Source organism: Cetorhinus maximus, chromosome 7 (assembly GCF_964194155.1).
Source record: "Cetorhinus maximus chromosome 7, sCetMax3.hap1.1, whole genome shotgun sequence".
NCBI lineage: Eukaryota > Metazoa > Chordata > Chondrichthyes > Lamniformes > Cetorhinidae > Cetorhinus > Cetorhinus maximus.
Window position 1 is genome coordinate 45331115 of NC_135885.1, and position 269443 is coordinate 45600557.

Here is a 269443-nt window from a genome sequence, read left to right on the forward strand (position 1 = left end):
TGGTTATTGGCACATTGCTGTTTGTGGGAGCTTGCTGTGCTCAAATTGGCTGCCTGGGAGCTTGCTATGCACAAATTGGCTGCTGTGTTTCCAACATTACAATATCTACACTTCAAAAGTATTTCATTGGCTGCAGAAAGCTTTGAAACATCCAGTGTTCGTGAAAAGCACCATGTACAAACGTAAATCTTCCTTTTATCACATTCAAATCAGTGACACTGCGATCCATTCCCAATATCCTCCCCCGAAGCTCGTCACAAAATTAATTCAATCAATTCCTCAATCTGATGCTTCCACGTTAGGTTGCGGGATCAAGATTCCCCACTGAAAAGTTGGGCTGTATAAGTGTTGAAAGGCTGGTAGACAATAAAACTAACTGTTTCAGTCTTAGCAGAACACGTTGGAAACATTCGGGTCAGGCAGAATTTCTGGAGATAGAAAGAGTTAATGTTTGAGATTGATAATTTATCAGTTCTGGTAAAAGGTCATCAACCTGAAACATTAACTTTGTTTCCCTCTCCACAGATACTGCCTCATCTGCTGAATATTTCCAGCATTTTCGGGTTAATTTCAGATTTCTCGAATCCAATGGTATATTGCTTCTAAACTTTCGATTTTCCTTGCAATATAATCTGTCACTCTAATTTAATCTCTGACCATCTCCCGTAATCGTTTCTCGCCCACTTTAAACAAGGTGTGAAATGCAGAATACGATCAAAATATGAATATTTGCAGTAAACCAAAAACTTTGCAATACAGTTTAGAAACAAGCCAGCCTCAAATTTTGCATATTGCTTAACAAGAGCACGTTTCTTCCAACAGGAGAACACATTTCTAACAAGTGATAATTAATTAACTATAAGCAGGGTTCTAGTTACTAAAACAAAAGTTAAATCGAGGGATAGGGTTATCGGAAGCAAATCTTTCAATCACTAAAGGTCAGTGTAACCTTACCTCTGCCAAAGGCATCTTTAATCTCATCCTCTCAGCTGTTCGGCTTAACAGCTCAAAGGGAGCATAGATTTTTATAATTCGATACTTATCTCCAGCTACTTTCTGCTCAGTCTCCGCTTCTTTATCCCACTCTTCCCTGGTTATATTGAATTCTAAATGGAGCCCGGTGTCCTGTACCGCTTTAAGAAACTCCATCCTCTGTTTGGCATAAGGGTCATAGTTTCCAGCCTCACGCTCAAAGATCAATACATAGTCGATAATTGGGATGTTTTCCGTCATTTTCATATACGTTGGTGGTGCCCCGATGCACACAGCGCACAGTAAACTCCTGAGCGAAGTGTCAGCTCCCCCTGGACTGCTCTGTATTTGTACCACAGCGGCTCCCCAGTGAATTCCGCGGTAATGCGCTGTGTGGGTTTATCTCCAAACTTCCCAGTTCGCTCTCAAATGCATACGTCCAAAATGAAATTTCGACCGTTTCCCCCTTTTAAATTGGAGGCAGGTTGGAAGCTCTTTTCGGGACATCGAAAATTATGTTTTTGACTTGGTTGTTTTTTTTTTCTTTTCCCTCCACTTCGCACTCGGTTCAACCTCAGCCTTTTGTTGGCGAGGGTGGAGAGAAAAACAGTTCTGCTCAGGTGTACTTGCAACCTGGTAAAACTCCTATGTGAAACACCTGGGAATGGATAAACTAGCTGAATGAACAGAAGCAACATTTAATTGAAAAATGGGGTTAGAGCGGGTTGAGTTTGGGGGACATAGGGCTGGAGGACAGTAGTGGGGAGGGGGAGAGGAGGAGAGGGGGAGAGGAGGGGAGAGGGGGAGGGGAGGGGAGGGGGAGCTTAGATTTGGGACCACTATTGTTTCTCATTGTTACATAAATGATAGATTCAAATACCAAGTGGTCAAGTTTGCTAATTATGCCAAGCAGGGAAGGACACAGCTCAAAAATTGTAGTGATTTAGACCAGGTATGAGGGTAGATAAAAAGCAGGTTAGATTAAGTGCAGACATAGGATAGAAAAATAAGCATAACATGTTCTCCATGAATTATGTTGAAATAGCTATTGTTGAAGTGGAAAAGGCCTAGCAGCCTTGGCAGACTCTATTGCTAAATATGTCCAACCAGTGCAAAGTAGGAATCAACAAAACCAACAGGATGTTTAACTGTAGAACCAAGCAGTAAAATGTAGGTCATCATCAGATTGTCAGAATACACCTCAAATATTTGCATCCAGTTTGGCTTGCTGAGGAACAATTCAAACACTGGACACAAACTAGATCTTCGAGGACTGGAGGAAATGCAGACAAAAGCTAAAAGTTTGATCCTTGGTGTCAGAGCCAGAGGCCTATGACATGGTCTTTTCACCATGAAGAGGAGGCACATTATGGGTGATTTTATAGAGGTATATAAGATAGGCCTCCTGGGCAGCCATGCCCCTGCTACAAGGGGACCTGCAAGCAAGATATGAAGATGACAGATATTGGCACAGACATTTGGGACACAGTCGCTGAGGGCCGTAACCTCTGTAGGCTGACTGTTTGGAAGGGCATTGGAAAAGGTGAGCGGAAACAAAATGCTTAGCTGGCCGAGAAGAGGGGCCAGTGAAATCAGAGACCAGCGAATCGTGCATCTTCTCAGCCCACGGTCTTCCTCTGCAGCAAATGCAGTAGAAACTGCCATGCCAGAGTGGGGCTCCTGAGTCACACTAGGTCATGCTTAACGCAGAATTGACCACCATGGCGCAAAACATTGTTTTATAGGATGGAAGGCAGCCAAAGGAGAAAAACATAGTAAATGATATGGATATAGTAAACTTAGAATAAATGTAGACGTAGAATAAGAAAATATTGGTTCAAACTGGTAAAAAAAAATGTTAGGAGGGAGCTCTTCATGCAGATAGTGATCAACACTCGGTATGGACTTCTGGGCGAAATAGTGAAAGCAAACCGCTGGATACATTTACTAGACTGACACTTAAGTGCACTTTCAAGGGGGTGCTGCATTGTTGAAGGTTCCGACCTACAGATGAGACATTCATATCTAGGCTCTGTTTACTGTCTCAGGTAGATGTATATGATCCCATGGCACTATTCGACAATGAGGCTAGATGTTTCCCTGGTGTCCTGGCCAGTATATACCTTTTGACCTGAGATCATGAAAGGTGCTATTTAAATAAAATCCCTTTCTGTCTTTAGGGGTCGCAATTGTGGTGCTTGGTGATTTTTCTAGATGGAAGTATTAAAATGAGAAGAATGGCCTACTGCCATTAAAGATTAGTTAGCCAGGGAGAGAAGCTCTGTGAGTGTTTCCAAGTGTGTACGTGCAGAGTTACTTTGATACAAAATCAGTGCCAAGCCCAATTAATAGGTAACTCAATACTGCCACTTTACATTGAATTATACTAGAGTAAGCAGGAGGACAAAGCAAGAATATTGGAAACAAGCCAAGCAAGGGCAGAAGAAAATTGCATCATGGATTGGGGTCCTCAATTTCAATTGTATGGAAGTTTTCTGAAGATGAATCACAGTTCCATGCCTGTAATGGTACAAAATTACATATACATATATCCCCCATTTCCTATATTAAAATAAATCGTTTATCAGAAGGTAAATATTTGGATACTTTTGCAGAAAAGAGCCAAATTTTCATAAACCTGAACTGAAGGGGCAGGGAGGGAGGGAGCAGGGTTTAAACAATACATTTGGCTTGAAGTGAGAACTTTTAAGACTGCTCCTAACAAGCTGGTTTATTTCTTTATTGCTAATTATTTGGAATGCTGAGTACCACTTGTGTAGGCCACCAGTATAAGTTGTAGATCCTTTGTGATTTTGACTTTTTTGTTGCAGTTTCCCTTTAAGGGGCTGGCCCTTTAATTTGTTAATTTGATCTTTTCTTAATTTGTCTCCTTTATTTGTTAATTTGATACTCAAAAGAGTAAAAGTTGTAGAATAAATACATATTCAATGCTGCCTCACTAATAGTATTTATTGTGGAAATTTAGCCTGCACTTTTAATTAACCAATAACGAGATACAGAGTTGCTCCAATGTCATCAATCCAATTAAAAAATAATCCAATAAAAGTGCTCTCTTTTAAAAGGCACAATCAGTGGAAAACTAAGCTTTAAAAAACAAAGGAAAATTATCAAATTAAATAAGCTAATATGTCAACAACATAATCCAGTCCCTTCAGTGCCCACTGGCTATGGAAGGCCTCAAGCATGCTGACAGACACTGCATGCTTCTTCTCCAGGGCCACCATAGTGCGGATGTAACCACAGATAAGAGGAAGAAAGCCAAATTAACCACTCCTCCCATCGGCTGCGTCTAACTTGGATCTGTGGATAAAAACCTTGGCCAGGCCCGGAACGGACTTATAAGGAGGTTCTCCAACTTGCATGTGCCCCTAACCCCCATAACAGGTGGTGAAAGATCAGGAGCGTGGGACGGAAGTGCAGTCAGAAATTGAGGGACTGCAATCTCACACTCCGGCTGGGATTTCCTGTGGGAAATGAACGGATGTTTTACTGGGTTGCCAAATTTTCTATCCCGCCTGCAATGGGTTCCACTGCGGGCAGGACAGGAAAATCTCGGCCTCTGTGCATACATGGAACATGGATTTATCCAGGCCATTAATGTTAAAAACACCCTGGGAGTCTGTGAAATGTCTTAATATATGAGTTATTAGCACTGTGCCTTGCAACACTGTTCAGCACAGATTACCAGTAATGCAGGGAGGGGTTCCCACACAGAGAACCCTCCATTGAAGATGCATGTATCTGGATGGAAAACAAGTGCCAGGAAGTGAAGATTGTGCAGGAGTAGCACTTAAAGGAAACCCCTGTACACTGAGTGGAATGGGGCGGAGGGAATTTTTAAGAGATGGCTCAACTTGTGTAGCGCAGGCCTCAGATTAAGGTTCAGGACCTTGAGCCAATGAAGAAATTCCATCTGAGTTGACCCCTGTTCAGACAGGCAAACCTCATGTGTTTGAGACTCCTCAACACACCTAGTGGACTCAGGGCTAAGAGCGACTTTTAACACCTGGATAGTTTTAGTCCTGGGCCAGCTGAAGCACCAGGACATTTTCTGCCAATCCAGGCCATCCAGTTTGCACCTTTGCCATCCAGTATATCTGTAATTCCGGCTCCCTGGTCCCCCTCTCCACCAAATATGTATTGCCTATCCAAAGTTGACCAGACAGAAGTGTAGATTTCTAAACAACAGTTCCCGTAGGATAGCCACCAGCCCCAACAAGGGAGAGCGCCAACTGGAGGTGAACATTTTCCAGACCCTAATCAGACCCCAGTAAAAGACAGATCGATCTTTCAAGGATACATGGGTGCTGAGCAACTTAATGAACAATAACGTCATGTCATAATTTAACCATGCAGCTAGTGGAAGAAATAGGACACCAGTGCACCACCTAGGACAGCTTTCAATGTATAGGTATCCCTGCAGGGTCTGAAAGTGAAAAGTTGTAACCTGTGTGCGAACATCCTCCAATGATTGACTGCTGTCCCTAAGTGGGAGACTCAGAACTGCACCAAGTGAAACAATGCTTGGAAATTTGGTCTAACCTTCTTATTGGCCAATCATAATAAGCCATGGAAGGCCTAAAGTGTACTGGCAGACATCATGTACCCGCTCCCTGAGGCAACCCAGGTGCAGACATAGCCATGGAGGAGAGGCCGGCACCCAAAGGGACCAATCCTATGGGCCATGCCTAACCTGGACTTGTTGATGGCTGTCTTGGCAAGGCTCAAGAACAGATTCGCAAGGGGTTACTCTTGCAGGAATGTGGGACTGATGAGAAACCAAAAATTTAGGAACAGCTCCTTGAAATAATGGAACAGGAGCTGCAGCTTCTCACACTCTGTGTGAATGTGGAACACAGAATCTTCCAAGCTTCAAAAATTACCACTGTCCGAGGGGGTCCATGAATCAACTTAAAAATCTATCGGACAGCACCCCTCTATGCAACAGATCCACACAGATCCACAATGGAACAGGGAAAGACTTCCACAAAGACAGTCTTCCACTGGGGACAACCGCCTGCTCTAAATGACAAAATATCTGTAAGCAGACAGATGATAAGGGTGGGGAAGTAGAGAGTGTACAGGAATACCCCATACAGGAAACACCTCCATGTAACACCAATAACTTGCATTTATATGGGCTTTTAACTCAGTAAAACATCTCAAGGAGCCTCACAGGAACAGGGTTGTAGGGCTAGAGGAAGTTACCAAGAGGCCATGGAGGGTTTTGAAAACACGGATGAGAGTTTTAAAATTGAAACATTGCCAAACTGGGAGTCAATGTAGGTTACTAAGCACAGGGCTGATGGGCGAATGGGAATTGGTGCGAGTTAGGATACAGACAACAGAGGTTTATATGAGCTCAAGTCCATGAAGGGTGGAAAATGAGAGGCTAGCAGGAGAGTTTTGGAATAGTTAAGTTTAGAGGTAATAAAGACATGGCTGAGGGTTTCAGCAGTAGATGAGCTGAGGTGGAGCAGATTCAGATGATGTTACAATGGTAGGAGTAAGATGCCTTGGTAATGGCATAGATATGTGGTTGGAAACTCATCTCAGAGTCAAATAGGACACCAAGATTGCAAACAGTCTGGTTCAGTCTCTCTCAGTTGCCAGGGAGAGCGATGGAATCAGTGACTAGGGAAGAGTTTGTCTTCAACCTTCATAACTTTTAGTTGGAGGAAATTTTTGCTAATCCGGAACAGAATATTGGACAAGCAGTGCGACAAATTTGACTCACTGGAGAGAGGTTGAGAGAAAGGGTGGTGAGATAAAGCTGGGTGTCGTCAGTATATATGTGGAACCTAATGTATTTTTAGATTTGGTAAAGGCCATTTTAGTTTTGGGCTGAGGTGGAAACCTGATTGGAGTTCTGGGAAAGATGGGCATGGATTTGGGAGATGAGTGCACATCCAAGGACCTTGAAGGGGAAAAAGAGATTAGGGATTGGACAGTAGTTTGCAAGGGCAGAAGGTTCAAGGATGAAAGGGCATCAAGAAAATTTCAGAGAGACGGCTCAAATTGTGAGGCATAGGCTCCGGAGAGAATTTTCAGCGCCTCATGCCAATGATGAATTCTGTCTGAGTGGGGGTCAGATCAGATGGGATCACTCCATAGGCTAGATTCTTCTCTATCACAGAATCACAGAATTTTAACAGCACAGAAGGAGGCCATTCGGCCCATTGTATCTGTACTGGCTCTCCAAATGAGAATTATGACCTAGTGCCATTGCCCTGCCTTTTTCCTGTACCCCTGCACATTGTTTATATTCAAATAATCATCTATTGCCCTCTTGAATGCCTCAATTGAACCTGCCTCCACCACACTTCAGGCAGTGTATTCTAGACCTGAACCAGTCATTGTGTGAAAAAGTTTTTTCTCATGTCACATTTGCTTCTTTTGCAAATCACTTTAAATCTGTGCCCTCTCATTCTTGATCCTTTTATGAGCAGGAACAGCTTCTCCCTATCTACTCTGTCCAGCTCCCTCATGATTTTGAACATCTCTATTAAATCTCCTCTTAGCCTTCTTCTCTCCAAGGAAAACAGTCCCAACCTCTCCAATCTATCCTCATAGCTGAAGTTTCTCATCCCTGGAACAATTCTTGTAAATGTCTTCTGCAGTCTCTCTAATGTGTTCACATCCTTCCTATAGTGTGGCGCCCAGAACTGTACACAATATTCCAGCTGAGGTCTAATGAGTGCCTTATATAAATTCAGCATAACCTCCCTGCTCTTGTACCCTATGCCCCTATTGATAAAGCCCAGGATACTATCTGCTTTATTAACTGCTCTCTCCACCTGTCCTGCCACCTCCAATGATCTATGCACATGTACACCCAAGTCTTTCTGCTCCTGCACTCCCTTCAAAATTTCACCCCTTATTTTATGCTGTCTCTCCATGTTTTTCCTACCAAAATGAATCACCTCATTGAACTTCAGCTGTCAGCTATCTGCCCACTCCACCAACTTGCCTATATCCTCTTGAAATTCCATACCGTCTTCCTCACAGTTCACAACATTCCCAAGCTTCGTAACATCCGCAAACTTTGAAATTGTCCCCTGTGGACCAAGATCTAGATTATTAATATTTATCAGGAAAAGTAAGGGTCCCAAAACTGACCCCTGGTGAACTCCACTACAAACCTTCCTCCAGCCTGAAAAATATCCATTGACCATTACTCTCTGCTTCCTATTTTTCAGCCAATTTTGTATCCACATTGCTACTGTCCCTTTTATTCCATGAGCATTAACTTTTCTCATAAGTCTGTCGTATGGTACTGTGTCAAATGCCTTTTGAAAGTCCGTCAACAGCATTACCCTCAACCTTTTTTTGTTACCTCTTCAAAAAACTCCAGCAAGTTAGTTAAACATGATTTCCCCTTTAGAAACCCATGCTGGCTCTTCCTTATCAACCCATATTGTTCCTTGTGACTATTAATTCTATCCCAATTAATTGTTTCTAGAATTTTGCCCACCATTGAAGTTAAACTGACTGGTCTGTAATTGGTGGGCTTATCCTTGCAACCCTTTTTGAACAAAGCATAAAGTTTGCAATTATCCAGTCCTCTGGCACCACCCCTGAGTCTAGGGAAGACTGAAAGATTATGGCCAGTGCCCCTGCAATTTCTGCTCTCACTTCCTTCAAAATCCTTGGATGCATGTCACCCAGTCTCAGTGCCTTGTCAACTTTAAGTACCAACAGACTATTCAACACTTCCTTCTTATCAATTTTGAACCCTTCTAGTGACAAAGTTTCCTCCTCTGTCACCATGGCCTGGGTAGCATCTGCCTCCTTGATAAAGATGGATGTAACGTATTCATTTAATACCTTAGCCATGGCCCCTTCATCCATGTGTAAATTCCCTTTTAGGTCCCTAATTGGCTCTACCCATTCTTTTACCACCCTTTAACTATTTATATGCCTAAAGAAGATTTTGGGGTTTCCCTTTATGTTGGCTGCCAGTCTCTTCTCATAATCCCTCTTCGCTTCTCTAATATGCTTTTTCACTTCCACTCTGAACCTTCTGTATTCCTCTTGGTTTTCAATTGTATTTTCTACCTGACACCTGCCATAAGTGCACTTTTTCTTCTTTATCTTAATTTCTATCTCCTTTTTCATCCAGGGAGCTCTGGATTTATTTGCCCTAACTTTCCCTTTTGATGGAATATACCTTGACTGTGCCTGAACCAAATCTTTTTTAAAGGTAGCCCATTGCTCAGCCACAGTTTTTCCTGCCAATCTTTTGTTCTAATCTATATGACCCAGCTCTGTTCTTGCCCCATTGAAGTAGGCTCTTGTCCAGTTAATTATTCTTACTCTGGATTGCCTGTTGTCCTTTTCTATCATCATCCTAAAACATACAATACAATGATCACTGCCTCCTAAATGTTTCCCCACTGACACTTGATCTACTTGGCCCACCTCATTTCCAAGAACCAGGTCCAACCAGGTCTTTTCTTGTTGGATTGGACGCATACTGCTGTAGAAAATTCTCTTGAACACAGTTTAGGAACTATTGTCCCTCTCCACCCTTTACGCTACCACTGATCCAGTCTACATTCAGGTAATTAGTCACTCATTATAACTACTCTATAACGCTTGCATCTCTCTGTAATTTCCGTGCAGATTTGTTTTGCTACACACTTCTCGCTGTTTGGTGGTCTATAGATTACACTGAGCAATGTAATTGTGCCTTTTTTGTCCCTTAGCTCTAGCCAAATTGATTCTGTCCTTGAACCTTCTGGGACCTCTTTCTCCAGCATTGCAATGCTCTCCTTAACCAACACTGCCACCCCTCCTCCTTTCCTTCCTTTCCTATCTTTTCTGAACACCTTGTACCCAGGAATATTTAACACCCAGTTCTACCCTTCCTTGAGCCAGGTCTCTGTTATCACCACAACATCATATGTCCACATGACAATCTGTACCTGTAACTCCCCAACCTTATTCACCATACTCCGTGTATTCACATACATGCATAGTAACCCTGATTTAGATTTTGTTACTTTCTCCCTTACCCCAACTTTACCTATTAACTTACTATTCTCTATACTAGTGCCAGCTGTCCCTCCCAGTATTTTGTGCACCCTGGTATTCCTCCCTAATATTTTCTCTTGGTTCCCACACCCCTGCCGAGTTAGTTTAAAGCCCTCCCAACAGCACTTGCAAAAAGCCCCACAAGGAAATCAGTCCCAGCTCTGTTCAGGTGCAACCCGTCCAGCTTCTCCAGCTGCCATCTCCCACAGAGCCAGACCCAGTATCCCAGGAATCTAAAGCCCTCCCTCCTGCACCATCTTTCCAGCCACACATTCATCTGCCTTATCCTCCTATTTCTGTACTCACTGGCACGTGGCACTGGGAGTAATCTGGAGATTACTCATTTGAGGTCCTGCTTTCTAATTTTCTACCTAGCTCCCTAAATTCTGAATGCAGGACCACATCCCCCTTCCTACCTAAGCCATTGGTACCAATGTGGACCATAACTTCTGGCTGATCACCCTCCCCGAGAAGAATGTCCTGCAGCCGCTCTGTGACATCCTTGACCCTAGCACCAGAGAGGCAACGTATCATCCTGGAGTCACGTCTACGACCACAGAAAGGCATGTCTGTTCCCCTAACCAATGAATCCCCTATCACTATAGTTCTTCCTTTCTTCTTCCTCCCCCCCTGTTCAGCCGGGCCTCTCATGATGCTACAAACTTGGCTCTGACTGCACTCTCTGAGGAACCAGCGCCCTCACCAGCTTCCAAAATGGAAAACCGATTTGTGAGCAGGACCCCAGGGGACTCCTGCACTACCTGCCTCCTTCTCTTGGACTGCATGATGGTCACCCCTTCTCTGTCTGTCTCCAGGCCCTTAAGCTGTGGTACGACTACCTCTCTGAATGTGCTATCCACGTTGCTCTCAGCTACATGGATGCACCACAATGACTCTAGCTGCTGCTCGAGCTCTGAAACCCAGAGTTCAAGTTTCTGCAGCTGGCAGCACTTCCTGCACATGTAGTCATCTAGGACACTGGTAGCATCCATGCCTTCTCACAATTTATAGGACACACATGCCACTCGACTGAGCTGCCCTGCCATGTCTTAGCTCTACTTCCTTTATGTTAACTTTATTCTACTTTGGATTATTTATATTACTTTATTATATTGGCCCCAAATTTCCCTTATACCTGGCGCTTCTCAGTTAAATTCAAGTATAGCAACTTGTTTAAAAATATTACACTTCAATCAACAGACTCCAACTGAAGCACTCAATTGCAGCCCAAAACAGCACTCCAGTGAGGTCAGGGCTGAGCGTGTCTTTCAGTGCCTTGTTGGCATTGTTGGCAACTAGATGTACAATAGGGCACCTGTTCTGCAATGCCTCTGAAGCCATCTAGCTAGGTCCTCTATCTTTCAGTATTTCCCTGACTCTGGTTACCTTGGCAGCCAGGACCATCCTCTCCACCAGGCACATGCTGCTGAAGTCAACCACATGGAAGTGCAGATTCCTAAGCAGAGGCTTCCATAGGATGGCTGCTGCCCAAAGACAGGCAAATCCTGCAGGGATGCACAGACACGCAACGCATTAATGAACAGGAGCTGTGTGTCATAATTGAGGCCATGCAGCTGATGGTTGAAGTACATCACCAGCCCACACCATCTAGGATGATCCTTGACATTGGGTATCGTTGCAAGCCTGAAGATGGAATTTTGCAACCTGATTGCCAACGCACACCTGTGCCTGACCACCCTCCCTAAATGAGAGACTCAGAACAACTTACAATATTAATCCAAAGCTTGTAAATTTGATTTAATTCCTTCAGTTTCCCCAACACAATGCTCATACTGTTGTGATACCCATGGGAGAACGGTAAATCAAAATAACCAAATTTACTGAATGACCGACAGGTGAAGAAATTACCGACAAGATTTCACTTTTTCTAGCTTTTACTGTAACATGAATGAGAACCAACGTAAATTAACAGGCAAATGATACTTCAAATAAAAAGGTAAATTTCACTTTAAATTGTTCACATAACAAAGATATGTCTTGCACAACTACAAGGACATACATCATTCCCTGCAGACATGTGGCATCACATGCAGTTCCAAAGTTTTCCCACTTGGCCTCTGGTACCTGGGATCCTTCACTTTCCCATTCAATTGAACCAGCCCTTGAGTTACCTTCATTGGCAGTCGTATTCCATTCAAAGTGCCCAGAGAAAGTTGTCACCCAAACAGCACATTCCTGCGGAACCTCCTTAGCCAAGTCCATGACAGTTTTGAGGCGCAGATTCCCCAGAGGGTCCTTTATCTTACTCCTTTCAAAAGCATTGTTAAACGCTCTTGTTGGCTCTGGCAAAACTGAAGCATTGCTATAGGATCTGCTCAAACCCTGTCTTCAGCTTTCTGTCCTTTTTAACTCTATTACACACACAGCTCCTTGCACGTAGATCTCCTTTGTGCCTGCAGCTGTCCTTTGTGTCTGCCAGCCATATGTCTTCTTACCTTAACTTCCTTCCTGTTGGCATTGCTTCAAGATCAAGGGTTGCCAGGTCACATGGACCAGTATTTCTTATTAGCCGAGAAAGGTACAATTGATCCCTTTACAATTGAAGCAAACCCTTAAACATCCTTTTCAAACATTCTTAAAAACAATTACAGATTACACAGATATCTTAAAGAAATTACAAATTTTCCTTACTGCACTGTTTCTGGGTCAAAGGTCATCACACGTACTCCAAAAATGACATTTTAATAGATTCAGTGTGACACTGAACATAGAAATTTCCTTCATTGGTGAGAAATGGAGTATTGGGGAATAATTACTTTTTAAAAATGTTGATTAACTCTGAACATTACCAATTTGTAGCCCTCATTTCAACTTACATTTAGCAAATAAAATATGAAACAAATGCTGAAATGTGGAGTGCGACATTGCAACTGATGGTTGTTGGCCATATTACATTTAAGAATGTATTTTTATTAAATTACACTGTTAATATGGATCTAGAGTTGGAAATGTTAACTAGATAAGCTCCTAATGAACCATGTGCACATCTAATCTGGGATTAGGAAATATAGACCCTAAACATCCAGTTCAGTCCTTGATCTGTGCAGTTATGTCAGGATAGTAATGGGCACCATAAATAGCCTCAGCATCGTTACAGGCAGTAAATGAGTAAAGGTTTCTGCTCTCGATTGCTGGTCTAGTGTCTTCTGCTGGAAAATAAGTATATAGATGACACTTGAGGACAATTTCTGAATTGGTGTGACGAATTTTGCGATTGAATAGCTTGGTTGGTTGACATGTGCACTGCTGCCAGCACCGGTGAAATTATATCCTCATTTAATTCACAGTTTTCATGGAAGGCAGGGAAAACCTGGGAACAAAAATGGAAAAGCAAAATATTGTGGATGCTGGAAATCCAAAATAAATCTGAAATGCTCAACAGATATGGCAGCATCTGTGGAGAAACAGAGTTAACGTTTCAGGTCTGTGACCTTACATCAGACCTAATGAGCATTTATACAGCATTTTCTATTTTTATTTCAGATTTCCACCATCCACAGTATTTTGACTTTGCAATAGTGTTTAATTCACTGCCACTCCTCTTCCTGAAATTGAAGAAGTTCTGCTCTTCTCTTGAATGGGATTTCCATTTGCCTCTTCTGACTTGTACACCTTCATTGCTTTCTATTTCCCTTCTCCTGTTTGATCTTATATCTACGAAAACTTGCTTTCACAGCCATGTCAGTTTTCTTAGCAACTGTTTCTGTCTCCAACTGATTGTGTGTGGATTCTAACTGAAATATCACTCCTTGTGATTCAGATCAAATTACAAATATTTCCTGGACAGTTATCACCCCTCAAACCACTGTTGTTGCCACATCCTGAGAGCCACTCTCAATGCCATGTACTGGCACATCGACCTCTCTCTTCAGCAGCACTGACTTACTCTATCTCAAAGCTGTCCTGGTCCACAGTTTCATTTCATCTTTTGTCTTATCTGACACTAATAAAACTCTTTTTTTTCTTCCTTTCAGGTGTCAAGAATTGCAAGTTTAACATCGCTTAAATATCAATACTCCACCAGATCCTCTGCCTCTTCACGTCCCTGATTCCATCCTTTCTTCCAATCTCACCCGATGTCATATGTTCATGATACCCTCTGACCTTAACCTCTCTGACCCTGAATGAGCAAAGGCCTCAGCTTTATCCCCTTACACCCCATTCAGAATAAAAATGTAAACCATAAATCATTAAAACATAGGACAAGATTATGCCACTCTGATTGAACAAAATGCTGTTATGCCCTAATATATGGTGTTAATACTATTCAAAGGTGTGCAGCTGGACTAATGAATTAGAATCCTCCAAAGATAATTACATAATACCATAATGGGATAGATTTTTGATCTTTCAGGGAACCAAGGAATATGGGGAGCAGGTAGAAAAATGAAGTTGAGGCAGAAGATTGCCACGATTGTATTAATGGTGGAGCAGATTTGAGGAGCCATATTGTTCACTCCTGCTCCTATTCCTTATGTCCTTACGTTCTTAAAATTAATAGGGAAATAGGCCCACCCAATGCTTAACAAGTTTAACTAATAATTAGCTGAGCCTAACAGATGAGGAAGGTTGCACATTTGACATTTGGGGGTCAATTTTCATCTAGATCTGTTTTCAGTCCGAGACTTGGCACTGCACAACTGAACCAAGAGGCCCGTGGATCAATTCTTGCCAATGTTATATCTCATCAACGTATATGAAGTGCGCTGCTGGTGCCATTCACACATATGCAGCCAGTTTGCTCAATGGGAAAGATCAATTTCAGTCTTTGTGCCTCACCAGCAACAACCAGCACTCTGATAAGCCCTAGTTGAGGCATGTGCGATGGAGGGAGGGCTGATTGTGATGACTGTGGAGGCAGGGAGCGCACTGCTCACAGGAAAGTTTTATAAAAATCTTACCTTTTGTTGCCAGTTACAGGGCCACTGAGGAATTCGGAGCAGGGCAGGCCCAAGACCTTGTTTGCTCATTCTAAACTATTTTAGTAATGGTCCTTCAACAGAGGTTCAAGAAGTCTAGCGCATGTTTTACATGCCACCTGGGATGCCTAAAGAATGGGCCTGATTAGTTTAGCAGTTGGCCTACAGATAAATTGGTATATGTTGTGTCCAATTTAAACCCAAATAAAGGGTGAGTTTCTCTGAGGGCCAAGTTGATTAACTCATTTGCCCCAGGCCATGAGGGGGGTCAAAGGATGTGATATCTATGTTATGCACATGATTGCAAGATTGCATTACTCCAGAGCACTATCTCTATCAAGCACTGTCAAGCTGCTGTGGAAGCAAAGTCTACTCTGACAAAATGGTACAAGGAGTGTGTTGGGGGGCCCTGGGCAAAAGTCTTCAAATTTATACTGAAGCCTTGCATTCAAGACAGTAGACATGGTAGATGACATCTGTGCTTTGAGGTGCACGTTTGCTATCATTTTGCTATCTGATCTAATAACAAGAAAGTTGATTTAGAATTCCAAATCTTGATCTTCTGGCTAAAGTATTTTGTGTGAAACTTGATCATTTGTTAGACAGAAACTATACAGATACTTGTAAAATTTCCCACATTTGCATCATAATATAGTCACCAGAAATAGACACTAAGTACAGTTGAAGGATTTTCATACAGAAGAACACTTTTACAGAATCAATCTGCTCTACTCTCATGTGTCTGCAAAAGCAACATTCCTAAAGGCCTGAGGTAAACATTCTCATGTAGGGAAACATCCAGAACATTTCAACATTTCATGTTGCAGTTTGGGTTAGCCGATTTCTCTTTCTCAAACCTTTCCAAAACTGTTTGATGCCTCCAATAATCTGAGAACTGCCTGTGAAGTGCCTAGATACACAAAATAGCCTTCTTAAAAACAACTCCAATTCTTGACTTTATGGGAGAAGTTCTGAACTCAATGTTACCAAAGCTAAAAGTGCATCTGACTATGACTGGTTTCTATATAGAGGGCAGTCTTAAAAATTAACTTACAAGATGTCAATTAAGAAGTAAATAGTTTTAAGCCAGATAGATAGTTCAGATTTTTTAAAAATTCATTCATAGGACATGGGCGTCACTGGCTAGGCCAGCATTTATTGTCCATCCTTAATTGCCTTTGAGAAGATGGTGGTGGTGAGCCACCTCCTTGAACCACTGCAGTCCCTGTGGTGTAGGTACACCTACAGTGCTGTTAGGGAGGAAATTCTAGGGTTTTGACCCAGTAACAGTAAAGGGACGGCGATATATTTCCAAGTCAGGATGGTGAGTGGCTTGGAGGGGAGCTTCCAGGTAGTGATGTTCTCATGTGTCTGCTGCCCTTCATTTTATCTGTTGAGGACATCTATTCAGTATTATCGGATGCAATGACCACATTGAACTGGTGAAATATAAATAGTAAAATAACAATATAGACAACATTTCTGGGAAGTAAGAGTCACAAGCTACATTAATTCTTTATTTTTGGTTTACATAAATGACTACATTGTTAGATAGACCAGAATAAGAGTTGCTCTACTTTGAGTGTCAATTTTATTTGCACAACAAAGTCAACACAACTGCAATGACAAGTTATCATTCATTCATTATCCATATGTAGTTGGCATCAAAATTGACCAAAGATGACAAAATCTTTTTATCTCCATACAATCGAATGAAATGTGAGCTTCTTATGGATGATCACATGTATCATATGTGGATGTTGTAATAGGGTAGGATTAACTAGTTGTAAAACAAAAGAGCAGAGAACAAAGTTTCTAGAAGGCAAGGTTCATCAGTCGTAGGAGAAAGTTGTCTCTGGCGATAATGATGTGATGTGAAGAAATGGCAAAAGTAGGATACATCACCCAATTTGCAAACTTCTACACAGCTTCCCTGGTGGTCTGCTGGCGAGGATAGAGTGCTCTCACAGCCACAGCCTGGGTTTGTTTACAGAAGTTTTTTTTGCTCTTGTACGAATTGTTATAATTAACACAAATTACTTACTGATTGTCACATGGTAGCACAGAACTTGATATTGCTAAAAAGAGAACCATGCTGCTAAAGCTTTTTGTCTTGCACTCATCAGAGCAAATGCAAGAATGCCAAATTTCAAACAACAACAATTCATACTACAGGAGAAAAGGATGTTGATTGGTTGACTAGTCAACTCTGATTGGATGAGGCATTGTCAAGGAGAAAGCAATGGGAAGCTATAGGCTCCCCAAGCTCCCAGGTAATTCAAAAAAGATGTAAGGCTTGAACATATTCCTTTTGTTTGCAGAGAACGAGTCCCTGTGTATGAATGTTTGTCGCTTCTAGCAAGCGTAAATTAGCTATGTTCTGAGCTCAACTGATTATCTTAAATTGGCTGTTAGTGTAGGTATTAGCACACTCAGGATTGTTCAGCAAGTGCTGCCCAATCATGGAATCACATTGAATAGTAGACATTTTGTTTTGGGTTTTGCAAGTGTGGGCTGGTTGAGCACAGTCTGTGCCCTTCCTTTAACGAACAACTGAAAGAACGTGCTGTTTGACTTACTGATTATGATCATCACATGACAGAATTTCACATTCAGTTTGAGGGTGAGAAACACAGGTGTAAGGCAAGTGCCTTAAGCTTAAATAAAGGCAATTACAAGGGTATGAAGACAGCTTTGGCTAAAGCGGACTGGGAAAATAGGTTAAAAAAAATAGGAGGGTAGAGAATCAGTAGCAAACATTTGAGGAAATATTTCATAACTTTCAACAAAGATATATTCCATTAAAAAAGACTCTCTGAGAGGAATACACTATTCGTGGCCAACTAAGGAAGTTAAGGATGGTATCAACTGGAAAGAAAACAGGTACAATACTGCAAAGATTAGTGGTAGGCTAGAAGGTTGAACTAATTTTAGAAATCAGCAAAGAATGACTCAAAAAACTGAGAGAGGAATTAGAGTATGAGAGAAAGCCAGCTGGAAATATGAAAAAAAAACAGAGAGTATAAGTTTTTCCAAGTACATAAAAAGGAAAAGAGTAGCTAAAGAATTGTCCTTTAGAGGGTAAGATGGGGAATTAATAATCGGAAACAAGGAAATGGCAGATGGGTTGAACAGATATTTTGTATCAGTCTTCACTGCAAGAAAGATAAAAAAAATCCCAAGAATAGTTGAATATCAAAAGGGAAAAGGGAAGGAAGAACTTAAAACAATCATGATCACTAGGGAAAAGGTACTGGGAAAACTATTGGGAGTAAAGACTGACAAGTCCCCTGAACCTGATGGCCTGCATCCTAAGGTCTTAAAGGAAGTGGCTGTAGAAATAGTGGCCGCACTGGTTGTAATTTTCCAAAATTCCCTGGATTCTGGAAAGGTCCCAGCGGAGTGGAATATTACAAATGTAACACCTCTATTCAAGAAAGGAGGGAGACAGAAAGCAGGAAACTAACCTCTGTCCTAAGGAAAATGCTTGCATCCATTATTAAGGAGGTAACAGCAGAACATTTTGAAAATCATAATAAGATCAGGCAGAGTCAGCATGGTTTTGTGAAAGGGAAATTGTGTTTGACTAATTTATCAGAGTTCTTTGAGGAAGTAATGAGCAGAGTGGGTAATGGGCAACCAGTAGATGTGGTGTATTTGGATTTCCAAAAATCGTTTGATAAGGAGTCACAAATAAGGTTTCTGCAGATGATAAGAGCTCAGGGTGTGGAGAGGGTAACATATTCGCATGGATAGAGGATTGGTTAGCTAACAGGAAGCAGAGAGTGGGGATAAATGGGTCGTTTCCATGTTGGCAAACTGGTTTGGTTTTGGTCTCCTTTCTCCTAGGAGGGAAATAATTGTGTTGGTATCTAGTGGTGTGCCACAGGGATCAGTGCTGGGGCCTCAACTATTTACAATCTATATTAATGACTTGAACGAAGGGACCCAGTGTACGATGGCTAAGTTTGCTAAAGACAAAAATATAGTAGCAAAGCAAGTTGTGAAGAGGACACAAAAAGTCTGCGAAGGGATATAGATGGATTAAATGAATGGGCAAAAGTTTGACAGATCGAGTATAATGTGAGAAAATGTGAGCTTGTCCACTTTGGCAGGAAAAATAGAAAAGCAGAATATTATTTAAATGGAGTGAGACTGCAGGAATTTTTGGTTCAGAGGGATTTGGGTGTCCTGGTATATGAATGGTAAAAAGCTAGAATGCAGGTACCGCAAGTGATTTGGAAGACAAGTGGAATGTTGGCCTTTATCGCAAGGAGAATGGAGTATTAAAGCAGGGAAGTGTTGCCACAGCTGTACAGAGCCTTATTGAGACTGCATGTGGAGTACTGTGTATGGTTTTGGTCTCCTTTCTCCTAGGAGGGAAATAATTGAATTGGAAGCAGTTCGGAGAAGGTTCACTTGGCTGATTCCTGTGATGAGGGGTTTTTCTTCTGAGAAAAGGCTGAGGAGGTTAGGCCTATACTCATTGGAGTTAAGAAGAATGAGAGGTGATTTTTATTGAAACATATAAGATTCTGAGGAGAGTTGACAGGCTGCAGGCTGGGAGGATGTTTCCCCTTCTGGCGGAGTCTAGGACTAAGGCGTCTCCCGTTAAAGGCAGAGATTAGGAGGATTTCTCTCAGTGAGTTGTTAGACTTTGGAATTCTTTTCCCCAGAGAGCAGTGGAGGCTGCATGGGTCATTGAATGCATTCAAAGCTGAGCCAGACAGATTTTTGAACGACTAAGGAGCCAAGGGTTGTGAGCAGCAGGCAGAGAAGTAGAGTTAAGGTGACAATCAGGTCAGCCATGATCTTTTTGAATGGTGATGCAGGCTCGAGAGGCTGAATGGCTTTCTCCTGCTCCTATTTCTTATGGTTTGTTGGTCTATAAAAATAAAACTTAATTATTTCCATAGCATGAGAGCTGCTTTATTTGAGCTCATTTTAGTACAAAGTATATAAATGGAATGTATCAATTCAATAGTAAGATTTTACTACTTCATTGAAAATATATGAAGATGGTACCAATATTGGTGAAATTTAGAAAAAAATCATAGTTTACACAAATGAATAGCTATTCAGATTGCATCAAATATTTATGATTTATTATGTGGTGTGTATATGTAATTAAATTAATCACAAATAAATTAAATGGTAAGACATGTTCACTGTAAAATATGTAGATGAACTTTCAAATTATGTGAAAACAAAGGAAAAAGAAAGAAAGGTTTGTATTTATACAGCATCTTCCATGACCACTCAGCATTCCAAAATGTTTTACAGCCAGCAAAGTACCTTTTGAAGTGTAGTCACTGTGGTAATGTGAGGAACGCAGCAGCCAATTTGCATATAGAAAAGGCCCATAAACAATAATGTGGTAATGACCAGATAATTTGTTTTTGTGATGTTTATTGAGGGATAAATATTGGCCAAAACAATGGGAATAACTCTCTGGCACTTCAAAATAGTGCCATGGGATCTTTCACGTCCACATAAAAGGGCAGATGTGACCTTGGTTAAAGTCTCATCTGAAAGACAGCGCCTTTAATAAGGCAGCACTGCCTCAGTACTGCACTGGAGTATTTGCCTTGGTGTCAGCTGTGGCTCAGTTCATAGCACCCTCGCCTTTGAATCAGAGGGTTGTGGGTTCATGTCCCACTCCCGGAAACCAAGAACTGTGATTGTACTCGAAAAAAAAGAGTTGCAATCTGTGACTGTTGATAACTCAAAAGAGAGTATTTGCCTTGATTGCTTTATGCTTTATGGAGGTGTCAGCTGTGGCTCAGTTCATAGCACCTTCGCCTTTGAATCAGAGGGTTGTGGGTTCATGTCCCACTCCCGGAAACCAAGAACTGTGATTGTACTCGAAAAGAGTTGCAATCTGTGACTGTTGGTAACTCGAACGAGTTTCCTACAGGTAGGAAGTAGACGATAGAGATTTAAAAAATTTGCCTTGATTGCTTTATGCTCAAGTCCAGGGGTGGGCCTTGAACCCACAACCTTGTTACTTAGAAGCAAGAGTGCTACCAATCTAGCCACAGCTGATACAAGATTAGAAAAATAGACAAGTGCTTCACTTCTATGACATAAGAGTTATGCACAGTATAACAAATGATGCACAAATTCAATGGTTAGAATATGATTAGTTTAGCTCAGGCATCTACACCTAATTTTTACATTGGAAAGGCCATTGATCACTTCTACGAGAGAATGCAACTAGTAAAATTTGTGCAAACTAATAGAAATGTAATTCTACATACAAGTCAAGGTACCTAACTGCCTATTCTGGCTAGAAAGAAGGGTGCCTGGGCTTGGGGTGGGGTTGCCCAGTCCTCCTGCCACAGCCAGGTCTCCATCATTTTTCAATCCTGCTGGTCTCCCATTGGAATTTTGGTGAGAGACCAGGGGAACCTGTGAAGAATTTTGAGGCTGAGTTCTTTTGAAGTGGTGTTAATTCTAACAAGGTCAACCATCTAATGGGAACGCTAACTAATATTGTTACAACTAAAGTTATGCGCTGTAACTGAAGGAATACATTCATGCTAAACTCAACTAAAATAGTTGCTAATATGAATTAATAAAAATTCAGAATTTGTGATTCAGTATTCACATTGCAATTAAATAATTCAATAGCATTAAGAGGTAATTTTGGGCTTTGCTTGAAACATCATCACTAATTATGTTTGCCCTAAATTTTAGATGGGTTGCACTTATAAATGTGGAAATTGCATCTCTTTAGAGTACATTCCGTTTGAAAACTACAGTATAGGCACATATTCAAGAATTCATCCATATGCAGCTGTTACAAACTTTATTTGCTTTTTGTTTTTCAAAGTCTCTGCCATTTCTCGTGACTGTTGTGACATCGTGGTGAAGGCTGTTTGTGAGACTCCATCGCAAATTCACTTAGGAGAAAAGCAAACACAAAAACAAAACAAAAAAACCTGCTGCAGCAAATTCCCTGTAGTTCTTTGTGTCACAAACAGATCAGTCTCAGAGGATTAGGCCTATTGAAAGGCTACACCAATGTCTAGAAATGATTATGTTCTGGGATGGTGGAAAGGCATTCCGTGATTGCAGATGTGGTTTTGCTGAAAAATACATTAAGTAGGAGATTTAGAACAGAGGGCCAGAGAAAATTCTTCACACTAATTACGACGAGTGTTGGTACTTAAAGCAGAAACTATGTCAACATTCAAGATTCGAGTGGGTAGGTGGAAAAAGGAAAAAAGGTTGAAGGGATGTGGCAAAATGGAATTAGAATTATTTGCTCACATAGAGTGTAAAGGATGACAGGGACTGGTTGCGTGAATGGCCTGTTACTATATTGTAATACTATTTCTATGTTTTTCATCCATTGACCTTCTATGCAGCAGATATTTTCTTCAGAAAATTCTGGTAAGCTACTATATTGAATATTGCTTTTGGTAAGAATATACTATTCTAAGTTAAAATTTAAAATTACTAAGTTCTCCACCCTTCTTAGCAGAATGACAATGTCTGAAAATTATGGTAAACTATGGAAAACATTGGAATTGTTCATTGTGCATCTTACTGTGTGGGAATTTAGGCTCAATAGTGCCCTTTTATTGGCACCACGAGTACCCTTAGAGCTTCAAAAAGGCATGTCTGCACACTATGAGGTGAATCATGCCAAGTGTCATATTGGTAATGGCATTAGCACATACACAGTGAACATCTGCCAGAAGTAAATAGAGCAAGCAGATCATGACAATCAGTGTGCAGTGCTGATTTGGTGCCAGCAGTTCCATTTTGGAGCTCAATGCTCCAGCTAATGTCCTTTGTTGACCTCGCACAGCTAAATGCATGTTCAACAGCAGGAAGGACCCACTGCCCACACCAGTTCCCCTCCAAATCCCTGCCTCCACCAGCTCTACTTAAATGGATCATCAACTGCTTACAAGCTAGTTACTACTATTCTGGAAGTGTTTTGTGTTTTCTATAGTTGCTTAAAGTTGCAAAGTCTATAGGGAGTGGTGTGGCAGGTGCTGAAGAACTTTTTGCTGACTTCAAGGCTTTTGCACAAAGAGGTTGCTCCCTGACATGGGTGCACTAGCAGGCATTCTCTTTGGAATACAACAGGACTTGGAGACTGAATGGGGGCCAGGGAGAGCAGGATAAGCTGCTAGAAGAGAGAGAAGGTGGAAGGGGAGAAGGGGTCTCAGCAGAAGGCCAAGGTGTAAGGGAGCAATTCTCCTACCTGAACCTCAGCAAGGAACAATGCAAGACATCTGCACTTCAATATAGAAATCCTCATTGAAGGCTGCCACCTGCTGGACCCATTACTACAACTTCAGAGCACAGCAAGGACCACATTGCCAGTGGCTGTGAAGGTGGCTATGGCCATGAGCTTTTATGTGTCTGATTTCTTCCAGGCTGGAACTGGAGACATGATCCTGCCAGAGAGAAGCAGATGGAGCAAGCATGCTAGGATTGCAGGCTTTCACATGGTGCCTGCACACATACTACATGCATATCGATTTGTTGGTGCGGCATGTCAACTCCACCCCTTATCAGAACTGTAAGGGATTTCAGTTCCTCACTGTCCAGCAGCAAATCAGGCAGATCAATGCTTGGTATCCTGGCAGCAGATGCAATTTCTTCATTTTGCATCAGTCTACTATGCGATCTGCATTTGAGCCACAATGGCAAACCAAAGGGTGCCTATTTGGCAACAATGGCTTACGCTGACGATGGCTATGGCAAACACATTCTCGAGCGCACCCAAAAATTTTGGTCTCCAAATCTGTGTCTCCAAGATCAAGGTTTTGTTTGTCAGCAGCAGGCAAAGGCTATAAAGCACCAGACATAACCATTGATGGCACCAGTCTCAAGGTTGCAGAAAAATTCTCACACCTCTCTCACACCTTCTCTAGGAATGCCACTATTGACGAAGATATCCATGTAGTCACCCAGAAACCAAGTTCGCTTATGGCCAATTCCATGCTTATGTCTGGAAACATAGAAGCAGCATAACATTAAGCTGAAGACTAAAATCAGCTCCAACAGGCCATTGTCCTAAGCACCTGTGCATGGCGCTGAATCTTGAGTTTGCTAGAGGCACCACATCAAAGCCCTGGAATGCTTCCACCAAATACAATCGAGGTCCACCTTGAGAATTCGATGGAAGGACAAAATTACAAACAACGAGGTCCTCCATTGTGCTGGGGTCAACAGCATGGAGATCACTCTCCAGAAAATTCAACTTAGAAGGATAGGCCATGTCTCCTGCATGGATGACTATAGGATTCCCAAGCAGATCTTCTATGGGTAATTATCTCAGGGCAAAGAACATCAAGGTGGTCAGTGCAAATTATATAAGGACACCCTAAAAAAAGAATCTTGCAAACTTCTACACAATATATCACCTCTCTTGGGAAAACACTGCAGCCAACCAGTCCATGTGGGAGCAAGCAATGAAATTTGGTTCATTATGTTTGAGGACCATCTACCCCAAACTTGCAACATCTGACATGCCCAGAGGAAGGCCAAAAGTGACACTGCTGCAAAAGTTCCTCCAAGCACCAACAATGACAATATGAATTGCCATTTCGCTGGATGTCCATGCCAATCCCACATTGGACTCTCAGTCATGAGAGGACCCACAGAAGATGATGACATCATTTACAACTGGATGTATTAAAACAATGAGAAGTCTACCATGACACTGAAGTTATGGCTGATGACTCCGGTCTGCAACTCCCGCACATGTGTAAAGCATACATACAATAAATTGCGGAAGTGAAGGCCACCGGCATACTGAAACAATATGTCTGATGCCTGGAGGAGCCCGACAGTAATCGGCAGAGGAGGTTTCAAGATTTGGGTGTTCAGCTGCATGCTGCACAACCTCATCATCCTGATGGGACTGCCCTTGCCACCAGCTATATGGCCAGCGGCTGAGAAGCAAAAAATGAGGAGGAAGAGGAAGGGAGGTGGCAACCAAGACAACCCCTTTCTGGCTGGGCTGTCCATGATTAATTCATCTGAGTACAATTTCAGTAACCAAAATCACGATTCCCCATTCACCAAAGCCTGACACCTCCCTTCCCTCTGTCAATGACCATTACAGCATTTGCTTGGTAATAGATACCAGCTGATGTTAACACTGGACAACTCAGATCCCAGACTGAAACCTGACTTGATAGATCCTAACTTTTTTATATACCGTGGAGGAAAGTTCCTGGGCTTTCACAGAAAGTCACAGGAGTCTGCTGATGAAGTTTTAACACAAAGAATAAAATATTTATTAAACAAGAGAAGTGAACGATGTTACACCAGGCAAAAAGGTTGGAAAGATCTCAATACAAACACGAGAAAATGATTCAAACTCACGCTATTTTTTCTATCCTAATTATAAGTTTATAGACACATACAAATTCAGAAAGATATAACAATTTACCATTTCTATTGTATGTGTTAATCTTCAGGGTCAGTATGTGGTACATGTGAACCAACTGGCGAACTGTGGTCAGACACATCACGCTCCAAAGTAAATGACAGATGTGACCAAAGCAGATTGTACAGATTTCTCAACAACTCACCCAGATACTTGTCACACAGTGAGCCAACCGATCTCACTAAAACTTTGTCTTTCTCGCAAGGGTTTCCAATCTCCACATTTGAAGATCTTGCCTTGGAATTCTCTCCAAAAGTTGCTTCCACTCCAACAACTTCTACAAAGATCCACCTCCAGAGTTTCACTCTTGTCTTCTGAGATTCATTTCCTCAGGATCTCCGCTTACACTCAAGTTTCATCATCCGAGCACACTTTCAGATCTTCGGCCGTACCAAGCAGAACACTACTGCTCCAAAGGGATGACTTTGCTCTTACGGCCTGCAGCACAGGGTCACCAAACTTTGCCTGCCCCCTCAGATCTTCTCAGCTTCTCTCAAGCTGACTTTGCTTCATCTCTCTCTCTTTAATTTGGAGCTTATTTCTCTGCTCCTTTCTCTCAACCTAACTTAACAGGATCTGTTTCTGATCTATGTCCTTGTCCCTTACCTGGGACTCTCTTCTGCGATCTGTTTCTCATTCCTGTCTTTGTCCTTGCCTGGGACCTTCTGCTGGGACCTCCCTCTGCCCTCCTCCCTGGGACACCTTCAGCACAATGGCACTCTGATTCAGGTTGCCTGACCTGCTACTTCGCGCTGTTTGACTTCCTCTCTTCTGTGCAGACGTGCAGGGCCGGTTCTTGGCCTGAAGGACGGAAAAAACACTAATTGTGCATCTGCAGCCATTTCCCAGCTGGCGCATGCACAGAAGGCCCAAGGCCAGCTGGGAAGGGGAGTTTCCGACCTCTGAGGTAAGAATTTGCGTTTCTTAACATTGGCCACAATACAAAAATAAAAGCCACCACAAAATAAGAATTCTAAACCAAATTTATAAATGAAATCATTCCACATTGGAGGGGGCGGTGGTGTATTGGTAATGTCACCAGACTAGTAATCCAGAGGCCCAGGCTAATGCTCTGGGGATATGGCTTTGGATCCCACACAACAGCTGGTGGATTTAAATTCAGTTAATAAACCTGGAATTAAAAAGCTAGTCTCCGTAATAGTGACCATTGAAACCATTGTCGATTGTTGTAAAAGCCCATCTGGTTCACTTATGTCCTTTAGGGATGGAAATTTGCCATCATTACGTGGTCTGGCCTATATGTGACTTCAGACCCACAGCGCTGTAGTTGACTCTTAATTGCCCTCTGATATGGCCTAGCAAGCTACTCAGTTGCATCAAATTTCTATGACGTGTACAAAAAGGAATGAAACCATACGGATCACCCAGGATCGACCTAGGCACGGGAAATGACAATGGAAAACTCAGCCCTGTCGACCCTTAAAAGTCCTCCTTACTTACATCTGGGGGTTTGTCCCAAAATTGGGAGAGCTGTCCCACAGACTAGTCAAGCAACAGACTGACATTGTCACACTCACGGAATCATGCCGTACAATGTCCCAGACACCTCCATCCCTGGGTATGTCCTGTCCCACAAACAGGGCAGACCCACCAGAGCGATGGTGCAGTGGTATACAGTTAGGAGGAGTTGCCCAGGGAGTCCTAAACATTGACTCTGGACCCCATGAAGTCTCATGACATCAGATCAAACATGGGCAAGGAAACCTCCTGCTAATTATCACCCACGCACCACACCACCCCGCCCCCCCACACCCTAGCTGATGAATCAGTGCTCCTCCATGTTGAACACCACTTTGAGGAAGCACTGAGGTGGCAAAGGCACAGGATGTACTCTGGATGGGAGACTTCAATGTACATCACCAAGAGTGGCTCGGTAGTACCACTTCTGACCAAGCTGCTGAGACCTAAAGGACATAGCTGCTAGACTGGGTCTGCGGCAGGTGGTGAGGGAACCAACAACAGGGCAAGACCTACTTGACCTCGTCCTCATCAATCTACCTGTTGCAGTGCATCTGTCCAAGACAGCATTGGTAGGAGTGACCACAGCACAGTCCTTATGGAGTCGAAGTCCCGCCTTCACACTGAGGATACCCTCCATCGTGTTGTGTGGCTCTACCACCTTGCTAAATGGGATGGATTTCGAACAAATCTAGCAACTCAAAACTGGGCATCCACAAGGCACTGTGGGCCATCAGCAGCAGCAGAATTGTATACAACCACAATCTGTAACCTCATGGCCCGGTATATCCCCCATTCTACCATTACCATCAAGCCGGGCGATCAACCCTGGTTCAATGAAGCGCGCAGGAGGGCATGCTAAGAGCAAAAAAATGAGGTGTCAACCTGGTGAAGCAATAACACAGGACTACTTGCGTGCCAGAGAAAGCAGCATGCGACAGACAGAGCTAAACAATCCCACAACCAACAAATCAGATCTAAGCTCTGCAGTTTTGCCACATCCAGTCATGAAAGGTGGTGGACAATTAAACAACTCACTGGAGGAGGAGGCTCCACAAATATCCCCATCTTCAATCATGGGGAAGCCTAGCACATCAGTGCAAAAAACAAGGCTGAAGCATTTGCAACAATCTTCACCCATAAGTGCCGAGAGGATGATCCATCTCGGCCTCCTCCCGAGGTCCCCAGCATCACAGATACCAGTCTTCAGCCGATTCAATTCACTCCACGTGATATCAAGAAACAGCTAAAGACACTGGGCACTACAAAGGCTATGGGTCTTTACAACATTCCAGCAATAGTGCTGAAGACTTGTGCTCTGGAACTAGCTGCACCCCCAGCCCAGCTGTTCCAGTTTGGCTACAACACTGACATCTACCCAGCAATGTGGAAAATTGTCCAGGTGTGTCCTGTACACAAAAAGCAAGGACAAATCCAACCTGGTCAATTACCGCCCTATCAGTATACTCTTGATCATCAGCAAAATGATGAAAGGAGTCACTTTCAGTGCTATCAAGCGGCACTTACTCAGCAATAACCTGCTTGCAGACACCCAGTTTGTGCTCCGCCAGGGTCATTCAGCTCCTGACATCATTACAGCCTTGGTTTAAACATGGGCAAAACAGCTGAACTCAAGGGGTGAGGTGAGAGTGACTGCCTTTGATATCAAGGTAGCATTTGATTAAATGTGGTATGGATGTGGGGAGGCAGGGAAAGAGGCACCCCCTTTTCACTGTCCAGCAGCTCACAGGATTAAACCTGTGGGCGCAGGCCTCTCCTGCTGCCTATTAAATCATAGCAGTGGCAGGATGAGGCCTTTAATTGCCCACTTTATTTGCTGGACTTTAATTGCCCACTCCCTTATTCAAAAAGGGAGGGAGACAGAAATCAGTAAACTACAGGCCAATTAGCTTAACATCTGTCATAGGGAAAATGTCAGAAGCTATTATTAAAGATGTTATAGCAGGGCACTTGGAAAATTTCAGGGTAATCAGGTAGAGTCAACATGGCTTTGTGAAGGGGACATCATGTCCAACCAATTTATTAGGATTCTTTGAAGAAGTAACATATGTGTGGTGTTATGACCAGGATGGGAGGAGTGTGAGTATCATCTAGCCCCATTACTCTGCAGGCCTTAGCATTAATTTAAAAGTTTAATTTTCTCACTAAAATGACCAGCTGTTTACCTTCACTGCTGGTACCCAGAATAAGAGACTTTAACCAGGCTTCTTTCAATGAACTCAGAACTATTGTTTATTATAAAACAAAACTTTTCTTTTAACAAGTTGCAAGAATTGGTTAACACACAGTTGTGGTCTGGAAGTATAACTATATATCTCTGCTTAAAAAACTCACCCAGCACGCACATACACAAACAAACAAAAGGCAACAGATAGAGTCTCTCTCTGCAGAGATGGGCTTTAGAGAATAGGTATTATGAGATACAGGATTAAGTTTGCAGGGTCTTGATGCTGTCGATCTGGAGTTCCCTCAACTGAAGCAGGTCACGGCGGATGTCTGGAAGTTCTCCCCAACAGAACTTCGGCGTGGAGAAGAATGTACACGGCTGGATCAATTCTTCCTGTCTCAGTTTTGCAGGTCCAAAAATGCAGACACTGTACACTCAGATGAGGATTATCTGGCAACAGGTTGATAAGCGCACACAGTTTCAAGTAAGGCAGAGAGAGAGAGAGAGAGAGAGAGAGTCAGCTGGGGTAGCCTTCCTTTCTCAGCTTATTTCCCAACAAGACTGTGTAGAAATCTACAGGTTCAAAATTTAAAGTTTACCTCTGCCATGTGATTTCCAGTGAAAAACTCCAGCCTTTGTCTTCAGTTCCCACCCGCCCCTATTAATTAAGGTGGTTGCAATTCAAAACAAACCCAGCTCTTCCTCAAGTAGTATGCAGGTTAGGTGGTTTCTTAGAAGAGGCCTGCTTGTTGACAGTTCCAAGGTGAACGTATGACCCTTTTAAAAAAAAAACCTCCACGTCAGCATCCAATTTTTCCATATAATGCCATATCCTTCCATATTTAAAATAAAAATTCAGTCTTGAAAGATATGATTCTAACAGGAGAACTGGTGGATGTACTGTACTTAGATTTCCAGAAAGCATTTGATAAGGTGCCACATCAAAGGTTATTGCGAAAAAATAAAAGCTCATGGTGTAGGGGGTAACATATTGGCATGGATTGAAGATTGGCTAGCTAACACGAAACAGAGGGTAGGCATAAATGGGTCATTTTCTGGTTGGCAAGATGTAACGAGTGGTATGCCACAGGGATCAGTGCTGGGGCCTCAACTTTTTACAGTTTATATAAATTACTTGGACGAAGGGACCGGAGGTATGGTTGCTAAATTTGCTGATGGCACAAAGATAGGTAGGATTGTAAGATGTGAGGTGGATACAAGGAGGCTACAAAAGATATGGATAGGTTAAGTAAGTGGGTAAAGACCCAGCAAATGGAGTATAATGTGGGAAAGTGTGAAATTGTCCATTTTGGCAGGAGAAATAAAAAAGAAGCATATTGTCTAAATGGTGAGAGATTGCAGAGCTCTGAGAAGCAGAGGGATCTAGGTGTCCTAGTGCATGAATCGCAAAAAGCTAGGATGCAGGTGCAGCAAGTAATTAGGAAAACTGGCAGAATGTTATCGTTTATTGCAAGGGGAATTGAATACAAAAGTAGGGAGGTTATGCTTCGGTTCTACAGAGCATTGGTGAGAACACATCTGGAGTACTGCGCATACAGTATTGGTCTTCTTATTTAAAGAAGGATGTAAATGCATTGGAAGCAGTTCAGTGAAGGTTTTCTAAACTAATACCTGGGCTGGGTGGGCTGTCTTATGAGGACAGGCTAAGCTTGTATCCGCTAGAGTTTAGAAGAGTAGGAGGCAACTTATTGAAACATATAAAGTCCTGAGGATTCTTGACAGGGTCAGTGGAGAGAATGTTTCCTCTTGTGGGAGAATATAGTACTAGGGGCTAGTGTTTAAAAATAAGGGTCGCCCACTTAGGATAGAAATTAGGAAAAAAATTTTCTCTGAGGGTTGAGAGTCTTTGGAACCCTTTTCCTCAAAAAACGGTGGAAGCAGAATCTTTGAATATTTTTAAGGCCGAGGTAGATTGATTCTTGATAAGCAAAGGGGGTCAAAGGTTATTGGGGTAGGCAGGAATGTGGAGTTGATATTACAATCAGAGCATCTATGATCTTATTGAATGGTGGAGCAGGCTTGAAGGTTGGAGTCATATCTAGCACAAAGGAGGATGGATATGGTTGTTGGAGGTTAATCATCTCGGTCCCAAGACATCGCTGCAGCAGTTCCTCAGAGTAGTGCCCTACGCCCAACTATCTTCAGTTGTTTCATCAATTATCTTTCCTTCACTATAAGGTCAGAACTGGAGATGTTCACTTATGATTTCACAATGTTCAGCACCATTCATGACTGTTCAGATACAGAAGCAGTCCATGCCCATATGCAGCAAGACCTGGACAACATTCAGGCTTGGGCTGATAAGTGGCAAGTAACATTTGTGCCACACAAGTGCCAGGCAATGACCATCTCCCCTTGATATTCAATAGCATTACCCAGAGGCTAGTAGGGGCCTGGACTTGGCTGCCTGAAAGGGTAGTCAAGGCAGAAACCCTCAACTCATTTAAAAGATGTCTGGATATGCACCTCAAGTCTCAGAGCCTGCTGGGCTACAGATCAAATGCTGGAAAGTGGGATTAGGCTGGGTGGCTCATTTTTCGGCTCACGCAGACACGATAAGGCAGGTGGCCTCTTTCTGTGCTATAAACTTTCTATGATTCTATTACCATTACTGAATCCCTCATTATCAACATCCCGGGGTTACCATCAGCCAGGACCAGCTATATAAACACTGTGGCTACAAGAGCAGGTCAGAGGCTGGGAATTCAGCAAAGAGTAACTTACCTCCTGACTCCCCAAAGCCTGTCCAGCATCTTTAAGGCACATGTCAGGGTTATGATGGAATACTCTCCACTTGTCTGGATGGGTGCAGCTCCAGCAACACTCAAGAAGTTTGACAGAGTGGAGGTGGTGGTGGTACGGTGGTATTGTCAGTGGACTAGTATTCCAGAGACCCAGGGTAATGCTCTGGCAGACCCAGGTTCAAATCCCACCATGGCAGATGGTCTGATGATGACCACAAAACCATTGCCGATTGCTGTAAAAACCCATCAGGTTCACTAATGTCCTTTAGAGAAGGAAATCCTTACTTGGTTGGGTGTACATGTGACTCCAGCCCCAAGTCTTGATGCATATGGACATGGACTGCTTCTGTATCTGAATAGTCACAAATGGTGCTGAACATTGTGAAATCATAAGTGAACAACTCCAGTTCTGACCTTATGGTGGAGGAAAGATCATTGATGAAGCAGCTGAATATGGTTAGGCATAGGGCACACCCTGAGGAACTGCTGCAGCGATGTGGTTGACTCTTAGATGCCCTCTGAACAAGGACAGTTCAGGATGAGCAATAAATGCTGGCCAAGCCAGTGATACCCACATCACATCCCATGAATGAATAAAATACCATCTATGACAAAGCAGCCCAATTTATTGCTACCCCATCCACCACCTCCAACATCCACTCCTTCCTTTCATCATTGATGCACAGTGGCAACAGTGTGTACCATCTACAAGATGCAACTCAGCAAGGCTCCTTTTACAGCACCTGCGAAACCCAAGACTTCTACCACCTATACGGAAAAGCAGATGTGTGGGAACACCACCACCTGCAAGTTCCCTTCCAAGCCAGACACCATCCTGACTAGGAACTACATTGCTGTTCCTTCACTGTCTTTGGGTAAAAACCCTGAAACTCCCTCCCTAACAGAACTGTGAATGTACCTACACCATATGGACTGCAGCAGTTCAAGATGGCAGCTCACTACGACCTTTTCAAGGGCAATTTGGAATGGGCAATAAAAATGCTGGTCTAGCTAGTGATGCCCACATCCCGTGAAAGAACAAAAAAATTATCTGTGCATTCTCATAGTGTCTGTCTTCTGTGTGCTTTTGCCTGTCCTCATGCTCAAGTCCTGGAGTTGGATTTGAACCCACAACCTTCTAACTTAGAATTGAGAGTGTTATCAACAGTCATGGCTGACACACAGGAAATGCAGGCTATGCTGGAAAGGATAGGCTACAAGATCTGACCAAGCTCTGTTACAAGCTGGTGCTGGAGTCCACCATACTCCATGACAGTGATCACAGGCTTTCTGGCAGGCTTCCAACGCACCAAGGGTTTTATTATACGTACCCAATAGTATTCTTTTGTAGGCATACCCACCAAAATGCTCATCAGAGTCCTCTGCAGCAGAACTAGTGTGTGATCTTGCCTTCCAGTGATAAGGCCTCTGCGATGTCCTGCTCCCTGCCCTGGCTGCCTACTAATGCAGTGTCTTATCACATAAACTACCCTCTAAGATATGTGCAGTGTTAATATCTGAGCCGGTGGCTGCAAGTGTGAAATCAAGTGACGGTGCTGTGTCTTCATTTATAATAATATTTGTTTTAGGTTTTTAGTGAATTTTGTCTTTTTTTAAAGTCAGTTTGAAGTTGACAATGGATAAGCATATGTTGTTTCCTTTGTTCTTTTGGAACATTGTCAAAGGAAGTAGTGAAAAATGAATGTTAGGGAGTTGGAGAATTAGGAGTATTAGGGAAGAGGACCATTGGGTGCAGGAATGGTAGGAGAGGAACTTCCTGAGGTTTTGGAGTACTTGAGTGGAAATGTAAAAGGCAGGATAAGGAGTGTAGGTGAAAGAGAGATCTTAGTGTGTGGATGAGCTGGGATGGTGGTGAGAAGCCTGGTTGAACGTAGGAGCAATTGTTGAGGATCATGGTGGTGGGAACAGTGGGAATAGGGTATCATAGGCAAAAGCTTTATAGTCACATTTGTGACCATGGCCATGCAATTGCTTACTATGCTTCTGCAATCATGGTAAAAGTGGAAGTGTGGCTTGAAGAGTTTCAAGTGGTTCCCTGATTATGGTCAGGAAGGCATTAAAGGGGATCTAGCTGTAGGTGGTGATCATGTCTATTTGGGGTAGAAGCAATTAAAAGTGGGAGGAATAAGGCAGTAGCAAGGGGATACAAATTTTGTTCAAGGCAACCAGGTTTTGTGGAGATAATAAGTAGAGGGAAAAAAAATGGTCACAGGATGGAGTGGTGAGGCAGAAAGCATAGCAACTTTAGGGGGATAAAAGTGAGAGGAAGGAGAAAAATAAATTGTAGGCTGTAAGCATAAAACACAAAGGGGAAGAAATTCATTTGTGAACTGGCACTGTGTAGACTTTAATTCACGGGAACAGGCAGCAACCCTGTAAGACCCACTTGTTGTCCTTCAATGATATCAATGAAGAAAGCTGTGCGGGACACACAGATAGCGGGCTGCAGCATGACCACCAGGAATCGATGCAAGTCTAGCGGTGCTATGTGAATGATTTTCTCATTCTGTGAGTTACAGATTTCCATTACGCTGTGAGAAAAAGTGTTCTTGATTTCACCCCCTTGTTCAGGATTCCCCCACAAGAGGAATTTGTTTCTTAGTATCCAAACTACCAAATTCTTTCATCATTACAAGCATCTCAGTTAGGTCACCTATAAACTATTTAAATGCAAGTGAACCCCAGCAAATGTTTTGCAACCTGTCTTCATATTTTAATAAGACTGGTATCATTCTGATGAAGCTGTACTGGCGCTCTCTCCTGTAACCCAATTTTTTCACCCAGAGGGTGGTGGGGTTCTGGAACTCCCTTCCTCCATATTCTTCTGGGAATCATTAGTCTCTGTCCGTATTTACTACCAAGTTTACTTCACCTCTTCTTTACTGGCTGCTCCTCTGTCAGTTCTACTCTCACTAACCACGTTGTTGCTGCTCTCGACTCTACAGAAAATAAATTCCCAGGTCGAGCCTAAACCCTTGCTCAAGCCCAGCCTCTCCGAACATTACCTCCATCAACTGTCCCCGAGGCTTCTCCTCTTCCCTGATCCCCAAACCCTGGTCTCTCTCGCAAGTCCTAATTGCCCCTCTCTTCCCCTGAAATCCTCTCGAGTTCACCGTTTTGTAGTCTCACTCTCTCCCTAATCCCAGGCATGCATTCTCCAGTCCCACATGTCTGTCCTTGGCCTGGTGCATTGTTCCAGTGAAGCTCAACGCAAACTGGAGGAACAGCACCTCATCTTCCAACTAGGCACTTTACAGCCTTCCGGACTGAATATTGAGTTCAACAATTTTAGATCATGAACTCTCTCCTCCATCCCCACCCCCCGTTCCGATCCCCCCTTTTCTTTCCAATAATTTATATAGATTTTTCTTTTCCCACCTACTTCCATTATTTTTAAATGTATTTCCATCCATTGCTTTATCTCTACTTTTTAGCCTATTTCGACTCCTTCACCCCACCCCACCCCTACTAGGGCTATCTGTACCTTGCTCGTCCTGCTTTCTACCCTCAATTAGCACATTCCTTAGATAATATCACCACCTTCAACACCTCTTTGTCCTTTTGTCTATGACATCTTTTGGTTATCTCCACCTATCACTGGCCCTCTATCCAGCTCTACCCTCCCTTTCCTTAAACCAGCTTATATTTCACCTCTTTTCTATTTTTACTTAATTCTGTTGAAGAGTCATTCGGACTCGAAACGTTAACTGTGTTCCCCTCCGCAGATGCTGCCAGACCTGCTGAGTTTTTCCAGGTATTTTTATTTTGGACTTCCAGCATCTGCAGTTTTTTGCTTTTATCCATTCTCCAGTCCCTCACTTCCCCATACACGATTCATTCTCCCTCATTTCAAACACCTCATCTTCCCTAAATCCCAATTCCCCCTTCACTCTTTTGCACAGCTGTTACAAATATATCAATGGTCCCACGCCCACTCAGCCACGTGACCCGCTGAAGTGTCAATGCTAAGGCCCCGCCTCCTCCGTTGCTAGGTTACCGGTCAGGCGTTCGATTACGCGCATGCCCCGTTTCAGAAAGCGCCAGGAGCGAAAAACTCCAACTCCCATAATGCTGTCCAACGGCACGCAGGCGCAGTAGTTTCCAATGGCGGAAGTCGCTAATGTGCAGGTTACGTGGTGAGTGCCGGTGTGCGAGCTCCAGGACATGTTGAACAGACGGATACTGATGCTCTTTAAATGTATTCGAGGCCGTCGCTTAAAAACGTACAGGAATGTCTCCACTTCGTGGTCTCCGGTCGGAGCGGCCTTCAATGCCAGACCGAGGAGGAAGGCGGATTTATTTGGGAAGAACGTGGTGAGTTCTTTTGGTGAAATGGGCACGAGGCTGGTGCCAGTTAAACTGTTCACGTTCAGGCTGGCCGGTTCAGCAGCTATGTTCTACACAGCAAGATCCCAGAGGTGAACGATTTCCTGGTGATTCTGTTTGAGACGCTATGTCGGGCAGGTTACCACCTAATAGTACCATTGATCTCCTGAACCATTAGAATATCAACCTTGCTTTAACTTCGTCAGCCCAGGGAATGTCCTCAGCATTTCAGAAAAATGTAACCCTCCAGCCTTTTGACTCAAAAGCAAGTCTGTTATTAATTGATCTAGTCGCACATGCTCCAGGAAGAGGCATTTTTATTGGTTGTTGCTACCTCATTGTATGAGCCTATAGCATTCAGTTTAAGTTTGTGGTCTGAAGTTAGCAGGGCAAGAAACGTCTTTGTACAATGAGCCTAGTTTGCAAACTGTAGTTATTTTAAAATTAAATTATTTTCATAAACACATTTCAAAATTGCTGAATTATGTTTAACACAGTAAAAGAGATGGCCATGTTCGTTTACATACAATTGTGATTGACATTTCAGTACAGTACTGAGGAATGCTGCATTGTTGGAATCCTAGAATCACAATAGGACACCACTTGGCCTGTCACCTATGTGCTGGCTCTCTGCAAGAGCAACTCGGCTAGTCCCATACCCCCCTGCCATTTCCCTGCAAATCTTTTCCATTCAGATAATCCAATACCCTTTTCAAAGCTACGATTGACTCTGACTTCACCACATTCTCAGGCAATACATTCCTGATCCTTATCATTCACTGCATTTGAAGTAAGTTTTCCTCTTGTCGCTCTTTCCTCCATTGCCGTTCCCTTTAAACCAATGTCTTCCAGTTCTCGATAGCTTCTCCAATGGGAACAGTTTCTCCCTATCCTGTCTAGATCCATCATGATTTTAAGCACCTATCAAGTTCCCTCTCAACCTCTTGAGGAGAATAATCCCAGCTTTTCAAATTTTGAAATTCTACTCTCTATTCAAAGATCCAAGATATAGCAAAAAAAAAGCTGTGGTCCTAGCACAGTTGGAAAATAGTCATTTACACTATTTGCTGTTTTCTGTTTTCAAGGTGACTTTTTATCCAACTGGACACACCCTCCGATTCCATTAGCCTCAGTTTTGTTATTCAGCTTATTGTATGGTTCTTTGTTGAATGCTTTCCAAAAATCCTTATAGACAACATCCACTGCATTCCGTTTATCAACTTTCTCTGTTACTTCATTAAAAAATTCAATTAGATTGGTCAAGCATGATCTGTCTTTGACAAATCTGTGCTGGATCTTCTTAATTAATTCAAACCTTTCTAAGTGCCTGTTGATTCCCTCCCCCCCCCTCCCATTATTACTTCTAAAACCTTACTCCCTATCGATGTTAAACTAACCAGACTGTCCTTGCATCCTTTCATGGAAAGAGTGTCACATTTGCTACTCTCCAATCCCCAAATACCTCCCCTTTATCTAGGGAGGCTTGGAAGATTATGACAAGCCCTTCCGCTATCTCCATCCCCACTTCTTTCAGCAACCTGGAATGCAAGCCATCCGGACCAGGTGACTTATCTACCCTAAGTAGAGCCAGCCTTTCCAGCACCATCTCCCTCTGAATTTTCACTCTATCCATTGCTTCATCCTGGATCATATTGTGTCCAAATTGGCTGTTTACCTATTTAAATTACTCCACTTACTTCATTGTTTATGAAGTACTTTTGATACTTTTCTGAATGATGTGATCAGGTGCTCTATATATTCATTTTTTTTATAACTGTAAACGTTCATGGTTGGACCACCTGAATGTTAGTTTTTCCAACTTTGTCTTTAACATCATACAATGAAGGTTTAGTCCAAATGTTTTGTAGTCTGTCTGCGTTAATCCTTCAATTTCCCAGTTAAGTTTCAATCTGTGCTGGGCTAAATTTTATGTCCCAGTGTAGACTACTTCTTTCGATGAACAAGTATTGTAACTCTGAGTTCTATGATGTGTTGAGAAATGTTAATTTTTCACAGAGGTGTCAACCATGGTTCAGTTGGTAGCACTCTCACCTCTGAGTTAGAAGGTTCTGGGTTCTAATCTCGTTCCAGAGACTTGAGCACAAAAATCTAGGCTGTCAGAGGTGCTGTTAAACAGAGGGCCAATTTTCCTGCTCAGGTGGATGTAAAAGATCCTATTGCTCTATTTTGAAGAGGAGCAGGGGAGTTGCACTGTCTCCTGCCAACGCCATATGGCCGTGCAAGATGGCCACTGATACCCGTCTGCGCAGAAATCGAATTATATGCACACATTAGTTTAACCAGCACACCAACTCATTTTGCTTTCTAACTCGGTTATTGCAATATGTTCTTAGTTTGTGAATACCATGGGTCCCATACATCACTTAATTGGCAGGTTGCTTAGAATTTTGAGCTCAAACATTTTATTGACACTTGGAGAAAGTGTTACAGTATTTTACGAGGAGTGATGGAAAATCCAGAATTTCGACTCACTTTCAATGATTTCTGTCGCTCCTCAATTTATAAGCACTGTGAACATATGTCACTAAATATTCAATGATCTGAAAAATTCAGTCAAGACAGGAAAGAAAACTGTTGCAATGTTGTACTGAACTCATTAATTCTAGTAGTTTAGCAAAGGGGCAGAATCCTGCCTGAAAACATCTGCATAGTCATGTTCTCAAATCTCTTCAGTTTAAGAAGGATCAATGAACTAATGACGTTGCAGAACGAAATATGGTTTTGCAAAGTACTGGCAGCCACTTTATTTTGATGTATGGTATGTAGTTCTTGAAGTAAATAAGCTGGGTTTGTGTTGCACATTATCCCCTATAAAGATGGCGGCTGTGCATACACCCTGCTGCTCATTGCCCCAATAAAGATGGCGACTGCGTATGCTCGGCATTGGCAACAGCCGTGGAGTTAATCTGGTGTCCTGGTCAATCTTTATCCTTCAATCAACATTACAGAAACAGACTGTTTGGTCGTTAACACAATGTTGTTTGTGTGAACTTGCTGTGTCCAAATTGCTGCATTTCTATACTACAACAATGGCTACACTTCAAAAATACTTTATTTGTTGTAAAGTCCTTTGTGCTATCCTGTGATCATGAGAAACATTATATAAATGCATGCTATGAACTGAAGTTTCCTATTTTTTTAAGGGCCTTTTTGGTGTACATGAGCTGAGTTCCCCAGTAGGATTTCAGGTGGCTCAAGAAAATGCATTAAAAGAAACTGAACAGTTAGTGGAGCAAGCCTGTAGAACACCACCTGGTCCTCAGGTTGTTCAGATCTTTGACAGACTTTCGGACTGTCTTTGTCGAGTTGCTGATTTGGTAAGTAGAGAACTTTTTATTACTCATATAACTTCCAACTTTGGCAGCCAATAATTTTATAGTTAAATTAGTTTTGCCTTACTTTTGATCAAAAATGTGCTTGACATTGCAATTAAAGTGAAAATTCGTTTGCAGGAGGAAAGCTCCTGTAATAGTAAACTTGGCATTCAAGAAGAGCCACTTTTAGTTTATCAAATTGATTGTTCTGAAACGTGGAAGTATTAACAATTAAGCTAGTAAAACTGAAGGAGACGTTAAAGTTGACTATGCACTTAGGCTGCTTTGTGAAGTTGTATTTTCTCCTGTAAAGCCATTTTGTTTCTTAATTGAAAAACTGACCATATTACAACATTATTACGACTACATTATGATTACACCTTAAAAATGGCTGTAAAGTGCTTTGAGGCATCCTGAGGTTGTAAAAGGCACTATATAGAAGCAAGTTTTTTTTTGTGTAGTCAATTCAGTTGAATATAGAATGTCAGTCTAATTCCTGACTGCACTCTACAGTTGCCTTATGGATATCTATGCAGTATTTTGGAAGTTTGCTGATGTCGGTTAGCGATTTTTAATGAAAGTGGTTGTCAACAGTGCTATTAAGTGGATCTAAATCACTACTAACCTGCTCATCAGTGCTCAGTTTGGCTTCTGCTAAGGCCGCTTGGCTCCACTTACAGCCTTGATCCAAATATGGACACAACCCGAATCCGGAGGCGAGGTGAGAGTGACTGCCCTTGACATTAAGGCAGCATTTGACTAGGTATGGCATCAAGGAGTCCTGGTAAAGTCAGTGGGAATCAGGAGAAAAACTCTCCACTGGTTGGCTTCATACCTAGCACAAAGGAAGATAGCAGTAGTTGTTGGAGGTCAATCATCTTGGCCCCAGGGCATTGCTGCAAGGGTTCCTCAGGGCAGTGTCCTTGGCCCAACCATCTTTAACTGCTTCCTCATGACCATCATAAGGTCAGAAGTGGAGATGTTTGCTGATGATTGCACACTGTTAAGTTCCATTTACAAAGTGAAGCAGTCTATATCTGCATACAGCAAGACTTTGATAACATTCAGACTTGGACTGATAAGTGGCAAGTAGCATTTGCACCATATAAGCATCAGGCAATTACTGAGAGAATGTAACCGCCTCTGCATAACATTCAGTGGCATTACGATTGTGGAATTCCCCCACGATCGGTTCTCTTCCTTTTTACCATACCAATTTGAGTCTGTAGCTACACAATATGTATGTTAGTAAATTATTTGAAACATGTATGAAAATACATCTTGCACCCTTGTTGTACCACATTACACAGGATGCTGTCTTGGATAGACAACTATGAATAAAGCTCCTTAGACAGCACCTTCCAAACCTACGACCGCTACCATCTAAAAGGGCAAGGGCAGCAGATACATGGGAACACCACCACCTGAAAGTTCCCCTCCAAGCCACTCACCATCCTGACTTAGAAATATATTGCCGTTCCTTCACTCGCTGGGTCAATATCCTGGAACTCCCTCCCTAACAACACTGTGGGTGTACATGGACTGCACCACATGGACTGCAGTGGTTCAAGAAGGCAGCTCACCACCATCTTCTCAAGGATAATTAGGGATGGGCAGTAAATGCTGGCCTAGCCAGCGACACCTACATCCCATGAATTAATAAAAAAAAATTCACAAATTGATGTATGCCACCACCACTAGCTCTACAGAGTACTGTTTTAAAGCGTTTTTTTTTATCAGTGACCACATACTGGCCATTACCTGCTGTTTGGAATAATGTGTTGCATTTAGTCTTGAACTGTTTGGAATAGCGACCTTGCCAGGAATTGGGGCAAAGAATCTTGTACTTCCCTTTAAGTGTCTGAGTAAAGTTTATTTAACCTTCATTAAGTTTTACTATTTAGACATGCTTAATGTTTTTTATATTTTGCATTGATTTTATTGCTGGGTTAAAACTTTTGGTGTATTACTTTTTGGATCCTCTGTTTTCCTTTTTTTTCAGCATGTGACTTCCCAAGTAAAATCAACTTTATGACCTGAATTTGATTTCATGGGAAGTATGTACCTGAACAGGGCTGATGATACATTGTTGGGTTTTGTGGCATGTTATTTTAGGAAATGACACTCTCTTGCTATGCCCTGTATACAATATGCTTTCTGTGGCTGTCCGTGCACAGGCAGTTTGTTGGGATAATGGTATTTATTAATATCTTTCTTTCTGCAGAAGTCTGTATGTATGAGAAATTTAAATTTGCAAGTTGATTGGAACTTCAAAATGATGAGCCTGATATCTTTTTAACATTGGGTTATGAAATTACTGATTGCATATTTCTAGAGAAATAAGTAATTCCAACTAATGGAAAAGTAACATGATTTTGTCACTCATTACTGTACTTTTCATACTAGGCAGATTTTGTTAAGGTCGCACACCCAGACCCTTCATTCCGAGAAGCTGCGGAGATCACCTGTATGACCATTGGCACAGCGGTGGAAAAGTATGTTTTCAGAATTGACAGTGCAAGAACTATTTGTGCAAATTAAATGCTATTTCTGTGTAATTGCAGAAAATCAAAAGATAAACAAAGCCATTACTCCACACCTGAAAGCAGCAGCTAAAGCTGGCCTACACTTGAGGTGTGGTTTTGTATCTAATGTTGGCCCTTCAGTCAAGTAGCTGTTCTTATGAACAAAGGATGTTGGATTTTTCAATAATATGGGGCATTCTAAATGAATGCAACTTTGTCCTTGTTGTCTGAATATGCATTTCCAGCAGTGGTCAGTGGAACCTTTTGAGCTGTGACTCAGTCCCACACGTTGATTTGACCTGTGCTATGGGGAAAAACTCAATTAATTTTTGAATGTTTACTCTAGACCAGAGGTTCATAATTTTTCTTTTGTTGAGTTTTGGGGATTCATGTCCTATTTAGGCCCTAACCACACCTTCCCCACATCCACCCCTTCCTCACATCCCCCCCTCAAACTTATTCTAAGATCCGTGGCCTCCAAGACAATGTGAGGCAATAGGTCCCCGATCCCAGTGGCTTCAAACATCAGGACAAATTGAAAAGTTTGGAATATTTATCTACTTTCAATGACACAGGGATTGGATGCCTTACCTAGCCAACAGCTTAAATGTTCTCTACTTTCAAGTGGAAATCAGGTACCACATTAATGGATGTAAACTCACAAAACCAGAGGAAAGGCATTGTGAGGAGATTTTAGTGGAGTTTTAGCTTGTGAGAAGCAACTCAATTGGTCTAATACCCACTGTAGAAATTGGCAGAAATTCAAACATCCATAAATACATTAATATCATTGCTGTTTAGGGGATCTTTCCATGTGCAATTTAACTACCACATTCTTCTACAAAGTAAGTGACAACATTTCAAAAGCAGTTCATTTGGCTGTGAAATCTTTTGGGATATCTGAAGAGCATAAATAGCACTACATAAATGCAAAGTGCTTCTTTCTGTTCCAACTACCTAAAGTATAGGCACTAATGAAGGAGGTGTAAAGCAAAAGCCCCCAAACTGGGGGATTAGCGAGGTTATTGGGGCTGGAGAGTGTGTGAGGTGAAAGTGCTGGTAAAACGCAAAATCTACTGATGCTGCTGCACATATCTTCCACTGGCTTCATGAGGGTGCATCTGGCTCTTGATCTTGGCCAGTCTGTCCTCATTCTCCAGCCATCCCTCCCTCCCCAACCCGGATAACCTTGCCATGCCCCAATTTGGACACCTTTGTTTTAGACCTCGTTCGCTAATGTCTCACAGTTCTAGCGCTTGCATTTATGTGTTGCATTTCATATTCTCTTTTGATTATTTAAACACGGTGATCAATGTAGTAAAGAGAGCAACTTGACAGCAAATGATTATCACTGCCTAGAAACATCTTATGTATTATGTTGCCCAATTCAGTTCAGCTCAATGAAAGCTCTAGTCAAAAATATCAAGCCCATCCCCAGGGTTTGGGAAAGGCTGAGGCTTACAAATGTTAAAAGCTTCAATTAATTTGTTAAAGGCATCTGAGACAGTCCAAATTTAATCATGGTATTGTGGAATTTTTCTTATGTGCTTATTTTGGACATTAGATATGGTGCGAATAATACAAGTGGAAAAAATCTGGTAACAAAATGGCTATATTGTATAACCATGTGATGAAGCACTTTCCTAATCAAGTGGCAGTTATTGTGTGTCACAGACTGCATCAGGAAATTGACATCAGTGATATTGAAATACCTATCATATTATCACCTACAAGAATAACGAGTACTGCAGCTTCTTGTGAGTTCAAGCAAATGCGTGCCTTACATACTAAATTTATTTGTAATAGGCAATCTAAAACAGGCTATTTGAATCCTATTCTTTCCCACTGATATTCTCAATGTTTGAATGTCTCCATTATTTATTGTGTTTGCAACTGAAGCTGTTTTAAAATGCACACAAAATATTGGTGCAGTATATATTTATTTAAATTTTGGGCATAAGACATATACTCTGACTGGGGCAGATTCTACTGTATCAACCCTGTTTAGCTGGGCAATTTGACTGTTACATTTTGTCGGTGCTCAGTGTCATCTTTGCCTTATTTTTAAACCTTGACAGACCCATACTCTTCAATTTTTCCATGTAATGGTGCCAGCGGTGTATATTTTTGGTTTACAGAAACTCATTCTTCTTTGTACCATTTTGCAGTATATTTTGAGGGGTTATTTGTTAAATCTTAATTCTGACACTGCTGTTAGGGGAAATATACATTGATAAGCAAATTGGGATTCACCACTCCTCTGGCTGGAAAACATGGAGGCCAATATGCAAAGGAAACAATTTTTTTTCTGGAGAACAGTGCTTGGAGACTTCTGAGCAGCAGCAGTTTGCGTTCAAACCAACTGAAGAGTTCATGTTCTTGGAGCAACTGAAGTAGTGGGTCTGTTACTTGATGAGAGAAGTGCTGACCCACTAGTGCGAATATCAAATTTTAGTTGGAGGTTCTCCCAGATGCTAACAATGGCAGTAATCAGTCTTGTGGAGTACCATGTTTGAGTCTGCCACCAAAAGTGTCTGTGCGCACCGCTGTGGAATCTTCATAGAGAACATAAGGACTGATCCTCCAGGAGCAGCAACAACTAATCAAGCAGCGATTGAAGTAATGGTGTCTGATGGAAGTCTGCATCAACAATACATTCATTTCACACAGCATACAGATCTGAAATATAGCCAGTCACTGCTCACTGAAGCAATAGACTCTGTTCAAAGATGGCCCATTGGGTGGCACTAATATCGAATACATTTTGCATTTTTTCTGCCTTTTTTGTAACATTCACAGTGAGTTATGTTTATCCTTTTTAGGTTGAACACTAATATTGAACTTTGTAATAGTTTGAAAAACTTATTGAATGATAAAGAAGCCATGGATTCCCTGGATCCAGATACAAGGTATTTTTATATTCTGTTCCCCAATTCCCTTTCACCCAAAATCTGAGAAAATCTCAAATTTTATGCCTAAAAATAAAATACAGGGCTGAAATTCAAAGTGTACTGAAAGGTCTATGTTATGGAAACACTACAGCTTGACTGTAAACAGTCCGTGGACACATCTGGGTTATCTCAATAGATACTCCTCCGTTCAAAGTCACTGGACACCCCTCAAAGTGAACCTTACCTCCCTTTGATTTGGGGTATACCTTTTTCTGCCTAATATCTAGGTAACTATTAGAATAACCCAGCAATTATAACAGTACATTGGCTACTGGAATATGTCATATGTGTCTCCCTTTGAATATGACAAACTTTTAACCAATAAGTGGTCTTATTTACATGTGATTGAATAATGAACAAAACGCTGTTTAAATATTGAGATTTTTATTTCCCTACCTTCCTTGGTGCATCAAACAACAATGGCAACTTTCTTTCTCTAAACTTGGACTTTTAAACAAAAGGTCACCTGTCAACTCTAGCTAGCGGGTGATGGACTAATTACAATGAACTTTAGAGACTTGGCCTTAACAGCTGATGACTAATATTGAAACAATCTGTAAATGACTTGGTTACTTCAGTAAGCTCGCAATCACCATTGATACTGGTGGAGTGAAGGTACTAGAATTTAGTTTGAGTATTTCAATGAGCATAATGACAGAGTGACTGAAGTCCTGGGAGATTTTAGTATGGCGGAAGTATTAGCAGAAGCCACTTATGCCACAGATTGGCATTACAATAGTGCCAGTTTTCAGGAAAATGTGGACTAATCTTTCTGTCTACTAAGCTGTCAGTCAGAGAGCTTGGGAAATGAAGGATTCTGCCCTTCTCTTGGAAGCCTCAAACAGCTGTCTTTCGCCACCTCAGATTGTGGTGTACCATCTTAACTCTGACCGGTGTATTCGTTAACATATCACAGAGCATCTGTAACAGCTACTTGTGTGCAGGTAATATCTTTAACTAAAATTGAAGTGTTAAATTTTATCTAATTGGGAAATAATGCCATAATATTTCACTTTTTAAAAATTGCCACTTTAACCTTGATGAAGCTCAATTATATTTGATTTTTCAAATTACAGGAGAGTCGCAGAACTGTTTATGTTTGACTTTGAGATCAGCGGAATTCATCTGAATGAGGAAAAGGTACTTTAATAAATAAGATTATATGAATGAGGAAGGTAGAGAACTTACTCATAGGGCACCTTTCGCAAACTCAGTTTGTCTGAAAGCCCTGTGCAGTTGGTTAAGTACTTTTTGAAGTGAAACCCTGTTATAATGTAGGGAAATGTCTCATCCAATTTAGGGACACCAATGTCCCACAAGTAGCAATTAGATAATGACCAGGTAATCTGTTTCTTTTGTGAAGTTGGTTGAGGGTCTGGACACCGGGAGAACGACTCTGTCATGTGTCATGGAATGTTTTACTTCCTGAACTTTTTGTTCTGGAAGTGCACAGCAAATGTTTTGCAGTACTAGAGCTTGGAAGCGAGTTTAACAAGGGCATGAAACATGATAATTACTTCCAGAATTCTGTGAAAATAATACTTAAAAGTAATAGGGATTATGAATTTCTCTAGATTACTATTCCAAGTTTCTGCAGGAGAATATATTAAACAGTAATTTTGGAGAATTATCTTGGATTAGTACAGCACAGAAGGAGGCCTTTCAGCCCATTGAGTCTGCTCTAGCTCTTTCTGAGAGCAAACAGTTAATCCCATTCCCTGGCTCTTTCCCCATAACCCTACAATGTTATTCCCCCTTCAAATCTTTATCTAATTTCCTTTTGAAAGCTACTGTTGAATCTGTCTCACTACACCATCAGGCAGTGCACTCCAAATCCTAGCCACTCGTTATGTAAACAAGTTTCTCCTCATGCTATCTCTGGTTCATTTTTTAATCACCTTAAATATGTGCTCTTGGGTTATCACTCCTTCAGCCATTGGAAATAGCTTATCTTTATTTACTTTTTATATAAGCTCTTCATGATTTTAAACACTTCTATCAAATCTCCTCTTAACCTTCTTTGCTTTAAGGAGAATAACACCAACTACAAAAATCTGTCCATAAAACTAATCCCTCATCCCTGGAACCATGCTAGTCAACCTCTCCTGCATCCTCTCCAAAGCCTTTATGCCCTCCTTAAAGTGTGATGTCCAAATTGGACACAGGACTACATTTAGGGGCAAACACAAAAGTGTTTTATGTAGGTTTTGCATAACTTCCTGGCTTTTGTATGTCTCTATTCATAAAACCTAGCACCCCCCCATGTTCTTTATTACATGCTTGGTCAACCCAGCCTGCTACTTTAAAAAACTTTGTGCAGAAACACTCACAGGTGTCTCTGTTCTTGTATCCCTTTAAAATTGTACCATTTAACTTGCATTTTGTTATAAAATAAGGAGAGACAATACATCATCTCATACTTTTCTACATTGAATTTCATCTGCATGTGCCTGCCCATTCCACCAGGCTATTTATGTTATTTTGAAGTCTATTGCTATCTTCCTCATTGTTTGCTATACTTGCAAGTCCTGTGTCATCTGTTAGATTCAAAATTGTGCCATGGACCTCTAAGTTCAAATCACTAATGTATATCAAAATTGGACCTTGGGGAATGCAATTGTACACCTCCCTCCAGTCTTAAAAAACAGCCTTTCACCACAACTTTCTATTCTTTATCTCTTAGCCAATTTTGCATCCATGTTGCTTCTGTGTCATATATCTCACGGGTTTCACTTTTTCCAACAAACTTATCTACTCTTAAACTATTTTTGAATGTCCATGTATGCATTGTCAACTGCGCTGCCCTTTCCTACCCTCTTATCAAAAATACTTTTTATTCATTGATGAAATGTATGTGTCGCTGACATGGCCAACATTGACACGGCCAACATTTATTGCCTATCTCTAATTGCCCTTGAGAAGATGCTGACTTCTTGAACTGCTGTAGTCCGTGTGAAGGTATTCCTCCTCAATTTGCTGAGGTTAGCTCTTCTCTAGTTAAGTATTTTTATTCTAGATTGCTCCTTTGTTCTTCTCCATTATTAATTTAAACCTTATGATACTCTGATCACTGTTCCTGAGAAGCTCCTTCACTACAACATTTCTCCACTTAATACATTTCGTTCCCCAGGACTAGATCCAACAATGCTTCCTTCCTTTGGCGGGAAACATGCTGATAAGTAAATATTATATTTTTTGCTTAATTCCTTTACCTATTTCAACCTGATTTTATATCTGTGTATGTTATATATATGGCATATTGTTAATTTCAAACAAGCCACTGTAGTTACTGTTATAATGTAAGATGCACTGCAGCTAATTTGCACAGAACAAGATCCCAGAAATGTCAATAAGATAAATAACCAGATGATCTGTCTTAGCCGTATTATTTAGGGGTCACTGTTGGGGAGTACATCTGGAGAATGCCACTGGTCGTTTTCAAATAGTGCCATGAGATTTTTACATCCACCTGAGAGGGCAAATGGGGCCTCATATTCATGTCTCATTTAAAAAAAAAAGTGCTAGTAATTCAGAAATACACTGAAGTGCAAGCCTTGATTATACACTCTTTTCCTTTGAGTGGAATTTGAGCCAATGACTTCTGTCATGGAGGCAGGAGTGCTACCTCTGAGCCAAGGCTGACACCGTGTTCTGCATGGGCAAAAAGCAGCTGCCGTTCTATGCCTGTGATGTCCCGAAAAAGCACTGAGATGAATGATCTGTTTTTTGGTAGAATTGGGTGTGGAGAAATATTGGCTAAGACACCAGGAGAATTTCCTGTACAGTAGTGTCAGCCTAAATCTGAGCTCAAGTCGTGATGTAGTATTCAAATCCACAACATTTTGGCCCAAAGGCTACCAACTGAGCCAAGCAACCTCAGGAGAGAGGCAGTACAATAAAGTGATTTTACAAGGGAGATCAACAGAACAGTGGCATAATAGCTGAAAGATTGACTTTCTTGAATTAAGTTATAAGAGTGGAGGTGCATACCAGGACATATGATAGAAGATTCCTTATCAAAAGGGGCCAGACCTCTCTGGAGCTGCATGAGAATTGCTTTGTGACTTTGTGTGGGAGAGAACTTGGGCCACAGTTTTATAAATCATCAGAAATTAATGCAAATCGGGTGGGAACATTTGAGTAGAGACCATGAGGCAACCTGCTGCAAAGTACTTTCCAGTGTTGCCATGAAACTAGTCACTTGGCGATCAATGAGTCTCCCTTTTCCTTTTCTGTGCAAAAATACCTGGCTGACTTGTATCTCCCCTGAATAACATAGTTGATATAGAAGATGAGAGGGCTGATCTGTATTCAGAAAGTGTGTTGCGTATACAGCCTATAAGTTCCTATTCATTAATTTTGGTAAGTGGCATATCATGGATTATTTATGTGATTTCCTGCAATTTGCACCTGTGAAATCAATTGAAATAGCCAAATTATGGCTTAAAGTTACACTGTTCTGTCCCTCCCCACGATATTTGCTTCCTACTCCTCTCACACATATCTATGAATATGTTGTGTCTTTTGTCTTTATAGCGTAAAAGGGTGGTAAACCTTAACGTTCAGATGCTGGACTTGAACAATAGTTTTCTACTGGGCACTCACCTCCCAAACAAGATTGACCGAAGTGCTATCCCAGAACACATTCGTCACTACTTCTCAATGCAAAAGAATCATGTTCATGTTAATGGCCTTCATGCAGATTCACCCGATGACTTGGTAAGTTTGATCTTTTGGACAATGTTTAGAGCGATTACTTCCTTTCTGTGTGTGTATGCACTTTATAGATCATCTGCTTCATATATTTAATACATAGATCTAATCATTCATTGTGATGCAATTGCAAAAGACTTGCAGTACCCAAAAGATGTTCTAGTTAAGGTTAATTTTGCATTTATAGTAGAAGATGTTTAAATGATTTGCATATGAAAATGTTGTTAGGACTGCAGGGTAAGCAGTATGCTTGATGGACTACTGGATTCTAGTTCTTGCTAACCGATGTTCCATGGTATAAATGTATCTGTCTCCTTTGCTAGGACAAAATGGTACAAATTTGACTTTTGTTAAAACAAGACTGGTCATGCACTTGTTAATGTTGGAAGAGCTCTGAGGGAATGACAGGACATCAGGGAGAGAATTCCACCAGAGCCAGAGAGTTGTGATGCCCACCTGCTGCTCAGGAAGAGGGAATGGTGCTGCAATTGGGAATTGAAACTGAGCAGCAGGAAGTTAGAGACAACAGGCTGGGAGAGGGAGTAACAGTGTTAGACAAAGAGGTGACTGGAACCCATGGAGCCAGGTGCACAAAGAGAGGCAGCAACATAATTAATCAGTTGTATAATTGGTTTTGGATCTGGCTCGTTTTCTTTTCACTTCAGAATTACAATTGATTCCAACCATATAAAATATAGCATGAATTACAATTTGTGATGGGCAGCATTTGGTTTAAAAGGTGCAACTACCACCATACACTACTTTTTAGCCATGGCATGACAGCAGACATCACAGCAGTGTAGACCCTTGTGTAGATATAGTGTGTCCAACCATTTCAACGTTACCCCATTGTTTTTTGTATTTTGTACCATTAGTGATAATTTTGAATCTTTGTTTAGCTTCAAAATATATGACTCCACTCATTGCTTGGAGGCATGAGATCCCAGGCTGAAGTGTGTATTTCTATAGCAACCTAAGCTCAGTGTCATATCAGAGATTGGGGAACCAACCTAGTGAGCCTTCAGTGTACCACCTCTCCAGTGCCACTATATCCTTTCTTAAATATGGAGACCAAAACTGCACACAGCACACCAGGTCTCACCAAATCCCTGCTCAATGTAATGTGACTTCCTTAATCTTGTTCTCCAATCCCCTTTGCCCCTTGCAGTAAAGGTCAAGATACCATTTGCCTTACTAATTGCTTGCCGTGCCTGTACTGTATGGGTCCTTGTATGGGTCCACTCAAATCTCTCTGAACATCAACATCTCGAAGCTTCATGCTGTTAAAAAAATATTCTTTTCTGTTCTTGCTGCCAGTGAATACCTCGCGCTTCCTGACGGTATACTCTGCCACCTTGTTGCCCATTCGCTAAATCTGTCTCTATGGGAATAATTTTCCCGTGTGTAAGTGGGGGCGGGGCCCACTTGCCGACACGTAAAATAACGCGCGGTGATGTTGGGCGGGCGTCCCGATGTCATCGTGCGTCATTTAGATTGTCAGTTTGGTGGGGGCGCAGTCGCGTCAGCTGCACGCTCGCCGAACTGTCAAAGTCCTATTATAGCCCTTAAGAAAGTAATTAAAGCTGTTAATGCTGCCCGTCCAACCTTAAGGTTGGCGGGCAGGTGAAGAGCCCAGGTGGCCTTCGCATTTTTCATGAAACCTCATCCACGGGCGGGATGAGATTTCATGAAGTGTTTTACAATGCAATAACAGTTTATACTTTTATTCTTTGACATGTCCCAGCTCATGTGATAGTGTCACATGAGGGGACATGTTTTAAAAGTGTTACAAACCTTCATTTAAAACTTTAGCACTGAAACCAATCTCCCTGAGGCACCTCCGTGCCTCGGGGAGATCTCTGCGCTCTTTTGCGCACATGCACTAAAGAGCGCAGAGAACCTCTCAGGGAACCCTCCCCCGCCCGCACAGGGAACGCTCAGCGCTTCTGGGTGTGTGTCACGCTGGGCGGGCCTTAATTGGCCCACCCACATAAAATGGTGGCATGCACCTGATCAGGAGTGCTCACGCCTGCTCGCCCCCGCACAACCCACCCCCCCCTTGCAGGCGGGTGGAAAATTCTCCCCTATCTCTTTGCAGCCTCTTTTTGTTCTTCTAGTAGCTTACATTTTCACATAGCTTTGTATCATAAGCAAACTTGGTTACATTACTCTTGGTGTGTTCGTTTTAATATAGTTTGGAATTATCTGAAGCCTCAGCACTGACCCATGTGGCATTCTACTAGTTTTAGTCTGTCAGTTTGAAAATGTCCACTTATCCTTGCTCTCTGCTTCCTATCTGTTGATAAATTCTCCATTCATGTTAATATGACCTTTGCCCCCAACTCCATGAGCTCTGACTTAAATATTTATGAGTGAGGGGAATCAAGAAAGTTCACAGTTCCACTGAAATTTTATAAATTGCTTTGCAGAGCCACCCAGTGATCAGAGCCTGTATATGCAAGTTACTCAACATTTCTTTATAAATTGAGACATTATATAAAGTTTACAGCACAAAAGCAGGCCATTCACGCCAGTTGGTCTGTGCTGCCATTTATTCTCCACCCAGGCCTCTTCCAATCCCTCCTTTATCTAAGTATATCAGTGTAACCTTTTATTCCTTTCTCCCTAATTGGCCCTTAAATGTATCTATGCTATTTGCCTGGTGTGGGAGAGAGTTTGATATTTTTATCACTCTTTGGGTATAAACTTTTTCTGGAATTTCCTATTGGTTTTACTGGTGACTATCTTATAGTAAGGCCCCCTGGCTTTGGTCTCCCCCACAAGTGGAAACATCATCTTATCTACCTTATCAACCCCTTTCAATTTCATTAAGCCTTTCGTATCTCTAGTCATTGCCTGTGAGGGGTCAACCTTTCTCCATAATTTTTTTTCAGGTGCTTTGTAACCGTCTAATTTTCTTTGGAGTTTTTATGTAAATTTGATTAAATCGAAGTTGCACTTCTCCCTTCTGGTCTTGGAAGTTGTTCTGTGTCACTAGAATAATTTCAAATTGCTGTATGCTAATTTGAAGCAATAAAGAAGCAATAAACTGGGGGTAAAAAAGGTGAAGAAACTGACAAAAGTTGCTGTTGGTTAAAATTATACTGCATGACTGTGCTTCTTAAATTTCGGCTGGAAGTTGCATACTCTGTGAGCACCTTTGCGATCCTGAAGCTGAGAGGATATTTTCCCTGGCTAAAGAGTGTAGAACTATGGGATCATAGTTTCTAGGGGTCAGCCATTTAGGAGTCAGGATGAAGAGAAATTTCTGCATTTCAAGCTTTATGAATCTTTGGAACTCTCTACCCCTGACAGCTGTAGGTGCTTAGTCAGTGGGTATATTTTATAATCACATCTCCATGTGAGACACCACACAACTTTGAATAAAATTGTAAATCCTATTCGAGTACCATCTACAGAGATCATGACCAAAAGCATATAAATGCAACCAGTATGCATGGATACATTTAAAGTAGAAAATTCCATAGGTAGACGTTGAGCCGGAACTTTTAAAATGGAAGCGGTAACGGATGTACCAATTTTAATACATTGATTGTTTTGATAAAAGTATAAAATTTCAGTTGGTGCATGTACGGAAATGCACCACTGTACCAATGATAATCCTGGCTGAACAAACGTATAACGGTTTACAGGAGTCAACAAAATTGGATGTTTTGATTAGCATAGAGCTTTATAGCACAAAAAGTGGCAATTTAGCCTAACGTATCTGTGCTGGACAGATCTTGTTAGATCTGTTGCCTTACTCTCTCCTGCATCTTTCTTTGCTTCAATATTGTTTGAATCATATCTGTTTAAACTGGATTTTTAAAAATTTTCAAAAATATGGAAAGACATTGCTGTATTTGGAGGCTGCCAGAGAGTTCTTTTTGAAAAGGGTCATAAGTTCACCTTGGAACTGTCAACAAGCAGGCCTCATCTAAGCAATCACCTGAGCCATATTGTATTTGAGAAGGCGTTGTTTGTTTTGAACTGCAAAGCACTTTAATTAATGAAAAGCTAGAAGACAAAAAGTGAATCACATGGCAAAGAAAAAACCTAAAGTTTGAGCCTGTGGTTTTGTTTTCAGTCTTGTTGGGGAAAGGCTGAGAACAGAAGTCTACCCTGATTAGCTCTCCCTCTCTGCTTTGTGGAATCATGTCTGGTTCTTGACCTAAAGCCAGGTAATCTTCATCTGAGTGTAGTTTGCCTGCATAATTTTGGACTTGTTAGCTGAGACAGGAAGAATTGGTCCAGCTATACCCCTCCACGCTGAAGCATCGTTGGTGAACTTCTCAACATCCACTGGGCCTGGCGGCCTGTTTTCAGCCGAGGGGACTTCAGACTGAGTTTGTAATTCATGGAGGTTCAATGCTAACTATAGATCAGATCATCCAATATTCTATACAAAAGTCACCTGATTGTCTTTTTGCATTCCCTTCGTGCCAATCTTCTATGTGCCTTTGCCTGAATTAGTGCTCCTTTGCAGTGCTATATCACTGACGGCAGCATGGCAGGAGAAGGCTGCTGATTTTCAGTTGGGAGACTGCAGGATGACCTCTAGATGGTCTGGCTCCAGGAGACCTAGATTTGTCCTGCACCACTTGGCATAGGTGGCAGTAATCTAGGCAGGCTAGCTGATAGGCAGCAGCAAGTTTACTGGTGGAATGACGGTGGTGGGAAGATGAACTCCGTCATCCTGAGAGAGGATAGAAGGTTAGTTCTCCGATGAGCCACTGCCACTCCCCTTTGTTTGCATATCCAGCAGCCCTTTTTTTTGTACACTGCCCAATCAAAGTTCTCATCCGAACTCTCTGCAGCAGAGCTTGTGAGCGACCTTGCTGTTCAGCGAGCTGGCACCTGCGCTACCCTTTCCCTTGTCCTGGCTGCTAGCCATGCGTGCCATCTCAACATGTGAAGATCCCAGCTCAAAGCTACCTTCTAAAGTACACACAGTACCAGGATCTCAGCTGGTGGCTGCAAGTATCAAAATGAGTGACTTTTTTTTATCATCAGTCTCTTCTCCCTTGTCCACTTTTTGCTTCTCCATGGTCAGATTATAATTCTTCGGTATCTGAAAGGAGGAAGGTATAGTTAAGTTGTAGTGAGGACGAGGTTGGGCGAGAGTGGGGGTAATGGGTTAGGGGGTGTTGTTGAGGGAAGTAAGAGGTGCATGTTCAGACCAATTTCAGGTTGTAAAGAAAGAGACTGATGGGGGAAGTGGATTTTTTTTTATTTGTTCACGGGATGTGGGCATCGCTAGCCTGCATTTATTACTCAACCCTAATCGCCCTTGTTCAGAGGGCATTTAAGAGTCAGCCACATTGTTGTGGGTCTGGAGACCAGGTAAGGACAGTAGATTTCCTGCCATGTGAGATGGCAGATTAAGTATGAGCTTAAAAAAAACAAATTGCTGGAAATACTCAGGTCTGGCAGCGTCGGGACAAAAATACTTTTTCCACCCCCATTCCCCTTTCGTAAATAAACTGGTTCATGTCAGGATGCTGATAGCCTCCTAGCATCATATATTTGTAAGCAATCTTAAAAAGTGACACTTGGCTGACTATGTGACATAGAGAGCATTAGACTTGCACATATGCAGGAGTTACTGATATCTTTATTTCCCTTAATGGAACTAAGGTAAGCTGTACTACTGTGCTGCCATCTAGACTGAGATCCGCTAACAGCATTGACCTTCTTGTCTGTAAAATTTAGTCCTTTGGTGCTTTTTTTCACTAGGTCATTGGGGGAGGGAGAAAATAAACATGTACTTGGCAGTATCTGTGTATTGCAACAAGTTCTTTTTGTTGATCTTGGTGAATCACTTTTTTTCCCCCAAATGTCTAAAATGTTCCTATATATGCCCTCTAGGTGCGCGAAGCTGCCTACAAGATCTTCCTGTACCCCAACCCTGAAATGCTACTCTGTTTGGACCAGCTATTGGCTTGTAGGAACCAATTGGCACACTTAGTTGGTTATGAGAGCTTTGCACACAGAGCATTAAAGGGCACAATGGCTAAGGACCCAGGTAAAGCACACCATGGTTGTGGTGTTTTTATTTATAATATCAATGCTGCTTATTAGCTGGGATTTTATTCTTCTTTCAGAAACCGTGATGTATTTCCTCACAAAATTGTCGGATAAGTTATCTAAAAGGTAGGTTTGTTGGCCCCTTTGTTACTATGGTCTCTAGGTTTTATCTCTGTCTTTATTAGTACTTTGTCTTTAAGAATTGTATAACTGCACATGTTTAAGTTTGTCCTTCACACTTTCTCAAAACCAAAAATCTTGCAGCTGATTTGCTGATGTGCAAGTTTATAAAGTGTAAATTTCTTAGGAGAAAGTGAACTTGTAGGGAAATAACATGTCTGCAGACTAAAATACATTTATTTACAGAGTGCGTTGTACGTAAAGCTGCATATACTCTGTGTACAGTGCTTAGATAGACTTCATTCCAAAGAGTTAAAATACCCTTCTTAGAACCTAATTCCTTCCACAGTTTGTGTTTTTTTTTTGCATTCAGGTAGTTAGACTTATTTGTACATTTTAAACCTTTTGTTAATTCCTGTATCTTTACCTGACTGAGTTTTAGCAATATAACTAACTCTCTTTGCTTGTTACCTTAAGAAACCTGACTGGCTTATTTCTTGCACATATTAAATTGGCAATATCACCACCTTTTTAAATTCAAGCTCCATTATAACCAACACTTCTAGGTGACTTCATCTAAAAGCAAGTAAGGTTCCACATTGCCATTAATGATATCCAGCTCTTAATCACCAACATCTCAATTGATTCCTCTGCTGCCTCATTGATTTGTTTCACTGATCTGTCAAGCTGCTTTTCTGATGTCCAGTATTGGCTGAGAAGAAATTTCCTCCAATTAAATATTAGACAGGCCAAAACAATTGTTTTCAATTCTTCCTCTTCCTAGCCATGCACTCTAACGTTCTCTCTGGCCATTTTCTGACACTGAGCCAGATTGTTTACAACCTTGTCATCCTATTTGACTCTGACCTGAGCTTCTGACCCTATATTCTCTCGATCTCCAAGACTCCATACTTCCATCTCTGTAACTTTTCCTGTCTCTGCCTCTTGCTTCAGTTCACCTTCTGCTGAACCCCTCATTTATGCCTTTGCTACTTCCAGACTCAATTATTGCAATGCTCTGCTGGCTGCCCTCCAAACTCTGTAGACTTGAATTATCCAAAACTCTTCTGAGTATATCCTAACGCACACCAAGTTCCAGCCACTCATCATCCTTGTGCTCGTTAGCCTAATCTGATAACACCTTGATTTTAAAATTCTTATTGTTTTTCAAATCCCTTAATGATCTCTTCCCTCCCTATCTCTGTAACCTCTTCCAGCTCTATAACCCTGTGAAGTGGGAAAGATTTAAAGAAGCAATTCAAAATGTTCAACAAAAATATATCCTATTGAGAAACAATTTATCAAGAAATATCCATCCGTGGCTTACTACGGAGGTTAAGTATAATATTAGATTAAGAGTCTTATAATGTTGACATGGATAGTAGCAAGTCTGAGGATTGGGACTGTTTCAGGAGCCAGCAAAGGAACACCAAAAAGTTGATAAATAGGGGGGAAAAGTAGAATGAGAGTGAACTAGCCAGTAATGTGAAAACAGATCATAACTTTTACGAATACATAAAAAGGATGAGAGTAGCTAACATAAATGTTGGTCCCTTTGAGGCAGAGACAGGAGAAATTATCATGAGGATTGAGGAAATGGCAAAGACATTGAAGAAATATTTTGTATAATAAGGATGAGGAAATTAAGGTAATTAATATCAGCAGGGGGAAAGTACTGGAGACACTTAAGGGACTAAAATCCTCAGGTCCTGGTGGCATACACCCTTAGCTTCCTAAAGAAATAGCTGCAGAGATAGTGGATGCACTGGTTATAATTTTTCAAAATTCCCTAGATTCTAGAATGGTCCCAGCGGATTGGAAGATAGTAAATGTAACACTGCTAGTCACAGGAGGAAAAGGGAAAGCTACAGGCCACTTAGTTTGACGTCTTTTGTTGCATAAAGAATGGAACCTATTATTGAGAGCACCTTAACAATGCACATAGAAAATCATAGTATGATCAACCAAAGTCAACATGGTTTTATGAAAGGGGAATCATATTCAATTTATTAGAGTTCTTTGAGGAGGTAACTAGTAGGGTAGATGAAGGGGAACTTGTAGATGAATATGCTTGAATTTCCAGAAGGCATTTGATAAAGTGCCATACAAAGGATTAATATACAAGACGGGCGTGTTTGGCAGCATGAGTGGACAATATGGTGAGAAGGCGTAAACCAATTTTTGGCAGTCGTGAAACCAGTTTGTGATCATCCACTCTGCCCTTCAGTGGCGGGTCATGTTTCCTGCTGTCCAACGTCGAGAAATTAATTTTAATGCAGTTGCTGCATCTCATTATGCCTGCATGCTGGAATCATCCCCCCACTGCAAATTTACTTCCCATGTCGGCATGACTTTGGACCAATGTGATTTATGAGTGCCTTTAAAAGGCGTGCACCTCACGAGCTGAACTTCAAGGGGAACTTGGAGGTGAACGCACACAGCCATGCGCAGCGCTCGCGAGGATCACCCATGGGATATCAAGGAAGAGGTGCTGTCCATTCGTGGGGGTGGTGGGGGGCACAGATAAGTCACTTTTTCCCATCTGGCTTTCAGTGCTGTGCCTGGGCAAGGGTTCCAGTGCAGGTGGCAGGGAACAAGGCAGCACAGACTGATGGAAGTACACGAGCACATGCCGGGGGAGGGTGAGGGAAGCAGCCACATACTTGGTGAAGCTTGTCAAAAGTGAGCATTCTTCCACAGCTGAGACCATTCAGCAGCAGCTCCATTGAAATTCTTACAGTCGGGCCTCTGAAGCATTTCTGTCCACTCCACTCAAGCAGCGCAAAAACATAAATTTGCCACCAAATGCCCTGGAAATTTTCAGCCCTTGGGTGCAGGCTGCAAATTAAATGCGTTTTAGGGGGCTGCAGAACAATTGGACGACTGGGCAAGTTGTAGAATCCCCTTCAAAAGGTGGCCGTGGAGCAGTCAGTGGCGGAGGCACTTACAGCCCCTTGCCATGTCTTTATTCAAGTTGGATCAGTATCCCTCATGGTTCAAGCTAATAGTGCATTCTTGTAGTGGGAGTTAGGAGAATGCCTGAGCTGCTCTCTCCCCCCCTGCGCGCGCGCTCTCCTCCCACCTTGCGCTCCTCCCCCTCGCGCTGCTCCCCCCTCCCCCCCGCGCTCTACATAAGTGCCAATCGTTATGCTGGCATTGATTTTTATGTTTCTTGTTGTTTCACGTCTGTATATATATATATATTTTACAGAACTGAAAAAGATTTTTGTATGATGCAAGAAATGAAGAAAAAACTAAATCCAAAAAATTGTGTAAGTATTTTTCTCATTATCCAAATCAGTTTATTTGCACTATGGTCTTCCTTGTTTATTCTTTTGATTGGGAAAAAAAACATTGGCATAATATGCCCGTGGAAGGTTCTGTAACCCCAAGATGCTGTTGGAGCATTTTTTTTACCAGGAGCTACGCGGCCTAGAAACTGCTGGATAATTGAGGTGCTTGAAGACACTCAACTGTAATTTTTAGGCCAGGATTTTCCCCTCAGTGATTTGGGGGTGGGGCCCGCTCGCCAAGGGGAAAATGACACGGGACGATATTGGGAGGAACCCCCGACGTCATCCCAGTCCCTTTAAATATTCACGAAGGCGGGTGGACAGCGAAATCAGCTGTCTTCCCGCCGACCTGTCAATGGCGCTTCCTGTCGGGAAGACTACTGTTCGGGCCTTAATTGGCCCGCCTGCCACCGAGCCAGTGGTGCCCGCCCGCCCATTGAGGTAAGAATTCTGCCCTTAGTGTTATCTCACCAGATTCCCACAGCTCAGATTGTTTGTTTATTTTGAGAGGCCATTCCTGACCTGGAAATATTATTTCATGCTAACATATCTCCTGTGATGTTGCTCAAGGTGAGCTGGATGATTCACTGTTACACAACTTTCTGTTCTGTGAAATCTAAATGAATAGCTTTCATTATTCTATAGATGTTTGTACATTACCTTTTGTATTTAGTTTTTCATCCCATCCCAACTTTAAAGCTGAAAATAGATTAAATGTTGTTCTAGTGAGTGGCTTGGAGGGGAACTTGCAGGTGGTGGTGTTCCCATATATCTGCTGCCCTTGTCCTTCTAGATGGTAGTGGTCGTCTGTTTGGAAGTTGCTGTGTAAGGAGGTTTGGCGAGTTCCTGCAGTGCATCTTGTAGATGATACACACTGCTGTCACTGTGTACCAGTGGTGGAGGTAGTGAATGTGTGGATGGGGTGCCAATCAAGCGGGCTGTTTTGTCCTGGATGGTGTCAAGTTTCTCGAGTATTGTTGGAGCTGCACTCATCCAGGCAAGTGGGGAGTATTCCATCGCACTCCTGACTTGTGCCTTGTAGATGGTGGACAGACTTTGGGGAGTTAGGAGGTGAGTTATTTGTCACAGGATTCCTGGCCTCTGACCTGTTATTGCAGCTACAGTATTTATATGGCTAGTCCAGTCCAGTTTCTGATCAATGGAAACCACCCAGGATGTTTTTGGTGCGGAATTCAGCAATGGTAATGTCATTGAACATCAAGGGGCGATGGTTAGATTCTCTCTTGTTGGAGATGGTCATTGCCTGGCACTTATGTGGCCGAATGTTACTTGCCACTTGTCAGCCCCAGCCTGGATATCGTCCAGGCCTTGTTGCATTTGGACATGGACTGCTTCAGTATCTGAGGAGTTGCGAATGGTGCAATCATCAGCCAACATTCCCAATTCTGATCTTATGATGGAAGGAAGATCATTGATGAAGATGGTTGGGCCTAGGACACTACCCTGAGGAACTCCTGCAGTGTTGTCCTGGAACTGAGATGATTGACCTCCAACAACCACAACCATCTTCCTTTGTGCTAGCTATCACTCAAGCCAGCGGAGAGTTTTCCCCCTGATTCCCATTGACTTCAGTTGTTCTAGGGCTCCTTGATGCCACACTCTGTAAAATGCTGTCTTGATGTCAAGTGTAGTCACTCTCATCTCACCTCTCGTGTTCAGCTCTTTTGTTCATGTTTGAACCAAGGCTGTAATGAGGTCAGGAGCTTAGTGGCTCTGGCGGAATCAAATTGAGCGCCAGGGAGCAGGTTATTGTTAAGCAAGTGCAATTTGATAGCACTGTTGATGACCCCTTCCATTACTTTACTGATAATTGAGAGTAGACTGATGGGGCAGCAATTGGCTGGCATGGATTTGTCCTGCTTTTTGTGTACAGGATATACCTGGGCAATTTCCCACATTGCCAGGTAGATGCCAGTGTTCTGGAAAAGCTTGGCTAGAGGTGCGGTAAGTTCTGGAGCACAAGTCTTCAGTACTATTGCTGGAATATTATCAGGGCCCATAGCCTTTGCAGTATCCAGTGCCTTCAGCTGTTTCTTAATATTACGTGGAGTGAATTGAATTGGCTGAGGACTGGCATCTGTGATGCTGGGGACCCGCGGAGGAGGCTGAGATGGATCATCCACTCTGCACTTCTGGCTGAAGATTGTTGCCTTATCTTTTGCACTGATGTGCTGGGCTTCCCCCATCATTGAGGATGGGGATATTTGTGGAGCCTCCTCCTCCGGTGAATTGTTTAATTGTCCACCATCATTCACGACTGGATGTGGCAGGACTGCAGAGCTTAGTTGTGGTTGCAGAATCACTTAGCTCAGTCTGTCGCTTTGCTGTTTATGTTGTTTGGCACGCAAGTAGTCCTGTGTAGCTTCATTTTTGACACCTCATTTTTAGGTATGCCTGGTGCTGCTCCTGGCATGCTTTCCTGTACTCTTCATTGATTTAGATTCCTGAGGCAATGAGATTGCTTCTGAAGGAGGTGGGACCTGTACAAACCAAACAGCTTGTACTTTAACAGGTCCGGGACAAATACCCTTTGCAGTTTTGCTAGTATTGTTGAGAAGGGTCTAAATTAACTTGGCATGGGGATGGGACCCTAGAGTGTTTTTGAAGAGAGAGAAGCTGGAAATGAAGGCAGAGAATTTGTATGTGTTTGGAAGGGAGAGGAAACAAAAGCTAGAAAGTAGACGGCAAGGATGTTTGGCAGTGCTAAATGGTGTATACTTCAATTCAAGAAGTGTTGGAAATAAAGCAGATGACCTAAGAGCACTGATTGACAAGTGGGAGTATGACATTATAGCTATTACTGAGACATGGCTCAAAGGAGAGCAGGGGGAGCAGCTTAACATGGCTAGCTACAGGCTTTTCAGATGAAATAGGGAATGAAAAAGTCATTATTGATTGAAGTAACAATTACAACTGTCAGGAGGGATGATATGGCAGAAGGATTATTAAATGAGGCCACATGGGTTGAACTGAAAAACAAAAAAGGAGCAATCATTACTGGGAGTGTACTATTGACCCCCAGACAGTGGGGATGAGAAGAACGCATATGCAGGCTAATCTCTGAGAAGTGCAAAAGCAATAGAGCATTAATAATAGTGGGTGATATCAGCTAGCATGGAATTAGTGTGAAAGGCATAAATGCAGCAGAATTCCTAAAATGCATTCAAGAGAACCTTTTTAGACAGTATGAAGCAAACCCAATAGAGGTTGTTCTGAACATAGCTTTAGTGAATGAAGCTGAGCAGGTGGAAGGGATATCAGTTGGGTGCACTTTGCTCTTGCTCATTCTGTGTTGCATGTATGCCATCTGTTATTTTGGGTCAGACTTCTGCATAAGCATCAAGGATATGTGTTGGAAGCATGTAAAAGGCTTGCTATAATCAAATAAGGTCCTCCTTGTTGTAAAACTCTGTGTTAAGCAAAGCTGCCCCAATGCTTGACACACCACATGATAAATTTGATAATGTGTGGTGCCAACAGACAGCAGTTATTTAAAGGATTCATCTTCAATGTAAGTTAGTCGCTGATTTTGTTATTTAAGTTCTGGAAGGTTTTTTTAAGCCTTCTTTCAGCTTTCTACAACTAAATTCTAAGTTCTGACAGCAATCTTTTACTGGTGCTGAACTGCTTTTGACTACCATCAGTTTTATTGTAATCGTGGGTGATCTGGTAGCACTGCCTTTGGGGTGGAGGAGAAAAGGGAGTCGTGAAGAGAACATAAGAGGTTAGGAGAAGTGGGAAGGAGAGGGCATCCACATCCTGTCTTCCAGCTTGGTTCACTGAGCCGCATTGTGTAAACTGTCCTTCCTAAAATTTTGTAAAATTGCTACATTGGATCTCTGTCAATCCACAGTTTCAATTCTAAATCAACCAAAACTTGCATTTTACCTCAAAAGGATCTAGTGTCAGAAGTCATTTTAAGGAACAAAGGATGGAATTTTTAAAAAGTTCAGAGCAAAAGCCTTTAATGGATGCTATATCACCCACTTCCTGAGTTTTGCAAATTTCCCTTTGCACCAGAAAGTTAGCACCTGTCTAATATTACATCCTACAACCTTGACTGGGGTAAGTGAAATTTCAGAAAAAATGTTGTCAACATTTTCGTGAGTCCTTAGAACAACTCTGTTGAATATGACAACTAATATGATGAATCTGCCACCAAACAGTGAACCTCACACAAGTGTTTAAGAAAGCGAGACTAAATGTGCAACTTGGGGTTAGATTATATTACCTCCAAGGTACATATGTTTGTAACTCAGTTTATTGACCATTAAAGTTATTGCATCTTGATGGATAATGTGCGTGTTCCTACCCTGAAGCCTCCTGTCGTGCATCTAGTCTCTTACGGGTTTTTATCATAATTGTAGATTCCATGTTTTGTGTGTATTGGAAAATCACCAAATATATAATGGCGAAATACCAAGGACTACTTCAGATTATTGTTTAGTGCGTATTGAATCAAGTGAGTTTCAAACTATGTAGCGATCTACAAATGAAGTTGAATATAGAATCCTAGAAAGCTGAAAAAAGAAATCCAATATATTCAAAATTGAGCAGTAACCTATAAACAGGACTAGAAGCTGTTTCACTCACAAGTATGACTACTCAAGTAAATCAATAGGATCTGTAAATAGCCAAATTTTTAGGACCAACAAAGACGGGAACATTGGTCGCATGGCTGAGGCTTGTGCTTGGAATCATTTGTAGGTCAAAATAAGAGCGGAATTTAAGTCAAATCAAAACTACTACATTAAATGCCAAATACCTGTCAGTGTTGAGCTTGCCATTTCAAAGGTTACTGTTCCTCTAGATTGTGAATAATGTCCACTCATATGCATAGCTCATGGATGATTAGGGCAAAAACAGTAACATTTATAAGCATTCAGATGAAAGAACTCCCTGAAATGTTAACTTTATTTCTCTCTCCAGCTGCCTGAGCTACTTAGTACTTGTAGCATTTATTGTTTTTATTTCAGATTTCTAGCATCCACAGTATTTTACTTTTGCAACTTTTGTTATGGTGTGTTATCTGCCTTATCTATTGCTATTGATATGACTGAACTATCTTAACCTGTTATGCTTTTATTATTCATGTAAGCTGCATTTACAGATATGAAGATTCACTTTCAGTAGAGTGATGTCTGTCAAGCGAAGCCACCCTTTGTTAAACGATTACTTTCCTTTCTTTAAATGTCCTTGACAAACCCTTGGCAGATAAAGCACTTTCTGAAACTCTAAGCAAGAAAACAAAAGATATAGCTGGTATACAGTTGGTGCTGTTAAACCGTTTACAGGATGGACAGAATTTTAAAGCCTGTTTTGGGCATCCATCAAACTTCCTTTTGGTTTCTACCAAAATAAGATGTTGCAAAGAAAAATTAATGCCTAACTTAGTTGTTTCGCCTGACAGAGATAACTTTGTTGCATTTTCCATATTAACAGCTTCAAATCTATTCTTCTGCAATTAGCTTGTGACATGCACAGTTTTGTTTTGCTCGGGATCTACAGTAAAGCATTACTGCTGATAATGGGTTTTTAAAAAAAGTAGGTGGAGGTTTCCAGGCTGAGGCTTTTAAACATCATGGAAACAAGGGAATACTAGACTGGAAAAAAAACGAAACTCATAAAGGACAAAGTTCAGTGATTCTAGTGAATGAGGTGGAAAGCTTGATATTTGGGGAGAGAAATAATTAAGAAAGAATGAACACTTTTGGTCTTGTTTTACTGTGATAAAGCATTTGTCAAATGTGTTGTCACACATTTTTATCTTGAATTAGTGGTATGCAATAATACACATAGTACATCATAGCAATTTTTAATGACAACTTTTTAACATTGCAGGAGTTGATGCCTTGGGATCACCCTTATTATAGTGGTATCCTCCGTGCAGAGAGGTAAGATATGCTATTGCATCACCTTTTTTTATTGAGAGATATAATTCCTATGAGTTTCATTGCTACTTTCATTTAATTATTTTGAGTTTAGGATCGACAATGTGCTGAATTAGAAAGACATTTTAAAGCCTGGCATGATCCTAGTGTTATGACCCGATTCTCAATTAGAAAACATTTATTTATTCAGTACTTGTAGGTTCAGCCATGCCTGTGGAGATTAATACAGGTTGTTTGGGAGCAATAGAAATGGCTGCAATTGTTGGGAATCTACAGGGAAAATTGAGAAAATTCTAGGCAGCTGTGGAATACACTCCTTTTGTGGCTTTTGGTTGTCTATCCCTTTCATTGAAATTTTAAATAGAAGTGTGCTTTTAAGCTGAATCTCATGCTGCCAATCCTCAAAGTATGCATCTTGGACAACCAGAAGTATCTGAAGGTCAAATGAACTGGATTTTTTTTTAAGTCTAGTAGGCCTGATGATTTACTTTTAATGATATTTTCCCAAATGCCACTGAGTTTCCACTGACAGCACAGTTATTTGCAGTGATGTCATGGAGCAAATTTTAACTGCTAGCGGGCTTCAGGTAGGAAACCATGCTGGAGATTTACATTCCCAGGTTAGCTGATCTTTGCAGAATGGTGGGTTGGCACAAAGTAACTTCCATTTAAGAAGATAAAATTCACACAACGTAGAATAGTACAATGCAGAAGGAGGCCATTGATTCTGAGCCAGCTCCATTAGAAACCAATCCAGTTAATCCTGCTCCAAGTACTTTTCCCACATGCCTTTTTACTTCTTCTCGTATTTACCTTTTTTTGAAAGCTTCTATTGAATCTGTGTCCACCTGTCAGACAACATATTGCAATTCTTAACTACTTATTGCATAAAACAGTTTTACCTCCTGTTGCCTCTAATTTCTTGCCAATCACCCTTAAATTTGTGCCCTCTGGTTACTGACCCTGCCATCATTGGAAACAGCTTTGCTTTATTAACCTTTTTCATGATTTTAAACACCTCTGTCAAATCTCCTCTTGGCTTTCTTTGCTCTAAGGAGAATAACTCCAGCTTCCTCTCTCTCTCTGCATGCAACTGTAAACCCTTGTCCATGGAACCATTCTAGTTAATCACTTTCTGTACACTCTTCACATCCTTCCTAAAGTATGGTGCCCAGAATTGGACACAATTCTCTAGCTGGAGCTGAACTAATCTGTTATATAGGTTCAGCATAACTTTCCGACTTTTGTACTCTGCCTCTGTTTATAAAGCCCAGGATCCCATAAGAGGATAATGGGGCTCATTAACTGCTTTATTAATCTGTCCTGCCAATTGCAGAGATTTGTGCACAAATACCCTGGGTGTCTATTTTGCAGCCTTTTAAAATATGTGCCATTTAGCTTATATTGTATTTCCTCATTCTTCCCAAAATTTATCACCCAACATTTTTCTGTATTGACTTTCATTTGTTTTTTATCTGCCCATTACACCAACCTTCTACGCCCTCTTTAAGTCTATCACTATCTTCCTTGCTGTTACCTACCAAGTTTAGTGTCAACTGCAAATTTGAAATTGTGTCCTGTGCCCCAAGTCCAAATCATTTAATGTATATCAAAAACAAGTGGTCCTAGCACTGAACCCTGGGAACCACCACTATATGCTCATTTCAGCCTGTAAAATAACCATTCATTGCAACTGTCTCTTAGCTAATTTTGTACCAATGTTGCTTCTGTACCTTTTATCCCATGGGCTTTAATTTTGGTAATGGGCCTTTTATGTGGTACTTTATAACACTTTCTGAAAGCACATATACACAAAACCAACTGCACTGCCCTCTTCTGCTCTTTCTGTTATGTCATCAAAAGTCAAATTAATCAAATATGATTATGGTGGCTATCCATGATTAGTCCATATTTGTTTCGCAAGTTTCCTCACAAATTATTGTTCTTTCCCACCACTGATGTTAAAGACTGGCCTGTAATTGCTTGGTTTATCATTTTCCCCTTTCTTGAGCAAGGGTGTAATGTTTGGAATCCTTTATTCCCCTGGCTTCACCACTATCTAAGGGGGTTTGGGAAGGTTGTGGCTAGCACCTCTGCCGTTTGTACCCCAATTCCCTCAGCAGGCTAATTGCATTCCATTCAGGTCAGGTGACTTATCCACTTTAATTACCGATAGTCTTTCTAGTACCTCTTTATTTTTCTCATCCCGTGCAAATTGGAGCAGGAGTAGGATATAAGGCCCCTCGAGACTGGGCTCATCCATTGTATAAGATTATGGCATAAGTTGGTCCTCAATTCCATTTTCCCAATGATCCCCATATTTCTTGATTCCTGTATCTATTGCAAATATCTATTTACCTCAATCTTGAGTACACTCTGACTGAGCATCCACAGCCCTCTGGGGAAGGGAATTCCAAAGGTTCACAACCCTCTCAGTGAAGAAGTTGCTTCTCATTTCATTCTTAAATGATCGAGCACCTATCCTGAGACTATGCCCCCTAGTTATAGACACTCTAGCTAGGAGGACAACCTCTTGGCATCCATCCTGGTCAAATGCCCCCCAGACTCAATGAGATTACTTCTCAGTTTTCTAAACTCCAGAGTATAGGCACACAATTTGTGTAATCTGAGAACTTCCTAGTTTGCAGTAGTTTTTTCAATGTACCCTTCCTTGATAAACATCATGCAAAGTACTCATATAGTACCTCACCCAGACTTCTGCCTGAATTAATAGATCTCCATTTTGGTTCCTAATTGGCCCCACTGCTTCTCTAACAACTCCTTTTTTATTCTTAACATTCTTGTCGAAGACATATGGAACTCTTTTATGGTAGCTGCCAATTTATTCTTGTACTAACTCTTTGCCCAGTTATTTTCTTTTTCATTTCTCTATGCACTTTATTTTCAGCCTGATTCTGTCTGTATTATCAAACTGACATCCATCATATGCCCTTTATTAGTTTGGATCCCTGGTCATGAACACTTAAGCTACAAGTATGCGCATGTGAACATTGGATGAGGAAAAGCTTGGCTACAGAACAAAAATAGTAAAAGAATTATTTTTAAATATTGCGCTCTTAAGGCAAAATATATTCACACTTGTTAACAATACTGAGATGGAAGGTATCCTTGTGTTAGGAAATAGAGATAGTTTAAGTAAGTTATAGTGGTATTTATGGCTGTTAGGAATGAGTTTTAACTTTAAAGTTTAAGTTTGATTTGTATTCCTGTATCTGGTGTTAAGAAAGGTCAAATGGAGTTTTAGTTTCACTTTAAAAGGGTGCTTGCATTTCTAGTAAGGTTTTTTTTGGACTGTTGCAGCTAAGTTAAATAAATAAAGGTAGAAGAATTGAACTGTTGCCTAGCAACAGCTGGCCAGAGAAGCAGGTTCTTCACCCCCCACCCCCTGCCCCCACACACACGTGAGGAGAAGCAGCAGTTTTGATTTGGAGCTGTGGAGTTCAGTTGGTTTTTTAGTTGCTGCCAGGAGAGACTGGAGCAAAGGGGACAGATAGCCAGTCCCAAGCTAAGGAAAACCCCAAAGATCCAGGGCAGTGGAAGAGGGGAAAGTCCAAAGAAAACCTTCTAGTCAAAGGAAGGACAGGAACCTGGAAAAGGTCCATTTTTAAGTGAAGTTAAGAGTGAAGGGCAAGGGAAAGGCCAAGCTTTAGATTTAAAGAGACAAAAGTTGCAGAAAGTAGATTTAAAACGAGAACATTTTGTAAGAGGCAAGAAAGTCCAAAGAGATGGCTGAAGGTCTGTAACTCTTTGCTATGGGCATGTAAAACAGTGTTGTATTGTTGACGGCTGAGTTGGCGAGAGTGATTGTGTGGAAGACAGTTTGAATGGATGTGGTGACCCAGGGAAGAGGAATATTGGAAGGAGAGTTCGAAACCCTGAAGGTGAACCCTTGCAGAAGGCATCTAAGAGAAAGCATTGGTTTGGGAGAAGATTTCAAAGCGAGTGCTTGAAGAGTGGAGATTGAGAACCCTTGTGTGAAAGACAGAGTTCAGTGAGACTGGTTGGCTCAAGGTGTGACAAGGGTGGGGGGGAGATGAGGAGAGATCCATAGCATCTGGTTGAGGTGACATCTGTCGCTTGGTTTCAGAGTGCGGTGTGTCTGACCACAGGTTGCTATAGGTTTAATGGACTGTGTACTTACTGTGAACATCAACATGTAAGATAGAAGCAAAAAACTGCAGAAGCTGGAAATCCGAAACAAAAATACCTGGAAAAACTCAGCAGGTCTGACAGCATATGTGGAGAGGAATACAGTTAATGTTTTGAGTCCGTATGACTTTTCACCAGAACTAAGGAAAAATAGAAAAGATGTGAAATATAAGCTGGTTTAAGAGGGGGGGCGGGGGGGGGGGTGGGGGAACAGGTAGAGCTGGATGGAGGGCCAGTGATAGATGGAGATTGCCAAAAGATGTCATGGATAAAAGGACAAAGAAGTGTTGACGGTGGTGATATTAGCTAAGAAATGTGCTAATGGTGACATTAAGGGTAGAAAGCAGGACGAGCAAGGGACAGATAGCCCTAGTGGGGGTGAGGTGGGGGGAAGGGATCGAAATAGGCTAAAAGGTAGAGATAAAACAATAGATGGAAATACATTTGAAAATAATGGAAATAGGTGGGAAAAGAAAAATATATATAAATTATTGGAAAAAAGGGGGATCGGAAAGAGTGTGGGGATGGAGGAGAGAGTTCATGATCTAAAGTTGTTGAACTCAATATTCAGTCCGGAAGGCTGTAAAGTGCCGAGTCGGAAGATGAGGTGCTGTTCCTCCAGTTTGCATTGAGCTTCACTGGAACATTGCAGCAAGCCAAGGATGGACATGTGGGCATGAGAGCAGGGTAGTGTGTTGAAATGGCAAGCGACAGGGAGATCTGGGTCATGCTTGCGGACAGATCGAAGGTGTTCCGCAAAGTGGTCACCCAGTCTGCGTTTGGTCTCTCCAATGTAGAGGAAACCGCATTGGGAGCAGTGAATGCAGTAGACTAAATTGAGGGAAGTGCAAGTGAAATGCTGCTTCACTTGAAAGGAGTGTTTGGACCCTTGGACGGTGAGGAGGGGGGAAGTAAAGGGGCAGGTGTTGCACTTTCTGCGGTTGTATGGGAAGGTGCCGTGGGAGGGGGCTGAGGTGTAGGGGGTGATGGAGGAGTGGACCAGGGTGTCCCGGAGGGAACGATCCCTGCGGAATGCCGCCATGTAAGATAGCTTTTGTAACTTGTGTTATCCTTGCTAATCTGTATATATCTGTAAAGATATAGTTGTGGGTGAAAGAGTATTGTAATATAGTTCATCTTGTTGAATAAATGTATTTTTTTGTTAAAAGTTCATCAGCTGACTTCAGTGACTTTGTTCAGTAGCCAATCTCCACACATCTAAACAAACAAATAAAAGTTAGGATCGGTCAAGCTGGATTATACTCTCGGGTCAGGCTTGCCCAGCAGTAACCTCAGCTGGGGATTGTAACACCAACTTTAGGTTAAATGCCATATATACTCATGTAAAAGTAGAGTAGAGTTTTTTTTAGACCAAATATTTAGGCAAACAGTAGGGGTTTACTTATGCGAGATCAACTATTCCTGAAGTATATACATTAGTGGGAATATAAATTACAATGAGCTGTAAGTGTACATACACCAAAAAACCACAAAGGGGCAGTGTATACTGCAACCAAGTTCATAAATGTGAAAAAGAAAAAACACTTAAATGAAGAGACACAAAGTCTTCATTTGTTTTCCATGCAAATATTCCCCCGGTTTGAGTTACCATTAAATTTGCATTATTAAAGTTTTTTTTCTGGATAGATATTGTGATATAAATTTGCAAATCTGTCTATTGGCCAAAAAAACTGAAGAATTCTATTCAATATAATTTGCAGAACTTTACTACCACTATTTGTTTAGATTTTTAAAAAGTATTTTCCATTCTTGATTTAGGAATATCACAATATGAAGAAATGTATTTTTATACTAAGATTTTTTTTACCCCTTGTCAGCATTTAAGACCTTTCTCAAGTGAACTCTTGAGCCCCTGGTGTGAGGGTAAGGGATATGCAAATATTTTGGGAAAGGGAAGAAGAATTGCTAGAAGCTGAGATTCATTCTGGAAGCAATTAAATTGAGTTCCCACAAATAGATTTTTAGCAATTAGGAGACAAATTTAAAAACCTGGTATGCTGGGATTACTTCTGGGATAGGGCCTCGCCTGAATAATACTGGGACTATTGTCCTCACTGGGAGAGTAAGTACTGTATGAAGTGATTTATACTAACGTGACACTACAGCACAGAAGGTGACCATTCGGTCCATGAAGTCTATGCCAGTTCTATGTAGAGTAATCTAGTCAGTTCCATTCACCTGCTCTAACCCTGTAGTCTGACAAATTTATTTGCCTCAAGTGCTTATCCAATTACTTTGAAATCAATGATCATCTCCACTTCCACCACCCTTGTAGGTAGCGAGTTCCAGGTCTTTGCCTGTTGCTGTGTTTTTTTAAAAAAAAAAGTTCTTCCTCTTATTCTAACGTATCTCTTGCCCAAAAACTTAAAAACCTGTCTACCTCAGTCTTTGTCCCATCAGCTAATGGGAATAGTTTTTCTTTGTCTACCTTATCTAAACCTGTAATAATCTTGTACACTGCTATCAAATCTCCCCTCAACTTCCTTTGCTCCCAGGAGAACAATCATAGTTTCTCCAAACTAACCTTGTAGCTAAATGCTAAATCCCTCAACCCTGGAACCATGTTGGTAAATTGTCACACCTTCTTAATGACCTTCACATCCTTCCTAAAGTGTGCTGATCAGAACTAGATGTGATTCTCTAGTTGTGGCCTAACCAAAGCAATACGAAGGTTCAGCATCACCTCTATTTATGAAGCCCAAGATCCCATATGCTTTGCTAACTACTCTGTCAATATGTCCTGCTACCTTCAAGGATCCATGCACATGCAACCTCAGGTCCCTCTGTCCCTGTAAAACTGTGCCATTAAGTATATATTGCCTCTCCCTCTCCCTTCTATCAAAATGCATCAGTTCACACTTCTCTATGAAATTCCCATCTGTCACTCTGCCCATTTTGCTAGCCTATGTATGTTCTGTTGCAATTGATAGGTATCACCCTCACTGTTTGTCACAGTCCTGAGTTTGGTATCATTGACAAATTTTGATATTTTACTCTCTATTCCAATATCCAGCTCATTTATATATCAAACTAAGCAATGGTCCTAGCACTGATCCTTGGCAGAACATAACTGTCTATCATCCTCCAGTCTGAAAAACAGCCATTTACCACAACTCACTGTTAAGCCAATTTTTATCCAAGCTAACACTGACCCTCCTATTCCATGAGCCTCAATTTTTATTAACCAGATTTTGTGTGCTAGTTTCTTTAAAATCCATGTAGATCGTATCGCTGCATTCCCTTCTTCAACCATCTTTGTTACTTCATAAAAAAATTCAATTAGATTTGTCGTACACAATCTGCCTTTTACAAATCAGTTCTTGAATTAACTCAAACCTCTCTAATTCTGTTATTTTTCCCGTAGTTATTATTTCTAAAACCTTATCTCTCCCCCCCACCCCCACTCACAGATATTAAGGTGACTGACCTGTAGTCATTCGGAATGTCCTTATACCTTTTCTTGAACAAATGTTACGTTTGCCACTTTCCAATCCTCTGCAATCTCTCCCGTATGTCAGGAGGATTGGAAGATTAAGGCAAGCCCTCCTGCTATCACCACCTCCACTTCTCTTAGCAATCTGGGATGCAAGCAATCGGGACCAGGTGACTCAACCACCCCAAGCATAGCCAGCCTCTCCAGTACATCTTGCCCATCAATTTTCACCCCATCCATTACCAATACCATCTCTGCTTCTATCTCCTTTCTCATCCTGGCTTTGTTTCCCCTGCCTTTCCCTCTTATTGGAATGTATGTATGTACCTGAAACATCTCTTCTTTCAAAATCGCCCATTGTTCCATTACAGTTTTTCTTGTCAAACTTTGATTATTTTTTACCCTGGCTAGACCATCTCTCAAGTGATTGAAGTTAGTCCTCTTGCAACTTAGATGTCTTACTTGAGATTGGCCCTTGCTCTTCTCGTTACTAATCTAAACCTTATGATACAATGACTGTTCTTACCCAAATGTTCTCCACAGACACTTCATATACTTTGCCCACTTGATTCTCCAGCACCAGGTCCAGCAATGCTTCATTCCTAATTGGACCGAGAACAAATTGGTCAAGGAAGTTCTCCTGAACACATTTCAGAAATTCTTCTCCCTCCTTTCCCTTTACTCTAACATAATTTACCCAAATATCAATTGGGACAGTCTCCCAATATCACCTCTCTATAGTTCTTGCTCATTTCTGATTTCCCTACAGATCTTTTCTCTCTCTCACTCTCTCTCTCGTGCTATTTGAAAGCCTATGGAATACACCTCCTAACATGATCATACCTTTAAGAACATAACATAAGAAATAGGAGTAGGTTATTTGGCCCCTGAAGCCTGCTTTTCCAGACAGCAAGATCATGGCTGATCTAATATGGCCTTAACTTTACCTTCCTGTCTGTTCCCCCATAATCCATGACTTCCATGTCATTCAAAAATCTGTCTAACTCTGATCCAGCCTCCACTGCTCACTGGGGGAGAGAATTCTAAAGACTAGCTACCCTCTGAGAAGAAATTCTTCCTCATCTCTGTCTTAAATGAGAGACCTTTTATTTTCAAATTGTGCCCCATAGATCTAGATTCCTTCATGAAGGGAAACACCCTCTTAGCATCTACCCTGTCAAGCCCCCTCAGAATCTTATGTTTCAATAGGATCACCTCTCATTCTTTAATCTCCAGTGGATACAGGCCCATACTGTCGACCTTTCCTCATAACTCAGCCCCTTCATCCTAGGAATTAGCCTGGTGAATCTACTCTGCACTGAATCCTTGAGTAAGGTGACCAAAACTGCACACAGTGTGTTAGGTGTGGTGTTGCTAATGCCCATTACAGTTGTAGCAAGAACTCCCTACTTTTGTACCCCATCCCATTTGCAATAAAGGCTAGCATTCCGTTTGCCGCCTTAAATTCTTGCTGACAGCATGCTGACTTTTTGTGATTCATGTACAAGGGCACCCAGGTTCCTCTGTATTGCAACATTCTGCGGTTTCTCTCCATTTGAATAAAACTTTGCTTTTCTATTATTCCTGCCAGAATGGCAACCTCACATTTTCCTATACTACACTTCATCTGCCAAATTTTTGCCCATTCGCTTAGTCTATCTATGTCACTTGCCAATTCTTTGTATCCTTTTCGCAACTTGCTTTCCTACCTATCTTTGTATAATTGGCAAGTTTGACTACGGTCGGTCCCTTCATCCAAGTCATTAATATAGATTATAAATAGTTGAAGCCCCAGCACTGACCCCTGCGGCACTCCACTAGTTACAGTTTGCCAACCTGAAAATGACCCATTTACCCTTACTCTGTTTCCTGTTAGTTAACCAAACCCCTCTCCGTGCGAATATATCACCCTTAACACCATATGCTATTATCTTGTGCAGTAACCTTTTATATGGCACCTTTTGTCAAATTTTGTTAAGTTTGTCAAACACTATTTCCCTTTCACGAAAGCATGTTGTCTCTGCCTGATTTATTATGATTTTCAAAATGTCCTTCTGTTATCTCTTTCATAATGGATTCTTAACAATTTCCTGATGACCGATGTTAGGCTAACTGACCTGCAGTTTCCTGCTTTCTGTCTTCTTCCTTTGCAGAATTTAGGAAATTTTGGAAAATTTAACCAATGCATCCACTATCTCTGCAGCCACTTCTTTTAAGATCCTAGGATGCAGACCATCAGTTTTTCCCAACTCTAGCCAAATGAATTTGTCCTTGCCCCCTCAAGGACATTCTTTCTTTCCAACGCCACAATTTCTTCCCTAATCAGTACTGCCTCCCAAATTACCTTTTTTTTCCTTCCTTATCTTTTCTGAACTCTTTGTGTTTGTGGATATATTAAGCACCCAGTCCTCACCATTTTTAAGCCACATTTTTGTTAATACCACTAGATGGCTTTTTGCCCTTGTAGCTCTTAAGCAGCATGAGGCATGGTGCAGGAGGGAGGGTTTCAGATTCCCGGGGAATTGGGACCTGTTCCTCTTAAAGGAAAGCAAAAAGGACAGATATAGTAGGAAAGATAAGGGAAAAGTTTTAAAGAAAGATCAGAAGATGATGAAAAAGAGTAAGATTGCCAAAGTTACTGGATCAAAATACTGAAACATCTTTCCTAACAGCACTGTGGATATACCTGCATCAAATGGACTGCAATGGTTCAAGCAGGTGGCTTCTCGAGGGCAATTGTCCACATCCCATAAAGAATAAATAAAAAAAAGAGGGGCAGGTTTGAGTTACATAGACATAGGTGCACAAAGCATTGTAAATAACTTTGAACATCTTTCACTTTTATATTTTAAACTGAATCTAAGTTAGCTGCAAATGAAGTAATGTATTTAATGAGCCAAAGAATATCAGTGTTGTAGAAACAAGACTAATCAGCAATCTCAGCAAAACAGCTAGCTGTTGATCTTGTTAGCTAATGATCTGGAGCAGAAAGCATGGCAGGATTTTTACATCTTTGTCTAGCATGTTGTCCCTAATTATAGTGTCCATACTGCATAAGCGCTCATCGTTCAGAACAAACCAGATATCAAACTCCAGGTTCTTCCACGTTATATACATTGAGCGGTTCATTTACCCATTATATAATTGATGAAAGCTATAGATATTTTTTTGTATCTTCATGTACTTGCGATATCTTAAATTTAATGTAAATGCAAAATGTACATAACTGGGCCAAAGCTGCAGATAGGATAAGAAGGAAATGTATTATGGTTGCACTTGTAAAGCATGTCACTCATAAGTGGTAAAAGGTGTTTTGGTGGCATGAGAAAAGCAGAAGCCAGATGGAGGAATTCAAACAGAGTGCTCCTTGAAAGATTGGTACTGAGCTGAGAAATGACTCATTCAAGAACTTGGGAAAGAAAAGAAAGTTGATTATTGGGTGATTTTTTGGAGAGAGAGGATTTTTTTAGGAAAAGGGTAATGGCTGTCATTTTGAAGGAAAGAGAGCTGGTGCCTGAGAAAAGAGAACTTTTGACAATTAATATGGGAAAGAGGAGTTGAATGTGGACATTCATGGAAAAGAAGATGTAACTTCTGGAAAAGATAAGCTTGGAGATTGCTGAGGGAGGTGGGTAGCAGGGTTCCTGGGCTAAAGTGAATGGGAGCATGGATGATTGGGGACAGGAGGAAAGGAAGGAAGCAGTGGAGTTAGCTACACACTAGATTGTGATCTTGGAAATGAAGGAATTGGTAAGCTATCCTGTTTGGTGTGCAAGGTAAGGATGGAGAAGATGGGGCAGTGCAGTTTAAGGATGCCATTAGGAATGGAAATAAGGGGCCTGGGGTGGTCCTTGCGCTCCAAAGTGATCCTGAAGCAATAGGTGTTTTGGCTGAGAAGTTTAAATATGTACTAGTAGAAATTGAGTCAGAAATCTCTTTGAAATGCACAGTTTTTATGTTGTACTGACAATCGTGCATTTCTTTTATTGTTCATTTCTTCCTGTTCCATTTTCTTTTATCTGTAAATAAATCTTGAACCATAATTTTTCCAGTATAAGTTGGGCTTTCATTGTGATATTTTCCAATCATCCAAGATGACAAGAGAACAAGGTGGCATACTATGCATCCACTCTAATTAGGGTTATTTGTTAGACATGCATGTATTATTTCAGATACAACAGGGAAAAAGCTACATGTTTAGTTTGTATCAGACCTGGCTTACTTATTGAAGCCATCGCCCACCTCCTTTTATAGAAGTAAAGGATTTTGGGCGAGGCAGGGATTGAGAAGTGCTTAACAAAAACAGAATTACCTGGAAAAACTCAGCAGGTCTGGCAGCATCGGCGGAGAAGAAAAGAGTTGACGTTTCGAGTCCTTATGACCCTGGTTTAAGGGTTGGGCGGGGAGGGAGTGGGGTGGGGGAGGGGGGGTGTGGTTGTAGGGACAAGCAAGCAGTGATAGGAGCAGATAATCAAAAGATGTCACAGATAAAGGAACAAAGAGGTGTTGAAGGTAGTGATATTATCTAAGAGAATGTGCTAATTAAGAATGGATGGCAGGACACTCAAGGTACAGCTCTAGTGGGAGTGGGGTGGAAAGACTGACAGGGCATTACAGGTATAGATTTAAAAATAATGGAAATATGTGGGAAAAGAAAAATCTATATAAATTATTGGAAAAAACAAAAGGGAGGGGGAAGAAACGGAAAGGGGGTGGGGATGGAGGAGGGAGTTTAAGATCTAAAGTTGTTGAATTCAATATTCAGTCCGGAAGGCCTTAAAGTGCCTAGTCGGAAGATGAGGTGCTGTTCCTCCAGTTTGCGTTGGGCTTCACTGGAACAATGCAGCAAGCCAAGGACAGACATGTGGGCAAGAGAGCAGGGTGGAGTGTTAAAATGGCAAGCGACAGGGAGGTTTGAGTCTTTCTTGTGGACAGACCGCAGGTGTTCTGCAAAGCGGTCGCCCAGTTTACGTTTGGTCTCTCCAATGTAGAGGAGACCGCATTGGAAGCAACGAATGCAGTAGACTAAGTTAGGGGAAATGCAAGTGAAATGCTGCTTCACTTGAAAGGAGTGTTTGGGCCTTTGGACGGTGAGGAGAGAGGAAGTGAAGGGGCAGGTGTTGCATCTTCTGCGTGGGCATGGGGAGGTGCCATAGGTGGGGGTTGAGGAGTAGGGGGTGATGGAGGAGTGGACCAGGGTGTCCCGGAGGGAACGATCCCTACGGAATGCCGCCAGGGGGAGTGAAGGGAAGATGTGTTTGGTGGTGGCATCATGCTGGAGTTGGCGGAAATGGCGGAGGATGATCCTTTGAATGCGGAGGCCGGTGGGGTGATAAGTGAGGACAAGGGGGACCCTATCATGTTTCTGTGAGGGAGGAGAAGGCGTGAGGGCGGATGCGCGGGAGATGGGCCGGACAGGTTGAGGGCCCTGTCAACAACCGTGGGTGGAAAACCTCGGTTAAGGAAGATGGAGGACATGTCAGAGGAACTGTTTTTGAAGGTAGCATCATCAGAACAGATGCGACGGAGGCGAAGGAACTGAGAGAATGGGATGGAGTCCTTACAGGAAGCGGGGTGTGAGGAGCTGTGGTCGAGGTAGCTGTGGGAGTCGGTAGGCTTGTAATGGATATTGGTGGACAGTCTATACCAGAAATTGAGACAGAGAGGTCAAGGAAGGGAAGGGAAGTGTCAGAGATGGACCATGTGAAAATGATGGAGGGGTGGAGATTGGAAGCAAAATTTTTCCAGGTCCCGACAAGAGCATGAAGCAGCACCGGAGTAATCATCGATGTACTGGAGAAAGAGTTGTGGGAGGGGGCTGGAGTAGGACTGGAACAAGGAATGTTCCACATACCCCATAAAGAGACAGGCATAGCTGGGGCCCATGCGGGTACCCATAGCCACACCTTTTATTTGGAGGAAGTGAGAGGAGTTAAAGGAGAAATTGTTCAGTGTGAGAACAAGTTCAGCCAGATGGAGGGGAGTAGTGGTGGATGGGGATTGTTCGGGCCTCTGTTCAAGGAAGAAGCTAAGGGCCCTCAGACCATTCCGGTGGGGGATGGAGGTGTAGAGGGATTGGACATCCATGGTGAAGAGGAAGCGGTTGGGGCCAGGGAACTGGAAATTGTTGATGTGACTTAAGGTGTCAGAGGAATCACGGATGTAGGTGGGAAGGTACTGGACAAGGGGAGAGAGAAGGGAGTCAAGATAACGAGAAATGAGTTCCGTGGGGCAGGGACAGGCTTACACGATCGGTCTGCCGGGACAGTTCTGTTTGTGGATTTTGGGTAGAAGGTAGAAGCGGGCTGTCCGAGGTTGGGCGACTATCAGGTTGGAAGCTGTGGGAGGAAGATCTCCAGAGGAGATGAGGTCAGTGACAGTCCTGGAAACAATGGCTTGATGTTCAGTGGTGGGGTCATGGTCCAGGGAGAGGTAGGAGGAAGTGCCTGCGAGTTGACGCTCAGCCTCCGCGAGGTTGAGGTCAGTGTGCCAGACAACAACAGCACAACTTCTCTCCCCCTACCTTAAACCAGCTTATATTTCACCTCTCTCCTATTTTTACTTAGTTCTGTTGAAGTGTCATGAGGACTCAAAACGTCAACTCTTTTCTTCTCCGCCGATGCTGCCAGACCTGCTGAGTTTTTCCAGGTAATTCTGTTTTTGTTTTGGATTTCCAGCATCCACAGTAGTTTTTTGTTTTTATTATTGAGAGGTGCTTGGTTAGTTGTTGCATTTCACCCAGCAGATATTAAACACTGCATCTAAGATTTCCCAGTTATAAAGAGGTTAGATATTAAAGCTAGTGAATGAGGTGTGGCTCAAGCTTATTCGCCTTTGCCCTAGATGGTGTTGAGCAACTAATGTTGTTGGAGTTGCAATCCTCCAGGCAAATGAAGAATATTCCATCACACTCCTGACGTGTGTCTGATAGATGCTTTAGAGGCTTTGGGAAGTCAGTAGGTAATCCATTTGCCACCAAATACCAATTAAAAAATTGCCTCAGCGTCTGTTTGGTGGGTACATTCAGGCTTCTCGTCATTGGTACCTCCAGCATATGGAGAGGGATTCGCCAATCATGATGCCGTTAAATGTCAAGGAGTCTGGGGAGAGGGGGAAGGGAATGAGTTCGGATTGGGGGGGGTGCGGGGTTGGGGGAAGGAGTCAAGGGTGGGGTGGAGGTGTGGGTGGCAGTGGTGGAGGAGGAAGGGAAGGAGCGAACCGAGGGTGGGCATGGTAGGAGGGAATGGTAAAAATGATAGGGGGCAGAATGAGGTGTGAGGGTGAGATGGTATAGGTAGAAGGGACGGTGAGGGTGGTTGGTGGGGACCCGGAGGCAGACACGGACCCTGGGGGTGGGAAGGAGGTGGTCGGGGAGGTTAATACGGATGGGGGTGGGATTTTCGGGAAGGTAAGGAATGTGCACATTCACCTGGACATCTCCGAAAGGGGTTGTGGCTGGTAGGTGACGGTGGGGAGGTGGAAGGTGATGCCAAGGGGTCGACAGTGATGGGGGGAAAGGAAATGGGTGACTGGGTGAGGGGAAAGGATGGGAGCACTCAAGAAAAACTGTACCACTACCATGCTTGTTAAAACAAAAGTGACATGAGGCTCGTGGTGGATGAGAACAGGTGCTGTACGAGAGTGTGATCAGTGGGTGGGTGGAGATGCAGGTCAGCTCAGATGGACAACTGAAAGTGAACCCCCAGCAGGCAGCATTGAATATGTTCAGGACATTGTGATGAGTGTGATGGGGGAAGGATCCAAGTGCGTGGGAGAGTGCTTGCACAAGGCTCCAAAAGGCTCTGCCACACACAACTACTCCCTCCAGAATCATTGAACTAGCTGAACTGCTAGTGGGGTGGAGGCAGATGTAGGGGGTTGACTTGCAAAGCCTGTAAATGAAGCTGAAACACACCGCTACGCACTATTCAGTGAAAGTGAATATATTTTCAGATTGTAAAGTGACAAAATGTGTTCACCCATGCAGCCAGCTGTGATTAGAATTTTTTAACTTTTCTACGCCTTAGGCTTATAGGTGCTGCCCTGACATCTGCAGCACGAGTGGAGACAGCCTGTGCAATGGTTGTCCCTGTTGCCTCTGATGACTTCGACATGGGTCCTCTGGAGATCTGAGGCCTTGGGGGCCCTGGCTTGCTTTGGCTGTCCTCCTGAGGGCCATCTGCTCCCTTTGTGGTGACAGAGGATGAGATTGGGGGGCTCAAAGGCAAAGGGGACTTGGAGGGAGTGGACAGCCTCAGATTCCAGAGTGGATGACCCAGGGGTGTCCAGCAGCTGCTCCTCCTCCCTTCGGATGACCAAGGGCCCTGGCCTGACTCCTTGAGGGGAAGGAGCACCTGGAGGGATGTTGAGGTGCCTCGTTTCCCTCTTGCATTGCCACTGCAGGAACTCGTCCATGGTTACTGTGATGGAGTGTAGGTCTGCGCGCACCTGAGTTCTGCTGGACCAGGAGCTCCATGGTGTCTATCCTTCCCATGGAGACCTCCATACATGCAAATGTGGGCACCACTTCATCAGAGAGGAGGCGGACACACTCCTCCGATTCACGTGTCACTCTGAGGTCTTCTAACAGCTTTGCGTGATGTTCCCCTGCCTTCTGCTGCCTCTCCACAATGAGTTGGAAGACCGAATCCAGAGGCTCGTCATCTGATTTAGATATCACAGATACCTCTTCCCCAGCAGTCCTCCGAGTGCTGGGAAGCTTGTCCATGCAGTGACTACCAGATTGTGAACCCAAGCCTGGTCTAGATCTAGGTCCCACTGAGGTGTGTCTCTGCACTGGTGGAGGGTGTAGGTAAGTGCTGTGACCAGTTTCCCAGGCTGCTTATTTCCAGCTCTTCAATGGAGGAGGAGTCCACTTGGCTGGAGATGAGGACCTGGATGGAGCTGAGGGACTGGTTGGCTGAGGGACTGGTTGGCTGTGGCAGAGCTCCCTGTGAACCAAAGTAGAGAGAATTAGTGCATGGCAGCAGAGTCAAAAGCAGGAGAGAGAGCACTCACATTTGCATTGAGAGGGATGATGTACAGTATCCTCATGGGAATGTTCACCGACGACCTCACCGTTGCTGCAGCTGCGGTGTACATCCTCACCAGTCAGTGCGATGGCATGCTCCTCTGAGTGAGGGATCTAATATGGGCCACTCCACCCCCAGTCTGGGACCTCTCCCTGCTGCTCCCGTATGAAAACAGATGGAGAGAATGTGAGCAGGACACATGGCACTGCATAGAATGTTTGTGTGGTGAGCGGAGCCATGGACGTGTTGAGGACGTGAGCTTGAGAGGGTATGAACCTGATAGAGATGAGGGTGTGTGAGAGAGTTAGTGGTGTTGTCCCTTGAGGTGTGAGATCCCTGTGGATGTGTGACGGGCTTGAGTGAGAGTTGAGAGTGATGAGAGCGACTTGCCCTGGTGGAACGGATGAGACCATTCATCTTCTTGTGACGCTGGGTGGCTGTCCTCTTTTGCAGGGCAATGGTGCTGACTGCTTCTGTCACCGCCTCCCAGGCTGGATTGGTGACCTTGCTTGCTGGTCTTTGTCCAGAGTGGGGTTCGAGGACATCATGGCAGGCCTCCATGGTATCTAAAAGGCACATGAGGGACGCATCATCAAACGGGGGTGCGGGGCTGCCGTCTTCTTGCCTTTCAGGCCATGTCTTCTTTGCAGCTACCCTGGGCTGGAAGCACTGAGGTGTGCGCGCGGCTGCACTTTAAATATGGCGCCTGGGGAAGCGGTGAGGTGATGGCATGGCCCGCCAGCCATTGACTGCATGATTAGTGAGGCGGAATTGGGAGGATACGATGTGAAAAACTTTCTTTTTCCTGCCTGTTACTGCACTTAGTGCAAATCTGGGACGATTCCGCACATAGCCTGTGGGCCATTCCTCCAACTTTAACACCAGTTTTATATATTACTGAGGAGGGTTTTGCAGGGTTGATTGGGCTGGGTGTTTTATTTTTGTGTGATCTGATTCAATGGCTAGGTCCGCAGTGTTGTTATGGAACCAGGAGAAGCACATTGAGGGAAATTTCAAAAATGCAAACCTGATCGTTACCCTCCAACGGTCCCTTTTAAGAACCATTCGTTGCCGTTGTAGACCAAGAACAATGAAGGAGAGATTGCACAGCACGTGCTCTTCTCCAATTTTTGATAAATTTGGCATTGAGGTCCTGAAACAGAAGTTGCCTCCCCACAGTTAGTGTATTCAAAGGGCCTAATTCCTGCATTAAGTTGATGCCTTGGGCATTTGGCTGTCAATTTGATAGTACATTTCTGACGGGGTATTGGAAGATAGTGCCTGAAAATTGGTCCCCAGACTGCTATTTTTTTGCCCATAAATTGGGTGCAATAGAGACCAGTTTCTCCTTCGTAATCTTATCTGTAGTATGTAGAGCGTTTAACACCATTAAATTTACTTGTCCTCGTGTGCAGACTTGTTTTAAGCGTATTTATGTGCTACGTATTTTGTGATGGTTTCAAACCCTCGAGGGACAATGTAGTCATCTGTTATTCAGAGAATGGAGAGACAAATGATAAAGATCGAGCTCATTCATCACTTCACAAATTTAAATTGGCTTCTAAATGTTTTGAAATATTTAACATTAAAGAAATTATAGATTGAAGATCAAATCAAATTGTTTTTAAATTATCACTTCATCTTGTTAATGTTGAAGCAGTTAGTTGTTTTATTAAAACATGTTTTAAATACTATTCTGAAATTTCATAGTTTACTAAGAAAAGAGATTATGTATAATTTCGTAATGTTTAGTTTAAAAAGTGGAGTAAAATGCATACTGTATTATCAACTGAATTGACCATCTTAAAGTCATTTGAAAGGCCGCAGTTTTTGTGATTAAACAATTCTCTAGTTAAAATTATATGAAAACTGCAATTTTCCAAAGAAAAAATAATTTGCTACCTTAAAATAAACTTCTCCACCTTATGAAAAGGAGATTCTGTTTAGTACTTAGCTTATGTAAACATAGCTGTCAACATTGGACAAATTGTGGGTGTGGATTGTATACCTGACACATTGACACACAGCAAAAATTTAAACCTGATTAAAAGTAGGCAGTTCTGAAAGTGACATGAACATAGCCATCTGATTTCTTATCCATTTTGTTATCTTTTTGCTGAAAGAAGAGACATGCTGTAGAAGCTTTTCATCTTGCATTCATCAGGACAGGTATGAGAATACCAAATTTCAAAGGGAACAACAATTTATACCGCAATTTAAAAAAGTGCAGATTGGTTAGCAAGTGGACTCTGGTTGAGGCACTATCACTCATTTGTGCAAAGATTTGACCAACAGGTGAAACTAGCCATTTCACACTGTTACTATGCAGTAACAACACAAGTAGTATTCTCCACTAACAGGATGCTGCTGTCAAGGCAAAAGGCGTTCTGCCTACCACACAAATGAGTAATGTGATATATAAATTTGTGCTGGTGTGATGTTGGTATGTCGACTATACATCCCAAAGTCTGGTGAATCATATCAAACAACATGTCCCTTTGACTGTTCGCAACAGGCAGAGTACTGACTACTCAATCAGCTGTGCTTGCAAAACTCAGAAAATAATGTCCAACATTAGATGTGATTTTGTGATTGACCAACACTTACTGAATAATCCTGAGTGTGCTCAGAATTACACTAACAACTAATTTAAGATTATCAGTTCAGCTTGCAATATGGCTCACTTACACTTGCTAGAAGCTACATATATTCATACACAGAACCCTGTCCTCTGTAAGATTATGTCCAGCCATTGTGCCTTTTTCAAATAAACAATAGCTTGGGGGATAACTGTTCCCTGGTGCATTCTCCATGGCAGTACCTCAACAAATCAGAGTCCACTTATCAACCAATCAGCGCCCTTTTCTCATGCAATTTAATTGTTGTTCCCTTTGAAACATGATGTTCTTGCATCTGTCCTGATGAATGCAAGACAAAAAGCTTTAACAGTGTGTGTCTCTTTTTTCAGCAACATTCAAGTTCTGCACTACCAGGCAACTATTTATCTTTCATTTTTTTTGTAATCTTGCAAAATTTTGCCTTTTTTTTGGTAATCCTTCACTTTCTTTTCAAAGCTACCCTGATGTGGCAGTTGTAAAGAGAATAAGAGATTGCTTTGGTGCTGGCCACCCAGCATTAAGAGCATTAGTGAAAGCTGTACAATTTGGCTTTCTGGTTTAATACAAGATTTTTATTATGCCTGTGGTGCCCAAACCTTCCAACTGTTTCTTTGCTTTCTTTACTTTCTTTATATCCCAGCAAATGCAGAGAGATGCTGGGCATGACTGTCACTATGCAAAGTGTTGGTAGGCCCACCTGCTAGAGGCCATTTCCATTTCAATAAATATACAGTCTGCGGTTTTAGAATTGGGGAAATATCATGTGGCAAGAACTAATCCAAGCCTAAAACTGAAAGTTTAAAAGAAACTTGGTTTGTTACCAATTTATTGGAACATAAAATAAAATACTTACTAATTCTCATTAACTCGTGTCAATAAAATGTAAGAGATGAATGTGTTTTCAAGAATATGCCGAAAAGACATCATGGAATAATAGAATGATATGGTACAGAAGGAGACTATTTGACCCATCATGCCTGTGCCGATTCTTTGAAGGAGCCATTCACTTAGTCCCACTCCCTTGCCCTTTCCTCATAGCACTGAATTTTTCCACTCCCAAATGTTTACCTAATTCCCTTTTAGAAAGCTATTGTTGACTCTGATTCCACCACCCTTTTAGTGCATTCCAGATCAACATAATTCACTGTGTAAAAAAAACTTTCCCCATGTCATTGCTGGTTCTTTTGCTGATTATTGTAAATCTGTGTCCTCTGGTTACTGGCCCTTCTGCCACTGCAAACAGTTCCTCCTTATTTACTATAGAAAAACCCCTCATGATTTTGAACATCTACATCAAATCCTTCCTCAACCTTCTCTGCGCTGAGACCAGTTTCTCTTGTCTCTCCATGTACCTGATGCCCCTCATTCTGCCACCATTCGAGTAAATCCCCTTTGCACCCTCTCTAAGGTATTGACATCTTTCCTAAAGTATAGCGTTCTGAATTAGACACAACACCCAGCCGAAGCCTAATCAGTGTTTTATAAAAGTTTAGAATAACCTCCTTCCTTTTGTACTCTACACATATTTTTGTAAAGCCAAGGATCCCATATGCCTTTTTAACAGCCTCCTTAACTGTATTATGTCTTATGTTTGTGAAGTTATTCAAGCATGGATAAAATGTAGAACAGTACTCCTTTCCCCAGGAGATATATAATGGAAAAATCTGAGCTGGTCTAGATTTTGTTTTAGAATACTTGAAAAAACCAAGGCTGTTTCTGTTAGAACTGCAGGGTGACTTGAAAGAGGTGTTTCCAATTATGAAAGGATGGGACAAGGACCATTTCAAGAGGTTAAGAGTCTAAAACAATGGAGCATAGACATGAGATTAAGTGTAAGAGATTCAGAACTGAGAGCAAAAGTTTTTTTAAACACAGCACGGTTGTGAGGCTGTTAAATACACTACTAGGGTTAACAATTGAAGCAGACTATGGGAGGAATTTTAACCCCCCAAACAGGCGGGTTTAGTTTAGGTGGAATATTAAATACCTGAATCCCAACCTTAAGCTGCCTACTTTCAGTTTTAAGAGATGGGATAAGGGGTGAGTGGGCTGGCCCCACCTGTTCTCTTTCCCCGATCAAGTTAATATCCATCCCTATGTCAGCGTTTAAGAAACAATTAGATAGGTTAAAGGAAAATCGACAAAGGAATGTATAGGCAAGAGGGGTCACGTGGGTCTAAGGCTACTGCTTGTGGGTAATGAACACCAAAGCAAATTGGTTTGATTGAATGGAATGTTTTCTTGTAATTTCTATATAATTATTCCATGTCAATTCTACTTAATTTAACTGCTACAAAACTAACATTAGAGCTGGGATTATCTTCAGATTCCATTGAGACTCTTTAAGCACAGTCCAAATTCTTGGTTTTGGTCTACTTTCAAGCAAGCAATCTAATCCTAGGGACAGGAAATATAAATCATTGCTTAACCCAAAAAAACTTGTTTACCCTCAACATGTAGTTACTTCGATCTTACAATTCTGTTCTCAATGTGCAGAGCTCGAGACAAAGGTTTGAATTTCAAGTTGGTAAATGACAAAGGTGAATTATGAGAGGTTTCCCGGTAGTATCCCAGTGACACACATCTCTTGAGGTTTTAGCATATTTTCTTTCACGTTTCCATGCAACTATTGAAGTACTACCTTCTCTGTTAGCTAACAAGTAAAATGGGGATGCAGATTTCTTTTTTGACAGCAGATGCCAGTTGAAAAGAATAGGCTTTCTGATAGAAGATCAAGAGGTGCAGATGTCAGAGTTGTCCTGAATGGTATTTATTCCATGAGCAACAGATAACTGAAGATTGCACACTTTGCTGAGTTTTTAAAAAGACACTTCCTTTTGTTTGGCTACAGTTTTTAAAGTGTTGGCGCTCACACGACAACATCGGTGTCAGCATCTTAGGAGGTCTTTAAGCAGAATTGAGAAAATATACCAATTTTCACATTTAAGTTATTTTTAATATATTTGATCAAATGTATGTGTTCACTTTACCAGTCTCTCAGTTGGCAGCAGGATTTGTCTTCGAATAGAGACTGTCTCCATCCAACATCTGGCTGCCGTAGCTCATTGCACAGATCTGCTGTGTGCCTGAGATGTCATTGATTCATAGGAAAGCCTGATCTCAAAAATGTTTTCCTCTGCCCTCTACTCCATGGCAACATGAAACATGTTAACCTTGCATCCAGGTAGAAATGCTGATTAGCTATCCTTGATCCCCAACTCCCTTTTATCTTAGAAGTAAATGGACTGTTTTCTAACACATCTGTTTACAACCCAATACCAACAACAACACCTTTCTGGGACATTGGGAAACTGAGTCTACTTATTGCAAACCCAGAGCCTACTGCCATTGTCTCCAAGTGTAAATACCTTGCACCTTCCTCTCAGTGAAACATTCTAAAACCTTCCTTTGATCTCTAACAATCAAACCACCAAGGCTTACTGGCAAGCATCTCCTGCCAACGCAAGAGGGCTGCCGATGCGCAGAAAACCAACCCAGGTCCGTGCATGTACAGAAAACCAATTACGCTGCGCCTGAATGAAAACTTTTTTTGCTGTGTGTAATTCATCATTAAAATTTTGAGAGAGAAACAGGATCAGGATTTGTCTTATCCTCTGGATACTGAACTTAGTATGCCCTTAATTGAAAATGCAAAACGCCTGAAGAGAAATTTAGGATCTGAGGGTTAGGATACGATATTCGAATGTGAGAACCACCTGAGTGCTCTTTAATATGTTTTCTGCAGAGATCGGCTAGACATAAGTCATTTAAAACTAAATCGAAAATATCAAGCTGCCTTAATTCAGGTGTCGCAGGGATGTGGCAGATATGATTAGTCAAATTATCTTCTAAACAAGCTTTGCCAACACATTTCTACGAAAAAGCATTTTGTAGCTACGTTTACTGTTCACTGTGACATTGCAATGACATCATGAAGTAAAACAATACAACTGCGCATGCACCACGTTGGCAGCAAATGCAGCCGGCTTACTATCAGACAGACTGCAGAACAGGTCACCTGAACCTGCCTTCGTTTATCCTAAGTTAAAGCTATAGCCCCATTGTTTAAAAATGGATCAAAGAAAATGCCAAACAATTATAGGCCAGTTAGTCTTACATCGGCGGTGAGCAAATTAGTAGAATCAATCCTGAGAGATAGGATTAACTGTCATATGGAAAGGCATGGACTAGTCAGGGATGGTCAGCATGGATTTGTTAAAGGAAGGTCTTGCCTCACAAATTTGATTGAATTCTTTGAGGAAGTGACAGAAGGGTTGATGAAGGTAGTGCAGTGGATGTTGTGTACATGGATTTTAGCAAGGCATTTGACAAGGTCCCACATGGCAGATTGGTCAGGAAAGTAAAAGCCCATGGGATTCAGGGTAATGTGGCAAACTGGATAAAAGGTTGGCTTTGTAACAGGAAACAAAGGGTAATGGTTGATGGATGCCCTTGCGAATGGAAAGTTGTCTCAAGTGGTGTTCCACAGGGCTCGGTGTTGGGACCCTTGCTGTTTGTGTTATATATTAACGATTTGGACATGAACGTGGGAGGCACAATTGGGAAATTTGCAGATGACACGAAGATTGGCCGAGTAGTGGATAGTGTAGAGGATAGCCATAATCTCCAAAACGATATAGATGGGTTGGTGGAGTGGGCGGTAAAATGGCAGATGGATTTTAACATAGAGAAGTGTGAGGTCATACATTTAGGGAGGTCAAACAGTTACAGGGATTACAAAATAAATGGGAATATACTAAGAGGGGTAGATGAAGTGAGCGATCTTGACGTACAAGTACACAGGTCCCTGAAGGCAGCAGTTCAAGTAGACAAGGTTGTAAAGAAGGCATATGGAATGCTCTCCTTCATTGGCAGAGGTATAGAATATAAAAGTAAGGATATAATGTTGGAATTGTATAAAACACTGGTGAGGCCACAACTGGAGTATTGTGTGCAGTTCTGGTCACCACATTACAGGAAGGACGTAATAGCTCTGGAGAGAGTGCAGAGGAGGTTTACAAGAATGTTGCCAGGGTTAGAAAAGTGTAGCTACGAGGAGAGATTGGATAGGTTGGGGTTATTTTCCTTTGAACAAAGAAGACTGAGAGGTGACTTGATTGAGGTGTACAAAATTATGAGGGGAATAGATAGAGTGGACAGGATAAAATTGTTTCCCTTGATGGAGAATTCTAGAACCAGGGGACATAGATTCAAGATAAGTGGCAGAAGGTGTAGGGGGGAAATGAGGAAGAACTTTTTTACGCAGAGGGTAGTGGGTGTCTGAAACTCGCTGTCCAAGTTGGTGGTAGAGGCAGAAACTCTAAACTCTTTTAAAAAGTACCTGGATCTGCACCTTAAGTGCTGTAAGCTGCAGGGCTATGGGCCGGGTGCGGGAAGGTGGTATTAGAAAGGGCACCTGGGTGTCCTTGGGCTGGCATGGACAAGATGGGCCGAATGGCCTCCTCCTGTGCTGTAACTTTTCTATGGCTCTAAAATAAAATGGCCTGTAACTTCTGAGCTCTGGGGCAGTGTATCTGGGGATTACCCCAAAAGTGTGCTGGGGAAACTCCACAGCACCCCCGCCCCCCTGCTCCCCAGAAGTTCTCAGGTAAGGATTGCATGGTAATTGCCCAAGAAGTTCAGACTTCCAATGGGCAATTGCCCTGCACTGGGAACTATCTGGTAATGTGATTTAAATTGCAAACTTCTGATGGTTCTGAACGTGTTACAGTAATAGTGACCGAGACAATGTTGGAAGAATTAAGACCACTTCTAGCTTCTGGATAACTATAGCACTGAGCAACACCGACCCCTGCAGGCCATGGAACTCACTCCACTACCCGCCATCCCTCCCCACCATGAGTACTCCCCCCATGGGGACCTCTTGACTGCCCTCCCCACCCTCTTTGATTGCCTTCCCCATCCCCTCTGACTCTCCTCCTGACCCCCCCCCCAAATACTGGCCACCCAACCCCATCCCCTGACCCATCCTACACCCACTCCACCCCCGCCCACCTCAATCGTGCCTACTTACCTCATAAACTTACCTTCTTCCTGGCTGTTCAAAGTAGCTGGACCTTTAATTGCACCTGCTTTACAGCAGTTGGTACTGTAAAAAGGGAGCATGTCCTCCTTACCTCCATGCTGCAACCCTGGACAGAAGGCCATGCGAACCCACTGTGCTACGCTGATCTCACCCGGCCTGAGTTGGAAGGTCGGGCGAGATAGGAGTGGCTGGATTTCCAGGTAAGGAAGTGGCAATCTGACTTGATTGCCACTCCACTGGAAGTTAATGCCCAATAATCTTTTAAACTTCATAAATATACAAGTATGTGTCCCACACAAGATAATTAACATATAGGTATCTGATTTTGGTTTAAAAAAAAATTTTAAAGCTAATAATTTTGAAAAAGGATTTTACGAAACTCAAATATTCCTATTTGCTGCAAATATAAAATCCATTGTGCCATTTTCTTGTTTGTTAAAACCGTTTCAGCAAATCTTATTTTGTACATTTACCCTAAAGAGAATGTGAAATGTAGGTTTGACATGTTATTGTAAAAACATAGATTCTATTTAGGCATGTAAGAGGCAACATAAGTGATTGACAAGCAGCAGAGTTATGTTAAATATCTGCTCAGTTTGAAAAAGAGTTAGATGTGCTTTACCCTATGAGTCAGTGCTGGATTCATTTTTGCCCTTGAGGCAAATAAATCAATTTGAATTTGGACATAGGGAGCACAATTTAAAATTTGCTGATGACATATAGGTATGAGGTTTTGCAGCAGTGAGGAGAACTAAAAGACTAAAGGAAGACATAGGCAGGTGAGCAGAATGAGCAATAAGGAATAGGAATACACAATTTTAAAAATGGTGGTTTGCATGAAGAGGTTCAAAACATTGTTCATTGAAAGTAAAAGTGCAGGCAGATAAAGCCATAGAACAGCGAATAACATTTTGTGCTTTATGAAAGCATAGGAGTAAAGAAATAATGCATTTATGCAAAACAGTGTGTAATTTTAAGCACCCCACTATAGAAAGAACATTAAAGATATGCATTGCAAACATAGCAAGTGATCCAGGATGACTGGAAATGATGGTTATGAGGAGAATCTTGAGATGTTGGAACACTTTCCAGTGCATCAGAGAGGTCTAAGAAAAGATTTCATTAAAGATTTTACAATCATGACAAGTTTTGATGAGAAGAATAGAGAAAGACAATTTCTTAGAATCATAGGATAATAAAGCACAGCGGGAGGCCATTAGGCCAAGATTCCTACAGTTGATTATATCTAGTGAATCTAGGCTTTTAACGTGTGCACATGGATGGGATTAGGTGTACCTGTGAATGTGTCTCTTCTCCCTCACTCAGTTAAATAGGCTGCTGATGTCCCCTGTGTAGGCTGATGAATGAAAAATACCATTTGCAAAAGGCACTAAAAAAACACTCAGGCATATCCCAGCATAAAGTCAATGCTCTCATGTGAGGAGAAAAGCAAAATTAGCCAAAAATGAGGAAGAAAATAAACAAGAATAGTTGGAAAAAGATAAAAGTTTTTGATAAACAAAGGTTGTCTTAGTCACATGGTCAAAAAGTAAATAAGATAGCTGCAATATTGAAGAGAATACAGTAATGTGAATAAGAGAATTGACTACAGAGAACAATAGTATGAAGTTAATATTAAGACCATGGAGTTCCCAGGAGAAAATTGTCTTTCGTTTGTATTGAACTCAATTGTAGCAAAGTAGGAGATCAAAAACTGAAATGTTGGAGTGAGAATGGGTGTCAAATTTCATTAATAAGCCACAGGTTCGTCAGCAACATGCTTAAGGTTCAGTAATATAGTTACCCAATTGCTATCTCTCATAGCTAGTACGAGCTATGAGCTAATAATCTCAATTCTAGACCACCAGTGTGTTTCCATCCCGACAGCAAAAAAAGGACATAACTAGTTATTGCAAATTTATGGGAACTGACCTATTCATTTTTGCATCCAGGTTTTTCTTATTAAGGTTATAATGACAATGAGGCTTCAGCCAGGGGAGAGACCATGATCTTGAAGATGGTTCTTCCAGGATGAGGCTAGTCCATTGCACTTCAGGTGTGCTGACACCTGCGATGGCCCTCAAATGTGGGATACTGGACTGCAAAATCTGTGGTAGTGGGGGACTGTGTTCGTGCTCTCCCCTGAAGAAAAAAAAAAATTTTTTAGGTTGGTTTGTTTTGCTCTGGTTCTCTTTTCTCACCTAATTAACATACTTTATTTGTTAATTGGGTTAGAATCAAACTAAAATGAAAGACGATGCCATATGATGCCTTTAGTTAAGATAAAAATGAGAGGTTATGGGAATGATGAGGAAAGCAAGGAGTGAGCATGAGGAGATGTTCTCAAAAAGATATGAGAAAAAACAGTAAAGTATTCTACAAATATATCAGCAAACAGAGAATTGTTAAGGGTGAAGAAGGATCTGAGAGGAGTAGTTTGTTAATTGAAGATAAATGGAAATTGGCACGGATACTTAACAGTTTTACAAAAGAGAAGATATTGAGATTTAACCATTTCAAGATATTGGTAACATGAGCAAAATGTTAAAGATGTTAGGCTGAAAGAAATCAAAATTCTAGCACCTGACCAGAAACATCCAAAGATCCTTAGGCAAATTGGGGAAGTAGTTGGATAAGGCCTAGAAATTATATTTCAGGGTTCAATGAAGAGTTGATGTATGCCAGAGGACTGGAGGATGTTCAATGTAATACCATTTTTAAAAAAAAGACTTTGCTATAAGTATAGGCCTGTTGGTTTAACATCTGTAGTAGGGAGAATTTTGGAATCTTTAATTGTAGATGAAATGACTAAGTAAATAGATGAAGGCATAATATTTAGAAGCAGCCAAATGGATTTCAGAAAGGAAGATTATGTTTGACAAATCTGAGTTCTTTGAGGAGATGACTAGTTTAGTGGATTGGGAATTATAGCAGAATGGTATTTAAGGTCTGGAAATTCATTCACATAATGCAGCTTCAGAGCTCATTTCCCAGGGACCGATAGCATGGCCAATACCTACAAGGCCTATAAGGCTTTCTTTATTGATGATATTAAAGAAACACAAGTAGCAGCCTGTGGCAAAAACAGAAAATGCTGGAAAAACTCAGGTCTAACAGCATCTGTGGAGAGAGAAACAGTTAACGTTTCGAGTCTATATGACCCTTCTTCAGAGCTAAAGAGGAGTAGGATTAAATTTATACTGTTTGAGGGGTTGTCTGCCTAACCCTGGGGAATAAATGTGGTCCATGTATCACTGCTTTGAAGTGGCGCTATACAAACATTTTTAGCCCGTTGACTTTCAAAAAGCCGTGACGGAGTACCACATGGGCCTCTAATGGAGGTTAAGGGCTTGTGAAATTAGGGTAAGGGTAGGAAATTGGATTAAGAACTGCTTAAGAGGGAGAAACAGAAGTTAGGAGTTGAGGGTAATTCCTCAGTGAGTAGAAGTGGATAGCAGAGTCTCTCAGGGCTTTTCTCTGGGGTTGCATCTGTGCACTGAAAGCCAATGATTTGGATATAGGGGTAGAAAAAGCTGTGTCCAAATTTGCAGATAATTTTGAAATATAAGATCTGGTAAATAAATATGAAGACCACTCTTTTAAATGCCCTCTGAATGAGGGAAATTAGGGATGGGCAATAAATGCTGGCTGAGCCAGTGTTACCCACATCCCATGAAAGAATTTTTAAAAAGTGCATACAAGAATGTTTGTCGATCTGGAAGAACAGTGAGATTTGGGTTTTAAAGGCAGCACCTCAGACCCTAAAAAGAAACTAACTAAATTCTGGATTTATGACAAGATGTATAATATAAAGGTGAATCTATATATATCTATACTGGGCTCCACAATGTAGGAAGAACTTTGAGGCATTAGAGACAGTACAGTGAGATACACTAGGATACTGCATGGTAAGATGAAATCCAGATAATAAGCAGACTTAAAACTTCAGACTGTTTTCATAACAATGGATATTGTTGGATGATTTCATAGAGATTGGACATAATAGAACAGAACTTGAGTATAGCTGGAAAAAGACACATGTTGTCAAAGTCCTGATGAGTGCAAGATGAAAAGCTTCGACAACATGTCTTTTTTCAGCAATACTTAATAGAGATATTTAAAATGTTGAAAGGATGGGTCAGACTATATAGAAGCAGATGATTTCCAGTGATGCATGGGTCTATAGGGGACATAGACTCAAAATGATGGATTTAGGACAAAGAACAGGAGAAACCTTTTTGCACATGGTTGAGAGGTTATGGGATTCACTATTGGCGGTAATGATTGAAGTGGAGACCATATGAGCATTCACATATGAACATACACATATGAATTAGAAGCAAGAGTTGGCCATTCAGCCCTCCAGCCTGCTCTGCCATTTGATGAGTTCATGGCTGATCTGGTTGTGGCCTCAACTTTCCTTTCCTGCCTACCCCATACCCTTTAACTCCCTTGTCAATCAAGAATCAATCGAACTCGACCTTAAAAATATTCAGTGACTCTACCTCTACCCCTCTCTGGGGAAGAAAATTCCACAAACCATTGACTCTCAGAAAAAAAAAGTTCTCATCTTTGTACTAAATGGGAGACCCCATATTTTTAAACTGTGTCCCTGTAGTTCCAGTTTCTCCCAAAAGGGGAAACATTCTCTCAGCATCCACCTGTCAGTTCCCCTCAGGAACTTGTAAGTTTCAATAAGATTGCCTCTCATTCTTCTAAACTTCAGTGGATATAGGCCCAGCCTGTCCAACCTTTCCTCATTAGATAAGGGCAATTAGGGATGGGCAATAAATGCTGGCTTAGCCAGTGAAGCCCACACCCCTTGAATGAATAAAAAACCCCTTTCATCCCAGGAATCAGTTGAGTGAACCTTCTCTGAACTGCTTCGAACTGCTTCTCAAGTAATGAAACCAAAAGGTCCTCAAGGGTTATAATCTCCGGATTACTACCCGGGCCACGTGCAAATTGGCATAGGGACGCGAAAATAAGGAAAGTAAACACGTGGCTAAAGGAGTGGTGCGAGAAAGAGGGGTTCCATTTCGTGGGGCACTGGTATCAGTATTGGAACAGGAGGGATCTGTACCGTTGGGAAGGTCTCCACCTGAACTGATCTGGGACCAATCTTCTAGCGAAAAGGGTAAATAGGGTGGTGAACAGGACTTTAAACTAGAAATTGGGGGGGGAGGGGAGGATAAAACTCCAAGAAATATGACTAATGGGAAATAAAGCAGCAGGTTAGCATGTGGGGGGGTGGATTCAGCTTCATGGAAAATTATGAAAGAACTGAAAAGAAAGGAGAGCCCAGGAGAGGCTATTAAAGTCTCCAGAACACAAAATAGGTCAGTGTTAGATTCCTGGCCCTTTCCAAACTTCAAGCACATCAGATAAAGGGACGACAGTGAGAAAGGGGACGGGAAATACAGGACTGAAGGTGTTGTATCTGAATGCACGCAGTATACGAAATAAGGTAAATGAGCTTGTGGCGCAGATTGAAATTGGCAGGTATGATGTGGTGGGCATCACGGAGACATGGCTGCAAGGGGATCGGGACTGAGAGCTAAATATCCAAGGATATGCATCCTATCGAAAAGATAGGCAGGTTGGCAGAGTGGGTGGGGTTGCTTTGTTAGTAAGAAATGGAATTAAATTGATAGCAAGAAATGACGTAGGGTCAGATGATGTAGAATCTGTGTGGGTAGAGTTGAGGAACCGCAAAGGTTAAAAAACCATAATGGGAGTTATGTACAGGCCTCTGAACAGTAGTCAGGATGTGGGCCACAAGATACACCAGGAGATAGAAAAGGCATGTAAGAAAGGCAAGGTTACAGTGATCATGGGGGATTTCAATATGCAGGTAGACTGGGAAAATCAGATTGGTAGTGAATCCCAAGAAAAGGAATTTGTGGAATGTCTACGAGATGGCTTTTTGGAGCAGCTTGTGGTGGAGCCCACTAGGGAACAGGCAATTCTAGATTTAGTGATGTGTAATGAGGCAGACTTGATAAGGGAGCTTAAGGTGAAGGAACCCTTAGGAGGAAGTGACCATAATATGATAGAATTTACCCTGAAATTTGAGAGGAAAAAGCTGGAATCAGATGTAACGGTATAACAGTTGAATAAAGGCAACTACAGAGGCATGAGGGAGGAGCTGGCCATAATTGACTGGGAGATGAGCCTAGCAGGAAAGACAGCGGAACAACAATGGCAGGAGTTTCTGGGAGTAATTTGGGAGACACAGCAAAAATTCATCCCTAGGAAGAAGCAGCATACTAAAGGGAGGACGAGGCAACCATGGCTGACAAGGGAAGTCAGGGACAGCATAAAAGCTAAAGAGAAAGCATACAATGCGGCGAAGAGCAGTGGGAAACCAGGGGATTGAGAAGCCTGCAGAGACCAACAGAGGACAACTAAAAAAGAAATAAGGAGGGAGAAGACTAAATATGAGGGTAAACTAGCTAATAATATAAAAGAAGATTGCAAGAGTTTTTTTTAGATATATAAAGGGTAAGAGAGAGGCAAAAGTGGACATTGGGCCGCTGGAAAATGACGCTGGAGAAGTAGTAGTGGGGAACAAAGAAATGGCGGAGGAACTGAATAGGTACTTTGCGTCAGTCTTCACGGTGGAAGACACAAGTAACATCCCCAAAGTTCAAGAGAGTCGGGGGGCAGAGGTGAGTATGGTGGCCATTACCAAGGAGAAGGTGCTAGGAAAACTGAAAGGTCTGAAGGTGGATAAACTGGACCAGACGGATTACACCCCAGAGTTCTGAAGGAGATAGTTGAAGAGATAGTGGAGGCATTAGTGGTGATCATTCAGGAATCACTGGAGTCAGGGAGGGTCCCAGAGGACTGGAAAATCGCTAATGTAACCCCCCTATTTAAGAAGGGAGTGAGGCAAAAGACGGGAAACTACAGGCCGATTAGCCTGACATCAGTCGTTGGTAAGATTTTCGAGTCCATTATTAAGGATGAGATTTCAGAATACTTGGAAGTGCATGGTAAAATAGGGCAAAGTCAGCATGGTTTCATCAAGGGGAGGTCATGCCTGACAAATCTGTTAGAATTCTTTGAGGAGGTAACGAGTAAGTTAGACAAAGGAGAGCCAATGGATGTTATCTACTTGGACTTCCAGAAGGCCTTTGACAAGGTGCCGCACAGGAGACTAGTGGAGTTCCCCAGGGGTCTGTGTTGGGACCACAACTTTTCACTTTATACATTAATGATCTAGAAGAAGGAACTGAGGGCATCCTGGCTAAGTTTGCAGATGATACAAAGATAGGTGGAGGGACAGGTAGTATTGAGTAGGCGGGGAGGCTGCAGAAGGATTTGGACAGGTTAAGGAATGGGCAAAGAAGTGGCAGATGGAATACGTGGGGAAGTGTGAGGTCATGCACTTTGGAAGGAAGAATAGAAACATAGACTATTTTCTAAATGGGGAGAGAATTCAGAAATCTGGAGTGCAAAGGGACTTGGGAGTCCTAGTCCAGGATTCTCTTAAGGTTAACTTGCAGGTTGAGTCGGTAGCTAGGAAGGCAAATGCAATGTTGGCATTTATTTCAAGAGGATTAGAATATAAAAGCAGGGATGTGCTGCTGAGGCTTTATAAGGTTCTGGTCAGACCATATTTAGAATATTGTGAGCAATTTTGGGTCCCATATCTCAGGAAGGATGTTCTGGCCCTGGAGAGGGTCCAGAGGAGGTTCACGAGAACGATCCCAGGAATGAAAGGCTTAACATATGAGGAACGTTTGAGGATTCTGGGTCCATACTCACTGGAATTTAGAAGGATGAGGGGGGATCTGATTGAAACTTACAGAATACTGAAAGGCCTGGATAGAGTGGACGTGGGGAAGATGTTTCCATTAGTAGGAGAGACTAGGACCCGAGGGCACAGTCTCAGAGTAAAGGGAAGATCTTTTGGAACAGAGATGAGGAGAAACTTCTTCAGCCAGAGAGTGGTGAATCTATGGAATTCATTGCCACAGAAGGCTGTGGAGGCCAGGTCATTGAGTGTATTTAAGACCGAGATAGATAGGTTCTTGATTGGTAAGGGGATCAAAGGTTACGGGGAGAAGGCGGGAGAATGGGGTTGAGAAACTTCTCAGCCATGATTGAATGGCGGAGCAGACTCAATGGGCCGAATGGCCTAATTTCTGCTCCTATGTCTTATGGTCTAACTGTACATGGTATTCCAGATGTAGTCTCACTAATGATCTGTCCAACTGTAGCAAAACTTCCCTACTTTTATATTCCATTCCCCTTGACAACATTCTATTTATCTTCCAAATCACTTGCTGTATCTATATACTAACTTCTTGTGATTCAGGTACCAGGACACCCAGATCCTTCTGTACCGCAGAGTTTTGCTCTCTCCATTTAAATACTATAATACTTTTCTATTCTTCCAGCCAAAATGGACAAGTTCACATTTTCCTACATTTTACTCCATCTGCCAATTTTTGTCCACTCACTTAACCTATCTAAATCCTTTGTAGACTCCTTGTCCTGCTCAGAATTTGCTTTCCTATCTATGTTTGTGTCATCAGCAAAGTTCGCAACCATACATTTGGTCCCTTTGTCCAAGTCATTGATATAGATTGTAATTAGTTGAGGCCCCAGCATTTATTCCTGTTACAGTTTGCCAAGCTGAAAATTACCGATTTATCCCTACTCTCTGCTTACTGTTAGCCAACCAATCCTCTATCCACGATAATATGTTTACCCCTACACCATGAAGTCTTATTTTGTGTAGGAACCATTGATGTGGCCACTTTATTGAGGGGAGGGTGATGGTGTAGTGGCTTGACTAGTGATCCAGAGACCTCAGGGGACCTGGGTGTGTATCCCGCCACGGCAGATGGTGGAATTTGAGTTCAATAAAAATCTGCAATTAAAAGCCTAATGATAACCATGAAACCATTGTCGATTGTTGTAAAAAACCCCATCTGGTTCACTAATGTCGTTTAGGGAAGGAAATCTGTCGTCCTTACCTGGTCTGGCCTACATGTGACTCTAGACCCACAGCAATGTGGTTAACTCTTAACTGCCCTCTGAAATGGCCTAGCAAGCCACTCAGTTGTAACAAACTGCTACAAAGTCACAAAAAAAGGAATGAAACCAGACAGACCACAGGTGCATCGACCTAGCCACCGGAAACAACAACGGCAATCTCAGCCCTGTCAACCGTGCAAAGTCCTCCTTACTAATACCTGGGGGCTAATGCCAAAATTGGAAAGCTGTCTCACAGATTAATCAAGCAACAGCCTGACATAGTCATCCTCACGGAATCATACCTTACAGATAATGTCCCAGACACTACCACCACCGCCACCACCATCCCTGAGTATGTCCTGTCCCACCGGCAGGACACACCCAGCAGAGGTGGCGGCATAGTGGTATACAGTCGGGAGGGCATTGTCCTGGGAGTCCTCAACATCGAATCTGGACCCCGTGAAGTCTCATGGAATCGGGTCAAACATGGGCAAGGAAACCTCCCGCTAATTACCACATACCGCCCTGCCTCAGTTGATGAATCAGTGCTCCTCTAAGTTAAACAGCACTTGGAGGAAGCAAAGAGGGTGGCAAGGATGCAGAATGTACTCTGGGTCAATGTCCACCACTCAAGAGTAGCTCAGTAGCACCACTACAGACCGAGCTGCCCGAGCCCTAAAGGACATAGCTGTTTGATTGGGTCTGTGGCAGGTGATGAGGGAACCAACGAGGGAAAAACATACTTGACCTCATCCTCAACAACCTACCTGGTGCAGATGTCCATGACAGTATCAGTAGGAGTGACCGCCGCACAGTTGTTGTGGAGACCAAGTCCCAGCTTCACAGTGAGGATACCCTTCATCATGTTGTGTGGCACTACCACCATGCTAGGTGGGATAGATATCGAACAGATCGAGCAACTCAAGACTGGGCATTCATGAGGCACTGTGGCCATCAGCAGCAGCAGAATTGTACTCTAGCACAATCTGTCACCTCATGGCCTGGCATATCCCCCACTCTACCATTACCATCAAGCCAGGGGATCAACCCTGGTTCAATGAAGAATGTAAGAGGACATGCCAGGAACAGCACTGGGCATACCTAAAAATGAGATGTCAACCTGGTGAAGTTATAACACAGGACTACTTGTGTGTCAAACAGCATAAGCAGCAAGTGATAGACAGGGCTAAGCGATCCCACAACCAACAGATCAGATCTAAGCTCTGCAATCCTGCCACATCCAGTTGTGAATGATGGTGGACAATTAAACAACTCGCTGGAGGAGGAGGCTCCACAAATATCCCCATTCTCAATGATGGAGGAGCCCAGCACATCAGTGCAAAAGAGAATGAGAGTCGATTTGCTACAATCTTCAGCCAGAAGTGCCAAGTAGATGATCCATCTAGGCCTCCTCTGGAGGTCGTCAGCATCACAGATGCCAGTCTTCAGCCAATTCGATTCACTCCATGTGATATCAAGAATAGGGTGAAGGCATGGATACTGCAAAGGCTTTGGGCCCTGACAATATTCCAGCCTTGTGCTCCAGAACCTGCCGCGCCCCTAGCCGAGCTGTTCAAGTACAGCTACAACACTGGCATCTACCTGGCTATGTGGAAAATTGCCCCGGTATGTCCTGTATACAAAAAGCAGGACAAATCATCAGTAAAGTAATGGAAGGGGTCATCAACAGTGCTGTCAAATGGCACTTGCTTAGCAATAACCTGCTCACTGATGCTCGGTTTGGGTTCCGCCAGGGCCACTCAGCTCCTGACCTCATTACAGCCTTGGTTCAAACATGGACAAAAGAGCTGAACTCCCGAGGTGAGGTGAGAGTGACTGCCTTTGACATCAAGGGAGCATTTGACAGCGTGTGGCATTATGGAGCCCTAGCCAAACTGGAGTCAATGGGAATCGGGGGTAAAACCCTCCGCTGGTTGGAGTCATACCTAGCACAAAGGAAGATGGTTGTGGTTGTTGGAGGTCAGTCATCTCAGCTCCAGGGCATCACTGCAGGTGTTCCTCAGGGTAGTGTACTCGGCCCAACCATTTTCAGCTGCTTCATCAATGACCTTCCTTGCATCATAAGATCAGAAGTGGGGATGTTCACGGATGATTGCACAATGTTCACCATTCCCGACTCCTCAGATATTGAAGCAGTCTATGTCCAAATGCAGCAAGACCTGGATATTATCCAGGCTTGGGCTGACAAGTGGCAAGTAACATTCGCACCACAATGGCAATGACCATCTCCAACAAGAGAGAATCTAACCATCGCCCCTTGATGTTCAATGGCATTACCGTCACTGAATCCCCACTATCAACATCCTGGGGGTTACCATTGACCAGAAACTGAACTGGACTAGCCATACAAATACTGTGGCTACAAGAGCAGGTCAGAGGCTAGGAATAGTGCGACGAGTAACCCATCTCCTGACTCCCCAAAGCCTGTCCACCATCTACAAGGCACAAGTCAGGAGTGTGATGGAATACCCCCCACTTGCCTGCATGAGTGCAGCTCCCACAACACTCAGGAAGCTTGACACCATCCAGGCAAAGCAGCCCGCTTGATTGGCACCCGGTCCACAAACATTCACTCCCTCCACCACCGGCACACAGTAGCAGCAGTGTGTGCCATCTACAAGATGCACTGCAGGAATTCACCAAGGCTCCTTCAACAGCACCTTCCAAACCCACACCACTACCATCTAGAAGGACAAGGGCAGCAGATAGATGGGGACACCACCACCTATAAGTTCCCCTCCAAGTCACTCACCATTCTGACTTGGAAATATATCGCCATTCCTTCACTGTTGCTGGGTCAAAATCCTGGAACTCCCTTCCTAACACCCACACCACCTGAACTGCAGCGGTTCAAGAAGGCAGCTCACCACTGCCTTCTCAAGGGCAACTAGGGATGAGCAATAAATGCTGGCCCAGCCAGTGAAGCCCACATCCCATGAATGAATTTTTAAAAAAATCAGATGCCATCTGGAAATTCAAGTGCATCACATTTTCAGGTTCCCCTTCATCCACATTATTTGTTAATTCCACAAAGAACTCTAAGGATTTCTCTTTCACAAAACCATGTTGACTCTGCCTAATTGTGTTAATATTTTCTAAGTGCCCTGCCATAACTCCTTAATAATAGATTCCAGCAATTTCCCTATGACAGATGTTAGGCTAACTGGTCTGTATTTTCCTACTTTCTTTCTTCCTCCTATCTTGAATAGATGAATTACATTCACTATTTTCCAAACTGATGGGACCTTTCCAGAATCTAGGGAATTTTGGAGAATTAAAACCAATGCATCTACCATCTCAACAGCCACTTCTTTTAAGGCTCTAGGATGAAGTCCATCAGGTCCTGGTGACTTGTCAGCCTTTAGTTCCAGTAATTTTCTCAGCGCCCTTTCCCAGGTGATTGTAATTGTTTTATGTTCCTCCCTCCCTTTCACTGTTTGATTTGCAAGTATTTCTGGGATGTTATTTGTGTCTTCTACAGTGAAGACAAAATACCTGTTCGATGCTTCCGTGTTTCCTTATTCCCCATTATTAATTCCCCAGACACTCTCTCTAGGGGACCCATGCTCACTTTAGTTACTCTTTTTAAGTACTTGTAGAAACTCTTATTATCTGCTTTTATATTTCTAGCTAGCTTTCTCTCATGCTCTAATTTCCCCGTCATTATTTTCTCCCTCCTTATTACTTTTTTTAGTCATTCTTTGCTGGTTTTAAAATTTTGTCCAATGTTCTGACCTACCACTAATCTTCGCAGAGTCTTTTTCTTTCAATTTGATACAAGGAAGGATGTAAATGCATTGGCGGCAGTTCAGAAGGAGGCTTACTAGATTGATATCTGGAATGAGCTGGTTGACTTTTGAGGAAAGGCTAGACAGACTGGGCTTGTTTCCACTGGAGTTTAGAAGAGCGAGGGGAGGTTTGATAAAGTATATAAGATCCAGAGTGGCATTGACAAGATGGATGTGGAAAGGACATTTCCTCTTGTGAGTGAGTCCAGAACTAGGGGGCACTGTTATAAAATTAGGGGCTGCCTTTTAAGGACAGATATGAGGAATTTTTTCTGAGGGTTCAGAATTTTAACGGCACAGAAGGAGGTCATTTGGCCCATCGTGTCTGCACCAGCTCTCCAAATGAGCATTATGACCTCGTGTCGTTGCCTTGCCTTTTCCCCGTACCCCTGCACTTGTGTGACTTTGGAACTCTCCGCCTTCGAAGGCGGTGGAGGCAGGATCATTGAATATTTTTAAAGCAGAAGTAGATAGATTTTTGTTAGGTATTGGAATCAAAGGTTATTGGGGTAGATGGGAATGTGGAATTTGAAACACAAACATATCAGCCAGGATCATATTGAATGGCAGAGCAGGCTCGAGAGGCCGTATGACCTACTTCTCCTGTTTCATATGTTCACATGCTCGCAGGGTCCTTTTCTTTCAGTTTGATGCATCCTTATCCGAGAGCCTTTCATTCTCACTGGAATGCATCTTTGAACGTTATGAAATATCTCCTTTTAGAATTGGGATGTGTTATAGTTCACAATGGGCTTTTGGTAGGAAACCATGGACCAGGCAATTTCCCACCTAGCTATGACAACCCAGTGGGTTATTGACCTGCCACTGATTGACTTGTGGGGTGAAGTGGCTGCAGGTCTGTGGGGTATCGATGACCAAAGACCAGCTGCTAGCACTCATGCAAATATGGAGACCAGTTTTCAGCAGATATCCCACAGTGGAAATCTGAGGCAGAGGAAGCGTAAGCTTTCCTTGTGAGGTTCAATGGAACTCATACTGGCTCCTCCTGGCCCCACAAAGGTAAGTTTTAAAAATAAACTTGCCTTGAATGGCTCCTTCTGCAACTATTCCCCTTTTAAAAGGCCGTCACTTTGTGTGAAAGTCACAGTGACTTCCTTGCTCCGGCCAGAGTAAAAATTGAAGTCAGCCTGATTACTTCCTTGCACCTGTTGGCTTAGTAAAAATTGGCAATGGCAGAATCCAAGTAGGATGTTAACGGTTGAATCACCTATTGGATTTTAAATACTTATCCATCCAGTTTCTGCCAGACAGGTCAGGTTAAAATACCTCTCAGCTTAAATGTGTTGTTAAAGGAAAGGGGGATAAAGGGATATCGGAACAGAGCATGCATGCATTCGGACAATTGCTTGTGTGTAGGATAAACACCAAGCTGGATCAGTAGGCCAAATGACCTATTTCCATGTTTAATTTCTATAGCAATTCTTTGTAAATCTGTGTAAAATTCTGCATTAATGGCTTGTTTTAGAAGCTTGCAAAAATGGAATATAAAGGTAGGGGTGCTACATTAAACATTTTTTTTTAAATCAGCGCAACTATGATCCTCATACCATCCTTTTTCAAGATTCCTTGTGTACTTTTGTTGTAGCCAGTAATGGATTCAGTTCAGCAGTTTGGTCCTTTTAGAAAAGACAGTAAAGAAAGGACAGCTTAATATTTATTTCTTTTGCATGTTGAATTTTCATTCCATGGAAAGTGAATTATAGTTATCTGTACCATATTTGGCACAAATAATGGAACAATATGTATTTATATCCACTATAAGACCTCTTGCACCCTCTTGCACTGCTTGAGGAAAGTGGATAAACCCATTGTTGTTTTGAAGAAATGAGTTTCTAATGGCTTCTTTGGTCTCATTTGCAGGTTCAACATAGATCCTAGTCTGTATAGCCCATTTTTTTCTTTGGGGGCCTGTATGGATGGCTTGAACCTGCTTTTCACCCAGCTATTAGGTGTCTCACTATGTTTAGAAGAGCCAGAGAAAGGGGAAGTTTGGTCTGATGATGTCCAAAAACTGGTGAGTTAATGTTGAAATACTTGTAGTAAAACTCCTATTATAAATAGTTGTAGTCCACCTTTTGAGATTTGAGTTCCTGTAATGATCACAAGATTTTAATATTGGAAGACCTGTAATATGTTTATTCCATTGAGGTCGAGATATGGATTGAACTTAAGCTTGAAAAACTTAATTAGCATTCTTACTTTTACTTTCTTCTGTTTTGTGGTGTTGAGGTTTATAATCCGTACAACCCTAGACAGACTACTGAGGAATAGAGGACTATGGGCTCAAAATTAGTGGGCAGCTGAAAATTGTGGATCCTAATATAGAATGAATTGAAGGGTTAAGTGATTTAAGTCTAAGAGGTGGTCCTTATTCCAGCTTTTTTCGTTTTTGATTATTTCCACAAAAAGATGAATGAATTGCCCGATCAAGTTTATGATTTAATGCTTTTTGATACTGTTCTATTTTTAAAACACTTCTAAATTGAAATTTTGGTGTGTTTAAATTATACACTGCAAAGAACAACCTTCTTTGAATAACCTGTATAAGATATTGATGTCTGATGAAAATTGATTCCTTAAAATAAATTGTTCTGAAATTCTGTTAGAATGATCAATGTTGTCCTCCTTTTCTAGGCTGTGGTTGATGAAACTGATGGACTTGTGGGATACATTTACTGTGATTTCTTCCACAGATCTGACAAACCCCATCAGGTATGTTCTCACTAATATTCTATGTTTCATATATTTTATACTAAATGTTTAGATGAATTCCCAGCTTTTAACCTGTTCTTATAGCCACAGTATTATAATGGCTGTTCCAGTTCAGTTTCTGGTTAATTGTAACCCCCAAGATGTTGACAGTGGGAGATTCAGTGATGATAATGCCATTGAATGTCGAAGGGCAATGGTTGTTGGAGATGGTCGTTGCCTGGCACATGTGTGGCGCAAATTTACTTGCCACTTATCAGCCCAAGCCTGAATGTTGCTATGGTCTTGCTGCATATAGAGAAGGACTTCTGCACTTGAGGAGTTGCGAATGATACTGAAGACTGTGTAACCATCAGTGAACATCTCCACTTCTGAACTTATGACAGCCATTCAAGCAGCTGAAGGTGGTTGGGCCTAGGACACTACCCTAAGGGACTTCTGCAGCGATGTCCTGGGACTGAGATGATGGGCTTCCAACAATTGCAGCCATCTTCCTTTGTGCTAGGTATAGCACCAACCAGTGGAATCCGAGATGATGATGATACCCTTAGGTTCGGGGGGAAGCATTTAGCTTCACTTTCCTTTATTCCTTCAACCTCTTATTATCAAGCTGGCCTCAACAGAATGACTCCAAGTCAAGACTGCTCTTTTGTATCAGAAACCAACTTATTGTACAAGCAGAGTTATCTTGAGGTGCAAATTGCAGTATCAGATGTGCTCAAAAATTCTTTCAAGTTATCAACAGTCACAGATTGCAACTCTTTTGAGTACAATATCAGATGTGCTCAAACTCTTTCGAGTTATCAACAGTCACAGATTGCAACTCTTTTGAGTACAATCACAGTTCTTGGTTTCCGGGAGTGGGACATGAACCCACAACCCTCTGATTCAAAGGCGAGGGTGCTATGAACTGAGCCACAGCTGACACCTCAAATCAGATGTGCTCAACTTGCAGTCCATTTTGTGTATCAGTAACTGACCAATCAGCATGCAGCTGTTAGGATGATTTTCTTTGTGAAGCCCTTATGAGGTGAAACTGGAAGTAGCATAGAGTGCTGGTCTTGGCTGCCACCTCCTGCCAGGCATATGACATTACTGTCCTCTGGGAAAAGTGCAGTAGAGTGGCCTAAGCTAATATTCCTTGCCATTCATGCTGTAGCTCCTTTAACCTGGCCATCTATTAAAAGGATTAAAATGCTGTATTGCACCATCATTTTCCCACAGGCTCTATTTCCTGCCTCCTCATTTGTTTTTGCCATCTAGTGGTACATGCTTGTTACTTTTGGATTTGGAAGGTCAACAAAAGTTGAGATGATCGGAGTTTTTGCAGAGGCTTGCAAGATGTTTTGTTCATTTACTCATTTATCTCTCTGTGTAACATCCCTTTGAAACCTTGATGAGGTGTAGTTCCTGCAGATTTTCTGCCCCTCCACCCCCCTCCAACTTTAATCAGCTCCTTGTAGGATGCACAGCTGCATCGTCTCTCTAATTAGAGCGAACCCCAGAAGACTTGGCAGGATTGGATGTTCTTATTTGAGATAAGTTCAAAGTTAACAGTGTACCTGTTTTGAAACCCCCCCCCCCCCCTCTCTCTCTAAGCATTACTAATGAAGTATTTGTACATATTATAATAAATATGAGTAGAAAGCTGAAATATTTTTCTTTTGAAGTTCTGGCGGGCTCTTTGATGCAGACGGGTAGCCAAAATGTTATGCCTTCAGTGGAGTAATAATTCACAACTAATTCTATGACAGCCTACTTATTTGGATAGCTAACTGCAATCAAATGACATTCATTGTCTGTTAAATACTGTGCTTAAATATTTCAATTAAGTAGCCCATCAAAAGGAATCCTTTACAATTGGAATTTGAGGGCTCACAGAGCTCGCTTCATATAGTGTCTATAACTCCTACTTAGTATTTCATACTTAGTAGGAGCATTCTTTTGTTTTGAACTAGCTGTTTGAACGGTATAATATCAAAAGCTGACAAGCCATAGGTATGAGCTCAAAATTAACAAGCTTGAGCTAAAATTCTCTCTGTCTCCTGCCCTGTTGGTCATATATTAGACATTTAGAATATGTTGTCATCAAAAGTAAATAATAGCATATTGATTTAATTGTTGTTTGATATAGCTGGGTGGAGAGACAGGGCACTAAAATTGGCTTTTGCGCAGGCACAGAAAATAATAAGCCAGATTTCCAATCCTGATTGCTATCCAATGAAATGAGTTTTGTGTGAGAGTAGATTTCAGTAAGGACAGGATTGCACCTGTTTGTGATGCCCCATTGTTCAGCCCCACTATCTTTGAATATATATGAAGGTTGGCCAAATGACTGAAGTTCTTGAGAGCTATCAGGGCGAGAGAACTGTATTTCAACATGAGTTACCATGTTTAAGTGATAAAGGAGAATAGTAGAGGAAATTGGCATATAGAAGAGCAGGATAAATCTTATGTTATGATCCCAGCTGAGGTCACCCCTAGACAAGCCTCATCTCAGAGTGGAACCGAACTTGATAGATCCTAACTTTGTTTGTTTAGAAACGCGGAAAGTGGCTACTGAACAGAGGCACGGGTCAACTGATGAACTTTTAACAAAAGAATAAAACATTTATTCAACAAGAAAAGATGAACTATATTACAATACTCCTTCACCCACAACTATACCTTTACAGATGTATACACATTTGAAAGGATAACACAAGTTACAAAAGCTATCTTATACTCTAATGTACACAGTAAGTGCACAGTCCATGTAAATCTATGGCACCCTGTGGTTAGACACACCACACTCTGAAATCAAGTGACAGATGCACTTCAACCAGATGCTATGGATCTCTCCTCAACTCCCCCCAGATGCTTGTCACACCACGAACCAACCAGTCTCACTGAATTCTGTCCTTCACATGAGGGTTTCCAATCTCCACTCTCCAAGAGCTCGCCTTGGAATCTTCTCCCAAACAGACACTTTCTCTCAGACACCTTCTGCAAGGGTTCACCTCTAGGGTTTCAAACTCTTCTTCAGATATTCTTCCTCCTTGGATCACCCACATGCATTCAAGCTGTATTCCACACGCTCTGTCTCTCGGACTCAGCCGTCAACAGTACACCACTGCTTCACATGCCCGTAGCAAAGAGTTATGGACCTTCAGTTGTTTCTTTGGACCTCTTGTCTCTTGCAAGCTGTTCTCACTTTAAATCTGCCTTCTGCAGCTTTTTGCCTCTTTAAATCTGAATCTTGGAGTCTTTCTTTCTGCCCCTCACTCTTAACTTCACTTAACAGGACCTTTTCCCAGGTTCTTGTCCTTCCTTTGACTAGAAGGTCTTCTTTGGACTTTCCCCTCTTCCATTCCTCTGGATTTTGGGTTTTTCTTTAGCTTGGGACTGGCTACCTATCCCCTTTGCCCCATTGTCTCCTGGCAGCAATTTTCAGAACCAACTGCACTAAAACAGCTTCCAAAACAACTGCTATTTCTCTTCTCTGTGTGTGTCTGTGGGAGGGCCCTGCCTCCCTGGGCTGCTATTGCTAGGCAGCAGTCCAATCCTTCCACCCTTCTCTTTAGGGCTCATAAAACTCCTCATTAGAAATGCAAGCACCTTTTTAAAGTGAAACTAAAACGCCATTTGACCTTTCTTAACACAGATAAAGAAATACGAATTAAAATTAAACTTTAAAGCTAAAACTCACTCCTAACACCCACAAATACAAATATAACTTACTTAAACTATCTCTATTCCCTAACATCTTAGAAAAATAATTGAAGGTTAGAGTTAAGTCTAAGTATCGATGTTTAAACACTTGATTAACATTGTTTCACTGTAGGACAATGGAAGTGTCATCTGTAAAATGGTAGTGGACAGGCCTGAATGATGTAAATTGTATTATTACATTGTTATCTTAATTTTTATGCTTTAATAACTTTAAGAGCAGCAGAATGTTTCCAGGGCTTTTTCTTATTGGTCAACTTATCCATGTTTATTTACCTCACTCAGGACAGGCTAAGCCAAATGGATCTCCTGAATTAGGAGGAGTGGGTTTGATGGCCAAATTTTTTTTTTGCACATGGCAGTTGCGAAAATGTAACCTATGGCCTAATTCTCATCCTGTAGATGTCTCTTTGATATCCATAGGTATGTGGTCAGCTTCCACTTGCATGCTGACTGCACCCAGTTTGAATTCTACCATCACCCTGGACTTTGACCAAATTGAGCTGTTTACTTATCTGATAACTGGAGAACTTTCTCTAACTTAACATGGACAAAACCAAAGTTATTCTATTTATCCCCCACCAGTGTCTGCACAGCATTGCCTCCCCTTGTACATTCCATGCCCCCAGTGTCATCCCCTCACCCCCTTCTCAGCTAAAGGTCTAATGCACAACCTTAGTGCCTTCTTTCACCTTGTGGTGACCTTCTAACACTATGGCCTGGATTTTTGCAGTCAGCAGTTTGCTGCTGACTACACTGAGAAATGTGAACTTACCTTGTTTGTTGGCTGCAATGAGAACTTCCACTTCTTGCTGTTGCACAGTCCAATGATGAAACAGTCTGCAAAGCTAGCAGCATGGCGCATTCCAGATGAAGCCACACACTGTAATGGTATCACGAGCTGAAGACACGCCTCTTGAGGTTAGTCTTCAGCGCAAAGGCAGGTGAATATTCTATAATAATTTTAAATACTTGTAAATACTTTTTAAATCACTTTTTAAAACTTTTATTATCTTTAAACACTTTCCGGTGACCCAGAAGAGGCTAATTTTTGTCACAATGCAATTATAATTATTGCTGGAAAAAGAGACATGATATCAAAGCTTTTCGTCTTGCTCTCATCAGGACAGCTGTGCACAATAAACCAACAGTAATGGGAACAACAATTTGTACTGCATGTGAAGAAAGTACTGATTGATTGGTTGCTTCTCCTGTTGTATAAATTGTTGTTCCCTTTACTGTTGGTTTATCTTGCGTAGCTGTCCTGATGAGTGCAAGATGAAAAGTTTCAGTAACATGTCTCATTTTTCAGCAATATTCAAGTTCTGTACTACCAAACGACCATTTAACTAGTTACAGAATACAATCATTGAACCTGCTGCAGAATATTGCATTGCAATTATGCTGGACCTGTTTTAGAAGTTTAAATTATTGATAAGTAGATATGTAAAGGTGTGTGAAGTGTTTATGGTGTGGCAGTAGCTGTCACAATGGGGGACTTATGAATGGTTCTAAATAGCACTTTATTTTAAAAAGAAGCAGTCGCAATTGCAGTTGGGAAAACTTTTTCACTTCAGTGTGAAAATAGAGATGAAAAGCACAGTATTGCACTTGAATACATGATTAATAATTTGTGATTTAATAAAAGACTCCTAGCAAATTTACAGCAATAGGTCTAGAGCAGATTCAATCAAAATGGCAAATTAGAAAAGGTGAAATAACAGAATTGTTACCAAGCAACAGGAAAATTATTTTGATAAAAGCAAAGAACTGTGGATGCTGGAAACCAAAACAAAAACAGAAACAGAAATACCTGGAAAAACTCAGCAGGTCTGGCAGCATCGGCGGAGAAGAGCACAGTTGACGTTTCAAGTCCTCATGACCCTTCAACAGAACTAAGTAAAATTAGGGAAGGGGTGAAATATAAGCTGGTTTAGGTGGGGGGGAGATAACCAAAAGATGTCACAGACAAAAGAACAAAGGTGTTGAAGGTGGTGATATTATCTAAAAGAATGTGCTAATTAAGAGTGGATAGCAGGACAAGCAAGGTACAGATAGCTCTAGTGGGGGTGGGGTGAAATAAGATTAAAAGGGCATAAAAGGTACAGATAAATGATCAGTGGAATACATTTACAAATAATGGAAATAGGTGGGAAAAGAAAAATATATAAATTATTGGAAAAAACAAAAAGGAGGGGGAAGAAACAGAAAGGGGGTGGGGATGGAGGAGAGAGTTCATGATCTAAAATTGTTGAATTCAATATTCAGTCCGGAAGGCTGTAAAGTGCCTAGTCGGAAGATGAGGTGCTGTTCCTCCAGTTTGTGTTGAGCTTCACTGGAACAATGCAGCAAGCCAAGGACGGACATGTGGGCATGAGAGAAGGGTGGAGTGTTGAAATGGCAAGCGACAGGGAGGTTTGGGTAATGCTTGCGGACAGACCGAAGGTGTTCTGCAAAGCGGTCACCTAGTCTGCGTTTGTTCTCTCCAATGTAGAGGAAACTGCATTGGGAGCAATGAATGCAGTAGACTAAGTTGAGGGAAGTGCAAGTGAAATGCTGCTTCACTTGAAATGAGTGTTTGGGCCCTTGGACGGTGAGGAGAGAGGAAGTGAAGGGGCAGGTGTTGCATCTTCTGCGGTTGCATGGGAAGGTGCCGTGGGAGGGGGTTGAGGTCTAGGGGGTGATGGAGGAGTGGACCAGGGTGTCACGGAGGGAACGATCCCTACGGAATGCCGCCGGGGGGGTGAAGGGAAGATGTGTTTGGTGGTGGCATCATGCTGGAGTTGGTGGAAATGGCGGAGGATGATCCTTTGAATGCGGAGGCTGGTGGGGTGATAAGTGAGGACAAGGGGGACCCTATCATGTTTCTGGGAGGGAGGAGAAGGCGTGAGGGCGGATGCGCGGGAGATGGGCCGGACACGGTTGAGGGCCCTGTCAACCACCGTGGGTGGAAAACCTCGGTTTAGGAAGAAGGAGGATATGTCAGAGGAACTGTTTTTGAAAGTGGCATCATCAGAACAGATGCGACGGAGGCGAAGGAACTGAGAGAATGGGATGGAGTCCTTACAGGAAGCGGGGTGTGAGGAGCTGTAGTCGAGGTAGCTGTGGGAGTCGGTAGGCTTGTAATGGATATTGGTGGACAGTCTATCACCAGAAATTGAGACAGAGAGGTCAAGGAAGGGAAGGGAAGTGTCAGAGATGGACCATGTGAAAATGATGGAGGGGTGGAAATTGGAAGCAAAATTAACAAATTTTTCCAGGTCCCGACGAGAGCATGAAGCAGCACCGAAGTAATCAACAATGTACCAGAGAAAGAGTTGTGGGAGGGGGCCGGAGTAGGACTGGAACAAGGAATGTTCCACATACACCATAAAGAGACAGGCATAGCTGGGGCCCATGCGGGTACCCATAGCCACACATTTTATTTGGAGGAAGTGAGAGGAGTTAAAGGAGAAGTTGTTCAGTGTGAGAACAAGTTCAGCCAGACAGAGGAGAGTAGTGGTGGATGGGGATTGTTCGGGCCTCCATTCTAGGAAGAAGCGGAGTGCCACCAGACCATCCCGGTGGGGGATGGAGGTATAGAGGGATTGGACGTCCATGGTGAAGAGGAGGCGGTTGGGGGCCAGGGAACTGGAAATTGTTGATGTGACGTAAGGTGTCAGAGGAATCATGGATGTAGGTGGGAAGGGACTGGACAAGGGGAGAGAGAAGGGAGTCAAGATAGCGAGAAATGAGTTCCGTGGGGTAGGGACAGGCTGACACGATCGGTCTGTCGGGACAGTCCTGTTTGTGGATTTTGGTTAGGAGGTAGAAGTAGGCCGTCCAAGGTTGGGAGACTATCAGGTTGGAAGCTGTGAAAGGAAGATCTCCAGAGGAGATGAAGTCAGTGACAGTCCTGGAAACAATGGCTTGATGTTCAGTGGTGGGGTCATGGTCCAGGGAGAGGTAGGAGGAAGTGTCTGCGAGTTGACACTTAGCCTCTGCGAGGTAGAGGTCAGTGCGCCAGACAACAACAGCACCACCCTTGGTCAGCGGGTTTGATGACAATGTTAGGGTTGGACCTGAGAGAACAGAGTGCAGTAAGTTCAGAGAGAGATGGGTTAGAATGAGTGAGAGGAGCAGAGAAATTGAGACGACTAATGTCACGCCGACAGTTCTCAATGAAAAGATCAAGAGAAGGTAAGAATCCAAAGGGAGGGGTCCAGGTAGAGGGAAAATATTGGAGGTCGGTAAAAGGATCCGTTGAACGGGGAGAGGACTCCTGCCCAAAGAAGTGAGCACGGAGATGAAGGCGGCGGAAGAGTTCAGCATCGTGCCGAGCCATTTCAACACTCTACCCTGCTCTCATGCCCACATGTCTGTCCTTGGCCTGCTGCATTGTTCCAGTGAAGCTCAACGCAAACGGGAGGAACAGCACCTCATCTTCCGACTAAGCACTTTACAGCCTTCCGGACTGAATATTGAGTTCAACAATTTTAGATCATGAACTGTCTCCTCCATCCCCACCCCCTTTCCGTTTCTTCCCCCTTCTTTATGTTTTTTTCCAATAATTTATATAGATTTTTCTTTTCCCACCTATTTCCATTATTTTTAAGTGTATTTCCACCCATTGTTTTATCTCTACCTTTTAGCCTTTTTAGTATTCCTTCACCCCACCCCACCAGGGCTATCTGTACCTTGCTTGTCCTGCTTTCTACCCTTAATTAGCACATTCCTTTAGATAATATCACCACCTTCAACACCACTTTGTCCTTTTGTCTGTGACATCTCTTGGTTATCTCCACCTATTACTGGCTTCTTGTCCCAACAACACCACCCCCCCGAAACCAAAATTATTTTGAAATTGTTTACTACTTATCAGACCTTACAGTAATTCCCTAACCAGTTCTCAGTTACAGCCAAATAGCGTTTTCATAATTTGTAAGTATTTGGGTACTGAGAAACCACAACACCCTAGAATTTTGAAATTCCAATAAATGCATCGGCATTGAGTGCTTTGCTTTCCGGTCAACAACTCTTCTAACAGCTTTCCAAAGACACAGGCAAGTAAATCATCATCAATCACAGCGGCTCTGCTGCTTTCGATACTAATTTGTAAATTTTGCATTTCCACATGGAAATTCAAGGCCATTGGGATCGTTCAAAGTGCACCTTTATCCAGATTTAAAGTCAGTTTCTCTCTTTGTTAGAGATTACCAAGATAATTCCATATTCTTATCTCCCACTCCCAAATATTACTGGACCTCCCTCTGGTTTATTTGTCTATCTTGCTCTATCATATCCAAACATTACCGATTTCTATTTTGTTTTGAAGGATTTTTTCTTAATATTGCATTTACATTTTGAAAAGCAGCACAATTATAGGAGGAGCTAAAATTCTCTCCCTTGGACATGGAATCAAGCATAGGCACTGTAGCATTTCTGGCTTCTTTACGCAAACTCACCAATCATACACACAGGATTGGTAAACTATAAGTAGGTCCTATTTATTTGAAGACTCGAATTAATATATATACACGTTATAGGAGAGCTCAATAAATAGGTCTACTCAAGGGATTCTCGCACAACAGCAACCAACACTAACAGCAACACAGCTTGCTGATTCTACGATGATGTGTATGTCATTTGCATATTCTCAAACTGATATTGCAACATCCCTTTTTTTTCCTCAAAGATAAAATTGCATACATTAAGAGTAAACATACGTACACTGTAGGATGATTGTGAAAACTATTTGCACAAAAGATAGAGCTCCATTCATCATTTAAGAGGCAAGGTTTGATCAGGGATAGTCAGCATGGCTTTGTCAGAGGAAGGTCATGCCTAAAAAATTTGATTGAATTTTTTGAGGAGGTGGCCAGGTGTGTAGATGAGGATAGTGCAGTTGATGTAGTTTATATGGATTTCAGCAAAGTCTTTGACAAGGTCCCGCATGGGAGACTATAAAGAAGGCAAATGCACATGGGATCCAGGGTAATGTGATATGGTGGATTCAAAATTTGCTTAGTTGTAGGCGAAAGAGGGTGATGACAGAAGGCTGCTTTAGTGACTGGAAACCAGTGTCCATTGGCGTACCACAGGGATCTGTGCTGGGTCCCCTATTATTCGTCATTTATATAAACGACATAGATGACTATGTCAGGGGTAGGATTAGTGAGTTTGCGGATGACACAAAGATCGGCCGTGTGGTTAACAGTGAGGTTGTGTGTCTTGGGCTACAGGAAGATATAGACAGGATGGTCAAATGGGCAGATAAGTGGCAGATGGAATTTAACCCTGAAAAGTGTGAGGTGATACACTATGGAAGGAGTAATTTGACAAGGAAGTATTCAATGAACGGCATGACACTAGGAAGTCCTGAGGAACAAAGGGACCTTGGCGTGTGTGTCCGTAGCTCTCTGAAGGCAGAGGGGCATGTTAGCGGGGTGGTGAAAACGGTATTTGGGACACTTCCTTCATCAATTGAGGCATAGATTACAAAAGTAGGGAGGTCATGTTGGAGTTGTATAGAACCTTGGTGAGGCCACAGCTGGAGTACTGTGTGCAGTTCTGGTCGCCACATTATAGGTAGGATGTGGTTGCACTGGAGGGGGTGCAGAGGAGATTCACCAGGATGTTGCCTGGGATGAAACATTTAAGTTATGAAGAGAGGTTGGATAGACTTGGGTTGTTTTTGTTGGAGCAGAGAAGACTGAGGTGCGACCTGATCGAGGTGTACAAGATTATGAGGGGCATGGACAGGGTGGATGAGGAACAGCTGTTCCCCTTAGTTGAAGGGTCAGTCAGGAGGGGACACAAGTTCAAGGTGAGGGGCAGGAGGTTTAGGGGGGATGTGAGGAAAAACTTTTTTACCCAGAGGGTGGTGATGGTCTGGAATGCGCTGCCTGGGAGGGTGGTGGAGATGGGTTGCCTCACATCCTTTAAAAAGTACCTGGATGAGCACTTGGCATGTCATAACATTCAAGGCTGTGGGCCAAGTGTTGGTAAGTGGGATTCGGTAGGTAGGTCAGGTGTTTCTCACGTGTCGGTGCAGACTCAGTGCCAAAGGGTCTCTTCTGCACTGTGTGATTTTGTGATTCTGTGATAACGTGTAGATGGCTTACTGATCTTCCTGGATCTTGTGATGGTATAACCTTCCTGGGACCTAGACTTATCACTTTGGCGTTCTTGTCTTGTAGTTGCTTTGGCACCCAGTGTATTATCGGAGTGCTGATAGTTTTCATGGCGGTCTTCCACAATTTTACTCACCCAAGTTCATCTTGGGATGTGTTCTAGATGCAATTTCAGTCCTGAGCGTTATCCGGCTTGACAATTCTCTTAGCTGGCTTCTGTTTCTCCTTAATACCACCCCATTCAGTGTTGTGACTCAGGATCTTGGCTGTTTAGAAACTTGCAGGAAACCAGGTTCCCTCGGTGGGATGTATGATCCAAACATTTTTTTCCTACGCGCTGACAAAGCACTTCTGCTCTTGCATGGTGGTTATGTGCCATCTTCATCCTTCCTTGTTTTTTGAGAAGTTTCCCCTGTATTCCTGAGAATTTGGGCAGGTAATGGCTTGGCATGATTGTCCAAACCTGCCTCCCAAACATGATTTCTGCTGGTGATGGTAAGCCTATGTGTAAAAATGTTGCCCCAAGTATAACATCGCAATGGAGAGATTTATATTTGTTCCTTTGTGTTTCGCGATTAATGCCTTGACAGTGCAACCATTTGCTCGGCAAGGGAGAGATGGTGGTATAGTGGTAATGTCACTGGACTAGTAATCCAGAGGCCCAGGCTAATGCTCTGGTGGCATGGTTTCAAATCCCACCATGACAATTGTGAAATTTAAATTCCGTTAGTAGATTTGGCATTGAAAGCTAGTCCCAGTAATAGTGACCATAACAACTATTATCGATGTTGTTCAAAACCATCTGGTTCACTCATGTGCTTTGGGAAAGGATATCTGCAATCTCTACCCATCTGGCCTACTTGTGACTCCAGACCCACAGTAATGTGATTGACTCTTAACTGCCCCTCTGAAATGGCCTAACAAGCCACTCAGTTCAAGGGTAATTAAGGATGGGCAACAAATGCTGGCCTTGCCAGCAAGCACAGATTATGAAAGAATAAAATAAAAAGACCGTTGGATCGGACATAGTGTGGTGAGGTTGTTGTATAGTTTATGCCCCATTTAATACACATGTCCCTAAAAGTTCTGCAAGTATATTGTAGTCCAATGCCTGATATAACCTTTTCAGGTGTGCCAAACAAACTGAATGTTGTGCTTATTGTGTCTGCCACAGATGCACATGAGGTACCCTTCAATTGCCTGATGATTGGAAACTTGGGACTGAATTTTGACCACCATCGGCGAGGGTTTGGGCGGGAGCGAGCGCGAACCCGATTGGCGCCCCCGATTGGCGCCCCCGATTGGGTGAGCGCCACCATTTTACTTGGGCGGGCCAATTAAGGCCCATCCAGCGTAACGGTCGCCGGGAAGCGCTGAGAGCTCCCTGTGCAGGTGGGGAGGAATTCCCTGAGTTGGGAGCGTGCTCTTTCGCGCATGCGCACGAAAGAGAGCAGAAACCTCTGTGCTTCAGGGAGATTTTAAGATTAAAATTTCTAATAAAGTATTTGAAAACTTTTGAAACGTCCCCTTATGTGACAGTGTCACATGAGCTGGGACATATCAATGATTTAAAAAAAAAACAATTTTTAAACACTTCATGAAACCTCATCCCGCCCGTGGATGAGGTTCCATGAAAAATGCGAAGGCCACCTGGACTCTTCACCTGCCTGCCAACCTTGGGGTTGGACGGGCAGCTCATTTAATTGTTTAAATTAATTTTTAACAGGCCTTAATAAGCCTAAAAATCTAAATGACGAGCGGTGATGTCGGGATGCCCATTGGACGTCACCATGCGTCACTTTACGTGTCGGTGAGCGGGCCCTGCCCCCACTCGCTGACCAGAGAATTCAGCCCTTGAAAAAGTAATCAGTGGCTAGGAGAAAGTCATTGCCATGGATAATGAAAGTTTTGTTGATGTTTTGGACCAAAAATGTGATGAAACCTCTTGAGGGTGTAGTACTTCCTTTTGTTCCTTGTGGTTGGTGACTCTGGCAAGCTTCACACATCTTCACTACCTTTTCGATTTCATTGTTGATTGTTATCTAATAGAGTTTCCCTGCCAGGTGCCTCGTCCACTCTCTGTCACAGTTACACCAGGGGCATGGGGCAATATGTCCTGGCAAAGAGCTTCAGGTACAAGCACCTGCTTTCCTTTGAAAATCATGCCTTTTGAAATAGCTAGCAGTGAAATACATCACTGTTTGGCACTACTTGTATCTTATCAGGCCACCCTTTTACAATAATTCCCCACAATGCCTTCAGTCTTGGATCATTTGCTGTTCCCTCCTGAACTTAGTCGTACTTGCGTTGACCTAAACTCATGAGATCGACATTGAGATACGTGTTCTACTTGGATGTCTATGCCGTCTATTTGTCATAGCAAAACATCCGCAGTTCTTTTTGGATTTGGTAACCTGCTTAGTGTGTCTGAAGTAACCATTTTACTACCCAGTTTGTAATGGACTTCGAAGTCATATCCCTGCATTTTTATTAGAAGTTGCTGTAGTCTGGATGGTGCATCCACCAGTGGTTTGGTCAACGCTTGTTGATGGTCCTTTTTCCATGCGTTTGGAACATCCTTCCTTAACGGCTCTCTTAAGTGACGATGCTCTATTGGCAAAGTTGCGTATGCATGGTGCTAAGAAGTTGAATAATCCAAGGCTCATCTGCAAGTCTTCTTTGGCCTGGGGAGTAGGCATATGTGTAAGTCGTTGAGTCTGCCTGGGTCAGGATGGATCCCGGAATTCAAATAAATAGAGTGGAAAAAATAAATCTGACCCACATTCACCTGGCATTTCTTGCTGTTGAAGATGAGCCCTTCAGGACAGGCTTATGTCATTAGTGAGCCTAAATTTCAGTCACGTTCTTCTTTGCCATCACTGCAATATCAGCAGTAATGCATACGCATCCAGGAACATTTTCTGTAATTCTGCCCATACTGAAACAGATTCTAACTAACAGATAAACCAAAAAGTAATCTGTGGAAGCAGTATCTTCCGAATGGTGCCCTGAAAGTAATGATTTCTTGAGAGATCTCTTCCAAATGAACCAATCGATACTCATGCTTGGCATCCAACTTGGAGAAAAACTTTGCTGCTGTGAATTTGGGACTCAATTCCTCTAATGTCAGGATCTTGTGCAGGCATCTCTTTAGAATGAGATTTGGATGTCTTGGGCCCAAGCATGCTGGGTTGTGCCATCACTTTTCAGCATGTATGTGATAGAGCTGCACCAGTCGGTGTGTTGATATGACAGATAATGCCATTACACTCCTTGACATCCAACTCACTCTTGAGCTTCTCCATTGTCTGCATGTTGCACTTTCAAGGAGGGTTGATAGTCAGGATTGCATCTTCTGAGGTGTAGTACAGCATCACCTCTAAAATTTCCTATAGTGTTGAATCTGGGTATGTCTGTTGGAAGTCACAGACTGACTCAGTGAGATTATTTTTGGCCTTTTCTGCTATGATTGGCGTATTGGTAATCTTGTACGTAGTCACAAGGTTGAGTTTCGTATACGCTGGTAACACTGTTACTACTGGTTCGCTCGTGTCAACCAGGTAGAATACTTGTGGTTTCCTTGCAGACTTGACGCACCTGCATTTCAATGAATGGCTGACTTGTTATACAGTCAGTTTGGTTGTCATAGATTGTATCATTGACTTCCAATGGTCCAAATAAATGCCCTTCAGGATCCTGACTGGTGAAATGTTTGTGCTCGCCCCTATGTTAACTTTGGCAGCGAGCTTGTCTATGCTGCTTTTCTTTGGGAGTATGATGTTGATAGTATCAAATGCCTCTAGCTGTGTGGCTTCATCTGCACTTTGTCAATGTTGCACATTGTCAATTTTACACAATGTGGAAAGCCTGTTTGCTTTCTCGTTGAAGATTTCTCCACTCTGAATCTTCATCCTGGTGTGTCTTGCTGCTAACCTTGTGTATGTGCTTGTGTTTATGTTGGTCTCTGGTGCACTGCCTGATGTTGTTGCCAGTATGCTGCACATTCTTTTTGTTTGGTTGTATTTTATTGTAGCCTCTGGCTGTACCTCTGGAACCAGAGTTCCTGCATTGGCGAGCTCCGCCAATACTTGGCTGCTGCGCCAATACTGGTAACCGCACCCAGTGCTTGCAGGTGTTGTTGTCCAGTCACAATGGCTTTATATTTTCTGCTGCCTTTTAGCAGGGTGTCAATACCATGACCTTTTTTTACCTCCAGAAAGTCTTCTTGGAAGGCTTTGATCAGTGTTGAAGCTATGACTAGCTCCATTATCCATTCAGACAGCACAGAAAAATTGCAAACCCTGTCCTTATCACAGCTTCTGCTGACGAACTGATCAGTTGACTCGTGGCTGTTGTCTTTAAGCCATCAGCTCCAATTGGTGGATTCTGAAGTTCACGTTTAGACAAAGCTGATTCTGCAGCATGCTCCACAGCTTAACAGGGCCCTTCTGATCCTCCTCAGACAGGCTGGAAGTGTTCACTCAATGCAGCCCCTCATTTCCAATGATTATCTTTTATTTTCACTCCTTGTTTGTCTGTTTCTGTGATGGATAAATCAAAGATGGATACATCCTTTGCGTAAAAGGCCTAAATTCGGATAGAACATCTGTGGCTTTCCAATGCATGCTGGGGAATTTGTTGGTCATCTTTCTGAAACAAAAACAGAAAATGCTGGAAAAACTCAGCAGGTCTAGCAGCATCTATGGAGAGAGAAGCAGAGTTAACGTTTCGAGCCCGTATGACCCTTGTTCAGAGCTGGAATTTTTCTGATGTTCCCTGTCTGTAACAGATGCTCCCAATTTAGAGGATTTGTAATCTCTCTATTCCGTGGAGAGATTCAGCAATGCAGCTGCTGTTTTTTTATTCTCGTCCCTTTTTTGAATGCTGTTCAGGTTTGTGCCACACTCATCCCAGTGATACTGATTTTCCATTTTGCATGCTTTTTAACCTTTTGTGCAGGAATGGCAACAGAGGACGTTTCAATGGCCCTCCAGATTTTCTGCCCAACTCAAAACTGATCTTGCACAATGCATCCTGAGCCAGTTCATTTTTCCCAGATACCACCGATCCAGCTGTCCCACAAATCAAATACTCATTGTTCTGCAACGCACTGTCTGAAGAGGGAGTCTGTCTCCCAGGGTTTTAATGCATATGCAACCTCTGCCTTTGCTGCAGGCAGCTTGCACTGTACCAAGTCTTGTCTGTGGATCTTCCTGTGGCCTTCAAACTCATCGCTGCTATGACCATGTTGCATTTCTGACTTCTTTAGCTCACCAATCACAGGCACATGATTAGTAAACTATAAGTAGGTTCTATTTATTTGAGGACTGGATACACGTTACAGGAGAGCTTAATAAACAGGTCTACTATAGGGATTCAACACACAACAACCAACACCAACAGCAAACGCAGCTTGCTGGTCACATGTTGCTTTCCATCCTGGCTCTGCGATAACATGTGTACATCATTGGCATCTTCCCTTAAAGTGATATTGCAACAGACGCCAACTAAAAGTGAAGACGCCAACAGAAGCAGTATATTCCTTTCAATGGTGTTTACACATGTGGATGCGCTCCTGAGCAGTTTCTGTATCTGTTGATATTGGCTGTAAATAAATCTGCATGGAAATCAATGTAACTTGTGGGCGATCAGTCCAAATTGTCGAATAGCAGGTCCCTGTTGCTTTACAGAGTCGGAAATTGAGGTGCCATGCAGACCGTCAATAGTGGCAAGTGTTGCAGAATCCGAGCCTTTATTCTATCATTCACCAAAATAGCAACCTCTGCAACATTATCTGGCTCGGCCTTTACATTGCCCACCGCTGCCACTGAAATTGTTAGCCAGTCGCCCCGAGGGTCAACTTTTCAAACGCCTCCCTCACCAGTCTGACATTATCCATCATACAGAAGCTGCAACTCACTCACTGTGCTGTTGCTCACACCCACTAGATCCCCATTGAAACTTGACTCACCCATCAACATTGTCCTTACTCATTTCTGTTTACTCCCTTTCCCTAACATATTGAATTCAGGATCCCATCCTCATTTCCACATCCCTTCTGAACTTGCACCATACTATCTCTTGAAGCCTCGAGGCCCGTATTCTGTTTTGACTTTTGTTCGTCTTGAAGGTCAAGTGGACGGGTGCTGGGAACAAAAATTGTATTGAAAGCATGCACACCTTTCACTAGACAGTGCTCAAAAAGAAATGAATAAATTAGAACTGATTTTCTTTTTCATTTTTAGTTTGTGTATAGAATTACTTCATGGCAAATCTAATTGATTCTAGTTTGCTTTTATTTCACTAACTTTTTTTTAGATACATATTATACCACAGAATACCAGTGTTGGTGCAGTAGAAGACCTCTGCCTTCAAGAACAGAAAAAATTGAAAAATGCCTTTAAAAATACAGATACAATTGGACTTTGCTGTTAATTTAAAAAAAATTATAGTCGTTATTTGAACTTCTGCTATATCATCGTCTACAGTCAGCAATGATTTGACTGTGTCTCGTTTATTGTCTTGTCAGTGATAATTTCTTGATGGTACATACTGTGAAGCGTGAAAACAACATTTGAATAAAATTATTTTGCATCCATTTAAGGACTGTCACTTTACAATCCGGGGTGGCCGATTGCTGGAGAATGGGGAGTACCAGCTTCCAGTTGTGGTACTGATGCTCAGCCTGCCTCATCCAACAAAGTCCTCCCCAACACTTCTAACTCCTGGAATGATGGAGAATCTCTTCCATGAAATGGGTCATGCCATGCATTCCATGCTGGGCCGAACCAGATATCAACATGTAACAGGTAGATAATGTCCGTTCGGGATAGTAATTGTATCATTTCAAGTTCTACTTTTAGCACTGTAAAAAGAAAACTCGTGCAGTAGATTTGAAAGATATAATGCTTAAGATTATATAAGTAATGTCGGGTATTTTCCAGTTTCATTTCAGGAAAGTTGAAAAATATTGAAGCAATCTATTAAGTCCTCTCAGTATCGCCTATGGATTGTGGAAACTCTTCAATGTTTTTGTATACTAATCATCTTGCTTCTACATATTCTTGCAGAATATTTTTTATTGAATTATCTTCATAAACAGCTGAAAAGTGCAGTAAAGTGAAATATTATGAAGTATTTCTGCAGTTTGAGGCAAACTTTAAAACAAATGCACAAGGGATATTGAATAATGGATCCATCCTGGATGGTGTCAAGCTTCTTATGTTGTTGGAGCTGCACTCATCCAGGAAAGTGGAGAGTATTCCATCACACTCCTGATTTGTGCCTCGTAGATGGTGTACAGGCTTTGGGGAGTCAGTAGGTGAGTTACTCGCCACAGGATTCCAAGCCTCTGACCTGCTCTTGTAGCCACAGTATTTATATGACTAGCCCAGTTCCATTTCTGGTCAATGGTAACCCCAAGATGTTTATAGTGGGGGATTGCCATTGAATGTCATGGGGCAATGGTTAGATTCTCTCTTGTTGGAGATGGTCATTGCATGGCACTTGTGTAGGGCAAATGTTACTTGCCACTTGTCAGCCTAAGCCTGGATGTTGACCAGGTCTTGCTGCATTTGGACATAGACTGCTTCAGTATCTGAGCGAATGGTGCTGAACATTGCTCAATCATCAACCAACGTCCCCACTTCTGACCTTATGATGGCAGCTGAAGATGGTTGGGCCTAGGACACTGCCCTGAGGAATTCCTGCAGTGATGTTTTGGAACTGAGATAATTGACCTCCAACAACCACAACCATCTTCCTTGTACTAGGTATGACTCCAACCAGCGGAGAGTTTCCCCCCTGATTTCCATTGACTCTAGTTTTGCTGGGCTCCTTGATGTCATGCTCCGTCAAATGCTCCCTTGATGTCAAGGGCAATCACTCTCACCCCACCTCTGGAGTTCAGCTCTTTTGTCCATGATTGAACCAAGGCTGTAATGAGGCCAGGAGCTAAGTGGCCCTGGCAGAACCCGAACTGAGCATCAGTGAGCTAAGTAAGTGCCGCTTGAAAGCACTGTTGATGATGCCCTCCATCATGATTGAGAGTAGACTGATGGGGTGGGAATTGGCCAGGCTGGATTTGTCCTGTTGTTTGTGTACAGGACATACCGGGGCCATTTTCTACATTGCCGAGTAGATGCCAGTGTTGTATCTGTACTGGAACAGCTTGGCTATGGGCATGGCAAGAACTGGAACACAAGTCTTCAATACAATTGCCGGAATATTGTCAGGGACCATAGCCTTTGCAGTATCCATGCCTTCAGCTGTTTCTTGACATCACGTGGAGTGAATCGAATTGGCTGAAGGCTGGCGTCTATGAAGCGGGGGGCCTCCGGAGGAGGCCAAGATGGATCATCCACAGGACACTTCTGGTGAAGATTGTTTTGAATGCTTCAGCCTTGCATTTGCACTGATGCGCTGGGCTCCCCCATCATTGAGGATGGGGATACTTGTGGAGTCTTCTCCTCCAGAGAGTTGTTTAATTGCCCACCACCATTCACGATTGGATGTGGCAGAACTGCAGAGCTTAGATCTGATCCGTTGGTTGTGGAATCGCTTAGTTCTGTTTATTCCTTGCTGCTTTGCATGCAGTTAGCCCTTTGTTGTAGCTTCACCAGGTTGACACCTCATATTTAGATATGCCTGGTGCTGCTCCTAGCATGCCTTCTTGCACACTTCATTGATCCCTGGCTTGGTGATAATGGTAGAGTGGGCATAAGTACTTAGAGCAGCCTTGTTTATAATTGCATACTTCATTCGGCAACTTCTACGTATTTCATCTATTTAGTGTTTTGATGCTAATACCAAATTTCGCATGGAAGACAGTATTTTTCTCTTTTTCAGGTACTAGATGTCCTACAGATTTTGCAGAAGTTCCTTCAATTTTAATGGAATACTTTGCCAGTGACTATCGTGTGGTTAAGCAGTTTGCAAGACACTTCCAGACAGGACAGGTAAAGAAATTGTTTAGTGTGAACACTAGTCCAGTGCTTCATTAATATTTCATGGAAAATAACCAAAAAACCCTACAAAATTGATTACCAGGCAGTGATCGCATTCAGAGGTTCAAATAATCATAGTCTAAATCAATTACAGCCTTGTTATCATAAAAAAAATCTTTATAAATAGTTTTCAAGTTGAATGATGGGATCTGTGTATGACATATTGCGTAGGCCCTTATTTTCATGCCGCAAAGTCCTCACCTCATGCCTTTCATAGTCTGTCTTTATCTTTCTCTAGCTCTGATCCGGTGGCTCACGGAAAACCTGGAAAAGTGCTGGAATTTATAAATGGCTTTTCCTGGCCTGGAGGAGTCATGGAAATTTCCAAAAAAGTGCCAAAGTCATTGAAAAGTCATGGAATTTTATAAAAATAGGGATGAAACTTTTCTGACTGTGGGCAGAATTCCAACCTTTTCTTATGTTTTTCTGATGCCTATATCCCCCTCTCTGTAACTGTTTGCTTTGCTTCACACGTCCGGAATCCAGTACTGGTAAATAGACTGGTGACCCCATAAGCAATTTTCATGGAATACAAAAATTCTACAAAGCAAGATAGTCTTATGAGAAATAGAGGTTATTGGACAACTGACACATAATGTAAGGTTCCCATGCTCATGTAAAGCTACAAATACCAGAGTTCGTGATATATTTGAAAGAAAAAATGGCCATGAAATAGTTATGGTTATGGAAAAGTTATGGAATTTTATTTTACAAAAAGTGCAGGAACCCTGTCTGTCTCTCTCCTGTCTCAGATATTAGAAATTAGGATCTCTGTCTCGCAAGTGTACATAATTAGCATTGAACTGTTCTGGGTTTTCTCTTTATTCTTTCATGGTATAAGGTTTTAGGGGTTTCAAGGTATAAAACCTGTATAAATAAAATTACAAGCTCGGAGTGTTTAATCTATAGCAATTGGGTCCTCTGTTGTGCTCGACCTAACGAGGTATGAACGACTAGTATTCGTGAATTAAGCAGAATTTATTAAGTAAAATGTAAAATATACTTAACAAAAAGCAATGAAGACAGCCTGGAAATATCCTTCAAGGGCCTTGGATTCCTTGAATGCTGACAGCACAGCTGAAGTCCGACGACTTCTGTCTCAGACATAATGATGAACTGTGTCTCAGAAGAAGTATACCACTAAAGCAATGGTAAAACGGTGCCAACAAAGACTCTAATTTTCCAACTTTTATCCCACTTTCTCATTATTCCCCATCCCTTATTTGGAAGTAGTCCGAATTATCCTTTTTCATTGGCTATAGGTGAGGTTCATTTGGTGTCACCCCACCTTTATAGCCCCTGCTTTGAGGGTCGCAAACTGAGACAAAGCTCTATCTCTTATTTCCTTAGGCCCCAGAAGTTTACATTCCATTGCGATGAAATGCTACATTTCCTTTAGATATGGATTACCATGTACAAACAATGTCGCATCCTCTTGTCACTAGTACACCTATTGTAAGCATCCACATCAACATATTCCAATTCATTCGCACAGATACTAAAACCATTAAGAACAAATGTTAATAACACTTCCTACTATAATGTCAGAAAATAAAGGCTTTCCTCTAAGACAAATGCTCTGCCCTACAGATATGGCTAATCAATGAAATCAGTGCATGGTTTGTTTAAAAATAAGGTGTCATCCTAAGTTTAAATTGTTGAACTCAACTCTTTTAACTATTTCTTCAAAGCTGATGAAGGGCCTCTTAATTACACATAGTACCATTAAGACAAAAGACAACTTCTTGAACCCAGACCTGAAGGCACCTCCAAAGTCATAAAAATTCATTAAGTGTGGTCCCTTACAAGTACTGCCTTCCTGTTCTCCAACTGTATTGACTGTTAATTGTCTCACTAACAGAAATTCAAACTGAACTGTTTTTAAAAGTGACTAATTTAAAATTCTTAAACATTAGTTCAACCTATTCAAAACTCCTAGAAATATAACATTATCAAAATCTTACAATGGGATGTGGGTGTCACTGGCAAGGCAAACATTTGTTGCCCATCCCTAGTTGGCCTTGAACTGAGTGGCTTGCTAGGGCATTTCAAAGTGTAGTTAAGACTCAGCCACATTACTGGGAGTCTGGAGCCACATGTAGGCCAGACCAGGCAAGAACAGTGGACTTCCTTCCCTAACGGACGTTAGCGAACCAGATGGATTTTTACAACAATTGATGATAATTTCACAGTCATCAATACTGAGACTAGCTTTATATTCCAGATATATTAATTGAATTTTTAAATTCCAGCTGTCATAGTGGGATTTGAACCCAAATCCCCAGGGCATTTGTCTGGGCCTTTGGATTACTAGTTCAGTGATATTACTACTATATTCTCTCTCTCTCGGTCTATCTCTCTCTCAGTCTCTGTCCCTCTCGGTCTCTGTCTCTCTCTCTCGGTCTCTGTCTCTCTCTCTCTCGGTCTCTGTCTCTCTCTCTCTCTCTCTCTCTCTCTCGGTCTCTGTCTCTCTCTCTCTCTCTCTCTCGGTCTCTGTCTCTCTCTCTCGGTCTCTGTCTCTCTCTCTCTCTCTCTCTCGGCCTCTGTCTCTCTCTCTCGGTCTCTCTCTCTCTCTCTCTCTCTCTCTCTCTCTCTCTCTCTCGGCCTCTGTCTCTCTCTCTCTCTCGGCCTCTGTCTCTCTCTCTCTCTCGGCCTCTGTCTCTCTCTCTCTCTCGGTCTCTGTCTCTCTCTCTCGGTCTCTGTCTCTCTCTCTCGGTCTCTGTCTCTCTCTCTCGGTCTCTGTCTCTCTCTCTCGGTCTCTGTCTCTCTCTCTCGGTCTCTGTCTCTCTCTCTCTCTCTCGGTCTCTGTCTGTCTCTCTCTCTCTCGGACTCTGTCTGTCTCTCTCTCTCTCGGACTCTGTCTGTCTCTCTCTCTCTCGGACTCTGTCTGTCTCTCTCTCTCTCGGACTCTGTCTGTCTCTCTCTCTCTCGGACTCTGTCTGTCTCTCTCTCTCTCGGACTCTGTCTGTCTCTCTCTCTCTCGGACTCTGTCTGTCTCTCTCTCTCTCGGACTCTGTCTGTCTCTCTCTCTCTCGGACTCTGTCTCTCTCGGTCTCTGTCTCTCTCTCTCGGCCTTTTTCTCTCTCTCAGCCTCTTTCTCTCAGTCTCGGTCTTTCATGTTCTCTTTCTCTCGGTCTCTTGTGTTCTCTCTCGGTCTCATGTTCTCTCTCTCTGTCTTTCTCTCTCTGTCTTTCTCTCTCTGTCTTTCTCTCTCTGTCTTTCTCTCTCTGTCTTTCTCTCTCTGTCTTTCTCTTTCTGTCTTTCTCTTTCTGTCTTTCTCTCTCGGTCTCTCTCTCGGTCTCTCTCTCGGTCTCTCTCTCGGTCTCTCTCTCGGTCTCTCTCTCGGTCTCTCTCTCGGTCTCTCTCTCGGTCTCTCTCTCGGTCTCTCTCTCGGTCTCTCTCTCGGTCTCTCTCTCGGTCTCTCTCTCGGTCTCTCTCTCTCTCTCTCTCTGTCCTCGGTCTCTCTCTTTCTCTCTCTCGGTCTCTCTCTTGGTCTCTCTCTCTCGGTCTCACGGTCTTGGTGTCTCTCTCTCTCTCGGGGACTCTCTCTCTCTCGGGGTCTCTCTCTCTCTCTCTCTCGGGGTCTCTCTCAGTCTCCCTCTCTCGGTCTCACGGTCTTGGTGTCTCTCTCTCTCTCTCTCTCTCGGCCGTTCTCTCTCTCTCTCTCTCTCTCTCTCAGCCGTTCTCTCTCTCTCTCTCTCTCTCCCTCTCGGCCGTTCTCTCTCTCTCTCTCTCTCGGCCGTTCTCTCTCTCTCTCTCTCTCTCTCTCTCTCGGCCGTTCTCTCTCTCTCTCTCTCTCTCTCGGCCGTTTTCTCTCTCTCTCTCTCTCGGCCGTTCTCTCTCTCTCTCGGCCGTTCTCTCTCTCTCTCTCGGCCGTTCTCTCTCTCTCTCTCTCTCTCGGCCGTTCTCTCTCTCTCGGCCGTTCTCTCTCTCTCGGCCGTTCTCTCTCTCTCTCTCTCTCGGCCGTTCTCTCTCTCTCTCTCTCTCAGCCGTTCTCTCTCTCTCTCTCTCTCTCGGCCGTTCTCTCTCTCTCTCTCTCTCTCGGCCGTTCTCTCTCTCTCTCTCGGCCGTTCTCTCTCTCTCTCTCTCTCTCTCGGCCGTTCTCTCTCTCTCTCTCTCTCTCTCTCTCGGCCGTTCTCTCTCTCTCTCTCTCTCGGCCGTTCTCTCTCTCTCGGTCTTTGCCTCACTCTCTCGGTCTCGTTCTCATGGTCTTGGTCTCTCTCTCTCTCTCTCGTGTTCTCTCTCTCGTGTTCTCTCCTTCTCGTGTTCTCTCTCAGTCAACATCACAAAAACATTATCTAGTCATCATCACATTTCTGTTTGTGGGAAATGACTGTGCAGAAATTGGCTCCCGCATTTCCTACATTAGAAACGGGGACAACCTTTCAGAAGTATTTAATTGGCTATTAAGTGTGTGAGATGTCCAATGGCTGTGAAAGGTGTTATATAAATAATCTTTTATTAGGTGATTAAGCCAATTATCTGATATGTGGGAGATAAATTAGATTGAACAATGAAGCAAAACATTTTAAGGCATAGAAGTTGTGGGAATACAAACATTTTACAATTGCAAATTAGCCAACCAGTGTATTCTGCAAGGGAAAGTTGGTGCTTAAGTGGTTAATCACTGCATGAAGTTCAGTTTGTGATGACTTTTGCTTTTTGTGCTTTCTGTTTTTTGCCTCCAGCCTTATTAATCATTTAATTACTGTGATGTTTCTGCATAAATGTGATTCCAGAATTTTTGTTGCTGATACTTGCCTTTTTTAATAATGCTTCTCAAGTCTTTTTTTATCTCGAATGCAGGTGTTCGGTTGTAAAAATTTTGTACAGTATTTTTTTCCCCACTTCAAAATGTATTTTCCTATGCTTAATGTATTGTCATCTTCGGCTGATTCCCCGTCCCAATTTTACCTCCATTGGAGGAAAAAGTTAGTCACCACTTCCAACAAAATAGTCAAATTTACTAAGATAAAAGCAAAAAACTGCGGATGCTGGAAATCCAAAGCAAAAATAAAAATACCTGGAAAAACTCAGCAGGTCTGGCAGCATCATGCTGCCAGACCTGCTGAGTTTTTCCAGGTATTTTTGTTTTTGTGTTGAGCCAAATTTACTATATTTATTGTGTGGAACTGTGACCTACCACTTTGCAACTGTGTTGTAAATATGTAAAATTTGTAATGTGGCTAAGCAAAACTTATACATGTAACTCCAGTAACTGGCTGCAATTCTTTATTTTCTAGCAATTTAGAAGTGAAATGGTTTGATTTTCTATTGCTGGTCAGTGAACTTGGATTAGGTATTGCTTTTTGGGTTAGGTATGCACTTAATTCACATTCATACATGGAATTGTTTTCATGAAATTACATTATATTCGATGACCTAAGTAATTTTTTTCCATTTTGGAATGTGCTGTACTCCAGGGAAGCCAGAAATGTTACCGACAGCTTTTTTATGTGCCAGCTGTCACAAGGCATGATGGTGCAAATATAAATTCATTATATTACAAGAGCACATGTGTCCATAACTTCAGTTGTATTCTGTCAGATTGCCAAAGGACGGGAGTGAGTTTTTCTTCTGCACCAGCAAATCAGTTAATATTGTTGTGGTCATTTTGAATAGCATTGTTGCTTTTCTGTGTGATGCCAAATGTTAGACTATTTTGATTAAAATGGAATGTATGTATGTATCTTAGGGCGATGATTACTCCATTATTTCTTCATATAGAATATATAATGAGAATTCTCAATGCAGTCAGTTACACTATTGTAATAATTCACTTTTTTCTGGGACCTCAAAACTAGAATTCCTTATCACTCTCAGCTTTCACTTCCTCAGTTCTTAAATCCCAAGCTTGGTGTCTGTTTATCTTGTTTCATACTGCTTTCAGTCTTGGTGTTGTGTTGTATACTGCCCCTTTCCCCAAGCTTCCCAATTTTAAAAAGTTAGATGTTTATTTAAATTATACCAATTTCTTGAATTGGAGGTGTAAACACCAAGGGGATTAAAATCTACTTTAGGGAAACAAATATGTTGCTGCAGTAATTTCAAGCTTTACATGGTTGAGCAGCCAGTCTGAACTGTAACCACGTGTGGGAAGTGGGAATTCACAAACAATGTGGAAAAACAGACTAGATGACAAGTTTGGCAAAAACACCAAATATTTATATGGTGTCTTTAACATAGCAAAACATCCTAAAGACACTTCACAGGCAAGTTATTGTACAAAATTTGACACTGAGCTAGACAAGGAGATGTTAGGCCAGGTTACAAAATGCTTGGTCAAAGAGATAGGTTTTAAGGAGCGTCTTAGAGAGAGGCAGAGAGGTTTAGGGAGGGAACTTCAGTGCTTAGGATCTAAGCAGCTGAATGCATGGCTGCCATTGGTGGTGATGAAAAACAGGGTTACTCAAGGCCAGAATTTGTGGAGTGCAGATATCTAGGAAGGTTGTGGAGCGGGGAAGGCAATGGAGGAATTTGAAAACAATGATGAGAATTTTAAAATCAAGGCGTGGCTGGATTGGGTGCCATTCATGAGGGTACGATGGGTAAGTGGGACTTGTTTTGATTTAGGGCACAGTTGAGCTCAAGTTTATGGAGGATGCAGAGTGAGAGGCTGGCCAAGAGAGCTTTGGAATAGTAAGGCTAGGGATAACAAAGGCGTGGATGTGGGTTTCAAAAGCAGATAGGCTGGGGCAGATAGGGACAATATTATTGAAGTGGAATTAGATGACTTTGGTGATGGAGAGGATATGGAGTCAGAAGCTGATCACTGGGTCAAATAGGGCATTAAGTTAGCAAGCAATTTGGTTCTGCCTTGGACAGGAAAGGACTTGTTGCTTGAGCTTATACTTCATTAACTCAGTGGCAACATTGTGTGCTCCTAATTGAACTGTACGTAACATGTCAGCTGTAATGTACAGTTCTTCTAAAGTCCCAAAAATATGTTTCAATCCCATTCTCTGAATTATATGCCCTCATTCAACAAATGTGATTTTCTTACATGAGATTGGAAATTAGTGCTGAATTATGGGCCACTGTGTACTTGTTGAATTTGTTCAGGTGTTGGATTAGCAATGGTACTATCCACACTTACATATTTCGGAGTCAACCAGGAGAGGTTGCAACCTTCCAGGTTATATTGTGCAATGCAACCAAGAGACATGAGTATGAGTTAATAGCATAGAAGATATTAATGTTTTATTAAAAAAAGGATTAATTCTCCCAGGAAAATTAAGATGAATAAATATCGTGCATTTCTTGAATACCATTTCAGCCATTACCTCAGAATATGGTTTCCCGGCTCTGTGAATCTAAGAAGGTTTGTGCTGCTGCGGATCTGCAACTTCAGGTAGGTAAACATACAATTGCATTATCTCTGATTAAAGCCTTCATATTAATCCTAGCCTGAGTTATATGATTGAATGCCGGTATTTGATTAATCATATATCAACCAGCACTAGTTTCACTGGCAGAATTAAAATTTCTAATTGAGTTAAAAGACTTCTGCATAAACGTGATGAACCTTGGGTTCATAAATTACAGCCCTGTGTATAAGGACTGCAGAGCTAGGTCTTTCTATGGACTTAATTTTTTCTTCCCATGCTTAATGGCGCATGAGGCAGACAAAGCACATGGTTGCATCTGTTTCCGCAGTTAGTTTTTTCACAGGTCAGTAGCCTGTTGCCAGAGGCTATAGCTTGAGGGGCATCACTCTGCATCAAGCATGGCTTATTATGAGGCTAACCTGCTTTTGCTGCCTGTCATAGACATTATTGGAAGGATTTAAGTTTGACCACATAATGGCCATGGAAGGTGCATTCATAAAGTCCTGGAGTGGGGCTTGAACCTGGCACTTAAGGCTCAGAGGCAAGGCAACTACCCATTGTGCCACAACAAGAGCTAATACTGGTCGATCTTGATATATTTAGAACACTCCTTTTTTGTTCAAAATTATTCAGGCTGTGGCTATATTTTGAGAAACCAGAAATATTATTTATTGCCTCATTATGCCTGTTAACACAATGTTAATAAACCCAGCCACTGGAGGGACGAAATTATGTAAGTCTGATATTATTGGAGAGAGGGGTAAACTTTTATTTCTTTCACCTCAGCTTAGGTAAATATGTTAAAATGTGTTGGGGGCAATATGCTGATGCTCTGGTATGTTGTTATGCCAGCGAATAATGGCATCCGGTTTTGCACTTCTGCTTTCAGGAAAGAAATTGAGTGGCAATCATGCACTTCCTCACAGGGAGGGAGGGAGGGAAAACTGAAAGTAGCCACCCTGGATCTGCACTTCACACTTTAGATTAAAGGGCACTTTTGGAAAATGTTTGAGAGCAGATCATCTAGAAAACAGAGTCTTTCGGCAGAATTTTACATCTCGCAGGTGGGCACATGCCCAACCCGATCGGGCATATAATCGCGCGAGATGATGTCAGACAAGCATCCTGACATCATCCCGCATGCGTGCAATCTTCAGCTCGGTGGGTGCACATGGGTGTCAGAGCCGCGCCCGCCATCAATTAAAAGGCCCCGTAAGGCCATTAAAAACCCAATTGATCCAGGTTTTACATTGCCCACGCAATTTTGTGCTTGTTGCTTGGGCAAGTGGGCAGTCCACATTTTGCAAAAACTTATCCAAGGGCAGAATAAAAAGGGTCAGCAGCATTGCCATTATGAGTAGTGAGGGGTTTAGGAGATAGTTTGCTGCTGGTTTCTTATTCGAACTTGACAGCTTCATCTCAGCATTTCCAGGCTTCATTTCAGGACTCATTGGTATCTCCAAGGCCCCCGGAGGATTTTGACCGTGGACACCCTTCCAGGAATCAGACAGCCTTCTGTAACCCTGGTAATGGGGATTGTGCTCTCACTGGAGGCACCTCCTCTGAGGAGGAAGATAGGGGCAGAAGGGAGAGGAGGCCAGGTGTCCCAATGCAGCTTCCATGGCAGTGACCTGTGGGAGGAGAGGTGCAGGCACAAGGAGCTCAGGGCCAGTAGGTAGTCCAAGGCAGAAGGGGCTGCAGAAGACACCACTATCCTGATGCGAGGGTTTACAGGCAGTGATGCAGCTACCTCAATATGTCCAAAGTGCAATGCCGAAGGAGGCTCCCGCTTTCCAGGGTGACTGTGACCTATATTTGTCATATGATTGGGTCTGAGATCACGTCCAACTGTGTGGGTGGAAACCCCATGCCATTGGCTCTGAAGGTCACTGTGGCCCTCAACTTCTATGCCTCTGGCTGATTCAAGGAGTCAGTGGGGGATCTGTGTGGAGTATCCCAATCAGCTGTCCACAGTTGCGTCAAGCTGGTAACTGAAACTCTGTTCAGTTGGGTAATGACATTTATTCATTTCCGTACGGACAAGGCCAGCCAGGCTGAGTGAGCCAGAGGTTGCAGCGATTGCTGGGTTCCCCGCTTCCAGGGTGCCATCGACTGCACACATGTGGCCATCAAGGCGCCAATGGGTTAGCCAGGTGCCTTCGTCAACAGGAAGGGATTCCACTCGATGAACGTCCAGATAGTGTGTGACCACAAGACACAGACTCTGCAAGTTTGTGCAAGGCGCCTTGGCAGCTCCCATGACACTTAGATCCTCAGACACTCCCAGGTGCCAAGGCTATTCAGTGCTCCAGCTGGACTGGATCGATGGCTGCTGGGTGACGACGACTACCTGTTGAAAAAGTGGCTTATGACACCTCTCCACCACCCAAGAACAGAGGCAGAGCAGCATTATAATAGGAGCCATGCCTCCACAAGGGCAGTGATAGAGAGGATCATAGGTCTTCTGAGGATGCGCTTCCGATGCCTTGACCATTCAGGGGAGGCACTACAATGCCCCCCAGAGTGGATGTCACTGATAGTGGCTGTATCCTGTGTCCTCCACAATCTGGCATGCAAGGGGGGGACCCACTGGAGGAAGAGAACCTTGAGGCAGCTCCAAAGGCGACAGAAGATTAATCTAGTTGTGAGTCAGAAGAGGAGCGTGGTGAGGAAAATGCTGATGGTGTGAAGGCAAACCACTATCCTTCAGGGAGGCAGGGACACCTTGATCCAACACTCCTTCAGCTAGGCTGCCAAAGATCTGCTTCCACCTCATGCCGGGGATGCTGCCTCCTTCCAGGATGTCTGAAATGCTCTTTTCATTTGAACCCAAAGTCTACTCAGTGCCTGTGCAATAAGGTTTAGAGCTTCTCATGTCCAACATTACATACTGGCGTACCCTGTACCAAAAAAAGGGTGAAGCATACTCAGGCCATTATGACAAAAGCAAAATTTATGTAATTTTCACACGCAAAACAAATTAACATGACCATCTCCGGTGTTCTTTTCTACACCAGTAAACATATAAACAAAACATTACAGAACAGAAGATCACCCATGAACAGTCCCTCTTGTGCTCATGGTGCCTTAAACCTACGTTTTTGAATGCTGTGTCTTGATGCACCCCTCACTGGCAGCAGCATTGGAGACAGTTGCTGACTCTGGTGTCTAGTTGGCCTTGATGACCTTGGTGGTCGTCCTCTGGCCAGTGGAGCCTGTGCTGGCACCACCTGGCAGAGAGCAGCCAGTGCCACAGCTGGCATCATCCCATCATTGCTGCCTCATTAGATGCCATGGTCACTGGCAGAGGGGTGGAGGAGCTCCTGCCGTCACCCAGAGCGCCCTGAGGGGAGCCCGCAGAAACGACAAGCAGCTCGTGCACCAACGTGAGGTCGCTCTGGACCTCCCTGCTCACCATTGATGGACAGGCACCTAGCTGGGATACTGGGTGTCTCATCCATGTCCCGCACTGGCACTGACCAACTGAGGTCATTGCTATGTATGAGGGCTTGCAGGCCCGAGCACAACCCCAGGAACCCCTGATTCTGTCCCTGGAGCGGCCTCCCCATGAGAGTTGCCACTCTCACAGTGGAGGAGACAGTGTGCTCGGACATGAGGGTCAATGCAATGCTCATGTTCCACATGGACTTTTCCACAACGGAGACCATGGCATGCATAACCTCATAGATCTCCGCCATATCCTCATGCACATCCCGCTGAACTTGCAGCATCTGCTGCCTAATGGGCGACCCCAGAGGCTCATCATCTGCCTTTGACTCAGCATCGCCCTGGCCTCCAGCAGTCCTCCGACTGCCGGCGCCCTCGACACTCTCTGCCTCTGCCTGCACTTCAAACGAGCATGAAGCGCCCTCACCTCTATGCACCGACATTCTGGCCGAAGATCTAATGCCCAGGTGCTGTTATCTGTCCTTGATTTAAGTCATCACAATGTCACTGTGCATGCCAGACACCCTGGTGAGACAATGGAGATCTGCATCATGGCACCATTGTCTTTCAATGATCAATGGGGACTCTAGTTTTGAGGCTCCCATCAATTAAGAAACTACACAAGAATGTTTGCACAATCCGAAACTCTCAGTTCTGTGCACTGCACTCTTACCTTCGTCTGACACCCCAGCCTCTCTACAACCGGCTGAACGAGGTGTGTGGCAGCTCTCCTGCTCCAAGGCGATTTGCTCAAATCTCATCAATATTAGGAGGTTTAGGGGGGCCTCTGCCTGTATGTGACCTCTCAATGTGGTTATGACTCATCTTCACCTGAAAGGACAGAGGAGCATTGGATTTGTCCACGCTCTACCTGCAGTGCTGTCGCGGCCTGGCCAACTCCACTTGAGGGACACCTTGCAGGGCACATCTGAGTTGTGGCCCTCGAGCTGAAGGCACTCAGTCCAAGCAGCCAGGGCTCACCCCCTTGGCCAACTCTGGTGTCATTGACAGTTGGTACTAACACCCCTGAGCTCCATGGGGTGATGGCCAGCCCTTAACACTTGCCACACTGATCCATGCCAATGGTACTCACCTTTCCCGAGCACAACAGGTCGTTGAACCTTTTGTGACATTGCACCCACGCCGCACAACGTCGTGGCTGCTGACCTCCGCTGCCACCTCCTCCCAAGCTTTTTTTGTCAGGTGCGGTGGCCTCCTCTTACCATCTCTTGGAATGAGGGCGTCCCTCCTGGCAGCCGCCACCTCCAAGAGCACCACGAGGCACTTGTCCAAAAAATGGGGTCCAAGTGCCTACCTGACCTGTCCTCCCACCTGACGTCTCCAGTCGCTGTTGAAGCCATAGCTTCAGCCTCCAAAGCGCAGGATATATGATTCTTCCCTGGCAGCCTTCAAGGAGCCGTTTTTAAACTGCCCGCCGGGTCGCCATTGGATCCGGTGCCTGACAGTCCCCCTCCCCCTCCCCCTCCCCCTCCCCCTCCCCCTCCCAGCCCTTCCTGACCATTGGGAAACTCTTTCGAGTTACCAACAGTCACAGATTGCAACTTCTTTCGAGTACAATCACAGTTCTTGGTTTTCCAGGAGTGGGACATGAACCCACAACCCTCTGATTCAAAGGCGAGGGTGCTATGAACTGAGCCACAGCTGACACCTCCTGACCATTGGGAAGATGCATTTCATGCTGGATTGCCTTAATTGGCCATCCAGTGTGAAATCACGGTTATGGGCCGATTGCGGTCGGGGGCCTGTTTCCCGACTGGTACTGGACCCACCAATCATGCACACCCGCCAAGGGTACAATTCAGGCCTTTGAATATTTTTAAGGCAGAGGTAGATAGATTCTTGATAAGCAAGGGGTAAAGGGGTAGGCAGGAATGTGGAATTGAGGTTGCAATCAGATCAGCCTGATCTTATTGAAAGGTGGAGCAGGCTCAAGGGGCTGAGTGGCCTCCTCCTGTTGCTAATTCGTATGTTTGTATAGCTCCCCCCTGGTTCAAGAATATGCCTATCTCAGCCTTGAAAATATTCAATAATCTAACTTTCACCACTCTCTGGATAGAGAATTCCAAATATTAATGACACTCGGAGAGAAGAAATTCTTCCTCATCTCCATTCTAAAGGGGCTGACCTCTTATTTTACAACTTTGCCCCCTAATTCTAGATTCCCCCAGGTGAGGAAACATTCTCTCAGCATTTACCTTGTCAAGCCACCTCAGAATCTTAATTATTTCAACATTCTTCTAAATTCCAATGAGGATAGGCCCAAGCTTCTCAGTCTTTTTCTGGGATGAAGGGGCTGTCTTATGGGAATCATAGTGAGCCTTCTCTGAACTCTCTCCAATGCAAGTATATCACTCCTTAACTTAGGAGACCAAAGCCCTACGCAGCACTCTGAGTTTGGTCTGACCAATACCTTGTACAGTTGAAGGAAGACTTTGCAATCTTGGAACTCCCTTCCGAACAGCACCATGGGTGTTCCTACAACAAATGGCAGTTCAAGAAGGCAGCTCACCACCACCTTCTCAAGGGCATTTAGAGATGGGCAATAAATGCTGACCTCGCCAGCGACATCCACATTCCATGAACGACTAAAATAAATCTCCTTTGCAATAGACCTCCTTGCAATAAAGGTCAATATTCCATTTGGCTTCCTAAATAATTACTTGCTTACTTACATGTTAACTAATTGTGTTTTACGTACAAGGACACCCAGATTCCTCTGTACTACAGAATTCATTAGTCCCTCTCCATTAAATTAATATTTTTCTTTTCTAGTTTTTCTTACAAAGTGGATAACCTCACTTTTTTCCCATGTTCCATCAGTCAAATTTTTGCCCACTCACTTAACCAATCTATATCCCTTTGCAAACTCAAAGCGGGATCTGGAACCCGATGTCTAAATAAATTTCAGGTTCCAACCCCACCCATCAACTGTGCTACTCATGCAATGCTATTTTGAAATATAATGATAGACTGTCCACCAATATCCATTACAAGCCTACCGACTCCCACAGCTACCTCGACTGCAGCTCCTCACACCCACTTCCTGTAAGGACTCCGTCCCATTCTCTCAGTTCCTTCGCCTCCGTCGCATCTGTTCTGATGATGCCACTTACAAAAACAGTTCCTCTGACATGTCGTCCTTCTTCCTTAGCCGAGGTTTTCCACCCACGGTGGTTGACAGGGCCCGTAACCGTGTCCGGCCCATCTCCCGCGCATCCGCCCTCACACCTTCTTCTCCCTTCCAGAAACATGATAGGGTCCCCCTTGTCCTCACTTATCACCCCACCAGCCTCCACATTCAAAGGATCATCCTCCGCCATTTCCGCCAACTCCAGCATGATGCCACCACCAAACACATCTTCCCTTCACCCCCCCCCCCCCGGCGGCATTCCGCAGGGATCGTTCCCTCCGAGACACCCTGGTCCACTCCTCCATCACCCCCTACACCTCAACCCCCTCCCACAGCACCTTCCCATGCAATCGCAGAAGGTGCCACACCTGCCCCTTTACTTCCCCTCTCCTCACCATCCAAGGGCCCAAACACTCCTTTCAAGTGAAGCAGCATTTCACTTGCACTTCCCTTAACTTAGTCTACTGCATTCGTTGCTCCCAATGCAGTTTCCTCTACATTGGAGAGACCAAACGCAGACTGGTTGACTGCTTTGCAGAACACCTTCGGTCTGTCCGCAAGCATTACCCAGACCTCCCTGTCGCTTGCCATTTCAACACTCCACCCTGCTGTCATGCCCACATGTCCGTCCTTGGCTTGCTGCATTGTTCCAGTGAAGCTCAACGCAAACTGGAGGAACAGCACCTCATCTTCCGACTAGGCACTTTACAGCCTTCCGGACTGAATATTGAGTTCAACAATTTTAGATCATGAACTCTCTCCTCCATTCTCACCCCCTTTCCGATTTTCCCCCTCCTTTTTGTTTTTTCCAATAACTTATATAGATTTTTCTTTTCCCACCTACTTCCATTATTTTTAAGTGTATTTCCATCCATTGTTTTATCTCTACCTTTTAGCCTTTTTCGATTCCTTCACCCCACCCCACCCCCACTAGGGCTATCTGTACCTTGCTCGTCCTGCTTTCTACCCTTAATTAGCACATTCCTTTAGATAATATCACCACCTTCAACACCTCTTTGACCTTTTGTCTGTGACATCTTTTCGTTATCTCCACCTATCACTGGGCCTCTATCCAACTCTTCTTGTCCCCCCCCCACCTTAAACCAACTTATATTTCACCCCTCTTCTATTTTTACTTAGTTCTGTTGAAGGGTCATTTGGACTCGAAACGTTAACTGTGCTCCTCTCCACAGATGCTGCCAGACCTGCTGAGTTTTTCCGGGTGTTTTTGTTTTTGTTTTGGATTTCCAGCATCTGCAGTTTTTTGCTTTTATCCTTATTTCCTTCTCCCCTAACTCCAATCTCCCCACCACTGTTCTCACTTTGAAAATATGAGTTCGTCCCGAAGTGTTGAGATCCAGAGACACTCGGCAGTTGAAAATCCAGTCCTTTGCCTTCTGCTCACAATTTGCTTTTGTACCTATCTGTGTATCATCAGAAAATCTGGTACAATATACTTGGCCCCCTCATCCAAGTCATGAATACTGATGTAAATGGCTGAGATCACAGCACTGATCCCTATGACACCCCACTAGTTACAGTTCGCCAAACTGAAAATGACCCATTTATCCCAACTGTTTCCTGTGAGTTAGCTAATCCTCTATCCATGCTGATATATCACCCTCAGCGCCATAAGCTTTTATCTTGCTTTTATATTTTTTTTATGTGGCACCTTATCTAAATGCCTTTTGGAAATCCAAATACACTACATTTTCTGGCCCCCCTTTGTGCACCCTCCTTGTTACATCCTTCGCTGTTGCTGTATCAAAATCCTGGAACTCCCTAACAGCACTGGGTGTTCCTACAACAAATGGACTGCAGTGGTTCAAAAAGGCAGCACACCACTACCTCTTCAAAGGCAATTAGGGATGGGCAATAAATGCTGGTCTAGCCATTGACGCCCATGTCCCATGAACAAATACAAAAAAACTCTTCAAAGAACTCAAATAAATTTGTCAAACACAATTCCCCTTTCATCAAACCACGTTGATTCTGCTTCATTGTAATATGGGCCAGAATTTTCGGGACGGGCCCGACACACCGATGCATAAAATGACACATGGTGATGTCGGGCGTGGGTCCCCGACATGATTGTGCGTCATTTAAATCTTTCATTTGGTGGGCGCGCGCCAGAGGCAGCTGCGCATCCGCCGAACAGCTAAAGGCCTGTTTAGTCCATTAAAACACCAATTAAAGTATTATCAACGCTGCCCATCCAATCTTAAGGTTGGCAGGCAGGCGAAGAGCCCAAGCGGCCTTCGTGCTTTTCAGGAAACCTCATCCACAGGCAGGATGAGGTTTCCTGAAGGTTTTATTAAATAAATTTTTAAAATTTGCACGATCCATAAACATGTCCCAGCTCATGTGACACTCACATGAGAGGACATGTGCAAATAATTTTTACGTTCCTTTATTCAAAAATTTCAATATGTACTTAATCTCCCTGAAGCAGCTCCGTGCCTCAGGGAGATTTCTGTGCTCTTTCGCGCACATGCGCGAAAGAGTGCAGGCTCCGACTCTCCCTCTTTCCCCTACCCGCACAGGTAGCGCTGAGCGCTACCAGCTGTGCGTCACACTGGACAGGCCTTAATTGGCCCGCCCACGTAAAATGGCAGTGCAGAGCCGATCGCAGGCGGCGATCAACCCTGCTCCCGACCGGCTCACCTGATGTGGGGAAAATTCTCCCTGTGATTTCCTAAATGTCCTACTACTACTTCCTTAGTAATGGATTCTAGCATTTTCCCAATGATAGATGTTCGGCTAACTGGCCGATTATTTCCGGCTTTCTGTTGCCTTCCTTTGTTGAATCGGCACATTACGTTTGCAGTTTCCCAATCCGCTGAGATCTTAACAGAATCAAAGGCATTTTGAAACATTACAACTAATACTTTCACTAATCTCTGCAGCCATTTCTTAAGGCTGGAGGATGTAGTACTAGTACTAGTCCAGTACTAGTACTTCCTCTAGTAATAACTGTTTTAAGTTCCTTTCTCCCTCTTTTCCACTGATTTTCTAACATTATTACATTGCTTTGTGTCTTCTACAGTAAAATTGATATGAAATATTTATTCAAAGTCTCTGCCAATCTTTTATTTTCCATTATTAATTCCCCAGTCTTATCCTCTAAGAGACTAATGTTTGCTTCAGCTACTCTCTTCCTTTATATATATATATATATATATATATATATATATGAAGAAGCTCTTACTGTCTGTTTTTATATTTCTTTCTAGTTTACTCTCATGATCTAGTTTCTCTTTTTAGTCATCCTTTGCTGGTTTCGAAAATTTTCACAATCTCCTGACCTACCACTAACCTTCGCAACACTGTATGTATTTTGTTTCAATTTTATACTATCCTTGATGTCCTTACTTAGCCAGAGATGTTTCATCTTTCTTGTAGAGTTTTTCTTCATCATTGGGATGTATATTTGAGAGTTACGAAATATCTTCTGTCACTGCTTATCCACCAATTATCTTTTAATCTATTTTCCCTGTCCCCTTTAGCCAACTCTTTTTATTTCATATATTTTGTAAAACACAGAAGACGCTGGAAATTCTCAGGTCAGACAGCATCTGTGGAGAGAAAAACAGATTTAATGTTTCAAGTCTGGACCTTTTGTCAGCACAATGTATTTTCATACCTTTACATTTTCCTTCATTTAAGTTTAAGACCCTAGTTTCAGACCCAAGTTGCTCACCCTGAAACTAAATGTGAAATTCTACCATGTATTGATCACCCCTATCCTAGAACATTCTTTACTATGAGGTTAGTAATTAATTTTCTCATTACCAGGTCTAAAATAGCCTGTTCCCCGGTTGGTTCCAGAATGCATTGTTCTAAGAAACTGCCCCAAATACACTCTGTGACCTCATCCTCAAGGCTACCTTTGCCACTGTGATTTATCCAATCTATGTGAAGGTTAAAGTTGTCCAAGGTTATTGCAGTGCCTTTCTTACAAGTCGCCATTATTTCTTGATTTATACTCTGCCATAAAGTGAGGCTACTGTCAGGGGGGCAATAGACGACGCCCATCAGTGATTTCTTTCCCTTGCTATTTCTTATCTCCACCCCAAACCAATTCTACATCTTGATCTTCCAAGCTAAGATCATTTCTTACTACTCTGCTGATCTAATCCTTTATTTATGGAGCTACTCCACCTCCTTTCTTGTTCTTCCTATCTTTCCAAAATGTCAAGTACTGCTGAATATTCAGTTCCTAGCCTTGGTCACCTTGCAACCACACCTCTGTAACAGCTATCATATTATACCCATTTATTTCTAATTGTTTCGTCAATTTATCTGTCTTGTTACAAATGCTGTTTGTATTCAGATAACGAGTCTTTAATTTTGTCTTTTCACTATTTTCCCTACTCTGCTCTTATTTCTGGGAGCACTGTTATGTTTGTAAGCTCTGTGCCTTCCCATCACATTCTGGCTATCATTACCCATATAGCTACCCTGCACTATTGCCTTGTTAAAAAAAAAAATGGGACTTGAGATGAGCATGTGACCATTCTTAATCACATTTGTGCTGTTCTCATACAACATGCTGGGCTAGATTTTGCCCTCTGTGGCGTCATGCATTACACTTACACTTTTTGCACTGGAACTTACTGTAAATTAGGGAGGGAAAAGGTGCAGCACCCTTGGCGGAGCACCTGGGACCTGCGTGAACAGGGTGTATCTCCTTATCTATTCAGATTCAAAAAATGTTAATGAGCACAATACATTGTGCCAGTTTGATCTGGCAATTGTCAGAGTATCAAATTTAATGTCAAATCTGGTACAGAACGCAAAATAAAGAGAGGGAGAGATCGACTGGCTAAGAAAATAATAAGAGAAAGGAAAAAGTTAATAAAAAGCCCAATAATTAAAAGCTGAAGGAATGAGACTTCACAGTAATAAAAATCATTTTTAGTGCCAGAGAAGTTGTTTGAGAGCCACTACGGGCTTGCAGACACATTAAATGGGTGTATATGCTGAAATGGACAAGCCCTGACCTTTTCTGGCAAGTTTAGCTCATATGTATGAGGCGGATGTAGCAATTGCATACTGTTCAACGTATTTGAACAGGGCACCAGATGGCAGAATGCCATTTTTGATTAACTTTTGGCAAAACATTGTATCTTGCACAATTTCTGGTATTGCATTTAGTTGTGCATGTACTCTTGCCTGAAGTTGCTGTCCATGATGTTAGAATCAGCAACACTTTGCATGCATAATTCAATGCAGCAAAGGGTGAGGTGATGCATTTTAATAGGAACAATGAGGAGGGACAATACAAACTAAATGTTAAATTTTAAAGAGAGTGCAAGAAGAGGGAGACCTGGGGATGTTTGTGCACAAATCTTTGAAGGGGGCAGGATAGGTTGACACACAAAACATAAGGAATCCTGGGCTTTATAAACAGAGTCATAGGGCAGAATTTTCCCGTCGGCGATTTGGGGGCGTGGCCCGCTAAATGGATGATGCAGAAGCTAGGATAGTTCTCCTTAGAGCAGAGAAGGCTAAGAGGAGATTTGATTGAGGTTTTTAAAATCATGAGGAGTTGAGATAGAGTAAATAAAAAGGCCGATACCTGGAAAGCACAGATTTAAGGTGATTGACAAAAGAAGCTGAGGTGCTGCAGGAAATTTTTTTTTGTTTATGCAATGAATGGTTAAGATTTGAATGCACTGCCTGATGGGGTGGAAATGGATTCAATAGTGGCCTTCAGAAGGGAATTGTCTGAATACTTGAAAAAAGCAAATGTTAGAGGAATATGGTGAACGAGCAGAGAACTGGACTAACTAGATTGAAAAAGCTGATGCAGACTTAATGGGCTTAAGGGCCTCCTATGCTGCACTGTTTATCATTCTCATTGCATTGTATTCCAATATTATAGGAATACTGTTATCAAGAGTATTGTCTTGTAAACCAGATGTTCTGATCACATATAAAATTCAATATCATTTCTTGTATAATCCAATTATACAGTGTATTTAATTAGCCTTTAATAAGCTACAGTAACACCAATAGAGTTTCTTTTAAATTAGATCTTCTATTCAGTCCTGGATCAAATCTACCATGGAAAGTACCCTTTACCAAAATCAACAACCGAGATACTGAAAGAAACCCAGGAAAAATTTTATGGACTGCCCTATGTATCAAACACGGTAGGACTTTATTCATATTGAATTCCGAATATGTGCCAAGTTTGCATTAAGCTTGTATTGTGATTTTGTATGAATTGCATATAAAAATTAAAAGCTGGTATTCTTTTACCTCAGCCCATATCTACTGTAATCACTTAGTCTGAAATTTGAGCTCCGATGCAGCAAAATGTTTTGCTGTCAAAATATGAAGATTGCATTTTTACTCCATGCTCTGTTGTCTTTGTGCAGGGAGGCCCCAAAGCATTTCCACAGAGGAAACTTATTTCTCAATGAAATAACAGAGCATTTGTGATCTTGGGCATGCTTATTTGCAACATTAAGACATAGTTATGTGGATGAATTGGAGCTAAGAGATCATTTTTGACTAGAAAAAGTTTTTTGATAACTTCGGGATACACTGGGGGAATTTTGGGACCAAAAAAGATGGTTTTAAGTCAGGTGGTAAGTAAAAACGTAAAAAAAAATCTCAAACCCAAAACGAACCCGCCGTGTAACCGACTGCTTTTGGTTTTAATGGAGACAGGATTTTAATCAGGCTGTGTGCCTTGGATTTCTTTCTCTGATCCAGCTTTGACGCTGGCTGACCAGGATTCCTGGGCCTTGCAACAGACCCCACCTCTGCCCTGCCTTCGCAAGCCCATTCTCCCACAATCACCATCCCTTGTACACAAGATCACTGTGCCTACATGTGATCGCGGACTCTCACTTCTGCATTTGTGATTTCTAACCCCCGCACCCGCCCAGGTGTGTGCAATAGCCACTTTCTCCTGCCCCTGACGTGAGTGCAAAGCCCCTTGCCTGAAGTGCATGTCATTATCGTCAACACCTATGACACATGCAGGGCTCTTTAGGTTACTTGTCGATGTCATATTCAAAATAAATGTCAAAGTAAGTATATAAGTTAAAATCTCCCCAAATATAGCAGCTTAGTGTGTCCATATCTCAAACAATTTTTTCCACATGATTAGTTCAGCACAGTGAAAGGTTTGGAAACTCACGTGTTCTGTGACTTCGATCTACTTAATCCATGCAGATGAAGTAAGCCATTGGATGCACGGTTCCTATTTTCTCTGTTCATTTTATGCTCATTATAGCAAATTCAATCTGCTTTTCTTGGAAACTTTGTAATAAATTCACAACAGGAAATCAGATGAAACAACATAAAGGTGCAAAGCACAGGTCAAGCTGGGCCATTCTCTTCCTTTAGCTAAATTTCAGTAACACCCACAATATCTATTAGTTATCTATTTACCATCGCTTCTTTCTTAATCTATTTTCTTTTTGTGATTGCAGCAGTCTTGTAGCTATATCTTGGATTATTTTTTGTTCTTACTGCATTCATATGACTTCCTCCAGTAATTGGTATACACTGTTATACCTCTATTTAAAAAATGTTGCCCTTAATTTCAGCCTTTTAAAAATTGAATTATGCTAGGAAGTGATATCATGATATATCATGGTATGTCTGTTCATTCTACAGAAAGCAATAAATACTTGAATCCTAATGAAAAGTTTTACAAAATGGCACGTTGTGGTAGTAAATTTAAAATATGTTTTAAATATTCTGAAATGAATAATATTGAAACATACAATGGTTATTATTCTGTGATATCTTCAATTCTGAAAATTAAATGATTGAATATTTTTTCTCATTTTTAGGTTTGGTTTTCCTTCTCTCCTCTGCTGTAATTTCAGTGCATTAGGATTAGTTGACAGACTTTGCTTCTGGGTGGGATTTATGACACGTAATTTTTGCTGAAATTTAATTAGACCAGTTCTCTGTACTCAAACAGCTGTCAACTTTGTGATGTCAAGGAATGTGAATATCTAAGCACCTTTTACTGCATTGATTTGTAACTGATGTATTGTACAGCTGTTATACTGAATCTAGTCTACTGCATATCTGTGCATTGTTTTCCCTCCAATGTTTACTTTGGCACTACTTATTTATTTAGTAATTTTATGAAGAAAGTGCAGAAGGTTCACAACCATATAGAACTAGTTTGATAGCTAGTACAGCACAGAAGCAAGGATAAAATAAAGAGGCATCTGTTGCCAACCATATATAGAAAGCATATAGTGTAGACAGGTATTCAGGTAAAAGATAACAGATGGGTGTGGAGTGATGTGCACTCAGTGTCTCACTTAGCTGTATTGCTTGGTCAGCTTCACAATGGCATAACTATTGAAGATATTTCATGGTGTCATTGGTCCATTATATTTTTGTACCAGCAGGTGCTTGAGGATTTTTACCAACTATTTAAAATTCATATACCCAAACAAATTTTGATTGCATCAGACTGAAAACTGAGGGATCACAATTTTAACTTCCATCATTGCAAATTGTGAAATTAAATTAAATTTTTTTAAAAATCTTGGTATGTGGGCTACATCGGTATGGCATGAGGGCATTAAGAGTCACCTGAATAATGTGGGGACTGGAGTCATTCATAGGCTAGGTCAGGTAGAGATGGCATGTTCTTTTCCCTGATGGACGTTTCATTATTTTAATGCTAATTTCGTGTTCATTTTTTTTTTGGAGCTCTCCTTGACACATGAATAACATAACATATCTTTTACTGGAATAGCTGCATATTTCCTGTCTCCAGTTCTTAGCTAAGTAAGACCACCTGCCGTTTTATGATTCCTGCTCTTTTGCTCTGACTTTACCCAGTAAATAAAAGTTAGCTTGTGAATTGTAATTATCTTAAGTCTGTGTGGTTGTCAGCCTCTACATGTTTACCAGGGTTTTTCCCACTGAACTTGCATTTAAAATTCAATTTCTAAAACTAAAAAGCTGTACCTCTGAAACATATGAACTATGATATTAGGCATACGTAACAAAGCTGGTTGGGCCTTTTCGTGTTGGAACTGATCTTACTTTTAGATGTGTGGTGCAACCTAAGTCTATGTCGTCCAGGTCCTGTTACAGGTTGGTAAGGACTGCTTCACTGTTTGAAGAGATGTGAATGAAACAGATCAGCAAAATATTGTCAATGATCAATCCCGTTTCTGAACTTAAAAGGAAGAAATGTTATTGGTGAAGCAGCTGAAATTGGTTGGGCCAAGTATGCAGCGTGAGGGATTCCTACAGCTTTGCCTTGTGGTTGTGATACTTGGCCTCCAACAAGCACAGCATCTTCCCTTGTGTCAAGTATGGCTCAGTCATTGGAAGGTTTTCTCATTGACTCCAATTAACGCTAAGTTTTGCTAAGGCTTCTTGGTGTCATGCACAACCAAATACAGCCTTCAGCACTACATTCAAGAGTCTGATGGGGCACGTTACCTTTATTGTGTCCAGTGCCCTCAGCTGCTGCTTATTGTCACTTGGAATGAAATAAATTGATTGGACACTAGCATTTTTGAGGGAAGGTTTAGTGGGGATGTCCACTTGATACTTTTGCTTGAGGACATTTGCAAACGCTTTAGCCTTCTCCCTTGCATTCACATGCTGGGGTTTGCCTTAGCTGAGAATAGAGATGTTTAAGAACCCCCCTCCTCTTTCCATTATTTGCCTGAATGTCCTCCAGGGGCTACTAAAGTGACATATACCAAGTGTGACTGGTCTTCATTGCATCTATAATCATTTAAATATGTAATCTGCAGATTATCAAGTACAGATCACTGAATATTTAGATGGCTGAGACTCTTTTTAACTCCCCTACTTTGGTGATGAAAGAATTTTGATTTTATTTATCCCTAAATTTTGATCAGTGCACAGTGAATATCATAGCACAATATTTAGTAGTAAATGTAAGCATTGCCAACTAATTTACTACAAAATTTCCTTAATTGATTTCTAAATCAATAACCCTGAATCCTACTAGCTGACAAGAATTTGTCTAATCCATTTTTGAGCCTTGTCAGAGATTTCTGTTCCATCTTTTCCAGCTAATAATCTGTTCCACATGTTCATCACTCTTTTCTTGTCTACCTTGATCTAAACCTGCCATAATCTAGTACACTTCTAATAAACCTCCTCTCGGTCTCCTTAGCCCCAAGGGGAACAACCTTAGCTTCTCTAACCTAACCTTTTCGCAAAAATCCCTTTTCTCTGGAGCCATTCTCGTAAATTTCCTCTACATCCTATCTAGGACATTCACATCATTCCCATAGTGTTGTTACCAGGAATTATTGCAATACTCTAGTTGTGGCCCAATGAGAGCTTTATAAATGTTCAGCATAACTTCCCTGCTTTTGTACACAGTACCTCTATTTATGAATCCCAAGATCCCAAATGCTTTGCTAATTACTCTCTCAATATTTCCTGCCACTTTCAAAGATCAATCGACATTAACCTTTAGGTCCCTGAAAACTCTTCAGAACCGGACTATCAAGTCTATATTGCCTCTCCTTATCCCTTCTGCCAAAATGCAACACCCTGTATTTCTTTGTATTAGGTTCCATCTGCCACTTGTCTTCCCATTCTGCTAGCCTCTCAACATCCTGTTGAGGTCAAAGATAAAAGCAAAATACTGCAGATACTGGAAACCTGAAACAAAAACAGAAAATGCTGGAAAAACTTTGCAGGTCTTACAGCACCTGTTGAGAAAGAAAGGAAGTTAACGTTTTGAGTCTGTATGACCCTTCTTCAGAGCTCAAAGTCCATATGACCCTTCTCCCCTGAAGAAGGGTCATACAGACTTGAAACATTAACTCTGTTTCTCTCTCCACAGATGCTGTCAGATCTGTTCAGTTTTTCCAGCATTTTCTGATCCTGTTGAGGTTGTCAGTCTCTTTCCCCCAGAGTTATGATCTCTCACTACCTCTTTTCCGCTAAGCTCTGTTCCTTGGCTCCCAAATTTTTTACTCTTTCATGGGATATGATCTAGGTTTTTTGCTGAGCCTGCAAATCTGCTACCCTTTTGCCAGTTACCTTAAATTTATGTCCTCTGGTTACTGACCCTTCTGCCACCAGAAACAGTTTCTCTTAATTTACCTAAATCAATATTCTTCATAATTTTGAGCATCTCTATTAAACACATCTACTGTAAGGACAACAGCTCCAGCTTTTCTCATCTCCCCACTTAACTGAAGTTCCTCATCCCTGGTTCCATTATAAATGTGGCTATCGGAATTTATAACGCAAAACGTTGATGCGACGTACACACAGATGCAAAATTTTTAAATAGATAAAATTTTAAATAGTATATAACTATTCTAGTGGGTAAAGGGAACTATTCAGTGCATTACTATGCCAATACAGATCTGAAGGTCCCAAGTTCAAACCCTGATCTGCTGGCACCCATGACTCCAGAACCAAGCAAGATCAGTATCTTCAATGAGGGAATGAGAAAAATGGGGAAACAAAACTGAGCTGACTTTTTATAAATAGTATTAAAACCTAAGTGTAAAATAAGTTTGAAGTTTTGAAATTACGTTGTATATACTTGCAAAACTACAGTAATCTAATAAGTAATCTTGACACTTTGTGCTGCTTTCACTGCTGCTCCATATGCATTTGCCTCTTTAATATGGCTCCTCAAGAAAAGCCCGCCTCCGATCATTGGCCAACTCCAACTTAACTGGAAGTATTTCCATTGGCCTTGAAATACTTCCTTTGAAGCTCACCACAGGTCAGATCTGCATTTTACTTTCACAGCTCCTGGTGCTAATCGGCCAGACATTTGGAGCGCATGCGCATACATATCCGGTGTGCACTGCGCTCACCAGCATTGCAGCAGTGGGCCAGGTCAGAAGCTTCCGAGAGTTGTAGTATGCCCAGGGCTGATCTGTCACTTGCTGCTCTTGTCTTTTAGCATGCATTTAGTCATGTGTCGTACTTTCATCAGGGTGGCATCTCAATCAGGATGCTCCTGGCATCCTCTCCTACACTCCTTATTGAACCAGGGTTGGTCTCCTGACTTGATGGTGATATTAGAGTGAGGGATATGTCAGACTATGAGATTACAGATTATGTTTGAATACAGTTCTACTGCTGATAGCCCACAGCGCTTTATTTTTACCCAAGTTTTGAACTCTGGAGAAGCTGTGGCAGAGAGAAGGACCTGCTAGGGAACTTGTGAAAGAGAAGATAAAGTGAAACCCAGGGTCGGGGCCTTCACTTACCTAGAGGGAATTGGGAGAGGCAGCGATAGAGAGGCAAAACTGCCACCTTCAGGAGTCTTCATGCGATGACTGAGTTTTAAAAAAAGCAGTGACACCACAGAAAAGCCAGTGAGTAACTGTTGCTAGGGAGTGTCTGTAAATAGCTGGAAATTAGAAAAATGCAAATTTTTTAAATAACCCTTGAGTTGCTACCTTTATACTTAATTAAGGGACGCTAGCGCAAGGGAAGAAAGAAACTGGTGAGTCTACTGTTTTATTTCTAAGTGGTAAAGTTTATTTTATTGTATTACTAATATTTAAATTAATATGGTAAGTGGTGGTGGCGAGAGGCATTAATTTAATTTTATAATTAATTAAAACACATTAAAGATGGCAGGTGATATGTTGCAGCTGCATGTGTAGGAGTGTGACCCACAGCAACCACGTCTGCAGTTCAGTGTCTGCAGTTTGAGGATCTTCGGCACAAGAGTTAATGAGCTGGAGTTTGTGGTTCAGACATTGCAATGCACCAGGGAGGGGGAAAGTTATCTGGAAACTTTGTTCCAGGAGGCAGCCACACCCCTTAGGCTCCAGTTTTCAGATTTGGTGCGTGGTCAGGGACAGGAGGATGTGACTGCCAGTGAGGCAAGTGTGGGGATCCAGGAGGTAGAAGTGGAGGAGCCTTAGCCTTTCCAATTGTCCAACCAGTTTGAGGTTCTTGCAGCTTGTATGGATGAGAGCGGGACTGCAGGGTGGATGAGCGAACTGACCATGGCACCGTGGTACAGGAAGCCATTCAATGGAGGTAGAAAAAAGATTGTGGTAGTAGGGGACAGTATAGTCAGGGGGATAGACACAGTTCTCTGCAGCCGAGAGTGAGAGTCCAGATGGTTGTATTGCCTGCCCGGTGCCAGGGACATCTGCTCATGGCCGGAGAGGGACTTGCAGTGGGAGGAGGGGCAGTATCCGCGTGGATACCAATTATATGGATAGGACTAGGAAAGGGGTTCTGCTTGGGGATTATGAGCAGCTAGGGGATAAATTAAAAAGCAGAACCTCGAAGTGGTTAATCTCTGGGTTATTACCTGAGCCATGAGTAAATTGGAGTAGGGTAAGTAAGATTAGAGAAGATGAATGCATAGCTCAAAGATTGGTGTGGGGGAAATGGATTTTGATTTATGGGATACTGGCACCAGTACAGGGGAAAGTGGGAGCTGCACCATTGGGATGGTCTTCATCTAAACAATGTTGGGACTCGTGTTCTGGCAAGTTGTATAACTAGAGCGGTGGAGAGAGCTTTTAACGAACTAATGGGGAACATAGGAACAATGGGGCTTAGGAGCAGGAGTAGGCTGGAAGGGATCATGTGAGGGGAAATGTAGTAAATTTGAGGGAAATGGCAAGGTTATAGAGCAGGATAGCAGTTTGGGTTTTGATAACCAGGGTCCAGCAGGAACAGTCAGGGCACACAAACTTGAGTGCACCAATAGATAAGGCCAGAGATTGCAAAACTGGTAAAAAGGCAGAATTAAAGGCTCTGTACCTATGCACAGCATTTGTAATAAAATGGATGAATTGTTAGCTAAGATAGAAATAAATATGTATGATCTGATAGCTATTACAGAGACATGGCTGCAGGATGACCAATGCTGGGACCTAAATATTGACGCTTCAAAAAGACAGGAAGCTTGAAAAGTGTGGTGGAATACCTCAGTTAATTAAGGTTGACATTAGTTCAGCAGTAAGAGATGACCTTGGCTTGAAAGAGCAAGATTTAGAATCAGTTTGGGTAGAGATAAGGTAAGTAGGAAAAGTAAGAGGTCACACGAGGGAGCGGTTTATAGGCCCCCCGCTAATAGTAGTCAAGACAGAGGACAGAATACTGTCGGACAGAGTATATAGGAAGAAATAAATAGGGTGTATAAGAAAGGTATTGCAAGAATCATAGGTGATTTTCATCTACATGCAAACTCTGAATCAGATTGGCACAGGTAGCATGGAAAATGAGTTCATAGAATGTATTCGGGGCAATTTCTTAGAGCAGCATGTTCTAATGAGCGATGAGACAGGATTAATCAATGACCTCCTGGTAAAGGAGCCTCTAGGTGATGACAATCATAACGTGATAGAATTTCCCGTTCAGTTTGAAGATGAAAAGTGTGAGCCCAAGGCTAGAGTTTTATACCTAAATGAAGGTAGTTATGAGGGTATGAAGGCAGAGTTGGCTAAAGTGAAATGGGAAACCAGGCTAAAAGATAATATAGTAGAGCTGCAGTACCAGACTTTTAAGGAGATATTTAATAGTTCTCAGCAAAGATTTATCCCAGTGAGAAAGACTGGAGGAGGAAGTTAAGGATAACATCAAATTGAAAGAAACACCCTACATACCTGTGAAGAAGTGGTAGGTCAAAACATTGGGCAGAATTTGAGAATCAACAAAGAATAACTAAAAAAAAACTAAAGGGGGGAGAAATTAGAGTATGAAAGAGAGCCCATTAGAAAGAGATAGTAAGATTTCTTACAAGTATTTAAATAGGGAAAAAGTAAATAAAGTGAGAGTTGGTCCTCTGGAGCATGATACTGGGGAATTGCTAATGGAAAACGAGGAAATGGCAGAAGATTTGAACAGGCATTTTGTATCGGTCTTCATAGTGGAAGACACAAATAACATCCCAGAAATAACTGTAAATCAAGAGGCATAAGAAGGGGAGGAACTTAAAACAATCACCATCACCAGGGAAAAGGTACTGCGAAAACTATTAGAACTAAAGACCGACAAGTTCCCAGGATCTGATGGCTTGCGTCCTAGGGTCTAAAAAGAAGGGGCGGCAGATGGTAGATGCATCTAAGGCAACTCCTTAGATTCTGGAAAGGTCCCAGTGGATGGAAAATAGCAAAAGTAATCCCTTTATTCAAGAAAGAAGGGAGACCCCTCTCGGAACTTCAGAGGTAAGGGTTTGCTCGGCAATTGCCCAGAAGTGCAAACTTCCTCTGGGCAATTTCCCTGCTCTGGGAACCATCTGAAAATGCGATTTAAATTGCAAACTTCAAATAGTTCTGGCTGTGTCACACAAATAGTTACTCATAAAAAGTTAGAAGAATTAAAACCTCTTCTAACTTCTGGGTAACTATTGTAAAGATGCAGACCTGCCCCTTTCTTCTGCACCCCCCTGACTTCCCATGGGGTACCCCCAAACCCAACCGGTCACCCACCTCTCCACCCTACTCCCCTCCCAACCTGACCAAACCCCCCCCCCCCCCCCCCCCCCCCCCCAAACCTGGCCTCCGACACCCACTGCACCACCCCCCCGCCCACCTCGATATCCGAACCCCAACTTGCTCTGATGTTTGATCCGCCCCACTGATGTCCAACCATCACCCCCATTTCCACCGATGTCAGACCACCCCCACCTCCCACCAATGTTGGACCACCCCCCACCCCCACCTCCCACCAAAGTTGGACCATCCCCAAGTCCCACCGATGTCAGATCACCTCCCACCGATGACGGATCACCCCCCCACCCTCCACTGTCCGATCCCACCCACCCTCCGCTGTCCAATTCCCGCCCCCCCAGCACCCACCCTCTGCTGTCCCACACCCCCACCCCACTCCGCTGCTGTCTGACCCGCCTACCCCCCACTGTCCAACCCACCCCCTCCCCCACCTCTGCTATCTGACCCCCCCCACACACACACCCGCTTCCGATGTCCACCCCTCCGATGTCTGACCCCCCCACCCAGTCCAGTCCCTTTTCTACTGTTCGACCCCCTCTCACTTCACCCCACACACCCTGCTGTCTGACCCCCCGCCCCATCCCCCCCTACTGTCTGACCCCTCCACCCTGCCCCTGTGCTGTTTGACCCCCCCGCACCTCAGCCGTCCCCGTTGACAAACCACCCCCAACCCCCGCCCGATGTTCGACCAACCCAACCCCTCCTGTCCAATGTCCGAACCCCCCCCCCCCCGGCAGTCCAATGTCTGATCCCCCCACCCCCACCTCTGCTGTCTGAACCCCCCCACCCCCACCTCTGCTGAATGATACTCCTCCCCCATCTGACCCACCCCTCCCCTGTTGTTCGACTCCCCACTGTGTTGTCTGACCCCCACCCGACCTTCGATCCCCAATCCCCCACAGCTCCCAAATCCTATCCACTTACCTTACGGGCTCACCTTCTCCCTGGCCTGTCAGTTTCAATGGAACCTTTAAACTTACCTGGTTTACGGCAGCTATTGCCATAAATAAGTGGGCATGTTCTTCTTCGATCCGACTTTGCTGGACTGTGACACTGGGCTTCGGAGACAGCTACACTGCCTAGATTATGCGCTGCCTGGATATTGCCTGGGCTGAGTTGGAAGGTCGGGCAAGTCAGGCACTGAAGAAATCCCCGGTAAGTAATTGGGTACGGAATGGCAATCCGACACTGATTGCCACTCCGAGGAAGTTATGGCCCTATTTTTAACTTTGAGGAAGCAAAAGGCCAGGTGGGTAAAGGGGAACCTGTAGATGTCATATACTTGAATTTCCAAAAGGCTTTTGATAAGTTGCCACAAAACATGATAACATAGTTGCATGGATAAAGGATTGATTAGACAACAGAAAGCAGAGAGTAGGGATAAATGGGTCTTTTTTGGGTTGGAAAGCTGTAACTAGTGGAGTGCCACAGGCATCAGTTTGAGGCCTCAACTATTTACAGTCTCGATCAATGATTTGGATGAAGGGACTGAATGTATGGTAACTAAATTTGCTGATGACACCAAGGTAGGTAGGACAGTAAGTTATCAGGAGGAGGTGAAGAATCTACAAAGAGATATAGATAGGTTAAATGAGTGGGTAAAAATTTGGCAGATGGAGCAAAATGTGAGAACATATGAACTTGTCCAGGCAAGTGGAGAGTATTTCATCAAACAACTGCCTTGTGCCTTATAGATGGTGGACATGCTTTGGGGAGTCAGGAGATGAATTAGTTGCTCAAGGATTCCTAGTCTCTGACCTGCTCTTGCAGTCGCAGTATTTATATGGCTGGTCCAGTTCAGTTTCTGGTCAATGGTAACCCCCAGGATGTTGATAGTGGGGAATTCAGCGATGGTAATGCTATTGAATGTCAAGGGGCGATGATTGAATTCTGTCTTGTTGGGGATGGTTATTGCCTGGAACTTGTGTGGCACGAATGTTACTTGCCACTCGTCAGCCCAAGCCTGGATATTGTCCAGGTCTTGCTGCATTTGGACATGGACTGCTTTAGTATCTGAGGAGTTGCGAATGCTGCTGAACATTGTGCAATCATTAGCTAACATCCCCACTTCTGACCTTATGATGGAAGGAAGGTCATTGATGAAGCAGCTGAAGATGGCTAGGCCTAGGACATCTCTGCAGGAGTTCCTCAGGGCAATGTCCTGGAGCTAAGATGATTGACCTCCAACAACCACAACCATCTTCCTTTGTGCTAGGTATGACTCTAACCAGTGGAGAGCTTTCCCCCTGATTCCCATTGACTCCAGTTTTGCTAGGGCTCCTTGATGCCGCACTCAGTCAAATGCTGCCTTGATGTCAAGGGCATTCACCTTCACCTCACCTTGGCAGTTCAGCTGTTTTGTCCACGTTTAAACCAAGGCTGTAATGAGGTCAGGAGCTGAGTGACCCTGGCGGAACCCAAACTGAGTGTCAATGAGCAAGTCATTGCTAAGCCATTTGATAGCACTGTTAATGACCCCTTCCATTACTTTACTGATGATCGAGAGTAGGTTTTTGAGGCAGTCCTGCTTTTTGTGCACCTGCGTAGCTGGGCAATTTTCCACATTGCTGGGTAGATGCCAATGTCGTAGCTGTACTGGAACAGCTTGGCTAAGGGTGTGGTAAGTTCTGGAGCACAAGTCTTCAATACTATTGCCGGAATGTTGTCGGGGCTCTTTCAGCTGTTTCATGATATCACATGGAGTGAATCAAATTGGCTGAAGCCTGGTATCCATGATGCTGGGGACCTCCGGAGGAGGCCGAGATGGATCATCCACATGGTACTTCTGGTTGAAGAATGTAGCAAATGCTTCAGTCTCACCTTTTGCACTGATGTGCTGGGCTTCCCTATCATTGAGTATGGAGATATTTGTGAAGCCTTGCCTCCTGCTCCAGTGGGTTGTTTAATTGTCCAGCACCATTCACAACTGGACCACAGAGCTTGGATCTGATTCATTGGTTGTGGAATCATTTAGCTCTATCTATTACTTGCTACACGCAAGTGTCGTAACTTCACCAGGTTGACGCCTTATTTTTAGCTATGCCTGGTGCTGCTCCTAGCATGCCCTCCTGCATTCATCATTGAACCAGGGTTGATCTCCTGACATGATGGTAATGGTAGAGTGTGGGATATGCCGTGCCATGAAATTACATTGAGTACAATTCTGCTGCGGCTGCTGATGGCCCATGATGCCTCATGGATGCCCAGTCTGGAGTTGTTAGATCCGTTCGGAATGTATCCCACTTAGCACGGTGGTAGTGCTACATAATACAATGGAGGGTATCCCGAATGTGAAGATGGGACTTCGTCTTCAAAAGGTGTGGTGGTCGCTCCTACCAATACTGTCATGGACAGATGCATCTGGGGCAGGCATGTTAGCGAGGATGAAGTTGATTATGTTTTTCCCTTTTGTTGGTTCTCTCTTCACCTGCTGCAGACCCAGTCTAGCAGCTATGTCCTTTACAGACCAAGCTGGCTGAGTCCTAGTGGTGCTACCCCGGTCCTCAGAGCATTACCCTGGGTCTCTGGATTACTAGTCCAGTGACAATACCACTACGCCACTGCCACCACCTCCCCCTAGATTGTAGAACCTGGTGGTACAGAGGAATCCGAATGCCCTGGTACATGAATCACAAAAAGTTTGTATACAAGTACAGCAAGTGATCAAGAAGGCAAATGGAATGTTGGCATTTATTGCAAGGGGAATAGAGTATAAATGTAGGGATGTTTTACTGCAGCTGTACAGAGCCTTGGTGAGACCACATCTGGAGTACTGTGTACAGTTTTGGTTTCTTTGTTTGAAAAAGAGTTCAATTGTGTTAGAAGCAGTTAAGAAAATGTTCACTCATCTGACTCCTGGGATGAAGGACTTATCTTATGAAGAAAGGTTGAACAGGGTTGGGCTTATACCTTTTGCAGTTTAGAAGGAGAGGTAATCTTATTGAAACAAATACAGTCCTGAGGTTAATTGAAAGGGTGGATACTGGGTAGATGTTTCCTCTTGAGGGAAAGACTAAAACCAGGGAACACAGTTTAAAAATAAAGGGTCTCCGTTTTAAGACGAAGATGAGGAAAAATTTTTCTGAGGGTCGTTAGTCCCTTCCCCAGAAAGCTGAGTTTGATTTTTGATAGACAAGGAAATCAAGGCTTTGAGGGGCAGACAGAAAGATGAACTTGAAACCACAATCAGATCAATCATGAACTTATTGAATGGCGGAGCAGGCCCTTAGGACTTGAAGGAGTAGGCCATTCAGCCCTGTGTTCTAATATTTTTCTGTAGTGTTTGACACAACCAATTGACTTGCAAGGCCACTTCGGAGAGCGGTTAAAAGTCAATCACATTGCTGTAGTCTGGAATCAAATATAGGCCAAACTGGGGGAACATGGCAGGCTTCCTTCCTTCAAGGGCTTAAATGAACCAGATGAATTTTTACAACAATCGTATTGTTTCATAATCGCCATTGCTGAGACTAGTTTTTTAAATTCCAGATTTATTAATTAATTGAATTTAAATTCCTCCAGGTGCCATGAAGGAATTTGAACTCATGTTTCTGGAGCATTAGGCTGGACCTCTAGTTTACTAGTACAATAACTTTACCACAATGATAGCTTTCCCCTTGAGTGTTGTAAACAGTACTTTTTGAGCCAGCAATTTCTACCAGCCTTGTATGACTGGACTACCACAAGCATTTGCCAACACAACCAAAAATGTATTTGAATATTAGTCAGACTTGTATATTCAGCACAAAAGTGCATATTGCCTGAAAGTTAGAAGTCAGTTTGTTTGTTCAGGTTATTATTGAAATTAACAGCCACCCTTGTTGCTCAGCTAGTCAGCATGCCATTCATTCTTCTTGTCCACTCGGGAAGTGGAAATATTTTATTTAAATGTTTTTTTCACAAGTTATACTTAGAATGATTTTGTTGCAAATCCATCCATCCATCCATTTTCACGCTGCTCCTCCTGGTGAGGGTCGCGGTGGCAGTAAGCTGAGCAGGCCGACCAGACTTCCCTTTCCTCAGCCACAGATTCCAGCTCTTCTTGGGGGATTCCCAGGCCAGCTGAGAGATGTAATCCTTCCAGCGTGCCCTGGGTCGGCCTCGAGGTTTCCGCCCAGTGGGTCATGCCCGGTACAGCTCCAGCAGGAATCTACCAAGGGGCACCCTTATCAGATGCGTGAACCACCTCAACTGGCCCCTCTCGACCTGGAGGAGCAGCGACTCTACTCTGAGGCTCTCCCAGATTGCCAAACTCCTCACCCTGTCCAGGAGAGTATGCCCAGTAACCCTGCAGAGAAACCTCATTTCTGCCGCTTGTACCCGCAATCTTATCCTTTTGGTCATTACCCACAGTTCATGACGGTAGATGAGGAAGGGGACGTAGATCGACCAGTAAACCGAGACCTTCATCCTAAAACTCCACTCCCGCTTCACCACCTATTTGTAGCAAATAAGATACTTAAATATAGATTCATGCCATCTTAGTGTTTTTTAAAATTCATTCATGGGATGTGAATTTCACTGGCAAGGCCAGCATTTATTGCCCATTCCTAATTGCCTCGAAGGTAGTCATGAGCTGCCTCCTTATTGTCTAACTGATTGACTTGCTAGGCCATTTCAAAGGGCAGTTAAGACTCTCAACCCACGTTGCTATGAGTCTAGAGTCACATACATGCTCTGGCCTATAAGGACAGCAGATTTTCTTCCCTAAAGGGAATTAGTGAATCAGATAGGTTTTTATGACAATCCAGCCGTTCCAGGAACACCATTGTGAGACTAGCTTCCCCCCCACCACCCCCCAGATTTATTTAATTAACTGATTTTAAATTCCCCAATTGTTGCGGTGAGAGACTCATGTCTCTGGATTATTAGCTCAAACCTCTGGATTGCCAGTCCAGCAACATAACCACTCTGCTACCATACCCATGTACCATATCCACCTTGTTTAAATCTTTATGCAAATTCATGCCAGTGGGTGTATTTAACCAATTAGAATGAATTTTGCTTTATTTATTGATCCCGTGCCGAAACTGAAACACATGCCGCATCATGCTAAACCTTAATAAAGCATTTTTTTCATTAAATTGGAAGTATCTCAAAAATTTGAGCAACAGGTGAAGCTAGCCGTTTCGCGCTGCTACTATGCAGTAGCAACACAAGTGGTATTTGCCACTAACAGGATGCTGCCATCAAGCCGAAAAGATGTTCTGCCTATCACCCAGATGAGTAGTGTGGTACATGAATTTCAGTGCCAGTATGGTGCTAGATATGTAGGTCATAAGTCCCAAAGACTGGCGGATCATATCAAACAGCACGTCCCATCTGCTGTTCGCAGCCGGCAAGGTACAGACCGTACCCAACTGGCCCATGCTTGCAAAGCTCAAAACACAGAGTCCAATATTAGAAGTGATTCCGCGATTGGATGACATTTGCTAAATAACCCTCAGTGTGCTAAGAATTACACTGACAACCAATTTAAGATTCTCAGTTGGGTACATACCTTATGCCTGTTTCCGCTAACCAAAATAAGTGACACCCATTTGCTGACTCATTCTTCAGGAAAATGCATTAACCAATCAGGATCAAGCTACCCAGTTTAAATTTCAAACATGCTTGGCAGTTAACTGTCAGTCATCATCGCTGGTGCATTCTCCATGGCAACACCTCTACCAATCAGAGCCCACTTGCCAACCAATCATCACTCTCTTCTCATACAGTATAAATTGTTGTTTTCCTCTTAAATTGGTACTCTTGTGAAACGACTATTTAAATTGGAAGTGTGTATGTGACCTGTCTTTTATTGTGTGGTTGGCTAAGTAGCTAAGAAGAATATTTTCTATCATGGTCTTGTTATGGTCATGTTAAGTTATTATTAGTAATAACAATATGTCAACCGCAAAGATAAAAATATATGCGTCAAGAAATTTTGGAATTTTTACAGACATAATAATTGAGCAAGATTAATGTAATGTTTTTGAAACACAGCTGAATGCAATGATTTTGCTCCACTAGCCACGCGTAGGGCAGAATTTTCCCGTTGGCGTGCGGGAGCGGGCCCCGTACGTATGTACGTAAAATGACGCGCGGTGACATTGGGTGAGCGTCCCAACGTCACCGTGCACCATCGCGATATTTCGTTGGGCGGGCGCACGATGCTCTCCGGTGTGTGCCCGCCATTAATTAATGGGCCACTTTTGAGGTGCCAATCGACCACAATTTTTCAGTGCCCGTGCAATCTTCGGGCCGACGCACAGGCGCAATGGGCAGGCGGGTAGGACTCCTTTGCATAAACCTCGTCCACGGGCGGGATAAGAGTGCTCAGTGGGGTTGCGAGTGTGCTCTGTCAAATATTGATGTTTCAATGTTACTGATACTTGCCTGTGTGATCTGCAACACTTCAAAACGCATACAAGCTGCTTGGTCTGGAATCGCACTCTGCAGTGAGGAATATTTTTTGGGCTTGCATGATTCAGGAAGCCTTCCCTTAGCATGGTAATGAGAGCTGAAAGGAGGCACCTTTGAGGAAGAAGGGAGAGCTAGAAGGGGGAGGAAGCCAGGAGTGCACATTCAGCCTCCAGGGGAGCCACCTTTGGGAGGTCAGGCGTAGGCACAAGGGGTGCAGGGCCAAGAGGTAGTCCAAGGCGAAAGGGGCCACAGAAGATGCCACTATCCTGATGCCAGGGTATACAGGCGGCGAAGCAGCTACCTCAATATGTCTGAGGTGCAGTGCCAAAGGAGGCTCTATCTCTCAAGGGAGACAGTCAACTATATCTGTCAGATGATTGGACCTGAGATCTCCGCGAACTGTGTGGGTGGACACCCCATGCCAGTTGCTCTAAAGGTCACAGCTGCCCTCAACTTCTATGCCTCTGGCTCCATCCAGGGGTCAGTGGGTGATCTTTGTGGTGTCTCCCAATCAGCTGTCCACACTTGTGTCAAGCAGGTTACAGATGCTCTGCTCAGTCGTGCATTGACCTTCATCTTCTACCGTTGGGACCAGGCAAGCCAGACACAGCGAACCAGACGCTTTGTGGCCATTGCTAGCTTCTCCCGCATCTAGGGTGCAACAGACTGCACACATGTGGCCATCAAGGCACCAGCAGGTGAGCCTTCATCAACAGGAAGGGCTTTCATTCCATGAACATGCACATAGTGTGTGATCACAGGATGCTGATTCTTCAAGTCTGCGCAAGGTACCCAGGCAGCTCCCACGACGCCTACATCCTCAGGCACTCCCAGGTGCTGGGGCTCTTCAGTGCTCCAGCCGGGCTTGATGGATGGCTGCTGGGTGACAAGGCCTATCCCCTCAGAAGGTGGATCATGACGCTTCTCCGCCATCCAAGAACAGAAGCTGAGCAGCAGTGCAATAGGAGTCACGCCTCTGCAAGGGCTGTGGTGGAGAGAGTCATTGGTTTTCTCAGGATGCGCTTCGATGCCTGGACCGCTCAGGGGTTGCACTCCAGTGCCCCCCCAGATCGTGTGTCGTTGATAGTGGTTGCATGCTGCGCTCTCCACAGTCTTGCGCTGGAAAGAGGGGATGCTGTGGACGATGAAGACGTAGACACATTGGCTGCAGATGCACATGATGTATCCAGCAGTGAGTCCGAGGATGAGCACGCACAGTGAAATGCTGAGGGGTAGATGCTGACCTGGGCATACTCCAGGGAGGCAGGGACAACCGGGAGGCTTTAATCCAATGAACCTTCAGCTAGCACACCACATATGGTTCTCCAGGACAAGCCTGAGCTATATGCTCCATATTCGAGACCTAAATGCAAAATCTGCCTAGATGGGAACATTAACTAAGGTCCTTGTTAATAAAGCTGAATGTCCCACAAAGCACTCATTACATTATTGGAAACCATCCACCTGCAGAACAAAAGAGGCAACCTCAGCTAAGGTGACATGTCTAAATTTAATACTGCAACCAATGAAACTTAATGAACTAAAAAGACAAAGGTGTTAAAAATCACACTAATTCATAAAGACCTCATTGCGGGCCATCACAAAAGCAGCAATGATAAACCCGTGGTGTGCCTAAGGTGCCTTATGTTTACGTTTTTGGGTGCTACGTCTTGGTGCTGACCCCTCGCTCGGAGTGACATCTGAGTGAACTTGCTGACTCTGCTGCCCTGTTCGCCTCAATGACCTTGGCGGTTGTCCTCTGGCCCATGAGCCTGTGCTGGCCCTGCCTGGGAGGGAGCTGCCAGTTCCACAGCTGGCATCTCCCCAGCTGTCACGGCCTCACCGGATGCAGCGGTCACTGGCAGAGGGATGGAGGAGCTGCAGCCATCATCTGGAGCACCCTGAGAGGAGCCCGCAGAGACGATAGGCAGCTGCTGTGCCAACGTAAGGTAACTTCGGATCCCCCTGCTCACCATGGATGGATGGGCACCGAGCTGGGAAACTTGGTGCCCAGATCATCTCCCACACTGGCCATGGCCAGCTGAGGTCAATGCCGATGTGAGGGCTTGATGGTCCGAGCGCATCCCCAGGAAGCCCTGATTGGTCTCCTGGAGGAGCCTCTCCACGAGAGTCACCACTCTCTCCATAGAGGACACATGCCGTTCGGACATGAGGCTCATTGTTTTGGCGATAGTCTGCGTAGACTCCTCCACCACAAGCCAACCATAGCCTCATGTATCCCCCCCAGATGTTTCCGCACACCCGGATGCATTTCCTGCGTTTGCTGCATCGCGGACGACTCTAGAAGCACATCATCAGGCACTGACTGAGCATGTGCCTGGTCCCCTGCAGTCCTCCAACTGCTGGCGCCATGGGCACTCTCTGTCTCTGCCAGCTCCTCCAGCGACTGTGAAGCGCCCTCACTGCTGTGCCCCAGGACATTAGCCGATGTTCTAATTCTCACCCAGGTGCTAGTATCTGCGCTGGTGCCTGCCTGGCAGAGATGGCATGATGCTGGTGAGACTTCAGGGCCCTCAGGTGTGAGAGGGGACCTCTGCTCCTCCTCCTCCCGGCCCTGCTCCGCTGATGCAGAAAGGAAGAACAAGGACATTGGATCAGTTAACGTGGAGACAATGTCAATGTGTATCCCTGTCCCCCAGATCATTAGGCGCTCATCCTTCCATAAGCAATGGTTAAGCCATGTTGCAATCTTCAATCACAGAGCATTCAGCACTGCCATTTCTGTTGGGAGGACAATGCTGACCTCACTGCTGGGCAAACATACCTGCTTGTGGCACCCCAGCCTCACTGACACCTGTGGACCTGGGCGCATGGCGCTTCTCCAAACCTAGGGCCTCCTGCTCGAAGCGGCTGAGAATTGCTAACTGTGCCGGCCCGCCACCAGAACTCAGCTGCTTGGCTGCATTATGTGCATTCTTCTCCTGAAAAGGAGAGAAGAGCATTGATTAGTGCTAATTGTACCTGGACCCTCTTCATGGACGGCCCACGCCAACCAGAGTGGGACATTGCAGGGCTCCAGTGTTTTCTTACCCCACTGCTGCTGAACACTCTCTCAAAGATGCTAGGCCTGCTCCCCGCAACCCCCCCTGCCGGCCAAATGCTGCCTACATCTCATTAGGCACCACACGATCTATCCTTCCATAGCAAGGAGGCGCAAGCATGTGGAGCACAGAGGACAGCAGATCAATCGGTGGCCACACCACCTTGAAGCTCTCCTCCCAGCATGTCATCACCCTGACTTTGACATGTCCTGGAGTTCCAGTACTGTGCCTAGGCGCAGCCCCTCCAGGTTGCCCCCAAAATAGTAATGCGGGTCACAGTGTACCACTTGCTGCGGGGGCAGAACCCATGTCTTCACCACCCTCTCAGGGTGACCTCGGCATGGGCAACATCTGCTGGCCCACACAGTGAAGGACACATGCCGTCAATGATTCAATGCAGTCACTACACTCAGACTTGGCAGGTTGTTTGGGGGCGGGGGGGGCACCACCAGCGGGGAAAGCCTACCCGCTGAGCTAAGTGACCAATGTCAACATGGTGCTCACCCTTCCTGAGCCCAACAGGTCGTTGAAACGCTTGTGACACTGGATCCAGGTGCACTGCACCTCGTTGCGGGAGCTCACTACCTCCGCCACCTCCTCCCAGGCACGTTTGGCCATGTCGGTGGGGCCTCCTCCTCCCGTCCTGGGGAACCAGGACTTCCCGCCGTGCTGCCACCTCCTCAAGGAGGGCAGTAAGGCAATCATCGGAAAAACGAGGGGCACAGTGCCCCCCTGCCCTTCCTTCCTGTCTGGCCTAATCACCAGCAGCGCTCTGGGGAGCCCTTCCACTGGCCACAATTCACAGCCTTTGAAAAGCTGCAGCAACTTTGTTAAACAGGCTGCTGGGTCACCATTGGACCCGGCAGTCATTGCGGACCCGGCAGTCATTGCAGACCTGCTGCTGCCCGCCCACTCCCGCTCTCCTTGGGAGCCGTGATTCACGCTGGGCGGGCCTTAGTTGGCCCACCCACGTAAAATGGTGGCGCAGACCTGATTGTGGGTGGCGATTAGATCTGCCTGCACCCACTCCTGCTCCGCCCCCCACCGCCAGCCAGAAAATTCAGCCTATACAACTGTTTATCACCTTTGCTGAACAAGAAGTAATGCACTCTATAGGTTGCACTTTTCCACAAATCTTAGAATGTAGAAGGGCTTTTTGGTGATGCGATTTACAACCTGTGGCATTATATTGTTAATGTTATGGCTTTCAAATGTCGCATGAAGGGCAAAACACTACCTGTACATGGTGTAGATGTTTCATTGTTTTCTGTTTTATTACATCTCGGCCAAGCCAAAATGTTGCTGCCTCATGCTTGTGGAAGAAACCCAAACAACTGGCTGCAGCATTTGTTGACAAAACAACAGTGGCGGCAGCCTTCCATCTTGCAAGACGATGATTTGCACTGTAGTGGTCAGCTCAGTGTTAAGCATCACATGGTGTGACTCAGGAACCTGACTCTGGCATGGTAGTCTCTGCAGCATTTGCTGCAGTGGAAGACATTGGGCTGCGAAGGTGCACAATTCACTGGCCTGTTTTCTCTGGGCCCTCTTCTTGGCCAGCTGAGTTCTTCCTTTCTGCTCACCCGTTCCAATGGCCTTTAAACAGTCAGCCTCCAGAGATCACGGCTGTCAGCGACTATCTGTCAGTTGTCGGTATCAGTGTGTGCCATCTTCATATCTCGCTTGTAGGCGACCTTATGGTGGAGGTATGGGTGCCCAGAAGGCCGTGACCTAATGGCTAGTTCATCATACAGAAGGTCTTTGGCTGTCATTCATCCGATGAACATGGCTGAGCCAGCGCAATTGTCGTTGGCTTAGCAATTGGTGTGTGTGGATGGAATTAGCACGATCCAGGACCCCCAGTTGGTAACCTAGTCCTGCCAATTGATGTTGAGGATATGTCTGAGATGGTGAAGATGAAACCATTTTGGTCTTTTTTCTTGCTTAGCATATGTTGTCTATGTCTCATACTTCAGAGGAGGGCACTGAGGATGTAGGTTTGGTCGATTATCAGTTTGGTGTTCTCAGTCAGTTTGCTGTTGTTCCACACTCTCTTACTCAGCTTGGACCTAACAGCTGCAGCTTTTGCGATGCATTGAGCGACAAATTGCTGGTGATTGTGGAGCCTATAAAGGTGAAGCTATCAACAACCTCCAGCATCACTTGTCAGTGCTGATGGAGGTAGCATGGGAATATCATGGACCATGACATTCATCTTCCTGATGCTGATGGTCAAACCAAACTCTTCACAGGCATGAGAAAGCCTGTCCAATTGCTGCTGAAGGGGTTTTTGGTTTGGAATGCTAGTCTGCCATTCAGTATGATCATGGCTGATCCTCTACCTCAATGCCGTACTCCCACTCTCTCCCCATACCCCTTGACATCTTTAGAATCTAGAAATCTATTTCCTCCTTAAATATATTCAGTGACTTGGCCTCCACAGCCCTCTGCGGTAGAGAATTCCACAGGTTCACCACCACCTGAGTGAAGAAGTTTCTCCTCATCTCATTCCTAAATGGCCTTTCGCATATCCAGAGATTGTGACCCCTTGTTCTAGACCTTGAGCCAGAGGAAACATCATCCCTGCATCCAGTCTATCCAGCCCTGTCAGAATTTTATACATTTCGATGAGATCCCTTCTCATTCTTCTAAACTCCAGTGAATACAGGCATAATCGGCCCAAATTCTCCTTATATGACACAAAACAAAAACAATTACCTGGAAAAACTCAGCAGGTCTGGCAGCATCGGCGGAGAAGAACAAAGCTGACGTTTCGAGTCCTCATGACCCTTCAACAGAACTAAGTAAAAATAAAAATAGGAGAGGGGTGAAATATAAGCTTCACCCCTCTCCTATTTTTACTTAGTTCTGTTGAAGGGTCATGAGGACTCGAAACGTCAACTTTGTTCTTCTCCGCTGATGCTGCCAGACCTGCTGAGTTTTTCCAGGTAATTCTGTTTTTGTTTTGGATTTCCAGCATCCGCAGTTTTTTGTTTTTATCTCCTTATATGACAATTCTCCCATCCCAGGAATCAGCCTGGTGAACCTTCGTTGCACCCCCTTTATGGCAAGTATACCCTTTCTCAGGTAAGGAGACCAAAACTGCACTCCAAGTGTGGTCTCACCAAGGCCCTGTACAGCTGCAGTAAGACATCCTTGCTCCTGTACTCAAGCCCTCTTGCAATGAAGACCAGGATAACATTTGCCTTCTTAACTGCTAGCTGCAACTGCATGCTCGCTTTCAGTGATTGGTATACAAGGACACCCAGGTCCCTTTGTACATCAACATTTTCCAATCTATCACAATTTAAATAATACTCTTCCATTCTGTCTTTCCTACCAAAGTGCATAACTTCACACTTATCCAAGTTATACTGCACCTGCCATGTATTTGCCCACTTACTCAACCTGTCTAAATCGCCTTGAAGCCTCTTAATATGCCCCTCACCACTCACATTCCCACCCAATTTTGTGTTGTCAGCAAACTTGGAAATATTACATTTGGTTCCCTCATCCAAATCATTGATATATCTTGTGAATAGCTGTGGCCCAATTACTGATCCGTGAGGTACCCCACCAGTCGCCGCCTGCCATTCTGAAAAAGACCCATTTATTCCTACTCTCTATTTATGTCTGCTAACCAATTCTCAATCCATGCCAATTATATTACCCCCAATCCCATGTGCTTTAATTTTGCACACTAACTTCTTATGTGGGACTTTATCAAAAGCTTTCTGAAAATTCAAATACACCACATCCACTGGTTCTCCCTCATCTATTCTGTTGTTACGCCCTCAAAAACTCCAGTAGGTTTGTCAAACATGATTTCCCTTTCATAAATCCATGTTGACTTTGTCTAATCACATTGATATTTTCTAAGTGTCCTGTTATCACATCCTTTGTAATAGACTCTAGCATTTTCCATACCCCTGTTCTGACTTGGGGGTTCTGCTGATAGCAATGCCAAGCTACTCATAGAACAGGTCTTTCACCTCTGTTTTGGAGCACAGTGTTGGAGTATGGATATTCATGAGGTTAACTGGCCCTGTTTGAGTTGAGAGGAGGATGGAGAGAACATGTTCTGAACCATTTTGTTGGGGGTCAGGTCCTATTGTGAATAGTGGTTGCTTACAGTGAAGCCTGCGCTTTGCTCATGTGTTTCCTCTGAACTCAGGCTGTGCGCTAAACAAGGCATTTCTGAAGCTGATATACTAAGTAAGGCATTTCTTGGCATCCTAAGCTTACTCTCTTTGGGAGTGCTAGGAATTCACACCTTGTTTTAGCAATCTTATTCAGAGTGGAACTATTTTTTAATGAAATTGTAGAACAATTTTTTCACTTGTATATACTTCATTTTTGTTAAAGATTGGGTGGTGGTTTGCTTTTTCTACTATTATACAGATAAAGCCATAATAACGCCTTTTGCTGACTATTATAATGGGACGATAACCATCACGATGGGAATACTTAGGTTTATCAAATTTTAAAGTAAGTGCTGCCCTCTTGCCGTCATCAGCAATCAGTATGTCAGTCACACTTAATAGTATGAAAGCTGCTAACTCGGCACATTTACGGTGCGTGTTAAATCTGAATTGAATACCTTTGGATCTGCAGAGTGAATTTTCAACATTGCGTTTTTAATCACAGCAGAGCCTTTTTTGAATGGAAATGGAGCATTTTACACTGAACATATTCACCTTAAAGTTGTGTTTTATTCTTGTTTAGTATTATATCAGTAGCATTAATGATATTCATTAAAGTAGGCATTACCGTTTGAGTGTTAAAAGAAAATATTTTCTATTATCTAAGGGAGAAAAGAGACGTCTTATTGACAAGTGTTCTCTGCTTGGGAACACAGGAATTGCTAGATGAATTAAGACTGTGTTCTAGATCACCTTCGTTGGCTATTAATTAGACAACATGATGCAAGGAACATCCCAGAGGTTGAAAAATTTGGAAATCATAGGTCCAAAGTCATCTGTTATCCCAGGCATGCTATACCTATCATTTTTCACAAACCATATCCTGTAAGCCAAAATGTTAATTTCTGAAAGAAAGTTATCTAAATTGCATTGAAATTAATGAGTACTATCTGCTTCCAACATTTCCTAAGGCATAATAGATTAGCCATTCACTCACAGCAATATTGTTTCCACAGATTAGTTTTGAATTTACCCTGCTTCAAGCACAGGCCGTGACCTCTGGTTCTGCTGTGCTAGATGCTAGATGAAGTGAAATAACTTGTTGGGGCCTATGTTATTTTGTGCTTTTAGAATCGTACAACCAACAGTCATATCTTCTCTCACCCTTGTCTTTCCTAGTGAGAACATTCCCAATTTACATAATCAGCCCTACTAATCCAATCCCTCAGTCCCCTCAAATCATTATTGTAGCTTTCATCTGTATCCTCCTAATAGTTGCAATATCTGCCTTGTACTGCAGCAAAAGAGGTTTATTCTGAAGTATATATATTGGTTAACTTCACTCAAAATATTTTCAAATTCTGGAGAGGAGAGCAAAGACTTACAGTTTTATTTTCTTTTTAGGCATGGCAGCTGCGTTTTAGCCACCTTGTTGGATATGGTGCCAAGTATTATTCCTACCTAATGTCAAGAGCTGTAGCCTCCATGGTTTGGAAACAATGTTTCATGAAGGACCCACTTAACAGGTTAGAAAATGATAACATGGAAATAATTGTGATCAATCACAAAGAAATTGGACTTTGTGTTCTGTATTATGAAGAGAGACTCTTGGAACCCAGTAACAGGGGATGCAGATTGAAGATAATTGGTGAAAAAAAAATCCAGGGGAAAATTGAGTTTCTTTTGCGCAACAAATTATTATGATCTGGCATGTCATGCCTGAAAAGATGGTGCAAGCAGATTCAGTAGTCACTATCAAAGGGGATTAGATATACACATGAAAAAATAAAAAATGCAGGACTATAGGCAAAGAGCAGGGCAGTGAGACTATTTGTATACTGCTTTCAAAGAGATGGCAAGACACAAGGACATGTGGCCTCCTTTTGTGCTAGATGATTCTATGCATTGAACTGGTTTCATTAAAGAATAAAGATATAATTAAGGTTTTTAAAATGTTGACTTGGATGGATAACGTAATGTGTAAGCAGATTTCTTTTAAACTTAGACTGAATGCAGAACTAGAAAATGTACCGCTTGCTTGACCAAGCAGCAAAAATTACTGCAGCGGCAAGAAACTTCAAAATTAATTTAAATGCCCAATGACTTTTCAGCGTACAATAAAAAATACTTGGTGATGTGTTTTTTAATTCTTTTTTACTCTGACAATTAATTGTCACATGAAAAATAAGTTTGAAGCCCGACTGTCACTTTTTTGCAGGCCTGAATTAAACAAACTGGCTGCATTTCAAGTTCTTTGAACCTCATTTTACATAGTGTAGTAACTGAATGCGTTTAAGAGCAAAATGGGTTTAAACCTCATTGATCTACCAAAAATATGTTTCAACTTTGTAGCACAAGTGAGTTTTGAATTTTGATTATTGTACACTTAACATTCCAAGGATGTTTTAATAGCTTAGTTATGCAAGAGATAATATCTCTTGGAGGAGTAGTATTGTTGCAACCAGAATGCACCATCATCTGCAAGTCCCCCTACAAGCCTCACACCATTTTGACTTGGAATTATATAATTGTTCCATCACTGTCTTTGGTTCAAAATCTTGGAAATCCTTTCCTAACAGCACTGTGGGTGTAACTATACCACATGAACTGCAGCAGTTCAAGAAGGTGGCTCACCACCAGCTTCTCTAGGGCAATTGGGAATGGACAATAAATGCTGGCCTAGCCAGCGACGCCCACATCCTGTGAAAGAATAAATAAAAATAACAAATAGAGGTAGAACTCTTTCAGTTTCAAAAAGCTCTTTTGCATTTATTATTTGTTCTTTCCCTTTTTCTAACCCCTTCAGATCATGTGACCTATTGATTGTGAGGACAAGCAGGCAATTAACCTACATTATGCAAGGATAGCTTGAGAGTTCCACCTGCAATTTCCTTCTGAATGCTTCTATCACTGTGGCCAAGTGTCTAGCACTATTTAATAACTCCTTCATTGCAGACTCTGGAGACTGGCAGTTCAGTTGAGTGCCCCCCTCCTCCCCCCAACACAGCAAACCCATCTCATCTATTCCATGGTGCTCATTTTTAGACAATAATAGCTTGTATGTATACATTGTATTTAATGTAGAAATGTCCTAAGGCATTTTGCAGAGAGGGAAGAAAAACAGACAGAAATAATTAATGGAATAGATGCCAAGCAATGTGGGAGAGAGTAGAAGTTCTGCTGTATCTAAGGCATGCATAGAACATTGTCTTATTCCATTTCTGTGATAAGCTAATAGTCCCAGCTCTTTAGTCAATTAGATTAAATTGAGTGGCTAAATTGGAACATTCATATTTAAGCCAGGTTATGTGTAACTGGGTTTTATAATTAATATTGTGTAAACAGTGTAAATTATGCAATTTCTCAACGTTGGCCAATATTTTCTTATTGTGTTGATTGTAATCTGTTAAAATGGGCTAATTGGATAGTTGTTTCAGGGAGATGCATGGCCTGAATGGCTTCCCTCTGTGCTGTATGATCTATGATTTTAGTGTTATGATTGGAAGACCTAGGCCATTATATTCAAACATGCAAGCAAGAAAACCATTTTCCAGAAGACTTGGGGCAGAATTTTACGACCCAGCAGGGGTGGGGCCGTAAAATGCGGTGAGCCATTCAAAAATGCTTTGGCTTTGGTGGGGTTTCAGCGTAAAGTTCTGCCCATGGCTATAATTCTCTAGATTATTTGTGTCTTTCCTGGGAAGTGCAGGAGGAGATGTTTGGTGAATGAGGATGAAATCAGCCTAGGCATGAGGGTGAACATTTATGATTCTGGTGGCCTTTTATTGTTCTAAATACGTAAATATAAACCAGGGGAGTCTACAATAAGTAAAATCTGTGGGTTAATAAATTGCCTAGTTATTGTTATTTGCTCATGACTTAAATAAAATTTTGTCCACCAATTTAAATTATCTATTTAATACGTTCAAAAGATTTTGTTGGCAGATGCCTTAATCTTGATAAATGAACAAACCAATTCTTGTCACGTCATTGCACGATCTAGTGAGTTGTTAACACCAAAATCATTCAACAACAAATTTGTTGTTGCATGCCACCTTACCATAAATATTGTTTGGATAACATCATTGCATGTGCCGCACAATGCTGGTAAATAATATCTCAAAAAACCCAAGTGAAATACCCAAACTACCTGACTACTTACATAGGCACATGTAGCCCTAATGTGATCAGCTAAAAGCAAAGTATGTTAATTGGGTTCAAGGTTAATTACAAAGCTAAATTTAATGATTTAATGAACAATATGGAGCTGATAAAATGGATCATTGTGAATCATCTACTGGCTATGCTTACACTTAACTGAGCTGATCTCGTGTGGCAATTTTATTGAAATATTTAATTATAGCTACCAGCATGTTGCACTGTCATATTTGAAGACTGGTAGGTTGGCAGGATTTTCAATACCAGGAGAACATCAAGGGCTATGTAAGGGTCAAATGAACCTTTTGAGGGGTGAGAGGAAGACACATGCTAGCAGATTACATTGGTGGTCATGTGTTCAGCTGTGAAGGTCCTAAACTCTAGAATTCATGCACTAAACCTCTCTGCCTCACTATCCTCATCTATCCTAATATCACTATGTGGCTTGGTGTTAAATTTTGCCTTATAACACTCTTGTGAAGAGCCTTAGGATGTTTTATTAGCTTAAGGGTGTTATATAAGACCATTAGACTTAGGAGCAGAAGCAGGCCATTTGACCCATCGAGTCTGCTCTGCAATTCAATTAGATTATGGCTGATCTGATAATCCTCAACTCCACTTTCCTGCCTTTTCCCCATAACCCTTGATTCCCTTACTGATTAAAAATCTGTCTATCTCAGTCTTGAATATACTTAACGACCCAGCCTCTACAGCCCTCTGTGGTAAAGAATTCCACAGATTGACTACCCTCTGAGAGAAGAAATTCCTCCTCATCTCTGTTTTAAATGGGTGCCTCCTTACTCTGAGACTATGCCCTCTGGCCCCAGATTCTCCCACAAGGGGAAACAACCTCTCAGCATCTACCCTGTCAAGCCCTCTAAGAATCTTTAATGTTTCAATAAGGTCGCCTCTCATTCTTCTAACTCCAATGAGTACAGGTCCAACCGATTCAACCTCTCCCCATAAGAAAATCCCTCCATCCCCGGGATCAACCTAGTGAACTTTCTCTGGACTGCCTCCAATGCCAGTATGTCTTTCCTTAGATAAGGGGACCAAAACTGTTCACAGTATTCTAGGTGTGGTCCAACTAGTGCCTTGTATAGTTTTAGCAAGACTTCCTTATTTTTATACTCCATTCCCTTTGAAATAAAGGCCAACATTCCATTTGCCTTCCCTATTACCTGCTAAACTTGTATGCTAGCTTTTTGGGATTCATGTATGAGGGTCCCCAAATCCCTCTGTGCTGCAGCTTTCTTCATTTTTTCTCCATTTAAATAATATTCATCTCTATTCTTCCTGTCAAAGTGCATAACCTCACACTTTCCCACATTATATTCCATCTGCCACATTTTTGCCCTTTCACTTAACCTGTCTATATCCCTCTGTAGACTATTTGTGTCATCCTCACCTTTGTGTCATAAATATAAGCTGGTGTTGTTTGAGGTCCAATGGCTGCAGGTTTAGCTGCAAGTTAGCTAAACACACCTAATGGAAGGTCAGGACTATCTACAGGAAAAGATTTAAATTTTGCTCATGGATGCTATGCATCAGTTGTATTATGGGATGTCCCAAGACCCAACACATTATTAACCCCTGTGACATGGAAGTCGTTCCTTTTTCCAGAAAAAAGGAATAAATGTGCTTTTTGACATTTAGATGAAAACAACATAAAAATGTAATCAACAGGCACTGTGATGTCAACTGTAAATATAAATTTAGATAAAGTAGTGCTCATTACTTTCAGGTTAAAAGAAATAAGCTAAAAACAGCTATATTTTTCAGCACTTTCCTATAATATGGTAAATTTATCATTTCAAAGCTGATGCTACTGCATTTATAAATAGATCCAACTCTGTTCTAAAAATGTGGATCACAAGCTTTGCTGCTGAGCAAGGTAAGAGTGCACGTGATGTAACATTACCTTTTTTTCCTCAGGGCTGTGGGAGAGCGCTATCGCAGAGAGATGCTGGCACATGGTGGTGGAAAAACACCTATGTTCATGGTTGAAGGTGAAACAAAATCATTTTTACACTTGCTTTTTACTGCAAAATGTTGTATTTGAAATGTCATATCTAGGCTACTGGTCTTTGTATATATTATAAGGTAGCATTGATGATAAAAGGGAAAAGCAGCATGCATAGTTGTTGAAAGGCACATCTAGAGTTAATTTTCTGGCCAGGGACCTACACTGATGTCAGACAAAGTTTCATCATAAACAGTACAGTAGAGACAACTTTGCTGGCCTGTACAGGAAGGCTGAGAGTTCCTAGGTGGGTGGATCCCCTTACCAGCAAAATCTCTGTTACTGCTTCAATTGTAATACAGCATTTGAATTTGAAGACCTTGTGTTAGTGTTTGTGTTTCTGTATATTGAAAAAAAACATTCAGAATGTGTAATATTCTCTATTTTAAATCTGTTCAAACTTTTGTGCTGATTACATTTTTATAGCACTGTAGCATATTGGAATTTTGACCCACTTGGTCAATCAGATTTCATTTATATTATGTTACTGATGTTAGGTCAGGTTCAGTTTTTTAAAAAAAAGACTACCTACAAGACACAAACTATTGAGTATATTGATTAGGAGAATCAGATAAAGTACTCAAAAGTAGACCCATCAAATTATGGACTGGCACATATCAATGTTTTCTGATAATATGGCAGTTTATGTTACTCATACAAGGAAGTTTTTTTATTCAATGTAGGGGCCTTCGCTAAACAATGTAATTGCTCTGAGCTTCACAACAGTTGGAAGGGGTTTCTAATTCATGGCAGTATAATTTGATTGTTAGCTATATGAGTCTGTGAACTGGGAAACTAGGCTATTGGATAGATCAATAGAGAAGCAGTGGCAAACATTTAAGGAGATATTTCAGAGTATTCAGAATATGTGCATTCCTATTATAAAGAAAAATTCTAAGGGGAGGACCCACCATGTGTGGTTAACTAAAGGTGAGTAGCAGGACAGATGATTGCACAGAATATGAAGAACAGCAGAGAATGACTAAAAGGTTAAGCAGGAGAAAGAAATGAGTATAAGAGGAAGCTGGCTAGAAATGTAAAAACGGATAGCAAGAGTTTCTACAGGTATTTAAAAAGGAAAAGAGTAAGTAAAGTGAGTGCTGGTCCCCTAGAGAGTGACAGTGGGGAGTTAATAGTAGAAAATAAAGATATGGCAGAAGAAATGAACAAATGTTTTGCTTCTGTGTTCACTAGAGGATACAAAAAACATTCCAGTAATGGCTGCAAATCAGGAGGTGAACGGGAGAAAGGAACTTGGTGAAATTGAAATCGCTAGGGAAATGGAACTGAGCAAATTGATGGAGCTGCGGGCTGGCAAGTCTCCAGGTTCCGATCGATTATGTCCTAGGGCCTTAAAAGAGACGGCTAATGAGGTAGTTGATGCACTGGTGTTAATTTTCCAAAATTCGCTAGATTCTGGAAAGGTTCCATCAGACTGGAAAGTAGCAAATATAACTCCCCTATTCCAGGCAGGAGGGAGGCAGTAAACCTGAAGCTATAGGCCAGTTAGCTTGATGTCTGTCGTGGGGAAGTTGCTGGAATCGATCATTAAGGAGGTTATAGCTGGGCACTTAGAAGAGCTCAAGGCAATTGGAAAGAGTTAGCATGGTTTTGTGAAAGGAAAATCATGTTTAACCCATTTATTGGAGATTTTTTGAAGGGGTAACATGCGCAGTGGATAAAGGGGAGCCTGTAGACGTATTGTACTTAGATTTCCAGAAGGCATTTATTAAAGGTTATTACGGAATATGAAAGCACATGGTGGAGGGGGTAATATATTAGCATGGATAGGAGATTGGCTGGCTGGCAGAAAGTATGCGTAAATGGGTCTTTTTCACACTGGCAGGATGTGACAAGTGGAGTCCCACAGGGTTCTGTGTTGGCGCTTCAACTTTTTACAATTTACATCAATGACTTAGATAAGGGGAGTGAAGACATGGTAGCTAAATTTGCAGTTAACACAAAGATGGGTAGAAAAATATGTTGTGAAGAGAACATGAGGTTGCAGGTTTATATAGATAGGTTGAGTGAGTGGGCAAAGATCTGGCAAATGGAGTTTAATGTGGGAAAATGGGAAGTTGTTCACTTTGGCAGGAAGAACAAAAAAGCAGAGTATTACTTAAATGGAAAACGGCTGCATAATTCTGGGGTGCAGAGGGATCTAGGTGTTCTAGTACGAGTCACACAAAATTAGAATGCAGGTACAGCAAGTAATTAAGAAGGCTAATGGAATGTTATCTTCTATTAGGAGAGGGATTGAACATAAAAGCAAGGATGTTATGCTTCAGTTATACAGGGCATTGGTGAGACCACACCTTGAATACTACGTGCAGTTTTGATCTCCACATTTAAGGAAGGATGTAAATGCATTGGAGACGGTTCAGATGAGGTTTACCAGATTGGTACCTGAAATGAGTGGGTTGTCTTATAAGGAAAGGTTGGACAGACTGGGCTTGTTTCCACTGGAGTTTAGAAGAGTGAGGGGTAATTTGATTGAAGTATACAAGATCCTGAACGGCCTTCACAAGATGGATGTCGAAAGGATGTTTCCTCTTGTAGACAAGTCCAGAACTAGGGGGCACTGTTTAAAAATTAGGGTCGCCCTTTTAGGACAGAGATGAGAATTTTTTTCTCTCAAGGGGTTGTGCGACTTTGGAACTCTCTGCCTCAGAAGCTGGTGGAAGCGGGGTCACTGAATATTTTTAAGGCAAGGCAGATAGATTCTTGCCAGGCGAGAGAATTGAAGGTTATTGGGGTTAGATGGCAATGTGGAAATCAAAACACAAGAAGATCAGCTATGATATTGAATGGCGGAGCAGGCTCGAGGGGCCAAATGGCCTGTTCCTGTTCTTATTTCTTATGATTCACTTGGATCTTGGATCACAGAGCTGATGGAACAGTACTGTCCTCTGTCTGTCTCCCTGTCTTCCAATGTCTCTGTCTTACTTTTTCTCTAAGATTAAGATCTTAGGGTAGTTTAAGTCTGTATCAGCCAGAAACTCAGATCTTTATCTCTAGCCAGGCTCAGTTATGTACACCTATGGTCAACAACAGGAAATGTTACTGACAGTTAACTTAGGATTGTCAACTTGTGAGCGGGTTTAGATCATAATAGGGACAGGGCTGTGCATTTTACTTGATGTTCACCTTAATATTGAATCATATCAGACCTTGTTTCATCAAGAGTTTGCACAGCTCACTTTGAGAGATTAAAGAAATACATGGTGAAAGACCTGAGTATCTGATGGTGCTATTATAATACCCTCAGCTATCATACAGGTAGATATAATGAGGCAGTGAATCAACTCCTACAAATATAGGATACTCAAATCACTTATGGAAGTGCCTTGTGTCACTGACCCCAAGTAGATATCTACTGCAAACCCAAATTTATAACCGGAACCATTACAGAGGTTGCCAAAGCAGCTGATAAATTCAGACATACCAACTTCTCCATTTCATTATTCAAGAGACCAACTCAAGAGATTTGGTATAAAAATCATGAGTTGCTTTTTTTTCCAGTCATAAGCCAATATGGATCATTGTTTATGAATCTCACTGGTGGGTTATTTAACCTCTAACAGGTCAGACCTCTACAAAATTTTTCAGATGGCGGGGTTTCCCACACCACTGCAGAAATAGTCGACAGGGAGCACACCCACGCTCTAACACTCGCTGGAGCACTAATTTGTTGCAGGCAGGATTTCTTTCCCCACCTGGGGAGGATGTCCTACCTCGGAGAGCTGATTGGCGACAGCTCTACAGTCCCAGCAGTGCCACCAGGAGCGGTAGCCGCTGCTGGGACTGCACTGAGTCCCACAGAACAAAGTGCCATGATCCCAGGAAGCAGGTAAGTTGGTCTTCGGGGGCCTCTGTGGGGCCAGGAAAAGAGGCCTGGGGAAGGGGTTGGGTTGCAAGGCTGCAGGCAGGAGGCCCCCAATCTGGGAAGGGGGCCCTTGAGGGAGCCTTCTACCCCTGTCCCTGACCTCTTCCTGCTGGCTTAAAAATTGTGGCCAGGCTGTGAAGTAGCCATTAATGAGCCACTTAAGGGCTTCAATTGGGGCGAACGTGCTTAGGCTACCCTAGGCCTTGCCCACACTGCCACCCCTGCACCCCACCATTAAAATTGTTGGCAGGTCAAGGGCAAGCAGACAGGTGGCAAGAAGGATACCTGCAGAATTTTACAGGCCCCCACCTGCAAACCCTGCTGGTGGGGACAGTAAAATAATGCCCAATATATGAAAGTGCTTAGCAAAAAAAAACTTTAAAAATCCTATTATCTGGGTATAATTATGGACCCATCTCCAGGGGAGAGGATAGGATAGTGGTGGCGGGGAAGCACATATAATGCCACATTTTCTTCTCAAAGGCCAGTGAGCAAAACACACTGAACGCAGAATTCGGTCTTCACAGTTGCTAGATGTGTGGCAAGGAGAGGAGAGGGTTCATAACTGTAGGCAGCCATGTTACCCAGACAATGTTGGAGCCTTAGAAACCAAAGAAGGATTGTTTCTAGAAAGTCCCAGACCCACAAGGTGGACAAGATGTTAAGGTGATGTACTGCTAATCTATTCTGAATGAGAAGCCGCTTAAGAGAGCATACAGTCCCGGGACTTTAAATATTGGCATAAATTCCAAAAGCAAGGAAGTTATGAAAAACCTGTATAAAACACTGGTTTAGCCATAGCTGGTGCATTGTGTCCAGTTCTGGGCACTGCACTTTAGGAAGGATGTGAAGGCAGTATGGAGGGTTGTTACGGACAGTAGGGGTGTTAATTTAAACAGCAATAATTTCTCCTCTCACCTCCCGTTTGTAAACAGAAAGGTGTTTTGATTTGTTTCCCTCTTTATAAGCGTATTTCCCAACCCCTGAGTTGTGGTGCAATCCAATTTTCTATTAATAACCCCACAGCAAACCCAATATAGGATGAAGGTTTGTTTATTTGCACATACTCAAACCACAAAAGAGGGTTTGCAATGTCCCCCTTGTACTCAGATAATAAAGAGAAGGATAGAGAAAATAAAGATTTGCAGTACAGAGACCACAGAGAAAAAAAAATTTGTTTCCCGAGTCCAGAATCAAAATCCAATGGGGTATTCCTCCATGGAGGTCAGTGGGTTGAAGACCGATGCTGGATAATTCACTTTTCAGTGGTGTTGACATCGCACGATGAGATAGGCATGCAGAGATGAATCAGTCTTGGAGGCGATGGTACAGACATCCAGCAGAAGCAGGGTAGATGGAGCCAGGTATCCAACCTGTAGCTTTAAGACTTATTGTGTTGTATAGTATCACGTAACAATGTGAACAAATCAGCTCTAAGCGCGGGGAACCTTAGAGTGGGAGTTCCTCTCCTACTAGTTGTGGAGCTTGATGGAAGCATGTAACTGCTACAGTTACCACATTCCTTAAAGCTACAATTACTACAGAGAAGTGGTCAATGTTGTTAATGTCCTGTTGCCCGATGGTGATGAGAGGGCCTTGTTGCCCCCCCAGTCATCATTGTCTTGGTCTTCTGACAGCTTGGTCTTCTGACAGCTGATGTGTAGACCAACCTTGGCACCACTACTCTCAAGACTGGTGGTCACACCTTAGAGTGTGCGATTCTTCACCCAGCAAATTGATGTTAAATAAAGTTCTACGTTTCTAATGAGAAACCTATCTGGAAAATCAAGTCCATAACAAACTGGCGACAAGGATAAATCGGGTGTGGTGTTGTCCCTCGCCCAGCAACTGAGAGTATCCTGTTAGACAGAAGAAAGGGAAGACATACTCACCAGATATGCCACATTTTGGCAGGATTGACCACTTTGAATCATCCACAGAGGATTGGTGTCAATATGTAGAACATCTTGGGTTCTGTTTCCAAGCAAACAAAATAACTGGGGAGGAAAAGAGGAGAGCAATTTCCTAAGTGTTTGCGGGAGTAAAATCTATAATTTAATCCCAAATTTGACAACCCCAAAAGCCCCTGATTCAAAGACCTTTGGTGAATTGGTAGACCTCTTAAAGGGGCACTTCCAACCCAAACCCTCAGTCACCATGCAAAGGTTCAGGTTTAATTCGAGGGCTAGAGCCCTGGGGAGACCATTGCAACATATGTGGCAAAATTTAAATAACTGACTGAACACTGATTTCGGGGACACCATAAGCGATATGCTCAGGGATTGTTTGGTCTGCGGTGTGCAAGATGAAGCCATTCAAGGATGATTATTAGCTGAAGTAAACCTCAACTTTGAAAAAGCATTGGAAATAGCATTTGAAGTAGAAAGCGCCAATGCGAGCGCAGGCTATACAAGGTGCACAAAATGGTGCCGTTTTCCAGTTGGGGTGGGAACCGACAGCCGGGTTTGGCACGAAAACCGGGATTCCGCCGTGAAGCAGATAGTCCCCACTACCCAAAAATTTAAAATAAATGCAGGAAATAGCTCAGCAGCATATCTGAAAATGAATTATTACCGATGTGGAAGCACCCATACTCCTGAAACTTGCTATTTTAAAGAGGTGGAGCGCTATTTTTGGCATGAAAGAGGGCACATACTGACGCATTGTAAAGCAAGATTGAGACAGACTCCCAGGCAACAAGCTAAGTTAATCGAAGCACATAATGTGGAAGAACCAGAAACCACCAATTCTGATATTTACTCCCTGTTTAATGTAAAAAGTAGGGAAGACAGAGCTAATCACTGTTACTCTGCAGGTAATTGGAAAACTTTTAATGAAGAAAGCAGACACTGGTGCTTCGACCACTGTAGTGGGAGAGCAAACCTTCAAATATTTAAACAGGGTACTCAATAATTGAACCCAAAACAAAAATTGCTGGAAAAGCACCTGTGGAGTGAAAGACAAGGTTAACGTTTCGAGTCCAGATGACTCTTCTTCAGAACTAAAGAGAAGTAGAAATGTGGTGACATATATACTGTTTAAGGGGGGGTGGGACAGATGAAGCTGGATAGCAGGCCAGTGATAGGTGGAGGCAAAGGAGAGAATGCAAAAGATCTCATATACAAAAGGTCGAAGGGATAAAACAATGAATGGAAATAAATTTTAAAAATAATAATAGATAGGTGGGGAAAAAAATCTATATATAAAAAATTTTAAAATCAATATTTGAAAAAAGGGGATCAAAACCCTTTTTTGATCCCCTTTTTTCAAATATTTTTTAATTTAAAAATTTTTATATATACATTTTTTCCCTCCTATTTCTATTATTATTTTTAAAACTTATTTTCATTCATTGTTTTATTTCCACCTTTAGCCTATTTTGATCTTTTCTCCCACACCTCCCCCTCCCCCCACCCCACCCCCACAAGGGCCATCTGTCACTTGCTCATCCTGCTTTCTACTCTTAATGTCACCATTAGCATCTCCTTTAGCCAGTATCACCACCATCAACACCCCTTCGACTTTTTGTTTATGACATCTTTTGCAATCTCTCCTTTGCCTCCACCTATCACTGGCCTTCTATCCAGCTTCACCTGTCCCACCCCCCTTAAACAGTATATATTTCACCACATTTCTACTCTTTAGTTCTGAAGAAGAGTCATCTGGACTCGAAATGTTAACTCTGTCTTTCTCTCCACAGATGCTGTCAGACCTGCTGAGTTTTTCCAGCAATTTTTGTTTTTGTTTCAGATTTCCAGCATCCGCAGTATTTTGCTTTTACTCAACAATTGAATTTGAAGCAGACTTTAGCCAAATTGAAAACATACTGGCAAAGCTATCCAAGTGAAGGGTATTACCACTGTATCTGTTTATTATAAGCACCAACAGTACAACTCCCAGAGATGGTAGTAGAAAGCGAAGGACCAAGCCTTCTAGATCGTGATTGGTTGAAAGAAATTAAACTAAATTGGTCTGAAATTTTTCAGTTATGAGTAGGAGGACTGCCAGAGCTGCTAAAGAAATATGGTATGGTTTTTCGAGATGAACTAGGGAGAATCAAAGGCCTACAGGCTAAGATCTGTGTTTACTCAGAAGCAACTCCTCGTTTCTTTAAAGCAAGGCTGGTGCCATGGGCTCTGAGGGAGAAGGTTGACACTGATCATATTGAATGGTGGAGCAGGCGCAAATGGCCTATTCCTGCTCCTAGTTTCTATGTTTCCATGAATTGAACTGTTTAATGAAGTTGGGGGTCATACAGCCAGTTGAATTGTCAGAGTGGGCAGCACCTATAATCCCTGTCTTAAGACCGGATCAGACCATCCGGATCTGTGGGGACTATAAACTAACGGTAAACAAAACTGCCAATTTGGGCAAGCACCCTATCCCCAAGATTGAAGACCTCTATGCTAAATTAGCTGGAGGGGACAACTTATCATAAACTAGATATGAGCCAAGCATATCAGCAGCTGGAACTGGATGATACCTCCAGAGAATTTGTGACCATTAACACCCACAAAGGGTTATATCAATATATGTGCCTGCCCTTCAGTGTTTCTTCGGCCTGCGCGATAGAGGACGATTGAGAGCTTGCTGCAAGGACCGCCTCAAGTCATGGTCTACCTGGACGATGTCCTAATAAAGGGGTTCACGGAAGCTGAACACGTGGCTAATTTGGAGGAAGTCTTGAAACGATTTTTGGAAGCAGGGATATGCTTAAAAAAAGAAAAGTGTACCTTCCAGGCAAGTGAAGTCGTTTATTTGGGCAACTGGGCGGATGCACAAGAGTTATACCCGGCAGAAGAAAAAGTTAAAGCTATTAAGGAGGCACCTTCGCCTAAAAATGTCTCTGAACTCAAGTCATTCTTAGGTATGGTTAATTATTATGGTCGATTCCTACCCAACTTATCAACAGTCCGAGCCCCTGTACAATCATTATTAACCAATGTTGGATTTGGAAGTCACCCCATGAAAAAACCTCCATGAAAGTTAAACAACTCTTGCACTCTTCAAACTTGCTAGTACAACATGACCCGACACAGGAACTGGTATTAACCTGAGAAATGTCCCCCTATGGCGTGGGAGCGGTACCATCGCACATGGTGGACAATGGTTCAGAAAGGCCCATAGGCTGCGTGTCCAGGACCTTTTCCACGGCCAAAAAAAATATTCGCAAATTGAGCAAAAAGGGTTATCAATTATTTCCGGAGCTAAAAAATTCCACCAATACGTATATGGCTGACAATTTACGGGACCACAAACCGCTCTTGGGTCTATTCAGTGAAGAAAAAGCTATCCCTTCCATAGGTTCTGGACGAATTCAAAGATGGGCTCTCAATTTATCCGCATATGAATACACTTTTGTGCACAGACTAGGGATGCATATATCCAGTGCTGATGCTCTAAGTTGCCTTCCTTTGCAGGAGAGCAATGAACATGCCCCAATCCCCCAAGAGATCCCCAAAGCAGATAAGAAACTGGACGAATCATGATCTAGTCCTGTCTAGAGTGAGAGACCAAGGCCAGAATTTTGCCCTCGTTGGGCTGGGGCGAGTGGGAGCGGTCGGGAAGCCAACCGTCGACCACTGCCCGCAATCGGGGCCCGACCGTGATGTCATGCTGGCGGGCCCAACATGAAACGCACGCTGCAGCGCTCAGCGATGCCTGTGTGGGGAGGGAGGCACGAATGCATGCAGGTGCATGCAGGAAAAGAGATGGAAGATTTTGAAAAATTAAAACGAAAGATTTTTTAAATGTTAACATCACATGAGCAGGGACATGTTAGAAATTAATTTGAAAATTTTAAATTTTTTAATGACAGGTCTAAACCTCATCCCGCCCATGGATAAGGTTTCGCAAAAAATCCAATGGCCGCTTGGCCTTTTCGCCTGCCCGCCAACCATAAGGTTAGATGGGCAGTGAAAAATTTAATTCAATTACATCCTTAATGACCTTAATAGACCTGTTAATTGTCGGCGAACTTCCGCGCGTGCCCGCCGACCGAAATATTGCATCAGTGCACGGTGACATTGGGATGCTTGCCTGACATAAACGCGTGTCATATTACGCTCATTCGGGTCAGGTATTCGCCTGCCCAACGAGCAGAAAATTCTGGCCCAAGTGTTGAAAGGATGATCCCAGGAACAAGTCCCTGATGAATTGAAGCCATTCTTCACTCAAAGGAATGAATTGAGTATTCAAGATGGTACCCTGTTATGGGGTGTGAGAGTAGTTATTCCTTCACAAGGAAGGGAACTACTCTTAGCAGAGTTGCACAGAGTACGTTCGGGAATCTCAAGAATGAAAAGAATGAAGATGATCGTGTGAAGTTTCATTTGGTGGCTGGGCATGGACAGTGATATCAAGAAGGTGGTTAAACACTGTATACAAGGCCAACAACGACAGAAGTTATCTGTTGTGGCCCCACTGCACCCATGGGAATGGCCTGGTAGGCCCTGAGTGAGACTGCACATGGATTACATCAGCCCCTTTCTAGGCACCATGTTGCTACTAACAATTGACACACATTCCAAATGGCTAGAGATGTTAGGTCTCCAGCATCAGGTGTGACTATAGGAAAGTTATGCCAAAGCTTTTCTATACATGGATTGCCAGAAGTAATCATCTCAAATAATGGTACTGGATGGTGTCCAGCTTCTTGAGTGTTGTGGGAGCTGCACTCTTCCAGGCAAGTGAGGAGTATTCCATCACACTCCTGACTTGTGCCTTGTAGATGGTGGACAGGCTTTGGGGAATCAGGAATCAGAACTACTCGGCACAGGATTCCCAGCCTCTGACCTGTTATTGTAGCCACAGTATTTATATGGCTAGTGCAGTTCAGTTCCTGGTCAATGGTAAACCCCCCCCCGCCGGATGTTGATAGTAGGGGATTCAGTGATGGTAATGCCTGTGAATGTCAAGGGGCGATGGTTAGATTCCATCTTGTTGGAGATGGTCATTGCCTCGCACTTGTGTGATGTGAATGTTACTTGCCACTTGTCAGCCCAAGCCTAGGTATTGTCCAGGTCTTGCTGGATTTGGGCATGGACTGCTTCAGTATCTGAGGAGTTACGAATGGCGCTGAACATTGCGCAATCATCAGCGAATATTCCCGCTCTTGACTTTATGATGGAAGGAACGTCATTGATGAACCAGCTGAAGATGGTTGGGCCTAGGACACTATCCTGAGGAACTCCTGCAGTGATGTCCTGGAGCTGAGATGACTGACTTCCAACAACCACAACCATCTTCCTTTGTGCTAGGTATGACTCCAACCCATGGAGAGTTGTCCCCCTGATACCCATTGACTCCAGTTTTGCTAGGGGCTCTTTGATGCCACACTTGGTCAAATGTGGCCTTGATGCCAAGGGCAGTCACACTCACCTCATCTCGGAAGTTCTGCTCTTTTGTCCATGATTGAACCACGGCTATAATGAGGTCAGGAGCTGAGTGACCCTGGCGGAACCCAAACTGGGTGTTAGTGAGCAGGTTATTGCTAAGCAAGTGCCGCTTGATAGCACTGTTGATGACCCCTTCCATCACTTTACTGATGATCGAGAGTAGACTGATGGGGCGGTAATTGGTTGGGATGGAGTTGTCCTGCTTTTTGTGTACAGGACATACCTGGGCAATTTTACACATAACCAGGTAGATGCCAGTGTTGCAGCTGTACTGGAACAGTTTGGCTAGGGACACAGCAAGTTCTGGAGCACAAGTCTTCAGTACTGTTGCCAGAATGTTGTCAGGGCCCATAGCCTTTGCAGTATCCAGTGCCTTCAGCTGTTTCTTGACATCACGTGGAGTGAATTGAATTGGCTGAAGACTGGCATCTGTGATGCTGGGGACCTCCAGAGGAGGCCGAGATGGATCATCTACTCGGCACTTCTGGCTGAAGATTGTAGCAAATGCTTCAGCCTTAGCTTTTGCACTGATGTGCTGGGCTCCCCCATCATTGAGGATGGGGAAATTTGTGGAGCCTCCTTCTCCAGTGAGTTGTATAATTGTCCACCACCATTCACGACTGGATGTGGCAGGACTGCAGAGCTTAGATCTGATCTGTTGATTGTGGGATCGCTTGGCTCTGTCTATCACTTTCTGCTTATGCTGTTTGGCATGCAAGTAGTCCTGTGTTATAACTTCACCAGGTTGACGCCTCTTTTTTAGGTGTGCCTGATGCTGCTCCTGGCATGCCTTCCTGCACTCTTCATTGAACCAGGGTTGATCCCCTGGCTTGATGGTAATGGTGGAGTGGGGGATATGCTGGGCCATGAGGTTACAGATTGTGTTCGAGTACAATTCTGCTGCTGCTGATGGCCCACAACGCCTCATGGATGGTCTTGAGTTTCTAGATCTGTTCTTTATCCTATTTAGCATGGTGGTAGTGTGACACAACACGATGGAGAGTATCCTCAATGTGAAGCCGGGTCTTCATCTCCGCAACGACTGTGCAGTGGTCACTCTTAGCAATACTGTCAGACTCTCCATTGCTCTGGGTCTGGGAGGAGTAAAAAGTGCGGGAATGCAATATTATAGGAGATTCAATTGTAAGGGGAATAGATAGGCTTTTCTGTGGCCGCAAACAAGATTCCAGGATGGTATGTTGCCTCCCTGGTGCTAGGGTCAAGGATGTCTCTGAGCGGCTACAGGACATTCTGAAGGGGGAGGGTGAACAGCCAGTGGTCATGGTACACATTGGTACAAACGATATAGGTAAAAAAAGGGATGAGGTCCTAAAAGCAGAATATAGAGAGTTAGGAAGTAAGCTGAAAAGTAGGACCTCAAAGGTAGTGATCTCAGGATTACTACCAGTGCCACGTGCTAGTCAGATTAGATATAGCAGGATATATCGGATGAATATGTGGCTGAAGAGATGGTGTGAGGGGGAGGATTTCAGATTCCTGGGACATTGGGACCAGTTCTGGGGGAGGTGGGACCAGTACAAACTGGACGGGTTATACCTGGGCAGGACCGGGACTGATGTCCTAGGGGGAATATTTGCTAGAGTGGTTGGGGAGGGTTTAAACTAAAATGGCAGGGGGATGGGAACCTATGCAAGGAGTCAGAGGAGGGGGAATCAAGAACACGAACAAAAGACAGAAAGGGGAATAAAAAAAGCGATAGGCAGAGAAATCAAGGGCAAGAATCTAACGGGGCCTCAATGAAAAGTTGACAAGTAATGTTAAAAAGACAAATCTTAAGGCTTTGTGCCTTAACGTGAGGAGCATTTGCAATAAAGTGGATGAATTAACCGTGCAAATAGATGTAAACAGGTATGATATAGTCGGGGTTACGGAGACATGGCTGCAGGGTGACCAGGGATGGGAACTGAACATCCAGGGGCATTCGGTATTTAGGAAGGACAGACAAAAAGGAAAAGGCGATGGAGTTGCATTGCTGGTTAAAGAGGAAATTAACGCAATAATGAGGAAAGATATTAGCTCCGACGAATCTGTATGGGTAGAGCTGAGAAACACTAAGGGGCAAAAAACGTTAGTGGGTGTTGTATATAGACCCCCAAACTGTAGAGGCGATGTTGGGAAATGTGTGCAATGTAAATTAAAGTGTTTACTTTTTATGTCTTAAATGATTGGGTTTCTTCCCATTTTATAAAGATTGTCGGAAGAAATTTGAAAATTACCCAATAAACTTGAAAAGATTGTGTTTAGAATAAGCTTGCCTGCAAAATGTGACAACTATGACCAAGAGCAATACCTCATGCGTGACACAAATGTGTCACTAACGTTGTTTGGGGAGGGAAACCTGCTGTCCATACCTGGCCTGGCCTTCATGTGACTCCAGACCCACAGCAATGTTGTTGACTCTGAAAAGCCCTCTGAAACGGCCTTGCAAGCCACTCAGTTGTATCAAACAGCTACCGAAAAGTCAAAAAGGAAAGAAACCAAACTATCCACCTGGAATCAACCTAGGCACCAGAAACTGCAACATCACACCTAGCCCTGTCTCCGCTGCAAAGCCTTCTTTACAAGCATCTCAGGGCTTGTGCCAAAATTGAGAGCTGTCCCACAGACTAGTCGAGTAACAGTTTGACATTGTAAAGTATGATACCATGAGTATGACATTGTCCTAGATACCAGGGCCAGGGAGAAAACAAGGGCTGCCTTCTCTTTATGGGCCCCTTCCTGCCCTTCACCACCACTCCCCCACTTAACCCTCCTCCTCAATCATGGATAATATCTTTTCCCCTTTCAAGATTCACCAAACAATTCACCAAACAATCCCAGAAACGTTCTAGTAAAATGATAATGCCCATTGTTGGCATCTGATTACAAATATCATCTGATATCTATGCAGCATGGATCATTAATATTAAGAGCAGTAACGATATAATGCAGTGTTAGTTTGCGTGCACTCTATATGTGATCCCACCGTGGCTATTAAACAAACCAAATTTTACTTTAGCAGCATTGTGCAATATAGTTAATTTGACAGGAAAATAATCCCATTAGTTATTTGTACACTGCAGACAATACCTTACTGATTTCGGATACCGCCTCAGTCCTCATTAACATGTTCTGCACATTGCACCATATACGTACGAATTAGGAACAGGAGTAGGCCATTTGGCCCCTCGATCAATTCAATAAGGTCATGGCTAATCTAATTTTAACCTCAACTTTACATTCCGGCCTACCCTCCGATAACCTTTCACCCCCTTGCTCATCAAGAATCTATCTATTTCCGCCTTGAAGATATTCAATGACTCTGCCTCAACCACCTTTTGAGGAAGAGAATTCCAAAGTCTCTCAACACTCTGAGAGAGAAAAAAAAAATCCTCGTCTCTGTGGCCCTAGTTCTAGATTCACCCGCAAGAGGAAACATCCTTTCCACATCCACCCTGTCAAGTCCCCTCAGGATCTTTTTATGTTTCAATCAAGTCATCCCCTACTTTTATCGAGAAATGGCTGAAGGAATTGGATACTGCAAAGGCTTTGGGCCCTGACAACATTCTGGCAATAGTACTGTACTACTATACTATATGGCTATGCTACTACCCTCAATCATCAGTAAAGTGATGGAAGGTGTCGTTGACAGGGCTGTCAAGCGGCACTTACTCAGCATAAACCTGTTCACTGCTCACTTTAGGTTTCTCCAGGGCCACTCAGCTCCTGATCTCATTACAGCCTCGGTCCAAACATGGACAAAAGAGCTGAACTCAAGAAACGATGTGAGTGACTGCCCTCCACATCAAGGCATGACATCAAGTCATCCTCATAAAACTGGAGTCAATTGGAATAAGGCAGAAAATTCTCCACAGATTGAAGTCATACCTAGCACAAGGGAAGATGGTTGTGGTTGTTGGAAGTCAATCAATCATCTCATTCCCAAGACATCACTGCAGAAGTTCCTCAGAGTAGTGTCTGTGGCCCCAACCATCTTCAGCTGCTTCATCAATGGCTTTCCCTCTCCCATGATTGCACAATATTCACATTCCTAACTCCTCAGATACTGAAGCAGTCTATGTCCTTATGCAGCAAGACCTGGACAACATGCAGGCTATAGCAGAGAAGTGGCAAGTAACATTAGCAACACACAAGTGCCAATCAATGATGATCTCACCTTGACATTCAATAGCATTACCATTGCTGAATCCCCCACTATCAACATCCAGGGGGGTTACCATTGACCAGAAACTGAACTGGACCAGCCACATAAGTACTGTGGCTACAAGATGCTGGGAATTCTGTGGCAAGTAGCTCGGCTGCTTACTCCGCAAAGCCTGTTGACCATCTACAAGGTTCAAGTCAAGATTGTGATGCAATACTGTCCACTTGCCTGGATGAGTGCAACTCCAACAACACCCAAGAAGCTTGACACCATCCAGGACAAAGCAGCCCACTTGGTTGCACCCCATCTACCATCTTAAACGTTCACTCCTTTCACCACCCACACACACTGGCAGCAGTGTGTACCATCTGCAAGATGAAATGCAGCAACTCACCAAGGCTCCTTCAGTAGCACATTCCAGATTTGTGACCTCTACCACCTGGAAGGACAAGGGCAGCAGCTGCGTGAGAACACCACCTGCAAGTTCCCCTCCAAGCCACATGCCACCCTGACTTCAAACTATATTGCCGTTCTTCACGGTTGCTGCATCAAAATCCTGGAACTCCCTCCCTAACAGCACTGTGGGTGCACCTACACCACGTACACTGCAGTGGTTCAAGCCAGCAGCTTACCACCACCTTTTCAAGGGCAGTTAGGGATGGGCAATAAATGCTGGTCTAGCCAGTGACGCCCACATCCCTTGAAAGAATTTTTAAAAATGTGCTGGGCAGGATAAACACATAAGCGCTTAATTTAATCCTTTACAGTTGCATTATTTATAATGAGTCGAGTGTATATGCTGTATTGTAATGATGGGTGTTATGCCATTTGAGAAAGAATGAACTTGTCTTTATGTAATGCACAATGTATTATCAGGGTCATTTAATTAATAGTGACTGGTCTAGATTTTCAAATATTAGATGGACACAAGTTAGATAAATTGAATTAGAGGAAGATTATAGGGTTATGGGGAGAGAACAGAGCAATTGGATTATTTTAGCATTGCTCTTAACAAAAGAGCCAGCACTGATATAATGGGCTAACAGCCTCCTTCTCTATAAAATTTCTGTGGTTCTAATTACTCTCTGATGTCTATAGTAAATTGGCCCTAAACAATCCTGAGTCTGTGCCCTCTCGCTGAACAGCCGTAATACATCAAGAATTATTGATTCACATTCAGTGTTTTTTTCCTCTATAAAATCCTCCTACAGATTTCTCAGGAAATAGTAGCCCTGGCTTATCAAGTTGTACTTCTATATGATCAGCCTCATTAATATTCACAACGATGCCTCTGGGGTCATGAATGGCCTCCTTTAATTTGTAGCCATCAAAGCTATGTGCAGTGCTCCAAGTAGCCTCACTGGGGCATAGTATAGGTTCAGTATAATCTCTGGGGATTTGAATTCAGCTGATTTGGCAAAATAGCCAGCATTATTTGTTTGTTTGTGGCTGCATTCAAGTGGAAAATTGAAACAAGTTAAATTTAGAAGGATTGCGACAATCAAAGAGGAGTAGCAGAATAGGACAGAACAGTTGCCAGCCTTTGGAATGCCTCTCAAGACAGCACGATCCATTAGCAGCCTACGTCGAGCCACATTCCTAACCCCACTTTCCTCTGTCCCCCTTCCTTCACTGAGCCCACATTCCCTTAGCATCCTTTCTTCCCCTCCCCTAAACCCCACCCATTGACCTCTATTCTCAAGACAACCTTGAGCCTACACCCCTTCTGTTCCCCAGTTTTCCTCTCTTCCTCTGAGCCCCTGTCCCCATTCCATAATTTTCTCCTTCTCCCAAGCATCCCTTCCTTCTCCCAAGCATCCCTGTCTTCTGACCCTATGCCCCCAAGCCCCTTCCTTTGCACCCCAGTTCCCTGTCTTACTCTCCTCTGCCCCTTGGTCTGTTGCCACTGTCTCCCCCTGTTCTGCCATTATCTCATTCTCACCCTGAGCTCAAATCACCCTTTTCTTTCCTCTCCTAACCTCAGTCTCCTATCCTCTGCCCAGTCTCCCTGTTCATTCCCCGTTCCATCTCTCCACCAGGCTCTTTCCTACCTCTTTCCTCTCACCAGTTGATCTTGTTTCCAGTCACTTCTAAGCAGGGACCAGCTATCTGCAGTGTAGGGGTGACATCACTGAGATGAAACTTTCTCTGAGTTGGTGACATCATGGAACAGAGGTATTGCCACTCAGGTGGAAGGTTTACAACACAAAGATCTTCCAGACACTGCATCAGTGTCCCATTTTTGGACACTCTAGGCCAGGGCAATCTGTGAGAGTTATCAATTCTACCTGCACCTCTTCACCACATCAGGGCAACATGTCTGAGAGGAGTTCCTGGCCTACTCCAGGAACCCCGCCTGTTACAACCTCAGGCCATAACAAAATGTTTAGCAATTGAGGGCTGTCGTGAGTCCTGTAAAGGACCCAGGAAAGTAGCCCACCCCAAAGACCTTAAAGGAAATTTTACAAAGTAATTATTACCTATAGGTCTGTTTAATCGCTGAAGATTTTTTGGAAGTTTTCGTTTAGGAATAACCAGGAATAGCCACTTTAGTAAAGTGACTTTGGGCTGCTGTGCTTTCTGTTGGTGGATTTGACTGGACTGTGTTGATACATTCTTACTGACGTGGCCTGTCTGCTTTGCCTGTAATTGACCTCATCACCACAGTTAGGGACAGGATCTGAGTTGCCTGATATTAGCCGATTTACACCCCATGCCAATGGTGCAGAAAGCCCATTGGAATTTCAAGCCCCTAATGCTGAAACAAATGGCTTGGTTTTATTGCAAAAATAATGTTTACAATTGTTTAATTCTATTTTTATTCTGTTGCTATAACTCTAGATAAAGTATAGCTTTCAAGCAGAAATGAGCAAAATCTGTGAGGCTTTGCAAATAAAAGTGTGACCTTACCAGTTGCCCAAGGAAATTAACAGTGAGAGTTTCAGGTTTAGAGTGGGTGGTGACCCATTCCTTGACCCCTTGATCATTTGTCATTATCTACTTAGATCAGAGATCTTAGTTGCCAAGAGCAACTAAGTGGAATATGGCAGCATTCACAATCAGCTGCTATAGCAACAATCTTCCATCCCTAATAATTGCATGGCTTCACTGGGCGCAATTTTTAACATCTAACTTTTAATTTTGTAAAATTTTGATGCATAGTGTTTATCCTTTTAATCAGCTGGGTTAAGTTCTGCAGTTCTGTTATAATCCTTTATGTAAATGTCCTTTAGTACTGGATTTGTGGAATATTAATCCAAATTAATAGCATTGTTATTTATAATAATCTTTAAAATATTTGCCATGAGGTCTATGGGAAAAAAACTGGACTAGAATAAATTATTCCAAAAAATTGCACTCCACAATTAAAGCTCACATTTAACTGGCTTTATATGATGTTCACCACAGCAGTTTTCAATTTATTCATTGTATTCAAAGGAGTGGTCAAGCACAAGGCCAACAACTGTATCTAATTGTTCCTGTGAAAAATGTACACTTTAAAATTATTTTAAATTTTTAAATTTTCAGGTAAAATTCACCACATGGTAGGCCTTTGATCAGGCCTCAAAATCTTGCATAACTTTGAAACAAGCTGAATAGGAGACTTCTTAGGTAGTCACTCAGGATCAAGGATGGCTTGATTCCACTCTGGTTTGATGTGTTCTGAAACAGCTGATCAGTCCAATGTGCAATTTGCAGACGCTGCCACATATGGGGTAGGTGATACCTGAAAGGTTGGATAGATGGGTTGTTTGGAGGCTTTTGTGTTCCCTCCGACACCTTGACTTCAGCTTTGCGTGTTCTTGACACAGTCAATATCTTTGTGTCTTCCCAAGTGACCCTTCTCTATTTTGGTCAGTCACTTTGGTCATAAGAATAGAAAAGCAGAATAATCTTAAAAGGTATGAAATTTGTAAGTGTTGATATTCAAAGAGTCTTGGGTGTGCTTGTACAAGGAAGGCAGAAAGTTAGCATGCAGGTGCAGCAAGCAATTAGGAAGGCAAATAGTATGTTGGCCTTTATTGCAAGGTGATTGGCGTACAAGAATAAAGAAGTCTTGCTACAGTTGTACTGGGCTTTGGTGAGACCACATCTGGAAAACTCTGTGCAGTTTTGGTCTCCACATTTAAGAAATGATACACTTGCATTGGAGGAGTTACAGCGAAGGTTCACTAGATTGGTCCCTGGAGTGAGGGGGTTGTCCTATGATGGAAGACTAAGTAAATTGGGTTTATATTCTTTGGAGTTTAGAAGAATGAGAGGCGATCAAATTGAAATCTATAAAATTCTGAGGGGGTTTGATAGGTGTTTCTGGTGGTCCGGGAGTCTAAAACACGGGGACGCAGTCTTAGGATAAGGGGCCCGACTGAGATGAGGAGAAATTACTTCATTCAAAGGGGTGTGAATCTTTGGAATTCTCTGCACTGGGGATTGTGGATTCTCCATCGTTGAACACATTTAAGGCTGGGATAGACAGATTTTTGGTCCCACAGGGAATTAAGGGATATGGGGAGTGGGCAGGAAAATGGAGTTGAAGCCCGAGATTTGCCATGATCATACTGAATGGTGGAGCCGGCTCGACAGGCCAAATGGTCTACTCCTGCTCCTATTTCTTGTGTTGCAAGTCAGGGTTTCCCATGAGTCGGCAGGTATGTTTGACCTCTTCAGGTATGCTTTGAGGCATCCTTAAAGTGTTTCCGCTGTCCTTTTGGGAGCCTTCTGCCATGACCAAATTCCAAGTAGAGCAATTGCTTCAAGAGTCTGCTGTCAAGCATACGAACTTCATGTCCTGCCCTGCAGAGCTGGCTTTGAGTGATTAGCACCTCAATGTTGAGCAGGTTAGCTTGGGAGAGGATGCTGCTATTGGACTGCCTTTTGTGCCACTAAGTTTGGAGAATATTGCAAAGACACTGCTGGTGGTACTTCTCCAATGCTTTGAGGTGCCTGCTGTAGGTTGTCCAAGTCTCTGAAGCACATAGGAGTGCAGGGTTCATTGCCTGGTAAACCTGGCCCTCAAATACTTTTTACTTTTTTCTCAGTTGGCCGAAGGCTGAGCTGGCACATTGAAGCTGATGATGAATTTTGTTGTCTATGTCTGTCTCCATCGAGAGGAGGCTCCCATGATGAGGAAAATGGTCCACACTTTCCAGGATGTCGTTGATGATCTTAATCGACTGGGGGAGGTGTTTTGCTGTGGTAGTTGTTTAGAAGAGTACCTTAGTTTCCTTTATTTTTAGTTATAGACTATTTTCTGATATGCTGCGGACAGGAGTCAGCAATAACCTGGAGCTCTGACTGAGTGTACACACAAGCATCATCTGCATATTGAAGCTCTATAATTGAGGTTAGAGTGGTTTTGGATTGAAAGCGGCATAGGTTGAACAGTTTCCTATCTGTTCATACCTGAGGGTAATTTGCTGGAAGTGAAGCCCCCGTGTTTTAGACTCCCCAACCACCAGAAGCAATTTTTCAATGTCTACCCTATCAAACCCCCTCAGAATTTTATAGATTTCAATTTGATCACCTCTCATTCTTCTAAACTCCAAAGAATATAAACCCAATTTACTTAGCCTTCCATCATAGGACAACCCCCTCACTCCAGGGACCAATCTAGTGAACCTTCACTGTATCTCCTCCAATGCAAGGATAAAATGGAGAAGAGAGTTGGCTCAATGACACAGCCTTGTTTGACCCCAGTTTTCACCGAGATAGGGTTTGTGGTGATTCTGTCGGTGAGGGTCACAGCTTGCATGTCATTGTGGAATAGATGGAGGATGGTGACAAATTTCTGAGGGCAGCCTAATTTGAGGAGGATACTCCATAAGCTTTCATGGTCAAAGGCTTTTTTTGAGGTCGAAATAGGCCATGTACAGCAGTTGGTGCTGTTCCTTGCATTTTTCTTGAATTTTCTGTGCAGTGAAAATCATATCTGTTGTGCCTCTCGATGGGCGAAAGCAGCATTGTAACTCTGGAAAGAGTTTCTGGGGCACCACGAAGAGGTGGTTGAGGGAGGATCCCTGCAATGATCCTCCCGGTGGCAGATAGCATGAAGAGTCCTCTGTAGTTACTTCAATCAGACTTGTCTCCCTTCTTGAATGTAGTCACAATCACAGCACACTTCCCAGATGAGGGATATGAGGTTGTGCAGCCATGCTAGGAGATTATCTTCGCTGCGTTTCAGAATTTCAGCAGAGACTTCATCTGTTTCAAGGGCTTTGTTGTTTTTCAGCTTTCGAATGGCTTTTTCAACTTTGCTCTGGACTGGGGATAAATCATTAAGCCCACTAATCAACTCTGCTTTCTGTCCTGAAGCAATTTGTAAAAATACCTCATCTGCATTCAAAGAAAGAAAAGCTTGCATTAATTTAGCACCTTAACACATCCCCCAGAAACATTTCAAAGGGCTTCATGTATAATAAATTGCTTACAAAATACACTGCTGGTATTTAAATAAATTTGACATTCATTTTGCACAAGATTCCTGTTTGATCCCCTTAAAAACTGAAAACTTAAAAAAAATTTAATTCCCAATGACCAAATAAATGATCACACAACAAGATTTCACGTTTTAAGATTTTACTGTGACACATTAAAAGCAACATCGACTAAGTATTACATAGCAGGCAACTAGTACACTAAACCACAGAAAAGATGTCCTTAACTTGCTAACACAACTTAAAACCCCCACGCCACATCTATATGCTATACCGCACTCCACAGAATTGCATGCTTTATAGGAACCAATCCATAGTTACTCTCAGTTTCTAACAGGCTTGCTTCTCCCCATGGCACTGTCGTAACATCCAATGTTCATCAAAAGCCATCTTCTGAGAATCCCCAAACTGACTTCTCTGTCTCTGAGTCAGTAAGCCTGGCAACAGTAAGGCCAGCTGCCTTTTTCTTTGCCTTCAGGTGTTAAACATTGGCACCTTGCTTTCAATAGGGCTTCATCTGGGCCTCTGTTCCAATGGCAACAAGGTCACATGGGCTTATTGCCAGACAGAACAATTAAGAAGTCACATATCCCTCTTCACTGCATTATTTTACCTTGAATTAAAAGAGACATTTTAAAACATAACCACCTTACAAAACCTCACACTCGTAACATCCTGCAAACAGCAATGAGATGACTGAACAGATTTGTATGATGTTGATTTGAGGAATGTTAGCCATGGCATCAAGATAATTCCCTTATCTTTAGTAGTTTCGTGAAATATCTGGTGTATTTCAAACACTGGAATAGACAGAACCTCTGACTATGTAGCACTCCCTCAGTACTGCACCAAATTGTCATACTAGCTGGTAAATGGCCTCTCATCATTGCGGACACCCTAGTGTATCAGTATTTGAGATGTATTGTTACATCACTTCTTGCAGGAGAGTCTGATCAGAATGAATGTGTTGGCATACCATCAGTACTTCGGTGTTTTTAAAAAAATTTTTGGTATCCTAGCATTTGAAAGGTCTCTCATCATGAGATGGGTGAGGGCAAAAGGTTCCTTATACCTAATTGATTTCAACCTTCAATAGTACCAGCCATTGAGGCATCTGATTATTTCTTGAATTGCTCAGTGTCCTGGTCTTTTCCAAGCCCTCTGGCCACTTCAGCTGTTGAAAACTGGCTGTGTGAGTAAATAATTATATCTGACAAAGCAGAGTACTCTGTGTGCATCATTTTTGCTTTGTTTATTGCTTTGTTTTTAGATATGGTGAGTGATTAATTGATTAACATTCCTGGCTTTCATTAGTTCCCTGTTGGCAAGTTCAACCTCATCTGTGGAGCTCAGTCCCTTAAATTTGTCCATATTGAATTCTTGCTATTAATGATTAGTCCAATGCAAGCATCATCATGATCGCTTTATAGGATTTTGGCTGCCTCCTCTGAGTCCACCATTTCTCCTAATTAAAATTTCAAATTAAATAACTTTACACTCTAACTGCCATTCTGGTTCATTTATGTGTACTGGAAACAGGAGGGATCACAGCTTGGATCCCTGGTTCAACTCAGCTTCATTTTCCTGAGTAAAAGATATTTCACATTAATTAGATTTATTATTATTAATATTTCTCAAGTAACAAATAGATAATTTTAGGCTTGTCCAGTCTCCTATTTGGTACTACATTTTAAAACAAAGTTTAAATTCCTGCTATTAAACAAAAAGCTAAAAGCTACTGCGGATGTTGGAAATCCAAAACAAAAACAGAATTACCTGGAAAAACTCAGCAGGTCTGGCAGCATCGGTGGAGAAGAAAAGAGTTGACGTTTCGAGTCCTCATGACCCTTCGGCAGAACTGAAGTATAGTTAGGAGAGAGGTGAAATATAAGCTGGTCTAAGGTGGGGGGCGGGGAGAGAGAGAAGTTGAGGGTGGGGTGGTTGTGGGGACAAGCAAGCAGTGATAGGAGCAGATAATCAAAAGATGTCACAGACAAAAGGATCAAAGAGGTGTTGAAGGTGGTGATATTATCTAAGAGAATGTGCTAATTAAGAATGGATGGCAGGATACTCAAGGTACAGCTCTAGTGGGGGTGGGGTGGAAAGACTAACAAGGTATTAGTTGTAGATTTAAAAATAATGGAAATAGGTGGGAAAAGAAGAAACTATATAAATTATTGAGAAAAAAAAGGGGGAGGGGGAAGAAACGGGGTGGGGTTGGGGATGGGGGGAGGGGGAGTTTAAGATCTAAAGTTGTTGAATTCAATATTCAGCCCGGAAGGCTGTAAAGTGCCTAGTCGGAAGATGAGGTGCTGTTCCTCCAGATTGCGTTGGGCTTCACTGGAACAATGCAGCAAGCCAAGGACAGACATGTGGGCAAGAGAGCAGGGTGGAGTGTTAAAATGGCAAGTGACAGGGAGATTTGGGTCTTTCTTGCGGACAGACCGCAGGTGTTCTGCAAAGCGGTCGCCCAGTTTGCGTTTGGTCTCTCCAATGTAGAGGAGACCGCATTGGGAGCAACGAATGCAGTAGACTAAGTTAGGGGAAATGCAAGTGAAATGCTGCTTCACTTGAAAGGAGTGTTTGGGCCTTTGGACGGTGAGGAGAGAGGAAGTGAAGGGGCAGGTGTTGCATCTTCTGCGTGGGCATGGGGAGGTGCCATAGGTGGGGGTTGAGGAGTAGGGGGTGATGGAGGAGTGGACCAGGGTGTCCCGGAGGGAACGATCCCTACGGAATGCCACCAGGGGGGGTGAAGGGAAGATGTGTTTGGTGGTGGCATCATGCTGGAGTTGGCGGAAATGGCGGAGGATGATCCTTTGAATGCGGAGGCTGGTGGGGTGATAAGTGAGGACAAGGGGGACCCTATCATGTTTCTGGGAGGGAGGTGAGGGCGGATGTGCGGGAGATGGGCCGGACACGGTTGAGGGCCCTGTCAACGACCGTGGGTGGAAAACCTCGGTTAAGGAAGAAGGAGGACATGTCAGAGGAGCTGTTTTTGAAGGTAGCGTCATCAGAACAGATGCGACGGAGGCGAATGAACTGAGAGAATGGGATGGAGTCCTTACAGGAAGCAGGGTGTGAGGAGCTGTAGTCGAGGTAGCTGTGGGAGTCGGTAAGCTTGTAATGGATATTGGTGGACGGTCTATCATCAGAAATTGAGACAGAGAGGTCAAGGAAGGGAAGAGAAGTGTCAGAGATGGACCATGTGAAAATGATGGAGGGGTGGAGATTGGAAGCAAAATTAATAAATTTTTCCAGGTCCCGACGAGAGCATGAAGCAGCACTGAAGTAATCATCGATGTACCGGAGAAAGAGCTGTGGGAGGGGGCCGGAGTAGGACTGGAACAAGGAATGTTCCACATACCCCATAAAGAGACAGGCATAGCTGGGGCCCATGCGGGTACCCATAGCCACACCTTTTATTTGGAGGAAGTGAGAGGAGTTAAAGGAGAAATTGTTCAGTGTGAGAACAAGTTCATCCAGACGGAGGAGAGTAGTGGTGGATGGGGATTGTTGGGGCCTCTGTTCAAGGAAGAAGCTAAGGACCCTCAGACCATCCTGGTGGGGGATGGAGGTGTAGAGGGATTGGATATCCATGGTGAAGAGGAAGCGGTTGGGGCCAGGGAACTGGAAATTGTTGATGTGACGTAAGGTGTCAGAGGAATCACGGATGTAGGTGGGAAGGGACTGGACAAGGGGAGAGAGAAGGGAGTCAAGATAACGAGAAATGAGTTCCGAGAGGCAGGAACAGGCTGACATGATCGGTCTGCCAGGACAGTTCTGTTTGTGGATTTTGGGTAGGAGGTAGTCCGAGGTTGGGCGACTATCAGTTTGGAAGCTGTGGGAGGAAGATCTCCAGAGGAGATGAGGTCAGTGACAGTCCTGGAAACAATGGCTTGATGTTCTGTGGTGGGGTCGTGGTCCAGGGAGAGGTAGGAGGAAGTGTCTGCGAGTTGACGCTCAGCCTCCGCGAGGTAGAGGTCAGTGCGCCAGACAACAACAGCACCACCCTTATCAGTGGGTTTGATGACAATGTTGGGGTTGGACCTGAGAGAACGGAGTGCAGTAAGTTCAGAGAGAGACAGATTAGAATGGGTGAGAGGAGCAGAGAAATTGAGACGGCTAATGTCACGCCGACAGTTCTCAATGAAAAGATCAAGAGAAGGTAAGAATCCAGAGGGAGGGGTCCAGGTGGAGGGAGAATATTGGAGGTGGGTAAAATGATCCATTGAACGGGGAGAGGACTCCTGCCCAAAGAAGTGAGCACGGAGACGAAGACGGCGGAAGAAGAGTTCAGCATCATGCCGAGCCCGAAATTCATTGAGATGAGGGCGTAAGGGTATGAAACTAAGTCCTTTGCTGAGCACTGAACGTTCAGCATCGGAGAGGGGAAGGTCAGGGGGTATAGTGAATACGCGGCTGGGGCTGGGATTGGAAGATGGGGTCGTTGACAGGGCCCTCAACCATGTCTGGCCCATATCCCGCGCATCCGCCCTCACGCCTTCTCCTCCCTCTCAGAAACATGATAGGGTCCCCCTTGTCCTCACTTATCACCCCACCAGCCTCCGCATTCAAAGGATCATCCTCCGCCATTTCCGCCAACTCCAGCATGATGCCACCACCAAACACATCTTCCCTTCACCCCCCCCCGGCGGCATTCCGTAGGGATCGTTCCCTCCGGGACACCCTGGTCCACTCCTCCATCACCCCCTACTCCTCAACCCCCACCTATGGCACCTCCCCATGCCCACGCAGAAGATGCAACACCTGCCCCTTCACTTCCTCTCTCCTCACCGTCCAAAGGCCCAAACACTCCTTTCAAGTGAAGCAGCATTTCACTTGCATTTCCCCTAACTTAGTCTACTGCATTCGTTGCTCCCAATGCGGTCTCCTCTACATTGGAGAGACCAAACGCAAACTGGGCGACCGCTTTGCAGAACACCTGCGGTCTGTCCGCAAGAAAGACCCAAACCTCCCTGTCGCTTGCCATTTTAACACTCCACCCTGCTCTCTTGCCCACATGTCTGTCCTTGGCTTACTGCATTGTTCCAGTGAAGCCCAACGCAAACTGGAGGAACAGCACCTCATCTTCCGACTAGGCACTTTACAGCCTTCCGGGCTGAATATTGAATTCAACAACTTTAGATCTTAAACTCCCCCTCCCCCCATCCCCACCCCGTTTCTTCCCCCTCCCCCCTTTTTTTTCCAATAATTTATATAGATTCTTCTTTTCCCACCTATTTCCATTATTTTTAAATCTACAACTAATACCTTGTTAGTCTTTCCACCCCACCCCCACTAGAGCTGTACCTTGAGTATCCTGCTATCCATTCTTAATTAGCACTTTTCTTAGATAATATCACCACCTTCAACACCTCTTTGATCCTTTTGTCTGTGACATCTTTTGATTAACTGCTCCTATCACTGCTTGCTTGTCCCCACAACCACCCCACCCTCAACTTCTCTCTCCCCCCGCCCCCCACTTTAGACCAGCTTATATTTCACCTCTCTCCTAACTATACTTCAGTTCTGCCGAAGGGTCATGAGGACTCAAAACGTCAACTCTTTTCTTCTCCACCGATGCTGCCAGACCTGCTGAGTTTTTCCAGGTAATTCTGTTTTTGTTTTAAATTCCTGCTGTTGTCCAACAGGCACTGAGAGATATTTTAGTCCCTTAGAGCACTGCAGGAATTCATAATAAGGAGCAGAAATGGTGCAATAAAGATCTGAATTGAAGGTTGCAAAAACACCCATGCTTCAATGCATTATATAAGTTCCAAAGAAGAGTCATATTGGATTCGAAACGCTGACTGTTTCTCTCTCTCCACAGATGCTGCCAGACCTGCTGAATTTGCCTACTTTGTTTTTTATTTCAAAAAAAGTGCCCTCATTTTAAAAAAAATATCTACTTTAATCACTAATTTACATTGTCTAAACCTTGACTTCACGCAAAGATCTGCTGTTTTCCATGTTAAGTGCAATTACTAGAATGGAAAATGTGCTTTACACCCAGTTCAGTGCTGCAGGAGCCAACACACACAAATTTATTGTGCGTTAATTAAATGATCCAAATTATTTATCTGCTTTCCCATGTAAATGGTGAACTATTGAAGTTGCAGCAAGTTTAAATGTAAATTGTTCTCTATTTAATTGAGCTGAGTCCTGCACTTCACAGAGGAGAAAGTTAGCTGCACAGTAGCTCCAGGCAAGGGCGAGTCCATCTTTCTATGAGGACCTAGACTCTGATCTAATGAGGATGCAATTCAAAATGAGCTGCAGCAGTCTCAATTTGTATAATTGCTATGTTGGATCAGTTACCGCAAAAGCTGTCTTTATCATTCACTGAAAAAAAGAAACATCTGAAAAAGCCTTGGTGCCTGGTTGAAATAACACATTGTGGAAACTGTTTCACTGGTGGAGCTGTATAATTGCTAACTAACTCCCACAATAACTTAAAAGGCTTCCCTGCTGTGTTTGAGGTATGCTGTTAGTTGTGGTTGGGGAAGAGGAAACACAATATTATGATACTGGCAAGTTTACAAATGCGAAGTATTCACTTCAAAAGCTGACCACTGACAAATCACAATATTATAAATCTTTGTTCTTATGGAGTGGCACCTGTTTTCCGTATGGGTTCTGTTCGGATATATCCAAAGTAGGGAATAAGTTAAATTTGGATGCATAATGTTAAATATTCAGAGTATTGACATTGTGGATTAAGCAATTATTCAAACTCCGAAATGAATGACGCTCAATAGTTATGGTGGGCTTTGGTGATGTGATTGGTAAGCTTGTACAACAACAACGTATTACATTAATATAGTAAAACACCCCAATGTGCTTATATAACATAACTTGTATGGCCATCAAAGCTTATATTGTCCATGGGGAAAGATAACAGGCATTCAGTTGTGGATTTTCTAAACTGGTGTGCCTGATTTGCAGTTGTAAATCTGACAGATTACCTTGGAAATATGGGCAGAGTCTTTCATATCTGCTCACTTCACACCACCTGCAATTAGCCATGGATGGGAAATGTTGGGTATGGAATCAAACAAGTGGAAATCTAAATTGCATATTAATTTGAGGCACACCATTTCCCAACGTTTTGTTGCTTAGGACATACATTTTAGATCAGTGTTACTTAAAATTAATCTTCAGGTTTGCTAAGAACTCTGCAGCTGTTAAACTTGATTTCAAGAGTAAAGTAAATAAGCTGATTCTGCAGGTTAATGTGATTTCCCCCTTCTCAAAATATATCAATCAGACTCCCTTTTAAAGTATCAATGGATCCCAGTTCAGCTTCTTTGATAGCCTGTTTGACATGCTCATGGTTTGGAATTTTTTCCCTAATCTCTAATCCCAGGTTTATGAATTTTGTACCTTTTCTAGCCCTATGCTTGTCGTTCATGTTAAGTATCTTTTTTCTTAATTTTGACCTTACTGATGCTTTTCATTATATTAAAGACCAATATCAAGTTTCTCCTCAGTTTTCTTTTTCCTTTGAAATTGAGTTTAATTACTTGAGCCAATTTTTCATAATTTGGTACTGATGCCTTGAATATCCTGATCATTCTTTGAGGCCTTTCTTATGAAATAAGGAGACTGAAACTACTCAGGAATTAGTCTCACCATTAATCTGTACAAGTATGATCCAGTAATCTCTGTCTAAAGGCTTTTTGTGATAGAATTTCTTTTAACAAGACTTGGGGAATTTTAGCTCTCCTTGATCATTGAGGGAGCAGTTAACATGGAGCAGTTTCCACTCTTCCCATTGATCTGCAATTTTGGTGGCGAACAAGGCTCCCACTGGAAGCCTCATTACTAAATATAAATCAGGGTCATGTAACATATATGAGATCCCATTGGCATTTAACCCATCCTGAGCAGTGTGACAATTAAAGTTGTTGGGGAACCAACAAGGTCACTGAAGTTCAAAGTAAATGTAAAGAAAAATTATTGGAGGGGCCAGGCGGAGCAGGAAAGTTCAGGACTGTACTGCTCCAGACTCCTGTTTCTATCCCCAGCTATGAGACAGCTGTAATACTTAGGCATATATATCTAGTCTTCCGATCTTCATCCTCTCCCTCCAGCCAGCTGTCACTTTTAGCCAAAAATGGCCAAAGAGCTGGCCAGTGACGTTGAAAATCTATCTTGAACTCAAACATCAGGGTGGAAATGTCACCTGCTCCCATGGCCTTCCCAGAATTTAAACCTGCCCTTAATATTTTTCTCCCAATTTAATATTGCTCAACCAGGACTCCGAGGGTGTTGATGGGGAGAGATTCAACAATGGAAATACCAGTGAATGTCAAGGAGAAATGGTTAGACTCTGTTTTTGAAGATGGTCATTGCCTGGTGCTTGTGCTCCTCCTTGCCTTATATTCCTGTGTTCGCTGCTCCAAGGAGATCCAGGCACTCAAACAATAAGTTCTCCCTATAAGTGCTCAAATGGATAAGTGTATACACTAAGTATTTCATTTTGGTAAGCACTAAACACGGAATCAATAGAAAAAATGATTAGTTTAAAGAAGCATCATCTTCCTGAAAAAGCATTTATCATTTTCAAACAAAAATATGATTGCTATTCTCCCTCCCAAAACTTAAATTTAACACAATTTTTGAGGTGGTTGATACCATTGTAATGAACGTTTCAACTGAAAGCTAAAACCTTAAACCTTTTGAAAACTATCATCCATTTATGTTTGAAAACTTTGGTTTGACCAATTGATTAGGGTGAAAATATAGTTAAAGTTTTCTGTTTCACTAAAGCAGTACAGTGGTTATTTAATTAGGTAGTGTATTAATCGATAGCACTATAAACATTTTGGTGAGTCAAGACTTCATATTATAAATATAAATTCCATGAAGTTATGATGACCCATTTGCAGGAAAGAGCCAGTATTTCTTTTGTGCAATGTCCCTTTAAGACTAAAGTGGCTGGGAAGTATTCTGAAAGAGGGTTAACTGGTTTCCTGATTGTGACATCATTAAGTTCCAAGAGATGCTCATTTGCCCTGGGATTGCCATGGGGCTGAACAGCTAAGAAGTAATGGGGTAAATACAAAGCTAATTGCAGTGGGGTTGGGTCAGTCTGTGTTTTCTGAACGCAGAGAATTCACATGAGTGAAAAAAACAAGGACAGGTTCTTTCTAAATGGAGCAGTTTTGTGTTTGGCAGCCTTCAAGCAGATTCTGGTGTTGAAGTTGGTCTCTGAGAATAGAGCAGAGGCTATACTGTATGTGTTAATCAGTTGAAAAGAGCAGAAATCTGAAGACAGAAAGGGCAACAGATTGTGGATTAGACAAGACCCATTGCTGCCTTTTCAGTGTTGCCAGACCCCACCAGTCTGTCTAAAGGGGTCAAAGAAGGAGTCCCTGCTGATTGTGTACCTTCAGGACTGTCGTGGCCTGAGTGAGAGAGGGTTCGTAGACGTGCATCTTGTCAGTAATAACTGTGTCCTTGGACTTTGGATAGAATACAGCTGCTGGTGATCTGACTCAAGAGCTGAAACGATTGACTGGGAAGTGTTGGAAAGAGTGTAAGGTTGCATGTGGTCCCATATTTGTGCAGGAATGAAACTGAGTGCTTGTAACTATGTATGGCGTATCTTTGTTGTATTGACTAGTTAAAGTGAAATTTACCTTTTTATTTGAAATACCCTTTGCCTGTTAATTAATGTTTGAAATATGTTGATTTCAGTTGGTTTGTTAGAGTATAAGTTTTAAAAAGTAAAATCTAGTCCAGCGGTTTTCTTTCTTTTTAAAAAGTTATCAGTCTCCATGGGGATCATAACAAAAGCTTTTAAAGTAACTAATGATGAATTTAGCTGCTGATAATAAGTATTTGACATGTTTTCTAATGGCTTGCTGTTATGTTTCGTATAAAGTGGATAATGAACAGCACAAAATGAAACTCTTTGTCTTGTCTTAGTATGTGATAAATCTGTCATGGATATTTCCTATTTAATGGCTCACTTAATACACACTATCAGTACCTCATTCGATATAGTTTATCAGAATGACTTGACCATGTTGACCTTTAGCAGTGCAAACAATATAGATACACATTTGGACAGGCATGTTTACATTGCCTTCGTAGCAGTTTTGAAAAGGGCTTGCTGACAAGAGTGAGATTTAAAGAGCTGGTATGTTTAAAGATAAGTCTAGGGAAAATACTTTCCATTCAAATACTCTCCCATTTTAGAGTGAACAAAATGTATACTGATTTTTCTTTTTGGTCACTTGCACAGGAATATGAATTTTATAGAGCATTTTGATTATCACTAAAATTTAATCTTCTCAGATCTTAAATAGGTTCCGTTATTCTAATTACAGCTTTAAATATAGTAACTTGGGTAGTCATTCTTTCTTCCATATAACTAGATCTTGATAATGTCAAAAGAGCCATGCAAGCTGTGCCAAAAGGGACAGAAGTTTAATGCTAACAGAAAATGATTGATCAGGGATGAAATTGCACTTGAGAAGTAGATCAGAGTACAACTGAAGTTGATCTTCAAAGGAAATGATTTATATTAGAGATTATTTTAATAGGTATTATGAACAAAGTAGAATAAATCTGTAATAATTTTTTATTTGCAGACATGCTCCAGAAGAAACCTTCAATGGATGACTTTGTTGATGCCTTGGTGTCAGACCTGGATTTAAACTTTGAAACATTCTTTATGGACTCTGAGTAATTAAAATAAAAGTCTCCGGGATGTTTGATTTACATCAGCATTCATGAAGTAACATTGAAGCATCTATATATGTGTGTGTGTATATATTGTGATTTATAAAAATAACTTCAATGCTATTAACATATTTTATATTGTTTGGAACGTATTTTAACTGTTTTAGTTTTCATTAAAGTACATGCTATTTTTTGGAATACCAGTTTCTCAATTTTGTTGAAGGTAAAAGGTGGATGAGTGTTTTTAATAATTCTGAATTTTATTTTTTGTAAGCAGTAGAAATCTGGACAAAGAGATGTGTTATTACCTTTTGCAGATTAAACTCAGTTTGCCTATTCACATAAGTAAATGCTGGGATCATTTTGTTCCGGTTAGATTTGTTGAATATGGCATGACTTCTTGCACAATTTACATTGTATACAAGAGTGTCAAGGGTTTTTGTCATCTTAGAGAGTGAGGTGAATACTATGGAGTCTCGAGGTCAATTTTCCATATATATTAAACTGAATACAAACAGATGTTCTGGTTTAGGATTCCTCAACGAAATGAGTCTAAAACAGCCCCTTCCAAATCTTCAAGCCCATAAAAGGTAAACCAGACTAATGAGTAGAAAATGTGAGCATTAATAGAAATTCAGTGAGCTACAGCTTGGGCATCCCACATTGTTAATTTCTCCCTAGAGAAATTGTAAAAAAAAACACTGTATATAATAATTTTCTCTATAAATTCCAGTTACAGCTTTGAAGAGTTGTCCATTTTAACAACTACTGATGGGTAGAATGAGCATCATACAATTCATAGTGTAGCTATGAATTCCTTATTTGAAAACTTTAACCTTTTGAATTTGGATGTGTAGTTTTGTACCTTAGCCAGAGGTAGTAGCAAATCAGAAATTTATTTTCTTTAATGACCTTGAAGGACATCCAATTGCATGTGTTCTAGATTTGTGACTTTTCTTTCTTGATAATACATTACCTGTTTGTACTTGTATGGTATTTCATCTAACTGCTGGTCACATATTATAATGACAAACTGAGTGCATAATGCTACCATATGCCATGCCACTCGTCTATTTTGCCTATTTTATGCAAATGAAAACAATTCATTCTTGTTAAATTCATACCACATGCAACTGAAGTTTGTCCTAGGTTCTGAGGAAATCACCTGCTGAGCACACCAGTTTTGTTTTATTTATTCATGGGATTTGTGCATCGCTGGCTAGGCCAGCATTTATTGCACATCCCTAATTTCCCTTTAGAAGGTGGTACTGAGCTGCTTTCTTGAACCATTACAATCTATGTGGTGTAGATACACCCATACTGCTATTAGGGAAGGAGTTCCAGGATTTTGACCTAGTGACAGCGAAGGAACGGCGATATATTTCCAAGTCAGGATGTGGAGTGGCTTGGAGGGGAACTTCCAAGTTGTGGTGTTCCCATATGTCTGCTGCCCTTGTCCTTTTAAATGGTAATGGTCGTGTGTTTGGAAAGTGCTGTCTAAGGAGCCTTGATGAGTTTCTGCAGTGCATCTGGTAGATGGTGCACACTGCCACTGTGTGTTGGTTGTGGGTGGGGTGCCAATCAAGTGGGTTGTTTTGTCCTGGATGGTGTCAAGCTTCTTGAGTGTTGTTGGAGCTGTGCTCGTCCAGGCAAGTGGAGAGTATTTCATCACACTCTTAACCTTTGCCTTGTAGATGGTGGACAGGCTTTGGGGAGTCAGGAGGTGAGCTACTCATCGCAGGATTCTTAGCCTCTGCCCTGCCCTTGTATTCACAGTATTTATATGGCTAGTCCAGTTCAGTTTCTGGTCAATGGTAACCCCCAGGATGTTGATAGTGGGGTGTCCGGCAATGGTAATGCCTTTGAATGTCAAGGAGCGATGGTTAGATTTTTTTCTTGTTGGAGATGATCATTGCCTGGCACTTGTGTGGTGTGAATGTTACACCAACTTGTCAGCCCAAGCCTGGATATTGTCCAGGTCTTGCTCTTGGTGTATTTGGACATGGACTGCTTCAGTGTCTAAGGAGTCGTGAATGGTGCTGAATATTGTGCAATCACCGGTGAACATCCGCACTTTTGACTCTATGATGGAAGGAAGGCTATTGTTGAAGCTGCTGAAAATGGTTGGACCTAGGACACTACCCTGAGGAACTCCTGCAGTGATGCCCTGGAACTGAGATTATTGACCTACAACAACCACAACCATCTTCCTTTGTGCTAGGTATGACTCCAACCAGCGGAGAGTTTTCCCTCTGATTCCCATTGACTCTACTTTTGCTAGGGCTCCTTGATGCCACACTTCGTCAAATGCTGCCTTGATGTAAAGGCCAGTCACACTCATGTCACCTCTGGAGTTCAGCTCTTTTGTCCATGTTTGCACCAAGGCTGTGATGAGGCAGGAGTTGTGTGACCCTGGTAGAGCCCAAACTGAGCGCCAATGAGCAAGTTATTGCTAAGCAAATGCTGCTTGATAGCATTGTTGATGACCCCTTCCAACACCTTACTGACGGAGAGTAGACTAATGGGGCGGTAATTGTTTGGGTTGGAATTGTCCTGCTTTTTGTGTACAGGACATACCTGGGCAAGTTTCCACCTTGATGGGTGGATGCCAGTGTTGTAGCTGTACTGGAACAGTTTAGCTAGGGGAGCGGCAAGTTCTGGGGCACAAGTCTTCAGCACTATTGCCAGAATATTCTCAGGGAACTTAGCCTTTGCAGTATCCAGTGCCTTCAGCCGTTTCTTGATATCACATAAACTGAATCGAATTGGCTAAATACTGGCATTTGTGATGTTGGGGACCTCTGGAGGAGGCTGTGATGTTGTGACATTGCTGGTAGAGTTTCTACTTCTGACTTGTTTTGATTTACTTTTATTTCCCCCTATGGACAGCTACCAGCTTCGATTTCCTAATCCCATGGGTAGTTCAAGGCTGAGGCCCTAAGCTCTGGAATTCCCTTCCTAAACCTGTCTGTTGCTCAATTTCTCTCTCCTTTAAGATGTTCCTTAAAACCTAAGCCCTCTTTACCAATATCTGGGGGCTTGTGCCAAAATTGAGAGAGCTGTCCCACAGACTAATCAAGTAACAGTCTGACATTGACATACTCAGCAAATCATACCATATAGCCAATGTCCCAGACACCACCAACACCATCCCTGGGTTTGTCCTGCCCCACCAACAGGACAGACCCACCCGAGGTGGAGGGAGGGAGTTGCCCTGGGAGTCCGCAACATTGACTTATAACTTCTGATCTCCTGGCCATCATACCTGGTGGTGGGGGGGGACACCAAAAATGTGCAGGGGGGCCCCATACCTGCAAGTCCCCAGCTAAAGATTGCACAGCAATTGCCTGGGAAGTTCAAACTTCTATTGGGAAATTACCCTGCAGTGGGAACCATCCAATACTCTGATTTAAATCACAATCTTTGGATGGTTCCGACTGCCTTACAGGAATAGTTGCCCAAAAAAAGTTTGAATAATTGAAACCACTTCTAACTCCTGGGTAACTATAGTATTGACCCCTTCCCAAATCCTCCATGGGTCCTCTGACTACCCCCTGACTGCCTTCCTGCTACCCCCACGACTATCCTCCACCCCCTCACCGACCCCCAACTTCCCTCTGACACCTGACTCCCCTCACACACTGACCACCCGACCCCACCCCCCCCTTTCCGACCACCTGACCCCCACGCCCACCCGACTCATCACCCCACTGACTACCCAACCCCCCACTAACCACCCCTCCCATCCTGCTCACTTACCTTACACAGTTGCCTTCTCCCAGCTTCTCAAAGTAGCTGGACCTTTAAACTTACCTGCTTTACAAGAGCCAGTGCCTTTTGTCTGCACTCACCTGAGAGAATTCCTAGACAGCTGTACTACCCTATTCTTACCTGTTCCGAGTTGGAAAGTCAAGCGAGAAAGGTGCACCTGCATTTTAGTGTAAGTTGATGGGCCCAGAGTGGCAATCTGACTGCGATTGCCACTTCATGGAAGTTATGGCCCATTGACTCTGGACCCTTTGAGGTTTCATGGCTTCAGACCAAACATGAGCAAGGAAACCTCCTGCTGATTACCACCTACCACCCTCCCTCAGCTGATGAATCAGTACTCCTCCATGTTGAACACCGTTTGGATGGCGGTAAGGATACAATGAAATTTGGGTGGGGGACTTCAACGTCTATCATCAAGAATGTTTCAGTAGCATCATTACTGTTCAAGCTGGCCGAATCCTGAATGAGGTATCTGCTGGACTGGACCTGTTGAAGGTGGTGAAGACAACGCCAAGAGGGAAAAACAGACTAGCCCTCATCAATGACGAGAGAGCCCAGCACATCAGTGCAAAAGATAAGGCTGAAGTATTTGCATTTATCTTCTGCCAGAAGTGGCTAGTGGATCATCCATCTTGGCCTCTATCTGAGGTCAGTAGCATCACAAATGTCAGTTTTCAGCCAAATCTATTCACTCCACGTGATAGCAAGAAATGGCTGAAGGCACTGGATACTAGAAAGGCTATGGGGCCCTGACAACATTCCGGCAGTGGTACTGAAGACTTGTCCTCTAGATCTAGGTGTTCCAGTATAGCTACAACACTGGCGCCTATCCAACAATGTGGAAAATTGCCCAGCATATCCTGCTGACAAAAAGAAAAATTCATTCCGGCCGATTACTACCCCATCAACCTACTCTTGATCATCAGCAAAGTGATGGAAGGTGTCATTGATAGTGCTATCTAGCAGCACTTACTCAGCAATAACCTGCTCATTACGCTCAGTTTGAGTTTTGCCAAGGCCATTCAGCTCTTGACCTCAATACAGTCTTGGTCCAAACATGGACAATAGAGCTGAACTTGAGATGAGGTGAGAATGCCTGTCCTTGACATCAAGACATGACAAACATGACTTGACAAGTATTTAAGGGGATTTTTCAGAATACTCAGAATAAGTATATTTCTACTATAAAGGAAAATTCTAAAGGGAGGACCCATCATCCGTTGTTAACCAAAGAAGTTAGCAAAGGCATCAAATTTAAGGAAAAAGCATATAACGGCACAAAGATGAGTGGCAGACTAGATGGTTGGTTAGAATATAGGGAATGACTAAAAGGTTAATCAGGAGAAAGAAATTAGAGGAAGCTAGCTAGAAATGTAAAAATGGATAGCAACGGATAGTATTTAAACAGGAAAAGAGTAGGTAAAATGAGTGTTGGTCCTCTTGAGAATGAGAATAGGGAGTTAATAGTAGATAATAAGGAAATGGTAGATGAAATGAATAAATATTTTGCTTCTGTCTTCCTTATAGAGGATATAAAAAACCTTCCAGTAATAGCTGTAAATCAAGAGGTGGAGGGGAGAGGGGAACTTGGTGAAATTGAAATCACTAGGGAAGCGGCACTGAGCAAACTGATGGAGCTGCGGGTTGACATGTCTCTGGGCCCAGATGGACTTCATCCTAGGGCCTTAAAAGAGTTGGCTAATGAGGTAGTAGATGCATTGGTGTTAATTTTTCAAAATTCCCTAGATTCTGGAACTGTTCCTTCAAACTGGAAAATAGCAAATATAAGCCCTCTATTCAAGAAAGGAGGGAGGCAGAAATCTGGAAACTATAAGCCAGTTAGCTTGATGTCTGTCATGGGTAAGGTATTAGAATCGATCATTAAGGAGGTGACTACTCTTCAAAAGCAATTTGTTGGTTATAAAGCACTTTGAGACATTTTAAGTGTATAAAAGGCACTACACTATATCAATCCAAATTTATTCTTTCCTGGTTTATATAAGAAGCATGTTACATAAATAACAGCAAGAACATGAAATAGAATTTATTGCTCCGACAGAATCCAACAATGGTGAGGCCCAAATAGGTGGGACGGATTAATTTGACTTGTTAGATAGTGACCGTTTTCAATTTCTGAAACTAAATTGGGAACAGTGAGCAAAGCGAGTGGCATTTGAAATTCCAAAATGTCAACATAAGGCAGTCCAGTTTTACACACACAAAAAGAGACATATATGAAATATGAACAAACAAAACATGCAAACATATGAATTAGGAGCAAGAATAAGCCACTTGGCCCCTCATGCCTGTTCCAGCATTCAATAAGATTATGGCTGATCTGATTGTAACTCAACTCCACATTCACACCTACCCACCTATAACCTTTAATGGCAATTTGCTATTAATTTGCTAATAAAATTGACTGGCAGATTAATAAGTTTAACATAAACCTTTATTCACATTTAAAGATATATATGTGTGTGTGTATATATATATATATAAAAACACACGTACATCCTAGTTTACCTAGCTACTTTATAAAATTATTTTTATTTTAAAAATGGTCAAGACTTTGCTCTGACTAGTCATGACTCATACCAGAGGAATTTCTAACCTTCAGACAAATAGCAGAGACTCGTTATCTCTAGAAAGGTGCTAATGCACCATCCCTCCCCTCCACCCCCCACATCCCCCACCCAGAACTGCACAAAACCCATTTAAGTTTCTAAAGAAGAATTCTAGCCATCAAAGACGGTATGTCTGCAAAGGACAAAAGGGATCCTGACTCCTCTTAAACATCTCAAGATTCTAGACATCTTTTGTCCAACACCCAGGAGAGTAAAACAAAAACAGAATTACCTGGAGAAACTCAGCAGGTCTGGCAGCATCGGCGGAGAAGAAAGAGTTGACGTTTCGAGTCCTAGTGACCCTTCAGCAGAACTGAGTGAAGTTAGGAGAGGGGTGAAAGATAAGCTGGTTTAAGGTCGGGGGGGAGAGAAGTTGGGGGGGTTGGTGGTTGTAGGGACAAGCAAGCAGTGATAGGAGCAGATAATCAAAAGATGTCACAGATAAAGGAACAAAGAGGTGTTGAAGGTGGTGATATTATCTAAGAGAATGTGCTAATTAAGAATGGATGGCAGGACACTCAAGGTACAGCTCTAGTGGGGGTGGGGTGGAAAGACTGACAGGGTATTACAGTTATAGATTTAAAAATAATGGAAATAGGTGGGAAAAGAAAAATCTATATAAATTATTGGAAAAAACAGAAGGGAGGGGGAAGAAACGGAAATGGGGGTGGGGATGGGGGAGGGAGTTTAAGATCTAAAGTTGTTGAATTCAATATTCAGCCCGGAAGGCTGTAAAGTGCCTAGTCGGAAGATGAGGTGCTGTTCCTCCAGTTTGCGTTGGGCTTCACTGGAACAATGCAGCAAGCCAAGGACAGACATGTGGGCAAGAGAGCAGGGTGGAGTGTTAAAATGGCAAGCGACAGGGAGGTTTGGGTCTTTCTTGCGGACAGACCGCAGGTGTTCTGCAAAGCGATCGCCCAGTTTGCGTTTGGTCTCTCCAATGTAGAGGAGACCGCATTGGAAGCAACGAATGCAGTAGACTAAGTTAGGGGAAATGCAAGTGAAATGCTGCTTCACTTGAAAGGAGTGTTTGGGCCCTTGGACGGTGAGGAGAGAGGAAGTGAAGGGGCAGGTGTTGCATCTTTTGCGTGGGCATGGGGAGGTGCCATATTAGATCGAGTGCATGCCCGCAGGATGAAAAATTCTGCCTTATGTATTTGAAAATAGTTACTTACTCATGGAGTGTGACCAGATCAACATTTATTGCCCATTCCTAATTGTCTTTGAGAAGGTGATCATAAGTCGCTGCCTTGAACCCTTGCAGTCCGTGTGGTAAAGATACTCCCACAGAGCTGTAAAGTGGGGAGTTCCCAGATTTTGACCCAATGACAAAGGACAATATATTTCTAAGTCACAATGGTGTGAGACTTCGAGAGGATGTTTATATAGAATCATGATATAGTACAGCACAGAAGGAGGTCTTCAGGCTATCGTGCCTGTGCCACCTCTTTGGTATAGCTATCCAATTAGTCCCAGATCCCTGTTCCTTCCCCGTAGCCATGTAATTCTTTTCTCCACAAGTATTTATCCAATTTTCTTTTCAGTGATGCTTTTGAAACTGTTTTCACCATCTTTCCTGACAGTGCATTCCAAATCACAACTCACTGTATAAAAAAACATTTCCATATGTCGCCTGTGGTTCTTAACCGAGGAGCTGAATATTATTTAAATGCAGAAAGCTGCAGCACAGAGGGATTTGGGAGTCCATGTGCATGAATCCCAAAAAGCTAGCATGCAAGTTCAACAAGTAACAAGGAAGGCAATAGAATGTTGGCCTTTTAATGGAATATAAAAATAGGGTAGCCTTGCTAAAACCATACAAAACACTAGTTAGACCACACCTAGAATACTGTGAACAGTTTTGGCCTCCTTATCTATGAAAAAGATACTGGCATTGAAGGCAGTCCACTAGGTTGATTCCGGGTATGGAGGGGTTTTCTTATGAGGAGAGGTTGAATCGGTTGGGCCTGTACTCATTGGAATTTAGAAGAATGAGAGGCAACCTTACTGAAACATAGAAGACTCTTAGGGGGCTTGACAGAGTAGATGCTGAGAGATGGTTTCCCCTTGTGGGAGAGTCTAGGACCAGAGGGCATAATCTCAGAGTAAGGGGGTGCCCATTTAAAACAGAGATGAGGAGGAATTTCTTCTCTCAGAGGGTAGTTAATCTGTGAAATTCTTTATTGCAGAGGGCTGTAGAAGCTGGGTCATTAAGGGTATTCAAGGCTGAGATAGACAGATTTTTAATCAGTAAGGGAATCAAGGGTTATGAGGAAAAGGCAGGAAAGTAGAGTTGAGGATTATCAGATCAGCCATGATCTCATTGAATGGTGGAGCAGTCTCGATGGGTTGAATGGCCTACTTCTGTTCCTACGTCTTATGGTCCTGCGGTTACAGACCTTTTTGCTGCTGAAAACAGTTTCTCCTTATTTACTCTGTAAAAACTATTCATGATTTTCGACACACATCAAATATCCTGAACAACAACTTGTATAATGCCTTTAACGGAATTTAACGAACACCTCAAAGGATTACGTCGGAACAGGTTATTAAGTCCAACTATTCTGTGCCAATCTTTATACTCAATTCGAGCCTCGCTCCATCTTTTCTCATCTAAATCTACAATTGAAACCATCTATTCTCTTCTCCCTCATAGAGTTGCCTAGTTTCCCCTTAAATGCATCTATAGTACTCGCTTCAACCGCTCCCTGTGGTAGCGCATTCCACATTCTTACCACTCTTTGGGTGAAGAAATTTCTTCCGAATTCTCTATTGGATTTCTTGATACCTATCTTGTTGGCCTCTAATTAAGCTCTTCCCCATAGGGGGGAGCATTCTCTGCATCACTCTCTCAAAACCTTGCCTAATTTGAAAGACCTCTATTAGGTCACCCCTCAGCCTTCATTTTTCAAGAAAGAAGAGACCCAGCCTGTCAATTCTTTCCTGATATGTACATCGATGCATTTCTGGTCACATCCTTCTCCAGTGCCTCTATATCCTTTTTATAACATAGTGACAAGAACTGCACACACTTGTATGCGTCCTCTTTGCTTTCCTGATTGTTTCTTGACTTCTCTGTTAATCTCTTTGTATTTTCTCTTATCATACACTCCTCCACTGTCTGTGTATTTAATGAATGTCTCTTTCCTAACTCTCAATTGTTCATCTTACATCTTTATCTATCCATGGGCTCTGATTAGTATTTAGTTTTTTTTTCCTTTTAGCAAAATAAATTTTTCATGCAGTCTGTTGAACACAGATTTAAATGTTTCCCATTGTTGTTCTACATAGTTATTTGAAATATAGCTGCCCATTTTATTTTCCCAAGTTCTATTCTAAGCTCCTCAAAATCAGCTTTTCTCTAATCTACTAACTTGTTTTTTTTTTGTCATACTTGTGTCCTTTTTTTTATCTCCCTAAAGCAAATTATATTAAGGTCACTATCGCCTAGATGTTCCTCCACTTTACTTCCCTTATCTGCTTTGGTTTATTCCCTATTACCAGATCTCGAGGTGTTTTACAGGAGTATTATAAAACAAAACATGACACCGAACCATGTAAGCAGATATCAGATCAGATGACCAAAAGCTTGGTAAAGAGTTTTTATGAAGTGTTTTAAAGGAGGGAAATGGGTAGAAATGTGAAAAGATGTAAGGAAAGTATTCCAGTACTTAGGGCCAAGGCAACTGAAGGCACAGCCACCAAAGGGAGAGGGTTTAAAATTGGGGGTGCTCAAGAGGCCAGACTTAGGGGCGTGCAGATATCTTGGTGGATTGTGGGGCTGGAAAACATTACAGAGATAAGGAGGGGTAAGGCCATGGAAGGATTTGAAAGCAAGGATGAAAATTTTTGAGGCATTGCTTAACTGAGAACCAAAATAGGTCAATAAGCATAAGGGTAATAGGTGAACTGGATGATGCGAAATAAGGCACGGGCAGCAGAGTTTTGGGTGGCTTCATGTTTACAGATGGTGGAATATGGGAGACCAGCTAGGAATGCATTGAAATAGTCAAGTCTAGAGGTAATAAGGGTATGAATGAGGGTTTCAGCAGCAGTTAAATGGAGATGAGAGCAAAATTGGGCAATGTTACAGAACTGGAAGTAGGGGGTCTTAGTGATGGTACAGTTATGAAGTTGGAAGCTCAGCTCTGAGCCAAATATCACACTAAGTGTTAAGAATTAGAGAGTGTAAGCTATATTTGTATTGGTGGGTGTTAGGAATGAGTTTTAACTTTAAGTTTAATTTGTATTTCTGTATTTGAGTGTCAAGAAAGGGGGGAACTTGAGTTTTGGTTTCTCTAAAAGATGTCTGCATTTTAATGAGGTTTTACGACTCTTGAAGGGGAGTTAAAACAAACACAAGGTGGAAAAAAAACTGCGCTCTTGCCTAGCAACAGAAGGCCCATGGAGGGATTTGAAAGCAAGGATGAAAGTTTTTGAGGCGTTGCTTAACTGAGCAAAGCAGAACAACAGTTTTGTGGTTAAGTTGGAGCAAGGAGAGGCTGGGCACAGCAGAGGGGACTGCAGAGAAAGCCAATTTCCCATAAGAACAGGAGAAGGTCCCAGAAACCAGGGAGCAGGCTTTAAAGGAAGAAAAGAAAAGTCCCAAGAAGACCTTATGGTCAAAGGAAGAACAGGAGTCTGGAAAAGGTCCAGTTCAGTGGAAGTGAAAATAAGGAGCAGAGAGGAAGGCTCCAAACTTAAAGGGAGAAAGCTGCACAATGAGACTTAAAGCAAAATAGGCTTACGAGAAACCAGAAGATCTGAGGAGACAGTCAAGGTTGGTGACGCCTTACAATGGGCACGTGAAGCATTGCTGTTCTATTGGCATGGCTGGGTATCTGGGAGAATGAAGTGTTTTGTCACTTCTTAACAATTAAGAATACATACACACACACACAGCTATCTGCTTCTGAACTCCAACTTCCTGTGTTAAAAAACAGAAGGTTTCTTTATTCCTTATTCTACACCAGAGGACAATATGTCCAGGACTTAGCACACCCCACTGTCAGGTTTTTTATATAACACTTTTTAACTAAAATGTCGTTTTATAAAATTTCTTAAATATTAAACACAAACACCACATTTCCTCCCCCTTTAGCCAAGAACAAATCAGTCAGGCAGTTTGCAGATTTGCTTTGGCCTAGAGAGGAGTGTTGGCTTAGGCATCTCAGTTGTTTGCTTAGAAATGGAAGGTTCTGTTGTTTCACTTGTTTCTGTTTAGGTTCAACTGTTGCAGTTACAGGTGCTACAGGTTTGTCAGTTGAATCGAGTTGGGTTTCACCAACTGGAGCAGATGTTTCCCAGAAATCTTCCACTGTGACTGGAGATCCTTGGAAATTTGGTTCCTCGGATTTGTCTTCTCTAATCTGGTCACTGTGTCTCTTCCAGATTCCACAGGAAGATTCAACATCATAGGCCAGTGGTCCTCAATGCTTAATGATTCTTCCCAGGAGCCACTTTGGTGCTGCACAGCAATTTCAGACCCAAACAGATTGACCCAATTTAGCCTGACGGGCTGGTTTATTTGTGTCATGTGACCATTTCTGATCAAGTTGCCTTGAACCAATTTTTCCTTTCAAATCCGGACACAGAAAATCCATTCTGGTACACAATCGTCTTCCAAACATCAGCTCAGCAGGAGACACACCTGTTGTTGAATGTGGAGTGTTACGATACATGATCAAAAAGTCCTTCAGCTTTAACTTCCAAATCTGTTTGTGTCCTCCACTTCAATATGGCCAGTTTGAATGTCTGGACAAAGTGCTCCACTTTACATTTGGGGATGGGTGGTAAGGCGAAATGAGAACCTGCTTGATCACATTGTTTTTCAGGAATGACACAATCTGCTCTGGCAATCAAAAAGTAGTGAACACGTTTGGAGAGCATCAATGGTCTTTGCTGAAGTAGTCGACTTCATGGGAATGACATGAGGCCACTTTGTGCAGGCATCCACCACAATCAGGAATGTATGAGAAGTGGTCCGGCAAAGTCCACATGAAGCTTCTGCTGTGGGTGGTCAGGCCAAGCCCACAGATGTAATGGTGCAGGAGAAGACTTCATTTCTTGGCATGGAAGGCAATAACTGACCATGCCTTCGATATCTTTACCCAGGTGTGGCCACCATACATGTAGATGAGCGAATGCTTTCATTTTGACAATTCCCGTGTGACTGAGGTGAAGTTCTTCTAAACTCGTGTTTGGAATTTTGGAGGAATAACAGCTCTGATTCCCCATAACAAACAACCGTCTAGCAGAGTCAGCTCAAATCTATGCATGTAGTAAGGCTTAAGCTCAGTAGTCACTTCTTCAGGTACACACCAACTTTTCTGTGTGTACAGGTAAACTTTGGAGAGCACAGTATCCCTCTGCGTTTCAAGTCTAATTTGATCCGCTTTAACAGGTAACATATCTATCTGGTTCACATTGAAAGCAGTGACTTCACTTTGGGTTGTGGAGCTGTGGTGTAACGGAAGTCTGGAAAATGAATCCGCATTTCCATGATTCTCAGTTGAGCGAAATGTAATTTTCTACCGGTAAGCAGATAAGATCAGTGCCCACCTTTGTAGGCGTGCAGCGGCAAGTGTCAGGGTTTGTGACTTCGGGCTAAGCAACCAGGTCAAAGGCTTGTGATCTGTAATTAACGTGAATTTACACCCATACAAATATTGGTGGAACTTCTTGACTCTATAGATTAGTGCAAGAGCTTCCTTCTCAATTTGGGAATAATTTTGTTCTGCCTTGGACAATGAGCGTGAGGCATATGCAATGGGCCTTTCACTGCCATCAGGAATTGTGTGGGAGATGACAACTCCGACACATCAGATGCATCACAAGCCAGGCTGACAGGCAACTTTTCATTGAAATGTGCCAGGATTTTAGCAGAAGTGAGCTTTTGCTTGAGTTCCTTGAAACTTCCCTGACAGACTTGTGACCAATCGCATTTTGCATTCTTCTTTAGCAGATTATTCAGTGGTGCTGCCTTGTAGCCAAATTGGAAATGAACTTGGCGCAGTCATTCACAAGTCCCAAAAACGAACGAAGCTCCTTAACATTTTTGGGCTGTGGTGCATTCACCACTGCCTCCACCTTTCTGGGTGAGGTTGAGAGGCCAATATCGTTGATCACATGTCCCAGGTACTCCACTGAGGGTTTCAGGAACGAGCATTTAGATTTCTTACAGCGGATGCCGCATTTTTCCAGTCTACACAGGACTCTGCCTAGGTTCTCTAAATGAGTTGGGAGGTTTTTCCTGGTGATGAGCATGTGGTCTTGTAAGTAGATTACACCAGGGATGCTCTGCAGCCCATGGCCTATTGGAATAAGGCTGGTGATGACGCGATTCCAAATGGTAGTTGTTTGTATTGATATAGACCTCTGTGTGTGTTGATGGTTGTATACTTCCTGGAATCTTCACTAAGCTGCATTTGCGATTTGCTTTGTGAGTAATTCACTCCATTCAGAGCAGCGAACAGGTCTTCAAGTTTAGGTAGCGGGAACTGATGCACTTCCAGGGAAGGATTAATGGTGATTTTATAGTCACCACATATTCTGATAGACCTGTCAACCTTCACTACTGGGATTATTGGAGCTGCCCACTCTGCATAATCAACTTTCTCAAATATCTGAAAGTTTACAAGTCGTTCTAGTTCCTGCCACATTGAGGAGCGAACTGAACGTGGTTTGAAGAACCTTGGAGGAGCTTCTGCCTTCACAGCAAGTTTGGCTTCAATGTCTTTAATAACTCCAAGACCTTCTTTGAAGACACCAGTATGCTTGTCTAACAAAGACTGCAACATGGGTTACAATGCATTTTATTTATTTTATTCCAGTCCCAGTTGAATTTCTTTTAGCCAGTACCTGCCCATAAGCGATGGATGATCCCCTTTCACAATGATAAGTGGCAACCTTGCTACTTGATCTCCATATTTAGCTTGAACGAACATTTTTCCAAGTATGTTCACAGGGTCACCAGTGTAGGTGCTAAGCTGGAGGAGGGTTTTCTCCAATGAGCGTTTCTTGAAAATTTTCTCCCATGTCTTCTCTGAAGCAATAGAAACAGATGCCCCAGTGTCAACCTGCATTTCAACCATTTTACCATTTAAGGCAATGCCAACTTTTAGCCCTTCATCCAGTTTCAGGTCAGATTGAATACAATACAATTGCTCTTCTACATTGTCACTGTTAGTTTCACAAAATCAGAATCACAGGATCACACAGTGCAGAAGAGGCCTTTCGGCCCGAGTCTGCACCGACATGTGAGAAACACCTGACCTACCTACCTAATACCATTTACCAGCACTTGGCCCATAGCCTTGAATGTTATGACATGCCAAGTACTCATCCAGGTACTTTTTAAAGGATGTGAGACAACCCGCCTCCCCCACCCTCCCAGGCAGTGCATTCCAGACTGTCACCACCCTCTGAGTAAAAAGTTTTTCCTCACATCCTCCCTGAACCTCCTGCCCCTCACCTTGAACATATGTCCCCTCGTGACTGACCCTTCAACTAAGGGGAACAGCTGCTCCCTATCCACCCTGTCCATGCCCCTCATAATCTTGTACAACTCGATCAGGTCGTACCTCAGTCTTCTCTGCTCCAACGAAAACAACCCAAGTCTATCCAACCTCTCTTCATAACTTAAATGTTTCATCCCAGGCAACATCCTGGTGAATCTCCTCTGCACCCCCTCCAGTGCAATCACATCCTTCCTATAATGTGGCGACCAGAACTGCACACAGTACTCCAGCTGTGGCCTCACCAAGGTTCTATACAACTCCAACATGACCTCCCTACTTTTGTAATCTATGCCTCGACTGATAAAGGCAAGTGTCCCAAATGCCTTTTTCATCACACCACTAACATGCCCCTCCACCTTCAGAGATCTATGAACACACACGCCAAGGTGCCTTTGTTCCTCAGAACTTCCTAGTGTCATGCCATTCATTGAATACTTCCTTGTCAAATTACTCCTTCCAAAGTGTATCACCTCACACTTTTGAGGGTTAAATTCCATCTGCCACTTATCTGCCCATTTGACCATCCTGTCTATATCTTCCTGTAGCCCAAGACACTCAACCTCACTGTTAACCACCCAGCCAATCTTTGTGTCATTCGCTAACTTACTAATCCTACCCCGCACATAGTCATCTATGTTGTTTATATAAATGATGAATAATAGGGGACCCAGCACAGATTCCTGTGGTACGCCACTGGACACTGGCTTCCAGTCACTAAAGCATCCTTCTGTCATCACCCTCTGTCTCCTACAACTAAGTCAATTTTGAATCCACCTTATCAAATTACACTGTATCCCATGTGCATTTGCCTTCTTTATAAGTCTCCCATGTGGGACCTTGTCAAAGGCTTTGCTGAAATCCATATAAAATACATCAACTGCACAACCCTCATCTACACATCTGGTCACCTCCTCAAAAAATTCAATCAAATTTGCTAGTCATGACTTCCCTCTGACAAAGCCATGCTGACTATCCCTGATCAAACCCTGCCTCTCCAGGTGGAGATAGATTCTCTCCTTCAGAATTTTCTCCAATAGTTTCCCTACCACTGACGTGAGACTCACTGGCTGTAGTTCTCTGGCTTATCGTTACAACCCTTCTTAAATAGCAGAACCACATTAGCTGTTCTCCACTTTTACTTTCTGTCTCGTCTGGACTCGCATTACTTTTGTCATTTGTTTCCTGTTAATGCGTCTTTTTAAACTGCCTGTTTATTTTCAAGCGTGACTTGTCTGTGTGCTCCTCGTGTTGCCCTTTTCTTGGCAGTACTGCTTTACTGTGATCAGCTTTTGATCTATGTGCACGCTGTATGTGTCCCTTTTTTTCCCACAGTAGCAACATTCAGTGGTTTTCCAATTACAGGCTTCTGCATTATGCCCTATTTCATTACAGCGGTAACATGTTTGGAAGCGAGTATACCCTGACTTTACTATTTTAACTTTGGTATTGTTAGAATGCACTTTCAAATCTCCAGCTTGTTTTTCTGCCATTTCTATGCTTTGCGCAATCTTGAACACTTTCTTCATTGTCAACTCTTGCTCCGCTAATAATCTACGCTGAATTCTGTCATTTCTTAGTCCACAAACCAAGCAATCACGCAACGCTTCTTCCAGGTAACCTTCAAAGTCACAATGTTCCATTAATTTTCTCAACTCAGCCAAGAACTAGGTAACTGACTCAATCTCATGCTGTCCTCTTTGGTGAAACTTGTATCTTTTGGCAATAATTGCTGGTCTGGGATCGAAGTGCTTTTTCAAAATGTCCATAAGCTCTTCAAAGCTTTTATCTGCTGGCTTGTCGAGAGCAATGAGATTCCTCAGTAAAGTGAAATTTTCATTCTGATGACTGTAGGAAACACTGAGGCCTGCTTTTCCTCTTCAATCACATTCACAATGAAAAACTGTTCCATTTGCTCGACATAAGCTACAAAGTCCATAGTAGCTGCATCAAAAACCTCTAAAGCCTCTAACAATGATAATCCCACCCTTGTCACCATTTGAAGTGTTTTGTCACTTCTTAACAATTAAGAGCACGCACACCACACACACACACACACACACACACACACAGCTATCTGTTTCTGAATCCCAGCTTCCTGTGTAAAAAAAAGCAGAAGTTCCTTTATTCTTTATTCCACACCAGAGGGCGATACATTGGGGACTTAGCACACCCTACTGTCAAGGTTTTTTATATAACACTTTTTAACTAAAGTGTCCTTTTACAAAAAATCATAAACTTTAAACACAAACATCACAGAGTGTGTGTGGATGGAGGCTTGAGTGCATGTGGTGAGCCAGGGGAGAAGAACGTCGGAAGAAGAGCTCAAAACCCTTGTGGAAGGCATCTGATAGAAATCATCGTTTGAGAGAAGATTGCAAAGTGGGTCCTTTGAGAGTAGAAGTTGAAAACCCTCATGTGAAAGACAGAGTTCAGTGAGACTGGTTGGGTTACAGTGTGACAAGCATCCGGGGGGAGTTGATGGGAGATCCATAGCATCTGTCTGAAGTGGTTATCTGTCACTTGGTTTCAGGGTGTGGTGTGGCTGACCACAAGTTGCCTATTGGTTTGCATAGACTGTACTTACTGTGAAAGTTAGAGTATAAGATGGCTTTTGTACCTTGTGTCATCCTTACAAATCTGTATATACCTGTAAAGGTATAGTTGTGGGTGAAGGAGTATTGTAATATAGTTCATCTTTTGTTTAATAAATGGTTTATTCTTCTGTTAAAAGTTCATCAGCTGACTCCTGTGACTCTGTTCAGTAGTCACTCTCCATGTTTCTAGACAAAAAGAACAAGTTAGGATCTATCAAGCTGGATTCCACCCTGGGATCTGGCTTGTCCATTAGTAACATCAGCTGGGATCATAGCACAAGGACTAGCTTAATCTCAGATTGTTGCCAGGGAGCAGGATGGATCGCAGATGCTGCCGGACCTGCTGAGTTTTTCCAGGTATTTTTATTTTTTTATTTGAGCAGGATGGAGTCAGTAGCTCGAGACCAGAGTTTAGAGTGGGGGCCAAAAACTATGGCTTTAAGCTGCCCAATATTTAATTGGAGGAAATTTATGCTCATCCAGTACTCATAAGCAGCCTGACAGTTTAACAACAGCGCTTTCGGATGATATCCTCTTAACCTTCTTTGTTCTGAGGAGAAGAATCCCAGTTTCTTTAGTCTCACAACATGACTGAAGTCCCTAATCCGTGGTACCATTGAGGTAGATCTCTTCTGCATCCTTTTCAAGGTCTTGACATCCTTCACAGTAAAACACACTATTCCAGCTGAGACCTTAACAGTATTTTATAAAGATTTAGCCTAACCTCCTTGCTTTTGTACTCTGTCTCTACTTTTAATGCCAAGGATCCTATATGCTTTTTTTAACAGCTTTCTCAACTTGTTCTGCCACCTTCAAAAATTTGTAGACATACATCCCAGGTCTCCCTGTTCCTGCATCTCTTTTAGATTTGTACCATTTAATTCATATTACCTTTCCTCTTTCTGTATCAAAACTTATCATTTCACACTTCTTTAAATTTCATTAAACAACATATCTGCCACATACCAAACTGCCTGTGTTCTCTTGAAGTCTGACATCCTCCATTGTTTACCACATTTCTGAGTTTTGTACCATCTGCATACTTTAAACTTATGTCCTGTATATCGAAGTCCAGGTCATGAATATAGCTTAAAAAAGCAGTGGTCCTAATATCGACCCCTGGGGAACACCACTGTGTATTTCCTCCAGTCTGAAAATCAACTGTTCACCAAGTCTCTGCTTTTTGTTTCTTAGCCAATTTTGTACTTACACTGCCACTGTCTCTTTAATTACATGGACTTTAGTTTTGCTAACAAGTCTATTATGTGATAACGCTGAAAGTCCGCATACATCACATCAACCATAACAACCTTATCGACCCTCTGTCATTTCATCAAGTTGGTCAAACATGATTTGCTTTTTGACAAATTTGCGCTGGCTCACTTATTAGCCCATATTTTTCCTAATTAACTTTTTTCCCAGATTATTGGGAAGAATTATCCCCCCGTCGGGGGGGGGAGTGCAGGAGTGGGCACTGGCAGGCGCGCCTCCGATTGGTGCCCTCGACCAGGGGCGCGCTGCCATTTTAAGTGGGTGGGCCAATTAAGGCCCACCCAGCGTGACGTCCGCCAGGAAGCGCTATGCGCTCCCTGTGTGGGCAGGGGGGGGGGTGGGATTCCCTCAGCTGGGACTGTGCTCTTTCACGCATGCGCACAAAAGAGCACACTGATCTCCCTGAGGCTAAGTGCTGCCTCAGGGAGATCGGCTCGGAATTAAAACTTTGAAGGTAAATGTTGAAAAAATTTCCCAGGCATGCCCCCTCATGTGACACTGTCACATGAGTTGGGACATGTTCATCACTTTAACTCAAACATTTATTAAATTTTTAAAAACCCTCATGAAACCTCATCCTGCCCGTGAATGAGGTTTCATGCTTTTTCTTAAGCCCGCCAGAGCTCCCGGCCTGCCCGCAGGTCCATTAATTATGTTAATGACTTTTTAAATAGCCTCAATAGGCAGTTGACAAGTTGGCGGATGCACAGCTAATTTGGCAGCGCCCCTGCCGACCTGAAAATGGAGATGACGCGGAGTGACGTTGGGAGTTCCGCCCGTTGTCATCCCGCGTCATTTTTCGCATCAGCGAGCGGGCCCCGCCCCCCCTGCTCACTGACCTAAAGATCCTGGCCATTGTGCCTCAAAATTTTCCCATGAATGACATTAATCTAACTGGTCTAAAGTTGCTGCATTTATCCCTCCCTTTTTTTAGAACAGGGTCACAATGTTTGTAATCCTTCAGTCCTCTGGCACCACCCCCATATCCAAGGAGGAATGGAAGATTTGGGCCAGAGTCTCCAATATTTCTTCCCTTACTTCTCTCAGTAACCTAAGATGCATCTCATCCAGACCAGGTGACTTTACTACTGATGCACTATCACTGTTAAAACCTCTCTGCCTACCTGTTCCACTCTGCTTGTTTTCCATTTCATCTTTCAGCATAAGGGTGAGCAGTGAGTGAAGATGATGCATAACTGAACAATTTACCATCGTCCATGATGGCCTCAGCAGCGCCAGGTGCCAGTCATGCCCATAATCCTCAGGACTATCTATTTGAGGGGTTGGATTTTTGATATTCCTCCATTCATCTGCTGCCTCTCCTTTTTATGGGTGACCTTCTCCTGCAAGAGGGAGGGCAGAATGTCAGTAATTGTGTTTCATTATGTTTGGGTGGTGTGTCTGCCATAACTAAATGGATGGAGGTATGTGGAGGCAGTGAACTGTGTGTGCGGCTGGCATGATTGCAAGGTGTGTGTGGATGATATTAGGGCTGAGCCTGGATGTAAGGGAAGGCTGCTGGATGAGTGATGGTCGTGCAGTGAATTGCAGCACGAGAGGACGGTAGTGTGCTGGGTGAGAGATGTGATGTACAGATATATTCACTTAGCTTGACCACATGAGTGAGGTCTTTAAACGTTTCATGGGATGCATACCAAGTTCGTGGTGCCATTCTCTGAGTATTCACAATCCTTACCATTTACTCCCATTCCCTTTGCATGGTTACTTTGAGGAGCTTCTTGCCCCTGCTGGAAATGGCCTCCTCCCTGGCCTGGACCTCTCGATAGAGTGAGTCCAGGACAGGTCACAAAATCTGGGAGCTTTCTCCTTCCCTTGGTGTGTCATTGTTTCTCAATGAATGGTGAAAAACAATTATCTAGCAACCTGCAGTGCATTATTGGAGTTCCCCTTTCATCCTTTTGTAGGAAGTGCTGGAGCACGTGGTTTCTGAACAACACTACTCAGCTGTCTGGAATTTGCAGAGGGCGCCCACACAGAAACAGAGACTGGGGCTGTGCAGAAGCTGTTTGTGGCCACTACAATAATGTAAATGAGATGCAGAGATGGATTTTGAGTTTTACCCACCTCATTATCCATGGGCCCAGACATGCTGTGAGTTGTGATCCCCAAACCCAAATATCGTCCAAATGAATTTTGCAACCCTTGTGCCAGGAAAGTACCTGTATAACACACTTGCATGTGTACTTGTTTCATGTTGAAAAGCATTGAAAAATGCTCCGATTTTATCAACCCAAAATTCTGTCAAAGACTCTAGCTCAGATGGACTAATTCAGGTTCTTTTAAAGTATTTGTTAATTGGATCTGCAATTTTGCAGTCAGTATTGATAATTACAACAATCCATATAGAAAACTTATAATGTAGTAATACCCTATTATTAAAATAAACACAGTAATGTGAGTAATTATTATACAAGTCTTCAAATAAGTTAGTCTTCCATTAATCCCAGCAATGGGAACATTCCAGTCATTCTGCAGTGTAATGACTAATGTTTACATATTATGAATCCATGATTAATTAAAGGAAAGAAGAGCAAAGGCATATTTACTCCATGTATAACTGAACATTCCATAAAGATTTGTATTGTCGAAGTGGTTTAGGAACAATTTTAAAACATTACTTCATTAGTTTAGCTTTCTTGGCTCTTATGATTCAACCTCTAACATTTGCTTTAAACAGGTTAATTATTTTTCTTCTGGGACATGATCATAATTGACAAAGCCAGCATGTATTGCCCAGTAAAAACAGAAAATGCTGGAAAAACTCAGCAGGTCTGACAGCATCTGTGGCGAGAGAAACAAGGTTAACGTTTCGGGTCCATATGACTCTTCTTAAAAGCTAAAGAGAAGTAGAAACGAGATGGAATTTATACTGTTGGAGGGCGGTTGGAGCAGGTAAAGCAGAATAGAAGGACTGCGATAGGCGGGGGCTAAGGAGAGATTGACTTCCATTGACTTCAACTTAAATAGGGTTCCTTGATGCCACAGTCGGATAAATGCTGCCTTGATGTCAAAGGCAGTCATTCTCACCTCCCTTTGGAATTCAGCTTTTATCCATGTTTGGATCAAAGCTGCAAGGAGGTCTGGGGCCAAGTGGCTCCGACAGAACCCAAACTGATTATTGGTGACCAGGCTACTGCTGAGTAACAGCCGCTTGACAGCACTGTCAACAACACTTTGCTGAAGATCAAGAATGGGGCAGTAATTGGCCGATTGGATTCACCCTGCTTACATCCTGCTTGGACAAGACATCGTTTTGCACTTTGTCCAGTAGGTGTCTGTGTTGTAGCTGTATTGGAATAGCTTAGCTAGGGATGCAGCTAGTTCTGGAGCACAAGTTTCAGCATGACAGCCTATTCTGTGTCCAGTGTCTTAAGGTGTTTCTTGAAATCATGTGGAATGAATCAAATTGGCTGAAGACCCGCATCTGTGATGCTGCAGACCTCGGGAGCAGGCTGAGATGGATCATCCATTCGGCACTTCTGACTGAAAATGTTTGCAAATGCTTCATCCTTGTCTTTTGCATTGACATTCTGGGCTCCCTGATCATTGAGGATGGGGATGTTAGTGGAGCCTGCTCCTGCAGTTAGTTGTTTAACCGTCCACCACCATTCACAACTGGATGTGGCAGGACTGCAGAACTTTGATTTGATCCGTTGGTTGTGAGATTGTGTTTTTTTTCTGTCCCTTGCATGCTGCTTTTACTGTTTGGCATATATGTAGTTCTGTGTTGTAGCTGTACCAGATTGGCATTAAATGCTCCTTTATACTCATTGAACCATGATTGGTCCCCTGGCTCAATGGTAATGGTAGAGTGAGGGATATATCAGGCCACAAGTTACAAATTGTGGTTGAATGTGATTCTGCTGCTGCTGATGGCCAAAAGCACCTCCTGGATGCCCAGTTTTGAGTTGCTAGATCTATTCTGAATCTATTCCATTCAGCAAGGTGGCAGTGCCACACAACACAGTGGAGTGTGTCCTCAGCGTGAAGATGAGATATTGTCTCCACAAGGACTGTGCAATCCAATGCTGTGATGGACAGATGTACTAGCAGCAGGTAGATTGGTGAGGACGAGGTCAAGTAGATTTTTCCCTCTTGTTGGTTCACTCATCGCTTGCTAGAGATATGTCCTTCAGGACTTGGTCAGCTCAGTCAGTGGTGTTGTTACAGAATCACTCAATAATGGACATTGAAGCCCCCCACCCTGAGCGCATTCTGTGACTTTGCCACTCTCAGTGCTTCTTCCAAGTGGTGTTCAACATGGAAGAGCACTGATTCATCAGCTGATTAAGTAGTGATCATCAGGTAGTTTCCTTGCCCATGCTTGACCTGATGTGATGTGACTTCATGGGTTTTGGAGTCAATGTTGAGGACTCCTAGTGCCAATCCCTTCTGACTATCTAATATTCTACCACCTTTGGTTGGTCTGGCCTGGCGGGGGGACGGGGCATAACTAAGAATGGCGTTGAAGGAGTCTAGGACATTGGCTGGGAGGTATGATTCTGTGAGTATGACTGTGTCAAGCTATTGCTTGACTAAACCGTTGGGCTGATCTCCTAATTTTGGCAAAAATCCCCAAACGTTAATGAGGAGACTTTGCAGGATAGATTGGGCTGGGTATGCCTTTGTCATGCCTGATGCCCAGGTTGATGTGTGGTGGTCGGTCTGGTTTTATTCTTCTCGTTTTTTGTCATGGTTTGATATAACTGAGTGGCCATCTGAGCCACTTCAGAGGGCAGTTAAGAGTCAACCACATTGCTTTGGGTCTAGACTTACATCTGAGCCATTCTGGGTGAAGACAGCAGATTTGCTTCCCTAAAGGACATTAGTGAACCTAATGTGACAGTTCCTTCACTAAAGTAACAAATGGGATTTAAATGAATGTGTTTTTTCAGCTTTTGTTTATGGATCTTCTTGTTATACTAATGGCAATGAAACTGGAGACTCGTTAAGAGTTTATAACTTGATCCAATATCTCAATACATTATCTCTGAATTTGCTGAAAATGTAATGGCATATGAATGACATGATCTTTTTAATGCCAAAATGCGAACAACATGGTAAAGAAGAGATAGCCCGTAAGTTGCAAATTTGCCTAAGTTGCTGGCCAGTTTGTGCCATTCCTTCATTAATTTTGCAACAACGACATCTTACTCTTAATCTCCCCATGAGTTTCTTGAAGTTGATGCATTTGCTCATTAATTGCCCATCAAACTCACCACAGAAAGGCTAGTACTTGACAGTGTAAGAATTCTGCTAATGCCATGATTCTCAATCAAGCTCTCTGGCCCAGAAAATGAACAACAAAAAAATGTGAAGTCTCATTTCTTCGGATAGGGAGTTGTTGTTGGAAATTTTTAAAAACATATAATTTTAAATTTTTACAGATTTTTTTCTTCCTTTTCCTTTCTGTCTCTTTTTCTTTTTTTCCTGTCATTATTTCTAATTCTGTACCTGATTTGATATTGTTTTACCCACTCTACTTCAGCATTCTTCTCAGTTATTCCTCTGCTTATTTTTCAATTCTTTATTTCATTAAATAAGGAGATACTCTGTTGTCCTTTAATTCACCAAGGTCCCAGAAACCCTATTTACTCACTGTGCCATGATCAGCTTGCACTTGCTGCAACTTTCTAAGCAAAATATCTTTGAGCTGAAGGGTGCAAAAACAAGTCTAACTAACTGGACATGATGTCATGAGTTGGTCCAGCAAATTCTGGGCATTTTGTACATATGAACATATGAATTAGGAGCAGGAGTGGGCCAATTGGCTCCTCGAGCCTGCTCCGCCATTCAATAAGATCATGGCTGATCTGAATGTAACCTCAATCCCACATTCCTGCCTACCCTTGATAGCCTTTCACCCCCTTGTTAATCAAGAATCTATCAAGCTCTGCCTTAAAAATATTCAAAGACTCTGCTTCCACCGCCTTTTGAGGAAGAGAGTTCCAAAGACACTCAACCCTCTGAGAGAAAAAATTTCTCATCTCTGTCTTAAATGAGCGACCCTTTATTTTTTAATAGTGACCCCCTAGTTCTAGATTCTCCCACAAGAGGAAACATCCTCTCCGCAGCCACCCTGTCAAGACCTCTCGGGATCTTAAAGGTTTCAATTAAGTCACCTCTTAATCTTCTAAATTAGAGTGGATACAAGCCTAACCTGTCCAGCCTTTCCTCTTAGGACAAACCTCCCATTCCTGGTATTAGTCTAGTAAACATTCTCTGACTGCTTCTAACCCATTTACACCTTTCTTTAAATAAGGAGACCAGTACTGTACACAATACTCCACGTGTGGTCTCACCAATGGCTTGTACAAAGGAAGCATAACCTCCCTACTTTTGTAATCAACTCCCCTCACAATAAATTATAACATTCTTTTAGCTTTCCTAATTAACTTCTCAAATCTAAGTACAGTACATCCACCAGTTCCCCTTTATCCACAGCACGTGACTCCTTCAAAGAACTCCAATAAATTGGTTAAACATGATTTCCCTTTCACAAAACCATGTTGATTCTGCCTGATTGCCTTGAATTTTTCTAAGTGCCCTGCTGGCTTGCCCGCCAGCCTTAAGGTTGGACAGGCAGGGCATTTAGTTACTCTAATTAGCCTGTCAATGGCCTCAATTGGCCATTGACAGGTTGGCAGGAGGACAGCTGATTTCGCTGTCCACCCACCTTCCTAAAAATTTAAAGGGACCGGGATGATGTCGGGGGTTCCTCCTGATGTCATCTCGCGTCATTTTCCCCTCGGCGAGCAGGCCCCGCCCCCAAATCGCCGACGGGAAAATTCTAGCCTGTGTATTCTGTAATATCCCTTTAAATATCTGCCACTGAACTTATATTGACATATCCCTTAACCTCATTTGCCAGTTCACTTTAGCTCACTCTGCTTTCATAATTGCCCTTATTTAAGTATAAAATAGTAGGCTTGGATGCATTTGTTTCTCCCTTAAAATGAACATAAAATTCAATCATATTATGATCGCTACTACCTAGGGGTGCCTTCACTAGGAAGTTATCAATTAATCCTATCTCGTTGCTCAACACCAGGTCTAGTATAGCCTGCTCTCTGGTTGGCTCCAGATCGTGCTGTTCTAAGAAGCTATCCCAAAAACATTCTATGAACTCTCCATCTACGCTACCTTTGCCCATCTGATTTTCAAGTCTATATGTAGATTAAAATCTCCCATGACCATTGCTGTACCTTTCTGGCAAGCTCCCATTCTTTCTTCTTTTATACTCTGTCTTACTGTGTAGTTACAATTAGGGGCCCTGTACATCACTCCCACAAGTGACTCTTGCCTTCATCATTCCTCATGTCAACCCAAACTGCTTCTGTATCCTGGTTTCCTGAACTTAGGTTATCCCTCTCTAATGTGCTAATACCATCATTAATTAATGAAGCCACCCCTCCCCATCTGTCAAAGTGCGCTTTTTTGCGCATGCGTGCAAAAGAGCGCACTGCTCCCTGAGGCAAAGTCCTGTCTCAGGGAGATTCGTGACAGGTAAGTAAAGTCTAAAATTAGAAAAATATTGAAATTATTAACATGTCCCCCTCATGTGACAAGGTCATACGAGAAGGGACATGTTAATAATAAACACATAAAATTTTTTAAATGTTTAAAAAATGGACATGAAACTTCATCCCGCCAGTGGATGAGGTTTCATGTATTATCAGGAGCCCGCTGGGGCTCCTGGCCTGCCCGCCAGCCTTAAGGTTGGACGGGCAGGTCTTTAATTATCTTAACTAGCCTATCAATGGCCTCAATTGGCCATTGACAGGTCGGCGGGCGGACAGCTGATTTCGCTCTTCGCCCGCTTTCCTAAAAGTTTAAAGGGACCAGGATGATGTCGGGGATTCCTCCCGACGTCATCCCGCGTCATTTTCCACTTGGTGAGTGGGCCCCACCCCCAAATCGCCGAGGAGAAAATCCTGCCCTATGTCTCTGTAATGGCCATCAGATCATACTTACTTATTTCTATTTGTGCTATATTATCATCTGTTTTGTTTTGAATGCTACATACATTTAAATACAGAGCCTTTAGTTTTGTCCTTTTATTATACTTTAAGAAGACAGTATTAATAGAAACTACTGAAACAAATACATGCTAGGCACTCCCACATAATCTTGCTTCTTTTTTGAGTGAAGAGAGTGAATTTTTGTGCTGAACATGATGAAATGGATCAGTGATGATGGATGGAGCATGCTTCCATTGTTAATACCAGTCTTAAGGGCAAATGCTCCTAGGCTATGTAGAGCATGTGCTGCGCATAGATTAGAACTCACTTTGCTCTGGCCCAGAAATGTGGGCTTTGCTGGTAAAGCCCTGGTTGCCCTCAGAAGGTGGTGTTGGGCTTGCTTCTTGAACCATTGGAAGTGGTTTGATACAATTGAGTCTCTTACGAGTCCACTTCTGAGGCCATTTAAGTCAGCCACATTAATGGGGCGCATGTAGGCCAGATGGGGTAAGGATGGCAGCTTTCCTTCCTTAAAGCACTTTAGTGAACCAGATGGGATTTTATGACAATAAGATGGCTTCAATATTAACTTTTGCAAATATCAATTGTCAAAGTTTGTTATCTATTCAATGACGAATGGCTATTTCATCTAATGTAACTATGAAAAATGTAATCATCCACTGCCTTTGTTTCAGCATAAAACACAAGTGGCCCCATGCCATCTTTATACGGATTAAGGATTCTGTCCCATACCTGAGGTTTGATTGATGGCTGCATTAGGAAGCTCTGGGTAGTAGACAAGGTTATCAATTGGCAATTATCCTTTTTGACAGACAGCTGATGCCAGAGGTCTCCAGTCATGCATTTATATTGGGTTTCAGGTCTGTAGCCATGATTTGAAGAGCTGTGTCTGTGTTTAGATGTTTTAGCTGATCAGCAGATGGGCTCAGTCAATTAGATGCTGTGACATGCTTCACAACTTAAGTAAGAAATGAAGTTATAATCTGAAAGTAAAACTTAGAATGTGTGCTACAGTTGTGCTTGACATATTATGCAATTGATTGATGATAGAATACTTAGAAAAATAATCACTGATAACTAAGAAATTGTTTCGGTGGACTTAGAAAAGGTCAGGAGCAATCTTGGCCCAAGGATGAGTAGGCACTTTGTGTGGTAAAAGCAGTTCTTTGTGCTGATTTGGCATGTCTCACATTTCCTAACTGTGACTTCAATGTCATTGTTCATAGCCAGCCAATAGACTGTCTCTCACTAGCCTCCTCATATGATCTATGCCCATGTCTGACCGATGAAGCTGTTGAAGTATGTCATGTCCCAATGATTCCAGTGTGATGACTTGCTAGACCTTGAAGATTTTCCCCCAGGATATGCCTGGCTCATTCCAATAAGGCCAAAACTGTCTCTAGAGTTCCTGCAGCATAGAGCCTTTCGCTGTCTCCTCCTGTAGTTGCTAACACTTCTGTTGTGCAAAATTCAACAGATCAATGTGTAAAATATCTTCAAGTTCAATATCGATCAAGTTGGCCTGTCAATCTATGGACACATCCGTGGTCTTCACCGGACTGGGCAATCTGCTGAGCATATTGGATATGATCATCAAGTGACCAGGTTTATACCTAACCTCACAGTCGTAGCCCTGAATTTTTACTAGTAGATGTTGCTACTTGGCAGTGTGCTAGTCAATGGTTTTCCCCAAATCATCTTGTGACTTGTGGTTGATTTCTACCACAAATCTCTGGCTGAATAAGTAGGTGTGAAAATGCAGATGTAAATTCCAATATTGCTCCTGTTTTGTCCTTCCCATGACAGCCATGTCATCTGCAATGCATTTGCATCGTGGTATTGTACATTAATGCAATCCACATTCTCTTGAAAGAGAGCCTGGCTAACAACCCAAAAGGAAGTCATTTAAAGCAATAACATCCGAATGGGGTACGAAACGTAGTCAGCTCCTGGGACTTCTCTGCTAGGTGTACAGACAAATATCTGTGTTTAGTATCAAGTTTTGAAAAATACTTTGCTCTCCCGAATATTGGATTGAGCTCTTCCAAAGTAATGATTTTATGTGGATAACGATTTAGAGCTTTGTTCAAACGTCTTGGATTGAGGCACACTCATAGTGTCCTTCTTGATGACGTATGTGATTGAGCTGCACCAATCCTTATGCTGTTGTACCTTCCAGATGTTCCCATCCATTTTCATTTTGTCCAGCTCGACCTTCAATTTATTCTGCATGTGGATGCTCCACTTGTGTGGTGGATCGATCAATGGTATGGCATCTTTTCTCAAGTCGTAATGTTGCATGCCTCTGAAAATTGTCAGTTCTATCGCAACACTAGGGCTATTGCCATGTCAGATCACTAACTGAAGTGATGAGTATATCTTCTAATGCTGATCTGCTTTGTGGTATCTGGCTGATTCCATGGATGGTTATCAATGTGAGATCTCGACACGCCGGTAGACCTGTAATCGCTGGGCCATTGCTTCTACTACGTAGAATACCTTTGACACCCAGGATTACTGGTTGTATTTATACTCTAGCACAATGGATCCTACACATGGAATTACTGAGCCATTATATGCTGAAAGCTTCATAGTGCTGTCTTGGGTTTTGCCATGGTCATCCAATTCTTTGGGTACATGGCTTGCAAAACTCTCAGAGGCAGTATGTGTCATTTTGTGCTGTGTATAACTTTGTCAATTGTGAATATTTACCGACTTTCCGAGGACAGATGATCTGAATCATGGAAAATACTTCTGACAATGTAATGGTATCTATATATTTTGCTATGTGGAGGTGCGGAATGTGTGCTCACCACGCCTTGCGATGTCTTGATCATCGTCGTTGTCTGTTTTGTCCGCCACCTTGTGTAGGCTTTTCCTATGTGATCTGGTATCGTTGTTGTTGCTGCTTGAAGTATTGCCTGTTTACGATCTACTTGAGCCTTTGCACGACTTCCCGTATTTCCTTCAGCATTTGCTCTTTTGCAATGCCACTGCCAATGACCCTTTTTTCCAAATGCCTTGCAGAAATCATGAAATGCTGGGCAACTCTTCAGTGCATGTAGAAATCTGCACCTTCCACATGTCTTGCTGTGTTTGGCTATTCTAGTCACTGTGTTGACGATTGGGGTTGCACACAAGACTTGTAATCTTTATCGGTCTGCAATAATCACCTCATACTTTTGTCCGCCTTTGAATAAGGCTGTAGCTTTTGGATTTGCCCAGCAGATCTTTTGAAATGTGTCCATTGGAGTAGGATACAATCACTAATTCAGCTACATTCTCTGTCAGCTGTGCTTCTGAAAAATCTTTTCTCTGCATTGACTGATAAAATGATCAATGGATTCCATGGGCTATTGATGGTATGACACAAACTCCAGGCAATGGATACGGAAATTCTGTTTGACACTGAACTGGTCTTCCAGAGTCATCCAAATCTTTTTGGGATCTTTTTGGTCTTCTTACATGAGCCCAGATGTGCTGAGCCTATGTAAACCTTCATTTCCAATGGCTAAACAATTCTTTATAGCCTGCTTGTCTGGTTTGGACATGCCGGAGTTGACAAACCAGAACTCTGTGCCTTGTTTAACTAGTTTAAACTCAGAGAGTAGGGCAGCCAGCTTCCAATATAAGCTTGGGAATTTTGTGAATATTTTTGTAATATTCTTTGGACTTTTTGCTTCTCTGCTGTTTAAACAAATACTCCTGCTGTTTTACTGATCAGAATTCAAAAACTGTGAATTTTTTAAATACACTGCAATGTGTCAGTTGCTTGTAGTTCCCCTAGTCACCACAGCACTTGGGACGAGTGGTGCTGTTTCTGCTTGTGCGTGTGTTTCTGAAGCTCTGGCCATAAGACTGAGTTGTGGCGGGAACTCAACACGATGCTCCACAAATTGAATAATAGCACCAAAGACTTTTTCAGCTTTCATCAGCTCTTGATTTTTCCTATTTTTGCAACCTTACTCAGCCCGATTTCCAAAATGTTTCTCAGTTCTCCCTTGCCATCGATCGATCCAGCCCGTGTTCCAGCTACTTGCCTTCCCCAACTGAGCGCTACCCTGTGCTGAACCTCTCGACATGCTGTCGCTGCCTGTTGAACACGGATTGTCACTCTGATCTCTGGTTAGAGACCAGACATTTTGCATTGACTGAATGGTTTTATACTTTGGATATTTTCTGCACTGGCACGATGTTACGTGTGGTGCACTTGAAAATGAAAAATTCTCCACCGCCAGCATCACGTTGTGTTTTTCTTCTCCTTGTAGATAAACATCAAGGCACCAACCATGCATATGGGGTTGATTAACACAAAAATATATAGGTTCATTTATTAAGGATCTGAGAAGTTGGTGGCAGTATTACAAAGTTGGAGAATTTGTACACATGTCTGAGCTGACAGTTTGCTCAGAACAAACTGAGACTAAGTCACATGATACATTGCGCCATTCCTCCTCTGGTAAAGTATTCAGAAAACATAACCACACCCACTTAGAAGTGTACCATAACAAAGGGGAGAGAGTTATTTGGCCAGAGGAGGTTTGCAACCATTCCCCAGACCCTCAGAGGAAAATGGGGCTGGTGGAGGGATCACACTTTTGTATGTGCCGAATTCTTTGGTGAAACCAGAGAATGATTACGTGGGGATCATAGTTCTACCTAGAGTGTAATGGTAATGCTGCAGCACTTTAGTATTCAGACATCAACATGTGTCAAGCCTTATTTATACTGAATAAAATATAACCGCCATCACCAATAAGGGTTATCACTTGGTATCATTTCAAAATAAGGGAAAAAGTAATAAAGGGCCTGATTCCCCGAACTCCAAAAGAAGCCAGAAGCCTGAGGCTATGGGCATATAAGCCTTGCAGTTATAGGCTGATGTGATCTACAACAAATTTCAAGAATACTAGGGTTTTTATTAAGAACATAGAAGGAAGAGTAACTTGGGTGTGGTTGTAAAGAGAAAGAATTTCCTCACTCTAGCGTTAAATAACAAAAACAAAGATGCACAATATTTAAATGCATTTCACTTGAAGAAATCTTAATTGTTTAGGAATATTATTGTCTTTCTCACAGTGTTAAAATGAGAAGGAGAAGCAAAAGACAAGAGAAAGTTATACCTGATGGTAAATAAATGGCTTGAGATGATATACAATACACGCTTGATGCTGAAAGATTGTACTGACACCCATGCCCCAACTAATATGGGTCAGATTGCATTTCCCTAAAACAAAGAGTGCATTATAGTGTTTTGTCCACGTATTATATGCAATACACAGTTCTGATTCTCTAGCCATGAAAAGTCGCATGTACGTGGTCACAAAATATAAAGGCTCTTTGTTTTGTCTCTAACTGAAGTGGCCCATGAATGGAATGTGCTGCAGGTAGTAATCTACACTTCAGTCATTGTAGTCAATGTTGAGGATTAATTCACTGGAAGGTTTTGTTTCTTGGAGGCACATCATAGGAATTTCAATCTATGCTCTCTCAAAGAGCCCACAACAAAGTAACAATTCTTCATATCATAGACCATGCTAGAAGCACTTTTCATCTGTTTGATGTTTGGGGTCAGTCTACTTTCAATAACTGAGGGCTTATGTTTTATTTTTAAGGTTCTCGCTGCTTGAGTGGGTATTGTAATATTACCCAGCTATTGGCAAGGCTCCTGTTGGGAGTTTGAAGTCTGGGTGTATGGAATGTATTTTCATTCTTGTTGCTTTTGATTAGGATTAGACATGCAGGCTGAAAAACATGATTACCCACTTGCAGTTGATATTAAATAACTGGATTCCTATACACATTCCTTTATCCTGTTCTCAGGTATCTGTTATTAAAATAAACAGTACAGTTAAGCTACTTTTCTGAAATCTGTCTTTGCTTCCAGTTTTCCCTTTTTATTGCCCTGCACTAAAAGGATGTAGGATAATTGAACAATCTAACTTGTTAGCATTTATTCTTAACTTTATCCAATAGTGATTGATCATATAGAATAACATCCCTTCTTGTGCGGAGCTGCTATTATATTTACACTGGACTGGTTAAGGTTGGATACGAAGAACTGACTTTCTGGGGAATTCTCAGTTTAATCATTCAATGGGTCAACAAAAATAATGAATTTAATATTTTCACAAATACTTTTGTTGATTAAACACTAAATAAAAAAGATGGAAAATCACACTTCAAGTCCTGTATGTAACTGTGGCTGCTTCAAATTAATAACTTTATTGCAAAAACAATATGCTTTCAAGCACAGGAAGTACCCTTTCATGTAATACCTCTAATACTCTAGTTTCTATGGTTTTGGGAATGATTTCTGTGTGGGATGTCAGCTTTTCTATCCAGAAATTTAAATTTAAGCAAGTCACAATGAAGGTGAAACTGTAGGTCAAATTATTCAGTTGTTCTAAATCTGACTCTTGCAGCACAGTACAAATAAGGATAAATTTATATTTGAGGCTAGAAAGGAACAGCAGGTGACTAATTGTTTGACTATGTGTGTCTACGGACTCAGCTCTATGGACTTTCAAAAGGCATTTTATAAGGTCTTGCATAAGAGAATATTAGGAAAAATGTGGGTGCATGGAATTGGAGGTAATCTTAGGACATGGGTTGGTAGTTGATTGAAAGGTGGTGATAGCGAGTGGTAATAAAAGGAACCTACTCTGATTGACAGAATAGTGTTCCCCAGGGATCTGTAGTGGGGTCTCACTTTCATTTTAAGAACATAAAAAACAGAAGCAGGAGTAGGCCATGTGGTCCATCAAACCATTCAATAAGATCATGGTTGATTTTCTGCTTCAACTCCATTTTTTCACTATCTCTGGATTCCTTGATTTCCTCCAAGCTATATTGTTTAGTCTTGAATATACTCAATGATTGAACAACCACAGCTCTCTGACATAGAGAATCCCAAAGATTCACATCCCTCTGAGTGAAAAAAATTATCCTTATCTCAGTCCTAAATGCCTGATACCTTACCCTGAGACTGTGCATAATTGCAGCAAGATTTGCTTACTGTTATATACCTACAAGCCTAAAAATCCAAATATGCCTGATGCACTGTTTTCCTTTTATCTACCCTGCTAGTTACACCCTCAAAAAACTCTTAACTCTTGTTTGACCCTTTGTCAAACATTATTTCCCTATCATAAACAGTGTTGATTCTGCCTAATCATATTATGAGTTTCTAAGTGCCCTATTACTAATTTCCTAACAATAGATTCTAGCATTTTCCCTTCTATTGATGTCAGGCTAACTGGCCCATAGTTCATGTTTTCTTTCTCCTCCGCACTTGAATAGTTAATTTAATTTTCTACCTTCCATGGGCAGAATTTTATAGACTCATCATGGCGGGGGCAGGGCCGGAAAATGCAGCAAGTCGTTCAAAATCCAGCTGGCATAAAATTCCGCCCCACGTATCCGAATGAATTGGATGGAGGAATAGTGAGTTGTATATCCAAGTTTGCAGCTTACTGTAAGTTAGGGGGAACAGTGGGTTGTTTGGATGAGAGCGGGAAGGTTCAAATAGATGTAGATAGGCTAAGAGAGTGGGTAAAACTATGACAGATGGAATTCAATGTGGGGAAGTATGAGGTAGTCCACTTTGGATCCAAGAAAGACAAATCAAAATACTGTTTTTAACGGTGAGTGAGTACAGGTTATGAAACAATCAAGGATTTTGAATGTCAAGGTCACACATCACTACTACAAGCCTTTTTCTCAGGAGGGTTAGAGAACAAAGGGGGAGGAATACTTCAATTATACAAAGTCTTGGCCAAAACACATCGGAATTTTTAAAAAAGGTATTCATTCATGGGATGTAAGTATCATTGGAATGGCCAGCATTTATTGGCTATCCTTGATATTGCATTCAGTCTGAGAACTGCACTCCAGGAAGAATAGCAGTACAGGGTGAATTTTATGAGGTGGTGTTGGCAGACCGACTGACTTTAAAAAAGACTGCTCCGCAGCGATATTACACTGCAGGTGGCTGGCAACTCTTGCAGTCCCAACAGCGCCAGAACTCACTAGTGGATGCTGCTGGGACTGCAAGCAGTCCCATGAAGAAGACAGCATGGAGTTGTAGTGAGATGAGTTCAGGCTTTTTGGGTGGGGAGGGATTAGGCACCCTAGGGAGGAGTGGGGGAGGGGTGAGGGAAGAGCTGGATTTTGAAGGCACAAAAAGGGGTTACCATCTTGGGGGAGTGCCCCAGATGCGCACAGAGCACCAGCTGAAGGAGGTATCTTGCCTTCCTTCCCACTTTTTCATTTTAGATGGTGAAAAAGTGGGCTTCCCATTCTTGCCCACATTCTACTGCCTGGCGTATTATGGCAGTAGAGGAATAAGGCCCTTAATCGCCACTTAATTGGTAGTTAAGAGTTTCTATAGGCCTAAGAGTGGATGACCTAGTGGGCACCTTACCCCATGGAGAATGGGTAGACTAGCCACCTGTCATATTTTATGTGCCCTCCTGCCAAAATCATGCCTGTTAGGATTCCATAAAAGATTGACAGATTCATATCAGGCAAAGGAATCAAGCTATGAGAATGAAAGATGGGGAAATGGAGTTGAGATACTGATCAATGAAGATGCAATTGAATTGTGGAATTGGCTCGATGGGCAGAATGGCCTACTCCTGTGCCTATTGTTATGATCCCAGCTGATGTTAATACTGGACAAGTCAGACCCCAGAGTGAAATCTGGCTTGATAGATCCTAACTTTTTTTTAGAAATCGTGGAGGAAAGTCACTGAACAAATTCACAGGAGTCTGCTGATGAACTTTTAACACAAAGAATAAAATATTTATTAAACAAGAAAAATGAACTAAATTATACCAGATGAAAAGGATACAAAGACTTCAATACAAACACAAGAGGACGCTTCAAATTCACAATATTCCTTTACCACAGCAATATTCTTACAGCCACATAAACCAGTGAAAAATTACCACTAGCTTGACACACATAGGCTACTCACTTGTGCCTGGCACAGTTGCAAATGGTTTTCTTCTGGTGAGTTCCTGAGCATTCACTCGATGCTTTTCACCCAACTTGTATCTCACATCGAGACACCTAAAAACTGTACTCTAAACTCAGTCTTCCAGTAGTGCCTCTGCTAAACTGATCATTTTACTGATTTCTACAACTGACTATTCAGTCAACTACTGTCCCAATAGCTTTGTAATGTTTTCTTCTCAGAAAGCCAAAATCGCTGTCTTCACTCCCTGACACACACTCAATTCCTTCTTCTGTCTTTTCTCTGTGGCTTTGTCCCTGGACCACTGCCACTAGGCAACAGTAAGTTTTTTTTCTACTTGGTGTTTTCCTCTCTGCAATCACTAAATTTTTAATCCACCTCTTTACCTTCAGGGGTTGTAAAACCTTATTAAAAATGTATATTATACACAAACCCAAAAGACCTGAACTTCAGTCAGGAGGCTATCCAGACTCCCAGGCACCAAGGCTCACAAACAACCTAAATGAAATGGAAACCATTTTACCTTTCTTAACACACAAATATATATATTGTATATATATATATTCAATTCAAAAATTATATGTTGTGAGGGGTCTAAGACCTCAGTGTACATTTTTATAAAATATATATAGATGTCCTCATGGCTATATCTAAATTTAAAAAAAACTGGACAAAGACCTTTTACATTGGCTGAAGCTATGTCTGTCTGAGACACTTGAACAAAAGGAGCTACCTGGCATTATCAAGGAAACTTGGACCTCATTATCTCTGAAGAGACATTAATGACCATCTGTGGGCCGCACAGATTAAATTCAAAGAGAATTTTACAAAGGCCATCTGCATTTCATAACCCAGGCTGGCCAACTGGACCCTAATGCTAGGACAAAGGGCCCCACAATCTCCCTTTCAATTCTTAATTGTTGGGCCATTTAAACATCTTGGGGACTCAGACGAGGGTTATACACCCTTTGTCAAAGACAATGTGGAGAGGTGAGAGTCATGCGACATGGAACTCTAGCGGTGTAACCAGTAATATTGCATTGCTGTATTGCAAAATCTCAGTCTGCTGTTTACCATCCTACAAGCAGCCTCACAGAAAAGGCGCTGTGCCCAGATTGAATAGCTGGCCCCATCTACACTGTTTCTGCTAGAAGTTCTGTACCATCGCCTACCATCTCTGCATGCCTATCTCATTGTGTGAAGTTAACTCCACCGGAAAAGTGAATATACCGCATCGGTTTTCAGCCCGCTGACCTTTGTGAAGGAATACCTCATTGGTGTTCGATTCTGGACCCTGGACCCACGCAAAACAGCATTTCTTTTCTCTGTGGTCTCTGTACTGCCAATTTTTCTTTTCTCTATCCCTCTTTTAGTGTATGAATGCAAAGGAGACCTTTGCTACCCTCCTCCCGCAGTTTTGAGTTCATCCTATCTCGAGCTTGCTATAGGGTTATGAATAGAAAATTGGATCACACCAAAACTGGGGTTGGGGGGCGGTTGGGGAGGGGCGGAAGAGGGGGAGAAATACACCACCACTTATAAAGTGGGAGGCAAATCAAAAACACCTTTTTGATAAGGACGGGTGGTGAGATGAGAAATTAGTACTGTTTAAATTAACCCCCACTCCTGTCCATAACAACATAACACTTTGTTCCTATATTAATAGTGTTGGCAGAGATGTGAGGGGTGCTGGAAAAGACATTTATTGCATGGAGCTGGAAGCTCCTGACTCCCTTTCGTTGACAGTTGAATTTTAAATCAGGCTCCCAATTGTACTACAGAAGCCTAATTTAAAAATGTTGATGACGAATCCCACCTCTTCAAAGCAAGATATTCTAACATCACGTTATCTGCCATCATAAAAAGGGAGTGTGTGTGTGAGTGTATGTGCATGTTGTGTTGGGGACATGTTTGCATCATGGGGGATTGACATCAAGGCCATTGTTTAGTTATTTCAGCACTTTGCAGTTTTGAAAAATAAATCACTACCATGATTCTCCATTACTACTGAAATGCTGAAGGAAGTGGCTGGATAATATTCTTTAATTTTCAGGGGCAGAATTTTTCTCTTGTTAGGTGGGCGCGCGCCCGACCCGAACGAGAGTAAAGTGGTGCACGATGACATTGAGTAGGCGTCCCGAGGCCATCGTGCACTCTTGCGATATTTCAATCGGTGGGTATACGCGAGAGGCAGCAGCGCACCCGCTGACAATTAACAAGCCTATTAAGGCCCTTAATCAATTAATTAAATCGGATTTTTCGTTGCCTGTCCAACTGTTTGGTTGGTGGGCGGGCGATAAGGCCAAGTGGCCTTTGGATTTTTTATGAAACCTCATCCGCGGGTAGGATGAGGTTTCCAACAGGAATTAAAAATAAAATAAACATGTTGAAATCTCATTTATAACATGTCCCTGCTCATGTGACAGAGTCACATGAGGGGACATGTTTTTAACATTTTAAAATTCTTTTTTTATGTTTTTAAAAATTTTCAGCTCCTTGAGGCAGCTCTGTGCCTTCAGGGAGCTTTCAGTGCAAGCACCCACGCAAATGTGCAAACATCCACGCTCGCCCTCCTCCTGCCCCGAACCCCGGTGCCGTTCAACATTGCACCACGCGTGAAATCGTGGTCGGAACCCAATCGTGGGCGGTGGTCAGTTTTGTGATCGCTCCCAGGCCTGCCTGCAGCGCCCGCCCAATGAGGTAAAAATCCTGTCGCCGAGTATCTGAATCAGCCCGATCACTTCAATTGTGCTTGAAGCATTTAATCAATTATTTTCCTAATAACTAGTTAAGGTTTAAACAAACTGAGGGTTAAGTAGATGATAGAAATTAGATTGTGCACCACTAGGCCTCCTAAAGCCCCAAAATGGCAAGCAGGAAGCATGTTCGCACTTCCACTGGAGTGTGCTGCCCACTTTCATGGGCAAAGACAAACAGGAGATGTACTTTACCCACACGTGAGTCCAATTTTTCTTCAGTTCTCTCCTCTCTTCATTAGTGGCTGCAGCACCAAGATGGCCTCAGGATGATGATGTCGGAGGCTCAATGCCATTCTGGGCCTCCGAATGCCCATAAATGGCTGCTCCCAACTTTATAGACCCTTGAAGGAAGAATGAGAATAAAATGGAATATTTTGGTCTGCTGTTTGGTGAAGAGAACAAAGCTTATAGTGGCACCATTATGCTGTTGGAAAAACAGTGAGAAAAGCCTTTGCCCACAAACCTGCTTCCACTTTGACCCACTCCAAATCCTGAGGACAGATTGGGAATGAGCAGCTACATCTGTCGAGGAACAAGAATGCCCACACAGTAGAGGATCTATTCTTAGAGCAACACTATGCTGCTCCATGAGGAGGCACTACAAGCCACCCTGGCAGAGGGACATAAAGATTGGCTATCTATCATCATAGGATCAAATAGCAATCAGTCTGGGTGCTGGATATAGGTTCATCCCCACTCCCTGGTTCTCTGCTGATCTTGTGCCAAAATTCTATCCTAAGATGGAGAAAGATTTCTAGGCTTGCCTATGCAATGTTTTTTTTAACAGATCTTCGATTATATTTTCAAACATTTTTGTTTCAATTCACATCTTGAGCTGGATTTTCATCCTTGAGGCGGGTAGCAGGAGTTGGGAAAGTTCCCGGCCCACTCACCTCGGGAGAAAGTGCCAGTAAGGATGGGATTTTCATTGTGTGTGGTGGCGGGGGAGGGGGGAGTACGGGCTGCAGTCGAGCCAGCCGACCTTGGAACAAGTTTGGAGGCAGCCACAGGGGCTAGTGGGTGCATAGGAGAGCTGTTCAAAAGGCCCATCTCGGTGCTGCAGGACTACATCCAATTATAATAAAAACAGGCCCTCCAGCCCTCACCCCTCACACCTCCTCACCACCCCAAACATATCACATGCCCCATCCATGCCACTTCATGCCCCCCACCCATCCCCTATGGCCTCTCATGTGGCCCATACTAAACTATAGTACTGTCATACCCATTCACCTGCTATATACACCATTGAAAAAATGAACCCTCCAATGACAGAAGGACGTGTTAAAAAAAAAGCTTTAAAAACACAGTCATTCATAGATAACTTAAAAAAACTCCTTTTTCCTACAGTCCAATAAAAGTGCCAATCATCCAGACCCTTTAAGGTATCAATATCTGAAACTGAAAGCCCTTGAAACCTCTTTATCTTGTGTAAATAAACATTGTGAAATTGGCAGCATAGATCAGGAGCCAAATCTGTCAACTAAGCCATATTTTCCCTGGGGCTCAGGTGCTTCAACAGGCTAATGGATTTTTGGGCTCTCAGCCAAGCCTCATTGAGCTTGGCATGGAGCGTGAGGGGCCATAGGCGGTGGGTGAAGGCATAACTTGACATGGGGGCATAAGGGGCCATAGGCGGTGGGTGAGGGCATAACTTGACATGGGGGCATAAGGGGCCATAGGCAGTGGGTGAGGGCATAACTTGACATGGGGGCATAAGGGGGCCATAGAGGCCATTTGGGAGCATACTTTGGCATGGAGGGAATGAGGAGCCTTTGAATGTACTTTTCAAAAGGTTTCCTCTTGTAGGCTATGTTTCACAACACCTCTGAGGTGCCATGAATCATGACTTTGAAAATCTGGCCCGACTCCATGAAAATCGTGGAGCCAGCCAGGTCTAAAGTGTAGGATGCGGGCTTGTGACCTGAACTAGCCCACACCCTTAAAAGGCATTCCTGAAAATCAGAAATTCTGGGAATGGGGCCAGGAATCCCAGATTTGGAACCACATACCATTTTTAAAGGGTGCCTGAATCATCCCAACTCAGCAAAAATCCAGCCCCTTATCTCTGTTTTAAATGACATATTTGAGGTGGTATCTTTTGGATGAGGCCTTAAACTAAGGTCTCATCTGCCCTCTCTGGTGGATGTAAAAGATACAGAGCAGATGAGTTATCCTGATGTCCTGGCTGGCTTTCATCCATTAACCAACAACACTGGACCAGGTTATTTGATACATATCTCACTGTTGTTCGTGTTGTGCACAAATTACATGCTACTTTTATCTATATTACAACAGTGACTGTGCTTTGTAATTACTTCATTGGCTGTGAAACACATTGGGACCCTGAGATCATGAAAGACACTATATAAATGCACATTATTTCTTTCATGTTTCAGAAACCACCTTACTGCTTTTCAGGAAGTATCTTCATTTGGACTTACCTACTTCCTTTACGTGCCATTTTGTGGGGGAGCACGGATGGTGGGGCAAGGAGGGAGTGAATGAGGTCCCTTTTAAGAATTAGGGATTCAAGAGTATCTTCATGTCCCGTTTTCCCTTCTTCACCATTGCTATACTGCTCAATGCCACACAGGAAAATCCAAAGTCTACTGTCTAGGGTAATGTGACTAGTAGGCATTTGCGAAAGATACTAGAGGATGTCCTGTACTTGATCCATTGAATTATAGAATTTCTACAGCTTTGCATAGAGGAAAAATTCACCCCGTGCTTCCTCAGTCTATATGACAAAATTCGTCCTTAGCTGTACATACACCAATTGTATCATTGGTAGAGCTCAACCTTGGCAATATTACCTCAAGATCGTCTCACTTTAACCTTTTATGCACTGCATTGTAACTGTGGCTGGCACAACATCTGTGTTTTATTTTCCTTTATTTCTTCTCCTTTACTGTGGTTTTGGTTTCTCCAGCAAGCAGAATACTTGCTTATATAGAACTCATATCCTCCCTCATAATAATACAAATGGTCAGTATAATTGGATAGTCTTCCCAGCCTGTTAAACAGATCGAGCTATTACTGCATATGCAATGAAAATATGATATTTACATTAAGACCCTTTCTGCATTCAGAGAAATGAGTTTCAACCAAACAATGCTGGATTCAAACGAAGAGCTGCGAGATGAAAGCTCTAACTCACTGCACCACCCAGTCACTGATTCTTCGTTAAGGAATCTGTAAACACATGAAGACAGACATTACTCATGGATTATTCTTTACAGGTGTTAAGAACTTCAAAGAATAAGACATACAACAGAGGAAGACATCATTTGAAGTCAAACACATGGCCAACAATCACAGTAACCTATTCAAAAGAATATGTTCAAAGATAATTCAGTTAGTTATTTATTTTGTATGAATATTCCTTTCCAGCTAGCTTTTATGGGTTTCACTGGCTCTCACTTAAGCTTGAAGAATAATGCCTTATTAAGAAATAATTTTATGTCTTCCATCATCTTACAAAATGTCATGATTTAGATTGAAGTCAGGAAAAATGAGCTGCTCGCTGGTAACCTCGTCTGAATATGGATAGTGAGCCCAATGTTAATCTGAATGTGCCTTCTGAGTGGAATTGCTTGGACGAAACCCAACAGGTCAGGATCGGTGATTGGGACTGAATTAAAATAATTAATTTCAATGTCTGAGGTTTCACATCTTCAAGCTGCATATCTGAATGATGTGATCTTATCTGTATTTAAAAGGACAGTGTACAAATAGGAATTGGAGATGTTCACAATATTCACAATAGATATGCTGCACCTTGAGCAAGGGCAGCAGCCAGATTCAATGAACCACCACTGGTATTACTGCTGGGTGCAGTCAGGAAGAGGAGGGATCTACATTTCCCTCCAAAGGGAGGAAGAAACCTGGGGCCCTCACCAAGTAGGCGTGCTAAGAGTTAACTGAGGAGGAGAGCAGCAAGAATGCTCTGCCTGGGTCTTGAATGCAATGTATGAAACATAATCTAGTCTGGAAAAGTGAGTGCATTTGCTGATTCAACTACATCCTTTGGTTTAAGCCCCACCACCTTTCACTCTGGCTTGCAAAGCATTCTCCATCATATTACTCCTTACACTCATTCAGCTTTCAGCAGCAGTAATGCACTTTCCGTGCACTTCATCATCTTCCTATTTATCCATCCACCATTTCCATTCACCCCAATGTCATGTGAGGCAAGTGTCTCATAGTCACCGTCACCAAATGCACTGCTCCATCAGGTGAAAACCTCAGCTTCACTCACTTACGGGTCTGTTTGTTCACCTCTTGTAGGAGAAGAGGGTGCAAGTCACAAGTGAGAGGGTGAGGGGAGGTAACTCACCACAAATACTCCAGCTAACTGTTGCAGAGAAGGAGGATCTGGAGAAAACTGGCACATCTGTATGCCTCCCAGTCAGAGATGGGGAGACAGAGAACTCTCCGTTGGCTGGTGACAGAATGGCAATTATCTGTAACACACAAATACTGACTTCATTTCATCAATGATGAACTATGATTACCATGATGAGTACCATGATTGTCAAGATTGCAACTTTGCCATGACAAATCATATGCCTTTCTTTACACACATACAGCAAACGGAACTTCCATGAAGGCAATTCTTTAGAATCCTTATTCCATCTGAGGATCACAGGACCAGCACAGATACTCACATTTTGGTTCATCCATCTAGAGAATTAGTTAGGTTTTTGCCTGATGATTCATAACGGGGAGAAGGCGGAAGAATGAGGTTGAGAAACTTATCAGCCATGGTTGAATGGCGAAGCAGACTAGATGGGCCGAATGGCCTAATTTCTGCTCCTATGTCTTATGGTCTAACTTACAAATCACTGTGGAGAGGAACTGGTGGCAAGGATAGGCGTGGAGAGTGTGTATTGGGGGCACAACCCTCTCTAACCTCTCCTCAGCTGGACATAAATGTTGAATTCTGGGGTCTATCATTGAGAAGATGGAGGTCCATCAGGAACTTCACCAGATAATGATGGGTGTGTCATAAACTTAGCAATAGCAGAGAGGATAGAAGAATCCAACTCAATCGCTAGTGAATTGATGTCACAGGGAATTGCGAGAATATCTGCATTGGAGAGAGTGGCCATCTCCATGGTGTTTCAAACACGACTCCCAAATAAGTCCATATAGGCCATGGTCATGGCTGTGTGGGAGATATCTCCCACCTGAAACAGTTTGACAGATACCTTATTCATGGCCTTAGAACATGTCACTGATCTCCATCAACCAAGAATTCTGTGCACCCTTGCAGGCAAGTACTATAAGGCACCTCCAGTTCTTTCTAGGCACCTAAGGCACATGTTGGACATTTCAATAGCTTATTTTCTGACACACCTGGTGGACATGTGACTCTTGTTGTATCACTCCTGCGCCTCATTGATGGGGTTCCTCACAGGTGTCATGAGTCAAATTTGAAGGAGATGCTGCTTGTTTCTTGAAGCCTGCTTCCTGAAACAAAAAGACCCTGGGGCAGAATCATCCTGTCCTGTTGGTGGAGGGCGTCATGATGGGTGTGAGCGGACAATATGGCGATAAGGCAAAAAATCGGTTTCATGCCATCATGAAACCAGTTTGTGATCGTCCGCTTCATCCATCAATGGTGCGCCAAGTTTGCCGCCGTCCAATGTAATTTTAATGCATTTGCATCTCATTATTGCGCTCTCATGCCAGAATCATCCCCCCATGTCAAATTTACCGCCTGCATCAGCGTGACTTCAGAATGGCATGATTCACGACTGCCTTTAAAAGGCGAGCTGAACCTCAGGGGGAACTCAGAGGTGAGTGCACACAACCCTGCGCAGAGCTCGCAACCATCACCGTTAGGACATCAAGGAAGAGGTGCTGTGCATTTGGTGGGGGGGACACAGGCAAGTTGCTTTTTCCCATCTGGCTTTCAGTGTGGTGCCAGGGCAAGGGCTCCAGTCCGGGTGAGGCCGGGGGGCAAGTTTGAAGGAAGTAAGTACACAAGCACATGCTGAGGTGGGGGTGAGGGGAGGGGGGTGGTGAGGGAAGCTGCCGCGCACTTGGTCAAGCTTGTCAAAAGTGAGCATTCTTCTGCAGCTGAGACCGTTCAGCCGCAGCTCCATTGACATGCTGGGAGTCCGGCCTCTGCAGCTTTTCTGCCCACTCAAGCAACACAGAAGCATGAAACTGCCACCAAATGCTCCAGAACTTTTCACCCCTTGGGTGCAGACTGCAAATTAATGAGTGTTTTAGCGGCAACAGAGCAATTGGCCAACTGGGCAAGTTGTACGATCCCCTTGCGAAAGGTGGTCATGGCGCAGTCACTGGTGGAGGTGCTCAGTGTCTCTTGCAATGTCTCTATTCAGGATTGGACCCGTATCCCTCATGGTTCAAGCTAACAGTGCAGCCTTGCAGTGTGGGTTAGGAGAATGTCTGCGCTGAACTGAGAGCACAACATGCAGTCCAGTGGCTGAAGCTGCCACCGATCAGTCAAGTGGAGTGGGACGGAGGTGAGTGGGGTTTCAGACAGCCAATGAGCGCAGTACACACTGGCCATCCACGTGGTGTCAGCAGTCTCCTGCATGAATGATTGAGCCCTCAGACTTAACCAATAGAGGTACTTAGGACACATATACTAACCGACGTGTCTCTCTCTGTGATCCTGCAGGAGGTGAACATCAGGATCATGGAGCCTGGTGGTTTAGTGGTATGGCTCATGCCTTACAGGGAGCAGAGAAGAAGAGAGCGGCAGAGGACACTGGCTCAGCAAAGGGAGGAGCACCTCCCTCAAGATGAAGGGGCAGCAGGGCCTGCTGCGCACGCAGCTGAAGATCCACAGCGAGCCATCGCTCGTAGGCACCTCGTAGACATAGGGTCTACAGATGGTGTCTGTCATTCCTGCAGATGACTGAGAACCAATGTCACCGAAGACTGCTCATGTCTAGGGAACTGGTCAGTCACATATGGCACCTGCTGCAGGATTTGGCGCCACAGGGACATGGAGGGCATCCACTGCCAGTGGCCATGAAAGTGACCACCTTGCTCAATTTTTATTCCAGTGGCTCCTTTCAGGGCTCCACAGGTGACTGTGTGGGATCTACCAAGCCTCCACTCACAAATGCATCCAGGAGGTCATGGACGCCATCTTCACAAAGACACAGAACTTTGTGCTTTTCAGCTGGGATCCGGAAAGCCAGGAAGCAAGAATGCTGGGATTTGAGCAGATCTCTGGTTTTCAACTGGTGCAGAGTCCCATCAACTGCACTCACATGGCCCTTAGATCTCTGTAGCAACAAGCAGTCAACTATGTCAACCACAACGGCTTCTACTCGCTGAATGTTCAGCTGGTCTGCGACCACCACAAACACATCCTACAGGTCTGCGCACGATTCCCAAGGAGTGATCATGACTCCTATATCCTTAGCAGGTCTCAGATCCCTGACATCTTCCAGGGTCCACAGAAGCTGCAGGGTTGGCTCCTCAGGGACAAGGGCTACCCACAGAGGACGTGGCTGATGGCGCCCATGCAGCAGCCTCAGACTGCAGCAGAGCGACGGTACAATGAGGCTCATGATATGATCCGGACTTTGGTAAAGCAAACAATAGGCATTTTGAAAATGAGGTTCTGGTGCCTCGACAGGTCTGGTTGAGCACTGCAATACAGTCCCCAGAGGTTGTCGTGCATCATCATAGCTTGCTGCGCGCTACACAACCTGACACTGCAATGGGGAGAGGACTTGGCTGAGGAGGAGATGAAGAGCTGCACGTCTCCTCCGATGAGGAGGACGTTGAAGGGGAAGATGGTAATAAGGTCCTTGAAGACGAGGATGCTGGGGATGAGACCATTGTACTTGCCAGATGAGGCAGGCGCACTCGGGAGGCCCTCATAACCGCAAGATTCACGGAGAATGATGATGAGATGCAGTGAGGACAGTCCTGACATCCTCACCTTTCATCTGTGAATGTTTGACTCCTGTGTAGCTGATGGCAATGTACATACCCTCAGTGCTCAGGCTCATGTCATGGAAACACAGTGGAGGCCCCAATAGTCGCTAGATTCCAGGTAAATGATGACAACATGTAGTGAGGACACTCCATAGATCTTCACAATGCCTCTGTGAATGTCTGACTCTGTCTGGCTGAGGGCAGCTCGCTTGCGCTCTGTGATCAGGGTCATATCATGGAGATTCATCTTTGAAACTTTAAATGCATCTGATCCTTGGGCAGCCTTCAGCACCTGACTCCTTCAGGAGCGCAGCATCACCGGTCACAGATGCTGAAGAGAAGGGGGCCAGCCCCACATCAAAGGTGCTGAGAGCACACAGAGAGAATGATGGAACTCTGTGACGCCTGCCCACAACGTTCTGGCAGCAATGACCAGCGACATCGAGGTGCAGGCATCACTAATGCAAGCAACGAGTGTGAGGCCGGATCATCACTTTGGTCTGAAAGTTTTGGTTGTGTTCCTGAAAATTGCGACTTTAAGTAAATCAATGGAATCAATGCCAAAAATGTTGTTAGGTTCTGAAGGAGCTTCCTTATCATGAAATAAATTAAAACATTATGCACTGTAAGTTGAAATACTTTACATTGATAAATTCTAACATTGACAAATGAAATATCTTTTAAAATAAAATAAATATAAAATAAATTGTAAATTTCTACTTACAGGACTTCCTGCTCACCACCGATCTTACTTCCTGAACCTCTCGCACTCTGATCTTCCTGATCACTGCAGATCCTCCCTGACACCCTGACTTGCAGCCTTTCCCCATTCCTGATCCTCTGACTTGCAGCCTCTTCTCGCCCCTGACTCCCTGACTCGCAGCCTCTCCCTCTCCCTGAACTCTGATATGCGGACTCTCGCTGTGCCCAATCCACCTTCTCACTGAACCTCCCGCACACTGATTCACCTTCTCACCACTTCACTCTCCTGAACCTGCATCCCTGTTCAAGATCCAGACCCAATCTGATGCCAGAGTTCCAAAGTTGTGAAAGTGAGGTTCCTAATGATGCAGAAGTGCTGAGCTGGAATTGTTATAATCCATGTTTTTTGTAAATGACTCAAAGCTGCTCCTCTGGCCTCACAGCTCATCTCCAGAACTCTCACTCACAGCCAGTGTTCAGGAGAGGGAAGCAGTGGGTGGAAGGGTTTTTTTTTTAAAACTTAGATTATAAGAGATAATAAGATTAAAATATGGCAGCCAATTTATGCACAGCAAGCTTCCATAAAGAGCATTGTGATAATGACCAGATAATCTGTTACAGTGATATCGATTGGCCAGGACACTGGGGATAACTCCCCTGCTCTTCTTAGAAATAATGTCATGGAATTTTTTGTGTCCACCTGAGAGAGCAGACAGGGTCTGGATTTATGTCATGAAGCTATTAATGTATATAATGTTATTGGAAGTTATTTTTTACAAAATTGAGGTTTAGACTGGCTGTGTCTGTGAGTGTTTTAACTGGATTAAAGCCAGCTAGTCTGGGTGCTTTGATGTATAGTAGTTTTGAGATACAAACGGTAAGGTAGAGTGCATTTGCATTTTGTTGAATAGAGCATTCGGAGTGGTGACACTGATGGGCCTCCTGCAGCCAGGGCGGGGGTAGAGGACATCACAGCGGGCCTCCTCGGCATCCAGGAGGCATCCCAGGATGCATCACTGAATCGGGGGAGCTGCACTCTTCTTGGTTTCTGGGGCAATGTCTCCACCGGAGCAGTCCTGAGCTGCATGCTTTGAGAAGTGTGCGCACAGCTGCAGCACAAGTATGGTGCCTAGTGTAAGGAAGCGGCAAGGAAATGGAGTGTTGGACAAATTTGAGGCTGGCTGCCTGCGATCCGGTGTGTTTCCCGTGACTGCCTAATTTATGAGGCAGGATGGGGATGATACGGTGCGAAAATCCACCATTCACTGCCAACTCAGGGGACATCACCACTCACTCTCTCTCACACCCACACCCTCACATCTCCATTTGGCCTCATCTCACACTCTCTCACCTTTCTCACACTCTCTCCATCTATCTTTATGCAGGACAAGCACAATCAACGGGAGAGGTCCCAGACCTGGGGTAGAGTGCCAGACACCAAAGTCCTCACTCCATTCGAGAGTCAAGCATTGGAGCTGGCCAGAGAGGATGTGGACTGTTCCTGCAGCGACGGTGAGGTCGGCGGCAAACGCCCACGTGAGGATCCTCTACCACATCATCCCTCTCTCAATGCTACTCTGAGTCCACTGTTCTGTGTGTAATGCAGCTGCCAAGCACTAATAATCTCCATTTATCTCCGAGGTACATTTCATATGTCACCCTTGAGCAACCTTGACCCTGACCCCAGCGCTAAGGGCACCTCAGGTGAGGACCCTGAGGGCAGCAACATCGAAGATCCATCATGGCACTCACCCACACCCCCCACCAGCGCAGCGACACACACTTCGGTCAGACCTAGATGTGGAACAACCTCGGGATCACAATCCGGTGAGCACAGCACACAATCTGTTCCACAGCAGACAGAGGCAGGGACATCTCTGCTCGCCAGTACTCAGAGGACTGCTGGAGGCAAGGCTTCTGCTGAGTCCGAGTCAGATGATGAGCCTCTGGACTCTGTCCTCAATCAGTTGTTGGAACTGCAAAGACAATCACAGGAACATCAGGAAGGGATGTCTGGTGCACTCCTCAGATTGCAAGGGATGATGGAGGAGTCTGTCCGCCTTCAGTCTGAGGTGATAGCTCCAGCATGCCAACATATTGAGGTCAATACTGGCAGGATGGCAGCCACCCTGGAGATCTTGGTCCAGGACATCGGTGCTACCCTGCTGCGTGGACTGAACTCAATTGCTGACGCCATAGTTGGCCTCCAACAGTGTCAATGCAAGAGGGGTGCTGGGCACCCCATTCTCATTCCAGCTGCCCCTTCTCCTCAAGGAGTCAGCCAGGGGCTTTCGGGCACGAACAGAGAGGAGGATCAGCAGGTGCACACCCTGGGGCCATCCACCCAGGTGACTCTGGGAGTCATGGTCCATCTGAATCCCCTCTTCCTGTGACCCCAGCAGCTCCAGCTCCACAGGCCGAGGTGGGTGCAGCTGGCCCACAGCAGGACACCCAAAGCAGGCTGGGAACCTCCAGGTCTCGACCCTCCAGAGGATGCCCGCCAAAGCCATCACAGACAGGACGACACAGTCAGCTAGCTGCCTCCTTCTCCACTGCGGATGTCAGGGGATCACCAAGACATAGCTGCAGGGTTAGCAAGGTTAAGAAGATATAGTTGTACACCATAGACACCAGTATTAATCACTTGTTCACTATTGTAAATAGGCTCCCAAGGATATCTCCTTCCCTATGGCTCCTGGTTATTATAAGCAATGTTTGTGTCACTCAGATGTGAAACCTTGGTTCCTGCACAAGATAAAGGCAGGTGTCTCAGTTCACGGCCTCTTCCCTGCGCAGTGTAACTTCCAATAACATTATGTACATTAATAGCTTCATGACATAAACCCAGACCCTGTCTGCTCTCTCAGATGGACACAAAAAATTCCATGACATTATTTCTAAGAAGAGCAGGGAAGTTATCCCCAGTGTCCTGGCCAATCGATATCACTGTAACAGATTATCTGGTCATTATCACAATGCTCTTTATGGAAGCTTGCTGTGCATAAATTGGCTGCCATATTTTAATCTTACTATCTCTTATAATCTAAGATTTAAAAAAAAAATCCTTCCACCCACTGCTTCCCTCTCCTGAACACTGGCTGTGAGTGAGAGTTCTGGAGATGAGCTGTGAGGCCAGAGGAGCAGCTTTGAGTCATTTACAAAAAACATGGATTATAACAATTCCAGCTCGGCACTTCTGCAACATTGGGAACCTCACTTTCACAACTTTGGAACTCTGGCATCAGATTAGGTCTGGATCTTGAACAGGGATGCAGGTTCAGGAGAGTGAAGTGGTGAGAAGGTGAATCAGTGTGCTGGAGGTTCAGTGAGAAGGTGGATTGGGCACAGCGAGAGTCCGCATATCAGAGTTCAGGGAGAGGGAGAGGCCGCAAGTCAGTGGGTCAGGGAGAGGGAGAGGCTGCGAGTCAGGGAGTCAGGGGCGAGAAGAGGCTGCAAGTCAGAGGATCAGGAATGGGGAAAGGCTGCAAGTCAGGGTGTCAGGGAGGATCTGCAGTGATCAGGAAGATCAGAGTGCGAGAGGTTCAGGAAGTAAGATCGGTGGTGAGCAGGAAGTCCTGTAAGTAGAAATTTACAATTTATTTTATATTTATTTTATTTTAAAAGATATTTCATTTGTCAATGTTGGAATTTATCAATGTAAAGTATTTCAACTTACAGTGCATAATGTTTTAATTTATTTCATGATAAGGAAGCTCCTTCAGAACCTAACAACATTTTTGGCATTGATTCCATTGATTTACTTAAAGTCGCAATTTTCAGGAACACAACCAAAACTTTAAGTGAGGACTTGCTGTAAATTTGCTTTCTTTGTCTCAGGACTTGTTTGGGTGAAAAATACCAGGTGCACAGCACTTAACTTTCAGGAGGCTGACTCCGCAGTCGTCTGATTAATTTTGGAACCCCCAAGTCTGGCTGTTGTTAAATCTGCAACAACATGCCCAGCATCGAGACACTGAATCACTCAAAGCCACCTCCACTGAAACTCTTTAGGATGTACTCAAAACATCCCTGAAGGTCAAATGTCTCCACCAGCTCATGGTGACTGACCAAACTAGGAAAAAGCTTAATTTGGAAAGGCATAGAGCACAGAGACTTCAACGGGAACATGCAGGGGCTAAGTCAGGTGTAAAAACCTCCAAGCAACTCATCTAAGAAAACCTTCCAAGCAACACCTACACCCAAGTGGCAGCCAGAGTCTGGAGATTGTGCATTGGGCTTCTTAGTCATCTCGGAACCCGTTGAGCCGGAATGGAAACAAGTCATCCCCGAACCCAAGGGACTGCCTAAGAAGAGAGACTGGTGAGTGTTACCTAATTTGAATTTATACAGTATTTCTTTTATATTTAGTGATTTATTTTATTTTGCAAGCTATTTCGCTAGGAATGCACAGTGCTGCGCATGTATGGTACAGTATTTCAACATGTACATTGTTTTTTCCGGGCGAGAAATATCCGAAGGAATCTAACTCCAGCTTTAACAACCTCTGATTCACAAAGTTGTTTTACTTAAAGTTGCAATTTTCAGGAGTGCAAGCACAACTTTAAGTGAGGACTTACTGTATATAGATACAAATATTTCTTTCTGTAATAAGCAATAATAGACTAAAAGAATATTATCACAGCTGTGTGACGTAGAATGTATTTTTCTCCAGATACACAGGATTATTACATTTTGCCAGTTTAAAGGACTGCAGTTACATCATAACAGGAATGGAGAAAAGACAAAGATTGTAATGTCACAGACTGAATTTATGTGTTTCCTTGCACAGTCTGTGATCAGAATGTTTGTGTAAGAGGATTGTGTTTTTCTTACCTTTGAATTGTGTGTCCCAATTTAAATAATTCCAGCTGCATGCTTTTTGTGAGTTTTAAAGTAAAGAAGGTTATTTATTATCACACACCTGCCCCTGAAATTTAAAATGCATCATCTCTCACACTTTCATACGCACAAAAGATTAGATACAGATGAGAGTAAAACAATATGGTTACAACTTATAATTATCTCAGTCTCTTTCATGGCAGGCCTATAGCTTCTTACATGGAGGTGATACTTTAAAGTTGAAGTGAAAGTCTGGTGAAATGAAGGTCTCTTGGTAAGCTGTGAGGTTTCTTGTTGTCGAATTTCCAGGAGGTTGGTTCTCAGGTGAGCTTGAAATTGGAACAGGGTGGTGGGGGGGTCCTTCTCCCACTTTCAAGGTATTTCTGTTTATTACCTTGGTTGCTTGGGTGACTTGCAGCTGGTTCGATGGCTTTCAATGGAAATCTCTCTCTGCAGGCAGCTTTTGCTGATTTAAAAGCAGACTGAAAACATGGCTGATCCATCATGTGACCTTTTTACAAGGTCAAAGTCCTTTTCCAAATAAGACATGTGGTTGAATGCACATCCTGTATTGATGTTTGAGGCCTTGAGAGTTTGAGATAGCTAGTGTCTTTTTATATGAATGACCCATTCAATTTGAAATCACTCTTTTGAATTAGTTTCAGGAAAGGACATTGATACAAAATTAGTCTGGAAGGTTCCTTTTGTTCCCTGTTGAGACAGGAGAGCGGTTTCAATCCTCAAAAGAAGCAGGTGATCTTTTGGAAGCATCTTTTGTAGCCTTTTGTGGTCAGTTTTAAAAACATAAACATTAGTTTGAAGTTTAGAATATAATGGAGCATGACAGTAGTGTGAGGAATTCTACAATTAATAACAAATACTAATAGATTTCCTGAGGCTTTGCTCATGGGTAGTCTGGAACGTGGGATGTGGTTTCTGATGTTTGCTGCAGCCCCACTAGTCTAAACATGACAATTGTTCACTGTCACATAGCTCATTTCTTGAAGTTATGGATCACATGAATGATCTGAGTTAAAAAGTATTACATAATTTACTGATATTTAAAGATAAAGGTCTGTTTCTAATTCTACTTATCTACTGCATCACAGAATGTGTTTAGGACAATGATAAATTTACCTCTATACAGCACTTCTAATGTGCAGAAACATTCCAATATGCTTCATAGAGATATAAGGAAAGGTTCATTGAGTCAAAGAAGGGAAGCTTCACCAAAAGCATGGTCAAAGAAATATGTTTTAAGGAGGTGGAAAGTTTCAGGCAAAGAGTATCAGAGCATGGGGCCGAAGCAGTGAAAGCAGACCCATTAATAGAAGGGCAAGTGGGGTGGTGCAGATTGTACAAAAGGTTCTAATCAGAGGATCTTCCTTGCAATAACATTTGGAAATCTTCCCTCACTTCATGAGAGATCCAGGCAGATCAGTAAACTTAACATGGAGGCACCGAACGATGGATCTTAGGCCTTGGGGTACCATCTGGAGAGGCCATGTCAACTGGTTTTCAAAATATGCAGAGCAAGATCTTAGAGGTTCTCTCAGAGGGATTTAAGGATCTTTCTGATACAGTGAGGCACATTGCCCATTGATTGCTGGTAACCACAATCTATTCCCAAAGCACTGGCAAATTTAGTGTACATGCCTTAGAGGCTGCTTCCCTTCACAGTAATGGCACAAAGGGGCTCTCCAAAGAAACCTTAATTTGGCAAGACTAGGTTGCCAAGAAGCTTGTGCCAAAGAGTCAGCCTGTACTTTGTCCATCGGAATTCTCGGGACTCTGAGAGATTAGGGTTTTTTTTTGCAGTAGCGATTTACACCTCAAACCAAAGGCAATAAGGTGACAGGTGGCAGTTCCTGGATAGATAAGAGGAAAGCTCACATGTGGGTGCATAGTGACAGAACCAAATTATATTCTTGTAAATTTTTTAATAAATTACTAAACATTTGTTGCAAGGTCTGTGCAGTTCTCACTGGGGAACAGGCAATGTGCTGATGTTGAGGCTCAGGATTAGGATGTGATGGCTAGCTATGAGGAGCAAGGATTTAAATGGCCCATGGAGAGTTTGGTGGGAGAAGGCAGATCATTGACAGAATGAGATTTACAAATAGTGGTATTTTTGTGAAGGTGCACTAAATATGTTTGTCCCTCAAAGGTCTAGCAGCTGTTGTTACTGCATCTGCTTCTCTCCTTCATGGACTGAATCTCCAACATCAATATTCTCATCATCAGGCTCTCTGCCACCCTCTGGGACAATCCTTTCCTGATTGGAACACTGTGAAGTACACAGTGCATATACAATAGTGCTGTCCATATACTGTAGTTCATCTTCAAACATACCTTCACGCTTCCTTTGATCATCTCAATGGTTTCTGAGCCCTTTGCAGATTCTTGCCCTGCTCTAGAGGTGCGGTGTTTGAGGTGTGATCTTCTGAGGCCATTCTTTGAGGTGTAAACTTTGTTGAAGGATATCTTCTTGATGCAAAGTTCTCAATTATTTAGCAAGTAAAAATCATTTCCAATAATGCTATAATGTAGCCAATAGTAACTGCTCACCTTCTAATTGTCCATTATTTTTATAATTGTTTTATAACTTGCTCAAATAATTGTCAAATCAGATTTATATACTGTAATGAGGTCAAGAGCCAAGTGGCCCTCTCTCAACCCAAACTGAGCATCAATGAGCAGGCTATTGTCGAGTAAGTGCCGCTTGATAGCATTGTCAACAATACCTTCCATGATTTTGCTGATCATCGAGAGTAGACTGATAGGGTGGTAATTGGCTGGATAGATTTGTCCTGCTTTTTGTGGGCAGGGCATACCTTAGAAATCTTCCACATCATTGATAGATGCCAGTGTTCTGCTGTACTGGAACAGCTTGGCTAGGCCTAGCCTCTGGAGCACAATTTTTCGGCACTTCTGGCTGAACATGGTTGCAAATGCTTCAGCCTTGCCTTTTGCAATGGTGTGCTGGGCATCCCCATCATTGGGGGTGGGGGTATTTGTAGGTCGTCCTCCTCCAGTTAGTTGTTTAGTTGTCCACCACCATTCATAGGGTGCAGTAGGACTGCAGAGCTTTGATCTGATTCATTGGCTTTGGGATTGCTTAGCTTTGCCTAAAACATGCTGCTTTTCTGTTTAGAATGCATGCTTGTCCTGTGTTGTAGCTTCACCAGGCTGGCACCTCATTTTTAGGTATGCCTGGAGCTGCTTCTGGCACGCTTTCCTATCCTGAACCAGGATTGGTGGTGATGGTGCAGTGAAGGATATAGCGGGCCTTGAAGTTACAGATCACGGTAAATATAATTCTGCTGCTCCTGCTTTAATTGTTTGCATATAATTCAATTTCAATGTTAATCCATTGGGAACAAAATTCTTGTTTTCTGTCCACACATTATGTAAATTTAGGAATGCAGTCATTGGCCCAGAGCTTCCGATCTCTGGGTTGGGGGCGGGGGTCATTCCCAGGAGGTACCCCATAAGATATGCTGGGGAAGCCCAGCAGGAAGTCGCCATGCAAGGACTGTACTGGAATTGCCCAGGAAGTTCAAACTTCTGATGGGCAATTACTCTGCACTGGGAATCATCCAGTACTTTGATTTTAAGTCAGAGACTTCGGATGGTTCCAACTCTCAGGAGAATAGTTACACAGGAAATATTGGAAGAATTAAAACCACTTTTCACTCCTGGGTAACTGTACAACTCCCCCAAACCCCCACTGGACTCCCACGACTACACCCCTACTGGATCCCCTGACTATCCTCCCGACATCTGGACTACACTCCCGACCCCCTGACAACCTCCCACCCCTGACTACAAATCCCACTTCCCATCTCCCTGACTACCCTCATGACCCCACGACTACCCCTCCACCCCACAAATACCTTCCTGACCCCGACTATCCACCCCACTCCCCAACTACCATCCCAGCCCACCAAAAACTCTCCCACTCCCCAACTACCCCCGCCCCTCAACAACCCACGGCTAACCTCCCCATCCACCCCACCGCCTGTCTACCCTTCCAACCCGGACCCCCAAATTACCCCCCCTCATACCTCCTGAATGACCACCTGACCTGCCAAACCCATCCTAAACCCCCCCGGACCCATTCTACATCCTCCCCCGTGCCCCCACCCCATGACCCATCCTACCCACTCACTTTACGCACTTAACTTCTCTCTGGCTTCTCAAAGTGGCTGGGACCTGTAAACTTACCTGCTTTAGGGCAACTGGTGTCATTAAAAAATGGGTGTGGCTTCACTCCCTGATGCTACTGGCCTGCATTGGAATCCCAGGAGCCAGTACATTGTTTTGTTTCTTAGCAGGCCTGAGTTGGAAGGTTGGGCAAGAAATGTGCAGCTCCCAGCTGTAAGTAAAAAGGAGCAAAGTGGCAATCTGACTGACTACCACTCAATGGGAGTTCTAGTCCATTATTTCATTAAATACTTAACTGCATAAAGGTGTCCAAACTATGCGTCGGAGGTCGGTGACCTTACCTCTCTGGTCTGTGGACCATTGCTCTATTTCTCTATTGATGGAAGGGTAATTCTAAAGTAGCCAATCAGGATTGAAAGAAGGCAAAATAAGCAGGACTTCAAAGAAATATAAGAACAGGAGTTGGCCTTTCAATCTCTTGAGTTTGTTCTACCATTCAGATTGGGCCTTGGCTGATATTTATCTTAACCCCATTTACCCACCTTGATTCCATAATCCGTAATATCCATGGGGAACAAAAATTTATCAATCTGAGTTTTGCATTTTTAATTGGCCTAGCCCCAACAGCTTTCTGGGGAGAAAGTTCCAGATTTCCACTATCACTTGTGTGTAGAAATGCTTTATGACATCATCCCTGAAGAACCTAGCTCTAATTGTAAGGAAACAATTTCTCTTTTATTCGTACAATTCCTTTAATCATCTCAAGCACCTGAATCAAACACCTTTAATCTTCTACACTCAAGAGAACACAAGTCTCAGCTATGCAACCTACCCTCATAATTTAATCCAGGTATCATTCTGTTAAATCTGCACTGCATCCACTCCAAGGGCAATATATACTGGATCTAGCAAGAACTTTCTACAGCTGTAAAGTTATTTCCACCCTTTGTTTTCCAGCCTGCTTGAGATAAAGGCCAATATTCCAATCACCTTTTTAATTAATTTTTTGTATCTATCCAGTAGCTATAAGCGATTTCAATACACAGACATCCATAGTTCTTAGCTTCTCACCATTCATCCTTAGCCAATGCAGGGTTTAACCAGTGGAGTTGATGACTATGACAATAAGGTGACTTAATTAGTATTGAATATTTCTAATTCTGGAGCACACCATCCTTGTTTGGGGGAGTGAGTTTGGTTGTTGTCTCCTGGTTTAGACTACATTGGCTCCGCATGGGGGCTATTCATATACTGACCCCTTTGTGCTTGGTTGGCCTGTGAGTCAGAAAATGACCCAAATAATTGATTGCTTCCCAATGGTTCAGTTAACTAATAGCTGTGTGCTATTACTCAATGCAGCACTAGGAATGCACCAGTTTGATCCCTGGTTCATAGTGGATTGGCAGGTATTATCCCCGGGGTGGCAGTGGAACTGCAATTGGCCTCCTTACCCTGTGCCAGGGAGTGAAAATCTACTGGAGTTCCCACTGCTGAAAAGCACGCATGGGAAATGGTCATGACAGGAATGGACTCTGGTGATTCCCATCATAATCTCATGTATCCTGGCTCAAGTAGGCAGAATACCTTACTGTGCCAACAGGAGTGAATATAGGGGTGGGAATGAATAACGCAAAAAAGAAATCTGATTGACTGCTACTTACCCCTTCTTTTGTACTGAATGTTATTTTTGAGTCGAAGATATATTTTAATTGATTAGAAAGGCTTTGGGGATATTCTTCAATAACGTTTAAATCAGTTTATATAGCATGCCCATGCAGGTGATATATATGAGTGTTCTTTCAACAGTGAAGGAGTTAATAGGATTTTGTTTGCATTAATTCAGTGCTGCAGGACTGGATTTTCACCAAGCCCGGATGATTTGTGACCCCTTTAAAAATGGAGGACGGTCCCAATTCCGGGATTCCCAACCCCATTCCCGGGGTTTCTGATTTTTGGGAGTGCCTTTTAAGGGTGTGAGCTGGCTCAGGTCATGAACCTGCATCATGCACTTCTGACCTATCCAGCTCCATTGCGGGATTAGGCATGCTCTAGTTCCGTACAATTTTCATAGAGTCGGGCCAGCTTTTCAAAGTGCTGTGGTTCATGGCACCTCAGAGGTGTCGTGAACCATAAACTGCATGAGAGAATCTTTTGAAAGTTAAGTTCAAAAGGTCCTCCTCATGTCAAGCCTCATTATGTTTTCTTGGCTGAGGGCTCAGAAATCAATTAGCCTGTTGAAACACCTAAGCCCCAGGGAAAGCATTAATTGACAGCTCTGGCTCTTTGATTTATGTTGTCAGTTTCACAATGTTTATTTACAGAAAATAAAGAGGCTTCAAGTGCTTGCTGTTTCTGCTATTGATACTTTAAAGGGGGTCTGGATGATTGACACTTTTGTTGGGCTGTGGTAAAGAGTTTTTTTTAAGAAGGTGGAAAGTTATCAATGAATGACTGTTTCTTTAAAGCATTTTTTAACACAACCTACTGTCACCATAGGGTTCATTAGTTCAATACAGTGTTTAGTTGGTGAATGGGCATGGAAGTGCCATAGGTGTTGTTTGGGGGCATGTCTTGGATGGAGTAATTTGGGGATAGCGGGGGCTAGTGGGGGCACACCTTGGCTGGTCAGCATGCAGGGGCCATAGGAGGCAAGGTGGCATGGAGAGTGTGTGGGGGATGAGAGGAGTAAGGGCTGGAGGGCCTTTCTGTTTTATTATAACTGTCCCACAACAACGAGGCGAAACTTTTAAACAGCCCGCCTTTGGACCTACCTCTGAATTTTTTCCCGGGTCAGCTGCCTGACTACAGCCACACCTACATCCCCCACAATGAAAACCCCATCCTTATGGGCATTTTCTCCTGAAGCAGGCAGGCCAAGCCAGGAAGTTTTCTGACTACTGCTACCCGCCTTGAGGATGAAAATCCAACCCGTAATCACTGAAATACAGACTAATCACTCTTGAGCATTGTACAGGGAATGCAAAATAGCTTTAAATGCTGATCATTGGCAGACTTTCAGGTCTCACATGCTGGATCTCATAGGACTATAGATAGTACCAGTATTCTTTTTGGATTGTTTCTTTGGAGTTTTTCTTCAATAATTTGACAACTATGCATATTGGAACCATGCAACCATTTACACAAATTATTGAGTGACTACCTGGCATGCAGGAGTGTTCAGTTAAACATAAAACATTTTCTAGTGAGATGGTTCATTCCACATTACGGCATACAGTGGAATCCAAATTACATTTGGCTGAGTTCCACCATTTTGTACTTTGCAGCTAAATTTTGTTGTATTATTTCGTAAGCTTTAGAACTGGTGGATGATGCTTTCTCCTCTTCCCACCCCCTCATTCATACTGGCAAAATGTGATTCAGATGAGCTGTATATTTTTCTGACACTGACAAATTTCCTAGCTGTAGAAGAAAAAGCAGTTCACTGATCCTTTGCCAATAATTATCTAAAGGAAAGCTTTGAAGCAGCAGTGTGTACATATTTACAAAATCTGCCGAGTTGCAGGCCATATTGAGCAGCTGGGAACATTCAGCTACAGCACTGCAGCAATCTATGGGCTTCATGAGGAGTTAAGATATAAGTTGTCCTTCTCTCCCATCTGCAAGGTATTCCCACCTGACAAAACGGCACTTAGGGTATCTATTTGAAAGTCTCTGCCATTGCCCCAACTTTAAATTTGTCTCCTCATCTACTGAAGCCACTGACCGTTGGTTTTATGTGTGTGGCCATTCATCATGACTAAACCTGGACAGTGAGTGGCCATAGCCTATTTGACCCTTGGAGTCATGTCTGTTCCTCTCTTCTTTTGACATCCACATATACACAGTTGAGCACAGAGAAGACCATTAAGTATCCTTGATCTTTTGAAAAGGAGTGTGACAGAATGTAATAATATCAGACCATACTGAGGGACTGAAAATTAACTCTACATTTGGTGCCAGGAGTGGGAAGATTAAGGAGTGGTAAATAAATCATAATATTTAATTTGGAAAACACCTTTACACCCCAACAGCGGTCCTGGAAATGGACATGATATGAGCTTCTGGCTGCAGGGCCTCCAAACGTGGTTTCATACTGGCTGGCCAATTAACCGGTAATTAATGCAGCTAGCATGCAACATGCACTGATAAAGGCTCAGCACTGCCCGCGGGGTGGGGGGGTGTGGGATGAGGGTGGGCGCCGAGAGAAGGGTGGGTGTGGGTTGGCGTTCCCTGAAGTCTGACAGCTGCTGTGGAGCTGCAGTAATGTTAAAATAAAATGAGCTTGGTAAACTGCTGCAAATTGTGTCAATACTGCAAATTCAAGCACCTGACGGCAGACCACATAGCACATCATTCCTCAAACACCTTTTATTTTATTTTATCCTGCTGTGGATGTAGTTTATAGTGACAATGCGAAGGCCGCCTGGCCAATTGGCCTGTTTGACAACCATAGAAGTGGACAGGCCATGTAAAATCGCTGACAAGTGGCTCCTTAATGGGCTTAATTGCCTGCTAAATTGCTGGCGGACATGCTTCCGATTCCCACACGCGCCCGCAGACTGTAATGCTATGTGTGAGCGTGGTGACGTTTAGACATGCGCCTGATATCTCCTCGTGCGATTTTACACGATGCCGGGTTGGACGCGTGCCCACATGATCAACTTAAAACTCAGGCCTAAGAGCCATTTGGCTCAGTGATAGCCCTCTGGCCTCATGATTCAAAAACTTATGGATTTAAACCCCATTCCAGGGCTTGAGCACATGATGTAAGCTGACTTTTCAGTACAGTGCCAAGGGACTGCCACAGTGTTTGAAGTATTGTCTTA

The 269443-nt window shown here is 42.9% G+C and overlaps 1 protein-coding gene and 1 non-coding gene across 3 annotated transcripts; both read left to right on the forward strand.

Annotated features, from left to right (window-relative positions):
* The first annotated feature begins 35927 nt into the window (after nucleotides 1-35927).
* Nucleotides 35928-208646, forward strand: mipepa (mitochondrial intermediate peptidase a). 2 transcript variants are annotated; one of them, XM_078545421.1, is made up of 19 exons: nucleotides 35928-36156; nucleotides 39333-39506; nucleotides 41910-41998; nucleotides 44851-44937; nucleotides 46056-46119; nucleotides 49516-49698; nucleotides 55561-55717; nucleotides 55797-55845; nucleotides 59051-59111; nucleotides 64995-65047; nucleotides 105046-105199; nucleotides 105820-105897; nucleotides 123319-123523; nucleotides 125562-125671; nucleotides 132996-133070; nucleotides 145684-145803; nucleotides 171098-171219; nucleotides 175787-175860; nucleotides 208358-208646. In XM_078545421.1, exons 1-19 carry the CDS (start codon nucleotides 36007-36009, stop codon nucleotides 208453-208455), a joined length of 2103 nt encoding a protein of 700 aa, XP_078401547.1. In that variant the 5' UTR covers nucleotides 35928-36006; the 3' UTR covers nucleotides 208456-208646. The 2 variants fall into 2 exon arrangements, with proteins under 2 accessions (XP_078401547.1, XP_078401548.1); XM_078545422.1 differs by lacking the exon at nucleotides 171098-171219.
* LOC144683123 (U1 spliceosomal RNA) lies at nucleotides 92347-92509 on the forward strand. The gene has a single exon (XR_013577174.1). It is a non-coding gene; the product is annotated as a U1 spliceosomal RNA (small nuclear RNA).
* Nucleotides 208647-269443: the final 60797 nt, after the last annotated feature.

Bases quoted from the DNA above. Each gene is read 5' to 3' on its own strand.
- mipepa (XM_078545421.1), top strand. From the start codon at position 36,007: ATGTTGAACAGACGGATACTGATGCTCTTTAAATGTATTCGAGGCCGT. The intron at 39,507-41,909 runs GTAAGTAGAGAA...TTTTCATACTAG, and splicing joins TTTGTCGAGTTGCTGATTTG to GCAGATTTTGTTAAGGTCGC. The intron at 65,048-105,045 runs GTAAGATATGCT...TCTCATTTGCAG, and splicing joins GGTATCCTCCGTGCAGAGAG to GTTCAACATAGATCCTAGTC.